Source organism: Tachypleus tridentatus, chromosome 10 (assembly GCF_004210375.1).
Source record: "Tachypleus tridentatus isolate NWPU-2018 chromosome 10, ASM421037v1, whole genome shotgun sequence".
Taxonomy (NCBI): Eukaryota; Metazoa; Arthropoda; class Merostomata; order Xiphosura; family Limulidae; genus Tachypleus; species Tachypleus tridentatus.
Genome location: NC_134834.1, coordinates 84,591,811 through 84,837,475, shown reverse-complemented (window position 1 = coordinate 84,837,475; position 245,665 = coordinate 84,591,811). Strand labels below are relative to the sequence as shown.

At 33.7% G+C, this 245,665-nt stretch overlaps 2 protein-coding genes and 2 long non-coding RNA genes across 17 annotated transcripts; 3 read left to right on the top strand and 1 right to left on the bottom strand.

Moving 5' to 3' along the window:
* Positions 1 to 4,032: 4,032 nt before the first annotated feature.
* LOC143229766 (uncharacterized) lies at positions 4,033 to 131,588 on the top strand. 6 transcript variants are annotated; one of them, XR_013016060.1, is made up of 3 exons: positions 6,152 to 7,142; positions 76,568 to 76,859; positions 78,139 to 82,587. It is a non-coding gene; the product is annotated as an uncharacterized LOC143229766 (long non-coding RNA). The 6 variants fall into 6 exon arrangements; XR_013016061.1 differs by lacking the exon at positions 6,152 to 7,142 and adding an exon at positions 69,286 to 69,392; XR_013016057.1 differs by lacking the exons at positions 6,152 to 7,142; positions 76,568 to 76,859; positions 78,139 to 82,587 and adding exons at positions 72,449 to 73,150; positions 91,811 to 91,878; positions 130,337 to 131,588.
* LOC143229765 (uncharacterized) lies at positions 33,102 to 149,483 on the bottom strand. Of its 9 annotated transcripts, XR_013016055.1 has the most exons (4): positions 149,175 to 149,483; positions 66,073 to 66,157; positions 52,610 to 52,747; positions 51,551 to 51,870 (listed from the first exon to the last, which is right to left on the bottom strand). It is a non-coding gene; the product is annotated as an uncharacterized LOC143229765 (long non-coding RNA). The 9 variants fall into 9 exon arrangements; XR_013016048.1 differs by lacking the exons at positions 51,551 to 51,870; positions 52,610 to 52,747; positions 66,073 to 66,157; positions 149,175 to 149,483 and adding exons at positions 33,102 to 33,963; positions 43,953 to 44,071; positions 47,464 to 47,664; XR_013016052.1 differs by lacking the exon at positions 52,610 to 52,747.
* Positions 149,484 to 223,772: 74,289 nt separating this feature from the next.
* On the top strand, positions 223,773 to 229,605 carry LOC143229763 (L-cystatin-like). The gene is made up of 3 exons (XM_076462518.1): positions 223,773 to 224,138; positions 227,713 to 227,823; positions 229,279 to 229,605. Exons 1-3 carry the CDS (start codon positions 223,929 to 223,931, stop codon positions 229,378 to 229,380), a joined length of 423 nt encoding a protein of 140 aa, XP_076318633.1. The 5' UTR covers positions 223,773 to 223,928; the 3' UTR covers positions 229,381 to 229,605.
* Positions 229,606 to 238,750: 9,145 nt separating this feature from the next.
* Positions 238,751 to 242,573, top strand: LOC143229762 (L-cystatin-like). Its single transcript, XM_076462517.1, has 3 exons — positions 238,751 to 238,978; positions 241,463 to 241,573; positions 242,263 to 242,573. The coding sequence occupies exons 1-3, from the start codon at positions 238,775 to 238,777 to the stop codon at positions 242,350 to 242,352; spliced, it is 405 nt and encodes a 134-aa protein (XP_076318632.1). The 5' UTR covers positions 238,751 to 238,774; the 3' UTR covers positions 242,353 to 242,573.
* The last annotated feature ends 3,092 nt before the right edge of the window (positions 242,574 to 245,665 follow it).

Sequence of the window (245,665 nt, the reverse complement as noted above, 5' to 3'; positions counted from 1 at the left end):
GAACGTTAATATCCTATCTTCTTGTTGAATGCTAATTTATTGAAACTGTCCTTAATTTTGAATAGTATTTTCCTTCTTCACTATTTTTTCACAATTTTATAACCTGTTGTTATTAACATGTACGTGATAGAAATAATATTCAAAACGAAAACGCTTATTAAATGTTTTAACATTTTTATTTTCTGTTTGTTTTGGGAAACTACTATCTCTTATAAGAAATTCAAAGGAAGTGCAAACCTAAAGGTTTCATTAAGGACACTTTTTTCATCATACAAAGTTGCTGGTTATTACCCTGTTAAAGCAAGTTTCTAAAAGAAGACACCATAAGCAGCGGTTTTTCCCGAAACCGGTTGAGTTGGATGAAATGAGACAACGTGATGTTTAATGGCATCATATCATTAAGTTATTCGGTAAGTGGATAAGAAAGCCAGAGTTGGGAAAACTTACACGCACTCAGAATGTCTATTAACTGTGTATATATACATATAAATTAATAGAATCGTATTACTTTTACCCTGCAGAAATGCCCGCTGTTATAAAAACAAAGACAGAAGCTTTACTTACCATTGTAATTTCTCGGAAAACATTATTTTTAAATACTTCTTACCACAGTTTTATCTCTCTTTGACACAAAACAAATAAAAGATATAACTGGCGAATGTGAAATTTAGAAGATAGTGAATATTTTATGATGGATATTGTAATTATTAGTTCTAAAACAACTGGAATAAGTTTAACTTTTTTATTTTACTTATTGCTGTAGGATTGACGTAATAAACAATTTAACCAATAATCTTTTTTGTTCTATATTTCTTATGCACGAATTTTTAATACTATCATGATGATCACGAAGAAATTAAGTTTAACGACATTGTACCTTCTTGCTCAACTTAATGACATTTAAGATTAACTGATCAGTCATGCATGAATTAAAGTTTTAAAACAAGTTTCATTGAGTCGAGGATCTCTCACCCCTGTTCTAAAAACTGTTCCTCACACACCTATGTAATCGTTACCATTTATTCCAATTAGTTTCATGCCCTGCTGTTTTCTCGACCACTTAAACGATGAGTAAAACTCTTAAAGTTAAACAAGGGGGTTACGTATTATAATTTAAAATATCCTAAAATTGAATAAATTTGTAACTTAAATTTAGAAGTTAATTAAATATCGATATATATCCAATTTATGATAATTGACGCTGATACTCACAGTTTGTTTGTTTTTTTGCAATGTTCGAAATTTATAAACGTTCTGGGTCAAATATATAAAGTTCCAACGTTAATCACAATTACAGCTTCTGAGGTTTATAGTAAAGTGACTAGAATGAACCAATAGTATATACTGTTCCTTGGCGCGTAGCGTTGGTTATATTTATAAGCGTGAGGAGAGTTTCTAGAAATTTCAGCTTGCACAACCAAACTGACGATACACGTATATTGTTGATTCTTACTCTCGAGAATATTCTACAACTTTAATGAATAGGTGGGAATTTCGCAATATAGATTTAACGGCATAAATTATGTTCATTTCTAAATATAAGTTTAACAAACATTGATATGAAAATTGATATATAATCGTATATAATCGTAAAATCCGTCATAGGGGCTGTAACTTTCATTAACTTGATGAATTCATATAAAGAACTCTGTATTAAGGAAAATATTCCAGTTCTTCAAATAACTAAGACATATATATTAATTTGTTATAACATGAAAACAATCCAAAACAAAAATAAATTTAAAAATAATAAACAAAAAAACGTTACACTAATTAAAAAGATCCCAGGGTGCAAGTTATAATGTGGGATATAAAGTGCAGAGTTTTTTGTTTATTATTTTTAACTTATTTTTGTTTAGGGATATTTTTAGGTTATAACAAACTGATATAATTAGACAAAGGTTTGGATTTGCTGTTTTAACATAGTCCTTCCTCTTGATTTTGCTTACTTAACTTTATCAGTATTAATTTTCTCTAAAAAAAATATATATACATATAACTCAAACAAATTGATGAATAGAAAACATTCCACGATATTATGTATTTACATATATGTATACATATATACAGGCAAAAGTACCCGTCCCCAGTGGCGGGAAAAGTTTAAGTTAATTTATCAATTTAAATTACATCATAACTTCTAAAACTAAACTTTGTTGCACTCTTGGTTTTACTCAGAGCCAAACTTTTGAGTTACTTATACCACTCACTGCGAAAAGTAATCGTTCACATTTTCAGTCGTGCTAAGAGCTGTTCCACAATAAACTACAGTACACTTACATTTGTATTCTTTACGTTACGACACACTTTAAAATGTGAATGATGGTGTAATTCATTCCTAAAAATTTAGTGTAGAATATCCTGCTTGTGAAATAAAATTTGACATCAATATTATTCATAGCCGTTCCTTCGTCATTTCAAAAGTAAATGTTGAGCCTTGCACATGTGCGCAGTTTTTCAAACGCAGAACGGGAAACAGGAGATACACGAACGCTTGATAGGTTTGTTGGTTTTTAATTTCGCACAAAGCTACGCGAGGGTTATTTGCGTTAGGCGTTCCTAATTTTGCAGCGTAAAACTAGAGGGAAGGCAGCTAGTCATCATCACCCACCGCCAACAATTGTGCTACTCTTTTACCAATGAATAGTGCGATTGACCGTAACATTATAACGCTCCCACGGCTGGGAGGGCGAGCATGTTTGGTGTTATGGGGATTCGAACCCGTGACCCTCAGATTACCAGTCAAGTACCTTAACCACCTGACCATGCTAGGCCCTCTTAAAAGGCTATCACGGTTTGCAATATAGAAATATATATATAAGTTGTACTGTATATCAATCTTGATTAATTACAAAGATAAACCGATTTTTTTTGGTCATTCATTTATTCCATTTATCTTTTTCTAAAAATCTGTAGGGTTTATTATCATGTGGATGATCTACATTTGTTTTGAAACTTCGGCTATTACGATATTTTATTTAGTTAAGTTTGTTAGTTGTCATTTGCAGGGTTCGGCCATACATACCAAACCCTCTTCGATGTTTCCAATGTCAGAGATTCGGCCACTCAAAGACATCTTGTCGTGGTTCCCTGACATGTGCTCGTTGTGGAGGCAAGGACCACGATGCCTATGACTGTGACATGAACCCACATTGCGTAAACTGCAATGGTTCTCACCCTCATACTTTCATTCTTGCCCAAAATGGTTGGAGGAAAAGAGGTGCAGCGTTTGAAAACAACACATAACATTAGTTATCCTGAGGCTCGGAAATTGCTGTCCACAACTCCATCTCGGACATATGCTGCTGCACTTCATTCCACAACTACAGTGGGAGTGCAGACAGATCTCTCTGTGCCTCCAAAAGAATCGTTTTCAAAACAAATGAAAAGCCTTTTGACCTCCGTGGTTAAAAGGTTGATGAATCAACTACCACACCTATCTCTGTCCCTCCCATACCTTCCAACACACCTCAAGATCCACGTCCTTCAGTTTCAAATTATTTTTTACCTGAGACGCTTACCTCGCCATGTTGGTATTCGCGGGAACGAGCTTGCAGACATGGCAGCTAAATATGTTCTGCTTCAGCACCATCACTCCTATGCCTATTCCGTACATGGACTATGGTGTTATCTTCAAGGGTCGGCTCCGTGCCAGCTGGCAGTCCACTTGGAGTGAGCAACGTGACAACAAACTTTTCCAAATCAAACCCAAAATTGGACTTTGGCCATCTAGCTTCCGTAAAGTTCGGAAGGAGGAAGTTGTTCTCACTAGGCTACGCATTGGTCACAGTTTTTAACTCATCATTTTCTTTTATCTGGAACTGATGCACCAATGTGTAATTTGTGTAACACTCAAATCACTATCAGCCACATTTTACTTTCTTGCCATCGTTACAATTCTCAACGACGGCAATATTTTAAACATATTTTTCCCAGGGTCAATCTGTAACATTGGACAGAGTTATTGGTGATGGTGACTCTGTCCACCTTGATAATGTTTTTAATTTTTAATGGCCATTAACCTTTGTATCTATTTAATGTACTATGAAAGAGTTAAAACTACTTACTCAATGTGTAAGTGGGATTATGTTATGTCATTGTTAAATGACGGATATCTAGGACACTCGAATCGTGATCTGTGGGTCGCAAGTTCGAATTCTCTTTACCGAACATGCTCGTCCATTCATTTCCGAGTGTTTTATAAAGTGACGGTCAATCCTTCTTTTTTTGCTGGAACCTCAAACGCTGATGCGGATGGTGTTGGCTTAAATGTCGCTGCTAAATTAGGGATGTATCATGCAGATAATAGTCCTTAGATAGCATTACCCGAAATTCAAAACGAACTAAACCGATCTGTCTTAACTGACAATAAAGAGGGGCACAAGCAACTAAAACAGCCTGAGTATTCTTTACCTAAATAATTACTTCACAGACAATAACCAAGTTTGTATCTAGATAATTAAGTGTCGTAAAAGATTATTATATTCAATGTTTTTATTTTATATTCTGCATATTTGTAATTTTATCTAAAACCAACTGTAAGCACAGAACGTTTTAAACCTTTGCTGTAGCTGTTTTTTAATTAAGCCGAAAGCTACGCAATGGGCTATCTGTGGTCTGCTCACCACGGGTATCGAAACCCGGATTCCAGCGGTGCAAATTTGCAGACATGCCGCTGTGCCACTGAGGGGGGCGTTAGAGCCTTTGTTTTTTCGATTTATGGCATAAGCAAATAATGGTCTTCCAGTGAACGAGTGGTAAGTTGACAGACTTATGACTCTAAAATTTGGAGTTTGATTCCCTGTGGTAGAAAGACAGAGTGCACATAATCTATTGCGTAGCTTTGCGCTGAAACAAATATTATTTCTAAACAAGAACTAATGTATTTATATCTGATTTATGGCGAAAATAATCAGAGATAAAAAGTAACGTATGTTACCATACTCTTGAATAAAGAACTTTTATTGAAGTAGGAATAATTAATACACTGCGGTACATTGCAAAGCACGTGTTTGCCACGAGCAGTTATTCATTTTAATATTTACTGACAAAACTACTGAAATATATAGTTAGTTCAAAATACAGTAGGAGCAAGCAACGTTTACAGCACATAAGTGCTAATTTTAATAACTACGACGTTTTAAAATAAGAACGCACATGCTGTAAACGTTGCTTTTAATGTGTTTTTTTATTAATCGTTAATTTCTTACTTAAGTGATGTTATAAAAAATGTATTTTTTCCACGCTTTAGTTTTTATGAATGAGAAACATATTATCAGGATGTAGAAAACGTTAATCTAACTAAATCAGGGTTAGAACTGTGAGTTAAACAAGTAACTCTTATTGTTTATGGCCATGTGGTTAGAGGTGCTCGACTCCTAAGCTGAGGTCACAGGTTCGAATGACCGTCACACTAAACATATTCGTCCTATCAGCCGGGTAGCATTTTGATGAGACGGAAAATCCCACTGTTCATTAATAAAAGAGTAGCCCAAGAGTTAGCAGTTTAATCCAGTAACTCTTGTTGTTTATGGCCACATGGTTAGGGCGCTTGACCACTAAACTGAAGGTCGCGGGTTAAAATTTTTGTCCCACCAAACATTCTCACCCTCTCAGACAACCGTAGGGACGTTGTAATGTTTCATTCAATTCCACTATTCGTTGGTTTGACTGTAGCTTTGAGTGGAATTCAAAAACAAACGAACACACATACTTAGAGTTATTTTAATTTTTATCTACACTTTATAGCTTTTACTGGCATGTAATATCTGTCACTTTGACACTTTCTATACTTATTTATAAACTGTTTTCACGTTTTCTGTAATGATCTATATTACTGTTTAAATATCTAGTCTAAGGTCATTCTTCGGGAAATTAAGTGGAACAGCAACGTTTATGTCATGACACTGGTTTTTGAGTGTTTGATTACTCTGGAAAAATGTATAAATCTCTGCTGTATATTTGCGTGTCTGGGTTCTATTTAACATATCTTAAAATGGTTTTGCTCAAAAAAGTTAAGTATCTGAATATTACTCAATCAAATAAAAAAGTAGCCCTTTGCCTTTTTGCAGTTGTTGAGTTATATGCAGATTCAGTTGCTGGTTTAACTCTTCAGTACAACTACGATCGCTCAGCTTACGCTTTCGTGTTTTCAAGCTTTCGCTTTAAGACCTTGAAGTTTGCGAGTTTCTGTCTTTTTAAATTTGTACTTCTCTATTTCTGCTAAAGTACTTTCAAACAGTTTTACAGTGTTATATTATTGTCAGAAGAATTTTCGTTAGAATTCTGAGCAAAACTGTCGGATTCAAAGTCGTGCATACAGAAGAGAATGATTTTCATGATTATTCTTTATTGCCACCCGGCCCAGCATACCCAAGCGTGTTAAGGCGTGCGACTCGTAATCTGAGGGTCGTGGGTTCGCATCCCGGTCGCGCCACACATGCTCGCCCTTTCAGCCGTGGGGGCGTTATAATGTCACGGTCAATCCCACTATTCGTTGATAAAAGAGTAGTCCAAGAGTTGGAGGTGGGTGGTGATGACTAGCTGCCTTCCCTCTAGTCTTACACTGCTAAATTGGGAACGGCTAGCACAGATAGCCCTCGAGTAGCTTTGTGCGAAATTCCAAAACAAACAAACAAATTATTGCCACCTAACGTCGAAATTTGACGTTATCAATACTGAAGTTTGCCGCTGAGCAAGTAGGGGAAATTTATGCAAATAATTTCAGAACGGAAAATTAGCTGTTTATTTCTATGTTAAAGGTGGCGTTAAGGATAAAGAAGCACATATATTGCATGGGGAAAATTTCCCAATGAACGAGTTATGTGGTGATTAATAATTGCTCGTCTCATAACTGAGGCAAAGTCACTAAATAAGGTTCATGGGAGGAGCAATGTGATATTGGTGGCATCGAATTAAAGTCAGTAGAAAAAGGAAACAGTTTATAATTCTGATTGTTACAAGCTCTAGTTATCTCTCTCCAATTTAGGTTTTATTTGCCACTGGTTTGTTTGTTCTAGAGCAAAGCCATATTAGGTTAACTGCTTTGCCCTCTATGGAGAATCAGAACCCCGATTTTAGATTGTAAGTCTTTAAACCTACAGCTGGCCAAACGGAGAACTATTTGCCACTTCTATTAAATGGTAAGTTACATTTCTGCTCTAAATACCCAAAACTTAGTTACAGATAATAAATAAGTGATTTATACAGAAACAAAAAATATCCCGAAGGGTTACTAATAACAAAGATAAAGAAAAAGAAAGAGAGAAGTTTCAGAGACATTTTTGTTATTAATGATTAAAAATAACTTTTTTTTTTGTAGGTTGAGTTGAAGTTGTTTGTTGTACTGTACTTTGTACTGCTGTGAAATAAGTTAAACATTCGTTTAATTGAAGTTGTTTAAAAATGTTTTCTTCTGTAAGAACCAGATTAGAATAGAGTAGCTAATTATTCTTTTTTTGTTGTTCTTCTAAAATGTATTTTATAAACTTATTGTATTTTCATTAAAGGTTAAAATAAGGACTGTAAACAAAATAAATTTTGAAGATAATTTTTTTTCTCGGAAAACAATATAATTGAAAGTAGCAAGCTGTTTCTTTTTATTGTTAAAAACAATATAATTGAAAGTAGCAGGCTCTTTCTTTTTATTGTTAAAAACAATATAATTGAAAGTAGCAGGCTGTTTCTTTTTATTGTTGAAAACAATAAAATTGAAAGTAGTAGTGTGTTTATTTCTTGTTGTTGGAAAACAAAATAATTGAGAACGGCATTCTGTTTCTGTTTTTACTGTTGGAAACAATATACTTGAAAGTAGCAGTCTTATTTCTTTTGTTGTTGTTCTAGTTTCGTTAGAATGAACATGGTGTTTTACTTTAAATAACTAACGTCAGGATTGCATAGACCATCTTACACACTGCGAATGGCAGTAGCTACGCAATTAGTAACGTCATGGTCAGAAACATGCTATCTAGAGCTTGTGACTACAATGTAACAAATGCTTCAGTCTAATAATTTTAGAAAAGGATCAATATACAACAATATGCATGTATTTAGTTAGTTAAACAGGCGATGTGAGTGTTCTTATGACAAAAGTTTGAATACATTAATGTACGTAAACGTGCATATTTGTTACGGTCTTTAGGATAAGACTGCATGTTATATCCTACAGTAGATGAAAACAGCTGTTATTTGTAGCAACAGAGTTTATGGACGTTATGAAGAAAGCCGAAAAACAATAAGCGAAACAAAAAATCACAGCTTCTGAAAACACTACCAACATACTACGTTTCGGACAAGTATCTGTTCTTGAAACGTGCAGGTCTCATAGTTATACATTATCGGAGAAAATGCCTTCCTGTTAGGAACACGACAATGATTGTATTTGTTTAGAACGCAGGATAACAGGATGTCAAAGTTTAATAATCACTATATAAAGAAATCGGGACCAGAACCTAGCCTCTAAAAGTTCCTACTATGGGCAATGGGATATATTTTAATTTTGGGAGGGGAGGTATATAACTGGGGCACTTTGTTTTCTATAATTCTCATGTATGTTGAGATTAATAACGAGACAACCAGTTTCTTTAACAATTATACATGATTCTCTATTCCCCGTATAAAAGGGGCACTTAAACACGAGGTTAAAATCGAAGTATTTTACCCCAATTTCTTCATATCTATATCTTATATTTCAACATACTTTTAATTGCGTTCGATATGCAATAATAGAGAAAAACCGACTCTTTGTTGTTTCTATTCTACACACAGGTCTTATTCAGTATCGTTCAATTTAGAACAACAGGATAACTTTTGTTTCTAGATCAATTCTGGATTAAATTCGGCGCAAAGTAATTTTCTTTCCATGGCAAGTTGTTTTTTTCACAAACTGGTTAACAAAATGAATACTAGTATTTTTCTTTTAATAAATGAAACACCAACCGGAGATTCTTTCTACTGTTAACTTTACCATTTAGAACATGATAAAAGATATTTGTCTAAGTGACTTTTCAAGTTAGATCAAACAGTTACTCGGATAAACCTGAAAACTCTAAAATGCCACACGCCATCGAAAGAATGGATTTCTATAGAAAGCATATTTCAGTTAAATCGGTTATATGTCATGTGAAACTATCAGGACATTGACTGGGTAAACAAATATGCTTCTATTACGTGGAAGCTCAGATACTGCAAACGTATGATAATTTTAATGTACAATAGCGTATAAACATTCTAAAACAAGAAGTGTGTTGCAGCGTGTAGTAATCTGCTGCTACAGTGATTTCTCGAGTAAGATAAGGCAGCTAATGATTTCCGGATTTCTTGGTAGTGTTCAAAGCAAAACAAGTTTGGACAACATTTACAAACCGAAACTAAATAAATAAAAAAAATTCACATTGAACACTGGTCGTCATGATTACTGTACATACAAGCTTTCGTGTGTGTGGTTTTTTCTTTTACTTATAACAAAGCTACATCGGGCTATTTGCTGAGTCCACCGAGGGGAATCGAACTCTTCATTTTAGCGTCGTAAATCCGTAGATTTACCGCTGTACCAGTGAAAGATCTTACGTGTACAGCATACTTTTTGTATTATCAAAAGTACAAGGAAATAAAACATCAGTGATAAAATTTGAATTTGTAAAGACAATGTTCCAGTTTTCATTATTCCTTTCATTCGCCCCAGGGGCACAGCGGTATATCTTCGAAGTTACAACTCTAGAAACCGAGTTTTGATACCCATAGTGGACAGATCACAGATTGCCCATTGTGTAGCTTTATCCTTGACTACAAACAAATTAGTTTTAGTTTCTCATTTGATCACTTTACATCTTCGCCATACAAAATCAAAACCACCATTTATGCCAATATGTTTTTTTTAAATTCATTATCCATATTTCTTAATGAGAAATATATATATATCAAGGCTACATTAATAAATGTATCATTTGAAATTACCTTCTATAAAATACGTGCCTATATTACGTATTTTCTAATTACCTTCATTTCACTCGTGTAAGAGAATACAACAATTTATTCCAAGAACTGGTTTATAGGATCAAGCCAGACTGTCGACCTTAAAGCGTAAAGTACCGAAAATAAGCATTGTCAAAGACACTGTGTTGGCAATAAAGGTAGAATGTTGTTGTACTTTTAAGGAAAAAAGATGTAAACATGTTTCAATGATACACTGTTAACAGTAAATGTAACATTTAATGAAATTGTTCTGTATTTTGTTGTCCTTACGGGAATAAAAGTGTAAACATGTTTCAGTGATACACTGTCAGCAGTAAATGTGACATCTAATGATATTGGTCTGTAGTTTGTTGTCTTTACGGGTATTAAAGTGTAAACATGTTTCAATGATATACTGTTAACAGTAAATGTGACATCTAATGAAATTGATTTGTATCTTGTTGTCCTTACTGGTATAAAAATGTAAACATGGTTTGATGATGCATTGTTAACAACACAAACGCAAACATAACATCTGACGAAATGTTCTTGATTTTAATAAACGTTTAGGTATCAAGTAATATTAAATTAAAATAAATATTCACAATTTTTGTTAAAGAAATATAATTCTTTTGAAGATTTGCTTTATATGTGAAGAGGCTTTAGTTACTTGTGGCTACTCAATATTTAGATTTTGTAATCACTAATATTTCAGTGTATACAAAAGAAACAAACATAGAGTATATATTTAGTGGTCCTCCAATGGAACTGTTTATATAGATATTATGTGATAAGTTATCTAATGAAAGCTGAAGTTTTATAACAGGTTATAATGTTTGATAGGCAGGAGGATACATACTCTCGCCTAAATACCGAATATAGTTCTGTATAATAATAAACTTATGTTAAAATTTAAGAGTTAACTTCCAGATTTCCGTTAAATACCGTTATTTTCTGGTCTAAAAAGTGTTCATTTTGTGAACAAACAATAGTGGTTTTAATATGAATTTTGTGCTTGCGAAAATTACTATTACTAAAATAACATGGAGATTATAAAACCTAGTGAGTGCTGATCTCGAGCTATTTATAATTACGTAAAATCATCTGAGAACAATATTATGTGACAAATATTTTGTTTCAAACATCAACAGTCACAATTCTGAAATAATATTGGTAACTTGACATCATGAAAAGCCAAGATTGCAGTTTAAAAAACAAAAACACTCTCAATCGCTTATGTATGCGTATGTATATATGTCTGTGTGCGTCTGAATAAGCCTTAAGTAATGTTGGCTCATGCTTTTACATTCATCAAAATCATTCAACATGAAAATAAAAAACAAAAACATCTCATGGAATTTACAAGTATATTATTAATACCGAATATAAAAAAGTATATTCAACCCTGCATAACATATCTAAACTTCAGAACTGAACTAAACAAATAAAAAAAAACAACAATTTTCTTCGATGGAGAACCTACTGAACAAAAGACTCAGTGAAAAGGTTTCAGTGAATGAGTCTTTGTTAAAGAGGTGCTTAACCTAAAAGTCTTAAAATATTTTCACATTTTCAGAAGTAGCAGGTTGTTAACTGTTTCAACATGTGTTAACTACTTGTAAAAATACATAAAAAATACGCAGTACAAACATGTACAATGTTAAAAAGTTTTCAAGAGAAAGTATGATAAAACGTTACTCCATGTGGTTGATCACAAGTGCTTGTTATCTCTATTAGTAGATAAAGGCAACTTATCAGTAGTAAACATTTAACTAAGTCTAAATTAAAGATAAGCTGCAACCATTTCAATGTTACTAGTAAAGCCATAATATCTTTGTTGTAAAGACGTCGAAGATAAGAGAACACTTGTTGGTTCCACTGAGTCAGCCAGTACTATTGTATTTGTCGGTATGAATTTCAAGATCTAAAGACATTGATAGTTTACAAGTGATCCAAAGGCGAATGTTGATTGAAAGAAACAACATAGATAAAATATCAACGAACTTTGGCACAGCTCGTGTCTCTAAGAGCAAACTTATTTGATTTCTGCAAAGCCCGCTCAACAAAACCAGATTCATTTGGCAAAATGTTAATAGGTGCGTTTGTACTTTCGAGCACAAAAGAAACAATCCACATTCACGCTTTTTCACTCTTTACCAGGACATTTTGTACTCTAGAAGTAATAATTAAGCCCATCCCCACCCCCTAATGGCTTAATAATGTGACTCAGGGTTTATGACGATGAAAACAATCGATACCCATTTCGAACGCAGCACAGATAGCTAGCTTATTGTGTACCTTTGTGCTTAACAACAAACAAACCATAGATTATTAAATATCTTGACTTTAGTTTAGACCTCTTTGCTTCCAAACCCTTAATAAGAAGTTTCAAAAAGCCTTTTGCCCATGTTTATTGGTTGGTTGGTTGGCGTTTATTGGCTTAAACTAATTAGGCTATCTGTGTTAAATAACCGGTAAAAAATAAAATTATTAAAATATGTAAAAAATGAATTATGTTAAAATAAAACAAAAGCAAATTTTTGAATTAAAAACTTAGATAGAATTGGAAAGGTCAATAAGCCTTAAAAATTTAAAAACACAACTGAGGTGGACAGTGCCACCATCGCCTATTTTCAAGCCTTTTTTGAAACATATGAGTTTCAAATAAATATGTTGACTTTTGACATCTAAAAGTCGAACGTCAGGGGTGAACCCATGGTAAAACTATGTAACACTCAAGACACACCCTGAGATATTTTATGTTCCTGTGGGAAAGAATGAGTAAGTGTTAAATCCATACTGACCTGGAATCACTGGCTCATTAAAAAATGTTGAATAAAAATGGGTAAATAGCCAAGCAACCCATATGAGTGGAGGTCTCGTAGAACGTCATACCTCCACATAGCATCATACTCTCAAGGTCAAAAATACGGAAACAAGATGTTGTCACATGAGAAAGGCTTCCATGAATGACGTTTCAATTCGAATCAGGTGATTTACTGTGGAACACTGTCGTTGGAACTCACTCTGGGTGGGTGAGAGGAAATTGTTTGATTTGCAAAACCAAACAAGAAGAGTATTAACCATTCTTGCTAAGATCTTACAAAGACAGCTCGTCAAAGTAATTGGACTATGGTTTGAAGGAATTTTGGGATTCGTACCAAGCTTAGAAAAATGGAGGACAATAGCCTGGTGCCACGTATCAGGAAAAACATTCTCCTGCCAGATCCGGTTAAAAACAACCAGAAGAATAGCAAGAGAGGGAGGAGAGAGATGACGAAACATCCCGTTAGGTTCATCAATGTACTGCTAGACCAATGAAGAGCAAGCTTGACTACTACCAGTGTAAAGGGGCGATTATAGTCATGGAGACGATCAGCCCAAAGGGAAAGAGGTCATCGCTCTGCCCGAGTCTTGATAGTTAAGACGGTAGGGGATAAAGCATAAGCGATAGATGCACGAGAAACGTTTTCACCGAGTGTATCAGTGATGATCATAGCACCAGTAACTTCTTGGCCTTTGGAGAGAAAATAAAAAAGGGACAGAAGTATACTGCCCACTCATCTTTTGAATCTTGTCTCATATGACTTTGGAACTGACGGTAGAAGACATGCTAGTTGTGAACTTAATCCAAGATTCCTTCTGACTTTGACATCTTAAATACCGAGCGTGTGCACGGCCTCGCTGAATAGTAATGCAGTTTGAAAGTATGGGATACCTGTGAAAGGTATCCTAGACCCGTTTTTAGCCTTTCGGGCCATGTGGCAGGCAAGATTCCACCATGGATGAGTGTCCTGTGGAAAAAAGTGTCGAGGTTTTCGGAGTACATTGAGCAGCTGCTTGGATAATACAGTTAGTCACTGCTACCACGCAGTCATCTACCAATGACTGAAATACAACGGCAGGATCAAGCTTCGAGAGAACAGTGAAAGAAGGCCTACTGGCCTGGTCCATCTACCACCAAAGCATTCGGGTCGGGTAGCATCGACAACGGCCCGTCTCTTTTAAAATGATAAGAAAACGATCACTGCCTTTGTTGTTCAATTTCAACGTCCCCAAGAGCAAAGAGAGAAAAGTGAAGGGGCAGATAGAAAGATCAATAGCAGTAAAACACAGACTAGGTGCATGGAAATAAGTATAAAAACCACTATTGAAGAGAGAAAGGTTGTGATCACACACTCTATGAAGTGACCCCTCTCAGCAATATCAACACCACCCCAGAGGGGATTGTGCCCATCAAAATCCTTCAGGATTAACACGTGAGACTGCAACTGTTCAATAAAAGTAGCAAGGCCTGATTGATGATAGGTCTCACTCGGAGACTGGTAGAGAGAACAAACAGTGATGGTATAATTCAAGGAAACATGGATGGCTACGGCCTCCAAAAGTGCATCGAGTGGGAAAGACAGGGCGGGTACATGCTGATCGATCAGCAGTGCCACACCTCCATGCATTCGTCCATCACACAATCTGTCATTTCTGTGCAAAGAAAACTGTCGAAGGGTGACTGTATTGTCAGGTTTCAGAAACGTTTCCTGTAAGGAGAGACAACAGGATAATAAGAATCAATCTACTTAGTGTTATCGATATTCGAAACGGTTCCACTGCATCAATGTTACTATTTGTATTTACATGGAGAACCTTTTGGCTTACGACCACGTCGTTTTTCCTTATTAGAAGGAGATATTTCGACCTCCGTGGATTCTCCTCTTGATCGAGTGCGCAGATCTCTGTCAGTAGATGTAGACTCCAACGACTGAGGACAAGAATGAATAATGATTTGACATATCGAGGCCGAAGAAGAAGTTAGACCCGAAGAAACGCTAAAAGCCAGAGCCAAACAAAGTGTATCCAGGGAGCGACTGGAGAGAGTGATGGGGACAGAGATACGTGTTCATTTAGACTCGTCAACTCTCTTAACCACTGAGGACAAAAGACTCTTCATGTGGTTTGAAAACGACTCTGTCTGAGGCACGGAGAGATTTGTCTGCACTCTCTGAAACAATGGAATGAAGTGCAGCAGCATACGTCTGAGATGTAGTGATAGAGAGTAACTTTCGAACCTCGGGCTAATAAACGTTGTGAACCGTTTTAAAATGCGATACCTTTTTTTCCTCCACCCACCTAGGGCAAGAACGAAGTGAAGTGGAGTGAGAGTCACTGCAATTAATACAATGAGAGTTCATTACGCACTCGTAGACATCATAGTCCTTGCCACTGCATCGAGCACACGTGAAAAACACGACATGAAGTCTTTGAGTGACTAAACCGCTGACATTGGAAACATCTGAGAGAGTTGGGAATATATGGCCGTACCGTACCTTACAATTCAGATAACCTGCCTTGATGGCGGTAGGTGGACGTGGTAATGTAAACGTCAAAATTAATACATTTGTATGTAGCATTATTCCGTCCTTCTGAGTGGAGATATGGTACACTGCAGAAACGCATTGGTTGAAGAAACCAACGATGATCTTTCACTTGGGAATGTTTTTGAAACCCCTTAGCACCGACCCCCTGCTACTTTGAATTCGTCATGAGGGGTAACGTATATTCCCAATGGCCTTTTAATGCAAGAAGAGTTCACTGTGTTTTGGAGTGGATGTTTCTACCAAGATGTCCCCAGAACGTATCTTTTTGACTGAATCGGGAGAGCTAGTAAGTCTCTTTAGTCCCTTCTAAATAAAAAATGGAAACATTTGCCCTAAACATCTGTCTAATAAAGAATGTGATATCAGAAAATGAGGTACAGGTGTTGAAGAAATTAAGAAATGCTGTTCAGAATCTTCAAGACGTTGTCGTTTACCTATGAACTGTTTTTTTATTATTTTATCTTTGTTTGGATTTGGGGGATCCACAATAAAGAAAGAACATTTCAGTGCCCATTGTTTCTACCTACCATAGAGCTTTACGAGGGGATGCACTACAATGCCAAACAAGGACGTTACAACAATGCCAGGGTTTCGTGAGCACTATACCCAAACACCAAAATCAGACACGATATTCATAACATCTGTTGAGAAAATCCAACACTGGTACTCGGTTGATCCTATCCCAAGAGGACCAGCCGATTGACCCTGAGGCCACCCCTAAACTGCCTGTCTACTGGAATTCAAGGCCAAAATAGTGTGTTAAGGTTGGACCCCTTCAATCACCAGGATCCTCTCTTCCCTTTTACGGGTCGACACGCACAGCAAACACATGATAAGATGTTCAGATCCCTGAAGAGGTAAACTGAAAGCACAGAATCTTCTCTGGGAAATCCTCTCATCAAGTACAGGAATCCATCTTGAGGGATTCGTGTTTATAACAGAATACAAATACAGTACACAGATCCAGCAATAAATATCCTCTTCGATCCCCGACCTTGAAGATAGAGATATTCTTCCATTTTAACCAAAATATTTCATTAGATAAACTGAATTATAATTGAAGATACAGTCTTATCATTTACCAGTTATGACAAATCCCTGATACGTGTGGAATCTAATGCATCTTTTGTTTGTTTGTAATTAAGCACAAAGCTACACAATGGGCTATCTGTGTTTTGTACACCTAGGGTATCGAAATCCGGATTCTAGCGCTGTAAGTTTGCAGACGTACCGCTGTGCCACTGTGGTGAAGGAAGGCTTTTGCATTTTATGAAGGTCAGAGCAAGTACACTGATAAATGTGCGTGAAAGAAACACTTTCAACCTTTAAACCCCTATGAATTAGAAATATGTCCATTCCAAAGTCAGTATAGAATTTCAATAGTTGACGTAATTTTAAGTTATGGGAAATCTAATGTCTGAAAATATCTACACCTTCTTGGGTAAAAAAATTAGATAATAGCACTTCAAAGCAGATACAGTTTTTAGTATGAGGACGTCACAAAAAAGTGAATCTCTCAGACAGTTTTTCTCTGTTTGAACTTTCAAAAAGATTAAACTGTATTAGTTTACATATACATTACGGTATTCAAAGGTATCACAGAGTTAAAAAATGTAATGCTACATCGCATTGCTATGATTGAATATGGATGTCAACAAAGAATGGTATAGATTAATAAAAAATGTAGCATACCGAGTTTATAGTTTTTATTTGTTGTCAATCATAAAGTTACACAATAGGTTATCTGTGTTGTGCTCATTACGATGAGGATAGAAATCCTGTTTCTAGCGCTATAAGCCTTCAGAATTAATACTGAGCTACTGGGGGGCAGCACTTACGTTTATAGAAGAAACAGCCTAAAAATTAAAATATTTTTTTTACCAAACTTAGAAAAATTCACTGAAAAACAACACTGTGTAAAAGACTGCATATTTCAGAGCGCAACGTTTAATTTCAATATTTTTAATTCACCTTCACAAAAGTCAGATGTATGGAAAGTATTAGGTTGTCCAAAAATAAATGTTGGAATTCTCACGATGACATTTAGAAGCTGAATACTGAGTAGCTTATCGTTGTTTAGTTAAATCCACTGTTTGTCGCTTACAAGGTTTCTTGATTGTCTGCTGTTTCGGTTCTTCTCAGAATAAGTTTTGCAGCCCCCAAGGCAGCATGGACAAGAAGGCCTTTCGTCTGATATTCATCTATGACTTCAAACGTGGACGTAAAGCTACTGAAACTGTACGTCAAGCGTTGGTTCCAAAGGTTTCTGCATGGAGATGAAAGTCTTGAAGTCCACGAAGGTCGTGGAAGGAAGCCATTTGTAGATGGAAACACATTAAGGGAAGCAGTTGAGACAAACCATTGCACGACAGTACGTGAGCTTACAGAAAAGCTAGGCACAAGCAAATCAAGCATTTCCAACCACCTGACTGCAATTGAAAAGGCGAAAAAGTTGTATAAGTGGGTTCCGCATCACGAAACCTGTCAAAAATTGAATGAATTTTGAATTGAAGTTCAGCCTCATCTACTTTATTCCCTAGATATTTTTCTTATAGATTTTCATTTTTTCAAGCATTTTGACAACTTTTTGAACAATAAACGCTTTCAAAACCAGCAAGCTGCAGAAGAAGCATTCAGAGAGTTAATTTACTATAGAAACACTGATTTCTACAGCAGGGGCATAAACAGCAACATTACACGTTGTCAAAAGTGTGTTGAAGCAAATGGTGCTTACAACACTGGTTTATACTTTTCGAAACTTTGCAGTTCAAAAACAACATTTATTTCTGGACAATCTAAAATTGTATTTCATCATAGAAAAGTATAGTTTTATTTTAAAAAAGGAGGAAAAGAGAGATCACTACAGTATGTTTTTATTCAGTCACAGTCTCCCCAGTTGGTATGAAATCCAGTTCTATCAATTGGAACTATACTGAAACTATGTAGACCAAGAAACAAATTTTATCAAGAACGTAATGGAATTTTTAGATGATATTCATGTTTAGAAAACCACTATAGTCTTATAAGTACAAGGTTGGGTGTATAATATTGTTTGTTTATTTGTTTTAAATTTCGCGCAAAGCTACACAAAGGCTATCTGCGCTAGCCGTCCCTAATTTACGAGTGTAAGCCTAGAGGAAAGGCAGCTAGTCATCACCACCCACCGCCCACTCTTGGGCTACTCTTTTACTAACGAATAGTGAAATTGACCGTCATATCATAACACTGTCACTGCTGAAAGGGCGAGCATGTTTGGTGCGACGGGGATTCGAACCATCACCCTCAGGTTACGAGAACAGTGTCTTAGCCACTTGGCCACGTCGGGGTCATGTATAATACTAAAAAGGTTTTTAAATATGAAATTCAAAAATTCATTTCATATTACAACAAATATAAAATTCCGGTGGAACAGAATATATCAAAACTACATTTTGACATTCGTTAGTGTTATATAGACAATGTGATGCCCCCCAAATAATTTCAGAGATGGATATGTAACAGACGTTTCTGACACAAACGTTTAATACACTTAGATCTCGGTTTAGAATTTCCAAAACATTAATCTCTATTATACTTAATAACACTGCAGAACCAACATGTGGATCATCCAGAAGAAGACTTGCAATTATTGATATCTACCAGTAGCAATCAAATTGCAATGCTTTCTAAGAAGTTAGAATTCACGAACACAAATATCAATAGAAAAACTCGTCCGCCTGCCCAAAGCAACAGAACGAAACATACTTAAGAGGTAACATTAGACGGATTATGGAAAGAAACAAGAAAGAAGAGCGTGCTTTGAGCATGAAAACCTTACCATACAACCTTTAAAAATGGAGATAACATTTTAGCAAAATGTACTCAACCGCTTTATTCGACTCCTTGCAAGGAAACAGGTTTTCATGTTTTAATAATATTACCAGAAATCTTAAATTGATTTGCATGAAAAAAGAAGCCCTCTAGTGGCGCAGCGACAGCCTGCGGACTTACAATACTAGAAACCGGGTTTTGACACCCGTGGTTAGCGGAATACATATATATTTTGTGTAGCTTTGTGCTTAACTACAAACAAAGGAAAAGCGACATAAAGAAAAAACACAAACTCAGTTCCGTTCTCCATCTTTAAAAGAAAACTTACACAGGAGAGGTTGATAATCGTCATGTTTTTCTTGCACACAAAAATATACTGTATATATCATGTTATTTTTATATTTTTATGCGAATAAGCCTATAACTGATGCCAAAATATCCGATTAAAGTCATATTAGATGCCAAAGTGTCCATTGTATTACTACCTAATTTTTCCTGATAGGTTAACTGAAGGAGACTCAGTCACACATCATGTGTCATTCTTCACCTCCCTGATCTATCGGTGATAAGTTTCAGAACTCGTAATACTAAAATTCATTGTTCGATCCTTGCAGGGGAAACAACATGGATAGCATATTGCACTTTTTTTTTTCTTAAAACAAGCAAACAGATCATTTTCATTCTTCAGTGTTCCCCGGTGTGACAGCGGTAATCCTAAGAACTTACAACGCTAAAATCCAGGATTTAATTCCCGCGGTTAACACTGCAGATAGCCCAATCTGGTTTTTCTATAAAACAAACAAACTATCGTTTAAATTCTAAGATTTAGAACAGTTACGAAAAGTTCAGTGCTTTATCTCTTTTTACCATTTAGATATCTATAGCAAAGAAAATTGTTATCTCGCTTATTTGTTTCAATGTACATTGTTGTGCTAATAGTAAATACTTATTTTGTATCTGATAGGTTTGGCTTTTCAAGGACTTTATCTGCCTTTGGGGATATTGTTTGTCAATGGTTTCTCAATCTGGTAGTTCTGGTTTGTTTGTTTCTTTCTTGAATTTCACACAAAGCTACTCGAGGGCTATCTGCGCTAACCGTCCCTACTTTAGCAGTGTAAGACTAGAGGAAAGACAGCCAGTCACCATCACCCACCGCCAACTCTTGGGCTACTCTTTTACCAACGAATAGTGGGATTGACCTTAACAATATAACGCCCCACGGCTGAAAGGGTAATCATGTTTGGTGCGACGGGGATTCGAACCCACGACCCTCAGATTACGAGTCGAACGCCTTAACCCACCTTTATTCACGAAACTTCAAACTGATAACATCCAGTGTCTGTTTGGAATATTTTAGTAAAGAATTCAAACCTACTTGTATTCTCAACTAGAAATTTCTTACCTGAAACTTGTGCTTTTCTCATTTCTATGACCAAAGACACCAATAGCAAAAACGTTGCATTTTCAAATTAATATAAAGTGTAATATGTGGGTTTAGTATTTTGAATGTTGCCACAACTCTTATATTTAAGCTTTGTTCAAGATAACAAATGACCCGAATATTCTTTTAAAAGGGTATATGTTTACATATGCCCATCGCTTGTTGGCACCCATATTCAGTGCAAGGAATGTTAAACTTTGAAAGGTGGGCCTCATTCACAGAAACAATATTTATTTCCACATAAAAGTCTCTCTTCTCCGTTTTTAATATTTTGAAATACCAAAGAGAGCAGTATAGGATAAATATATTTTTCATAAATAGATCTCTCCAGCTAAAACAGATCTTGTTTTTGACGTCAGGACTCTCAATTCTTGTATAGCGTTTGTAGTCGACAATAGTTTATTGTTGTGATGAGGAAAGCTAAAAATTTGAAAACTTCAAATATCATTGTAGCGTATTTATTTGAACGTTGTAAATCCGAAGACATACCGCTCTCCCAGCTGTGGACGTTACTTAAATACTAATGGTAACATTCTAGACATAATTTCACTGACTGAATCTTAAACAAGAGACTGATTAACGTAGCCCTTTTAGGTATTACTTTCATTATAAAAGCAGGATCTACTTTGCTACACAGAAAATGTTAAGCGTGAAAATCACCACGCAACAAGTACGATGAGAGTAAAAATACAATTAGTAAGAGGGTTATTAGTTTAATTTTGCTTAATAATACAGTTAGTGAGAGGGTTATCAGTTTGATTTTGTTTAATAATACAGTTAGTGAAAGAGTTATCAGTTTTTTTTGTTTAATAATACAGTTAGTCAGAGGTTATCAATTTTGTTTTGTTTAATAATACAGTTAGTGAGAGGGTTATCAGTTTTGTTTAATAATACACTTAGTGAAAGAGTTAGCAGTTTGATTTTGTTTAATAATACAGTTAGTCAGAGGTTATAGTTTTGTTTTGTTTAATAATACAGTTAGTGAGAGGGTTATCAGTTTGATTTTGTTTAACAATACAGGTAGCAAGAGGGTTATCAGTTTGGTTATGCTAAAATGACCTAAGAACACCAACAAACTCCCTCTAACAATTGACGTCATAGCACATCTACCTATTAGTGCCTAAAGCATTACAAAAACACTCCTTACATAAAACCTAGTAAAGGTGCACATTACATTGACTCTTAAGTTCTTAGAATGATAAGTATTTAATGGAATACTTGTCCAGCAATTTTTAAAAATCTGTAGGACAATATAACGATTTGAAACATTTTGGGAAGAACTAATCTATTTTTTGACAAACGAAAGGGGTAGAAATTAGATACAAAAGGTAGAAAAAGATTTATTTGAGTTTCTTATGTTTTCTCCCCCCTCCACTTTCTGGTGATCCAATTATAAGAGTGAGGGCCTTATAATGATTAAAAACATTTCATGTTATTACATAAAAGTAGTTTTGACGATCTTAGTTACTTACCTCCGGTTGGGATATGAAACACGCAATAAAGGCACTACATACAGTGTTAACTACATGAACAACAGCTTTCATGATGAGAGGTATATTAAGCTAGATATATATATAGATAATTAACTACATTAACATTAATGTTCATGGTGTTAACTATATACACTGCTGGCCAAGATTTTAAGGCCAAGGAACATAAAGAAAAAATGTGCATATTTACTTAAGTAGAGCTTCGAAAGATGAAAATAAGAAAAGAGAGAAAAAAAATAGCATTTAATAGGGTAAATGTGAACACTATGAAATTAGCTTAAATACCAGCTGGTTAAAATATTAAGACCATACCAAAAAGAAGTCCTAAACAGGGCAGGAAATGTCCAACAAGAGGTCTCAGTAGTGAGTTGCACGGCCGTCATTGCGAATAACTTCAAACATTCACTTTGGCATGGTCTATATAAGCGTTTGCAGAAGGCTGGCTGGAATGTTATTCCATGTGGTGAAGATGGCTTCACAAAGATCATGCACTATTTGGAATTGACGTCCATTTCTATAGACTTCCCTTGCCATCCACCCCAAACATTTTCAATGGGGTTCAGTTCGGGCGAATACGCTGGATGGTTCAAAACATCACGTTATTCGCCTTTGTCCTGCGGGCATTGTGAGTTGCAGCTTTGTTCTGCTGAAAGATCCAGTCATTTCTACAACAGCGAGGGCCTTCAGTCAATAAGGATGCTCCCTCCAACATGCCAATGTAGCCAGCTGCTGTTTGACGCCCCTGTATAACCTAAAGCTCCATTGTTCCATGGAAGGAGAAAGCACCCAAGATCATGATGGAACCTCCTCCACTGTGTCGTGTAGAAAATGTCTCCAGTGGGATGTCCTTATCGTGCCAGTGACGTTGGAAGCCATCTGGACCATACAGGTTAATGTTTTTCTCATCAGGGAGCAAAATCATCTTCCACTTTTCTACGTCCCATGTTTGGTGCTTCTCAGCAAAATTTAACCGAGCTGTTTCGTGATGTGGAAGGAGGCGTGTCCTTTGAAAACGTTCACGGTTTTTAAATCCTTTTTCTCGTAGATGCCGTGTTATTGTTCTTGAGCTGCATTCTGCGTCCATAAGGGCCTTAATCTGGTTCAACGATCGGCTAGTGTCTTGCCAGAAAACCTGTCGAATTCTCCTGCTCAATGCCGGTGAAATTTTCTTGGGCTGACCACTCGAAATTCTCGTTCCGTATCACTCAGGGTCTTTTAAAAAATTTACAACAGCAGTTTTACTACGCCAAATCTCATCAGCAATGGCACGTTGAGAGAGACCTTGCTTTTGCAGCTCGACAATTCTGCCACGTTCAAACTCTGTCAACGTTTCAGCCTTTGCCATGTTTTTACCTAATGTAACACAGGAGATGTCAGTGGGAGATGTTGACAACGCAAATGCTTGAACACAAATGACTAAATTTCGTTACGTGTTTACCAATTAACGTTTCAGTATGGTCTTAAACTTTTGATCAGCTAGTATTTAGGCTAATTTCATAGTGCTCACATTTTCCCTATTAAATGCTATTTTTTTTATTTTTACTTTCCCTTTTCTTATTTTCATCTTTCAAAGCTCTACTCAAATAAGTGGTTGAGTCTAACAACGCAAATTGCATATTTTTTCTTTATGTTCATTGGCCTTAAGATTTTGGCCAGCAGTGTATCATTAACTGTATGAGCAACAGCTTTCACGGTGTGAACTATATTAATCTGTAGATGTTATTAACTACATGAACAATAGCTTTCATGTTGCAAATTATATTAATCTGCAAATATTGTTAACTACAAGACAACAGCTTTCATGATGTGAACTGTATTAGTCTCTGAATGTTATTAAATACATGAACAACAGCTTTCATGATGTGAACTGTATTAATCTGTAAGTGTTATTAACTATATGAACAATAGCATTCATGGTACGAGTTATATTAAGCAAGAGAGTTGTAATTATTATCAGTTGTATCTAAGACATTTAAAAAGTTTAATTAAGATAAGTATTGATAACATAATATTCATTATATAAAACAGGTGTTTACCTTACTTTATACTTATTATGTTCCATTTTATCTTCTTCCTAATATCAAAATATCTTAAATTAAACGTAAGAGAAACGTCTACAAATAATACAATATAAATCTACTCGGTGTTATTGCTTTGTAGATAAGTTTAATTTTGGTATGATTGCAGTTCAGAATAAGAATGTTTGCAACATTCTGTTCACACCAAGTAATGTATTTAAATATTTCTTATAACAATATTGTTTTGGTGCCAAGGAACATAATTGTTGTAACACATACTGTCATTAAAATGTACTTGAGTAGTAAGTTTCTTATAGCGATATTGTATTTGTGTCAAGGAACACGGATGTTTAGAGCACCTACTTACTGTAACGTGTTTCGCAAATTGAATGTTAATAGTATTCGCTATATTAATTTTCTATTTGTTTCACAGTTAGAGCTTCTATTCATCAGCTGGTATCTGGTGTTTTGATGACCCTCGATCCCTATTGCCATATTGCATTGAAATAGATTTCCCTAAGTGGTAACCCAACGTTTTGTTCAACACTCAGTTGAAACCTATACGCGTCGAACGTCAAGCGAGTGCTCTACTAAATAAGCTAGTAAGGCACTCACTCGTATTTTACGACTTAAACTGTCATAATAATAAGTAAACTCATGTTTAGTCGTTCATTCTAATACATTCACAGGCCGGCATGACCAGGTGGTTAGGAGCTCGACTCATCATTCGAGAGTCGCTGGTTCAAATCCCCGTCACACCAAACGTGCTCGATCTTTCAGCCGTGGGTGCGTTATAATATCACAATCAATCACACTATTCGTTAGTAAAAGAGTAGCGCAAGAGTTGACAGTGATGACTTGCTGCATTCCCTCTAGTCTTACGCTGCTAAATTAAAGACGGCAGGTGCAAATAGCCCCCGTGTAATTTTGCGCCAAATTTAAACAAACAAAAATATCATCACTGTAGCAGAAACTAGTTTTAAAAACAATACTCCGACGTTTTTCTCTTCAAAGAGAACAATATATTCAAAATCATATGCACACTAAACCTTTTAATTACTCGAGACAAAATTAATGTAAAATTGTCTTTGTTTGTTTTTATTCTTATTTTTATGCGCAGAAAAGACAACTTTTATGTTGGAAGAAACAAAGAAAAGCAAACTGTAATATTTGATGGTGAACGTGCCAAAGTAAAACTAAACAAGTAACAAACTGTAATATCTGTTTGATGATCAATGTGTGCATATTTAGTAGAGAGCATAATATAAGGTATTACAGATCATATATCGTTTTGTTTAAGATGACTAAACAATGTAGTTGAGATTCGTTGAGAGAGAATTTTTATGTGTCATGTAATAAGATAGGTTACGTGACTTGAAACCATATGAAGTTTATAGCCAGTGCGGAAATGTTTACCGTGTACAAGCAGTATGGTATATTAGCATAACGACGTCGGTGTATTAAGTATCGTGTAACTTGAAATCTAGAAATATTAAGTCACTGACCCAAGATTTTTTCTTATTAAATAATTCTTCTTTTTCTTCATTCTGTTGCTTCGATTTTAGTTCTAAATTATCAAGGACCAAACATACTGAAGACTGCTTAACGCCCCCTAGTGGCACAGCGGTATGTCTGCAGACTTACAATGCTAGAAACCGGGTTTCGATACCCCTGATGGGCTGAGCACAGATAGTCCATCGTGTGGCTTTGTGCTTAATTCCACACAACAACGACTGCTTAATTATTATACTAGGGTTAGCTTTTAGATGGTTTTCTAATGTATGTCTTATGTAAATATTTGTAAAGCACGCTCTTCCGTTCTCAGCAGTGTAATAAACAAATGTGTGAACAAGTACATTTCTCTATGTTAAGACATAACGCGTTTAAATCAGTACATAAGTCATTTAGAAGAATGGTACACAGTACATAAAACCTTTGGAAAATAGGATTTCCTATAGCTAGACCCTAACGTGTCGAATAGTTTTATTTTGGCACAATAACACTTTTCGCACTGAACTTATCACAAAATATGGTTTACTGGTTGATCCTGACATGTCCAATAAAAGATATTATTTAGAATAATGATACATGTGTATGATACGTTAAACCTATAAGAAAGTAGAACTTGCTACAACTAGACCCTTATATGTTCATCATTTAGAACAATGATATATGATATATCAAACTCATCGAAAAGCATGGTTAAAAACTAAATCTTGATATGCCTAACACTTGATATAATTTGACACTATGACACAGACATTACGATTACTAGCTTCACCATCACGTCTCCATAAATAATAAATAATACAGAGAGCACTTTGAACCTATCAAAGAGTAGAGAGGTTCTCTAAGATTGTTTTTAAATTTCTTTAAAATGAAAACGTATATATAGTTATGTATAAAGCTAACTGTAAAACTATCTGATTTGCGTGCGAGTTTAGTTTCATTACAAATAAGTTCAATAGGACTGTGCTATTATAGGACTTTTAGAACTAAGAGTTTGTTTCCTTACGATTCTCACATCACAAAGAATGAATCGAATTTCTATGAATAATTTGCATAGGCTAATTGAGTAGCCTGCCGTCACAAATGTGATTTGTTTTTCCAAGACTAATCGAAATTTCAAAGGAAGATTGTAAATTATTATTTCTGAAGAAATATAAATGTATAACAATGTTGTTAAATGATGTAGAGATAAGACAAGCATTTCGAATAAGAAAGCATTCAATGGTTCTTCATGAAATCGGAAATATATCCCACACCAACAGCGTTTACAATAGTAATTAGTAAAGCTATGAGCTCCGAAATCATATCCCAATCCAATTTGAAGCACATCTCTCCTCAGCAATGTGATTGTTATAGTTACCAAAGAAAACTTGCTGAATCAAAAAGCCATTGATACTGCTAATAAGATAATTAACATTGATTTAAAGTTGACAAGGCCCAAAAGCTAGAACGTACATTGAGACTAGCAGTTGTTCTCATTGGAAGATCCCCGAAGGAACTGGAATAATAGCAACCCCATTTGATGACACACTTGTAAGGTCTTCTGATGCAGCTAAAATGACTATTCGTGCCTTAGGTCTTAGAATCCAAAGGAAGGTCTATGGAAAGCTTGCCAGGATTTCTTGTAAAAGTTTGAGATGTTTATCTATATTACGTAGAAGCTTGTTATAATGGAAATTGTGATGTTGAACAATTGTTTGTTTGTTTGTTTGTTTCGAATTTCGAGCAAAGCTACACGAGTACTGTCTGAGCTAGGCATCCCTAATTTAGCAATATGGAGAAAAGGCAACTAGTCATCATCACCCATCGCCAACTCTTGGGCTACTCTTTTACCAACGAATAGTGGGATTGACCGTGATATTATAACGCCCGCACGGCTGAAAGGTCGAGCATGTTTGGTGTGACGGGGATTCAAACCTGCGACCCCTCAGATTATGAGTCGATTGCTTAACCACCTAGCCATGCCAGGCCGGATGTTGAACAATATATTATAATTTTGGCTATTAAATGAACCACGAATGACATTAAAGAAAGTAGTTCCAAAGAAGCAATGGACCTGTAACATGTTCTTATAAAGTGTAATTAACCTCAAATTACTAGAAAAAAAATCCCTTTTACGTATTAGGCTTGGTTTGCTAAAACATCAGAAATCCTGAAATAAAGCATACATTCTTTTCGCTTTTGGCGTACAACAAAGCACACTAACAGCTAAGTACTGCACCACCGACTGAAGTAAATACAAGTTAATTATTTTTTCTTAATAAACTAGGATAATCCTTACAGATATGGTAATGTTGGAAAGTTTAATTTTGTAAGCGTTAAATTAGGTTTTATCTTGAAATACGTAACAAATATTGAGTATGTTCGTTCATCGATATTGTAGCTGAAATCTGTAAAACATATTTTTCTAGCGTATTAATAGTTTCCTAACAAAACAGAATCGATATATAAAATAAATAAATGGCACTTAATCATGGATTGATCACAACGAATAGAATGAATTAGAGAATATAATACCTCGTCAAGTCTCATCGTAATTAATAGTGCTAACCCATTTTCGTCATTTTTCTTTTTACAGTAACAATTACTGTATAATACATTTTCCAGCTGGAAAAACCCAAAGGCACGTGGGAAAATAATTTGTTTTTACAGTTGCACCCGTGACCATGAGTTATTTCGGTTATGTCGCTCAGATATCTCCACTATATGGGTGACGAAAAACAGAAACAGAAGCAGGCTTAACTAACCTTTTGGGGTAACTTACCAGTGACACACACGATACACCAGTTTATAGAACATAGATAATCATAAGCGTCTGAAGTGCTCCTGTTTCTAATACGTTGCTAATTCTCCGTATTTTGATCATACTAGTTAAGGAAAGCTTGCTGTGTGTGAAACACACGAGATGCTTTCATCAGAAGACGAAACGTTAATAGTAGCTTTCCTTCTCGCTCTTCACACGTACAAAAAACCAACACCTGGTTTTAATGTGTTGGTTCCAAAACTTAGCCTCGTCAACAAACGTTTTGTTGGGTTTTAACTGAACGAATCCTTTTTTTTTTTCATCACACGCTAATGAACCTAAAAATGACGATGGTATTTGGTCTACTGAAACATGTCTCATTAATACTTTGCCGGTGTTGCTTAATGGCGTTATCTTAAGTTATAACGTTTTTGTGAGGTGGTAGGATGTTAAAGCAACTTTCCGCTCCAGTTACAGTTCACTGTTGAACGTGCAACGTTGAGCTTCTCCGAGTTCAGAGGCTGCGCACAAACATGACCTGCAAACAAGTACAGTATTATAAAACAACGTTTCTTTGTTTTAGGAAAGTGAATGCACGAAAATAGCTCTTAAGACATAAAAATAAAGAAAATCTCAGTTCAAGATTCGTCAAGCAGTAATGCACGTGAAAGATCAGTTTTGTCGAAGTTAATTACTGATATTATAAACATAGCCACTAACCATGTCAAAGGGTGGTTTTTGTACACATCTATATTGACTTGAGTAAAGCGTGAAAGACAGACTGTGTGGGAACAGTGAAGCGAAAACAGTGGATCTATTGATTAGGCTCTATTAATTTCATTGTCCATTCTGAATTTGTCCATAATAGAAAAAAAAATGTATTGAACAAAGTTAGTCAGTAGAGCTGTATTCACAAAGAAAAAGAAAACAAACAAATTTCCTATATTGTAAGATAACACAATTTTTTAAATTGGGTAATTTTAAGATGAACTTAATCTTCGGTTACAAACCAATATTTGAAGAATCGCACAATAGTGTGCCCTGTTACAAAGATAGTTGTAGTACCATTGTAACGGTTTATTTCGGGTCTTGTTTGAAATTATAACATTCTTCAATAAGTTGTTCTATAGAAAGCTTGCTAAAGGCAAACGGTCAGAAAGTGGACAAGGTAAGAGGTGAAAAGATTGCTTGAAGTCGACAATGAAGCTCTGTGACATAACAACTTGAAACTGGTAGCTCGAGATTGACGTAAATTACTTCACAGTGAAGCGCCTGAATTTCATTCTTACCCCCATCAGGGATGCAAGACTTGTCAACAAGATCTGCAGCCATTTGCTCCAAACCCAGAATTCTCTTCTGCACGGTGCGGAAAAAGGTTTCGTGGAAGAATTATGTTTATTAGCAACTATCGGGATACATAAAAAACCCTGACATGTAAAACGGCTATCATCTTCATATGCGATGGACGAAACATATAGCATTATTCGTGTTACTTTTGTCTTGTTATTCAATGAGCTTCGAAGGTTACCAGTCTCTTCAGATGTGTTTGGAGACCATATTTCGGTGCATTAACAGAGCTCTTTGTGAGCTAGAAGGTTGTCAGTTTTGTACAGATTTAGACGAGAATTAAAGTTTCATTTGTCAAGTTTTATTACATGCAAAATTAGCTTAATAAATAATTTCTAAACGATAAATCGGATATTTATATGTATGTAGAATGTTATATAAAAACTATCGTTTTCTCTTATCGGTCCGGCATGGCCAGGTGATTAAGGCACTCGACTAGTAATCTAAGGGTTGCGAGTTCGAATCTCCGTCACACCAAACATGCCCACCCTTTCAGCTGTGGGGGCGTTATAATATGACGGTCAATCCCACTATTTGTTGGTAAAAAAGTAACTCAAGAGTTAGTGGTGGGTGGTGATAAATAACAGCCTTCCATTTAGTCTTACACCGCAAAATTAAGACCGAGTAACGCAGAGAACCGTCATGTAGCTTTGCGCGAAATTTAAAACAAACAAAACCAATCTTGTAGGAGCCAGGTAAATGGTGCTTGTTTGTTGCTCAATGAGCTATCTGTGCTCTGCCAATCACAGGTATCGAAATCTGTTTTTTATCCTTATTAGCCAACAGAGTTATCACTTTGCTACTGGAAGGGTATATTGTAAAGTAAGGTAAGTAAAATGAACGAGATAAAAATTACATAGAGTAAGAAATGTGACGTAAAGTTAAATGAGGTAAGACACGTGTATTTTTCAATGAAGAAATTCGTGCGTTGACCCGTATATCTCAGTTTGAAAGGTATTTATAGTACTTGTTTATCATTGAATAGTAGGCTATTTGTGTTATAGAAACAGACAATTTAATTATTGGACCGGTTGATACTAAGATCTGAGTTGCAAAGTATTGGGCAGACCATGCTTCTACACAGAAATAGAGTTTCTATCGGTAGTTACATTTTATATAGAGCTACATATAGTTTGTATATTATACGTATTCGTTCTCAAGACCTTTGTAAAACCTAGATGTGTGTGGTAATTTTTCCGGTGCTTTTAACCAGATACAGACAATTCTTTTGCAGGTGAGAAAAGATTAGTCCTACACAAACAGTTATAAAAATGGTGTTCAATAATTTGCACTGTTACCTGACCAATGTAAGAATACTGTTAATAATAACATTTTAGTGAAACTAATTTATAACGAAATTTCAATTACATCGATGGTGCTCTGTTCTGATAGACTTCAGGGATTTGTCCCTGAGTGCATTCAGTAAAAACGTCTGAAATTACAAAGAAAATACTATTGTCAATATTCAGAGAAAATACCTGTCTACTACTAATAACATATCGAGATCCGAATTTTAGTGTTGATTAAGAGTACTAGCATGTGTCGTTTGTACAGATTAGATATTTCAAAACGCAGAAAAATTCCTCTTAAATATGTTTCACCTTATTCAAACACCCTTTGTAAAATAACTGATATAAGTTTTAGTTAACCCATAAAATATATTGCAGAAATTAAATACAAACCTTTTACAAGGTAATTCACTCGTTTTGAATAAATTTTTCTCTTCTACTATTGTCGAGCTTACGATGTTTACAATTCTATCGTGTCTTACGATCTCCAATATGTATGTCCTTATAGCCAAAGAAACGTTTTTTCGTAAGCACACACTTTCAGGTAATAAAAACCAAATTTGATATATATGTGTATATTCGTGACAGAAATAAAAATATCATAATTTATATCTTACGGCAGAGGAAAATGAAAAGAACATTAATAACCTAGATGGGCTTGCTGTTCAAGTAGATATCTTTGTATACATATATATATATATAGATTTTGTTAAAACAACAGCAGTTGTCAAAAATAGATCTTTAAAGAAACAGGAAAAAGTAGAGGTCGCTGTAATAGATTAAGGTTAGTGACCGTAATTGAAGATATTAGAACAAGCCTTCGTTTCCATTCTAATGTCTTCTTTTCGTTTCGGAAAAAAACAAACAACAAAAACGTATGAAGTCAACTGGACGATCTACAATTGCATGCACACATCGTAGTACAAGTAAATTGTATCGAAGTATATTTTAAAAAATACACATAATGTTTCTACCCTCTCCTTTGATGTTTCCTCCTAGATTTTCAAAATGAATTTCTTAGAAATGTATGTTTATTAAAGTCTCTGAAAAAGTATTGAGTCTTTTTAATTTAAACCTAACAGTGAATAAAAAGCATTTTAGTGGTTCTACCACAAACGAAAAACACCACTTAGTAACAGATATATGTATAGTACGCGGCTAGCAATTAGTATCTTAATATCAACATGAAAATCTATTATTACGCGCCTCCACATTTATATCAGTCAGTACCAAATATATCACATAATTACTATTTACTATAGGTATATATACCTTCATGATTATATTGACCAATATTGGAGGTACCAGATATCCACATTTTATTACACTCACCCATATGTATATCAAGCACCACATTATTTACCAAATCTTTAACGTTTGCTATGTGTATAGACTTTTAGACAAAAATTATATTTTAAAACTATGACAGTAATTTATTTACTTGACATTTTGAGCAAACACTCTTTTTCAAGCCCCAAACAACCAATATCCCATCCTTTTACAGGTAAAAATATTAATTCTATACCTACTAAATAGTTATAAATACTGTGTTTAATGATTCGTATTGATACCTCAACTGTGCGTGGACCAATGTAAGAATACTGTTAATAATATTCACACATTTAAATATAGTTTTGTTTTTCTAATATTCACATATTATTTCTATTAGTGCTATTCTATTTGTGAAGTGAATTCACACCAAATTCACACCTTTAAATGCAGTTTATTTTTCTAATTTCCACATATATCTTACATGAATACCATTCTGTTTGTGAATTCACACCAAATTCACACATTTAAATGCAGTTTATTTTTCTAATTTCCACATATATCTTATATGAATACCATTCTGTTTGTGAATTCACACCAAATTCACACCTTTAAATGCAGTTTATTTTTCTAATTTCCACATATATCTTATATGAATACCATTCTGTTTGTGAATTCACACCAAATTCACACCTTTAAATGCAGTTTATTTTTCTAATTTCCACATATATCTTATATGAATACCATTCTGTTTGTGAATTCACACCAAATTCAGACATTTAAATAAAAAGAACAGGAGTGTGAAGTTTATACGTGTTCCTTTAACAGTGTGGATTTCTAACCTTTATCAACAAGGATTCTGTTTATTCGAACCACTTTTTTATTTTCTTGTCATTTATATTGTATATTCCAGCGAATAAGTTAACCCTTATGTTTGTTATTTTTATCAAACTTTACTTTGTATGGACTGTTACTGGGAAAAATATTCAACCAATCGTTTAATCAATAAGTTATACTGTTAGAATAATAATAATATATATAAAACAACGTGGCAAAGGGATTTCTTTTCTAAATAATTTAGAAAATCGTTATATTTATTTTTTCTTGCATCTCCCAGAACCTAAGGAATTTTAGAGTAATAATGTATTTCTATTACTTGGATCAATAACAAAACCTTTAAAAGGTTGTCCAAACCTAAAAAACAGCAGCAACAAAACCATTGTCGAAAGATCTATGTGTATACGCACAGGAATTTTTTTGCTCCAGGTTAACTTAGATTTCGAGTTTTTGAAACTGGACAGCATTGCATATTCAAAGGTCCTAAACATTAAGGCTAGAAGTCCCCAGAATTTTAGGGCACAGGATTCTATAATTTTGCATTACTGATGAAAGCCTGACAGCCAGCAGGAACATCTTCTGCCATAATGGTTTTTTCCAACTCCTTGAGTCGATTGAGAGGGTTGACTGACACCAGAACTATAACGCACAGCCTATTTAGGATCCTTGTTTTGAGCCTCACACCCTTCGATCAGCAGTCGGACACATTATTTATTAAATATAGTTAATTTTAGTCGTAGCAAAGCCTCCTGTAATACAGCGGTACTTATGCGGACTCACAATGCTAGAAACCAGGTTTCGATAACTGTGGTGGGCAGAGTACAGATAGCCCTCCGAGTAGTTTTGTACTTAACTTCAAACAAACAAACAAACAGTCATAGAAATATCTGTAATTAAATATATAAAAGAATTATTAGAATTTTTATTGACACTCAAATGAATGTAAATATTGTAAAACTACCATCATAGACAAAAAAAATCTGCTTTTAGTATGTTGACGCTCTTATATTATCAGCTAAACTTCTCTTACGAGTTTGTTGACAGTCGCGCCATGATAAATTTTTAAAACTTGTTTATTAAGTAAACTTTAATTATATTTAATTTTGTAAATTATATAAACTTGACGGAGACACGAGTATACCGTCAAACTGTTAATAGTTTGTCACATCAGTCAGTCACATACAATATAGTTTGACTAAACAAAAGAAAATTATAATGTAAATAATGACTAAAATAAATATTTTAGTGCTCAGCTGTGTCCTTAGTCCTAATTTTAACGTGAAATTAGTCAAAATTATATGCTTTTGAATATGTGATGGTAAGTCTCCGGATTTGCAACGCTAAAATCAGGGGTTCGATTCCCCTCGGTGGGCTCAGCAGATAGATAGCCCGATGTGGCTTTGTTATAAGAAAAAACACAAACACATGAATATATGATGGTTGAACTTCCAAATACCTAACCTGCTCAGTAAATTGTTAGAAGGTTAAAAAATTACTTCTAAATTAGCTGTTTACTGTTTGTGTTTATCCTCAGTTTCGATTTCAATCATTCGATTTTTTGTTTGTGACAAAAACAGATGTATACAGAAAAGAGTATACTTTTCGTAGCAATGAGACTGAATGTAAAATAAGAAATTTGCTCTCTTAAGTCCGTTAGCTCTAAGATATTTCAGCAGTAACACAGTTTACGACAAAAGCACAACTTCTCATAACTTCGAATTTAGTAAAATGTCTTTTAAAACAACTCCTCCAATGGTCCAGTCGTACGTCTATAGGCTTATTACGCTAAAAGTTTGTTTTTGATATTTGTTATGGTAGAACACAGCCTAATTATGTAGTTTTGCGCTTAATAACAACTAAACCAGACTAAACTTTTAAAATGGCTTGCTTATGAAAGGGCTTCATTGTGGGAGAGCGGTGAATTTGAGAACTTATAATGCTAAAACTCGGCATTTGATGATCGTGGTGGGCATAACACAGATAGCTTATGGTGTAGTTTTGCGTTTAACAATAAACAAAAAAAGATTACGAAGGCGCCAAAAAAATGAAAGCCCCCCTGCAGATCAGCAATAAATATGAGGCCTATAAAGTTAAATATACAATTTCAATATGCGTGGTGAGCAGAGGACAGATAACCTACTGTTTAGCTTTGTGCTTCACAAGAAACAAAAGAAATATTAAAAAAAATATATTTCAAATAAAAAATGTTTTAAGTGCGTTAGAAAAAATAAAATTACGTCGTGGTTTAAAGTTTCTACTTTTTTGTGATACTTGAAACATAAACAGCTGTTATTATTAATACAGAAAAACTGGTTGTCAGCTCTTTATACTGGATTATGTTCGTATAACTGAGTCCCATATGGACAATAGAAATAGGAGAGTGAACCTCTTTCTAGTGTGCAAAATATTTCATAGCGATATAAGTCGAATAACCTCGAAACGTAGAGGTTTGTATATTAATCAATTTGTAAACAGCTTTTTGTATTTTTTGAAACAAGTAACGTAATACACATAAATAAGATTATATTATAAAAGATTTAATAACAATTCTAGTATCATCAGGTTCTTCATTATTAATTTATTAATCAACGTTTTTGTCATGTTGGGTCCTTGAAATTACTTCTATTTAACACCTATTATACTAAATCTGATGTCTATGATTTTACATTATTATTCGATAATGCAATATTCATTGTACAGACTTCTGCGGAGGAGGGAAGGGCATGTTCTAACTATGTGTCCTTATAAACTTTCCATAAATCTTTCACTCAACTTTAAAGCCTTCTGGAGATTTTTTGTGGCACCAGGAGAAATGTGCATCTTCACCATAACGACTTTTTGTGTTGGAAATTTATTCTTTCGTAACCACAATTTTCACTTTGGAGAGAAGAACGTTGCTACAGGTTGGCGTGAGGTGTGGTTTCGGAACTCTTGCTGCCCTAAATCCTCTGATGTACGATCTTTGTCGTTTTTTTGCAGGTGGTCATTGCAATTTTCATCTTTTAAGTTTACACTCTTTTGATCTACGTAGCTTAACAAACCTTGGATTCTCAGGAAAGAATATAACATGTCTCTCCAATCGTAAGCCCACCCATGGTAGCAGTCCTCGGGAATTCGTCGTGAATTACATGTATAGATGGTATTATATCGCTTCTGTAATTCACCGGTTAGCTTTTCTGGTGGCTCGCCATTGTACCGAGATATGCAGGTCGTTCATATAGCGTGCGATTAACCATCTGTAGAATATTTTCTCTACGAATACTTATTTCGAGTAATTTTGAGCAAACAAAGACTACCTGGCATAATCTCGAGACATCTCAGTATATTATTTCAACTATAGCAGCTCTTATTATAAACAAATATAATACTACCTTTTAATTAAGCGTAAAAATGATTCTAGTTAGATAATAGAAACATAATTTATGTCTGTTGTATGACAAATAGCCAGCAAAGTTTCTTTCAATGCAAATGTCAAAGACATATACTCAAACAATAAAATAGCGTCACACATGAGTTGCATTTTTTTTTTACCTTTTAATATCTATCTTCAGATTTCCAAGGTCATTAGAGTGACTGTGTCTGAAAGGACTCAAGGTTAAGTTTTGGATAATATACAATCCTTGTAAACACTAGATGTGCAATAGCAGATAATATACAACCCTTGTAAACATTAGCTGTGCAACACCAGATAATATATATATATAATTCTTGTAAAAACTATATGTGCAACAGCAGATGATATACAACCCTTGTAAACATTAGCTGTGCAATAGCAGATAATATATAATCCTTGTAAACACTAGCTGTGCAACACCAGATAATATATATATATAATTCTTGCAAAAACTATATGTGTAACAGCGGATGATATACAACCCTTGTAAACATTAGCTGTGCAACACCAGATAATATATATATATATAATTCTTGTAAAAACTATATGTGCAACAGCAGATGATATACAACCCTTGTAAGCATTAGCTGTGCAATAGCAGATAATATATAATCCTTGTAAACACTAGTTGTGCAGCACCAGATAATATATATATATAATTCTTGTAAAAACTATATGTGCAACAGCAGATGATATATAACCATTGTAAACACTAACTGTTCAATAGCAGATAATAGATAAGTAAACTCTATCTGTGTAGTAGCGGATTTTTGTGGCAGATGTTCTGTTCGAATGAATCAATTACATGTTATTTGTTTGATCATAAAGGTTTCCTCTTTGCACAGATCCAGTCTTTTTCTCACTCACTCTAACTATGTAAAAAAAAATTAAAAAATAGTAATTCTACCGCAGTCACAATCGATTTACAAATTCTACATCAGTGCATAAGCGTCTAGCCTTTATAGATAATGTTAGGTTATTTTGGCCACGTAAGAAGCTGAAACGTCTCAACTACTTTACTTGCGTTTTGTATATTTATAAATGAGTCATCTGGTCTGGCATGACCAGGTGGTCAGGGCGCTCAACTCCTAAGCTGAGGGTCACAGGTTCGAGTCCCTATCACTCCGAGAAGGCTCCCCTTTCAGCCGTAGGGACGTTTTGAAGTGTCGGTCAATCGCGCAATTCTTTGGTAAAAAGTATTCCAAGAGTTGGCGGTCAGTGGTGATGACCAACTGTTTTCTCTCCAGCCTTACACTGCTAAATTAAAGACGACTAGCGCAGATAGCTCTCGTTTAAATTTGTCCAAAATTCAAAAAAAACAAACAAAAAACTTTCTCACATGTAATATATGTCTTTTGTCAGAGTGACGATCCCACAATAATACCAACGTTGTAAAACAATCTTTCTTACGGTTAACAACTTGTACAATAACAAAAGTGTAATTACTGAATTAGTAACATAGTTTGTGCTTCAGTTGAAAATAACACAAAAAATGATAATTTCCTAGCGTTAGCGTCGTATAAGTTGAAAAAAAAGCAACAACTAAATTTAATATATTTATTTATCTTGTTTAGTCTTTCACTGCTAAATTAGGGACGGCTATTGCGGATAGCCCTCGTCTCGCTTTACACGAAAGTCATCAGAGCAGTTAGATGTTTTCTGTTTCATAACTAAAGCCTTACATGTACGTATGTTAACGAATTCAAATATTATATTACATGAACTTCAATATAGCTAGTTCTACAGAATCCCATTCCTGTTATATTTAAAAATAACAACAACAAAACAAACATAAATACAATCTATCACTTGTACAACACCGTATAACATACAGTACATTTCCTCAAATAAAAAAAACAACACAAAACACCATTAACTATATATGGCTCTATTACCCTATGGTAGAGAAACTACGACTTTAGGTGTTATGAAACCTAAATCACCCTTCTTGGGTTCTAAGTTGTAAGTTTTTATCGCTGAGGAGTTGATTCCTTTTTTTTAAATAAGCAAACAACGCACTAACAACTGATCTATTTAATATGATATTCATACATTCTATAATACTTTAAATATAAAACAAGTTTTCTGACACCGTAAAGACCTTCTAAGAAAACAAGTCATTAAACTCTGCATACCATATGTGAAAACGAATCGTTCAAGAAAAGAACTGTAATTACTGCTATATGGACAATAGTAGCTTTACCCAGGGTTTCTTCCTGGAATATAATCCGAACTGGCGTGCTTATGTTCTTTGTCTGTGTATTTACAGTCTACCACCGATGTCATACGGACTAAGCTCAATTTTCCTTTCAGTATCGAAGATAACTGGTTTAAGTCGAACTCTGGGACAAATATCCATTGTATTTTATCATTGTATCATGGAATTAGAGAGACAATAAGAAACAAAGTAGTGTATACTGCAAACTGATGACATATTACAAACTATATATATATTTAGTCGACGTTTTAAAGTGTTGTTTTTATGATTCCAAGAAAGATAAGATTCCTTTGCAGCTTATGTTCTCATTATTCAAGAGTAATAGCGATCCGAAACAGGTTTATTTATTAAGAAAAACAACAATTTTTCATAGTAAATCACACGAGTTTAGTCGAGGTTGTTCAAATTTTCTGGTTGTCATATTTTTCTTCGCTCTACATATTCGAGCATAGCTTTGAGGGGATAACTTTCACCTTTTCAAAGTCTCGTGGAAGGACTTTTCTTGTATGAAGGAAACACTAGTAAAATTGTCTCTTTTTTATGAAATCAATGGACCAGAAGCTTTATGGGTAATTACCTTCTATGAAAAATAAAATACACTAAAATCTGTTTGTGCGCTGGAGCGAAACGGTAACAAAACTGACACACTCATCAGAGGGCACGTTCTGATACTCTTCTTCATTCATGCTTCAGACAGGAACGTCTGTAATTATTTTTCAGAATACGTGCTATTTTAAAATATCAAAGTACTAGTCAAAGCAAACGATCCACATGGCTAGATCTAGACCTGTCTGCTGCCTTGTCTCATGCGCAGATCCCATTCCAGCATCTTACAGTGATTTCTAGTCTGCCTACCGGTCTATGAAACGTAGAGTTAAGGTTAATATTTCTAGACGACGTAGGTGTTTTTGTTAAGCATTTTCTATTTAATACAGTCCACGTTTCGAGCATTTTATAAACATTTATCCACCATTCGTTCAATATTGCTTTCTTACTTTCAACTGTATTGGTTAAAATCAACAAATTTTACTGATTTACTGTCGGAGTTTCAATATCTTTGTTCGTACAGCTTTATTCTTATAATCTATAAATATAATCTGTTTATGAGAAAAAAATAGAATTGATTACTTAACATTAGACTCTTCTCAGTATACAGCAGATATTATCACATATAATCACATAGTCGACTTTACTTTCACTCAGAGTTGTTTTTGTGTTTGTTTACTTTAGTTCAAAACCGAGTAGTAGTCTATTTGTGTTTTGTCCATCACCAGGAAATTAATTTCGAGTATTAACCTCAGAAACTTATCGCTGACCCACTGGGGACCAGTTTTGGTTGTTTTCTCTTAAGCACAGTGTACTTTCTATAGGAAATATCAAAACTCGATATTTAGTGTTATAAGTCATCGTACTTACCGCTGAGCCACAGTGAAGCCTAAAGTTATTATTAATGATCTGCTGTCATGCTGCTTTCTGGTACTTTCTTTTCTAGTTGTTTTGTTTTAAAGGTCATTACATACAGCAAAATATAGGTTTGAAGCTAACCTCAAAATCATCTTCCACCAGGGGCTTTCTTTAGGCAAATAGAATACTGCCGAAAACACCCAGGTGGTTGTGAGAAGATGGACTAGTATTTAGCCTTTTTAGTTATTTAAAATTCTGTCATATATAAACGTTATAGTGCAAACGTCTTTTCTAAGTTGATGCTGCATGATCATGAATAATTATACTTGTCATAAGGTATTAATATTAGGGCTATTGCATTTTAACCACTGCGTTCTTTATCTAGCCCCTGAGGAAATTTTAATAATTAGAAGACTGTGTAATAATAATAATATCTCCAACATTATGTTCGCCATTTTTATTGTAACGGACAACCAACTGAGATAAATTGTTACTCCATTAATGTCTCCTAGTAAGAAAATGTTTAATAATTCAATCTGTCAAATATCGTCCCTTTTGTAAACAAACTTCGTCCGCGGGTCTTATGTTAGAGTCATGAGACGATCATTAGCAAGTGTTCTGCCAACTGAGCTGAAGAAGAGATTCATTATTAATCGGTTGTAAGGCCCTTTTTGTTAACTCAAACTAACACAAAATTGGCGCCCTAAATAGTTGTCTTATTTCGCCGGAAGGGCGCCAGTATGAAATCTCTGATTTTAATCATACGACTCCAGTAGAATTATTTCAATAATATCGAAGTGAGAAAAATAGCATTAAGTTCGTTCCTCAAAATAGTTCGTTATTTCTAAAACAATAACATGGTACTGAAAGAAACGGAAGAATATCTTACAGAAATAAAAATAAAGTGACAAAATCACCTACGTACTATATTAGCGAATAGACATACTGACACTGATAAAAATGAATATAAAAAAACCACACGACTGAGTATTATATTAGGGCGAAGAAACATGGTGACAGAAGTAAAGTGACAAGAAAAAATTACTGGGCAGTAAAGCTGACGTTAGCTTACTCATTAAAAGATTTCACTTTGAAATGGAGAAACAAAAGAGAAATGAGTAGGTAACTCGACGAAGAAAACACGTTTGGCAAATGTGTTGTAGCTTCAGACACATATCATATCTAATATCTTTACATTGCTCACTCACAACAGCTATCATTGAACAATGTTTATAACTAATAAGATATATTAAGGTTATTTTTATTTATATTGTATTATCAAAATTACAAATAACTTAAAAAATACAATAAAAAATCTACTTCACCATATTGCAGTAACGTCGTTAACTGAACATGTAATAGTGAAGATTAATCAGAGTTCTCCTATATTCTCTTTGTGTCACATACAACATATTCTCTTTGTGTCACTGAATTCAAACATTTTAAGTAGGGAAATATAGTAAGTGTTTCAATAGTTTCTCACAAATCACATTATATCTGATTACCTGAGTGGCTAAGTGAATCCACATGTTTATTTATTTATGTATATATATGTTTTCATGTGTTTCTAGAATGTAAATAAAATTATGGGCCTAGTATGTTTGAAATTTGTATGACATGTTTTATGACTCTGTGCTCGTGTGAACGTTTTTTCGCAGACATATATAACAATAACAACTTTACTGCTACCTATAATATCAAACAATGTTTCTTGTAGAACAACTCTATAAGCTAGATAACGTTTTTGTTATCAGCATCTGAGTCATGAACATTCAGTATCTACCATCGTTCTTGAAATGGTAAACTTTCTGTCACCACGTATTATATTTAAATTATTTTCATTATCTGCTAGGTCAATCACAGTCTTTTCAAACTAATCATTAAGTTAATATAGTTGCGCTAACTATATATATATATTTTATATATAATTTAATTAAATATATAATTTAAATATATTTAAATATATTTAATATATTTAATATATATATATATATATTAAAGTTAAAAACAAGTTACAACTTATATTTATTAAATATATATATATATATATATATATATTAAAGTTAAAAACAAGTTACAACTTATATTTATTAAATATATATATATATATATATATATATATTAAAGTTAAAAACAAGTTACAACTTATATTTATTAAACTCTCGTAAATATATATATATATATATGCACTTATAAAGCTTTTTCAAATATTTAGTCACTTACATTTATTAAACCACCCCTCTCCAATGACTCAGAGACAAGACTGTAGCTTTGTAACGCTACAAACTGGATTACGATACCCATTGTGGGCACAGTACATACACATAGCCCATGGCATAGCTTTGCGCTTAACAGCTAAAAAAAGGCATTAATCAGGGTTAGAATGTTAGCTACACATTTGTATATTACACTTTATGGAATTAGGTGTTTAAATATCTCTGTCATTAGAGCTCTAAACATATTTTGGTATAATTTTGAATATAATTATATGTTATTTAAATATGTTCATTTACGTTCTCTCTCTCTCTATATATATATGGAATGATCTTTTGATTTTAATATGTTCCTCTTAGAAACGTCTAATTACATTGAATAATCTACTTTTTCTGCACATTCATCCGATATTAACCACAGCCACAAGAACTTGTCTGTATCAAATGCCATATTGACGTCATTATGTCACGTGACCGACACTTTTCACTCATCTGCATGGTATATTAAATTACACCACTTGTTTATGAAGGAGATCTAACAGGCTTCTTACTTTCTCTAACATAGACCGTATATGTTCAACGAGTTGAGTTTTCGTCAAGTACTTCTGTGAACTATGACCTTGGACAGAAATTGTGTATGTTAATATACAATACGGCCTTATTAGAAATATAAGGCTACGTAATTATTATATGTATTTATAAATGAATAAACATATATACATATATATGAGACAAAGAGCATGGCATGAAAAAGAACCACATTCACAACAGTGTGTAAAGCTACACATTACTGTCTTAACTTGACAAAAGGATCGTGAATGAATGTTGTTTTTCTCTTTGTATAAAAAAAATACACACTTTGTGCGTCATTAGTTTCATTCCTATAATTCTCTAACGCGTGTTCACGGTAAAGATTACTTACCGACTGGAGTGCCCCTCCCCAGTGGCACAGCAGTATATTGTGAACTCAGACTGCTAGGAATAGTGGGCAGAGCACAAATAGCCCATTATGTCGCTTTGTGCTTTATTCGAAACAAACAAGCAAAATTTACTGGAGCACTGTGTGAGGGAATTGTTCATCAACTAAAAACGAACAAACGTTCGAATAAGCCAACTTCTGAAACTCTTAATATTTCTTTCTCTGGGACGCTGGTTGGGGCGAAATTATATTTTAAAAATCTGAACAAATGCAAACGCCAAATATTAAAATTTCACTGTCAAGGTACTGAATGTCCCCATTCTGTATAAACTTATAAGTCAATAATATCCAATATCACGCTCCTAACATTTAAGTCTTTTCCCCTTCTCGGCACAGATAGCCTAGCTGCTTTGTACCATAAAACACCAAATCAACCAACCAAATCAAATCCCCCTTTTCCTTCCCGTGATTTGAAAGTTATTCGGTTTGGGATTTTTTTTCACAATTAGTTGATATATCAGTATGAAAACTCACTCTGAACTTACACATTCTCTAAAGCAAAATAACAGTGTATCTCCAAAGGTAGTTATAATATATGTCACGTTAAGAATCAAACCATAACCTGCCCCCTGGATGGCTCGGCGGTAATTCAGTGGGCTTATAACGCTAAAAATTTGCTTTTGATACATGCAGTAGTAAAAGTACAGATACTTCATTGTGTAGTTTACCCATAGTAGCTCGGCAGTGTCTTCCACTGGGTCAGCGGTAAGTCTTCTGATTTTCCACGTTTTAAATCAGGGGATCGATTCCCCTCGGGGCACACAGCAGATAACCCGATGTGGCTTTGCTATAAGAAAAACACACACTTTAATGATAGAGTTTTGGTACTAGTAGTGCACATAGGACCGGTAGTTCATTGCGTATTTTTGCGCTTAACAACAAATAGGTAGATCACCATAATCATATGAACTATATAATTATGAGTAACACATAAACACACACAGTATGGCCTCTCTTTTTGTTTTTCAGGATAATTTGCACAAAATACGTTACGCTGAAGTGGAATTTTAGCTTAACGGGTCTTTATGCGACATATTGACAAGACCAGAGATATCTAAAGTTGAGGCGCAGACATCTCTAATTTTTGGAATCACGATCAAAGGTATTTATTATTCACTATCATTTAAAACAGTAGATCAGCGGTTAGTTTATGGACATACAATGATAAAGTTCGGGAATCGATTCTATGTGGTGGACAGAGCACGGATGCCCCATTATATAGCTTGACACTAAAACGGGAGAAAGGAAACCACTTCGAAAATGCACTCGCAACTAAAAATGCTGATGCGTGTGTTCAATGGAATCATACCTCAAATTTTGAACACTTTAATCCGCGGTAAGATAAGCTCACCGTATGCTACACTGCCTATTTACCCTTAAAACCAGAAATTTCACTTTGAAATGCTATCTATAGTTAAAACCCAGTTCTATAAAATTTAAATAATCCACTTTTTTTCGGTTTTGTGTTTTCATCTAGCTGTTATAGTTACAAGCTAATCACGTAGCGCATGAGCATAAGCAATCGTGCATCTGCCTTAATATGAAGGGAGATTGCTCTTTGACAACTCAGAGATCTTGCTCATAATCACAGAATATGGGTATTAGGATATTATTAGCTGATTAGGTTGTTTGTTTGTTTTTTAATTTCGCGCAAAGCTACACGAGGGCTATCTATGCTAGTCGTCCCTAATTTAGCAGTGTCAGACTAGAGGGAAGACAGCTAGTCATCACCAGCCACCGCTAACTCATGGGCTACTCTTTTACCAACGACTAATGGGATTGACCGTCATATTATAACGTCCCCACGCAACCCTCGGATTATGAGTCAAACGCCTTAACCCATGCCGGGCCGTTAGCTGATTGGTAGTGTTGTAAAATGTTTATTGTTATTACATGTTATTAACAAGGTTATAAAAGAAAACCATTGTCAGTCAGATTAACATATTTGTGGTTTGTAAATTTTTGGTTTTACTTTACTGGCTTTCTCAAGTGCTTTAATGGCTTTCTATTCTGCAGTTGGTTTGTTTCATTACTCAGCAGTACGTGTAAAGTGTTTAAAAAGTTTTGTTTACATACAGTTTGCGTTGTGTTTGAGATTTTAATTTGTATTACACGTCCGGCCCATTCCTACTATAAGTACTACTGTACTACTGTACTTATAGTAGTAATTATACTATAACAGTTTCAAATCGAATACAGAACGCTATATAAAAATAATGTTAAAGTTGAAAATCACTAGATTACATGATAATCATACAGCCAGTATGAAACAGCATTGGAATGACATGTATCAGAATTACAATTTGACATTCTTTAGTGTTAAGTAGGCAGTGGAAGGAAGCTACCAAAAAGTGATTGCTTTTAGAAAGGATATATAACAGCTATTTCTGATGCAAAATATTCATATGCTTAGGTCATAAATGTGCGTTAAATCGGGAATTTGAATATCCTAGATGTTTCTTTTACTTACTTACTACTGGCATTGGAAAACAGAGGAATGTGGATCAACGTGAGGCACCAGTGTAACCCAGAAACAGACATTCAATAAGTTGTACCTCAGACGTGACAAGCAAAATGTGATGTTTTGTAACAAATGAGAATCCAAGAACACTGAAGTTAGTAACAACACGTGCTTTAGGCGATAGTGACATAATTTAGAATGTCCTCGGTCTCAAAAAAACAAAGTAAATTACATGTACAAAAATTTCTTCCACAACATGTTTAGGAAAGGAAAACCAACACTAGAGAAACTGGACAAAACAGAAACACAAAGTATATTATATTTTGCAGTGAGAAACAAAACTTCAATGATGACTTCGATAAATGGAAACCATTGTTCTTGGAGCAAACGAAAACCAAGAAGTTTCCCATGCTGCTTTGATGACAAGTGATGAATCAGATCATTTAGGTCTTCAAGCGTTGTCAGTAGAGGCAGTTTATGTTAGGATAGTTGAAATACCACAGGAATAAAATTACTAGTTGAAGATAATTTATTGTTTTCTTCACGGGATAACTCGTTTGCTTCCAAATTTGCTGACAGATATGGCACTGGGAGACCATGTCCATGAGGTACTAATTTCATTGCAGATGCAATAAGACTTTGAGGCTTTACTTGAGCTGAAAGCATTCAGCATATCAAATAATTTCCTAAAAATATATTTTACATTGCTAGAGTTCAAAGAAGTTGAAAAACAAAGATTTAAAAAATTTACTTATATTTAGGATAAGATGTGAAGAGGAAAATAGAACTTTGGTTTAACTGTTGTGAAACGATCTGAGGTGTAACTCACATACAAAACGTAGTCCGAGAGCTGATGGTGGATGATGTTGAGAGATGCTTTCCCTCTATTTTAGCTCTATAAAATTAAGGACGTCTAGCGCAAACAGCTATTTTGTAGCTTTCAACAAAAAGTTTAAATAAGCAAAACGTTAAGGTTGTGTGAACTGGAGCAAAAAACAGTATCAATTTAAGGTGCCACTTTTTCCCATTTGCAATATTATTAAAGGACGCAATTTTTAGCAGAGTCGTTTTTCTCTTGGATTCGTTTTAGGTTGAGAATATTTCTATCTTTAAGAATTTTAATAATTTAGGTTGAGTTTCTCGCAAATCTACACGAGGAATATCTGTTCTAACCCTTCCTAATTTAGCAGTGAAAAACTAGAGAAAAGTCAGCTAGTCACTCCCTCACGAAACGCCAACTCTTAAACTAATTTTTTAACAACAAATATGGGAATTAACTATCACGTAATAACGCACCCAAGGCTGAAAGGGCGATCATGTTTGGCGGGATAGGGATTCGAACGCGTCACCCTCAGATTACAAGTCAATGTTTAAACAAAAAAGAGGTATATTTAACATTCATAATAGTTATACTTGCGTGGAAAGTCATATGAAAAATATCTATATGAGCGAATATTAATATTCAACTTTCACCGCTATCAACTTTAAACAATTAAAATATATTTTTTTTTTCAAATAACAAAACGTTTTTATGCTGAGTTGTCTACGAATGAATGAATTTAAACGCTTATCTTTGTCCAAATTAACAATAAATTCGTTGATAAAAGTGTGAATATGTATCCAGTAAGATTATCAGTGTGGGGATTACGTAATGTTTAATAATTTATCTGACAAGAGTTTAACGGTATCAAAAATACTCAGTTTCAAATTGAACTTACTTTTTTGGAGCACTGATCACACGAATGCACGAAACTCATTAAACGTTCAATAAATGTAAGTATAATAAAACGACTGTTTTACGCTCATTAAATGTGACTGTTTAAAGCCTAAATGCTTATATAATTAGACTTGCAGTGAAAAATGAAAACTTAAAGAACGCCTAATGTTCAGTTTTTATGACATTCGACCGAAAATTTCAAATAAAGTGTACTTGATAATTTACCATTAAAAGTTTATAATAAAGCAGGAACTAAAAGTAAAAAAAAAAAAAAAAAGGAAGTAGATAAGACACGTGTTCATGAAGATATTCAGATCGATTTAAACATTCTGCTATACAAACGGTGGGCTCCTTGAACCCAACCCCTGGCTGTCTGATGGTGGGTGTTTTCATCAACTACTCGCCACATGCAAGGTTAGAATCTATTGCGCATGTCTTTCGTTGTAGAGCTTGAATAGTCAAGGGTTAGGAGGAGTAAATGCTTGGGACCCGAAGATATGGGATTCTCACACTTCTCATGTTACATGGTCCTTCTTAGTATTATCAGCTAATAGCACACTCTACAGTTATAGTTCATCGCCTGTACATCTTGTTCTGTGCTCTGTTTTTCAACCGCTGACTCTGATTAGGTCTAATGCACTGGATTCTTTTTTTTTTTTTTTTGAGGGGGTTTAGACTGAAGCAACTTTGAATGTTCTGTACTCTCTTTATGTCCTGATAATAAAGCCTTCTGCTTCTACAAATAATTGTGTCACTCAGAGCTTAAATGTGTCAACGGAAATTTTCTTCCTTAGAATGAAATAAATGTTAATGTAGGTGATTCACATATGTCGAGTGTCCACAGACAAACAGCCTATATGGTTTAATAGTGTTTCTTAAGACTAATGGAAACACTAATTTCTCTACACTTATCTTGATTGGTAGTGTACGTACTGCACACTTATATACACAGTATCTTCCAAATTTTTAAACGAAGAAAGGTAAAAACCTAAAACAGTAAAATACACATTGATCTGAAAACCACGTTTTATTTGACCTCATCAGTTCTGATATAATTCACTGGTTGAGATTTACTTGACAGATACTGTCGATATGATGACTTTACAGCAGAGGAAAAAACGCAGATCTTTCGAATTTATTGTTTACGTAAAATATTAATTAAATAAGCTTATTTATGCACAGACGCCGTCAACAGTATCATTAAGGGACGGCATAAGCAATTCCAAAACATAGTATATATGTATATATATATATATGCCAAAAAGAAGTGAGGACTGCTAGACTACCTACTAAAAGTAAAGACAATATCGCCTCAATAACTGATTTATTTTTGCCTGGATATTTTTTCTTACTGTATTTTAAGTACAGAGCTATACAATTGGTTATATGCGCTGTGCCCATCACGGGTATTGAAATCCATATTTTAACGTTATAAATCTTCATGCTTTTCGTTGAGACACTGGGATCCTGCATGTGGAAATTCATTATTTTATCTACACGTAGTCTTTTTCTTTTAGTTTGTTTTTAAAAGCTAATGAATAATGTTCTATTGAGATACTATATTAGCATACAGAAACATTATCTTAAGGACTTTACTTCCCAGAATTTCGGCCCTGGGGACGCAACAAGCTTGCCGTTTGAAGACAACTTACCGATCTCAAATATCGCTGTAACAAAACATCTGATGCAAATGGACCAGCATGGCCAGGTGGGTTAAGGCGTTCGACTCGTAATCTGAGGGTCGCTTGTTCGAATCCCCGTCACACCAAAAATGCTCGCTTTTTCAGCAGCGGGGGCGTTATAATGTGACGGTCAGACCCACTATGCGTTGGTAAAAGAGTAGCCCAAAAGTTGGCGGTGGGAAGTGATGACTAGCTGCCTTTCCTCTAGTCTTACACTGCTAAATTAGGGACGGCTAGCGAAGATAGCCCTCGAGCAGCTTTGAGCAAAATTCCAAAAAAACAAAAGCAAGCAAATTTGAAACATTTGTTTGTGCTGTCACTGCGTTTGTAAAGGGCGAAGCTGGTTGCAGTGGTGCACTAAGTTGACAACGGTGGTATAAAACCTATGGAGCATTTCACTAGATACGTCTATCTTTCGTCGCTTATAAATTATTAAGAACGTGTACAACAACTTTAAACATCCTATATATAACATATAGAGAGAAATGGCGGACTCTGTCATATTGTGATTATTTTTCTTCTGTTTAATGTTTTGTCATGTCTGAAATATTTGTATTCCCACAATTCCATTGCTGATGGCAAATCCTTTGTGTGTTATATTGTGCTGGTGTACGTTTCTTATTTATTTGTGTTCTAGCGCGAAAGAAAAGTTATAATCTGAAATACCACGTTAAACTATAAGGTTTATTAGCCCTCAAGCTTTACATATTCAGTCTGGGACCGAGGAATGATACAATAGTTTAATATGTACTCGTGTAATATATACTAATATTGAGTATAAGTGATGACTATTCATTATTATCATACACGTAGGAGCAACTAAAATGTCGCCTGTGAAGCACTAACCATAATATAACTCACAGTACTAATGCGCATGTCACTGCAGTTAAAGTCGACACAAGTGAAAAATTGTACATTCAAGCTGTAAATTAGATATACTAATAATATCATACTCAGTACTCTCCTACTGAAAGGCCTGCTCTATAAACAATGAATGAGACATTATTACAACAGTTACTAAGTATATTTTATTTAACAAAAATCTAAGTGATACTTATTATAAAGCATTTATAAGTAAATAACCATTTACATTCATCTCTCAAAAACAAATTGGGTTAAGAATATAATGAATCTTACATCTTTGATGATTAATTTTCAAAGAAACAACTCAGCACTTTACGATACGTTCTTCTTGACATAATTAAAACAATGACAGAATTCCATGTGTGAATTATTTTATGAATTGGTTGGTTACAGATAGATGAAACAACCTAATAATTGTGATGAAATAAAAAAGTTTCATTCATCTGGCTAGAAAACAGCAACTTGATAATCGCATAACCAAATACAGGATATAAACAAAAAATGATGACCAAGCTTGGCTTGTAAATACGGGTATGAATTATTCACAACATTATGTTGAATGATTAATTGTTGTTAAAAGTGTCAAAGGGTGGTACGTGTTGTTTCACAGGTAATCCAGTAAGAGAAATATATATTAATATAGCGTGATTCGCATTGTAAACTTCCTAGTTTCTTCTTTCTGAACACAATGAACAACAGCTTGTTCACCAGTTTAGAAACGTTAAGGAATTCTGTACTGTTGTTATTGTTTCTTTTCCTGTTTCAATGTGAGATGAGCTTTGTTATGATTGTAGACAACTTGCACTTATCTTGCACATTTGCATAATGAAACAGTGTATATCTATATTTTCATTCAGAATACTCTATTGTATTATTTAGTATATTTGAGAGATACGTATAAAGACTCCCATTCTTGAAAACGACAATGCTGTTTAGTACAGTATAGATACTTAACCTGGTATTCATTTAATGTATATTAGGTACACTTCCGCATAGTCTCCGAAAGTCTTCTGTTTCGAGAGTAAATAAAATCAAAGTGAAGAGTAACAAATATTCTTATTTGTTGCATTTGAAGTTTATATGTCACACTGTGTTATAGCTTACAGAATGGATAATTTTTTTCGTGTTTGATGGCATGCGTACGTTTTAATAATTTCAATGTTAAGCGTCGCTTATGTGACGTCGTTTTAGTGTCTACTGACTGACTGACAAACAACATATTAGTGTATAATGGTGCAAGAAGTTAAAACAGATGAACCCTCAATGCGGATTTTGATCCCCTTTCAAGGAAATAAGGCTATAATTTATAATTAATATGTTATTCCAAGGTTACAGAGTTTATTATTAGAGACTAAAACAAGATTCTCTATCAATTAAATAATATAATTGTAGTAAAAACATGTGAGAAATATAAACGCCATCTGTATTCGTAATGCAGTTGAGCTTCATATAACAGTTCACACACGTTTATTAGTTTTGAAATGACCATTATTTCTGTAATAGACATAAAATATGTGATAAAAATCAAGTGAGTGCAGGCGATTATTTTTCAAATTCCTTTTAATTTGTCTACTAAGGATATAAAACAGGTTCCACAAACAGAACCCATCTATAATAAAAACATATCGTGTCCATACATGGCCGCTGGTCCTCAGTAGTACAGCGGTAGGTCGGTGGGCTTATATCGCTGAGAACCAGGTTTCGATACTGTTGGTGGGCAGAGTACAAATTGCCCATTGTGGACTATGGACTTGACTTCAAACAAACCAAACTGTGCTTACGACATGAGAAGAAGACACTTGGATCCATAGTATTTTACAACCGTCGTTGAAAGTTTCGTTTTTTTCAGTAATTTTATGTATCTGAAAATAGGGAAAATATTTGCCTTAAAAGATAAGTTACCTGAGCCAAAAAAAAAAATCAAAGCAACTATGTGTGAGTATTTGGTACTCGAGAGTCGAGGTAGATAAAAAAACATAATCTGAAACCTTTGTAAAACAGAAATAACTTCCAAGGTATTTGATGTTTTTCTGTCGTAAAATCCTATTGGAGAATCAAACATAACACGTGTGATCATTATTAATAAATATCAACAGAAAAAAAAAACTAGACAGTTGTATTACAGTAATAAAAATAATTTACGATAGGGTGTGGGTAGAGTTCTGATTTCGGAGCGAGCGAACCGAGTTTGAATGTTTGTAATAAAAAAAACCAGTGTACTTACAATGAAACACCAATGAATTTCACTTTTACCAAAACTTCAAATGAAAAACAAATGAGTAGATACAATTGACAGTTAAGCAAAATAGTCAGAAACAAAGATTAAAAATTAGAAGCAAAATTAAATAATTAAAAAACTCGCTAATTTTACAACGTCAATAATGATAACAAGTACAAATTTGTTTAATGAATTGATGAAAGTTTGTGTGACTAAAACATAGGATATTAGTGCCAAAAAAGAATAATTTATGATAACAAAGTGAAGTGAAGAGGTAAAAGGATACAGAAGGTAAGCAGAAGGAAGGTGTGATACGTAATTTTCTGTAGTTTAGGTTAGAAATTAACTTTTATTGTTCAAAAAAATAGCCATTGTATTCTTACCTCATAACTACATGAAACATTCTTTCCGCAAAAATCCTCGAACGCTTTCTTATATGTTGGTGTGATTCAATTGTGCTCTATTATTTGCTATTGCTATACGCGTTAGATATATTTAAAAACCAGAAAGTCTTGATCAAACTGAAATAGAAACCAGAGATTGATGGTGGAGTACACATTCAAACTAATGAATGACACAAACTAAATGTAGACACTAGGAAAGTTCATATTTTAAAATTGTTCCTCACAATTCTAGCTAAATTTGGTGTGAGCTGCAATCATAAGCACTTTTGTCTTGTCCAGCTGCATATGGCAAACTTGCTTCTTACATCGCACATTGGCTAATTTTGAAGGTTTTTTTAAATTGACGCGTTTTCTCAGTTTGTTCTGAGAGTCCATCTGTATTTTCAAGTAACCTACTCAGGTGATGATGAACTTTCGAACCTTTCTGTTGTACATTTGCGTACCTGCAGATCAGTACACGATCTGTCATCCCATGTGGTTGATTTAAACTGGTAGTTCACTTCAGAGAAGCATCTTCAGTTAATTCTGATAATACGTTACCACCTTTTAAAAATTTTGGAAAACTGGTTCGATTAATTAAGTAATAACAAATATTTATTTTTACATTGCGCAGTGTTGGTTCTTAGTTTGAGTTAGCATATATGACCACACATTCTCCATCTTTCTTTACATGAAATAAAATCGCTTGAATTTCGCTGGTTCACTGCACTGGTCACACGGCAAGGCATTGAATTAATATACTTTATATGTAGTGGTAAATACAGACTTACACTAATCATCAGTCTAAATTTCAATCTGCTAGTAAATAGTTTAAAACTAATTCCAAAGAACTAGACCAATGGCATTAGTAACGTGTTGAATATATATGTAAAAACGGCTCGAATGACCGAAGAAAGTCGAAACGTTGTTCGCTCCTCTACGTAAAATATTTTCTCAACCCAAACGAGCTGTTTTTATATATATATATGGGTTTTCTCGACATCACTGAGTAACGTGTTGACATTCATTACCATGTTCACCATCTGAAATTTTACATCAGTTTGTCTCATTTCTATTTTTTCTTCACTGTGCCTACTAACAAAAATGATGCAATGTACATTGACTATTGACATTTTTGTAATATTCTGTTGACCATTGTGCTGGTCAGGTGTCAGGTAGACCATGTGTGCTTTAAAAGTGCCTATTTGATAGAATACAATCCACCAGCATCATTATGTTGATATACTGACACAATCCACCATGTACCTGTTTATTAGATAAAATATAATTACGTTGATGTACTGACACTGTTTATTTGATAGAATGTAATCCACTAGTACCATTATGTTGATGTACTGACACTGTTTATTTGATAGAATGTAATCCACTAGTACCATTACGTTGATGTACTGACACTGTTTATTTGATAGAATGTAATCCACCAGTACCATTACGTTGATGTACTGACACTTTTATTTTAAACATTAATCTCATTCAACCTTAAGTTTTCAAAAATATTCAATATTCAAATAATTGTAATATGATTTATTAGATGTCTTAAACGTGTTAGAAATTTTTACAGTCATTCTTAATGTAATTTTTTGAAAGATATGCTGATAGTAATGATAACTTCTGTGGCTTCTCAATCATAATTTATGCTAATCATTATTCCTCAGAATGTACTCACAGATTTGTAGTGACAATTGAACAGCATACACATTTTCCGTGTAGTCAGTGTTATTAAAGACAGAGCCAGAACCATAATATATTTCACCGAGTAATAGAGCGTATTCCATAACATAAGGGTGTCAGAGGTAGTAATGTTTCATCTTCTGAGTGAAACCATGTTGTTTACTTTTCAGACCTATGTAATGGCTGTTTAGCGGTCTTACAACTATCCTGTAAGTCAAGATATAATTGAATCTCCAAAACATACCAATCCCTGAAAAGAGAAAATGAATAGCTCTTTTCATTTTCTTAGAAATGGTAACAATGGAAAGGCTTAGAATAAGCTCTTTCTGTACCTATTTTGTTTGGTACAATAAACATTTATTATATAGCTGTCAGTTGAAACATTACTAGCCATATCTAATACAAACAAGACTGATAAAAGTTCTGAGAACTATGTTATCAACCAGAAACTGTACCTCCTGTTCATTCACGTGTACTTTAAGAAATATGGAGCTTAGCTTTGTGTCATTAATTAGCTCTGTCTGCCCTGAGACCTACTACTTTGAAGCAGGCTGGGAGAAAGCAGTATTAGCTAACATTCAGATTTATCCTTCTTGGCAGAAGTTTGGATATCAGTAGCAGAGTGACGATTTATTCTGTAAGCTCGCTGGTCCTGACAAAGTATCACGTATTTTACTTGTTTTTATTCGTCTCATGAATGAAGGGTTCATAAGCTACAGTGGAGATCACAATTCAGCTCTCTTTCCGGAACATTGTGAAATGTATTATCCATCCATTCATGGTGGTCTTCATAAAATGGTTGCTGATAAACCTAGTGGTCCTGCTTTCTTTGGGATAGATTATCTTTTGATGTGTGCACTGCCGTACAGTTTTTATAGGCAGTTACAATGCTAAAATCAAGGGTTCGATTCCCCTCGGTGGGCTGAGCAAATAGCCCAATGTGGCTTTACTATAAGAAAAAAAATTTATAGGCACTGACAAACGTTCTGCTCTTTGAGAAAGAATTTTTTTTAACTTCGCGCAGAGCTACACGAAGGCTATCTGTGCTAGCCGTCCCTAATTTAGCAGTGTAAGACTAGATGGAAGGCAGCTAGTCATCAACAGCCACCGCAAACTCTTGAGCTACTCTTTTACCAACGAATAGTGGGATTGACCGTCACGTTATAACTCTCGCACAGCTGAAAAATCGAGCATGTTTGGTACAACGGGGATTCGAGCCCGTGACCTTCAGATTACGAGTTTAACGCCTTAATCCATCTAGCTATGCCGGGCTTTAAGAAAGAAAATACCAGTTTACCACCTTGTTATGTATATCTACGTTCACGGGTTTCAATTCTCTAACACGTGATAATTAACAGTTTCACAGAGCAAACTTCAACAAATTTGTCACTCAGAATGTTCCCTTAATCTGCTGTGGAGATATATATGTACCCATTTGGTTCCTTTGGCTGTGGTTTTGCTAGATAGTAGATAGACACAGTGGGAATCTCGTTAATCCATTCATGCACGTCACTAATTAGATGACGAGGCATTTGGCTACCATAAGAGAGTCATATGTAATGAGTGTAGCTATATCGAGGCTCTGAAACAGAGACAGCATAGTCTCGTTTATAATTCAAGTATCCCTGACTGTCAAGTACTTCAGGCCCCTCAAAATATACTCAAGATCATCTGAACTATTTTTTCAGAAAATAGTAAATATAACCTGAACCAATTCACTACAGGTATGATCTTCAGATACAGTGATATCGAACAGATAAGTACCCACAAAATGCATATTCCAGAATGTTAGGTAAAGGTTGAACAAACAGAAGTGAACAAATAATGAAAATCTTTATTCATATATATATATATTACTTCGGATTTACAGCGCTAAAATCAGTGATTCAGTTCTCTTCGGTGGACACAGAGCACAGCCTGGTGTGGCTTTGTTATAAGAAAAACACACCAGCCAGCAAAAAACTTTATATAAAAAAATGCGCTGGCTGATCAGTCTGTAGAGGGACCTTTTCAAGAATGTTCATAGAGAAAATGAAAGAAATAATTAAATTATACCACATTTTTCAATCGTATTAGAAATTCAATTGTGGTATACTACACTATAGAGCTACGAACATTACCGACAATTTAATATAACATGTCACCCCTTGTGAATGAGTTTACTCAACTTCCAGGAGTCGAAACAAACACATGAATAGAGTGAAAGAAGTTATTAAATTTACCATTTGTAAACTCTACTCAAGTAGAAAGGCTTAGCACATGTTTACAAGTTTCCAGCATCCGTTTAAGGAAAGTATTATATATAAATGCTGAACACCTGAAGGAAAATTTAGAAAAATTACCTGAATATATCCGATTATAGAAATATTCTCTACTAGCTATGGAAGGTTGAAGTTAGCTGCTACTTCTGCTACAATACATATAATGAGTTGAGCTACCCCACGTATCATTTATTTCGTATCATTAATACTGTATTATCAGAGGTACTGCACAGCTTCTTTCACATTTGTTTGCCTGAAATCCTACTTTGTTCAAATAAGAATAATGTTGTCAACATGTGATTCAAATGACACACAGTATAAAATTGAAAGTTAACACAGAAAATGTTCTGTTCCATTTAGAGATGTGCCCATGCTGAAAATATGTTATTTTCTTACCATTGAGAAACTTTCATCTTATAACGCGAAGAAATCGGGTTTCGATAATCGTGATGGGCAGAGCACAGATAGCCCATTGTGTAAATTTGTGCTTAGCTTCAAATAACAACGAAAACCATTGAGATAATTTAGAAAACACTTTGAAAGAAACAGCAACACATAATTTTAAAAATAAAATCCTTGTTGTAGCACAAAAATAGGATCTTTTTTAACATTAATTTGTGACGACTTTGTTTATAGAAATCCTAACAAATACATCAGTAATCCAAACAACATAAGTTTGAAAGATTCACTTGTCTGCAGTTTACTGACGAATAAGGAAAAATTGAGGTCGTCAGTGGCTGAAGGAAGTGTTAACGTTGATCCCATGTTAGAACACAAGAAGTAATCCATAGATCAGAGTAGAATGTTTATTAATAATATTCACTTCTTTGTTTATTGAATAGAAGGACTAACAACACACAATACTTCATTTTAAGGCAATATATTGTACTTTACTCAGTATAGACAATAAAATTGGAATGAAGAACACTAAATTTACAATGAAACATTTACACTTATGGTTTCTTCTTATAAACAAAGCTACAGGAGAGTATGCTCGATAATATGGTAGGTTTATATTGCAAACTACCTTCTTCTCTTTTTATATGTAGTCAGTACTTTTACTTTTCAAAATTTCAGAAAATTTGCTAGATTTAGTTTCTTTGCTTAGATTCAAATGCGATACTTAGTTGGTTGGTAGTTGCTTAAGGTAAACTGACAGAAACATTCATATTGATCCCTAGGAAGACAGGTAAGAAAGAGTTTGTGTCGTCATTTGCTTGTTTCTTCAGCTAAGAGAAATAGTAAACCAACGTGAAGAGGAAATATAGCTGAGTTTGGTAGTCCTTCATCTGTTCACTTACGTTCAGATGCCTAAAGTTCATTTCTGTTTTCATTCCATAGTTCTCATTTCTTTGTATGGGAAATAAAATATTCGTTCTTAAAGGTGAATTTTACAGAAAAAAAGAAAACTTTGCAGTCAAAAGAACTACTCATACTGATTGATTTTGTCGGTTCACATTTTTTTATAAAACATATGTGGTAATAAATGAAACATAGAACTTGGTGCAGAAAGAGCCCTTTCCGAGTGGCAATCCGAACGTTTTAGTTTTTACATTTGCCGCTAGAAAAAGTACTGTGACGTAATAGTTGCCAAATAAACCGCCAACGCTAGCGCGTTGAATGTAAATAAACATGGCCAGTGCATACGGAGAAACAGAGGCGGAGTCTGTTTTGACTTCGTGTACTGAACAGTGTCGAGTAGCGCCATATCAATTCAAACCTACTCTGAACGAACCTAGAACAGTTACTTTTGACATAGATCTGACAAGTTCTAGTGATGAGGACAGTTCCATGAGAGAGAGTAGCGGAACTGTGAGTGATACTGAAGAAATAAGATTATATATTAAAACAACATGCTTTATGAGGTTTATGAGATTTACATTTCATATGACAATGTTAAAGTACTGTGTTAAGATTAATTTTATTATGATGAGTTATGGAAATATGTAATGGAGTTTATATTTGATTGTTTACAAGTCTACAATGTTTTTTTTTTAAAAATACATAACATGTGCTTGATTACTTCAACATATTTAAGACATAGACCTATTTTAATTTATCTTGAAATGATAAATTTGAAAAATGGTATTCTTCAAACTTTTCCATGTGTAAAAATGATACAAAAATATCTACAGAATGATTTATTAGCTTTTAAAGTTGGAATCTACTCTATTTGGGATAGATTTGTCCACTGTCTAGACTAGGAAATCAAGGTTTTACTGACTTTCAGGTGCCACAAATGCAAAGCACGCTCATGAATGTGAAATGTGTATGCACGCTCATGAATGTGAAATGTGATCTCATTTGAACGTCATGTTACATTCCATGGGTTTCAAGCCAGGCAGGTTGAAACTGATAAAACCATCGACAGCAGACAGGATCGTCCCCACCATCTTGACATAGCTTTGCATGGTGTGAAGGAGTCCAGTTCTTCCTATTGACCATCTGCACCCACTGTCGCCATCTTGCCGGTTCCTTGTCCTTGCACGAAAACGAAAAGAAGCTTCTGCCCGATGCCGAACCGTTTTTACAAACATAAGCAACGCAGTAAAACATGTTATCATAAAACAAACATAAAGTAGTAATGTCAAGACAAAAAAAGTCTCACAAAGCATGTAATTACATAAAACCCAAGCACTGAAAGAAACACAATGGTCGGCGCGCAACGAAGAGTGTTTGGCAACTATTACGTCATAGTTATAAAACGTCACGCAAACACCCGAACGACCAAGAGGAACTTGAGTTCAAGTACCCGCATGTTTTGTTTCATTTTTTACTCATAAACTAAAGTGTTTAAAAATATGGCAACCATACAGGAATTATACCTAATCAAAGTACAGTTTCTAAGGCAATTATTAATTTTTTTAAAATTCACATTTGATAAATATTGCTGCTTAGTCTCATTTACTTCTACAAAAACAATCCTTCAGGTCCTCCTGTTATCTGTGTAGTCGGGTTACTGCAGTAGTCAAGACAATCACACTGTGAAAGACCTCTTTTTATAAGTTATGTAAAAATTTAGAACCATGCCATAGATAAGATTATGATAACAGTAACACATACACAAACAGTTTTTGAATACAGGAGCAATCAAAGTGAAGTTATTAAACATGAAAGATGGTTAAAACCAAGTGCCGTGTTTTTATATTTTAGCTATGAATTACCAAAGTAACATTAGGTCTCTTCAAATTTTACTGATAAATTTATGACAAAGAAATTTTTTTTTCGAATAAAATGTTACATAATTCAATTTCTGTCCGTATTTAAATAAAGTCACACCAGACATGCTCGCTCTTTCAGCCGTGGAGGCTTTATAATGTGTTGATCAATCCCACTATTCGTTGTTAAAAGAGTAGCTCAACAGTTGGCGGTGGCTGGTGATGACTAGCTGCCTTCCATCTGGTCTTACACTGCTAAATTAGGAACGGCTAGCGCAGATAGCCCGCGTGTAGCTTTACGCAAAAATCAAAACAAACCAATAATTTAAAGAAAGTACATTTTTCTAAAATCATAACGTCACAATGTAAGTGTTGACTTCCAGACAATGAAATAACTCACTTCACGTCTAGATTGATTCAGTAACATATAGCGTTTATATTTTTAGTTGACATGTTTTTGGAGATTTAAGAAAAACAATTGAACGTATATGTTACTTCTCGTCTTCAAAATTTAAGAGAATATGTTTGTAAAGTCACAGAACGTCACAGAATTAGCCAATAAAACATACAGAAAATCAAATCAGCCTTGCCCTCAGCAATATAGAAAACTGTTTCAGGGGGTTCAGCGTCTGTTTAACAGTGGAAAAAATGTAGCTTTCAGCTCTCAAAAGTTCTAGCAACACAGAAAAGAACACGATCAAAATTATTCCTTGTTCTCTTACAACTTTTTTTAACTGTTCTTCAATAGCATGTTTAAAATATTCATTTCCTGCAAAAGGAAGAAAAGTCTGAACGTTAGCATTTGCAACAACCCCCGCGTATTAAGCAGCGATATTTCTGAGTCATCACTTTACGCAATGCTGCTTCATTAAGTTTTACAAGAACCATGAGTGCTCAAGAGCCTTCTTAACCTACGAGTGCTTTCCCAGACATCTGTCCCCATTGAGACATTAACTTGTTGATACAGTAAATAAAAAGTGACCAATTATTGTCTGCTTTGTAGTTTCTTTTTCGTTGGTTACGTCGCAAACAAAATGATGCCAAAATCGCAAATTCTATCTTTTTCTTCGTCATTTGTTTTATTTGTTCATTTCAAAAGAAAATTCGTGTCAATGTTCCAATAAAAAAATCGTAGACATAATCACTCAGAAGATGAACTAGCAAAAAAAAAATGAACCAATGACAAGGACTTTCTTTCGGCTTAGTTTGTTGTGCATATTCGAAATAGTGCTATTCATGACGTATGTTTGCATAAGCTTAACCCTGAACTTGCACTTTGGTGACTTTATTTGGTATTTTAGTAGAATAAAACTAAATTGTTCAACATCGTTGTTACGCACGAAGCAACAAGAAGAAGGCATCTCACAGCGGATATCAAGACTTGATTTTTAGCGTTACAGAACCTCAGACTTACAGCTGAGTCTCCAGGAGAGGAATGCTCAATAAGAACGATCTCTTTTTATAAACAAAACGATATTCCAAGTGCATAAAAGAAATATTAGCAGGTGTAGGAGAGCAGAAATCACCGAATATTATTTTAACATTTGTAATGAAATGTTCCCGGTTTTTAAACTGTGTCCCTTTGGAGCTTTGCATTTGTACCTTAAATATGATGTTGAATTGTAGTTCACACACAAAAAAAGCCACAGATTACTCTGTATGAGACATTTTAGTATGTTCGCTTATGCGAGTTTGGGTGATTTGTTGTCAACTTTGAAACGTAAAAGCAGCACGTATATTTTGCATTTCGCTTAGAGCGGCATACGCTAAAGAGATATTGCTATGCTATTTATGTGAGATTGATAGTATTGCCTAAGGCCTTGAAAAGTGGTCAAACAGGACTTTCATAAAGTCTTTTTATCACATGCTTTTCGACATTATGATTGCAGAATCGACGGGGTAAAAAAAAACTAGTGTTAAGCAATCAGCATGTCTGTTTGTTTTGTTTTTTTCTCCATACAATATTAGCTTTTTTTTTCTCTAATATCCTGACTTTTTTCGTGATCCGGTTTTACCACTTTTGAAATATTTAAACTTATCTCTTTAAGGACTGTAACATTTTTTAATTTACTCTGACATATCTAACATTTTTAACGATTCGAAGGATAAAAGTTTCGCATGGATTAGGGAAGGGTCTAGCATCATTAACAGGTGAAGCCTAGATTCGTAGTTGCTGTCAGTGTTTTATGCATAAAAATGTTGTGTGAAAATTTAACATTTGCGATTATTCTAGGAGTTAACTCGGGTAATTTCCGAAGCTTATTACTTTCTATATATGTGAATTTTTCATTGTAATGTGTCAGCGGTAAGTTTACGGATTTACAATAATGAAAGCCAATGTTCAATTTTCCGTACTGGGCTGAACGAATATAGTGCAGCTCTATGCTGAAAGCAAACAAGCAATGGTTATAATTTTGTTTGTCTCTTTAGTTTTTATTATTAACTAGTTTTTAGTAATTTTAATAATTATGCTTCACTTATAGTATTCTAATTTTTGTTTTATTTAAGAAAGGAGAGAAACAATCCGTAAAGGCTCACTGAAGAAGACTCGCTATTATTTGGACACGTTACACTTTAGTAAATTATTTATATTAACACAATAATCAAACATAAGCACAAGATATTATAAAATTATTTCCCAGTGTTTTGTAAAACCAAAACCTAGTGAGTTTGTGCGATTCGAACTCACGCCCCGCTAATCGGACAGTAGACTAATGTATTTAAGAATATAAATTATAATTCCGCTGTAATACATATACATGCATAAAAATATACGTGTTAGAGCCGAATTATTCTTAAGATAAAAATAGCACGTTCGTTACGAAAGCAAAATTTTCCTCCTGCAATGTTTTCGTGAACGTTTACATTCATATCACCAGTAACCGTGTTTAATATTTCTAACACAAAGATAAATGGTTTTAATGTATGAGTGAACAGACCAGCAAGTATAGAAAGAGAGAGTCAAGCCTGAGTTATGATAGCTTAACGCTGCGTCCCTCGGATTAGGAACCAGAAAAACAGGTTTATAATACCTTAGGCACTGAAAGTGAGGAGCAGAGTCCAACACACTCATGCTTTTAGGCTCTAATTTCGCTTTGTTTTTCCTCTTCCATTAACGTTGTGTGAATGGTAAAGTTAGTTTCTGTAATTGCGGAAGTTCTTATAAGCGCTTTAGTTTTGAACTTTTATTTTTTAATCGATCTAACACGATAAAAGTGCATTTTCAGGTTTGTTTTGTGGCCAGAGAGTATCACGCACACAAACGAAAAAAAACAAACAAACGCGAGGCTAGTGTCGTCAGATTTTCCAAACAATTATTATTGTATATTACCTAAAAATATGTGTTAAATGAATATAAAGGTGAACAAGAATAGTCTAACTGGCACTAGTAGCCGAATACTAAGAGATAATTAGAAAGGTATGTTATATCTCCCCCTTCCTTTATCTCTAAAGTGTACAGTCCTTGAATTTTAAGGTCATTTTATATTTGCAACATATCCATTCTGTTTCCTTTGTTTCTGTACTGAATAGTTTTGTGTTTCTGGTAAGATGGGTTTCGAATTGTTGATATTGTAGTCATATTTTTTTCTTCTGTTGGACTGTAGGTTAGAGCGCTCGATTCGCAATCTGAGGGTTGCGGGTTGTATCTTCATCCCACCAAACATGCCCGTCCTTTCAGATGTGGCGGCATTATAATATTGCGGTTAATTCCAAGATTCGTTGGTTGAAGAGCAGTCCAAGAGCTAGCAGTGGGTGGTGATGACTAGCTGCCTTTCTTCTAGCGGCATCTAGCCTTTTATTGCAAAATTTAAAAAGGTTAGTGAAGCTAGTCCTCGTGTAGCTTGTTGCGAAATTCAAAACAAACCGAATCAACTTTTGGAATTCCTAACATACTAAAGAAACCCTCAAAACCACAATGACAGTATAACATTAGTCATTAAAATAATTATTGAACACTTTACATCCTTACTACCACAGATTACAGAATGACTCGTAATTTCACAAACATTACAGAACACAACTACACAGCTAACATAACTTTATAAAGAAATACATAACCTGAAAACATAAACGGAAATAGCCCTAAAAAGGAAAGTGGTAAAAGTAACTGATAGACATCGAATTCAACTTGCGAAACCCTAACTACAAAACACCAAATACAAACGGTTCAATAGAGACGAAAAAGTCAACTTGAACCTGAATCTCTCAGGTCTTCAAGACCTACATCTCGAGAGATAGATAAATGAACTGTACTTTGCATAGCACACTGATGTCCATTATTTACTTTATTAGGTACAAATATTGGTAATTTTATATTGGCGTGTGTATCATTGTGCTTATGAAAGCTCTCTCTCCATTCCTTACCTGTCACGTTTGTGTTTTTGTTCTTCTCAATGGTCTATAGTAAGATTATCACAGTTAAATCATACTAGCTAATTTAAACGTTCTATGTTGTTCTGTGGTACAAATGTGTCCTTATTTTGGTAAGTAAAAGATACTGACTTTGTTTTCGGAGTGACTGACCCAGGATGTATTTCCTCAAGATTAGAACAAAATATTGCTTCAGAAATATTAGAGAAAACATGTGATTTAATTATTTTATTGTTTGTAAAAAATAAAAGGATATCAAGAAAATTTTAGTAAACTAAGATCATTTGTGGAACTATTCTAGACTACACTTGGATTAATATTGTCATATCTTAGCAACAGTTTCATTAGATTATGTGCAGTTAAAGCTACTTAGCGGATTAACTATAAGGCTAAGTATGTGACTTGTTTTAATACAGTTAATTGCAATCGAGTGATTAGCAAATCAGCGGCTAGTGCTTTAGTGGTAAACTCGTAGAAAAAGTAACCTTGATGAGATAGCAAACATACACATCACAACTGGTAATAGCACGAGGAGCCACTTTCTTTTGACGTCCCACAAACATCCGGGTACTTGCGTCTGAAGCGTGACTGTAATGCCCTACAGACACGAAGTGTTTACTTCAGTTTGCGAGTTTTGTTTTTGAATAGAGCATTTACTACTTGCGACATTTTTGACTGCTCCTTCTTAGCGTTCGAGAACGTTCTCTAGTCAACGTTATCGTCTCTATATATGGTTACCGCAGACCTTAAAAGCTTTTCAATATTCATACTAAATATCTGTATTCCAAATAGTATGTAGACATTCCAGTTGTAGCCGGGAGCTGTAGAAACTGGTCACAATATCGGTGAATCCTCCCAGTGGCACAGCGGTATGTCTACGAACTTATACATCGGATTTCAATACCCATAAAGGGCAAAGCACAGATAGCCCATTCTGTAGCTTTTTGCTTAATTCACAAACAAACAAGCAATGTGAGTGAAATAAATAAGTGTTCTTCTGTTAACCAGATGTGGGATTTATTAAATGATTCGGAAAATCACAGTAAAAAATACGTGTAATTTGATATACTTTATAAGATAGTACGCCATAAATATCACTAAAGTAATGTTAACACTCCTACGAAAAGTGGGGCCTAATAGGCCCCAGAGCAACTTTAAAGGTTATTAATATTAGGCTAATAATTTTGTATTTAAATGAAATTGCCATTTAAATCCATTAATGAATGGATTAACGAGATTCCCACTGTCCCTACCTACTATCTAGCGAAACCACAGCCAGGGGAACGGGCTTGGAGAAATCAGGACTAGAAACGTCTTTTCGTAGGAGTGTTAAAGATCCTATTTGCTAAATTTAATATCATATTACACACACTAGAAACAAAGAACATTTGGAGTGAAAGCAAAGAAGCGAGAGTATAATAATATTAACCAGCTAATATGGACTATATTCACTAAATAAAACAGTTTACAACTCTAGACGTATTATGTGTTTTTTCGTCGCTAATGTGAATGACGATAAAATAATTTAAAATCAATATAATAATAAATGTAAATAAACAATCAGAGTTTAAATTAAGTTATAATAAATAAGGTTGTGTAATTAATTATTACATTGAAACTCTAGTCTGTAAATAAAAGTTATAATAATCACAACTCGTTTGTCTGATCTTCACACTATAACAATCGTTGTTTACGAAAACTGGTAATAATCACAACTCACTTTTTATCTCATTCACACTATAACAGTCCTAGTTCATGAAAATTGGTAATAATTACAACTCAATTGTTTGATCTTGTTCACACTACAGTAATCGTTGTTCGTGAAAATTGATAATGATCACAACTCACTTGTTTGATCTGTTTCATACTATAACAGTCGTTGTTCATGAAAATTGGTAATAATCATAACTAATTTTCTTGATCCAGTTTACAAAATAACAGTCGTTGTTTATAAAAAATTTATATTAAATATATATCTCACCTAGAATCCTGGTATTTCTCTCATACTTCAACTGGTCTGATATGTCTTGGTATTGAGCGAAAGGTCTCGTCGACACTCGATGTGGCTGAAATATTATATTCTAGATTATTTTCACTCATGGTTTCTTACAATTTATGTAAGTTTTGTAAAATACATTATAAACATATATATCTATTCTAAGCCACGTAATTCCCTTAAAAATATGTTGCGTTTGTCTTCTAGTTGTCATTTTTTGTAATGTAATATCAACGTGCTTGAAAATAATACTGCCTACTTTCCATTTTAGCAGAGAGCATAAGCAAGCTCACACATAAGTTTCTTTTTAATCATTCAATAATCACGTTCAAGAGTTTATAATAATATTAATCAGGTTTTAAAGTTGTTGCAAATACACAAGCCAGAAATATTAATGAATAAGATCATGAGACAGTCATAAAAAACTATAAACTTCCAACAGGTTTAGCAAAGGTTAAAGAGTTCTAAGGTCATTACGTCAAGATTTTTTGTCGGTGTATTTCATGGAAAACATTTCTGATCTATTCGACATTTTTCATAAATAAATACTTGTTTAATATAACTTTTTTCAGTATTACATTAGAGCCCTTTTTTTTAGAAAATCATTAAAGATAGGATAAATAAATGGTTCAATTTCATTCTTTTCTCGACAAATGTGTAACAAAAACTGTGGAAAACAAAACATCCATATATGGTAACAAAATATCTGTCTGTTTCTTAATCTCCCGACCAGTTAATAGGAAAAAATAAAATAGAAATCAAAGCGCTTCTTTTCAATGTATATTCGCCCGGCATGGCCAGGTGGGTTAAGGCGTTTGACTCGTAATCTGAGGATCATGGGTTTGAATCCACATCGCACCAAACACACTCGCCCTTTTAGCCGTGAGAACGTTATAACGTGACGGTCAATCCTACTATTCGTTAGTAAAAGAGCAGTTGAAGGGTTGACGATGGGTGGTGATGACTAGCTTCCTTCCCTCTAGTCTTAGACTGCTAAATTAGGGATGGCTAGCGCAGATAGCCCTCGTATAGCTTTACGTGGAATTCAAAAACAAAAAAAACAATGCATGTTACAGGAAAAGTATAATTTTTTGTGGAGTTCATAGAAATTCATATTGATATCGACATAGATCCGTCAAACTTCGTCAATTCTAAAGAGAAAATCTAATGAAAAACTATTAAGGACAAAATATTTTTCATTGTGAGAGAACTGCATGAATAAATAAGGGATTTCTACCGCGGAGTGATTGAAAGAAATATTTCAAAGGTAGGAATACTGTACAACGACAGGAACATGTTTTTGTTTGGTTTATATGCATATATATATATATACAGTATTTTTTTACAAGTCGACATTATATACATGGATGATTTTAATGTAACATGTCAAATAAGTTGCTTTGAATTAAGCTGAATATCTTCTACTTAACACTTTTTTACAAAAATGACAATTATCAAACAATACTCTCAGTTTGGTAGCGGTATTTTCTTGTGCTCACTGAAAAGGCAAGGAACGGTGGCATCCAGCGGAAACAATTCGTGTGGCTATTTAGTGAACCTGAGTGCTCTATCGTGATGAATGCACCAATTGCATAGAAACCCAAACACTTATGCCAAGTGTGCATTTTATTCAGTTTCCTTTGCTTAAAAACAAACGCAATACATTTTTTTATTATCGAAATAACACGTGGAATGACAAAAGACGGTTGTAAACGGCCTGTCTACACTTTCGTATGGAAGAAATTAGGTTGACTACGCATTTTGTATTTACTTATCACTATTTTTTACGAAACTTACCGTTGAATTGTTCCAACGGGCATCTGCTAGTACCACATATTTATATGTTTCTATCAATTGTCCTTGAAACATTATAATTACGTTTAACTGAATAACATAAAAATATTAGCTAAAACAATAAGAGGTTTGTTTTGATCCCCATAAGTCATTCATATCATTTTCAATTTGTTTACTGGTAACTAGCTATATAACTGTTTAAAGCAGTTTGCAATTGATTCAATTTCTTTATTTTAAACTTTCTACTAACAGATTCAGTCTCTTCACCGCAGCCTGGTTACAGTAGTTTGAATAGTTTTTGTTCGTTTACTATACACTTAACACTAATTAATACCTACAGCCTTGTTACAGCAGTTTTACATAGCTTAAGATTATTTAATATTAACCTCCCACTGACAAGTTCAATCTCTTTGCTGTTTTGTCTCTACTAGTTCATTTCATTTAGTGTACACCTAAAACTAATACACGCTTCCTCTTTACTGTAATGTCTAGAAGATTTAGTTTCCTGAATACCATTATAATAAATATGCAATGTATTTATCCTAAAAGTTCAAACTTTTACTCACATTTCCTTTAGTGTAAGTTTTAGTAATTGTTTCCATGGTTTCAAAATTCCTATTGACTTTACACAACCAATTACTTCTGCCCATTTATTGCCATCTACACAAAGTGGCGCCAAATATTTATAAAATATTATAAGAAATATAATAAAATAAGGTCGGTATATTTATAGTATACGTAACACTAACTTATGTAGCGTATTTACTGTAGTTTTGTTTGTTTTAGAATTTCACGCAAATCTACTCGAGGGCTATCTGCCCTAGCCGTCCCTAATTTTGCAGTGTAAGACTAAAGGGAAGGCAGCTGGTCATCTTTTACTACTCTTTTACCAATGAATAGTGGGATTGACCGTTACATTATAACGGTTCCACGCCTGAAAGGGCGAGCATGTTTAGTGCGACCGGAATTCGAACCCACGCCCCTCACAGTACAAGTCGAACGCCTTAACCCACCTGGCCATGCCGGGCTTACTGTTGTTTATAATAGTGGAAGTTACTGCAACCAGCTCTAACCTTAATACTAATAGCTTCAGAGTTACTTTATTTTTAATTATTTTAACTTCTTTCACTGTTCTCTTAAAACCCATGAATAAATTACGGAAGCTCGAAATCGCATATTGCTCATTGGAACTTAATAATGAGTTACATTAGCTTGTTTTTCTGGGGTATTTTGTTAAAAGCTAATCGAGAATTATCTTCATTAGCTGTCCTTAATTTAGAAGTAACAAATTAGAGGATAGCCAACTGGGCAACACCCCCTCCCACACACACACACTGTCAATTCTTAATATACTCCTTTGATAGCGTAAAGTAAAATTTACTATCACATTATAATGACCCATGGCTGAAAGGTCTATCTAGCACATTCGGTGACGGGAGTCGAAACAGCGACTCACAGATCCTAGACCGAATGCTCTAAACTCCAGACCATATTAGGACTGTTCCACAGTTGTAAGTTTGATATATTTAATTTGTACACTTAAGTAATTCAAACACTACCCGTCTACTTAAAGTAAACCTCAAGAACGATTTGTTTTTACTTTCTTTTAGTTATTACAAGTGAGTTCCAAATTCAAACGCGTTTATTATGGAAGGCAATAGTTTACAGTTTGTTTAATTCAATCGTTGAAAATGTTTAATATAGATTGATATTTATAACGTATTTACCCTAAACGTTAATTTGATTTGGTTATTATTAAACACAAGGCAGCATAATGCGTTAATCTGTGCTTTGCCAACCACTGATGTCGAAATATGTTTTTCTAGATTGTCAGCCTACAGACGTGCTGCTGAGCCACAAATGAGCTTATGGTTATGAATGAATAGCTTAAAGTTATTTTTATCGTTCGTGATTACTGTATCATTTCTCTATTCATTGAAACATTATTCACTGATATCCCTATATTTATTTATCCAGTTGTTTAACAGTTCAAAGTTTATCTCTAATATTTGTGTCTAAAGTAAAATAATTTTGTTTATTTGTTTTAGAAAGTAATACTGTTTTCCTGCTTTATTATCGATTAAGGACTTATTTTATTGCAATTGTGGTAGGTATTGAAGTTACTTGGCGTTTGTTCTATGTTAGGTTTAAAAAAAACTAATTTCAGTTGTTGATGCTACGTTTTACAGCCTGTTGTTGTTAACCACAGCAACTAAAACTTCCCTGCAAAAAAAAAAAAAAAAGTATTTCAGACGTTTTTGCTCAACTTTCCGTGATGAGTCTTCGGAATGTAAACAAAAAAAGTTTAAACAGGCCCCGTTAACGGCAGAATAAACAAAAACACCGCCGCCAACGCATGGGATGTTCAACAATGAATTGACAGCAGGAGACAAACACACTGATAGTTTTAAGATAAAAGCCACATGGCCTAAGCTGTTCTGCAAAAATCATAGCTTTTATATGTTTATGAGAAAATACCAATAAAGGAATACCCGCGTAAATAACCACTGTCAACATATAAACAGTTGAGTATATTGTTAATGATATAGTCTTAACTTATTAGATACGTAAACATCACAGCGACGGGTCCCAAATGATGATTACAATCTTTATGAGTTAAAAAAAAACACATAAACATATGATATTTAGTTTATCTATACTCATTACTAGGTTGATTTTGAAATTCGCTTTGAACCGAAACTAGCGTTAATTGTTAAACAGCTAATGTAATTCTCTAAATTTGTCGGCCAGTACATTTAATTTTAAAGAGCTGATAATATTAACATTATTCGCAAATAGGCGTTTGGTATATAAACATTACCATGGAAACATGAATATTGCGTGGATTTGTATCTTTTAAATCCTGTTTTTTCTCTCTTAATTAATTCCTTTTGTTTTACACAACAAATTACAACACCTCAAGAGACCTTAATTTCAAGCGAGTTTTCAGTGTTTATTACAAAATGTCTTATGATATTTATTCTAAACAAAAGAGCAATTGAGTTATTTAACACATGCTTCACAGTTTACGAAAATACAACTAGACTTCAACAGTCCATAAAGAACCAAGAAACCCTCCACTCCGTGTTTTCCGTCTTCAATTTCCCCAGCTACCAGCTAAAGCCAGTTCTGTTTACTGAGCTTTTGTTTGCTTTAGGCCAATTTGTATGCTTTTAAAATATCCGTTTACACATCTCGAGCTTTCCCGATCACTATATAAAGCTAAAAACAGCAAACTTGTTTAAAATTCATCAAATCAGCCCTTGAAACGTGATTATAAAAATCGAAAAAAAAAGAATCACGCTGTTTGAATGCATTATGTTAAAAAATACAAACAACTAATATAATAAGACATCTAAGTTCTGAAGGAGCCCTTCCACCAGAGGCACAGAGCTATGTCTACGGACGTATAACGCTAGAAACCGGGTTTCAATACCCGTGGTGGGCAGAGCACAGGTCGTCCATTGTATAGCTTTTGTGCTCAATTACAAACAAACAAACCTATAAAGACGAGAATTACTACACGTTTTTTATCGAAATGGCTAAATTACCGATCGTAATATTAAAGTTGGAACGACATATGTGTAAATATTAAATAACGTAGTTGAATAATGTTTATTAAAGGGCCAGAATGAATACGTAAGTTACTAAAAATAATGCATGTTGCCTAACGCCCACAGCGAGTTGATGTGGAAAGAAAATATGAATAAATTGGTATTTAAAAAAACTGTTCGACAGAAAGAACTGATTGGTAGCTAAAACCAGAATCGTAAATTCTCTACCGGGTTGCAGAGTACAATTGACTCGAGAATATCTTACTGCATTAGAAACAGCAACCTTTGGTTCGACGTACCCGACTTGTTATAGTATACATAAAATAATTAAGTGTTAAGCCTCTAGTAATGTAGAAGTTCCTGTAGACATGCTTGCAAAATTTTCCTTGTCTGCCTTTGTTTTTTTATTTGTTCAGCAGTATTCCGTGTCTGTCTCGTTCAAGGAAGAGTAGGCATTCAAAGCATTCTTTTTAAGGAGGTGGTTGTCGTTTTGCGGTTCTCTCTAACACATATGGTTTCAGAACCAACCAGTACCACTACCAAAATAGGAGGAAAAGTCTTCCCACAATAATCATATCATTGAATTACAAAATAAGAAAAAAAAAAAACTCGAAGCGAAATGCTGATTCTTTTTAATTGTAGACGTTCAGAAAATTTGCTCATATATATTATAACATGTTTTTAGTATTTTTACCATTAATGCTACTAAAAACTTATCACTAATGGAAACTTCACGGAAAGTAATATGTTAATTATAACATGAATAATTAACATTTTCACGGTAGCTATTTTCTTTTCACTGATTACTTTGGTAACTTTACAGGACGTTTCCAAACTTCTGGAAGTATGCGCAAACACGTATAGTTTTATTTTATCACATGTTACGCATATTATTACGCATATTATTTGAGACAATAGTTATTCTCATTTTCAGTTCCACTAGGCTTAATTGACAACTGAGTAACAATACATAGTTTATTTCTGAGCATTAGGAGCCAGTTCATATAAAAGATTGTTGTAATGATGTTGAGAGCGTATTTCGAAACATTACTTAAAGCCATTTCATATGTAAGATTGTTGTAATGATGTTGAGAGCGTATTTCGGAGCATTACTTAAAGCCATTTCACATGTAAGATTGTTGTAATGATGTTGAGAGCGTATTTCGGAGCATTACTTAAAGCCATTTCACATGTAAGATTGTTGTAATAATGTTGAGAGCGTATGAGCATTACTTGGAGCCATTTCATATTCTTCTGGTCAATTTAAAAGGAGTGTCATATGAGTAACTGTAGAAGAAGAAAAACCAGTATGCTTCTTCTACTGCACAACGAGCTATTCAAATGTGGTCTTTGTCATTCACGAAGCGTACAAAGTTTTATTGCCTCGGCTTGGTAGACACTTCTTGTCTTCAGTGACAAGGCCAGCAATAAGCAGCAGCAGAGACCTTGAACTTTTCCCATGCTAAGACATTCAGCTGACATATACCTTTATTGAAAGAAGCAAAGAGAAGGAACTCCTTTTGCTTGTGACATCGGCGTTGCGCATGCTTGAAGAAACCTATGTGGCAGCATGTCCCGAGTCATACGAAGGACGCAGACATTATGGCACTGATCAAACGTTTATTATTTTTTTTCGTTAATTTTACAGAATTGCCTGTAATCACGTGTCTAGAAGTTTCATCGTATAACAGACTTAAATAAACCGTAGCTAAAAGGTTTGAACTGTTCATTATTTCTTACTTTTAACCAGTAGCTTTCGCTTGAAACCGTGTAATAACAGATAATAAAATCTGTGCTTGCGTTTTCTGTAGTTACAAATACGATAATTAAATTAAGCTATTATTTAATAAAAATAATTATCTAGTTAAGAGTAAAAGATTAGTAAAGTTAATTCTTACTCGTTGAGAACTAAAATGAATATCGAGGATACTAACATCCTTAATCTAATTTAAGTTCAAAACATGATTAAACTTTAGGAACGTTTATAATCTATATCAAAAACATATTTCTGGTAATGGTGAACGAAACTAGATTATTTCACAGTATTGCAATAATCGACTTTAGATTCTAGCAATACTTTTTCACATTGTAAAGACAAATGTGATATTTACTGGTGAATTTTTCCTTTGGTGTGTTACGGGTAAGTTTACACACTTAAGATACTACAATACCAGACCACAACTATCCCATTGTACATATTTGTGCCAATAATTAAGAACGAGTTCTGAAGTTTGAGAATTTGTTTGACAGTGTACTATTACAATTTTGAGGGTTTGTTTGACAGTGTACTATTAGGAGTTTGGTGCTTTGTTTTACAGTGTACTATTACGAGTTTGAGATATTTTTGACAGTGTACTATTACAAGTTTGAGGTTTTGTTTCACAGTGTACTAATAATACACGTTTGATAGTTTGTTTGACAGTGTACTATTACAAGTTTGGTGGTTTGTTTGACAGTGTACTATTATAAGTTTGAGGGTTTGTTTCACAGTGTAATATTACAAGTTTGGTAATTTGTTTGACAGTGTACTATTACAAGTTTGAGGGTTTGTTTCACAGTGTAATATTACAAGTTTGCTGGTTTGTTTGACAGTGTACTATTACAAGTTTGGTAATTTGTTTGACAGTGTACTATTACAAGTTTGAGGGTTTGTTTCACAGTCTAATATTACAAGTTTGGTTGTTTGTTTTGTTTGCTTGTTTGTTTTTGAATTTCGCACAAAGCTACTCGAGGGCTATCTGTGCTAGCCGTCCCTAATTTAGCAGTGTAAGACTAGAGGTAAGGCAGCTAGTCATCACCACCCACCGCCACCTCTTTGGCTACTCTTTTACCAACGAATAGTGGGATTGACCGTCACATATAACGCCCCAACGGCTGAAAGGGCGAGCATGTTTGGCGCGACGGGGATGCGAACCCGCGACCCTCAGATTACGAGTCGCATGCCTTAACGCGCTTGGCCATGCCGGGCCAGTGGTTGTTTGTTTGACAGTGTACTATTACACGTTTGAGAGTTTGTTTAAGGGCGTACTATAACATAAAATTAAGGAATGTTATTCAGTATTACACTATTAATATATGCATATGATATAAAATATCAATAAAGTATTAGTGTTCTGTTCGACTGTCATACGTTTACTCGTCATAATCTAGTAAATTCACAAGTTACAAATATATATATAAATATTTATAGATAGACAGATATATGAATGGAATATCTTCATATTCGTGAAGTTGACAGTAGTATTGTCCATGCTCTGAACTGTTTATGATCAAAATTGGCGATTGCGTTTGAGATACCAAAATACATGTTGCTATAAGAACTTTAATAACTCCATTACAAGGAAAGCTTTTTTTTACTTTTAACATCATTCCACATTAATTTTTGTTTGTTTGTTTGATATTTTGAAGTTCGCGCAAAGCTACTTAAGGGCTATCAGCGCTAGCCGTCTCTAATTCAGCAGTGTAAGACTAGAGAGAAGGCAACTAGTCATCATAACCCACCGCCAACTCTTAGGCTACCCTTTTAACAACGAATAGTGGGATTGACCGTTACTTTATGACGCCCCCACGGCTGAAAGGAGACCATGATTGGTGCGACGAGGATTCGAGCCTATGACCCTCGGATTACTAGTCGAGCTCCTTAACCCATCTGGCCATGCTGGGCCCACCACATTAATATGGTGGTAAGTAAATCATTTTAGCACATGAAACATACGAAATTCTTAGACCATGGGGAACAAATCTGGATACTTCGAGTGCAGTAAACAGCTGAAAGAGCATTAGGGCTTTATTCATATACCGATTATTATTTTCAACATGTTCGTGCATAACTACACAACAGGTACCAACACATAGTCATCTCTAATTTTGTTTGTTTGTTTACTAAATTCGTACAAAGCTACGTCAAGGTTTTCTTCGCTAGTTGTCTCCAGTTTTGAAGAGATAGAGTTGAGGTGTTTGTTTATTTTTTGCGAATTTCTTGCAAAGCTACACGAGGGCTATCTGCGCTAGCCTTCTCTAATTTAGCAGTGTAAGACTAGAAGGAAGGCAGCTAGTCATCACCACCCTCAGCCATTTCTTGGCTATTTATTACCAAAGCTAAAAGAGCTAGCATGTTTGGTACGACAGAAATTCGAACCAGTGACACTCAGATTGCAAGTCGAAAGCTCTAACCACCTGGCCATGCCAGGTCTAACTAGAGGGAAGGAAGCTAGTGGATACTACTTACAGCCAGCATTTTGGCTGCTCTTCTGGTAATAAATGAGGATCCACGAAAATACAAAGGTCTGTGTAAAAAGCCGGCCACGAACCACGAGCAACAGTGCTCAGTATTATCAGTAAGAATTTATGTCTGATAAAGCGACAAAAATTCATATGAAGAAATATCTGGTGAATAGCTTATAGATTTATGTGCGATGGGACTGCTGAAATGGACGCTACTAAACCGTCGTCGTAGTCCAATAGATGGTGTTTGGAAACCGATTAGGAAGTACGGATGAGCATTGGACATGACAGTCTTACAACTGAGTCTTTTGCAATGGAAACAAAATACGCTATAAGTCTATTTTGATAGAGCATAGCTGGACATGGAGATATCGACTGTAATGACTTAGTGATATTCCAGTATCGATTTAATTCAGCGCAATCAAGCTATGTGTAATAGCACAATTTGTTGAGCACCATGGGAATCAAAGGTTACAACTTTTAATGCTTCCATCAATGGACGCTTCAAGACAACAAGTGTGAGATGCTAACACTGTTTGTTATACACAAATAAGACGATTCTTTCCCTTTTTTTTTCTCATTAACTTGGTGTAATACTTAGTATTTAATATTTAGTATTTATTATTTGGTATTAGTTGGTGTAATATTTAGTATTAGTTGGTGTAATATTTGGTATTTAATATTTAGTATTAATTGGTGTAATATGTAGTATTTGCGAGCTGTTCTGTTTTTCTGTGCATCTGTCAACGTTTACTGAGATAAATGGAACTTAGTATTTATTGTTCTTTACTTATTGCCCTTTGACCTTATCTAACGGTTTCGGAAAAGAAGTATTTTTTATTATGGGATGTCTTAGTTTCAGTCATTGAAACTCTGATATGTTACATTCGCATTTATTGGATTATTAGATTATTATGTGGATGTCTCAGCGTGTAACTATGACTACGAAGATTACCTTAAAATGATTATCGGAAAGCTGTAGTGAAAATAAATGTTATAGACCGCTGCTTTTAGATTGCATGGCTGACATCCCAGCTCCACAACGTAACAGGAAGTACCGTCACATGTAGCCATCGTTGAAAAGCGTCGTTGAATGAAGTCACTAATATTTGTACAGATAAACTCGAAGACATTCAGCCTTGAACTTCTAGATTTCGCATAAAGGATGGGATTAACAAACAAAAGAAGTGCCATTAAATAGTTAAGTTCACCAGTTTTGTCTTAAGTCAATGTTTGAAACGTATTTATGGGTAAATGGTCAAACCCAATAAAGTTCAGCTTGACCAAGTAAGTTATTAAGAATATCCATCACTGTTCTTTTTTTTTTTCTTTTCCATCAAGCTAGAAGTTTCTACGTCCTCTGGTGGGACAGCTGTAAGTTTATGGATTTACAACGCTAAAATCAGGGTTTCGGTTCTTCATGGTAGACATAGCAGAAAACCAAATGTGGCTTTCCTCTAAAACAAGCAACCCAACAAGAAATTGCTAAAGAAACGTGTTCATATTGAGCCAATGTTCTGGTAAAAATTTGTCTATGGCGTAACAATAATTTAATAATCAAAGTAAAAATATTATGATTGGTTTGTTTTGAAGTGTAAGGCTAGAGGGAAGGCAACTAGTCATCACCACCCACTGCCAACAATTGGGTTACTGTTTTACCAACGAATAGTGGGGTTAACTGTCACATTATATCTCCTCACGGCTTAAAGGGCGAGCATATTTGGTATGATGGGGATTCGAATCCGCAACCCTCAAATTACGAGTCGAGTGCCTTAACCACCTGACCATGCCGAGCCGTTACTTAAGGGTTATCTGCAATAAACGTCCTTAATTTTGAATTGATGAGAAGGCAAAAAATCAATAGCACTCACCGCCAACTCTTGGATTACTTACTCTAATCAATTGTTTTTTGTTTTTGAATATTGCACAAAGCTACTCGAGGGCTATCTGTGCTAGCCATCTCTAATTTAGCAGTGTAAGACTAGAGGGAAGGCAGCTAGTCATCACCACCCACCGCCAACTCTTGGGCTACTCTTTTACCAACGAATAGTGGGATTGACCGCACTATATAACGCCCCCACGGCTGAAAGGGCGGGCATGTTTGGTGCAACCGGGATTCGAACCCACGACCCTTGGATTACGAGTCGAACGCCTTAACACACTTGGCCATGCTGGGCCTACTCTAATCGAATAGTAGGATCTTATGGTTATTCTTATAAATTTGCCTACAAACCTCAAGCTTTATTTATCCACAACTGGGCTCGAAACATGAACTTTCGGATTTACTAGCCAGCAAGATAACTGTGAAATTAAAAACTACAAAATTTGAAATGTAAACATATGTAAAATATATGTGTGATTTATAAACTTCAGTTGCTTTATTTTGTTTCTTCTTTATTTTGTTCATCCAAAGAACTAACAATCTAACACAATAGTCACATTTTGTGTTTTGAAAAACGTTTAATTTGGCTCTTTTTAGATTGAACCAGTGAAAGAAGGAAAATTGTTAATGACATTCATAAAGATCAAGGGCGTAAATCATTCACTTTTTTTTATTTTTAACCAAGGCCACCTAATCGTATCCCCTCAGAGAGGTAACTTCCCATACGTAGCCTTGAAGACCCTTCGACACGGTAATTAAGCAGTATTCAAAACCCAGCTCCTTCTCAATTGTTATTTATCGATATAATACAAATTCCTTCCGTCTTTCACCTATTTGTGCCACAGAGAAGTAGTCATTTCGCCGATTTCTAGATATTTTTTATTTTCACTGACACCCTGACACAAATCTTCTCGGAAGTATGGAGGTCGATTTTCAGCTGGTTATTCCAGGATTACTGATGACTTTCTTCACGGAAGAAAAAACAAAAAAGAAAGAAGCAAGCTCTTTTTTTTTACGCTTCGTTGGTCTATAGTAATGAGGGTTCGTGGATTTATCGCGTCAGTTACTACTTTCAAATGGGCTTCGACGTTCTTCTGGTTACTGTTATCTTTACCAGAGTATTAACTAAAATAACCTCACTCAGTTCCGCCTCTCGTTGAGGTTCGTGATGAAAGCAGCAAAAAAGATTTTAATTTTACCAAGTTTATCGTTGTTCACTTAAGTGTGAATGCTAAAAACTACATCCATGTTGACAGTTCTGTTGAAAATTTTGAGTTTTAACTCAAATTAGTGTTTGCTTGCTGATGCTCAACAACAAGAAATTCCCTCTGCTGAATACAAAACTCTGACAAAATATTAACTGAATAACGTAGTTTATTATACAATATATTTCTCCAAAGTGTGTTTTTGTATTGTTTGTTAATCCTAGCCAGTTTGTCTATCTCATAATTAAATTTAAATGAACAAATGTTTTCCTTTCTCATTTTCTTCGTGCATTGTTTTAAATATCGACTGCACACTACAGTCGATAGTATTAAACGTATAAATCATTTAATAAGTGAAGTTCGAAACATTTTAATTCACTTAAGTGTTTTTACCGATAAACTTATCAGATCAAAACGTTTTATTCGTAGTTTTATATTGAAGCTAATTTTGTTCATTGTATTCTATTTTTTTATCACAGGGTTTGCGAAATATTATTCAGTAAAACAAGTTAAACTTAATACAATATTTAGATTTTATAAACATGATGTTATAAACTTATTTCTCGTCATCCTTTTCAGCTGTAACACGTTTTTTTATGTTTTTAAGGGTACCTTGTCAAGTTCTTGTTATTATCTTTACTTTTGGAACTCTGTTATAGCTAATTTACAGTTACAGAAGCCTAAAGGTAAGATCACTGTTACAGTCACAGAAGCCTAAAGGTAAGATCACTGTTACAGTTACAGAGGCCTGAAGGTACGATCATTGTTACAGTTACAGAGGCTTGAAGGTAAGATCACTGTTACAGTTACAGAAGCCTGTAGGTGAGATTTATATATTACTTTAAAGTATCCTATGCACACGTTCTGGTGTAAAGACACAAGAAGACAAAGATAGAAAAACGATAGACATCCAATAATCGGTAACACAGAAACAGAGAACAATACCGTGCTATAATAGAAAATAATGTTAAATAGTGGATATGGACCACGTGAGGGAAAAAAAAAAGATACATATGGTAATTCGTGTACATTCATCTTACTTTTAATATACTAAGTCAACCTTGCATAAAAGTCATCAAAACCTCGATACTCCCCTTAAATTCCCTCAAATCATTGATTCAACTCTTAATGTAAGCTGAATGACAGAGCAGTAATTCTAACAAAAGGAACCAGGGTTAAAGTTGTCCGGGGTTAAAGACTGGCTTTATCACCATCTATAATTCTCTTCAAGGTTTTCTTAAGACTGCAGCAGATAAGTAACAGGAAAGTAGGGGTACAAACCAACTAGTATCTAGTTATGGGAAAAAAAAATTATTTATATCTAATTAGATTTGGATGATCGAATTGGGTACTTATTAATCATGACAACTCTGCCACAACGGAGTAATTAACGTGTTTGATATTAGAACAGGAGAAATTAAAACATATTTGAAAATATACTATTTTTGATAACGTATTTACATATAAGACATACTGAGTGATAATATTATTCCGATAAAATATACAGAATAAATTATTCAACAAACACTTAAAGGTGCTAACAAAACATATGGTTACTATATGGTTTAGTGTAAAAAAAATCAATTGTCAGGTTATTTTTCATCAATAATTTATAATGTAACGTGTAAGTTTAAAATCTGTGTTTATTCTATAATGAGTAATGAGTAAGAATCCTTTTGTATCTCAACAATGATGCCTACTTTCAAAATATCTGAAGTGATTTAGTCTTAAGACACCATAGAATTTTAAGAGAAAATATTAAACTTTCTGAAAGTAGAAACAACCCAACTAAAATGTTGATGCTTTGACTCGAGAGACTAAATATATTTTAATTTAAATATTTGTCTTTATCGACTCAAAACTCATAAGATATTTTAAGTGAGATACTTTCTAATTTAACAGCAAAATCGTGTTTTACTTTGTAGATTCTTTTCAATTTACAATGTTGTATCATCATCTGTATTAATACTAACTAATTTACAGTTATAAGGAAAGTTCCATATGTTTGTGAGTCACTGGATTTGTGTAAAATCTTGTAATAAAAGTCAGTGGTTTATGTTTAATCCTATTTTAAGGTCATTTTTCTAACCTGTTCACCCCGGACTCTGAAATATACGATAACTCAACTTTATGGTAAGGTGACACGCAAGGAGTTGATCTTTGATCATGTTACTCACAAGTCCGCATGGTAACAGATATATTTCCATTTCAGAAATAAACAGCGAAAAGCACGTGGAAGGAAAAAGTTCAATACTGTGTCCACAAAAAAAAAAAAGGTTGTTGAATAGCATGCATAATATTTAATATACGTTAACACATTACAAAACGCGCAGAGATTTAACACAAGGTTAAAAGTTAGAATGAACATGTATAATTATTAATATGTAAAGAATGCTATTTCCTAAATGACTTTTGCTTCTTATGAAATAAGTTTTATTTTTTATTTTTTGACAGTATGTATTGAATTAAAGTATGTTAATTTCAAATAATGAGTCAGTTACAAACTACTGACATAATACGCCACAAATGTGATAAATTGTAAATATTTTGCATCACAAAGAGCTCTAAGATATTTTACCAAAAGGGATCAGTTTTTCTGGTATTACACTACTTATGTAACATTATGTAAAGAGTCCACTTCGGTTTTATACTAGCTGTTTATCACATGAAATACTGATGTGCATATTCTAGATACTTTTAATATAAACTGCTCATTCTTCTGTATTTAGGCACATCATAATCTTAACAAAAAATCACTGTCGCTTAGTCTATGAACCTGTAAATGTATTTCATTGAATGATATAGTTGAAATAATAACACGATACATTAAGAGCACACACGCAGATAACTAAAGGTGTAGCAAACAATTTCCCAAATTACAATTAAAGAGTCCTTTTGCAGATTACTAGTAGTCTATTTGTGTTTTGTCCTCCACCAGGAAATTAACTTCGAGTATTAACCTCAGAAACTTAACGCTGACCCAATGGGGGACCAGTTTTGGTTGTTTTCTCTTAAGCACAATGTACTTTCTATAAGGAAATATCGAAACTCGATATTTAGTGTTATAAGTCATCGTACTTACCGCTGAGCCACAGTGAAGCCTAAAGTTATTATTAATGATCTGCTGTCATGCTGCTTTCTGGTACTTTCTTTTCTAGTTGTTTTGTTTTAAAGGTCATTACATACAGCAAAATATAGGTTTGAAGCTATAAGTATAACAAACAATTTCCCGAATTACAATTAAAGAGTCCTTTTGCAGATTATATTTCTTCTCTTTTGGTTTCAAAGTTTTGTGTACGATTGTGAGTTAAATGTATTTAAATCTGTATTAGCTGGTGTTCTTCTTCAACAAACAAGGACAGAAATTATGTTTTTCAAACTTGTCAGTATTGTTCATTTTTGAATTTCGCGAAAAGCTACACGAGGGCTACCTGTCCCTAATTTTGCTGTGTAAGACTAGAGAAAAGGCAGCTAGTCATCACCACTCACCGCCAACTCTTGGGCTACTCTTTTACTAACGAATAGTGGGATTGACAGTTACATTATAACGCCCTCACGGCTGAAAGGGCGAGCATGTTTGGTGTGACAGGGATTCGAACCCGCGACCCTCAGATTACGTGCCAATTTGTCATTAGCAAATATTAAGAATAATGTGAGTTGTTGAAAGTGAAAATACAATAAACTACAGTCATAAAATAAAACAAATTAACACCTTTGTGTCCACTGTTTTATTTATGTCGTCGTGAGCACTGAATAGACTTTCAAAGTAGGATTTTTTAATATTCGTCATTATTACATTCAATATCAGTAAACAACCCAGTCATCTCACAACTAAAATGTAAACAGCTGCATGGCTCACCAGTAATTAAGTGGCATGGGACCTTACGCTTTCTCTAAAATAGGATAGATATTATATGCTCTGAATATTTGACTAGCAGAATCTTGGTTAAGGTGATAGAAAAGTATGGAATCTCTGGATTAGTTTTTCTTTGGATTAGTTTGGTTTGTTTCGAATTTCGCTCAAAGTTATACTTGGACTATCTGATCTAGCCATCCCTAATTTAGTAGTGTAAGGCTAGAGGGATGGCAGCTAGTCATCACCACCCTCTGCCAACTCTTGGCTACTCTTTTATCAACGAGTAGTTGGATTAACCGTTATATTATAACGCCTCCACGGCTGAACAAGCGAGCATGTTTGGTGTGATGGGATTCAAAGTCGCGACCATTTTAATTAAACAGAATCAGCTGGTATTCAGTAGACGTCATTAGTTCACTTTGACTAACAAGCATTAACAAAGTAACAATTAGAAATAAGGCTTTCAAACATCATATTGTTAAAATTATCACACAACACTTCTGTGTATGTTGATGTTATGTTAAGTCTAAAAGTATCGTTAAAAACGGGATCTGTCGTGGTTTGGTGTTCAGCGAGCAGGAACAGTGAAACCTATGACTCTAAACTCGCGTGCCGTCTCCGCTAAAACGTAATCAGCACTTTGAGGACGTGGATGCTCTACAAGACGATAGTCAAATGCCACTCTTCGATCAGATAAAAACAGTCCAGGATTTGGCAGTGGAGGTAGTCGGCTAGTTAGTTGCCTTCCCTCTAGTCTTTATGAATTTGTCCACCGCTGGTACAGCGGTAAGTCTACGGATTTACAATGCTAAAGTTAGTGGTTCGGTTCCCCTCGGTGGAGTTAGCCTGATGTGGCTTTGCTATAAGATAAACACACACACTCTATGAATTAGGAAATAGTGTTATTAACAAATAACAATGTAATATAATCCATCAAACATTTGACAAAGATAACAAATAAAATGTTAATTTATGGTTCTGTGGTTTTTGCGGGAAGACATTGAGATAACCAAATAAACAACTAAAGCTTGTTCCATTCCCAAAGATATAATTAACTAGCCTGTAAATATTAAAATTGTTTTATTAAGACGTTAGTGAAAGTTTCTGTTTCGAACAGTCATTGTGAGTTACGGATTTTTTGTTTGTTTGTTTAGAATTAAGCACAAAGTTACACAATGGGCTATCTGTGCTATGCCCACAAGGGGTATCGAAACCCAGATTTTAACGGCGTGAGTCCGCAGGCATGCCGCTGTGCCACTGGGGACACGTGTGTCTTGAAAAAAAAAAACACAATAAAAACACTTTAATGAAGTACAATCTAATAGAAACAATACTAACATCTGTAATAATGACTTGATAATACTATCATAATGTTTAACTTTCAGTCCTGTGGTCTGTAAGCTCATTCAAGCTGATGAGAGAAGGTCACCTGTACAGAGAATATATACAAATGTTGACTTTACTGATCTGATGAGAGAAGATCACCTGTACAAAGAATAGATATAAATGTTGGTTTTACTGATCTGATGAGAGAGGGTCACTTATACAGAGAATAGATATAAATGTTGACTTTACTGAGTTCATGAGAAAACGTGAAGGTTTGCATATGTTTGTATGTATATTTCTAACATACACTTACCTGTAATTTCATACAGTATGAACTAAAGAAATAAAAGATAATACGAACTTGCCTTACTGAAGATGTGTGTCAAATGGTAACTGGAAAGAGTTCGTTGAGTTAAACATATATATTTATATGTGATCAAGAAGCACGTGACTGTATAGTCGAGAATGACGTCACTATTTTTCTGAACGCGGGAAATTAAAGAAATTTAGACATATATATTTCGTAAACTGGTAGTTTATTGAATTAGTTAAAGCTATTGAAAAATTTTCTTCATCTGTAGATGTAATCTATAATTTTATGAGAAAGATACGTGTATATGTATATATATATATATATACATACACACCAACTCCAGTTACATACATTTAATGATAATGTATACCCACCTATCCATTGTACGATGCCACCTTTAGATATAACTTTTTAAACACAAAGTAAGGGAAAAATTATTTTTATTCGAAATTTCTGATACTTAGTGTGAGATATTAAACAAAGCCAGAAGCCTCAAAACTTTGATATTAAAAAGTTTACGCAACAGAAAACGTATTTGCTGCAGAACAGGGTAAATCCAGCATATGGAACACTAAAGTTTTTGATCGTTTTCTGACTGTTAAAAAAATATTTGAATAAAGTAGATGAAGTTATGCTGGTTTAATTCGTGTAAGTTGAGAAACATTTGCAAAAGTAAGACAGTGTGATTCTATAAAAGTGACTTATCTAAATAAAGCTACAAACTAATTATTTCTCTGATTAGTTTTAGAGTTCAGAAGCCCATTTTGTGATTATCGATACTATCCAATCACGAGGGGAGATTAGAGAGAGGCAAGAGGGTGCATTGCCCCTAAACCGTCAACTTATTACCAACACTGAAAGTTGATAAATCTGTAAGGGAAGACTCTTTATGGTACCGAATAATTCCTATGTTCCCCCACCCCTCAATATGAATGTCAGTCTACAACTGTGTACCTAATATGGAATTACTAACAGTAGATTGGTCGTATATCATTTTATGTCAGCCACCTGTCAGCTTTGTTTCTATCTTTTGTGCTAATGAAAAATATATCTTTAAAAAGATGAGCGTGTTTATTATTCGAATTAGATACATTTTCGAAGGTAAAAAGTATTGATTAATCTCCAGTAAGAAAAAATAAATTAAATACTACTATTTTTTTATCATAAAGTGGTAAATTTTTTGATATGCCTATCATATATTATCATAATTATTTTCAGCAGTTTTATTTTGTGTCCACTTTAATAGCAAGTTCTAAAGTGTCTTTAAAAATGTTGAAAATAATGTACATAACCGGAAGGAGGTTGACTGTGTTGTACATAAACATGTTTTCTTCTTCAGTGTAGGAGTCATATTGTTTTTCTCACTTTGTGTTAGTGTTTAGGATTACTTCAGTTGATGTATATACATGTTTTCTTCTTCATTGTAGGAGTCATATTGTTTTTCTTACTTGTGTTGGTGTTTAGGATTACTTCAGTTGATGTATATACATGTTTTCTTCTTCAGTGTAGGAGTCATATTGTTTTTCTTACTTGTGTTGGTGTTTAGGATTACTTCAGTTGATGTATATACATGTTTTCTTTTTCAGTGTAGGAGTCATATTGTTTTTCTTACTTGTGTTGGTGTTTAGGATTACTTCAGTTGATGTATATACATGTTTTCTTCTTCATTGTAGGAGTCATATTGTTTTTCTGACTTGTGTTGGTGTTTAGGATTACTTCAGTTGATGTATATACATGTTTTCTTCTTCAGTGCAGGAGTCATGTTGTTTTTCTCACTTTGTGTTAGTGTTTAGGATTACTTCAGTTGATGTATATACATGTTTTCTTCTTCATTGTAGGAGTCATATTGTTTTTCTTACTTGTGTTGGTGTTTAGGATTACTTCAGTTGATGTATATACATGTTTTCTTCTTCAGTGTAGGAGTCATGTTGTTTTTCTCACTTTGTGTTAGTGTTTAGGATTACTTCACTTGATGTATATACATGTTTTCTTCATTGTAGGAGTCATATTGTTTTTCTCACTTTGTGTTAGTGTTTAGGATTACTTCAGTTGATGTATATACATGTTTTTTTCTTCAGTGTAGGAGTCATATTGTTTTTCTCACTTTGTGTTAGTGTTTAGGATTACATCAGTTGAGGTATATACATGTTTTCTTCTTCATTGTAGGAGTCATATTGTTTTTCTTACTTGTGTTGGTGTTTAGGATTATTTCAGTTGATGTATATACATGTTTTCTTCTTCAGTGTAGGAGTCATATTGTTTTTTTCACTTTGTGTTAGTGTTTAGGATTACTTCAGTTGATGTATATACATGTTTTCTTCTTCAGTGTAGGAGTCATATTGTTTTTCTTACTTGTGTTGGTGTTTAGGATTACTTCAGTTGATGTATATACATGTTTTTTTCTTCAGTGTAGGAGTCATATTGTTTTTCTTACTTTGTGTTGGTGTTTTAGAATTACTTCAGTTGATATATGTAGATATGTTTACTTCTTCATTGTAGAAGTCATATTGTTTTTCTTATTTTGTGTTGGTGTTTAGGATTACTTCAGTTGATGTATATACATGTTTTCTTCTTCAGTGTAGGAGTCATATTGTTTTTCTTACTTTGTGTTGGTGTTTAGGATTACATCAGTTGATGTATATACATGTTTTCTTCTTCAGTGTAGGAGTCATATTGGTTTTCTTACTTGTGTTGGTGTTTAGGATTATTTCTGTAATATATGCCGTTTCTTCATTTCCTCTTGTTTTCTGTCTTTACATTACAAAATTCTTTTGTTTCCTGCAAATATTGATAAGAATATCCTACTTTAATATCTGTCATATCGTTTTGATTGCATTCATGAAGACTTGATGTCTTGATATATCTTTCACAAAATGTATCGTGACAGACTGCCAACCTTGAAATGGAATTTCAAGTTTCCATGACCATAAATGTACACAATGGTACAGTTCCAACAGTGGTTGTTTAAATGTAATTTGTCTTATTTGATGCCTTGTTATATTGCTGACAATATAACATAAATGGTTAACTGGTTTAATTTTCTAACCTAATTATTCTTTTTTTATATTTTCCTAATTTAGACGATCTCTAATGAAAAGAAAATCATCCAAACGAGTTTACAAAACTATTATCTTTAGTTTTGAATTATGTATAAACTTTATACAATAATGCAAGAAATCTCATATTTATTTTTGTGTGGCTATAATAAAAGCCGTAAACTTTACTTTTTAGACTTTTCTAAAACTAATAAAATTCATTTCTAATTTACTTGTACCAAAATCTTGAGTGGTTATAAAAAAATATTGAGCAATTTTAGGATCAAGTTTTTTAAAAAGTAACCTTCAAGGGTTATTCTAACACAAGTTAACCTTCATTTAAACTACTTTTAGCTACTTGAATGTAACAGCTTTTCCTTTAAACATGAGTCAAGATTTTAATAAAATACGCATCAAGGATTTCACTGACAGTGTAATCTTTACTTTTTCATGCATTAAGTTAACTTTAATTCTTATATGCCTTGAAAATTAATTAAAAAGCAATAAAAGAATGCTGTTGTCGAGAGTTTAAAGTAATTCTGTGAAAGATGTATTTTAGTATCGCATAAACAATTTCTCTTACATTTTCACGTGTTCATCAAGTGGAAAACTTCTGAGAATTATCAGGAAACGTAATTACAGTAATACAAAGTATTTTTCATCGTACAACTAAATTATTATATTTTATTGAAATTTCCAGGTTTTAATATTTTATCAGCTAGAAAACGTGAAACAAAACGTAAAAATAGTGAATGAAATAGTGTAAAAAATTTAAAAAATCACTATCTCTATAGCTTTTATTTTTCAATCATTCTGTTGTAACTGTTTGTTATTGCAGAAGTCAAGGGCCCTGGCATGGCCAGTGGTTAAGGTGCTCGACTCGTAATCCGACGGTCGCGGGTTCGAGTCTCTGTCACAACAAAAATGCTCGCCATTTCAAGCCGTGAAGTATCATAATGTGACGGTTAATTCCACTATTCGTTGGTAAAAGAGTAGCACAAGAGTTGGCGGTGAATGATGATGACTAGCTGCCTTCCCTCTAGTCTTTCACTTCTAAATTAGGGACTGCTAGCGCAGATAGCCCTCTTGGACCTTTGCGCGAAATTTAAGACAAACAAATTAAACCAAAAGTTAACGTAAGCGACGACTTTAAAATCGATTTTGAATCAGTAATTAGTTTACTGTACAACTAACAAAAAAAGATAAATAATGAAATTACTTAAAAACAAATAGTAACTGTATATCATAATGGAAAATAAAGTATTAATAACAAATATAAATAAGGAATTAATCGACATTAAAATTCAACATACAGTGTTAATAAAAGTTATAGATATTTATTGTTCGAATGTTTTGGGAAATACAAATAAAGTGAAGGACAACGTCTCTCAGAGTAAGACATTTGAGGTCTCTAGCCTATGAATTAAGTTCTGTAATCATACTCGACTGTACTAAAACAATCACAAGTGTTTATATTTACCTGTACCTAAAAATGAGACTTACTTTAATCGGTTTGAGTTTAAAGAAATCTATTAACTGGTTTTAAACAAGCCAGTTATAAATCTCCAACAGTCACCTTACATATTATAACAAAACGAAGTATACAAGTACTGCGAAAATAAAGAACAAACCTATAATCGTATTAAAACCAAGGTATGTACAATAAAACAGGTACTTGATTAACATAGTGAACGCAAATTCCACTTTGAAAAGTTCTCTAATCTGAGTGTTGACACTATATGACGTGGTAAGTGCTTTAACATAGTTTGTTGACATTATAGAATCCGGTAAGTGCTTCAACACCGGTTGTTGACATTACATAATCTTTTTGACTATTGAAATTCCATCATCGTTTTGAATATTCGTGTTTTATAAAGTTTACTTCAAACCTACAAACATAGCACATAGTTTTGTATCGTATTAGTATGTGATGTCTTTGCTTTTTTAGTTTAATATTTTTCAGTGAAATTATCGATATGATCACCTAAAGTAAATATACAGCTGATACTACACGCAGCTACAGTACACGTGTAATCTCATAATTGCAGAGCTGAGAACTTTGTACTTTTCCTCGCCACGATGTATAATTCTCACGTACAAAGAACGTCACTTCAGAGGCCGAACTCTCACAAACAGTCTTATCGTATACTCCCTTCTAGACCCCTGGATTAAGTTTATGCTTTTGAAGTTGTTTGAAGAGTCACATGTTATCTAAGCTTGTTAGTTGTGAACGTTATAGTTCAGGTATACAGGAGAAACAGTTATTATCGCTAAATAGCGCTTATCAGTTTATGTAAGCCCTTAAAACGTCTACTAACAGTTTCGTCCACTGCTATACAAAGAAACAGATTTATCTGTCCTCTAGTACTAGTCAGCCACTCATCTACATAAACACTCTCAGACATGAAGTGTCAAGGCAAACATGATATTTCCATTAATAAGTAATGGAATATTATATAGAACGTCATTGCTGTTCGTAATGATGCTAGATTCCTGGACTACTGAAGGGTGGAAACTTCTGCCAGGATGGAAAAGAAATTCACAATATTTGATATTTCAGGAATAAGAAATTGATTTAAAAAAAGTAATGTTATGCTTACTTGTTTTTGACGTGGTATTATTATGATTACATTTATTATATATAGAAAATTAATACAGAAAAAAAAACAGACTTAGATTTTAGCGAAAATAACGTTTTAAAGAGGCAGAAAATCCTTTCTGGAAGTTTCCTCTCGATATGAGACCCGTAAATGCGAATGCAAACATAATAACACAGCTACAACTAAAAAATAAGAAACTGATAAAATGTAATCGCCTGATAAACTGCGCTTGTCCTAATATAAGCTACTTTATACACTGCGAACTAATCTAACTTCCACGATATTCAGTAGTAATGTTGTAGTGGCATTTCTTACAAATTTTCATTAGTTATAAACATTTTACTGCTTGGTTTCAATGAGATGCAGCAAAATCAGTTTCCCTTGTAGGTTTTCTTGTTGTTGGTTTAGCTGCTTAAAGCCACACAATAGAGAATTAAACCTCTCATTTTAGCGTTGTAAGATTGTTTTAACTGCTTAAAGCTACACAATAGAGAATCAAACCTCTAATTTTAGCGTTGTAAATCACTAACACATCTGCAGCTTTAGAAGAACAGTTTTTTTTTCAAATTTGACATAATGGTTTTAGCTGAGCCATTAAAATTGTCAAAGCCACTTTTATAAGACTGCAAGTAATGTTTCTTAGTGTGAGCTTTTTATAATTTTATATCCGTTCTACTTTAAAATCACAGCTGCTGCTTTCTAATCTTAATTTGAAAAATAAACAGAACTCCTCACAAAAAGTAAAAAAAATTATTATTATTATTATTATTATAACTATTTTTTTTAATCTCATTATTATCTTGCATTTATATTACAAGTCAACAGAAAATGAAAACTAGATGTATAGAAATATTAGTAATGAGGCATTGAAAAGTGTAAGGATAAAAGGAAAAGGAATACGCGCTACTTTGGACACATAATCATCAGAAGGAAGATTGGAATGGTGAAATCAGTATATAAATAACGAAAGGCAGTCAGAGGCTCGGTTAGATGACATTAGAAAATGGATTGAAGATGAGAAGTTTAATTAGAAAAGTTGGTGGAGCAGCGAGGGATGGAGAATAATTGAGATCCACAGTTGTTGACCTTGAAATTTGGGCAATGTACCTGGACTGATTGATACTTAAACATAATTTATGAAGTAATTATGAAAGTGGTTCTCATTAGCCCTGGGATATTTAATAACAGAATACAGACACACCGTTGTATAGTTTTCTGCTTATCGATAAACAAACAAACGAACGATCGAACAGGGTTTCCCATTTCATTTTATAAAACACCATATTATACAATAAAATACATTCACATGTTTTGCTCGTAATTAACCCTTAAAGTACTGATCTGTTTCAAAATTGTCTGCTGCCAGAAAGAACGGACATATACTGCATCACATTCAGTATTTTTATGTTTTGTGTTTTGAGACTATTCGCTTCTTTTATTTATAAAATAAAAAGGGGACCTCAGTAACAATTACAGGGAGTTACTTGCAATATTAGTGGTATCTTAAAAACATTTATTGAGTAACTGCTGTTTTATTAGGGACCCTGTATTCAACAACGTTATAGAACTACAGGCATGGTTAAAATCAGATGGGGTGGTGGACTCTGTCATAAACATTAGACATAACCTGTTGTACTCCTAATGTCATCACATTCATCATATGGGCAATAGATCTCGTTTCGGAGTTTTACTTCCCTGTATTAAGTTGGACTTCAAACCTAAAAATAGACCTTTTAAAATAACCTAAAAAATCCTACAACATATTCAAAAATTATACAAACTTCTTGTTTTTTGTTTATGTAAATTTATAATTTACTTTTGAATTTTCAATATTAGGCCATATACCATGTTTCAGCGTTTTTTGTTACATGTATTTCTGTAAGATACTTCAACAGCCTTCTCGAAATATCTTATTTTGTTGATTTTTTCCTTAGGGGCCAGTTTATTTCAGATTTGAAACGGGGTGGTCAAGAATGAGGTCACACGTCTCGCAACATGAAAAGTAAGCAACTCTAGAAGTGATATTATTACACAGTCACATGATGAAAAACAAACTTAACAAAATTGGTTCGTGCGGAATGTTAGAGTAAAACATTGTCACATACTAACCAAAAGGAACGTGAGGAATGTAAGTGGCAGAAATTTATAACGTCTATCACTCTAAGAGGGTCATTGTAGGAAGAAATATATATATATGTGCATTTCTCCCAAGGAGCAGAACTAATTAAAGAAAGGAATTGTGCAATAGGAGAATTGTGAGTAACAGTTTAAAGGGAAGATGCAATAGCGCAATTGAAAAACCTGATTTGGAAATATGTTATATAAATAAATTAAGATAAATATAAATAGGTGGAAATCCAAGAGGCATATGAAAAGTGTAATTTTGTTACACTTGTAACTTATGAAGGAATTAACCTTGAGGTTTAGGATACAAACCATACACATGTACTCGAAAATGAGATGAAATTTGTAATTGTAGGTGATGGACAAAAGATTATAGCCCTGAAATCTGCAAAACTAGTAAATTAATTTACTAACATGAACCGAAATATATTTAAATCAAATTGATATTCTGTTGAAAAAAATTAGGTTTTAATTTTGCTCAAAGCTTTATGAAGGCTATCATCTCTAGTCTTCTTTAATTTAGTACTGGAAGGTCAAAAGGCAAGTAGCTAGTTATCATCACCCACAGTCAACTTTTGGGTTACTCTTTTGATAACGAATAGTTGGGGTCATCGGCCCGATATGGCTAAGTGGTTAAAGCACTCGACTCGTAATCTGAGAGTCGCGGTTTCGAATCCTTGTCACACTAAACATACACGCTCTTTTAGCCGTGGGGGCGTTATAATGTGACGGTCAATCCCATTATTCGTTGGTAAAAGAGTGGCCCAAGAGTTGGCGGTAGGTGGTGATGACTAGTTGCCTTTCTTCTATTCTTACAGTGCAAAATTAGGAACGGCTAGCGAGCGAATAGTGGGATTGACCGTCACATTATAACGTCCCCACGGCTGAAAGGGCGAGCATGTTTGGTGTGACCGGGATTCGAACTCGCTACCCTCGGATTACGAGTCGAACGCCTAAACATGCTTGGCCATGCCAGGCCTCCCTAGGAAGATTATAAAACAAGTAAAAAATGTTACTTTATTAAAGCTAAGTTGTATTTTTAGTTGCACAGAATCTACTTTATTTCACCTTTTAAAAATTAGGGTAAACTTTTACTAATTAAAAAGCGTGTATCTTGTTACAGCGTGGGACTTTAATTGTATTATTTTAGTGACATTGCATCAATCAGCATTAGTTTGTTGCTTTTATTCTAAAATAACTTTTATTTGTTGAAACAGTGTAGAATACAGTTGAGATATGAATCTTGTCTTACGTGTTAGTATTATGTGTTCCGTCTTATGTGTTAGATTTGACTGTCGTTGACTTGTTTTGTTTTGAATTTCGTGCAAAGCTACACGAGGGCTATCTTCGTTAGCCGTTCCTAATTTTTCAGTGTAAGACTAGAGGGAAGGCAGCTACTCATCAATACCCACCGCCATCCCTAGTACTACTCTTTTACCAACGAATAGTGGGATTTACTGTCACATCATAGCGCTTCCACTGCTGAAAGGGCGAGCATGTTTGGTGCGACGGGGATTCGATCTCGTGACTCTGGGATTACGAGTCGAACGCCTTAACCCACTTGGCCATGCCAGGCTTCGTTGACTTATACACGTTCATTTGCATTTGTTCTATTACAAGTTGTTTTTTTTCCAAAATTTATCTGACAATGTCCAGTTTTAATACAATAAACACTCTTTTCCATGAGAATGGCTAAAAATCCTTTACTGACAATTTTCTGTAATTTGTTTTGTTTGGAAGAAGTTTGAAAATACAAATTATATCAATTATGAAAAAATCTTTAGAGACAATCTTAGTTTGTTTTGTCTGGAAGAAGTTTGAAAATAAAGAAATAAATTACTTATTAATTTGTATACAGAATAATAAACCTGTTCATGAGTTTTACCTCCGTAGGTATTCTAACTCTAGCCCCTGCTAGTACAGCGGTAACTCTCCGGATTTACAACGCTAAAATCAGGGGTTCGATTCCCCTCGGTGGGCTCAGCAGATAGCCCGATGTAGCTTTGCTATAAGAAAAACACACACTATTCTAACTCTAAATAACACGATGAAACTGACACGTTCACTGATACAACGTGTTGAAAACGTCGACTTTCGTGTTCTTTGTTGGATGGACTTTGTCGTGCTTGATGACAAGTTACTTTCATTCATTGGTAATTACAGTAAAGAATATTGAATCGTTGTTGTCTTTTTGAAAGTTGTTTCTCTTAGAAATTGTTCCCAGATGCGACATTTTGCAATTCTAGTTATCTGTCTTATGATCAGAGCACCTGTTTCTGTACCTAAGTGATACAACATCTTATCTAATTTTGACTTTGATTAATATTTAAAACAGCTGATGGTGTAATCTTCTCTTTCCAAAATATCACTAAATATCACGAATAACTGGATAGTGTTTGATACGAAATTAAATACTTATCCGTAATTTATCTGATAAAATAGAATTTGTAAAAGATTTCCAAAGACAATGAGAATACTTTGTAAGGTGCTAAATAAAACGATCGGTAATTGAGAATATTTTGTAAGGAGCTAAATAAAACGATCGGTAATATAGAACAAAATAAACCAATATACGTTATTTTCAAACTTAGGTATCATAATACAACGTTGATTCCCATTCAAATAGATATCAAAAACATAATATGTATTCTTACATTTGATTTTCACATCATTCAGTGAATAATTACAGTTGAAGTTTACAAGTAGAGATTGATTGATAAAACTGGGTATATGTGCAATCATCAAAGTGGCTTTAGCATGTTAAAAGTATTCATTTTCGCTCACCCAGAATCCCGCACAAACAAACACTGATGGTACAAGTGCTTAATGAATGTGATATATTTATTATCAACTGATTTTAAACACGCGTTTTAATTCACTAAGCAAATAACTTATCTGTAATAATTTGATCAGAGTATTCTATTTCACAATTACAGGAAACTGTTGTACAATATAGCTTGTAAAGTAGTCAGTAAATTTGAAAGATATGTATGACAAAGAGATGACTACTTTTAAATGTTACTCTTACGAAAATAACATTGTGGTAAATTTTCGCTTTTTCAGACGATAGATTTCCTATTTCCTCAGTGACTTCTTTAGTTTTCTTTACTAAAACAAAGTATATGTATGAGCAGCAGTTATATACTATAGTACATATAAATTACATACTAATTTCTTAAAACAATATATTATTCTTAATGAAGTTGGTGGACTCTGCACATAGCCAAACACTTAATAAAGTTGAGGTGTCGTTTTACAATACATGTATTCGCGTAATGTCAAAGCTTCTGAGCGCAAGCGTATTCACAATTGTCCTAATGCAAACTGTTTCATCTGGAAGCGAAATACATTTACACAATTCATATCTGTAAACGCCATCATTTTTTGCCAGAAACATTCAGCTTTTAGAAACATAAAAGTTAAGAAACGTGTTAGTTACTGCTCACTGTTTTAACATGAAGTATCACAGTATTTAGCCTAAATACTTCGTAGGCGTTCTCTAAGTTTAATTCCAACTGGTGTCTGATGTAACATTCATCGTTGGTAATGACTCGATGTTAGACCAGTTGGTCAGGGAGCTCGACTCGTAAAATGAGGGTCGCGGGTTCGAATTACCGTTACACGAAATATGGTTGCCCTTTCAGCTGTGAGGGCGTTATTATATGACGGTCAGTCCCCACTATTCGTCGGTAAGAGAATCGTCAAAGAGTTGTCAAAAAAAAAAAAAAAAGAGACGGCTGGTGCTGATAGTCTTCGTGTAGCTTTGCGTGAAATTCAAAAAACAAACAAAACAAATGATTCAATGTTATATTCTTGTCATTCTTCTGGTTGTCTCAAAGATGTTCTTTAATGTGAGGACAACATTTTAACATTCTAGTAGTGTAACTTTGAAATCAGACATAGATTATAAATTACAAAGTTCTCTATACTATTGGAGCAATACATTAGCTTGTTGACAAAAAAAATATTCCGCTTTTGTCATTCGTTTGAACGTGTTAATATGGCATGTATTGTTATGTACAGCCATGTAAGTGGACAATCAATTATTTCAGTGATGTAGTTCTTATGTTCAGTTTCAGAATGCAACTAACAGCACAACACTCGCTCCGCCTAGTTGAATTGTTCACTTGCTTATCACTGGGCCCATGTTTGAGCATTCCTTCAAAAGTAGATAAAATGTCTCTATTTACTCTGACACAATTGGTAGCTAGGATTATAATATTAATAAAATTTACAGCTGACAAGACACTGCTAAATATTCTTTGGGTTGATATATATAGTATATATATTCTGGTTCTCCAACGGTACTCATTTCAACGGAAAATGCACCACACAGACCACACAGAGGGTGGTTGTGCACATGTGACAGCATGGAAGCAGTCACTCTAAACTTATTGCCGTCCCTAATTTAACAGTGTAAGACTAGAGGGAAGGCAACTAATCATCACCACCCACCGCCAACTCTTGGGCTACTCTTTTGCCAACAAATAGTTGGATTGACCGTGACTTTATAACTCCCCCACGGCTGAAAGGGCGAGCATGTTTGGTGTGACGGGGATACGAACCTTGTAGCTTTGACATTTGCATTCAGCTGTGCAACACGTCATTACGAAGCCATCCCAATGACAGATATTTCTCTGTCCAGTTATTGGTTGTTCCTTTAAAACCAAGAAGGCTTAAAATATTTTATAAATTAAATATTAACAGATTTGAAGAATATCAAGGATACTGTTGTTTTTTCTATTAGCCATATGTGCAGCGATAATCTTAATTTATTAAATTTGAGGTAATAAAAGTAACAAGTATCCACTCGAGTGTTTGTCGTCGTTAAGCTAGTTTAGTCATTTCTATACGCTGATCTTATGATATATAACTGACCAGTAGAGAGACAATACCTACTCTGTGTTTGTGTGCTTCGGAGGAGGAAGGACAGCAATGACAAATTACTCTTAAATTGTATCTTAACTGCTCAAATAATTGTTGGAGGTTATGGACCCCAATATTGTAAAGGTTGCACTGTTTCTACTGTTAGGCAGTGCCTAACTCTTCATAAGTTACTCTTAGTAACTCCTCATTGTAATGGTTCTTATTTATACATGACTACAGAAACTCATTTCTACAGAAGTTTTATGTTCTACGTTAGGAAATTTCACAAATAGACATGGTCTTACTTTTGGCGAGAAAATGTCCATAATTATTTCTATACTAATTGACCCAGACAGTGAAACTTTACTGTTAACTAGTTATCCAATATTCGATCATTCCTTCCTAACCATTAAAATTCATGAACTACTCTGGTGAGCTCTTGCCCATGTATGTTCTTCTTTATTGAATGCTATAAAGGTAAAAACTCTTCCATTAAGATGTGATGATGGTGTTTGGCAACATTTTGCATGCCTTATTGGTATTTATTACATGTTCTATGTCATTTTGCACTTCAAAAAACACTGCTCCAAACCCATTATTACTGGCGTATATAACCAGTATAAATGAGAAATATGGACTAGCAATGGTGCATAAATGTAAGCAAAACTGTATTAAAATCCAATGAGAGCTCATAATTTATCTAAAACGTGTTTTCGTGAGAGCAGATAATAATGATGCTATCATTGAAAATGTGAACACAAATTATTATTATTATTATAAATAAAGTTAAGTAAATGCAATCAGTAGTTTTTTTTTCGTATGTTTTGGCCAGTTTCTCACTGATATAATGTTAACATGATATTCACATGCCTTGTACAGTTTCTCGGTTTAAATTCTGGTTCTGCTTTTATTATGTATTTTGTCATTCAGTATTACTTTCAGGTTTTTAGTAGCAGCCTAAAATGTATGTTTTGTTATACATGAATTTGAGGTTTCCTCGGTGGAAAAGATGTATATATATACTGACTTCTCACGATGTCAAAACCCGAGATTCAATTCCTACAGTAGATGTCGCTTTGCTTTAGAAATGAGCAAATAAATTTAAAACCATCCTCCCGTCTTCTGAGCAAAATGTGAGAAAAAGGAATTATAGTAACAATGTCTTACCCAAACCTTTATTTATTTACAGACCATCTAAGTTATATGTTTCATTTAAATTCATTATGAGGAATTAAACTTAAGAGTGTCAGAACTGGCAATATGTAATGATGACTACAGTCAGCTGGAAATTTTTGCAAAATAAGAATTTAGAAAGATAATAAAATGAGATAATGAAAGTGGAACTAGTAGTGAAAAGACAGGCACGAGAAAATCATCTCAGCTTTTCAGAGCAGGTATTAAGTAAGTGCTTAATTCAATCAGATACAGGCGTTAATATGACAGATGCCTTTCTGCAGAGTTTCAAGAAATCACTGGTCTTAAAGTTAAACATTTCTAAATGTGATACAAATTCTGTCGAGGTAGGGTAAAAGTATGTAATGCATTAAAGAAATAGACATTACAGAAAGTCAAGAAACAGAAGAATTGAGTGCACAAATATCTCAGAAATTGGACAATCTGTATGTGAAGAAAAGTAATTTGGTTTGATGAGTAGAAGTTTGTGTTTTTTTGGAAGGTGATAAGTGCCACTATTATATTCATCACAAAATTAGTAAAACAAGGAAAGAATTGTCCATAGCCTTGAGTTACAATATGGAGCTGTTTAACCATAGAGAGAGATGATGGCCTCTGACTAGTGTAAGGAAACATTCATTCACCAAGCGATTCCATCTGATGGTAATGATTATAACCATAAAGCAAATACAGTAAAACAATATTTTAATAGAAAGGAAGCAGATAGAATTCTTGCATGCTCAGAGACCAGAAACCTCTGCTGGTTAGTGTATGTGTAGAGCTATCTTGATCAAGAAAAACAGCAAACGAAACTGGAGTTTAGAAGTAACAGCAATACTTTACGACACCTAGTATTCAATTCCCATTGAGTGTCTACAAAATATTGAATAAAGCATTCTTCATCAGTTTTAAACAGTAGCTTCTGTTAAAGGTTGTTACACAAACGTAAAGAAACGATTTTTAAATTTGCTGTGCATACGTTTATTTAGCCTTGGAACAACAAGAAGCTCTTAAAGACCTTCATTAAAAGAGATTTAACATGTCTTAACTTAAGAAATCACTTCGATAATTTAGTAGTCTCTAATTTATTTGTAGAGCTGTATATTAGACACACTTCCAAGGCTAAATCTCATCTGCTATAATTGTTTCTTTGTTATTAACCACAAGGTTGTACAATGGGCTATCTTTACTGTGCCTATCACGAGTATCTAAACATGACTGTTTGCGTTATAAGCCTTCACACATATCGTTGAGCCACTGAGGGGCAGGATAACAGACAGGCATAGTACAATATTCATAAAAGCCTTTCTTAATGCTAAAATTAGCCCTGGGTTTACTTTCACTGTTAGGTTGTACCCTGCAGTAGCTAACTCAAATCAAATTCTGTATTGCTGAATCTGTGAGAGCCTTTTAAATAATCAAGTTATTCATCTGTATATTGTTATCGCATCCATACATCTAAATTGCGATTTTCTTCTTTTTTTTACCTATGATTTCTTAACCATATGCTTTCTGATAACTTTATTTAATCCTAATACTGGTCATACCCATACTGTTCAAGGGAAAAACTCTGCATCGTGATTAATATATAAGGACACACATCACAGTGTGTGGTGATAAGTTATATTTGTTCAACTCACGCAATAGGGAAAACCTAGAAATCTATTAGAATACTCAGCTAGTAACACAATGAGTTTTTGCCGATGCACGTTTAGATTGTTGCTACAACTTTCTACCAATGACCTCAGATATTTTATAAGCCTTTATTTGGATTCTAAATATTTTTCTTCATGCAATAATTCTAATTTATTTCTATCTGTTAATAGTTGCACATTATGATTAGAACATACACTGATACGAGCAACACTGAAGTGCAAGCAATTTCAGTTTTATATTTGGATAGAAAACAAGTATTTCATACACAATACCCACCACTGTATTTGCATGTGTGACATCTAAGTTTTATGTTATAGTTTACTTTGTTCATTTGATATAATAGTCGTCTCATCTTCTAAACACATGATTATAGTCTTAAACTGGCCAAAATCTGACAACTTAAAGGTAGAACTACAATTCAATAGGTTCACAAACCATGTTTGAAAATAATTCATGAAATATATTTGTTATTAAGATACCAATGCCTCAACTAGGATCAGCTACTAATATATTAATTTTGAATCAAATGAAGTAGACTTTCTCTTGTAACTTCTATCAATTAGTTGTTAATGTTAGTAATTAAGCATAAAGTTAAACAATGGACTATCTGTGCTCTGTCAACCACGGGTATTGAAACCCTGATTTTGCCGTTGTAATTCCGTAGATATACCGCTGTGCTACTTGAGAGGGGCATATCCGTTAACCAGAAGGAAGTTCACTGATTTGACAGGTGGCTTTGCTAGAAACATTGCTAAAGTATAGGATTCGCTGCTTCAATAGTGACCAAAAAAATTGACTCACGCCTATTTATACGTATCAAACCTTCTAACAAAGACACTTTATTCTGTCCCCCCAAATTCTACCTGGAGCCAACTAGTTTAAAGTAGGTGACTCTTTGTTACTGAATCCCTTTACATTTTGAGAAACTGGGCAAAATGAGTTTTGTTCCATCATTTTCAAAGCTTAAACTTGATACAGTCAATCCACTCACTCTGTCCAGAGTCTTGAGTGACAACTGTTGAAGCAAATATCTCTATTTTAATGTGATTACTCAAGGGTAATTAAGATGTTTGAGAATTGGTTTTTTATGTCCCTGAGAGTGCAGCTGAGCCTAAATAATAATTGTTACGAGTGTCCTTCATTCATGGATTTTCACCTGAGTTAACCACTTGAAATCTCATCGTCGTTGGTATAGTTTCAATGAGTGTAAGAATTTTCACGATGCTACAAAACCTCAGAAACTCTCTTTGTATTTGTTTATGAGGCTTTGCTATGATCTATGCTACATACCTGGCTGAATATACTTGCTTTTAAATGAGACAAACTGTCAGTATAAGATGACAAACTTTATTTGTGTTCTTGGTATATGACCTTTAATTTAACCGTATGGGTAGTTTGATTCTTCACAAAATTGAATATTTGACAGGGCTTTCCATACTTCTAAGTATCGGTCACTCAGATAATCTCTGTTCAGCTACACAACAACATTCATGGCTGTGATATCCAGGAATAGCAGAATGTGTTGTTTATCTTGACTTGGCCTTTGATTAACCATTACAGCGACCAATATAAATTACCTGAAAAAATGGTCAAAATAATGATTTCCTTTTTTCTAAAGTGTTGGGGGAGAGACTTGCTTGTTTTATCTCATACTTCTCTGTTAAATTGAATGAGAGTAGACACACCTCGCTATTTTTCAGGCAAAGAGTTAATGACTGGGTTGAAACTGACAATGCATTCACCTGAATATAAGATGGAAGTGAAGAATAAGTTAGACATTGCACTATTTGAACAATAATATTTCTCCTAAACGTAAAAAGAATTGTAGCCACTTTCTAGACTCACCTCTGTCTGTCTTTAAATTTTCTATGTCTCACTCCATCTTGGATGTGAAGAGAAGCAGGTCGGTTGGCAGAATACATATAAGTAAGTGCTTCTGTTCCTCTAATGGAAACAGACATTTCAACCTAATGGTGGAGTATTAGACTTTCTGATGGCTATAAAAGTAACGTATACTAACTGAGTCTTAGTTTATCATTACGTGATCATGTCTGTGTCTGATCTTATGGCTTCTTACCTCGTGTCAGGATAACTACGTTACTATCAACATGGGATCTCCAGGTTATGAACTGACACGGTTGTAAGCACAAAAGTGTATCCTATTTTCACGATAGGACTTCTCGATACACTCTATCACCGGATCTTACCTTTTCCCGGTGTATCTCTTCATCTGCTGATCATTTTTGTCCAAGTAGCAGAGACATATTTTATTCTTACTTGTAATAAAATAAAAAAGGAGAACAACAGAAATGAGAGGGTTATTTTAAGCCACATGCCTTTCTGGCTGGTCATATTGATTAATATTACTTTGTTTACTTAGGCCATTAAATACAAGTAGAATCCCCATCTTCGAAATTCTAAATACCCAGTCTGAACCAATCCTTCTAGTCTGAGTTCACGTATATTTTATACTGTAACGTACTCTTCCCAAAAGCGATCAATTTTCGATGGTATCACACTTCTTTTAAATACCAAATGTAATTCTGAAACATATCGTTACATTGGAACTTTATTTCGTTTGTACTTGTCACGTGACTTGCTAATTCCCATATTCAGACTTGTTTCAGAATTGCTATTCAGGATATGGTAAAACAGAGAAATTACGTAATATGATAAGTATGGACAGAAGGTAACATCAGACGCGGCTTAAAGTGGTTTCAAACTAGAACTCTACACTAGTCCACTGAAACGACGAAAAACAAATGTTCTCGTATGAATTAGTGATTAAAAAGTGAAAACTTTAAAACTGACTCGGGTCTAACCGGCAACTCTGATGGTTTTTTCAGTACCAATCAGAATTTTTAAAAAGGGGAACTAAATGTGCTGTCTCAACATATTTGAGCTCTTTTAAAAATCGTTGATACATCCTGTTCAGATATGAAGTTTATAGCAAGATAATATAAATTCATTTGTTCAGTGATGAAATGTACAACCTTGTGTAAAATATTTGAAGATGTGTACCAGATATTCACGCTTCTATGACCCACGTACAAACCTAAATGCATGTAAGTGTGTACACATATATATTAGTAAAATAACTCAGATTTGCTTAAGTATTAACGTTACGCTATGACAGCACTTTCAGTAGTTTTATCGTACTTTAGTTGCTCTATTAATCAGTTCCCAATACGTTAAAGTTTCTTATGCACAATTCAGCGAAGCAACCCGGGCGATGGTTTCGTGCGTCGATGTTCCATATTAACAGCAGCTTTTAAGATTTCCTTTCTCAAATTCACATTATTTCTAGATTTCAGCATCTTCAACATTACTACTCTACCTCTGAAGTGTGCAACAGTAATTACGCTGTAATCTTTTGTAGAACATGTTGGATGTTGGAGGCTCAAGAAAGTTTTGTCTGACTTTTGGTTGGTAAATATATTTGTTGAATTCAAGAACAAAAGTACGTTATTTGAATTTTTTTTATTTTTTTAAAAACTATCATATTTCCTTTATTCATAAAAGCTTATGATACAGTGCACCCTATTCCTAATGGTTAAGCAGTAAGTTTAAGGGTTTATAACAAAAATCAAGTGTTTGATATCACTGTTGGACACAACTTAGATGTAACCAATTATGCAGATTTGCACTTAAAAACTAATAGAGAAGAGATAAACTGAGAGAATTAAAATAATCAAGTAAAAATCTACTATTTAATGTTGTGTAATTATTTTGTTTGTAATTTAGCACAACGCTACACAACAGGCTATCTGTGTCTGGCAACCAGGGATATCGAAACCCGGATTCTAGCGTTGTAAGTCATACCGCTGTGCCAATAGGACGCAGTGTGATTATAAAGAAAATCTCACATTTAAAAGGACGCTGGGGGGCGTTATTATACTCAACTCTGATGTTCTAAACACTCATCCACCTGAAAGAAACTCTCATGTCAATCGACCACATATTATAAAGGTAACACTGCTATAACTGAAGCTGTGTTTAAGCTTTCCATATCTTAAACGTGTATTTTATTATCTCACTACGTGTACCCTTTTTGTTGTTCTTGTTGAAATCAATACCTGAATTTATGGATTCCAAAATTTTTAACATTCTAAATGGCGTTGCAAAAACTTTTGCAGGCAGAAGAACTTGAGAGCCTAATATGCTGACTGAGAATGACATAAACCATATTGAATGCCTCGTGTCACAAGATGGAAAACCTGTATCAACGCACGTCTGGCGAGATTCAGTTTCTCTAGTCTACGACAACTTTGGTTTTGTTGTTTTTAAGCGCAAAGCTACACAATGGGTTACTTGTGCTCTGTCCACCACGGGAATCGAAACCCGATTTTTAGCGTCGTAAGCCTGCAAATTTACCGTTGAGACATTAACTTGATGGGCGCTCTACGATAAAAAGTCTATAAGGTCTAGTCGCTTTGTGTACTTAGCTGAAAATACAATCATCTTGATTCCTCTTAATAACATCTACCTTTGAATATGTTATTATATTATTCTTTTGCTTTCTATAGATAGTCACGGATTGTACATTTTATAAACATTCTTCTTCAAGTCCTCAGTTATTTGTTGTTAAGAACAAGGCTACACAAAGGGCTATGCACATCACTGGTATTGAGACCCGGTTTCTAGAAGTATAAATCTGCAGACCTACCATTGTGCTCTCGGTGGGATTCAAGTTATCAGAACAAATATTAAAATATGTCCAGTCTCAGATAAGTTCTTATATTCTTCGTGCCTGACTTTACAAAGCGTTAAGTAGATAATAATTAAACAATATTCGATACATAAATCAGCAAATATTGTGACAGTGACAACAATACTAAAACACGGTGGTAGTTTAATGGTACCAAAAATTGGTTGCTTTTGGGAAGGGTATGTAACGACCCTTTTCGACGAAAAATATTTACACACCTAGATCGTAAATATGTGTTCAGATCGAAGATTTATGTTGTCTAAGTCTTGGATACCACTTATAGTGAATGGCATTATCGGATCCAATTCCGAAAGTGACCTGCAGCGAGTTGTATCCCAGTCACAAGAAGCAAAGTGAAGCGTCTTGTAACAAGTAAACTCTTATTAACTCAAGCTCAAAATTCAGTGTAAAAAAGTGTCCATTTGCCCCCAATAGTACGTAATATAACCGAGAAGGATCTCCATCTGGAGGTCAGATTTATACAAGCTGCTTTTACGACATATTTGTTAAACTGTCGTATATTTCAAGCAGCTAGACAACGAAACAGTTATTCCTTTTATTCTATACAACGACATACTTATTGGTCAAGACACTAGACTCAGTGTCTATGGATTTCTATGGGATGGTACTATTGAAACAGGCGCTGAAAATTTTTCTTATGAAAAGCCTGCAGGGAACAGTAGTGTGCTTGTAATACGACAGTCTTACAACGACGTTGCAGGGCTATTGTAAATATGTGTGGTCATAAGAAAGAGCATGACTGAACATAGAGATATAGACCGTAACGACATGGTAATGCTCCGAAATCGTTTTCATATAACATGGTAATCTCTATACATAAAGTAATAATTTCAAAACATTACAAAATGTAACTTTTAAAACTGAACTTATATAAATCAAATCAGGTTAGTAAATAGAAATGGTCATGAAGACTTTAGATGACTTTGCCAAATATTCAGCAATGATTTATCCTGTGAAATAAAGGTACACTGGTGTTCATCTCTGATACCCAAGATTAGAGAGCAAATTACTAATATATTTAATAAGAAAAAACCTGTTAAAATTTACATAAGGTATGGTAGTAAGCTAAGTAAGGTAGTAATAGTATAAAAAACGGAACGTTTTTACTTAGAGTAATTATTCAAAAACTGGCTGTGCTTGCGTGTACAAATAACAAGACTTTAAATTCGTCAAAACACTGAACAATATCAAATCGTTATTGCAAATACTGTAGTTAATATAAAAGGGACGTTAACGGTGTTGCAAATGAATAGTTAACAGCGTATATATACTGTTGAATGCTTTAAGCCTACATTATAAAAAATGATCCAGGTTTTCGGAGTAAGGCCGTTATTATAGACGGATTTTAGTCGGCTGAAACATCTGTTTGATCCGCGAGTCACTTCCTCGAATCTCATGAGGTGTCGCTTTTCACTTTTCTCAGAAAATTTTAATTATTACAAGATGGTTTGCTGTTTTTAACTTTCTGTGTTCAAAAATGATAATTCACTATGTATTTCAAACCAAAGTATACGTATCTGGTCTTTACCAGTCAGTTGAACAGTACATATCAAAGAGTCCTGCTCTTAAAAATCAATGAAATAAAAACAATTTTGAGGTTCTCAAGTTACGATAGCTTAGCAAGCTCAAGAAACTGTCTTGCAAACAGTCACCTCACCACAAAATTTATCAAATCACAGGGCAAATTGCCACACGTAACAAAACATTTATGTTGTTATACAGCGATACCAAAACTAGGTTTTTATAATGTTAACGTTTTAGATCAACGTTGTCTAGGAATTCCCTAGTTTTAATCTAATACTAGAACATAAAGGTCGTGAAGGATCGAATATCTGGCAACTTCAGTTTCAACTGTTCGATTTACTTAAATTTCATTTTTCAAATTATATTCCCAATTCTCAATTAGTTGCGACACGTGTTCTTAGCTCCTTCGGTTTTGCTTCAGACTGTAATAAATGGAGATATATATATATGCGCATACATGAATGAGTATGTTGATTAGAAATAGATAATATTCGTATATGTATGCGTTTTTATTTGTATATTGGCACGTTTATATCTTAAGAACACAAACAAAGGTAATTAATCATACGTTTTTTCTACTCATGGCACACATAAGTAATAAGTAGGTACACGAACTTTCCAACTTGTGTTTTGCGTTTAAGCGAACCAATGAGAAAGAGCCGCGATTAATGAATGACTATGTGCTTGCGTGTGTGTTTCAAGCCCCCTATATTCGTACTAAGCGATTAACCGTAATGAAAAGCGTTTTTGATACAAATATAACCTATTCACGCTTCGGATATACAGCAAAATCATTTAGCATTTGGCTTGTTCAGCGCAAGTCCAGATTTTAACATTTTAATCCTACAAACTTACCAGTGACCCAACGGAGAACAAGTAAAAAATAAGGAAGGTTTATCTGATCAGCTATACTGATAAAGGGCTGATTTTTAGTTTTGATCTAAGTTGGGATCTTTGTCTGATTGAAAGTTAATATTAGTTTTACACATTACATAAGCTGGTGTGTGAGTCTACTACAAAAAAAACATAAAAAGAGTTTTCATAGTTCTAATGGCTTTCAGAAAACTCTTAAACCTAATATGGTTACGTATCAATAACATAAGGCTTTTTTTGTTTATTCTATTGGGTATTCCCCCTTGGCAAAGTAAAATCGTTTGATAAATAGCAAAGGAAAACTACTAAATATTCAATCAACTGCACGAGAGGCTGTTTCTTAACTGCAGGCCAAATCTTGAACGTAATCTGTTTATCAGTAGATTATGTTTCAAGTAGATTTAAAACTATCCAACTTTTTTTCATGTTTATTACAAGGTTATTTGATTATTTAAGCCTAATTTTGCCTATTTTGATATATATATATATATATAGATATTTATCTGAACTACAACTAACTCGTTTCATTCTTTCTTTATTAAATGAATTACTGTTTCAACTTCAGTTGTTGTTTATTTCGTGACTGCAACTAAGAGTATATATTTTAATAAGGCTTAGTGATTTATGCGTCATTTTCACCCAAAATACAGTGAATATTTATTCAACTTTAATTATCTCTTTGCATTCTTAGTTGATAATCCGATAAGTCTATAAAGACAAAATGTTGTCTAATCTACGAATGTTCGTCGAGAACAACACAACATGCTTGAATACAATGTCTGAACATAAGTAAAAAAAAAATATAAAGGATAAAAAGGGGACAGATTTAGAAGTTTGCAAATGTATGAATGTACAGATATATAGTGAATAAATATAATACTTTTAATATATACATGTATGATACATAACAGAAGTTTGTATGTGTTATACGTGTGTGAATACGCGCGTACAAATAAAAGTATTCCTAGGTATAGGTACAAATATTACTTATAATAAATCCAAATGTCCATAGATGTACAGGAATAAAGACACGACTATGCAATAAACGGGGTAGAAGAAATATCATTCTTAAGTTATTTTAGAAAAGATTGTTTTAATGGTATACAAAAAGTGAACTGAATAATTGATAAATACATTTATATATCTTATTTAAATGAAAACTATACCATGTTTGAAATCAGTTTGTTACAACCCTTCAACTGTATCGATCTTATTTCTAATTTAATATTAATTTCATTTAATTAATGTACAATAAATATAGATGCTGGTATTTAAAAAAATTGCATTTTCATGTATTATTCTTGATGTGTACTACTTATTAGATCCGTAGAACCTTATAAAATATCAGCAATGTTATTGGATAATTGTTTTGAAACAGACTTACAATAATGTAATAATTCATCATTTTACAATTTGCTTAGATTATTAAAACCATAGATGTTTCAGAAACCTGAATATAATGAAATAAATTAACTAATTTTGCAAAATATTTTTCGTTGGTGAAATATATGCTAATTTCATCCTTCTATAACCTTGTGTTAAATACTTTATTCGGGAATATACAGGTAACTGTTCAAAATGTTCATGTAGTCATGATTTCAAAGTGGATGTCTAGAGATTGTACATACGTGCAAATCATGTATTTAGATGAAGGTTACATACAGCAAATACAATCTGGTAAACGCTTGTATCCAGTTCACTCTGTGTCTATTCACTGGAGAGAAGATAACTTTTTTCGAGGAAAGATACAAGTACCTGGTCATCTATGGATTATAAGATACTGCACAAAAACTTGACATGAAGGTGTCTTGTAATGCAATTACATCTCTCCCTATTCTTTCTGGACTTTTGGAAAACCCGTTGAACCACAGAAATCAGAGTTTTAATTAATAATAAGATGACCAGTTGGTAAGGAATATATATTTTAGAAAATAAAGATTTTGCTCGTTTATTTCTTTGTATTATTTTCTATCTTACTATTCGTATTCAACTTATTCTGTACAAAATATTGGTGAAATCTGCTTTTTGCGGATATTTTAAACAGAACTGATGGACGTCTGTGTACCTGAATACCATAACTTTATACGAAATTAGTTTTTGTTTTAATAATATTTTTAACAATTACAAATAACGTTGTGTACTAAGTGGCTATCTGTGCTTTCATGAGTCATTATAATTTAAAAACATTATATGGAGATCATAGAAAAAATACTAATATAGTTGAAAGAGGTTATTAATGATTTAAATGTATAAGCTTAAAGTGGTTATATGAGGCTTAGGTAAACATGTGTTTATATATATACATATATTGCTAATAAAAACACAAAGTTTGATCATAAGTGTATAAAGATACAGCTTAGTGTACAAACTATATTAATTTAACTAAAAGGTATAGATATAAATGGAATAAGAACCTATTTACCATGATATAACTATTAGTAAAGCCCGGGCATGGCCAGGTGGGTTGAGGCGTTCGACTCGTAATCTGAGCGTCAAAGCTACAAGGTTTGAATTTCGGTCGCACCAAACATGCTCGTCCTTTCAGCCTTGGGGGCGTTATTATGTCGGTCAATCCCACTATTCGTTGGTAAAAGAGTACCCTAAGAGTTGGCGGTGGGTGGTGATGACTAGCTGCCTTTCGTCTAGTCTTACACTGCTAAATTAGGGACGGCTAGCGCAGATAGCCCTAGAGTAGCTTTGTGCGAAATTTCAAAACAAACAATAACTATTAGTATGTTAAACTCGCTCAAAATGTACGTGCATAATATATATTACTATGAGCAAGATGCATAAACACATATGAACATAAATGTTTGACACTCTAGTGGATTTTCTTTGTTCTATCTTGTACAATGCTGGCAGATATTGACAATAACAACTTTTCTCAACAAGTTGATAATAATCAGTAATTCTGAATATTTATTTAAACATTGCACGTGTACACTTGCATGCAAGAGGGTTTCTGCTTGTATTTTATGCTTTCCCTCTTCCTTAATCTTATTTCACATTTATTATTCACGTATATGTAATCGAATAAAAGTAGTTTTTAAAATGACACTTCATTTTAATTGGCTTGCTTTGTTTTTGAATTTCGCGCAAAGCTACTTGAGGGCTATCTCTAAGATTTTACTGTTGAGCCACCCAGTGACAGACAGTTTCATATGAGAGAATGATTTGTTTATTTGTTTTCTTTTAATTTCGCGCAAAGCTACTCGAGGGCTATCTGCGCTAGCCGTCCCTAATTTAGCAGTGTAAGACTAGAGGGAAGGCAGCTAGTCATCATCACCCACCGCCAATTCTTGGGCTACTCTTTTACCAACGAATAGTGAGATTGACCGTCACATTATAACGCCCCCACGGCTGAAAGGGCAAGCATGTTTGGTGCGACCGAAATTCGAACCTTGTAGCTTTGACGCTCAGATTACGAGTCGAACGCCCTAACCCACCTCGCCATACCGGGCCTCATTTTAATTTGACGTTTTATTGGTTTTTAAGGTCGATTTATGGAGTTTGCCAATTGCTACGTTCATTTCTTGCTTGGCATACGTGTTGAGTATTACATCACTCTAGTCTCCTTTATAATTGTAAGTCATGACAGATTTTATTGGTTAGGTATTTTATTGCTTAAAGAGACAAAAAGAGTCTATTAATATTTTTAATGCTGTGTACCTTGAATTACATTTCTTCGAGTCAATGTCATGCCCACTATTGTACATGAAAACTAAGTGGCAGTTAAAACACCGAATATGATGGGCAACAGTAGTTCTAGTGTTGAAGTTTTCATGTTGAGCCATTCAGTTGAAATAGAGCTGGTCAGTGTCGATCTCTAGTAAAGAAACATTTTCCACAAGTAATCTACTTAGTTCGCTGAACAAGTCCTGTTTCCACAAGTCTTTTCAACAACTTTGTGCCTCCTTGTTTGCCGTGAAAAAAGTCCAAATGTGGTTTTACATTGGTGTTTTCCTTCCGTAAATATTAAAGGCGTGGTATATATATATATATACATATGCACATAGGTACGTGTGTGTGTATTTCTAAAGTAAAAGTAAAATATATCTAAGAATACATATCTGAAAACTCTACTTCATTTATGAAAATATGAAACAGATAAAGTTCCTTATTTTCGTTCGTTACACATACGCGCATGCGTAAAAACCAGGATTTGTACTTTAATTCTTCAGAACTAAATATTTTCGAGCCAGTTTTCTAAAAATTTTCTCTACTTAGGGGTTTGATTTGTGTAGATAATTATAAATTGTAGCGCTCCCGCAGGCTAAGTGGTCAAGTCTCAAAGCTTAAAGTGCCAAGAATCGGGTTTTGATACTCGCTTAACACAGATATCCCGTTGTTTAGCATTAGTGAGCGATATTATTCTAGCATGCTTCTGGTTGAATGAATTTCATTCTGTTTCCATTTGATAGCGTGACACATAAACATGATGTCAACCTTTACATGAAAACAACAACCCGCTTAAGTTGTGATTCTTCCTTATTGGTGTATGTCTAATCACTTTCTCTCAGAGTGTAGTTGACTAGGTGAGACTGATTGAGCAGAAAATGAGGTAGTGATCAGTAAGTGTGAGTTCTGATGTCGTTCATCTAAACCCAAACTTAAAAAAACGTGAATTAACAATCCTCTACATTGACCGAGTTGGCTTCTCGAGTATAAGTGTTTACATTCTCTGGCTCGCCCTGACAGCAACCCCAAAGTTCGAACATGTTCAATAACAGGGATTCGAATCCGCGATCCTAAGATTTCTGGTCGAACATCCTACCACCAGGCGACGTCAGGCCAGTCTTCTCCTCAATTACAAGCTTTTCTCTAGTTGTAACTAGCGGGTCTAACAGTCGAGTGAAACGTAACTAGAGGTGTTGAAACTATTGTTAACAGGAATGTAACAGTCAGCTAAAACGTAACGAGGGGTATTGAAACTATTGTTAACAGGGGTGTAACAGTCAAGTGAAACGCAACTAGAAGTGTTGAAACTATTGTTAACAGGGGTGTAACAGTCAGCTAAAACGTAACGAGGGGTATTGAAACTATTGTTAACAGGGGTGTAACAGTCAAGTGAAACGTAACGAGAGGTGTTGAAACTATTGTTAACAGGGTGTAACAGTCAACTGAAACGTAACGAGAGGTATTAAAACTATTATTAACAGGGGTGTAACAGTCAAGTGAAACGTTACGAGAGGTGTTGAAACTATTGCTAACAGAGTATAAAAATAAAGTGAAACGTTACTAGAACTGTCGAACGTATCGTTAACAGCGAGGGCAGTCCACTGATGAAATTCAAATCTTTGAAAGATGAAACGCAATGAAAGTGTATTTAATTAGCTATACTGATAGCCAGGTTGATTTTCACTTCCATACCTTACTTTAATTGGAAATTATTATTATTTCGCTATTTACGCTATTCTTTCTATTTGTAGTCAACGTTGTGATAATCAAATGAAAAATTAAGTCTTTGATTTTTACGTGATTCTTACTCATAAACAGAATTATTTAAGAAGGTAGAAGAAAACTCTTTGGTAACAAAGTGGTGTAAGCATAATAAGAAGAAAGAAACCGGTCTTATATAACTACTCACAGACATGAATCCCACGTTACTCGTGATTAAATTGCACCACGTTCGATCAACTTCGATGACGTGTAATTATCCTATTAACTAGCCTATGAGTGCCATATGGTGATAATTTACATTGTAGTGAATGAAAGAAAAAACATTTAGTGAGTCCTAAAGGTGAAAAGTAAAACTGATTTGTGAGTAAAGCACGAGCTACTCACTATTCTTTACATGATGTGTTGTTTTCAGCCGGATTTCCTTTATTCCTAAAGTGATCGAATGGCATCAGAGTGTGTAATACACGTTTTTTAGACTTCAGTGCTAAAAGATGTATATTTAAGATTACTAATAATTTGTTTTGTCTCTTTTTGTCTCTTTCAATCATAAATAGTAATAATCATTAAGATAAGAACTTATGCCTAAATTGTTATTACGTCCCAGTTTCTCTTTTCGATTTTACCTCTGGTGAGAAATAAAGGAATTCTGTAACATATGGCCCGGCATGGCCAAGCGCGTAAGGCGCGCGACTCGTAATCCGAGGGTCGCGGGTTCGCGCCCGCGTCGCGCTAAACATGCTCGCCCTCCCAGCCGTGGGGGCGTTATAATGTTACGATCAATCCCACTTTTCGTTGGTAAAAGAGTAGCCCAAGAGTTGGCGGTGGGTGGTGATGACTAGCTGCCTTCCCTCTAGTCTTACACTGCTAAATTAGGGGCGGCTAGCACAGATAGCCCTCGAGTAGCTTTGTGCAAAATTTCAAAAAAACAAACAAACAAACTGTAACATATACATGTATTTATTCTAATTTCGGTGTTTTTTTCTGAGCTTTTTGTGCTCAAATATCAATAATACTTACAAACGACAGAACATAGTGAAGCAGGTTCTTTTTTAATAACACTATGTTAATAAGAACTTTTACTTTTTCTTGTTCATGGGTAGAAAGTGTTATTTTCCAATTGCTTATGCCTAAAGTAAATGGAAAAGACCGATTTTTTCTCTTTAAACTTTGCTTCTGTGACCTGGGAGCGTACAACGAAAACATGATGGGAGACTATGTTTGGGGGTTGATACGTGAAAGTGATTTACATTACAGCCGCAAATATCGAAAAACTACTGACTTCTAAATATTTTTGTTCATTTTTGTACAACTTTAGTATAAATACATGTAAATCTTGATTCATATGTTGTTTTATTCAGACCTTATATAAATGAAAATGTGCAAGTTTGCCCGTCTTTACATAGAAAATAGGTTAATTTTTAAACTTCATTATCCAGATCACAAAAGCAAAGTTTGAAGGGAATAATGGCCATTTTCTGTTCTTTTACAACATAAGTAATTAAGAAATAACACATATTATCCAAGAACAAAATGTGTGTTACATAGTGTTATCGTTGAGAAGCGAGTTGGTTAATTCAGTAGAAGTTAGAAAAAAATTCATTTGAATTTATTAGCTCCACAATAGCTCAGCGATAAGTCTGTAGGATTACGACGCTAAAATCCAGATTTCGATACCCGTGGCAGGTATAACGCAAATAGACTATTGTGTAAGTCTTCCCTTGACAATAACAAAACAAAATAATTTATTACTTAACTGGATGAAAAGTTAACAGATATTTCACTAAGTCACTAATAGAAAATTGTTAACATTTTACATAAGCTTTCCTTGACAATAAGATTTACAACGCTAACATTAGGGGTTCGATTCCCCTCGGTGGGCTCAGCAGATAGTCCGATGTGGTTTTGCTATAAGAAAACACACACTCCTTGATAATAAATAACTTTAATATCTTAAGTAAAAAGTAAAGGAATACAAGTATATTCACAGAACTAAATCTATACAGTCTACTGATTTATAGTTCTCTACTTGTACATTATAATAAGTTAAGAGATAAAGTAATGAAGAATATAATATTATAACAACTATTTGGAAACAAACGGGTGTCAGTGTATCTCTATCTTGAGAACAGTTGGATGTCAATGTGTCTGTATTTCGGGAATATTTGGGTGTATATGTATCTATATTTATGGAACTGTTGGGGTATGTGTTTCCCTTATAGCAAAATCACATCGGGCTATCTGCTGAGACCACAGAAAGAAAGATCAGAAACCCCTGATCTTAGCGTTATAAATCATAAGACCAGCGTCGGACACGAGCAGTTTGGTGTCAATGTATTTGTATTTAGGGAACAGGGTGTTCCTGTACTTGAGTAACAGTCCGGTGTTAATATATCTGTATTTGTGGAACAGTCAGGCATCAGTGTATGTGTAATTAGGAAACAGTCGGGTGTCAATGTATGTGTATTTAGGGAACACTTAGGTGTCTAAGTACCTGTATTTGGATAATATTCGGACGTTAATGTATCTGTATTTTTAGACGAGTCATGTGTCCTTGTATTTATAATTAGGAAACAGTTGAGTGTCAATTTATCTGTATTTGAGAAAGAGTTTGGTGTCAGTAATCTTAATTAGGACAGTATTTGGGAAGCAGTGGCGTGTCAATGAATATGTATTTGGGAAGCAGTGGCGTGTCAATGAATATGTATTTGGGAAGCAGTGGCGTGACAATGAATATGTATTTGGGAAGCAGTGGCGTGTCAATGAATATGTATTTGGGAAGCAGTGGCGTGTCAACGAATATGTATTTGGGAAGCAGTGGCGTGTCAATGAATACGTATTTGGAAAGCAGTGGCGTGTCAATGAATACGTATTTGGGAAGCAGTGGCGTGTCAATGAATACGTATTTGGGAAGCAGTGGCGTGTCAATGAATATGTATTTGGGAAGCAGTGGCGTGTCAATGAATATGTATTTGGGAAGCAGTGGCGTGACAATGAATATGTATTTGGGAAGCAGTGGCGTGTCAATGAATATGTATTTGGGAAGCAGTGGCGTGTCAATGAATACGTATTTGGGAAGCAGTGGCGTGTCATTTGGGAATACGTATTTGGGAAGCAGTGGCGTGACAATGAATATGTATTTGGGAAGCAGTGGCGTGACAATGAATACGTATTTGGGAAGCAGTGGCGTGGCGTCAATGAATATGTATTTGGGGAAGCAGTGGCGTGTCAATGAATATGTATTTGGGAAGCAGTGGCGTGTCAATGAATACGTATTTGGGAAGCAGTGGCGTGACAATGAATACGTATTTGGGAAGCAGTGGCGTGACAATGAATAAGTATTTGGGAAGCAGTGGCGTGTCAATGAATACGTATTTGGGAAGCAGTGGCGTGTCAATGAATATGTATTTGGGAAGCAGTGGCGTGTCAATGAATACGTATTTGGGAAGCAGTGGCGTGTCAATGAATATGTATTTGGGAAGCAGTGGCGTGACAATGAATATGTATTTGGGAAGCAGTGGCGTGTCAATGAATATGTATTTGGGAAGCAGTGGCGTGTCAATGAATACGTATTTGGGAAGCAGTGGCGTGTCAATGAATATGTATTTGGGAAGCAGTGGCGTGTCAATGAATATGTATTTGGGGAAGAGTTGAGTGCCAGTGATCTGCATTTACGGAACAGTTCTGTGTCAGGGTATCTGTATTTAGGGAACAGTCAGTGTCAATGTACCTCTATTTGGGAAATAGTTGAGTCTCATTGTATTTCTATTTGGTGGGGGGTTGGATGTAAATTATCTGTATCTAGGGGACAGTTAGGAGTCAGTGTATCTGTATCTAGGGAACTGTTGGATGTCTGTGTATCTATATTTAGGGAACAGTTGGGTGTGTGTTTTCCTTCTAGCAATACCACATCAAGCTATCATCTGGGGCCACCGAGAAGAATCGAACCTCTAATTTTTGCGTTATACATGTCTAGACTTTCCGCTGTACCTGCGGAGGATAGGAACAGGTTGATGTCAGTGTGTTTGTATTTAATGCTCATTTGGGTGTTAGTATATATGTGTTTGGATAACAGTCGGGTGGGTGTTAATGTATCTGTATTTGGGGAAAATTGGATGTCATTGTATATGTATATATAGAACAGTTGGGTGTCTATGTATCTGTATTTAGATAACTGTTGGGTGTAATCGTATCTGTATTTAAGGACAATGAGATGTCAATGTATCTGTATCTTAGGAATAGTTGAGTGTATTTTGGAAACAATCGGAAGTCAATGTTTCTGTATTTATGTAACAATCAGATGTCAATGTAACTGTATTTAGGGAAGAGTTGGGTGTCAATGTATCTATAATTTGGGAACAGTTGAATGTCAGCGTATCTGCATTTATGGAACAATTGGGTGTTAGTGTATCTGTAATTGGGATAGAGTATGGTGTCAATGTATCTATATTTAAGGAACAATTAGGCGATAATGTATTTGTATTTATGGAAGAGTTGAGTATCAATTTATCTGTATTTAAGCGATATTTAGGTGTCAATATATCTATGTGAACGGAACAGTCGGGTGTCAATGTATCTGTATTTCGGGAACAATCAGATGTCAATGTATCTGTCCGTCGTGACCAGTTGGATGTCAGCCTTTCTGTATTTGGGAAAGAATCGGGTGTCAATGTACTTGTATTTGGGTAACAGTAGGGTGACAATGTATCTTTCTTTATGGAACAATCAAGTGTAAATATGTCTGTATTTGAAAAACAGTTTGGAGTCAATGTATATGTATTTAGGGCACAATCAGGTGTCAATGAACCTGTATTTGGGTAACAGTCGGATATCAAAGTACTTGCATTTGAGGAACAATCAGAATTCAGTGTAGCTGTATTTGGGTAACAGACGGTTGTCGATATACCTCTATTTACAAAACAATCAGATGTCAATGTATCTGTGTTTGGGAAACAGTCGGATATCAAAGTACTTGCATTTGAGGAACAATCAGAATTCAGTGTAGCTGTATTTGGGTAACAGACGGTTGTCGACATACCTCTATTTACAAAACAATCAGATGTCAATGTATCTGTGTTTGGGAAACAGTCGGATATCAAAGTACTTGCATTTGAGGAACAATCAGAATTCAGTATAGCTGTATTTGGGTAACAGACGGTTGTCGACATACCTCTATTTACAAAACAATCAGATGTCAATGTATCTGTGTTTGGGAAACAGTTGGGTGTTAAGGTATATGTATTTAGGTAAATATTGGGAGTCAATATATCTGTATTTATCGACAATCTGGTGCCACTGTATCTGTATGATAGCAACAGTTGGGTGTCAGCCTTTGTGTATTTGGGTAACAGTCGGATGTCAACGTTCCTGTATTTGTGACAATTCCTTATCTACGTACATGAATTTGGGTAACAGTTGGGTTTTAATGTATCTCCATTTGGGGAACAGTCAGGCGTCAGTGTATCTGTATTTGGGTAACAGTCGGATGTTAATGAATCTGTAATTTGGGGAGAGTTCAGTACTAGTGTATCTCTATTTTGAGAACAATTGTCATGTATCTGTAACTGGAATAGAGTCTGGTGTCAATGTAGCGGTATTTAGAGAACAGTTGGGTGTTTATGTATCTGTATGTGTGGAAATGTCTGGTATTAATATATCTATATTTGGGTAAAATCAGATGTCATTTGTATTTGTCTCTATTTAGGGCACAGTCAGGTGTGAATGTATCCATATGTCGAGAACATTCGTTTTTATTGTATCTATATTTATAGAACAGTTCGGTGTCAATGTATCAGTGTTTGTGAAACAGTTTCCTGTTAATGTATCTGTATTTAGGTAAAAATTGGGCGTCAACGTATCTGTATTGAGCGACAATGAGTTGCCACTGTGTCTCTGTATCTTGAGAACAGTTGGGTGTCAGTCTTTCTGTATTTGAGGAACAACCGGGTGTCAATGTACCTGTATTTCGGAAACAGTTGGGTGTCAATGTATCAGTAGTTCGGGAAAAGTCAGATGTCAATGTATCTACATTTAGGGAACAGTTAGTTGTTAATATGTTTGTATTTAGTTAACAGTTGTGTGTCTACGTATACGTATTTAAGGAACTACCAGGTGTCAATGTATCTTTGTTTAGGAAATACTTTATAGTGTCAGTGTATCTGTATTTAGGGAACAGTTTGACGTCAGTCTTTCTTTATTTGGGGAACAAACATGCATCAATGTACTTGTATTTGGGTAACAGTCAGGTGTCGACGTATCTGTATTTGGGAGAAAATCGGGTGTTATGTATATATATTTAGAGAACAGCTTTTTCTCAGTCTATCTGTATTTGAGTTGCGATGAGTTGGGTGTCAGTCTTTCTGTATTTAGGGAACAATCAGGTGTCCATGCATTTGTCTTAGGGAACAATAAGGGGTCAATGTATCTGTATGTCGGGAACAGCTGGGCGTCAGTCTTTCGGTACTTTAGAAACAATAGGGTATCAATGTACCTGTATTTGGGTAACAGTTAGGTGTCTATGTATCTACAGTTGGGAAATAGTTGGGTGTCAATATATTTGTATTTGAATAACAGTCGAGTGTCAATGTATCTATCTGTATTTGTGAAACAGTCGGGTGTTAATAAGTCTGTATTTTGTGAACAGTTCAATGTTAGTGTGTCTGTAATTAGAGAACAATTGGGTACCAGTGTATCTATAATTAGAATAGAGTGGGTGTCAATGTATGTGGGGAACAGTCGGGTGTGAATGCATATGTATTTAGGAAACAATCAGGTTTCCATGTATTTGTCTGTATTTAGGACAAAGTCAGGTATCAAAGTATTTGTATTTAGGGAACAATCAGGTGTCAATGTATCCGTATATGGTGAACAGTCGTTTGTCAATGTATCTGCATTTAGGGAACAGTCGGGTGTCAATGTATTTGAATTTAGGGAACAATCAGGTGTCAATGTATATGTATATGGAGAACAGTTGTTTGTCAATGTATCTGTATTTAGGAAACAGTCGGGTGTCAACGTATCATTGTTTATGAAACAGTTGGTTGTCAATGTATCACAATTTGGGGAACAGTTAGGTGTCAATGTGTCTTTATTTATGGAACAGTTAAGTGTTAATGTATTGTATTTAGTTGACATTTTGGTGTCAATGTATCTGTATTTGAGGAACTATCAGGTGCAATGTATCCTTGTTTAGGAAGCAATCAGGTGTCATTGTATCAGTACATCTGGAACAGTTATTGTGTCAGTATGTCTTCATTTAGTGAACAGTTGTGTGTCAGTGTACCTGTATTTAGGGAACAGTTGAGTGTCAATGTATCTGTATTTAGTGAACCGTCGGGCTACAATGTATCTGTATTTAGTGAACAGTTGGGTTACAATGTATCTGTATTTTGTGAACAGTTGGGTTACAATGTATCTGTATTTAGTGAACCGTTGGGTTACAATGTATCTGTATTTAGTGAACAGTTGGGTTACAATGTATCTGTATTTAATTAAATCAGTTTACCTGCAGGTATTTCGTCAGTCTAAACTACCTTTTATACATATAAAGACATTTTCGAACATTACATGTAAAGTAGGATAATTTGCTCTTCCCTATAGTTTCGAAAAACAGATCAAGAAGTTTTATCTATTTAAATATACCCAATTAAGGGAACCGAACTATGCGTTCCGAGCTTAGCACTTTTGATTGAAACAACAAACTGCACCTTGGTTGTTAACAATAAGTCTGTTTATGTTTTAAGATACCCAAAAGAAACTATAGCATTTGACACAAAACATTTGTATGGTATTTCATACTGTACATTGTTTTTCACTGCAGTTATTATTTTAGTGTTGCAAGTTACCTTACATTAGATTATATTTTCGACAGTTTTTTTGTTGTTGTTAGAATGTAGCGACATTTTGTCCAATTATTTTCTAGCGTAACAGTAGAACTGGTTGCTACTTGAGGGAAACTTTAAAATATGCTTAAGCTAAGAGGACTTTGTTATGCAGTAAACACTGACAGAACTTGATAATGTAGTAAGCACTAATAGACCTGAATATCTAGTAAACACTAACATAACTTGGTCAATCAGTAAGCACTAATTGGTCTTATTACGTTGCAAAATACTGAGGAACTTATTTATTTAGTAAGAACTAATGGATTTCGATATGTAGTGTATCAATGAGATTTTGTATCGTGTTAAGCATATAGTAAGCTCTGACGGGACTCGAACATGTAGTTAACACCAAATGGCCTTTGATATTTAGTAACTACTGACTAATATATCATCAAATTTTGTAAAATATTTGATCAAGCGTTAATGAGATGCTGTTATAATAATGAATGTAGATGCTGTCGATTTCTTATTCATAGAAACTGAAATTCAAAACTATTTTATGTCACCTGAATGACTTATATCGTGTAGTCCGTGAATTTAGTGTACACTTCAATAGTATATGAATTTGTATCCTATAAAGAAGGCCATTTGCTTATAAAAGTGTGTCTGGTTATTCCGTACTGCAGTTTCTATAAAAACTTAGTAAAAAATGCACTCTTGACGTTGCATGAGAAAAATCCCTGATATAAGTAAAAGGGAATGAACACATGGTCACAGCAGGGGTGAAACTCTCAACCAGGGGACTAAATTGCGTGGTCATGCCTGTTTAAAACAGGGGCTCGGCAGTACAGAAGGTTCCTCGAATACGTTACGGACGTGTGTTGAATATAAATTAGTAACACAGGATACAAGCTGTGATACAGAGAAGCATTTTAGGTGGTGTCAGAGATTTCTAAGAAAACATGCCATATACATAAATATATACATACATAACACTCTTCATTACTATTCCTCTTATGCAGTACGTACATACATTTGTACTAATAACAAAACTCATTGTTTGTTTGTTTGTTTTTGAATTTCGCACAAAGCTACACGAGGGCTATCTGTGCTAACCGTCCCTAATTTAGAAGTGTAAAACTAGAGGGAAGGCAGCTAGTCCTCACCACTCACCGCCAACTCTTGGGCTACTCTTTTACCAACGAATAGTGGGATTGACCATCACATTATAACGCCCCCACGGGTGAAAGGGCGAGCATGTTTGGAGTGACCGGGATGCGAACCCGTGACCCTCAGATTACGAGTAGCACGCCTTAACACGCTTGGCCATGCCGGGCCTCAACAAAACTCAAAGCAGTACATTTATCTGGTGGAGCGTTAGCTGTGTATTATTGTAAATTCACGAAGTGTGCTTGATGTTATGTACTTATTATAAAGGTTTTGGTTCGTATTTTGTGAACAGATAAGTTCCATCCTTTAAAAAGAAGTCTGGCATAGCCACGTGGTTAGAACGTTCCACTCAAAATCTGAGGGTCACGGGTTCGAATTCTCGTTACACCAGACATGCTCGCCCTTTCAGGCGTGGGGTATTTATAATGTTACGGCTAATCTCACTATTTGTTCGTGAAAGAGTAGCCCAAGAATTGACTGTAGATGGTGATGACTAGATGCTTTCCCTCTAGTCTTACACTACTAAATTAGAGATGACTATCGCAGAAATCCCTCCTGTAGTTTGGCGCGAAATTCAAACAAAAACCTTTTACTACAAGAAAACAATGTGATCTTCTAGCAAACATTGTTAAAACAGTAAAACTAACAGCATAAGCTTTTAATTGTGGCACGTAAAGGACGTATATAGACTTATTATCTACTTCAAATATAAGATCGTAATGGAGGTTTCTTCAACAAACTTGCTAGTGTCAAAGTTAGCATTTAACTTAATATACTTATGACATTTAAAGATCCAAATAACATGATAGATGCTCGCTTGAAAACAAGAGTTAGTTGTAGCATGTTTATACTGGAAGTGAGGGCTTAACACATCGTTACTGGTAGTTTGTTCAGTAATCAAGCTGTGATCTTAGGTTAAAAAATGGTTGTATACCAGTAGAAGTGTAGCTGTTTTCCCACAGAGTGAATAAACTGACATATTTGTGCTACAATAAACTGATAACATGCTTGAAAGGTATTATTTATAGCTTTAGTGCATCACTAAATGTCTTATGTGTTTATTGGGTTATTGGTTATTAGCTGTCTCCTCGATATTCAGAAAATATCTTTGCTGATGGTACTCTGTTTTCGTAATGCAAAGCTATACAATCATCTATCTGTACTCTGTTTATCGCGAAGAATCAAACCTCGTATGTTAGCGTTTTAAGTCAAGAAACTTATCGATGATCCACTGGGAGACTTAAACGATGTTTGTCCAATATTCAGATAAATTATATCCTTAAAGCTCACATCAATGGCAGGACATAAAGTGTGGGGAAATTTAAAAGAGGGCAAAATTCTTAAAGCACTGCTAGTTATTTCGATTTATTTCGAGAAATTTATGTAATATTCATGTTTTACGCCTTTCTAAACCAGCAACCAGAAAACTACTTTTACTAATTCTAAAAATGGTTGGTCTGATGAAACTTTGTAGAATGTACGGCAACTGCCTGTCGTAGAGAAACAATTGTAGCGGACGACGTTTTGGAAGGCTAATTGCAAATGTACGATAACACATGAACGAGCAAACTAAATTATTGATATGATTATGTTTGAAAAATGATGAAGACATAAATTGGTTTACCTTACGTTTTTTCATGTGTTCATCTGACACTTTCTTATTCGAGAAGTCGCTAGCAGTCTCTTTCAGAATTATGAAGATCGAGAACTGATTTTCATTCATGTATTTATGAATATTAACAAGGGATTGGTATGTACATTTTTGTTATAGTTTTACCGTAAAGCTAAATAATTAATTGTGTGCGCTCTGTCCGTCTTGTGGAATCGAACCCAGGACTTTAGCGTTGTGGGTCTGTAAACTCGCCCACCGGAGGATTATATATTTTGTAGGTATATGTATGGATGCTTGGAATGTTGTAGAGCAAAAACTTAGTTTGTCGCATTTTGCAATTTCAGAATGCTTACCAGTGATTTGAATTGGCAAAGGCTTTGATGTTACTTTGTATTTAAATTTCAACGTTTAGAAGATTGATCAGTGGAGTGGATGCTTAGGCCTAATTTTCTGTTTTTAAAGGATAAAAGACTAACCGTAATAGAATACCCTCATTCATACCAAGCTACAGAAATTCTCTCACACCAACCACCCCACGTTTTAAGCCAAAGTTACGTTGTTGTATGGATAGGTGTAGATATAAAAATGTCAGACGTTAACGTTAGTGTGAACGTGCTTTGTAGTCATTACGAGAAAAACCTGTACACTGAATAGTTAAAGTGAAAACAAGATGTCGTTGGCAACTATTCAGTTCTTCACATTATAGAGCTGCAATTTTCACTGTGATATAAGTCCATTTTATCTCTCTTTGGTTAACTTTAGGGTTACTGACGAGGAATAGAATTCTCCAAAACTAGTGTAACCCAATAATCCACGTTGAATAAAGTGTAGAGTGAACTGGACTTCCCTTGAGCTTAGAGTTCGAGATTAGTTTCCCGCTAGTACAGCGATAAGTCTAGGGATTTACAACGCTAAAATCAGGGGTTCGTTTCCCTCGATTGACTCAGCAGACAGCCTAATGTGGCCGGCTTTGCTTTATGAAAACACATAATTCGAGATTTCAAAAAAAAATGAAGACTAAGTTTATTTATTATGAATCTCAGAACATTAATGAGATCAGTAACTTGTAACAACTTCGAGTTTCCAGATCTTACAGTTACTTAAAGTTATTTTTTATCTGTTGTAAATGAAAACTTGAGGACATTTTAAACAAGTGATAGGTTCCTAAATAATCTTTTCGTTTTAAATCATCTATTATCACGATGGTATTCCATAAGTAAGTCTATATAGTGATCTTAAATAAGACCATGCTTAGCCTCTCAAACAATGTACTAAACTGAACTGTAAATCTTTTTTCTTCGCTTCACTTATTAGTTGACTTTCATAGAATTGCAGTGATTGAGAAATATTAATATTTTTAATTGTGCCCTGAACGAGGTTGTTACTCAGAAACTCGTGCCTCTATTCTATTTGACAGGGCCCCGAATTCCTAGTTGGTGTCTTGGTATTACTGTAACATTTAACGCAGTCACAAACACTGCTGGGATTGTTGTATAGCTCACGATTGTTGCTAACTGGTAGAATTAGTGTATGACGTAACATAGTCACTGAACCTGGTATACCTATTGTATGTTTTACTGTGGTCACAAACACTACTGAAACCAAGTGTGGATAAATATAGTCAAAACAGTTCGAATAGAAAAACACGATCTCGAGAAATGGGGTTGGAAGACCGATCATCAAATCGTTTAAGCACCGATAAACGTCTCTGGTGGTGTGTACGGCAAGCTTGAATAGTGAGAGCTGTTGTACATTTTGCGTATAGGAATCAAAATGTATTTCGTTTTATATTAATTATATAAACACTCGAATTATATTATTTCAAAAGCTGTTTATTAAAACAGTTCAAGTAATATTGAAAAAGAGTTGGTTAAATATTTGTAAGACATATGTTACCACTTTTCTTTCTGTTTGATTATTTAAAAGCGAACAATAAAAAACAGAACTAAATTATATTTTTCTCAAATTTCCCCACAGATGGCACTTCTAAGAAATTTAAAATACATAAAATAATTGTATTTTCATAAGTATGTCCAAGACTAAAATACCGAAGTCTTGAAAGTAATTTATTTTATCTTTCAATACTCAGAAAGGTTTTCATCTAACAAACACAGTATCAGCAATCAGTTTATAATACTATCTGCTTTGAATAAATTCGAACCGTCTTTGACGCACCAGCTCCCAGCATGAACAGTAGTGGATGTTGTTTTCTTTCTTGTATTAAATAATGACGTTATATCAAGACTAGAAACTCTTCACGCAAGGACAGTAACAAAAACTGGAAGTAAACCAGCGCATTGTAAAAGAAGCCAGTGACCTTGAAACTTACAAACATCAATGTAAGTTAAACAAGCCTTGAGGCCAGGACGCCGTGGTAAAGCGCTCTAACCTGTTTGACTGCTCCTCAGCTGGCTGGTGATACAGCAGCCCCGGGCATAGTGAAAAACCAGAAATAAAGCGTGGGGAAGTGAAAGAAGGGGAGGGTCTTAAAGTAGTGGTTGTTCGCGAAAGATCTATCTACTCTATTTAAACTTGAAAAGAAAACTTAGATTTTGCAAAGTCTGTGAGTGTATTACAGCCAAAGGTGGAGTGAGTTTGCCCCATTTGTATCAAAATCACCAGTTAGAACTCACTGGGAATTTAACTTAAGCCACATAATATGTTAATACGTGGAATATATTAGGTGGTCAAGTAATATTAGTTTCTGTTAGAATTTGCTTGGTACAACATCAAGACAAAAGTAAAATAATTTTTAAACTAATAAGATAAAACGTACTGAATTACAAAAACATTTACTATGCAAAGGGCATTAATCCAACGAAAAAGGCACTGTGAAGCCCACGGAGTTAAGGACGCTGCAGTCTACCCGATTTTTGCTTATCGCTTCAAAAATATGGATTATGAAGTTAATTTTGAAGCGTGAAAAAGAACATTACATTGAAAGCCAATGATAGACCGACTATTAATATATATAAAATAGTTATTAATGATTGGTATTGTTAGAAGATGAATGGACTGTCATTGTATTAAAAATAAAATTGAGATCTACTGTTACTATGTAACAGGAGATTTGTATACGAGCTTACGTGTTATGTTGAGTTTATAACTCGGTGCATGCAAAGTTCGGTTCATGAACGCGAAGACCATAACATAAATAAAATATGTTCGTGTATCTGACCCCCCCCCCTCACTTTCAGACTCGCTCCGCGGTGCTTGCAAACCGAAACTCGGATGACTTAATCAGAATGAGTTAGAATATTAGATACATTATTAGTGCTGTTTTTACAAGCAGGCAAATCTACTGTAAAAGTCAAAATAAGTAGAATTTAGAATAACTTTTAGCGTTTGGGATTTTCTGTATGTAGCTCACTTTCATGAATCGTTTCAAAATTCCTGATTTTCAAGTATTTTATGTCGTTTCCTCAGCAGATTATGCTATTAACCAAAGTACAAGTCACTGCAGTTAGGACTTGCAGCAACTTGGTAGACATATTTACTTATTTCAGAATTTGGCGCAAAACTACACAAGGGCTCTTTGCGCATGTTACTCCTTAAGTTTTAGCTAATAGACTAGATTGGTTTGGTTTGTTTCGTTTTGAACGTCGTGCAAAGCCACTAGAGAGCTATCTGCGCTAGCCGTCCCTAGTCATCACCACCTACCGCCAACTCTTGGGCTACTCTTTTACCGATGACTAGTGGGATTGACTGTGGCATTATAACGCCCCTACTGCTGAAAGTGCGAGCATGTTTGGTGTGAATAGACTAGAGGGAAAGAAACTAGTCAAAAACGTCGTCCGCCAACTTTTTTCTTTTCTTGTCTGTCCACATAATGAGATTTCACCTTCACTTCAAAAAGCAAAAGAATATATATATTGTGATGAAACATTCTCTGAAACAAGCCTCTACACTTTGAGTTGCGTAATTTATCAAATAAAGCTCGCACCTGAAATATAGTCTTTAATACAAATACTAAAAGAAAAGTCTCGAAGTTGATTTATAATATCTAAACCAAAGAAATGTTTCGAAGACGGTTCTAAAATAACTATTAGAGGAATAAGGAAACATTGTTATAATTAAGGTGACAACAATTTATGGCTTGTGTTGAATTTCGCGCAAACTTACACGAAGACTATCTGCGCTAGCTTCCTTAATTTTGCAGTGTAAGACTAGAGAGAAGACAGGTAGTCTTCTATCACTACCTACCCCGCCAACTCTTGGGCTACTCTTTTGTCAACAGGGGCCTGGCATGGCCTAGCGCGTTAAGGCGTGCGCTTCGTAACCTGAGGGTCGCTGGTTTGCGCCCGAGTCGCGCCAAACATGCTCGCCCTCCAAGCCGTGGGGGCGTTATAATGTTCGGTCAATCCCACTATTCGTTGGTAAAAGAGTAGCCCAAGAGTTGGCGGTGGGTGGTGATGACTAGCTGCCTTCCCACTAGTCTTACACTGCTAAATTAGGGACGGCTAGCACCAGATAGCCCTCGAGTAGCTTTGTGCGAAATTTCAAAACAAACAAACAAACAAACTTTGTCAACGAATAGTAGGATTGACCGTCACATTATGAAGCCTTACGGCTGAAAGGGCGAGTATGTTTGGTGTGACATGGATTTGAACCCGCAACCCTCAGATTAGGAATCGAGTGTCTTATCCACCTGGCCATGCCAGGCCCGCAATTTATGAGAGACACTATACTTTTAATTTATTTCATATTTTCATGCAAAGCATCACAAGAATTATCTGTGCTTGGACATCTCTAATTTTGAATTGATAGATTAAAGGAAGAGCATCTAGTTGACGGCTCTCACTCCAACTGTTGAGTTCCTCTAATCGATTAAGGATATTTAATCATCACTTTTATACCGTATCCACATTTTTGCAGTAACGGGACTCAGGTCTGGAATCTTCAGGTTTCTCCCTTCAGGCATACTAGCCACTAAGTAACACCTAGCCCAAGGACAGTCCGAGCCCGAGCTTGATCGATATTTTGTGAGAGTTTTTAAGAAATTTTTCCGTTGCATGTTTATACGGAAGAACAGTAAATCTTTTACGTTTCCTCTCAAAAAATTGGGTTCGTTTCCCTATTTGACATTTTATACGTCGAAAACGTTTTAGTTGTTGCTTTTTGTCTATCTTCGGTGGCTGTGTTTCTGGTCGGGTTGCAATTTTACGCTACCGTATTACATTAACTATTTTCTTAAAGAATATTGTTCAAGTTTCTATTTTAGTATATTAACTAAACAGTCTATCTTATGAAGAGTTATTGACTTTTAATACATCATAAAGTGTTTGTTATTATGCATCTGCCAATAATCTGTGCAACAGTACAATTTGAAACAAAGAAAAGAATATGGAACCGCTTGAACTTGACGTATTTTCACCAGACAATTAACCATATAGACCTCACGTAACCAGTTTGATTAGAACTTGTTTGGAATGTAGTTTACGATTTTGGAAAGTTCATCACTTTGGAATTTATTTTTTAATTACATTTCTTTAATCATTTTTTGGTACTCGTAAGTTTATTGCATGAGATTTAAAAAAAACGATCATCCATCCCGTCAGAACAGAATAGTTTTCTTTGAATAGCTACTTTTAATATCACGATGAATTCAGTCATTTAAAAAAATACGTGTGTATTGTTAATAATAATAACTTAATGATCTATGGCAATTTCAACTACGTAATACATTTCGACTGTAAAAAATCGCCAGAAAAACAGATACAGAAACTGTAAAAGGAACATCGTTAGTGTTTACTTACTAGCGGTATAATTATTACAATAACGAATATATTCTGGTGGTAATTCGTATTTATTCTTCTATAGAAAATGATAGCTAATACTGAGTGAACAACGTTTTTCTGTTTGTTTCCTTTGTACTTAAGTTGTTTTTGATGTTTTAAACAGAGTTGGGACTTGTATGGTAGCTCCACAACAGCTCAGCGGAAAGTCTGAAGGCTTATAACGCTATAAAATGGATTTCGATACCCATGGTGGGCACACCACAGATAGCATGTTTTGTTGCTTTGCACTCAATAACAAACACAAAACTAAAATAAAATATGTAGGGTAAAATCATTTCGTGTTATAACGTACTATAAACGCAATAACTTAAATTACCCACCAGTTAACAGATAACAAAACAAAAGTTAGTCCTAAGTAAAACACAAAGTCCTTATCTTACTGGTGTTGATAATTTCTGCTGAGATCAAATTGCTTACTTAAACCAAAACTTTAAATCCAATCTGCTAATGACTATTAAATATATTCTTCTTACTTTCTTACTTATAAAGACTTGGAAAGCATTGCTTCATCAGTTGGATACACTTTCTGTTAACGATATTTTCGACCATAAACCTAACAACATCTTACTAATTTCGAATGGATAGTTTAGGAGAATAGGCTTAAATCAGTATCCTAACAATATAAAACAATCTCTATAATGAAAATATAAAAATAATAAATTTGAAACAATAAAACCAAATATATTAAACACTGTAACCAATAATGTTAAGGACAGTAGCATTAACAAAAGAATACAGTATACCTTTCTTATGAAACACATAAACACACGTTGTTAGCTTCTATCGTACTGTTTATCTTAACTACAAGCAATAGCAGTAAAAAAAAAGCAAAAAACTATTTAACAGAATCAACCATTACCCCAACAGAGACGTTACTGTTTGCTTTTAAATTTCTGGGGTAGCCATCCATAATTTAGCGGTGTAAGGCTAGAGGGAAGGAAGCTAGTGATCACTACCCATCGCCAACCCTTGGACTACTCTTTTACCAACGAATACTGTGATTGACAGTCACATTATAACGCCTTAACGGCTGAAAGAGCAAGCATGTTTGGTATGACGGGGATTCGAATCCAAGACCCTCAGATTACGAGTCGAGTGCCTTATCGCCTGGCTACGCCAGGCCAAGGCGTTACTATTGTTGATTTAAGTTAGCGTGAGCCTACAAGGCAGTCGGATTCTCGAACGTTTTCAAACCATTACCATGACCCCATAAAATCGAGAAATTCACGGTGCTTCTGGTGTAATACATATTTGACAAATTTACACATCCGCCCAATGTTATTACTTACAGTGTACTGATTATTTCACTGTCTGGATATTTGAAACATCTATGGATAGTGTAAAAATAACCATTTGAGAAAAAGCTGTACCATATAAACTTTCCATTATTTGAGAAAAATGTATAAACAGATACGTGGCTGCAAGTACTGCAAATCTATAAATACTGGCTGAAATCTAGTGAAAAACAAAGTCCAAAAACTTATATATTATTTATATTACAAAGATGTATATTTCAAATACAAAAACCAAGATATATTAAAACGTACAGTTCTACGTTTATCAAATATTGTAGAGGTCTTTTACTGTAAAATATGTTTTGTCGTTTTCAAAATACTGTGGCACTGAGATTTGAAATGCCTCTTAGCTCTTAGCTCTACATGTAAGTGTTATCTGTACTGTACATAAAAGTCATGTGATGGTTGATTATGTTACAGGGTCTGTAGTATCTACAGTCAGCAGGATGTACGAGTTAATAGCCACAGCTGGACAAATCACCATATATGTGATAGGTAGCCTGTCAGCTCTAAGAAATCGATTGTTAGGAGGGCCAAAGAACCATTCACTTTCACCTTTGCACGTTGAACGTTTTAGCCCTCTTAGCGCTTTGAACGACATCCCAGCGAAAAGCAGTTAGAAAGAGAGCTTTTCACCTTCCCCAGGTGACCGTTGGATCTCTTGAGGACGCCGGACTGTAACAGAAGGAACTTCCAAGAAAAAGTTAGGAGTCACCTGCAGGCGAAGTTAGCCAACAGACAGAAAATCCGCTAATCACGTGACACTATTCCACGAACACATTTGTGACGCATACAATTTGCATTAGAGTATTACAATAAAACCAAAACAGAAGTTGTTTGGCGATTGCTGATTCAGAACAAACAAAAACGACACTGATTACGTGAATGAAAATCAACATCTCGGAACATTTGTTGACCAAATGGTTTGTACACAGCAACGAAAGTGTTTGTTGTTGTTTTTTCCTGATGTTACTGCATGTGTATGATGCTTAGATAATATGATGTATGGTTAGTTTTAAGAACCAAAGAAACCGGATCCCTGTTGAGGGCTGATGATGAGGAAATTCTGAGTTATTCGGGCTATTATTTGGGATACTGGTAGGAAGTGATGTAAGTGATTACGTCAGTTGAATATCATTTCGTCATGAAACCGAAACAATCTTAAAATAAATTATAGCTTTTCGCCTTTAAATAAACAAAATATCGAAAAAATAAGTTCCGGATTCTCATCCGGCAGAAATTAAGTATATTTTGCAACTGGTTTCAACACAAAAGTCACAAAACTTTTAGCTAAATTTAGATCTGGTGTAATAAAATATTGAAGGATAAAATATAAACGAAACGTATGTTGTTCGATGCGAAACATATATATATACATTCAAGCAATTCATGAAACTCTAATAACATATATTTCACGTAGTTTCTTTCATCACATATGTGTATATATTTATATTTCATTTTACTGTTATGGCATATCTTAAATTGTAAAGCATTATAATAGTATAACATTAGTATTATAATAACAAAAGAGAAACAACGAACATCACGTAACGTTAACTTGGCGACCTCTTATGCACGTTTTGTACGTGTTTATTTATTTTCCCTGCGGATTTATTCTGCTAACTGGAAATTCCAAATTATAGGTGTAAACAGAACATAATAAAGTCTAAAACATTGAATTTGTTGTTGTGTGGAATATAACCTAAAACTGTATTTTCCAGTGAATCAGGTGACTCATGAGAATAATTTTTCCCTTGTTGTGCATTATGGGGAAATTATTACTAAGATTTAAATAGCAAATTGCTCTTTCTGGAGTCCCCTGGTTTGTTGGTGTAAATTACGTTAAAAATCCTGGGTTCGATTTTCCGAAAGTCCCAAAACGTAGATAAGTGTGTGTGTTTTTCTTATAACAAAGCCACATCACGCTATCTGCTGAGCCCACCGAGGGAAATCAAACCCCTGATTTTAGCGTTGTAAATCCGTAGACTTACCGCTGTACTAGCTGGGGGTAGAACGTAGATAGCCCACTGTGTATCTTTGCACTAAAACAACATTTTTATAAAATAGAATATTATATATTTATTCATATAAATTTATTTTGTTAATTTTCCTCACATTGTTCAAACGTTAAAACTAATATAATAACTCCAGGTAAACGAAACGTATTTTATAAATATTTTTACTACACATAACTATGCCCATATTTTAAGAATTAAATCAGCGTTATTTATTTTTAAACTAGCTGAAGTACCCGTTCAATAAAAGAGAAAGAGAGTATCTTCCGAGGATTAGGTTTGAATGCGACCTCGTGCGACTTCTTGGCGGACCTTAAGGGTACGTGTCAGGTTTGTTGGCAATCTGTTCAGCAGTTCGCTAGTAATAATTGGACATACACACGTAGATTTTGTCAAATAATAGGTTCCATAGTAGATGATTATTTGTTGATATAGCCAACAGTTTATGCACCCAATGGGTCTAATTGACCAGGTCAGAGATTCAGATAATTCTTGCACCTGTAGTCTTCTAAGATCTAAATAATTCTTGCAACTGTAGTCTTCTATAGTTTTGAAACGCAGACCAAAAAGATGGCAATAGCTGGATTAACTGTAACTCATGTAACGTATCCACAACTGAAACTGGAAAAACGTGTTAAATAGCGTTACAACTCTGATCATATATCATCAGATCTCAGTCACTAAGTCACTAGAAGGGTCATTATTTTGAAAATACCTTTATATAAGATTTAAGTTTCGATTTAAGAAAAAAAAACCGTACTTCACTATGGCACAATTGAAAACGTATATATTCTTCTATGGATACGTTTTTATTTGAGAAGTAGTGTAGTTATGGGTAACATGAAAGGTATGTAATTACTTGTAGTACCTAGAACTAACACTGTTGAAAACAATTGTTTTTTCTTTTTTCAACCGTCAGAGGAATTTCAAAATATGATGAAATATTTTAAAAAAATAAAAAGTTTACGTAAGTATCTATTTGGTCACTAGTTCTCAAAAATGTTATTTATTTTTAGAAATTATTTGTTTAGATTGAGCTACGTTGAGTGTCAGTTGTTTCTTTGAAATAGGATCAATATTGTACTATGGGAAGTGAACTTTTAAATGCTGTTTAGTATGCACCGACAATGATCACAAGCTGCACTTGAGTTAGAAAGTACAAAGCCTCAAATACAATGGCAAATGAATATATAATCATGACCTTCACTCGATGTGGGTCGAATATCAAAAGCGATAATAAATTTGTATATATGGCCAGTAGATGGCAGCAGCATGCAGATCAATATCTCGGCTACTTGCTGGTCGGTCAACAATATGCTGCGTAACAACACCCGTGATTAGTTTGAGTATTAGAGATTTGATGTGATGTTAAGACAGTGAAATGTAATATAATAATTTAGATATGAAAGAAAAGCTGTCTGTAATTGAAAAAAAATCCTACCATAAGATTTACTGTAAGATATAATACTGAAAGCAAGTAAAGTGTGAAAGCACGTGTTCGAATATAAGTGCTCGTGAAAATATTATCAGATAATCATACTAACTTATTACTTAATAAGATGTTTGAGTATTTTGTCACGAACTCTTTTTATAATGATATTAACGTATGCCCCTTTCCTCACTGTTCTTATCTTATTATGCTACAGTTTGGGATCCGATACTGAGAAAGAGCAGAGTGCACATAACTCAGAAAGTAGATTTGTGCTCAGCGTGAAATAAAACCTTATAACACATTAACTTACAGCACGCATTTCTATATAGTAAAGTAGAAATTGTATCAAACATATCAAAAATATGTCAAATGATTCGTGTCTTTCACATTTCGAAGTAGTCAATTAATTTCATTTAGAGCGCGCTTGTTTAATAACTTTTAACATACACTTTGGTCTTACAAGAGCATGCTAAGGAACGTTTATGTTAGATATTCGAAATATTTCTAACTCATAACACACTTGCTTCATAACACACTTGCTTCATGGCGTCTTACTTCATAACACACTTGCTTCATAACACACTAACTTTATAACACACTTGCTTCATGGCGTCTTACTTCATAACACACTTGCTTCATAACACACTTACTTCATAACACACTTGCTTCATGACGTCTTACTTCACACATAAGGCAACATTAAGATATTTTTAACTGTTTTGTACAAGTCTATGTACAGATCAGTTTTTTAACTGTTTTTCACTCTTTCTATGTTGTTTCTAGTGTCATTATTCCATGTTGAGGTTAATTTTTTAATGTTACCAATGTCATTATTCCATTTCGAATCAATTTTTTAATGTTACCAATGTCATTATTCCATTTCGAATTTCGTAATTCGGTTTTATTTATTATTACTAACGTCATTATTCCATTTCAAATTTGATTTTATTTATTGCTAGTAGCGTCATTTGGCACGTGGCCGGGTAGTTATGACATTCGAATCGTAGTCTGAGGGTCGCGGGTTCGAATCCCCGTCGCACTATACATGCTCGCCTTTTAGCCGTGTGGGCGTTACAATGTGACGGTCAATCCCACTATTCGTTGGTAAAAGAGTAGCCAAAGGTTGGCGGTGGGTGGACTAGCTGTCTTCTCTCTGGTCTTACACTGCTAACTTAGTAGGAAGGGCTAACGTAAATAGCCCTCATGCAGCTTTGCCCAAAATCAAAACAAATTAGGGTCATTATTCCATTTCAAGCCCTTTTTTTTTTGTTGTTACTGACGTCACTATTTCATTTCAATCTTGGTTTCATGTCTTGAAAGTTAAAACTTATCCAAAAAAAAAAAAACACGTAGATTTCTGAAAAGTAAGAAACGATATATTTTGCATCTCTAAACTGAGAAAATGCTGTGACATACCGAGCGTTTTTGTTGTGTTCAGACGAGTATCACCAGTAAAAAAGGAAAAAGAAAAAAGAACAAGGTAGAATAATTCCCGAAAGTGTTTGATAATAAAATGATTCTGTGATTATTGTAGTAAAATATTATCAGCCCTGAATATATCTGTTGTAAGAAGTCACTTCATGGATAACATGCAACAGTTTAGTTTGTGAAATGTGTTAGCCCTGAATATATATGTTGTAAGAAGCCACTTCATGGATAACATGCAACAGTTTAGTTTGGGAAATGTGTTAGCCCTGAATATATCTGTTGTAAGAAGTCACTTCATGGATAACCTGCAACAGTTTAGTTTGTGAAATGTGTTAGCTCTGAATATATCTGTTGTAAGAAGTCACTTCATGGATAACCTGCAACAGTTTAGTTTGTGAAATTTGTTAGCCCTGAATATATCTGTTGTAAGAAGCCACTTCATGGACAACCTGCAACAGTTTAGTTTGGGAAATGTGTTAGCTCTGAATATATCTGTTGTAAGAAGTCACTTCATGGATATCCTGCAACAGTTTAGTTTGTGAAATGTGTTAGCCCTGAATATATCTGTTGTAAGAAGTCACTTCATGGATATCCTGCAACAGTTTAGTTTGTGAAATGTGTTAGCCCTGAATATATCTGTTGTAAGAAGCCACTTCATGGATAACCTGCAACATTTTAGTTTGTGAAATATGTTAGCTCTGAATATATCTGTTGTAAGAAGTCACTTCATGGATAACCTGCAACATTTTAGTTTGTGAAATATGTTTTGGAGTAAGAACCCATTTGATAGATAGCCTGTAACTAACTAAACTCGTTGTTTATCGTAAGGAATACATTTAAACATAGCATGCTTCAATATAACGTGTTTTCATGAAGATGTGAGTGAAAAAAACACACACACAGAGAAACGTGATACACCTCTTTAAAAAAAAAAAAATTAGGAAAATCCATACTCAAATATCACGTTTGAGAACAACTGGGTCTTTGAGGAAAACGAGCATTATAATAGAAAGTTAAGTGGAAAAGAAAAAACAAGCTCTTGAAATAACGTATATAGTTCAACAAAAATAGATCGTAGGTGATTTAATGATCCCGTTAACAAATGGTGTAAAAATCTTTCTCTTTCTAAAATTTGTCATTTTATTGTAATAATAGTCATATTTTACGTTAATAACTTATACTTATAATAGTCTAAAAGTCCACATACGTATTTTGTACATGAACTAAATATTAATAAACGGAGAGCACAAGCACGTTAGCAAGCCGAACGTTAATAATTATGATAAAATTACTCTCTCTTCAATGTTTGTTTTTTAAATTTCGCGCAAAGCTACACTAGGGTTATCTGCGCTAGCCGTCCCTAATTTAGTAGTGTTGGGCTACTCTTTTACTAACGAAAAGTGGGACTGACCGCCACATCATAACGCACTCACGACTGAAAGGACAAGCATGTTTGGTTGGACGAGGATTCGAACCCGCGACCCTCAGATTACGAGTCGAACGCCTTAACCCACCTGGCCATGCCGGGCCCTCTTTATTTAAATGCAATCTGTAAAATTTTCTAGACACATAAGTACTCGTTGAGTTATGAAAAAAAGTGTTAGAGAAGTAGTTATCGTTCATTAAATGAAGCTGGAGTCCAAAGTTTTTACATAAGTTCAATTTCCTTAAATTTTACAGATAATTCCAATATGTATTTCCGGTGTTTCCCCGCGCATATAATTGTCCTATATGTTTTTACATATTCCATATAATGTTTGAACCCTATAACACCAATAAAACCTCGGTAAAAAATAAATTCAGGTTTACAGGGGTTTAAACGTACAATTGTATGGATTGCTTAAAGTAACATACTTTATTTAATGATTGAGGTTTACATCAACTTTTCGAACTGGGTTCGTGCGGTGGTTAGTTTATTGTAATTCACAACTTCATTGTCGACAGTCATCGAACAGTCACGTGTTAATATTAAAGTTCTACTGATCAAAGTTGTTTTAATTGAATCTCATCAGATCATTAATTAAATGAAGAGTTGGGAACAATTTCGGACAAAGGAATTAGATTACTTATAGTGTTGGGGAGAGATCTGCAGATTTCCTAGACGGAAGCACTAAATTATTTATAAAGTTAGAGGAAAGATCTGGAGATTTCTTAGCCGGAAGCCCTAAGCGATTCATAACTATTATTACAGAAAACATAAAAGGTTATGATTTTTAAATAAACAAAAGAAAACTTTTTTCTACAAGCATACTAAATATTTTTAAAATATTTTGATTTTTTTCCTCAATTTCATTAATGTCTTGAAATACATATTAAAAAACAAAATCGCTTAATTCAAGTAACAATCAATTATCAGTAGACTCTTAATCACGTAGTGTTTAAATAATGTTTACGTGGACATCAATTTCGTAACCCGATCTCCAGGTTTGGTTTGTTTGGAACTTTGCGCAAAGCTGCACGAGAGCTATCTGCGCTAACCATCCCTAATTTAGACTAGAGGGAAAGTAACTAGTCGCCACCATCCATCGCCTACTCTTGGGTTACTCTTTTATTAATGAATAGCAGGATTACTCGTAAATGTATAACGCCCCTAAGGTTGAAAGGGCGAGTACATTTGCTGGGACGAATATTCGAATCCGCGACCCTCAGACTGTGAGTCAAGCGCCTTAACCACCTGATCCTTACATCGGACGTTTAGTAAATGTTATTTTGTTTTGCTAATTTGTCAAGAGAACGGAGTGTTTGGTAAAGAAACTAACTTGTCAAGAGAACGGAGTGTTTGGTAAAGAAACTAATTTGTCAAGAGAACGGAGTGTTTGGTAAAGAAAACCGACGTGTAGATGCGATAAATCCACCGTTATATATCGTAAAACAAATCTTGATATTGAAGTACATAAACTGGAAAGTGATAATCATAACTACTCTTTTCAACTCTTACACTGCTAAACTAGGAACGGCTAGCGCAGATAGTCCTCGAGTAGCTTTGCGCGAAATTCAAACCAAATCTTTTAAACTGTTCATTTTTATAATATTGGAAGAAATGTCAACAGTAGTGTTACCTATGGCATGCTAAGTTAAACAGAAAGATATATACAAAAGAATGACTGATTTATTTAAGAAAGTTATTGAACTAGCTCTGCAGGGGCTTGAATTAAATATTAATATTCTCGGTTGGATAAAAAAGTTATTTATGAAGTTTCAGCAAAGTCATAAAGTATCATAAAATTTTAAAAAATAATTAATTAATTTGTTTATTGGCTTTCTGTCATTAATGTACAAAGATTGTCCAACTGAGTCCAAACACGTGTCAGCTTTTCTTCTTTCTCTTATCATATGGTCAATGTCCGATTAATGTGGTTGTCAGTTATAAAGAAAGCCGCTTAGAGAAAAACTTCCACAAGTATTAGACTTTCAGCTCAAATTAACAGAAACTGTTAATTAAAGGCAAAAATAAAACTCCACAAATACACGTGGGAGCGCCATGCTGGTCCTGCATGGTTACCCTTACAGTGGCCATCTGTTGCAGAAAATCTTCAGCGTGGTGAGAAAAGTGGAGTGGTTTCAAAGAGGTAGAATAAGGCGGAACTTTTAGCTTTAATATAGGCCAGAGCATATGCTGCGTTCTTCTCGGAACTGGTGCCTACCACCGGAAGAATGTCATGAAGGGTCCCTAAGTTGTGGGTGAGATATAGACCATGGCACTACCCCCCTCCTCTTTTTTCTTTACGTTCTCTTTTGCTCTAAAAGTTTGAAACAAGTAATAAACTGATTCGGTAATTTTTTTCTCAGTTCTATTGAAATCTCGTGAATTATTTTACAAATATATGTCACGTTAATGTATTAGTTACACTCACTTAATATTGTTTTGAGCACTAAATACATAAATACATTTCAAGTTTTTATATATATATATATATATACACACACATAAAATTGCCAATGGAAATTATTATGTTTAAAATTATATTTCACACTGAGAAAGCTACGACAAGGTTTATTTAAATTTTGTCCACATGTACATATTTTTAAGTGTTAAAGGAATGCATATGACACGTTATATTTATACGGAATGTTTTTGGCATTTTATTCAGTTATTTTTGTGATCTTTCACCTTACGTCTAGCCTCAGTTTGTTTCAACTTAGGCAATATAAATTGATACTGTGGTAAACTTAATTTAAATAATTGCTCCAAAGAAAATTAAAAATATAAATAGATACTTCAGTGAAAGTTTTCAATATATAAATATTAGGTACAAATGAGAGATCTAAATAAAGAAAGGATATTAATGAAAAAATTAAGGCTTAATGATTCTGATAGAAGATATAGATTTAAATAATAACAAGGGTAAAGCTATCAGATGCATAACAAGGAAAAATTTACAACTTAGAGAGTATGTTGTTGTTTTAGAAGAGAGTTACACATTAGGCTATCTTTACTCTATGAACCATTATAATATCTAAAAGGAAATCAAAAACAAAGTTAGTTTAGAGCTTTAATCGTGAAACACTGAAAGATACATTTTTAGAGTGTGATTACTCATTAAAATAATATATGTGAATATTAGCCTATAGAGAGATTAGACTTGAAATGTCTAATGTCACTTCTTGTTTTAAAATAATTTTCCCTAAATCCAGATTGTAATATGTAGCATTATTTATTGTCTTAAAAATATATAAGCAAGAATGAGAATCCATCAAACTTTTATATAAAACCTTCTCATAATTTTATCTTATCAATATTTATGTTTTAAATTATTTTCCAAATTAAATTACTGTTCAACCTAATATAAATATAAAGCAATGTTAAAGAGGCCAACATTCAGTGACGAATGCAACATATCTCTGCCACGCAACTTCAACTTATCCAGTTGTGCTTGTCTTTTTTTTTTTTTTTGAATTTCGCACAAAACTACTCGAGGGCTATCTGCGCTAGCTGTCTCTAATTTAGCAGTGTAAGACTAGAGGGAAGGCAGCTAGTCATCACCACCCACCGCCAACTCTTGGGCTACTCTTTTACCAACGAATAGTGGGATTGACCGTCAAATTATAACGCCCTAATGGCTGAAAGGGCGAGCATGTTTGATGCGAGTGGGATTCGAACCAGCAACCCTCGGATTACGAGTCGAACGCCTTAACATACTTGGCCATGCCGGGCTTATCCAATTGTGACACACACAAAAAAATTGCAAAAAATACAGAAAATTTCTACAACACTGCTTAGGATCTGCAAGGAGGTAACTTTGGAACAAATCTCTTGTAAATTGATTGATGTCCACATGAACAGTTCATGAAAACCCTCGATGAAAAATTAAGCAAACGATAAACATTTTATAAGTGCCTCTTTGGAACATGTAAAAAAGTATCTTTGTACCAAATTTCACGTAAATTAGTCTATAAAAGGCCAATTAATTGACCGAATCTTTTAAAAATATGGGTTTATTGAACTTTGTGACCTCCCTAAAATGAATAAAAATGAGTATATTCCACATTTTTCTATGTATGTGTACGAGACATGTTAAAAAGTATGTTTGTACTAAATCCCATGTAAACTGATTGATATACGGCGGAGTAAGTGTAAAACAACAACTTAAAATTATATTGTTTGTGACATCTTGACTCCTCATAATATCTGTGTTCTGTAGAAACGTATCTTTGTACGAGGTCCTACATAAATTAGTCAAAATATGGCTGAGTAATTTATCAAAACCTCCAAAATTATGCTTTCTGTAAGCTCTGACCTCCACCTAAAAAAACTAAAAATGGGTAAATCCAACTTGCTTTCCTTCAGTGTGCTGGGTGTATGAAAAGTTTTATTTGTGCGAATTTTTATCTTGGTTGATGTAAATATGACCGGAAAGAAAATATATATTTTCAGACTGTTTGACCTTTGGCATATAAAATATTTAAAAAAGCTTAAATAGAATAAGAAGTGTCCAGTCAATCCTCCGATAACTGAAGAAACGGAGGTCAATTGAAAAGCATTGAGAAGTTCATAAGGTTATTGACTGACCACTAAAATCCAGGAATCGATTCCTCGTGTTGGAAAGAGCACAGATACTTTATTGTGCGACTTTGCGCGAAAACAAATAAGTTTTAAGATAATATATATATATTATTATTTTTTCTACTCAAGCCATCTAATGAAACGTGCAACATTACAGACCTGTTTTTATCTGTTAAACTTGTTTTACTAATCTGTTTCGTATTTGAATATTATCAAAGACTAAGATCTCTATACAACACAGTTCAATCGAAATATTTTAAACTTAAACGATATTAATGAATCGAAATGTCTATATTTATGTCGAAAAACACTGCGAAGAAAATAGAAGTGAAAGTAGTACGAATAAAGTATGATTTACTAAAAGAATTACAGAGAAATATGGTACTAACAGCTTTTCAAGGTCACCTGACCAGCGGGAAAACTAGGCCAGAAAAAAATATAAACACCAAATTACCAAGTGTAGCAGCTGTAAATGGGAAAATGAAAGCAGGCACTGGGCGCAACTTGAAAAAAACAACACGCCAAATGTCCCAACTTCCGCACTGCACCACTTCCTACTACTATCCAGGTGACAGATGGTTTGTATGGCCTTGCAGTGGGGGGGAGGGGGGGAAAGGCTTAAACCTAAGTAGAGATTTAACTAGTTTCTATATTGCATAACTTCCCGCCAATATTTACGAAACCAAATAACCTCAAAAAGTATGACGTAAAAATACTTTGTTCCGTATCCTTTCTCTCCCTTGCAGAACGTAAAATAAATATTCTTAGAAAACTGTCCAATGGAGAGAGAGAAAAAAAAAGTTTAGGTACGACAAGTTCTGAAAATGAAAGAGATATATTTCATGATGTAATACCAAACTTCCGGTCGAATGTAATGCGGAAGATATTTTCGCTATCAAAAAGAACACCTGCTTATATTGACTAAGAACGAAAGTAAAAAACAGTGAAATTGCTCCAGAAAGGAACTAATTTATGTAACTTACAATTGACGATAAACTCGTTTTAATGATAAGAAATATTTGAAACAAATGATTAGTCAAAATCATGAATCTTGGAAGACAACTTTGCTAATTTTAATTGGAAGTATTAATCATAAGAAATACTTGAAACACATGATTAGTCAAAATCATGAATCTTGGAAGACAACTGTACTAATTTTAATTAGAAGTGTTAATTATAAGAAATATTTGAAAGAAATGATTAGTCAAAATCACCGAATCTTGGAAGACAACTTTGCTAATTTTAATTGGAAGTATTAATTTGTTTGTTTGTTTCGAATTTCGCGTAAAGCTACACGAGGGCTATCTGCGCTAGCCGTCTCTAATTTTGCAGTGTAAGACTAGAGGGAATGCAGCTGGTCATCATCACCCACCGCCAACTATTGGGCTATTCCTTTACCAACGAATAACGAGATTGACCGCCACATTATAATGCCCCCACAGCTGAAAGGACGAGCATGTTTGGTGTGACGGGGATTAGAACCCGCGACTCGAAATATTTGAAACAAATGAAAAGTTAAAATCACGAATCTTAGTAAACAACTGTACTAATTTTAATTGGAAGTGTTAATAATAAGAAATATTTGAAACACGATTAGCCAAAATCACCAAATTTTGGAAAATAACTGTACTAATTTTAATTAGAAATATTAATGATAAGAAATATTTGAAACAAATGATAAGTCAAAATCACGAATTTTTGAAGACAACTGTGCTAATTGTAATTGGAAGAATTAATAATATGAAATATTTGAAACAAAATAAATGACTAGTCAAAATCACCGAAACCTGGAAAACAGCTTTGCTAATTTTAATTGCAGGATCGAATATTTGCGTATTAAAAGTAGATCGTGATCATATAACGTCCTTGACACTTGTGTTTCAACAAAGACAAATATGTTTCCTTTCAAGAGCTTAACCACTTTTGTTTTACTTTATAAAAATAGGTCCAAATAGATTTTTATTATGCTTGGATTATTGTTGATACGCCATCGTTCCATGTCAATAAAATGATTTACTATCATTAAGTACTAAAAGTTTTATCTTAAAATAGTTGTGGATAGATTACATCGAACTAAACATTTCTACACGTGGCTTCTCTGCAGAAAGATTCGACTTGTGCAAGTAGTAACTGCGCTTGCCTTGAAGGACACCAAGAACAAGTTTGTTAAAAAGCACGTGCTTTAACTCGATTTCTCCTTTGCTTGGCTACAAGATTCTCCTAGAGTCCCTTCACGACATTAATCACGTGCTATTTTACCCTTCTATACAGGATGTTAATTTCCTGTTGAAACTCTAAAGTGAAGCTCTTATACAGGCTTCTTTTAAAAGTTTTGTCACGTCTCCTGTGAAGTTACTTATTTTTCAGCGAAATGGCGTAATAACGGATAAAATAAGTATTATATATTTTTTCTTTGAATGACTAAAAGCTAAGTGAAATTTTAGAAATACGATGATTATTTAAAAAAATTTCCCGAGATCTGTTTTTATTTTATCCAGAAATGACGTATTATTTATCTATATTAAGTAAAATTTTTAATTAAGTAAAAAGCTACAAAATGGGATATATATGCTCTGCCTATTAATGGTATCGAAACCCGGTTTCTAGGGTTTTAAGACTGCAGACGCTGGGGAGTGAGATGTAAAAATGGTTTTGTGTGAGAATTTGTTGTACTTTATATATGTAATTGGAGAGCAATTATCTACTAACACATAAATTTCGGAACTTATAAAAAATCAAACCAAAAGCTGCAGCACTAGTACATAAAAAAACAAAATTTCACTCACAGTAGTTATCGACAAATTAAACTTCAATATGTAACCAGTCTAAAAGTAGGTTATACATAGATATAAATATATAAAGCAACCAACATTGTTTATCTATTATCTTGACCTAATTTATAACTTGAACTTGGAAATTAGCAGTTGAGTTATAAAACGTTATATTATTTAACCTGCTCGTATTGTGTGGCCACACAGTTTACTTCAACATTTTCGGTACTGCAAAGTTTAAAGCAAGAAGCTTTCTTAGTTGTGGGTGTTTTATCTTAAACAAATGCTGATGTAAACATGTTCAATGTACACGTTAACGTGCTGGACTCTTCTCGTGCTCACGAATTACAAACATAAATCATATTTGCGTATTTGTTTTCAATACGGTCAGTGATTGTATGAAACTTAACCAAAAATTGTAATGACACTAACACTCAGTTTCACATGTCATCCAGTTACTGTAGAAAGTTTGGGATGTGTTTCAGTCCTAAAAATCATGAACTTTCGCAAATTCTCTTTATTCTGGCTAACCATTTAATAACACGGCTTTATAAAAGAATCCTTTATTATAGTGTTTTTCTTATAGCAAAGCCACATTAGGCTAGCTGCTGAGTCCACCGAGGAAATCAAACCCCTGATTTTAGTGTCGTAAAACCATAGACTTACCACTGTACCAGCGAGGGAGGACAAGAATCGTTTAAACTAGGCTATCATATTTTTACTACTATTCGTTTTCTTTCCAAAATTCTGATTTTATAGTAACTACTTGAATAACATGTTTCAGCAATAACACCCCGTTAGTACAGCGGTAAGTCTATGGATTTACAACGCTAAAATCAGGGGTTCGATTCCCCTCGGTGGGCTCAGCAGATAGCCCGATGTGGCTTCGCTACAAGGAAAAACACGTTTCAGCAAAGTCAGCAAAATATTTTGAAGTAAGATATTGTAATATGAAGCACTTTAACTCAAAATTTTCCAGGAAAAAAAAACTTCCAAGGCTTTAAACACTTTGGAAATATGGTCTCTTCTTCGGCAAGGCCACTCGAAGGTACTAGACCCTTCCTTTTATTTTGGTTTAATTCTTTTTGATGACTTAGACAGTTTCAGCTATCTCTGTAACATGACGGAGTTTGACAAACAGCCTTGGGTATCTTTAACACACGTAAGGAGGCTTTGGGATAAAGAAGTGTTATATTTGATGATCATATCAAAATAAGATACAAAATGTGCAGCATGACATTTCTCGTACGCAGCACGATGTCACTGAAAATTCATCGCTTTTGAGAAGCATATGTAAAAATGCTTTCCGATGCAAAATTATTCAATATCTATACAATCAGATTGAAAAATTGAGGATGTAGAGCTTCGAAGATAGAGATATCTGTGTACTTAATAGATACATGAATGTGGATCATCTTAGGATTTCATAAACACCCACAAAAATAAAAGTCAGTGATAAAAGCCATACCATACATATATGTGTCACAGACAACAGTATGAAACATATTTAACAAGGATCTTCATCTAAAACGAGGCCAACAAGGCTTAAACTCAGTTACTGTCATTCCTCAAGCAACTGGAGAATGAAACGTGTATTTACGCTATTCCATAAAGATAGACGTTTCAGTCTCTGCACACAGCGCCTTTGTGTTTCTGTATGATTGGACTATCGAAACAGGCGCTGGAGAAACGCCGTTCTTGTACACTAAACTGATTATGGGAAACCTTACAACACGATTCACGGTTGTCAGATGCAACATGAATGAACGTAACGATGTGCACTGTAACGACATGGTAAGGCTCCGAAATAATTCCAATATAACCTGACCAGTCCTTTGTATTATATACTGATTCGTTAAAAGTTGAAAAAAAATCCTCATCTTTTCAGTATTACGTATTATATGCGTCCCGTAAGATAAACCAGTTAGTGTTGTTTCACATGCATGTTTTGACCACTGACACTTAAGATACCTAAACTCTAATGTAAGTCAAATATATGTATATGACACGCTGTTTGTTTGTTTTTTGAATTTCGCACAAAGCTACTCGAGGGCTATCTGCGCTAGCCGTCCCTAATTTAGCAGTGTAAGACTCGAGAGAAGACAGCTAGTCATCACCACCCACCGCCAACGCTTGGGCTACTCTTTTACCAACTAACAGTAGGATTGACCGTCACATTATAACGCCCCCACGGCTGAAAGGCGATCGTGTTTAGCGCGACAGGGATGCGAACCCGCGACCCTCAGATTACGAGTCGCACGCCTTAACACGCTTAACCATGCCAGGCCTACCTTATTATGAAAGAAAGGCTTATTTTACAGATACAGACTTACTTTATGTATCTTTAGGTTACATACTGTTTTCTTGTATGCTGTTAAGGACAAAGCAACACAATGGGCTATTTGTTCTGTGCCCACGACGGTTATCGAAACTCGGTTTCTAACGGAATAAATCCGCAGGCATACCGTTGAGCTACTGGTGGGGGGATATTGGGTTGAAATGTGTGTTTGATTGTTAGTCACCAATACAACCACCCACCAGCTCTTAGGCAACTCATTAACAATGAATAGGGTGATTGATCATCACATTATAATGCTCCCATGACTAAAAGGGTGAGCAAGTTCACTGAAAGGATATGATCCTCAGATCTACAGGTTGCGAGTCGAGGACCTAATCATCAGGTTATGTCAGAAACCTGCACTAGGAAGCGAAAGTTAAAGAATTCAAGTTTTGCGTGAAAGAAGTTCAACGCATATTTACAGTTAAAATAAACGATTTTAATAATAATAATAAAAGTTTTCGTGCTGTGTTAAAAATATAAAAATAGCTATAACCTGTTATACACAGCATGAACATATTTTTTGGATGATTTTTGTGCGTATAACTGAGTACATTTGAAACAATACTTTTTGTGCATAAAGCAAGCCTGTACAAGAAAGCTGGGAGTGTTGTTCGATTCATTGGCTGTCGCATATCTCAACACGACCAAGTTGTTCTGCTAATACTTCAACTAAAGTCCATAGATCGGGTCTTAAAGGAAACCCTTCGGTATTACAACCTAAGGAACGTATTCAAGGTCAGATAAATTTTATTTGTCACACTGGTTAGTTTTTTGTTGAGAAAGCACGTACTAAAGATTACTGTGGAAGAGGACAGATGCATAACACCCGATGGAGGGAGCCACTTGTACCATTTAAAATTTGAGTAAAGTGGAACCTCACGCGTTTTCGTCATGACATCTTAGGAATTCCCCGTTTACATAAGAACAGTTATAAGGTGTGGTATAACCAATATGTCAAAGAGTTGTTATCATTTTTAAGAAGCATAATGAAACAGCAAAGTACTTCCATCTTTAATTGAAGAATAGAAAAATGGAACGATGAATATCGAGTTATGTCATACAATATATATACTCTCAGAAGCTATAAGGAAAATATCGTTTCTTTCAGTAGCCTCTATAATTAAAATACAAGCTTAACCTAATCTGTCATGTTTATGTGGGTCATGGTCTATTGGCCCACAGTTATTGTATTTAAAAAAGTTATATGATTCTTGGGAGCTTATAAGTTTTTAAAATATTCTTAAATTCTCCCATTAAAAAAAAAATATATTATCCATTAAATCGATGCGTCATTACAAGTAAACTGTTTGGTTTTAACCGTTGTTATATGAACAAGGCGTTATTTATTATTTTTTTATGTGCGAACTAATTTCCTGTTTTTGTTTTGTGGTTAAAGTTTGTGGGTGAGAGTAAAACTTAATTTTAACTCATGTATATATATATACATTTCTCTCTTTCTCAGACTATCGCTTTTAATTGATTTTATGAGCACGTGATTTCATTTTTCTTTCTTTTTGTACTAATGATTGAAGACTTTTTATTCATCTTTTTAAGCTTTTTTCGAGAATTATTTGGAACTATAATCAATAACTCGAAACGGGCTGAGCAAGTATTGAACGCAAAAGTGACATATCATCCTGTCTAATTGTTTGGATTAAGTGAAAAATACCTGAGACTTGACATAATTTGAGCTTAGATCCTGAAATTCTCTGTACAACAAACGTATTTTAAATTTTGAATAATTCGACGTTTATATTGTTATTAAAAACACACACAGATAAAGAGCTGGCACGTACGTGAACTCTAGTTACAGGAGAACCGTCATGCGTACAAGATCAATCATTCTTGTTACACATGCGGAGGGGAGGGAGGGGTGTCATATTTTGGTTTGGTTTGTTTTGAATTTCGCACAAAGTTACTCGAGGGCTATCTAAGTTAGCCATCCCTAAATTAGTAGCGTAAGACTAGAGGAAATGCAACTAGTCATCACCACCCACCACCAACTTTTGGACTATTCTTTTACCAACGAATAGTGGGATTGGCCGTCACATTATAACGTCTCCACGGCTGAAAGGGCGAGCATGTTTGGTGTGACGGAGATTCGAACCCACGACCCTCAGATACTAAGGTGTTTAAGCTGTATAATGATATTGCAGTCAATTCGTCTTTGCACTTTCAAAATTCTCGTTTTGTTTCATGCTTTCAAACCTCAGTTTTATCATGTTAAAAGTTTTGATAATTCTATAGATTAATTATATTTCAAGTGATATATCTATACCATGCTTCGATACTACGTCAACTATAGATTAATTATATTTCAAGTGATATATCTATACCATACTTCGATACTACGTCAACTATAGATTAATTATATTTCAAGTGATATATCTATACCATACTTCGATACTACGTCAACTATAGATTAATTATATTTCAAGTGATATATCTATACCATACTTCGATACTACGTCAACTATAGATTAATTATATTTCAAGTGATATATCTATACCATACTTCGATACTACGTCAACTATAGATTAATTATATTTCAAGTGATATATCTATACCATACTTCGATACTACGCCAACTATAGATTAATTATATTTCAAGTGATATATCTATACCATACTTCGATACTACGTCAACTATAGATTAATTATATTTCAAGTGATATATCTATACCATACTTCGATACTACGTCAACTATAGATTAATTATATTTCAAGTGATATATCTATACCATACTTCGATACTACGTCAACTATAGATTAATTATATTTCAAGTGATATATCTATACCATACTTCGATACTACGTCAACTATAGATTAATTATATTTCAAGTGATATATCTATACCATACTTCGATACTACGCCAACTATAGATTAATTATATTTCAAGTGATATATCTATACCATACTTCGATACTACGTCAACTATAGATTAATTATATTTCAAGTGATATATCTATACCATACTTCGATACTACGTCAACTATAGATTAATTATATTTCAAGTGATATATCTATACCATACTTCGATGCTACGTCAACTATAGATTAATTATATTTCAAGTGATATATCTATACCATACTTCGATACTACGTCAACTATAGATTAATTATATTTCAAGTGATATATCTATACCATACTTGGATACTACGTCAACTATAGATTAATTATATTTCAAGTGATAAATCTATACCATACTACGTCATAACATAAAGTTGTTTTTCCTTTAACACATAATCACATGACCAACTCACATCACTTCTTATTCCCTCTTCCAACTTCTCTGGAAATTGACACAAAGTGGCAAGTGTTCTGGCTGAAGAGACTAGCCTCGTTCCCGGTTATTGACTATAATTAAGTTCCAAATCCGGGACTGAGATGAATAGCATTTTTCGCATGTCATGTTTGAAACTGTAGTGTACACAAGTGTATTATCAACAGCAGTGTTGGTTTCAGAAGATACACCAAGGTTAGATGTAATAGTTTCGCAGAAGTTCAGAGAATAACCAACAGCCGCTGTCTTAGATAGAGACATAGATACAGTAAGGAGAATACGAAAGAAATAGTGCAGAAAAAAAAAAAAACTGTGCAAAGAAGCGATTAGATAAAGTGGTTCAGGTTTCTTGAGTCAATCCATCTGTGTTGGACTGATCATTTATGTGTGTGAGTGTACGTTAGCCAAAATGTTCTTGTTCGTGAGAATACTATACTCCATTGGGCATATCTGTTCGTCTATGTATAAAACACTCTTGCTGAGAAGGATTATATTTATCCATACATGTTTGTTCATCTATCATCATAAATACAGAGTTCATGTTAAGTTTTGTTACTCTTTCATTAAGATTAATAAATATTTATTTGTGCACAATGTTTTAGTTAAGCTTTATTAACCCTAAGATAAGTATGAAAGATATCTAGATACAATTTTCAGGCTAAGGCATACTACCCATAGATTCTCCCTAGAATAAGACTGAAACATAGCTGTCTAGAAACGATATTTTAGATAAATTTTATTACCTTAGATTTCTCTCTGTTAGAATAGCCGAAATATAGTTGTCTAGACACCAAGCTCTGGATAAGCTATATTATCCCTAGATCTCTCTATAATAAATCTGAAAGACAGTCGTTTAGCCACAATGTTCAAGCTAAGCTTTACTAGCAACTAGATTCCGACTTCAATAAATGTGAAACGTAACTACCCACACATTAAGTTGTGGATTAAGGTAGATTTATTACCTATAGAATATGGCTTTATGTTGTAACTGGTAAGACGTTATGATCACGTCAAGTTTATTAATCTTCAAATAAACAAGATACATATTTGTAGTAATTTATACTGATAAAAAGTGCTTTACAACAGAGCTAACATCTAGGCTAAAATGGTAAGCGTTCGAGAGGATTTCGGGTCCATTACTTTATGACCCCGCTAGTACAACGGTAAGTCTACGGATTTACAACACTAAAATCAGCGGTTCGATTCTCCTCGGTGGGCTCAGCAGATAGCTCGATGTGGCTTTGCTGTAAGAAAACACACACATTAATATTAAATAAGTCCGGCATGGCCAGGTGAGTTGAGACGTTCGACTCGTAATCTGAGAGTCGTGGGTTCGAATCCCCGTCACACCAAATATGCTCGCTCTTTCTGCCGTGGGGGCGTTATAATGTTACGGCCAATTCCACTATTCGTTGGTAAAAGAGTAACTCAAGAGCTTGCGGTGGGTGGTGATGACTAGCTGCCTTCCCTCTAGTCTTACACTGCAAAATTAGGGACGACTAGTGCAGATAGCTCTTGTGTAGCTTTGCTGGAAATTGAAACAAAACTATTACTTTATAGAAAGATGTAAAAGATGAGATTACCTCATTTCCATGCAATGTTTTAATCAAGCTTTATTATTAATAATACAAGAACTCGAAAAGATGATTATCATTTATTGTTCCTAGAATAAGACAATAAGATAGAAAAAGTACACAGGATTGCATTCGAAAATACGTCCGTTAACCAGGAATTAGAATATTGCTCTATACGTTTAAAGGTTCATGAAGTGACATTCGATTCAGATTAATTTACTGAATTTCGTGCAAAGCTACTCGATGACTATCTGCACTATTCGTCTCTAAATGAGAAGTAATAGACTAGTGATAAGACAGCTAACACACCCACCGCTGACTCTTCAACTATTATAATCAAATACTGGGATTGACCGTCACGTTACAAAACCCAGGTGACTGAAGATACCGAGTGTGTTCAATGATGGATTTCGAACCTGTAACTCACAGGTTGTATGCCCAGAGCTCTAACTACCAGGCCTAAGACATTCGAGTACTATCATTTTTTTTTCCTATTTATTAACGAGTTGAAATACCAGTTCTTGCCTGGATTATTGGTATTATAAACAAGCCCAACATCCTAACCTCCACACAGATTATTTATAACATAACGTAGTATTACATTACTCATTGTTACTCCTGAGAAGGTTTGATATAAACTTTCATAACTCGATATGTATATAATTAAAACACAATATAAATTTTACGATTCTGAAGAAACAGACATCGGCCAAAGTCATGGCAGAAGAAGTGCTTTCTGCTACCCGATTTCAACACCCAACTTTTAGTGTGCTTCCACAGTGTTTCACGTAATTAATTAATTGACGGTCATTAGACGCAAAAGTATCTTGCTGATCAAAGTTGAAAGGACACGGTCAGATTAAGAAAGGGGTATAATTCAGCACACATCTTTTCCTATTAGACCAGGCATGGTCAGGTGGTTAAGGCCCTCGATTCGTAATCTGAAGGTCACGGGTTCGAATCCCCGTCACATCAAACATGTTCGCCCTGTTCAGAGCCGTGGAGACGTTATAATCTGATGGTCAATCCCACTATTCGTTGGTAAAAGAGTAGCTCAAGAATTGGCGGTGGGTGGTGATGACTAGCTGTCTTCCCTCTAGTCTTACACTGCAAAATTAAGGACGGCTAGCCCAGACAGATAGCCCTCATGTAGCTTGCGGAAATTAAAAACAAACCGTAACACTTCATATTAGTGTTAAGGTTCCTGTTGTAAACTTCTCCTGAATTTATATATTATTGCAATAGTAGCGGCCATTTTTTTTCATCATAATTCTCCATAGAGAGTACTAGCGTATTTTCTGATATATATATATAGATAAGACGTTGGTGTGACCTCGACATACACTATATGTACGGTGTTTTATAGAAAATTCAAAAATTGTTTTTGTTCTGGAGTAAAGACATTGCACCATCTTTGAATGTAGTTATCTTATTTCAAAGATAAGAAATACTCAATAACAACAATAATGGGGGTAGGTGGGTTGTGAGCTCACAGTAATATGCCCCTTATTCCAAATTTTGACTGAGATTGGCCCAGCGAAAAAGAAGTAGTTAAATAATGGACAAATATAGAGACACACGTATTTTTCGTCTTTTAGAAAATTATAGAAATCCCTTGAAAATGTTTTTTATTATTATGGAACCCAAAACTCGGATCTCGGAAACTATAGTACCAATCATAACTGGGTAATATTTTTATAACTAAGGTAACGTATAGTAATATATGTCGGACGAGCCTCCAATTTATTAGATTACATATTACAAATTGAAATAGCCTAAAATTTTAATTTAATAGTTAATTAAATGTCGAGATGTATCAAATCTATGATCTTTTCCAACAATATTCATACACACAATTTTCTTTCTCAACACAAATATATTTTGATATACAAACAATAATTTTTTTTTTTAATTTCGCACAAAGCTACTCGAGGGCTATCTGTGCTAGCCGTCCCCAATTTTGCAGTGTAAGACTAGAGGGAAGGCAGCTGGTCATCACCACCCACCGCCAGCTTTTGGGCTATTCTTTTACCAACGAATAACGTGATTGACCGTCACATTATAACTCCCCTAAGGCTGAAAGGGCGAGCATGTTTAGCGCGACGGGGATGCGAACCCGCGACCCTCAGATTACGAGTCGCACGCCTTAACACGCTTGGGCATGCTAGGTCAATATGATTTATAATAACGGTTACGACAAATAATAATTTATATACAATAGTTTTAACAATATTGAGTCTTCTATCTGGTCTGTAACTGAATATGTTATCGACGGTTCACTATGAGCAAATCTGTTTCGAGTTGATGTCAGTACAGTTCTATAAATGAGTAATTAGCTAGCTTTATTCCTGGCTGACCTAAAGACATTTACAAGCTGATTTTTTATCGACGAAAACATCTCATGTCTTTTGGAAATCTAACGTTCGAAGTTAATACACGAGAGAAGTGTCGTAGTAGAATAAGTGTGAAACAAAATTACGGTAACTAAAAATTTTATCGTTTAAAAGGGGGCGCTGGAGTAAATCTGTTTCCTCGCTCTTAAAGATGAAGATTTACGATTACTGTATACAGTTACGAGTATCGTTTATAGCACCAAGTTCATGTACATAAATAACATCACTTTTATTTTCATTTAAAATATAAAACGTTACTACTGTTATACAGAACGTATTTTTAATGTTTTACTCCATTTCTATGAATTGCGTGTAAAATAAGAGAGTTCTCAATCCAATATAAACTAGTGATCACTGTTACGCCATCAGTAAATTATGACGAAGATTAGAGCCTTTGAAGCTTAATTCACCTTTCATTAGAGCCCTATAAAGAACTCGTTAAATAAACGCTGTATTTGGCAAGAGCAGTAAAAATACAAACTTGGTGTTACGTTTCCATGGTTACGAGTATTCTTGGTGGATTCTAAACTATATAATTATTGTTTTAGTTTTTTTACACCGGAAAAAAAAGACAGAGAGAGAAACATTATTTTATGACCACTGAGAACATTAAGGTCGAAAATGTTATGAATTTCTTTTATAAAGGGTACGAACCCAATACAATGTCTGATACAACGAGTTTATTTGAAATTAAACAATGTTTATGCCTATACGTAGGTTGGAATAAAATAGGTATGACGCTGTTTATTAAATGATCAATGCAAATATTTTGTGTGTTGAAAACGTATATTTTTCAAACACTTTATAGAGACATTTTGGACAGAACAGTTTATTTGTTTCTACCTAAAGTTCCACCCTCCGCTAATACTGCGGTAGGTCTACGGATTTACAACACTAAAATCAGGGGTTTTATTCCCCTCGGTAGGCTCAGCAGATAGCCCGATGTGGCTTTGCTATAAGAAAACACACAAACATTCCTAGAGTTCTGGTAGTTAACAAGAATTTGGTTTCAATAATTACTATTTCAAGTAGTTTTGAAGTGTTAAAAGGTAATAAGTTTAATATTCGTTTCAAATATCACGTAAGCTGCAAATGTTTTTGTGTCACATTTCTCCCAATTTGTCCATTTAGGTTTTCTGACAAAAATGTGCAAAACAACATTTCATATGTATTTTCTCTTCTATGAGCCTCGCCACGGCCATGTGGTTAGGGCATCTGACTCACAATCTGAGTGTTACGGGTTCGAATCACTGCCCCACCAAGCATGCTCGTCCTTTCAACCTTGAGAGCGCTATAATGTTAATCCTATTATTCAATAGTAAAAGAACAGTCCAAGAGTTGGCGATGGGTGATGATAACTAGCTGCCTTCCCTCTAGTCTTACACTGCTAAATTAGGGACGGCTAGCACGGATAGCCCTCGTGTAGCTTTCCACAAAATTCAAAGCAAACAAACAAATTCTCTCGCAAGTCACTGCTCACAATACCTTTCGTTCCACATCAGAAATTGTCAGTTGGGTTGGATGATGAGAGATTAGATATTTAGTTTCTATCTTTACCACAATTCAAAGGTTGCCAGGATACCATAGTGTTAGGCTTTCTCTTGAGCCACGAAATAAGAAAATAATAGACAGTTGCATATAACAACAGTTGGAAAATCAAACAATAAAGGAATTATCCAAGGTATTAGAAAGAAAAGAGAACGAAGGAAATCTCGGATTAGGTCATCGTTATGTTCAGGATCCCCCTGCCGGAAAAAACACAAAACATAAATTTGGTTGTGAAGATTATCACATATACAAAAGAAGTCTTGAAGGTGATACATTTAGTGCGCAAAGTACTTAATGTAAGAGAATATCTGAGAAACAAATAGAAGGATTAAACTACTATAAAATGCTAACTGAAGTGCATAGCACTCCAACACGTATAGCTTATTGTAATACAATAAGAAAAGAGAAATTCAAGCTCTATGCTCATATACCAGATGTTTTATAAGTTTAGAGAAATAACATATTCAAGCCCCAAGAAATCCCTGTGAAACGACGAAAGAGTTAAAGCCACTAAGTTATTTTTATTAATTTTTTTAGAGTTTTTACTAAGACTTACTGATAGAAATTACTTCAGTGAAGTCGATAAACAACTTTAGATAAAAACTGCTATTTTTTATTTTGTCCGACGCTTTGGCTTACTCTTTTTGTAAGGGTCTTTGAACGTGACGTTCTTTACCTTTTGAAAAAAGCGTGGTGGAACGTCTGGTGGAAAAAAACATGAACATTTATTTGAAGTCTTTTTTTCGTCTTTAGTGAATACTGAGCGACTTTCTGCCAAAGAATTGACCTTCTAGCTGAAATACTTATCAAAAATGACACCTAAATATTTGACCACATAAGATAGCTGGATAGGAACGTTGTCTGTAGTAATATTGAAAAGGAACGGTTATTGATGAGTATAATATCTATTGTATTTGGGATCAAAGAGGATGAGACGTGTTTTAGAAACATTAAAGAGTCAGACGCCAATAATGATGTCAGGCAAATCATTTGTTTACATCAACCTCAAGGACTCTTTCAAGAATAACCATAGCTGAACAAGTAGCCACCAAAGCAATATCATTAGCACGTGGGTGAAGGTGAACGGGTATTGAAGCTGAGGCATATCTGGTAAGTAGAGAATATAGGTAACAGGAAAGAAAAAGAACCATTGATAGAGATGGCTACGTGAGAACTATCGAGGAACGAGTGAATCAGTTAAACACATAATAATAGTAAAGACATCTTTAGTAGCTTATGGATAAACTCCTGATGCCAAGCTAAGTTCAAAGCTTCTTCTAAATCAAATAAAGTGAAACAGAGGGATTTGTTGGTGTTAAAAAGGGAGTGGTTGGTTCAGTATAAAGAGGTGTAAGTTAAAGGTATATTAACAACAACCTTCTTGGAACTTCAGTGTTTAATCCGCAGCTTTTAACTTTTATGTTACAGAAATATATTTAAAACGTTTCACACACCTCTTATTTGGAAAATATTGTAGAAATATAAAAATCTTCAAATCACATGATTTTATCACAAATATTAGGCCAATTGGCTCTTAGTGTTGAGTAGGTTTTATTTTAAAATTATTGTTTGGATAGCAGAGAGTGTTGCTGTTTTGAATTTAGCACAAACCTACACAATGGACTATCCGTGCTCTGCCTTCTACAGGTATCGAAACCAGGATTTTAGCGTTGTAAGTCTGCAGACATGCTGCTGTACCAACTAGGGGGCACCGAGAGGGATAATATGATCAGGTTTTACAAAATGTTCTTATATTTTTATAACACCTTTTTATTGTTGTTGTTTGTTGTAAAAATACACACTTCCCACGTTCCCTCGATATACCACCTAGTAACCATGTATATTAATTTCCCAACGTCACAGAGTGTTGTCTTTTTTGTAATAGACAGATTACACGCACGCTGTGACATTATATATATATAAACACATAATGCTGTGATATTATACATATATGTATAAAACTAGAGCGCGGTAGGGCTAAGAAGACCACCCTTACATTTCTAAAAATAGTATAGGAGCCTGAGAAAGTATGAGACAAGACACGTTGTAAACCAAAGACAACAGATTCTCTGTTATGTTCTCATGAGTCGTTAGAGAAGTTCATTCAAGTCTGATAAGAAAAAAAAATCGGACTTGACGACAAAGAAAATGAGACAGGAAGACGTGTGTGTCTATCTATCGTATACACTTTCAGGCTACAAAATAGACACAGTGAACAAAACTTAAACCACCACATGTGCTTTACAAGGTATCGTATGTCCACGAGAGTAGGTTTTAGTAACGCTAAATCTAGTATAATGTCTGGTATATGGGAAAAATTAACTAGTTTACTCGTGATGAATAAGAACAGCTGCGCCCAACATGTTGGTAAAAGTTGAGTCCGTGGGTGTGTCTCTAGCTCTTTCTTCAGCATCTTCTCCTCCCTTCTGTTTGTTTTGTTTCACACAGAGTGAACGGCAGTGGTAGAAAAGAACAATATGTAATTATTTTACTTTTACAGAGCTGTGGAATGTTCACTTTTTTTTCGTGTAAAATTGAAGAATTATTGAACTTGGCGCTCAATTTTATCACTATATTTGGCGTACACTTTTATTTAACTACTATAATATATTGTATAATTTATAATCTTTCAGATTAATAATTCCTTGACCATTAATTATAACAAAATGCACAGAACAATGTCTAAAACAAGAGGGAATTCGCAATAGCCGCAGCTATAATTAGATCTAATTTCGGTCGAGAGATGGAGCAGTAAGCTAAAAGTTTGTACTGGAAGAAAGCAACTCAGAACCATTCTATGAGCCGTTGGCAACTACTGTATGAAACGAATGGTCAGTTATAAGCCTTAAACTCACTTCTAACACGAGACTTATGTCGTTGTATTTTCTATTCAATTGGTTACCGCCCAGTATTCGGAAAGTTTAATAGTCACAGACATTTCGTTTTTGCGATATAAATTAAAACTGAGAACAAACGTTGAATCGACATTGTAGTAAACAGCTCATTGCACTGGCTTGACGTCAAGATAATTTTATTGGTTGAAATCTTTCAACATGTTTAATAAGTAAGGGATATAAAATATGATGTAACAGCTCTATGGAATCAGAACCTTGAATGTTCTTCTTTCAGAAAAGCTGGATTCCAAATCCAAACATGATGTTTAAATATGCGGAATCAGCAGCTAATACTATACATGCATACAAGATATCGGGGAAATGATGATAAACACTATGTAACCATTCATAAGAAATTATGACCCTGAAGGCCTTATCCTGGGAAATTATTGTTACAAGATGTCACAAATTTAACCAAGCAACCAAATTAACACACTAACTTGTAAAAACAAAGAAACAAACAAGTCTCTTTGTTTGTTTTGAATTTCGAGCAAAGCTACACGAGGGCTATCTGCGCGAGTCATCCCTAATTTAACAGTGTAAGACTAGAGGGAAGGCAGCTAATTATCACCACCCACCGTCAACTCTTGGGCTACTCTTTCACCGACGAATAGTGGAATTGACTGTAACATTATAACAACCCTACGGCTGAAAGGGTGAGCATGTTTGGTACGACCGGGATTTGAACCCGCGACCCTCGGATTACGAGTCAAGTGCCTTAACTACCTGGCCATGCCGGGCCAAATAAGTCTTTTATCTCGGAATTATGAGTCCTCGGTCTGACAGACCTTCAGCCCTTTAGTTAGCTATGTCAAAACATTAAGCCTATTTAATAGAATTATCATTGCTAATAGATTCATTGTTAAACAGTGCTTCTGGTTTTTTATTCAGGTAAAATGTTTTGTTTGAAGTAATTAACATCGATGTTTTGTATTATCTTGTAAATTTTATGGATAACAAAATCAGAATAACATAAAAATTTTGATAACACAACAAAAAATATGATAATGGTGGTTAGGTCTTTCGACTTACAATGTGACGGTAGATGATTCGAATCCTGTTAGTGAATATCTTTGCCCTTTCAACCATGAAGGCGTTATAATGTAAGGGTGAATTCCACTTTTTGTTGGTAAAAGAGTAGTTTAAGTGTTGGAGGTAGACGTTGTTGACTAGTTGCTTTTTGTCTGTTCTATCACTACTAAAGTAGAGTCTGTTATTGTAGATAGCCCACTAGTAGCTTCACGTGAAAGTCAACAAAACAAGGAAAGTTTACGACAAGAAATAACACTTTGTAAGAGAGTTTACCACAATAATTTCATGGTGTATTGGATTTACCAACTCAACTGATGTACCGAAACATATACAAAAATGTAATTTCACCGGATAACCTCTACTACTAGTTGTTTGCTGTTGTTGTTTGTTGAATTTCGCGTAAAACTTCTCGAGAGCTGCATGCGTTATTTGTCCATAGTTTTGAAGTGATGCTTGTAAACATCACTTACCGTTAACGCATGGATTACTCTTTATCAATAAATAGTCCGATTGACTGTAACATTATAAAACGCCCACTAGGAAAAGGTTAAACATGTTCAGCGGCGGGTTTTGGTCCCGTGACGCGCGGATTGTATGTCGAGCATCCTTAATACCAGCCATCTCAAGGCTATTTGAAAGGTAGGTTGACAATATCTGAACCTGAGACGATAAACGTCTACTACAAGTTAAAAACTTACTCTGGTTTACTTGTCTTTAATTCACTCTAAATCTAGAATTCTCTACCAGTAGTTTATAACTTGGGCTCAACATGGCCTAGCGCGTTAAGGCGTGCGTTTCGTAATCTGAGGGTCACGGGTTTGCGCCCGAGTCGCACCAAACATGCTCGCCCTCCCAGCCGTGGGGGCGTTATGATGTGACGGTCAATCCCACTATTCCTGGTACAAGAGTAGCCCAAGAGTTGGCGGTGGGTGGTGATGACTAGCTGCCTTCCCTCTAGTCTTACACTACTAAATTAGGGACGGCTCGGTGCAGTGGGCTAACAACCTACTCACTTAAATACCTGTTCATGAAACCGCAAGTGATTGCGGCCCTATGTTCCTTGATGGAATCGAGTGGTAGATGAATGAATGAATGAGTTTATAACTTACACTGATTATTAAATATATGCACTATTCTCGAAAGAGAATTCAAATTTAGTTTATTCTAAACCTAGAATCCTTTACGACTAGTTGATAACTTGCTCTGAACAATAAATCTATACACTATAATTGAAAAATAGCTTAGATTTAGCTTACTTTAAACCTAGAATCCTCTACCACTGGTTACTCTCACACTAAGCCTATTCACTTCAGTTGAAAGATGAAACACAGCTATACAACACTGCTGTCAAAACGTCACCTAATTTATAAATTTACTTCACCATATTGGACGTCAAGTGTTGGCATTCGCTTCAGAGAAAACGATAAATTTGTTCACTAATATTGTGTTATGTGTTAAGTAATGTCAGCGATGTGCACACAGGAAAGTGCATCATGAAGCTAAACAGTTTTAGACCCTCTTCTCTTTCAAACAGCTGGCCACAGGACAGGAAAGTGCATCATGAAGCTAAACAGTTTTAGACCCTCTTCTCTTTCTAACAGCTGGCCACAGGACAGGAAAGTTTCGAACATTGTTCTCATATACATTGCTAGAAGGGGAGTGTTTGACATCTAGTGCTGTAAAGATGTATAACAGAAAGTTTAGTGACGTCACGTGCAAGACGTCTGTAGTTTATTTCAAATTACTATAAGTTTCAGTACATTGATTTATTTTTTTCTGTAGAACAATGTTTAGTTTATACAGATGAAAAATGCCCTACCCCGATAGTACAGCGGTAAATCTCCGGATTTACAACGCTAAGATCAGAGGTTCGATTCCCCTCGGTAGGCTCAGCAGATAGCCCGCTGTGGCTTTGTTATAAGAAAACACACACAGATGACAAATAATGTGAAAATTTTCAAATTTTATAGGAACTTTTAGCTTTTCGGTTTTATTTTTAACCCTAACGTTTCACGTATATCGCACTACATGTAAGTATGTCTTAGTTTGTAAAGCATGATCTTCTAGCATTGTTAGTTTTCATTTCATACCTCAGAGACTTCTTTGCTGTTTAAAAATTATTCTTTTATCCTTCAAAGTTATCAGGCTACCTTAGTTGACTCTTTTATCTTTTTATGGCATATTTTACTTATTTTATTCCAATAATCCATTAGTAAAAGTAAAAGAAAATATGTTATAATACGTCAATCATACCACATCTGTCATAACCAGTGACAACGAAGCCTCTTGTCCTGTATCAAGACTCATCAGGCAATCTGGGATACGATAAACATTGTAACAGATTAGGCGTTAAAAGCTATATGCATGCAATACCGTAAGAATTCGTTAGAAAAATAGAATATTTTGCCATACTTTCCATTTTTTGTGGCTAATTTATCCATGTCATTACAGAATGTAAATTTCAACACTATGATAATGCTTCACTGATCACTGTTGACAACTGAACGATACAGGTTGAGAATGCTTATCATTCTTTAGGATTTTCATATACTTGTACCAAAACATGTCATAAAGGTTCTGCTTGAATCAACATACTGATCAAATTTAGGGTCTGAAATAACTATCATGGCACCCTATGCAGTGTCTTAATTATGTAGAAAGAAACTAGCAAGGAGCTAAAATATGGTACTACTATATGCTAGAAGAAACAAATTTAATAACACTCCAAATATAAACCTTGATAAAAAACAATATTTAACAGTATGTATTAGGTTTTCTTGTCATGTCATGTCCCAAAAAATCATAGAGAATTGTCAGTAGAGCAGAAAGTTCGAATAAAAGCTTTACGTGATGCAAGTTGGACTCTCAACAAATTACAGCAGACGAGAAATGCTCCTCAGACATTGTCAATTACACCCTAAAACGTGAGCCAAAACAGGTAAATTTGAAGATAGGAAAGACAGAGACAGAACATCTAACCCAATGATGCTGATGTTAAGTATCCTGTTTATGTTACCTTCGGGACAGAAGGAAGACTGCCACTGACCTATAGCATGAGATAAACCACCATGTTCCAAATGACAGATTATTGTCCTGATCTGCAGTATCAAAAAGACTCAACAAGAATGAAATATTTGGTCATGTATCAAATATTGTCAAGAGACTGCAATTAGCTCAAAGTACAAAAACTGGGCTGTTGATGATTGGAAATATCTGATTCAAAGAGTAGGTTGTACGTCCGGCGGAAGAAAGGTGAAAGACACTCACCTTAAAGCATAGCACCTACCATGAAGCATAAGGAGGCAGTGTGACGGTTTGCAGGTGTTTTTCTACTGAGGAGACAGGAAATATTTGCAAAATAGATGGAATAGTGGACCATTGCAAGTACCATCAGGTACTGATCCGTCATGGTATGCTCAGTGGTTTGCGTATTATTGGTAAAGGATTCTACTATCAAGAAGATAACGACCCCAAAAAACTCATACAACCTATGCAGAAATTACAGAAAAAGCTGTGGGAGCCATTCAAATGATGCAATGTTCCCCCCACAGAGCCCCGATATTAACACAATTAAGCAGATCTGGGATTTGATAGATCAAAAACTTGACAAATCAAAAGTTTATTTCCAAGAAACTTTATGAGACTATATAAGATTTGCAGTAAAATCTCAAAGAATACATTGATTAAATATACTGTAACACTGCTTGGGAAATCGTCTGCAGTTATTAAAGCTAAAGAGAAGACACGAGAAATATTAACTGTTTGCGTTTGCTGAACTCCAGAACTTCCACTGAGTTTATGTTGTACTAAGTATGAAGGTTAATAAAATGTTGAAGTTTCATCTGTGATTTTTACTATAAAAATGAACATTACAACGTTATTTATTTCATTTTCAATTTTATTATTGATTATTTATTTATTTATATTTATTATTATTGATTATTTATTTATATTTATTATTATTGATTATTTATTTATTTATATTTATTATTATTGATTATTTATTTATATTTATTATTATTGATTATTTATTTATATTTATTATTATTGATTATTTGTTTATTTATTTTTATTATTATTGATTATTGATTTATTTATATTTATTATTATTGATTATTGATTTATTTATATTTATTATTATTGATTATTTGTTTATTTATATTTATTATTATTGATTATTGATTTATTTATATTTATTATTATTGATTATTTGTTTATTTATATTTATTATTATTGATTATTGATTTATTTATATTTATTATTATTGATTATTTGTTCATTTATATTTATTATTATTGATTATTGATTTATTTATATTTATTATTATTGATTATTTGTTCATTTATATTTATTATTATTGATTATTGATTTATTTATATTTATTATTATTGATTATTTGTTCATTTATATTTATTATTATTGATTATTGATTTATTTATATTTATTATTATTGATTATTTGTTCATTTATATTTATTATTATTGATTATTGATTTATTTATATTTATTATTATTGATTATTTGTTCATTTATATTTATTATTATTGATTATTGATTTATTTATATTTATTATTATTGATTATTGATTTATTTATATTTATTATTATTGATTATTTGTTCATTTATATTTATTATTATTGATTATTGATTTATTTAGTTAACTTTACAAGAAAAGAAAAATCAACAAGCAAACCTTCTGGTTTTATGTTTCGAAGTCTTTCCTTGGCTAGTTTCTTCCATTACCTCAGGTTTTCATTCTTCCTTCTCTTCAATGATCCATTGACTGCTGATACTCTTTTAGATTTTTCTAATTAAAATCTTTTTTTTGTTACTTCCTACTATAATTATAACCATAGTCACCACTCTGGGTTATTTAACATTACTACTTCCTGGACTCTTTACTAACGACAGTTTACATTTTCCCTGAGGCCTAGATGAGTGCTAAGAATATTTAGGATGCTTTTTCTCTTATATTTTTTATCCTTTACTTTTATAAAGATGTGCATATTCTAATCTCAATACATTACAACGTTTAGTTATGGCTCTGCACTGTTAGGTTGATAGACACGATACACTACACTTGATTCTTTATCCACTGGGTTTCTGAGCGTAAGACAAACTAACTATTCTCATGCACAACGTCTATAATATCTCTTTTAGCAAATCTAATTTTTTTCTCTTCACCTTTCATCAAGGATACGAACGTATTTGGGAAGTATTCTCGTTTTATTTTTAAGGATGTTGTTCCAGCTGGCCTGGAAGTATCTCAAAGTACGTTAATGTCCATTACGTGTAAGATGTCAAATCACCAGTAGCTGATGGTGTTTTTATTGGGAATGTACACAACAAACGTATAGTCATTGTGTTCGTTTTTGGTTGTTCTATACTTTTCATTAGTCAGGAAATGTTTTTAGGGACGATTACATGAAGTTTTACAAATACTGATATAACACCTTCCGAATAATTCACCACAGTGTTTGAAGCAAACAATATCTTTTGTATGTTGTATGTGCGCCTCCTGCTAGTACAGCGGTAAGTCTACGCGTTTACAACGCTAAAATCAGGGGTTCGATTTCCTCGGTGGGCTCAGCAGATAGCCCGATGTGGCTTTGCTATAAGAAAACACAACGCATTTTGTATGTTATGTTCTATTCTCTCTTTAATGTTACTTCTTTTAAAAAACATTGATAAAATGTTTAATAATTATATTTAGTTTTGTTATTTTTTGTTTTTTATTATAAAGACGAAGAACTAACATAAATCTTTATAGTCAGTTAAACCTTGTAAGACATTTTTGAAATTTGCGCTCGCTAGCTGATGAAGCAATGTATTGTAATCGTGAAATGTAAAAACCAAATATATCAAGTATTAATTATTAGATTCAGGGACATGCTTCGCTGGTCATAATGATACCAGACGTACTGCATTATGAACATGTCGTGTACATTATTAAAGTTGGCATGAAACTTACTCAATATACACTTTCCCTTCATGTTGTAATTCATAAAAATTTTGTCCTTTTTTGTTTTCGATTGTAAAAGTAAGGAGCATCTGGATTCATTTTTTTTAAACCTTAAATCCATATTCCTAAAATATGGCATTAAATTGTATTCCAGCATTTTCGCCGAGATCTTATTAATACCAAACGGATAAGATAATAACATTATGTCATAATCTGTGAGTTTTCCCTTACTCTAATAACTTTGAGTTTCTTATTAATAAGACATTCAACTGTGAATTATTTACATGGAGGCTCAACATTAACAGTGGAATTTTGGGCATTCAGCATCAAGAGAGAGGGAGAGAAACATTCTGTTATAACAGAATTAATGGAGCATCATAAACAAAAAGTTGACCATATCACATCAGTAAGCTATTGTATAATGCCCTCCATATTCCTTTTTACAGCAACTGTGGCACGTGGACAGAGGAGTTTTATGTTACCAAATCTGAGCAAATATTAAGCCCTGGAATTAATGTTTAGTTCTCACATATGTAAGTAGCGTGCTTTATTTGATTGTAAGTTAAGAATAGTTTCTGCTATGCCGTTATTTGCTTTGTTCTGACAAGTGTAAGATTTGAGCTACTAATATGGTCAGACATTTATTCCTTTACATTACCTCTAATTGAACTGTGTTTGTGTGTTTTCGTTGGGTTTTTTGGGGATAATCCTAACTCACCCGTTAGTTTTTGTATTGATACAGTTTAGAACATATTACGTCTGTTGCACCTAGTCTCTGTTCCCAATAAATACCCTGAAGATACTTATGACTGATCATAGCTAGGTTCTTCTTATGGTCAGTGCTCCTCACTTCTCGAGAAATATAGTGTTTCAGGTTTTCCTTTCAGATCCTTCCTCTTTTTTTCTCAGTGGAGATTGTATCTTCCTACCCATACTTAAAGTTCTGCATTTTTAGCATTAAAGTGCCAAGCTATGGATGAACACATTTCGTTTTCTCGTTTTAACGTGTTTGTAAAAGAGGTGACCTCTAGTAACTCCAGGTGCTAGAGGAGATCATGTTCAGTATAACAATGGATATAAGAGATTTAGAGTGTTTGACATAACGGATGTAACAAATTTAGTGTGTTTGACATGACGGATGTAACAGATTTAGTGTGGTTGACATAACAGATGTAACAGATTTAGTGTGGTTGGCATAACGGATGTAACAGATTTAGTGTGGTTGACATAACGGATGTAACAGATTTAGTGTGGTTGACATGACGGATGTAAAAGATTTAGTATGGTTGACATAACGGATGTAACAGATTTAGTGTGTTTGACATAACAGATGTAACAGATTTAGTGTGGCTGACATAACAGATGTAACAGATTTAGTGTGGTTGACATAACGGATGTAACAGATTTAGTGTGGTTGACATGACGGATGTAACAGATTTAGTGTGTTTGACATAACAGATGTAACAGATTTAGTATGGCTGACATAACAGATGTAACAGATTTAGTGTGGTTGACATGACAGATGTAACAGATTTAGTGTGGCTGGCATAACAGATGTAACAGATTTAGTGTGTTTGACATAACAGATGTAACAGATTTAGTATGGCTGACATAACAGATGTAACAGATTTAGTGTGTTTGACATAACAGATGTAACAGATTTAGTATGGCTGACATAACAGATGTAACAGATTTAGTGTGGGTGACATGACGGATGTAACAGATTTAGATAACAGATAACAGATTTAGTATGGCTGACATGACAGATGTAACAGATTTAGTGTGTTTGACATAACAGATGTAACAGATTTAGTATGGCTGACACAACAGATGTAACAGATTTATTTAACAGATTTAGTGTGGTTGGCATAACAGATGTAACAGATTTAGTATAATTGACATGACGGATGTAACAGATTTAGTGTGTTTGACATAACGGATGTAACAGATTTAGTGTGTTTGACATAACAGATGTAACAGATTTAGTGTGTTTGACATAACAGTTGTAACAGATTTAGTGTGTTTGACATAACAGATGTAACAGATTTAGTATGGCTGACATAACAGATGTAACAGATTTAGTGTGTTTGACATAACAGATGTAACAGATTTAGTATGGTTGACATGACGAATGTAACAGATTTAGTGTGGTTGACATATTTCTATAAGCTTTATTTTCAGTGTTTTTATTTGTGTTTTATTTTTGCTAGACTGTACATGATGTTATTGTCTGGAACATTCGTTTAGTAAATAGAAAGTGAGCATGATATAAATATGAATAATCAGTACAATATTCAATAAGTAATAAACGAGAAGTTAATGAGGTACTGAATATTCAATGAGTGATGGACGGTCCGCCCAGCTTCCAATACATACGGTCATTGTGGCAAATTTTCAGTTTTCATTTGGGCAAAATTAGAAACAGAAAATGTGGTAATTCGAACTTTACCTCAAGGTTTGGTTTTGTTTTGAAATTTCGCACAAAGTTACTCGAGGGCTATCTGTGCTAGCCGTCCCTAATTTAGCAGTGTAAGACTAGTGGGAAGGTAGCTAGTCATCACCACCCACCGCCAACTCTTGGGCTACTCTTTTACCAACGAATAGTGGGATTGACTGTCACATTATAACGCTCCCACTGCTGAAAGTGCGAGAATGTTTGGCGCGACTCGGGCGCGAACTCGCGACCCTCAGATTACGAAGCGCACGCCTTAACGCGCTAGGCCATGCCAGGCCCTTTACCTCAAGTAGGGAAAAACTGGTAGCAGAAATTTCTTACTCATGGCCTCATTTGGACAAAAACTATACAGCTCTCACCCCCCAAACAAAAGGTCCCCGTACTCCTATGGAAACATTAATCTTGGAATATCAGTTGAAACGTTATAATTTAAGTTAGGCTTACAAGTAAACTTGGTTTTAGTAAACGTTAAGGAAGATGAAACTAACTCGTTATCGTGACGTGGACTGAACATGCAGTCATTTTTATCAAATAATCCAAATGAACCTACCTGTTGCATATCATATTCTTATTTACTTTCACTCATGAGTATAGAATTACCCTGAATCGAGGTTCTTCTTTATATAAATATTTATCTTAATTTAAAGTATTAGGTTGAGGAATAATTGATTTCATTCAAGCATTACATGCAAGACTATACAATACTTCAATGCATGAACACATTTCACCCAAAACATTTATTATGAATAGTATGCATTGTTTTATTGCAAGAAATTAAATGCGAAAAGCAGATGGTGTCGAATCGATGAGCTTGAAAGCACAAATTTATATCAAACACACCAATAGAGCAAAAAAATATTACCAAATCATGAAATATTTTGCGAAAGCGTTTCATTTATGAATATATTTTTTAACTTAAAGTAATAAATATTTACTTCCAGTTGCTCGGTGATTGTGAGAATTGTTTGTCCAAGACCGTGAGCCTCTGGCTGCACATAATAATTAATGCACCAATAATCAGTGGCAAAACAAGCAGTTCAGGGGCCTCGTGGCAAAAAAAAAAAAAAAAATGATCGGAACCCATTTTTACAAAAGATGAGACCACACCAAGCCCCCAGGCGTCGCGGGTCCTGGGGCATTACCCCTTCTGCCTCATGCTAATTTCATCTCTTCTGAGAACATTATTTACCCTAAAAACATCTTACTTTTACTTTATCTTCAAAATGCTTTGTTTAGGTGAAATAGTTTCAAAACGACATATTGGTAACAACTAAACTTATTTAGTAAAGATATAAATTATACCAGAAAGATGAAACTAGAAGAGAGATATCATAATATGTTCGTTTTTGAGAGTCTCTTCAGTAAATATAATTATATTTAAGTTAACGATAAATTTCCTCCAATGACACTTAGCATCAACAACTGCAAATTAACTTTGTAAACCGAACGCCAAGTAACTTCGATAGTTACTACAATTGCAAGAAACGCGCGATGCAAATCTTTAGTTGATAATAAAGCAGGAAAATCAGCATCATCTTCTCTTTCAAGCAAAAATATTTTTTTTTTTTACTTTAGAAACAAATGTTAGAGATAAACGTTGAACTGTTAAACAACTGGATAAATAAACATAGGGATATCAGTGAATAATGTTTCAATGAATAAAGAAATGATAGAGTAATACGAAAGAATAATAATAATATATATATATATATATGAGTATGTAGTCTCTTCGGTAGCTCAGCGGTATGTCTGCAGACTTACACCCTTAGAATCCAAATTTCGATACCTGTGGTAGGCAGAGCACCGATAACTCAACGTATAGCTGCCTGTTTAATAACAAATAAGTTTAATACTAAATATCACATCGGTGAAATATACCCATATAGATTATTTAACATTATTATAATGTTTATAGGGTTTTAACCATATTAAACATAGTTTATTCTATGGATTCAATCTATCTTTTCAAGAAGTTCTGTCATATAAAGATAATACTTTTGTAATTTCTTATATCAATTTACAGGTTACCAATGGACCGTAGGTTATTTAACAATGGTTCATGAGTATACGTTTTAAATAATTTTAGCATTCATTCTATGCTAATTATCGCACTCAAAGCTTAATTGTTTTAGTTACCTAGAGTGCAAAAATGGACAAGAAGTTTAACACATATGTTCAATGTCAACGAAAAGCTTAAATTTTATTTGTTGTTAATTAAACACAAATTCTTTAAAGGGTTATCTATGTTGTGGCCACCACGGGTATCAAGAACCAGTTCTTTACATTATAAGACTTCAGACTTATAATTCTGACCTAGAAGGAGGTTAAGTTTGAATAAATGAAACAGCAGTTGAAATGGCGTCGTGTACGATGTTTCTCTCAATACAGAAATGAATTACATGGCACCTCGCTAAACAAATGTCTATTTGCTCTTAACTTTTACTGTGCTTCCTCCCCATTTAATATACATTATAATCTCTCTTTTCAAATCGCATCTTTTGTAAGAAGCTAACTGGAAGATTGAATAAAAACATGATTGTTTAGAGCAATACTATACAATAGGCTATCTCCACTCTGTCTACGAAGATGAATCGAAACTCAGGTTTTAGATTTAGAATTATTAAAAGTACCTATGATTTACCTACTGTTGGAGATGAATAAAATATAACGTACAATACTAAAATTGTAAACCCTAAGAATAGGTAACGTAGCGCTCTCTATTGGTGTATTAAAATAACATTTGTTGCGATTAGAGGTGTTTTAATTCTGGGTGTATAAAAACTAACAAGAACAAATTTCTGTGAGTTATAACATGGTACAACCCTAAAATATAGACATACGCATATCTCTGAATTGTAATCATTGTTTAGTAGATAAACTAAAGTACATCCTTGATCTATTTCAAAAATAGTAAAATTCAAATTTCAGGTTCACTGAAGTTAAGTATTTGCATAAATCGTCATAGTTGGTTTATTTATGCCTAATTTTTTTGTCGTCTATTTTTTCTAAAGTTTTAAGTGAAATCGCATATTGTGTTCTGAAGACGGCGCGGCACATACGAACAGTTCTGAAGAGAGTTCATGCGCATGTTTTACTCTGATTGTTAAAACTGATTATTAGTCATTACAGTCTGTGCACAATAATAATGTAGCTTACATGGTGTAAGCTAGAGATGTAACCAGATTGTGACTTCAGAAGTCATGCTTTATAAATATTCAGAAAATCTTCAGAAAAAAGTTATTATTTTATTGTTGTTGTTGTTTTTCTTAGATGTTGTTTTACTCTAAAAATTATGGTTAAACTAAATTTGCAAACAATTATATTTCCAAGCCTTATTGCAGGCAACACTTTGATTGTTTTATAGCCTTTGTATGTGCTTATCCAAAATTTGCCCGAATTTGTGCTCAAACAAATGTATAAAGTTCTAACATTTCATTACATATAATTACATCGAAACAACTGTATTTTATAAACAACTAACCAGGTTAACTGGTTTAAGAACGGGGAGCACTTATTCTTAAAAACTAAATTATATACTTTACGTAGTAACGCGTGATTTTGTCTGTTTGATTCCCGTACTCACACTTAGCTTCGTACTCACAGCAACAAACTAGTTATTTGCTCTCGTACTACGTTCATAAACTCGCCAGACACGTGTCTGGCCAGATTTAATCATGACTTCGCCACCGGCTGTGATTACCAAAGTTCGAAAAACTCTCAAGAGAGCCAGTGAAAGAGTACCAATTTGTTTGTTTAATTATTTTTTTTAGTTTTGAGCAAAAAAACTCGGAGCCTATCTGTGATATCCGTCCCTGATTTTAAAGTGATAGAATATACTCAGAGCCTATCTGTGATATCCGTCCCTGATTTTAAAGTGATAGAATATACTCAGAGCCTATCTGTGATATCCGTCCCTGATTTTAAAGTTATAGACTAAGCTCAGAGCCTATCTGTGCTATCCGTCCCTGATTTTAAGGTGATAGACTAAGCTCAGAGCCTATCTGTGATATCCGTCCCTTATTTTAAGGTGATAGACTAAGCTCAGAGCCTATCTGTGATATCCGTCCCTGATTTTAAAGTGATAGAATAAGCTCAGAGCCTATCTGTGATATCCGTCACTGATTTTAAAGTTATAGACTAAGCTCAGAGCCTATCTGTGCTATCCATGCCTGATTTTAAGGTGATAGACTAAGCTCAGAGCTTATCTGTGATATCCGTCCCTGATTTTGAAGTGATAGACTAAGCTCAGAGCCTATCTGTGATATCCGTCCCTTATTTTAAGGTGATAGACTAAGCTCAGAGCCTATCTGTGATATCCGTCCCTGATTTTGAAGTGATAGACTAAGCTCAGAGCCTATCTGTGATATCCGTCCCTTATTTTAAGGTGATAGAATAAGCTCAGAGCCTATCCGTGATATCCGTCCCTGATTTTAAAGTGATAGAATAAGCTCAGAGCCTCTCTGTGATATCCGTCCCTGATTTTAAAGTGATAGAATAAGCTCAGAGCCTATCTGTGATATCCGTCCCTGATTTTAAAGTGATAGACTAAGCTCAGAGCCTATCTGTGATATCCGTCCCTGATTTTAAAGTGATAGACTAAGCTCAGAGCCTATCTGTGATATCCGTCCCTGATTTTAAAGTGATAGAATAAGCTCAGAGCCTATCTGTGATATCCGTCCCTGATTTTAAAGTGATAGACTAAGCTCAGAGCCTATCTGTGATATCCGTCCCTGATTTTAAAGTGATAGAATAAGCTCAGAGCCTATCTGTGATATCCGTCCCTGATTTTAAAGTGATAGAATAAGCTCAGAGCCTATCTGTGATATCCGTCCCTGATTTAAAGTGATAGAATAAGCTCAGAGCCTATCTGTGATATCCGTCCCTGATTTTAAAGTTATAGACTAAGCTTAGAGCCTATCTGTGATATCCGTCCCTGATTTTAAACTGATAGAATAAGCTCAGAGCCTATCTGTGATATCCGTCCCTTATTTTAAGGTGATAGACTAAGCTCAGGGACGGATATCACAGATAGACTCTGAGTTTAAAGTGATAAACTAAGCTCAGAGCCTATCTGTGATATCCGTCCCTGACTTAAAAGTTATAGACTAAGCTCAGAGCCTATCTGTGCTATCCGTCCCTGATTTTAAGGTGATAGACTAAGCTCAGAGCCTATTTGTGCTATCCGTCCCTGATTTTAAAGTTATAGACTAAGCTCAGAGCCTATCTGTGATATCCGTCCCTGATTTTAAAGTGATAGAATAAGCTCAGAGCCTATCTGTGCTATCCGTCCCTGATTTTAAGGTGATAGACTAAGCTCAGAGCCTATCTGTGCTATCCGTCCCTGATTTTAAAGTGATAAACTAAGCTCAGAGCCTATCACAGACAGGGTCACCACACCCACCTCCAACCCTTGCGCTACTCTCAACGAAAATGGGATTGATTGGCACCCACGACTAAAATAGCGAACATATTCGAAAGGAGGAGTAATAGTGACTTATAATAAGCTGAATTAAAAACTAAATGTTTAAATTTATCGGGACCTCATGTCAGTTTCGAAACATAAAGTAAAACAAATAGAATTAATACGAGAGTCAATGAATCAAATACTACTTATGTTGATTATTTAACAGTGTTTCATGGTTGTAAATACACACTATTTTAATTGTTCACGAATATGCATTTATTTAACCTATTCAGAAAGTAATCAAATCTTCCTGACCCGACATGGCCAGGTGGCTAGGGAGCTCGACTCTAAAGGTCGTGAGTTCGAATCCCCGCCACACCAAACATGCTCGTCCTCTTAGCCGTGAAAGCGTTATAATGTGACGGTCAATTCCACCATTTGTTGGTAAAAGAGTAGCCCAAGATTTGACGGTGAGTGGTGATGACTAGCTGCCTACTCTCTAATCTTACACTGCTAAATTATGGACGATTAGCGCAGATAGCACTCTTGTAGCTTTGCGCGAAATTAAAAGAAAACAAACAAACAAATCATTCTCTTATATGAAGCTGTCTGTCACTTAGTGGCTCATCAGTAAAATCTTAGAGGTTTTCTTTGTTAACCTGAAGATGACCTACGAAGTTCGAAACGTTGTTCTCTCCTTATCAGTAAAAGTGTTAATATCCATACTAGCCGTTCTGAGATACAGTCTTAAAGGTTATGATGCGATAAAGCGGGTTCCGATAACCGCGCTCAGTAGAACCTAGATAACTCAGAGTGCAGTTTTGGGTTTAACACGTTCGTTCCCACCAGTAGTATTAATAATTCCTACACTAGTACCATTGAAGAAGCGCCGAGAAACAGTCACAGTGTCCCAAATGCATATGTTACAAGAGATATTTGGCTTTGAAATATAAGTGTCCGTGCACCCCTACCCCAGGTGTGTCACACGGTCTATAACTAAAAGCCGATCGTTAGCGAACGGTGGGGCACGTGACAGTGAACCTTTTAATAAACCTACAATTAAACAGTCACACAACAATAGTGATTGTGCGATTATATTAATTTTAAACGTGTCGCTGATGTGTTGAGGTAGTTTTTAAAATAATTTTCCAAAAGGAAAATATATTGTTCATAAGAATTGTACTTTAAAGTTTTCAGTGTACTGACGCGTATTAAGCAGCCTCGTGCATATTTTTATGGGTACCTACTTCATTACTAGCTTATTTCTTCATTATCTAACCAAATGTTCATCTTGCATAATTTATTTACTTACATTTGTACGTATAGATGGGGCCCGGCATGGCCAGGTGGTTAAGGTTGTTGAGGGTTCGAATTTCCGTCACACCAAACATGCTCCATTTTGTCTGTGGGAGCGTTATAATGTGACGGTCAATTTCACTATTCGTTGGTAAAAGAGTACCCCAAGAGTTGGAGTTGGGTGGTGATGACTAACTGCCTTCCCTCTAGTCTTACACTGCTAAATTAGGGACGACTAGAACAGATAGCTCTCGTGTAACTTTGCGCGAAATTCAAAACAAACCATAGGTACAGATCGCAGTTATTAGGCGTAATATACAGTCCAGTGTTTAAAGTAGTGTGTGACAGACATTTTTCAACTTCTGACTACCGTTAAACTTTCAGGAAATTTTGTATAAGTTCCATAAGGATTTTATAAACCCCTTGCTTTAATCGTGTTCTTATTTTTACGAGTTTAATACCAATTCCAATTTCATCCTTTGCTTCTGCCTTAGCAATTCTCTAACTCTGATTGTAATAAAAGTTTCAGAAGTTTTTGGGTATGGCCCATATTTTCATGAGTCTTAGATGTACACATTAGCTGATGTATAGAGAATACTTACGTTTATATGAAGAGACTGATAAGAGAAGTAAATTTTCAAAAAGACTTTATGAAAGCGTTCAGTAGACATGCGCAACTGTCGCACGTGCACGCCATCTCGACATTCCCGTTCAGCCAACAAGACCTTTGGAATATTATACAAATTATATAAAGTAAAACCACAAGGAATTAAATGCAAGCTTAAAGGCAGACGTTCTAATGGAAATCTAAAATACTAATACACTCATACATAAATAGTTCATGAAAATCTAGTAACCTTGTTGAAATTTTTTTTGAAATCACAATGAAACTTCTAGTTTTCGAGATAGTAATTTTAGAAAATCATATGAATAAAACGAAACTAATTTAATAAGTTTGTCAGTTCACTGGTGAATCTGTGACAGTTGTAGGTGAGTATTCACAAACTTTTATAATACCTGAAATACATCTGTGTGCAAGAACTTGGAGAGAAGAAAAACCGAGCAAATAATTATTTGTTTCATCTCGTAAAAATATTTGAAAATAATTCGTAAAACTTTGACATATTTTGGCAAGTTCCTGTTTTCATTATTATTTGATATTCTGCAAAAAAATAGTGTAAAATTATTAACTAATATTTTACACTTTCTATGATAATTACGACAAACCCTTATTGAAGTACTAAAAATCCTTTGATGGAAAAGAGTACAGCTTACTAACAGCAAGTGCTACCATCTCTTGGCAGGTTTCTGAGCCATAATTCCACTTCAGTTGAGTGGACGCTATGCATCAGTGGCCAATTTACGACCAATATATATTATGGTTATAATGTTTTTTGTAATATATGTTTTATTTAATATTTACATTTGCGCACTTTTATTTTTATTATTATTTTTCTTCATAAAACGTGCCCCAAAAATGTCGATAAGACGTCTTATTTCTTCGAACTTATGGCTTGGATCGACCAGTGTATATTGGTCTAAATTTACAACATAGTTCATTAGTGTATTTTAGACAATTAAATTTCATCAACTAAAAATCCTCACACCTCTTTACAAACCTTTTAAGTAAGAAAGTGACAAATTTCCCTTATTATTATCATAAAAAAGTACTGTAATAAAAAATACACATTTGAATTTTGGGAACGTTGAATTAGCAGTTAAGTTGATAAAGTAAATGTAAGTATCAAGTTATAAATAAATAAAGTCTGCATTTTTCTCTTTTGTTCTGCATTAAATTTTTACTGCTAAAAACGAAAGCGAATGCCTCACATAAAACTAATTCAATATATTCAAAGTAAGACAAAATGAGAGGGTTTGTTTGTTTTTAAATTTCGCCTAAAGCTACACGAGGGCTATCTGCGCTAGTCATCCATAATTTAGCAGTGTAAGACTAGAGAAAAGGCAGCTAGTCATCACCACCCACCGCCAACTCTTGGGCTACTCTTTTACCAACGAATAGTGGGATTGACCATCACATTATAACGTCTCCATGGCTGAGTGGGCGAGCATGTTTGGTGTGGCGGGATTCGAACCTGCGACCCTAAGATTACGAGTGCCTTCCTCACCAGGCCGTGCCGGGCCTGAAATGAGAGGGAGAAATTGATACTTCATATGTTTTAATAAGGTTATCATAATAATATTCTCTAGTTAATTCGAATCCTAAAACTATTAAACTGATTTATTTAACTACCTTTATTTGTCAATAGGTGCCGCTAGAATGTTCATGTGAAAAAATGAGAGACCAAAGAGCGCTTTTTTTTTTCTTTTATAAATACACCACGTACATATTATGTATTGTTAGTTTTAGGCATAATTATTAATCAATTATAAACATAAATAATAGAGAACAGAATGCTTATGTACAATAGATATCTATATGTTGCTTTGTAAATGTTTCAATTATTAGATAAATTCACCGTTTGGTTTGTTCAGGAAACTATGTAAAATTTGCCTTTACATACCTAAGAAGGTTCTTAAGTTACTGTTGTCATTTGCTGACATTTGTTATACAATTTACAACAAATAGAAACATTAATCAACTCTTAAAGCTGACCTGTACAGCAATATCTGAACTTATAACAAATCATGTTTTCTTTAAATTATTATTTCTTTACTTGATAAATTCATTAAACCGGTGTGTTACAGTAATTAAAACGAAAACTTCCATAAACACTATAGTTAAAGTAAAAACATATTTATAGGTTAACGTTCAGTCTCCATCGGGCTCTGAACTCCAGTTCTTCCTTTAACCTGTTGACTGCCAAGTATTTCAGCTGCTACGGCAGCTCCTATGCCGGGTTTGTTTCAGCAAAATTGAGTAATTTTTAAAACAAAGGAAATAAGCAACAAATACTATTTTTTCTCGAAGCCAAACTTATATAGTACACAAAATGAAAAAAAAATGTACAAAACATGAAACAATAATGCACAAAATGTCATTTTTGGGTATTGAAATACATGACACATTTAATAATTCACTTTCGTGTGAAATGTTTTGAAGCAGGGGTCAACACAAAGAGCCACTTTGGAATCAGTACATTCATATCTGCTTTGAGCGCTGGATGTGGTAATCTTCAATCAGGGTACGGATGACACCGAGTCTAAACTCCAGGAGAGGCAGGTTGTTTCCCAGTGATTTGTAAACTACCAAAGCATCGTACACTGCTGTATCCATCATGTAAAAAAATACTTTTTTGTACCAATTGACAGCCTTGCACATGCTCGGATAAGCATGCAACACACTGTCACATAAGTCAACTACTCCCATATAACGATTGTAATCATTGACACATTTTGGTTTTACAATAGCTGCACCAGTAGCACGGTTGATCTTTCCAGTGTCTTGCATGGTATTGTCATGTATTGTACTCAACATGAAAATGTCCCTCTTATCCTTCCAGTGAAAAACACTAATGCTGTCTTTTTGTGCAACTTTCATTTCTCCCCTTTAGATATTTTTGAAACATTTCGGCATCCCAATTCGATTTTTCATTACTGTCTTACACAAATAGGTGTCACGATCAAGCAATGACTTCGCTAAAGTGTGACTTGTAAAAAAACGATCCAAATAGAGCTTATAATTTTGTCCAAACAATGGTTCCATCAATGTGCGTACAACACGTTCGCCCTGTCCGCCCTCTTTAGTGCTGTACTGTGTAGTAGTACCAGTGTAAATGCAAATGTCCCAAACATAGTCTGTTACACTTTCACATAGCTCATAACTTTTGACTCAAAACCTAGCCCTTTTAGATGGAATGTACTGTCGAAATCCCAGTCGACCCTTCCATAATATCAAAGATTCGTCAATACAAACATGTTCGTTTGGTAGATATGAGGTTCTAAATTTTTCCCGTAAATGATCAATAATGGGCTGTATCTTATGCTGTCGTTGGTCAACAATATTTTCCTGAATATTGTCAGCAAAGTGTAGCATCGATGGCAGCAAAAGAAACCGGTTATTTAACATGCACTGACCAAAAGTGGGTGTGGCAAGCAAAGGGTCAGTACTGAAGTACATGGAAATAGTTGGTTTTCTTTCTATGCTCATTAGCATTATCAGACCCATAAATTCATAAATTTCCTTCTCATTAGTTGGCTTCCATGATTTTACTCTAGAAAGTTCCTTCAAATCAGCGCGGGCCATCATGATTTCTGCATATTTATTGGTCCTTGTTACAATATGGTTGACAATTGTGGGAGGGAAGAACTTTTGAAAACAATGAAAGGGCTTTGAGTCTTGGCTCAAATCGTCGTACTGGACACTATAATTTACTGAGAAGGGGTTTATAACTGGAGCAGCAAAGGATTCAGCATTCCAATCATTGTCATTAGGGCACTTTTTCTTGGATGTGTTCCTACCACGACTTGTAATTTTACGTTCACCCCTGGTGTTGTCGCCCGTTTACCAGTGCTGGTTGATGGCCAGTTATCATCATCTTCTCTAATACATGAGCCTTGTATTTCCGTATTTTTCAAAGAATTTTCGAAATCCGAATCTTCTGAATCGCCACTGCGATCTTCAAACTCCGAACCAAGTTCAATATACAACTCTAATGCTTCTTCATTATGTAACTTTTTTCGTGACGCCATTTTGGATCGAAAGTGAAACAATTTATAAGTAGGTCAAATGGTGCTGATATCTAGCACTGAAGTTAGGTATTATTGAGAACGTGGCACTGTGTTACCGATCGGCATTGGACGAGTTATCTCGTCTACGGCACTGAGCAGGTTAAAATTCACAGTTTAAATATTTTCGGTTATTTTTAATAATTGCAATACTTTAAAAAAAATAGCTTCAATTGTATTTTTGACAGAGGAGCTCTTCTGCCTGATAGGCTACAAATACAAGTCGTTGTATAATTGTTCATCTGTTAATTACTCTGCTAATTAACATTATTTCCAAAACAAATTAGCTCACCGAGTTAATATATGCAATATTCTAACATGAGTGTTCAGCGATTATCTTTTTTTCTCTTTTGTTTTTACTTTCGAATATTTACGCCAGGAAAATAGTTTATTTATCGAAGCACAAAACAACACAATGGGATATTTGTGTTATAACCATTACGGGTATCTGAACTCCGTGTTTAGCGTCATGAGCCTTCAGATTTGTTGCTAAGCCACTGGCGTAGAACTCGGTGAAAACAGACTAAAATTTAATTAAATATTCTGGCGATTTTAATCCCTCATCTGTTTTATCAAGCTCCACCTATGTGAATTTTGATCATATGAATTGTCACGAACTAACCTTAAGGACGAAACATATATTCATATAATGCAATCCTTATGGGAATGACCATTGCAACTAAAAACAACAGCTGCATTAGGTTTATTTCAGAATTTTGGGGGATTCGCTCTATATGACCAACCATTTACCTTAACAATGACAAGCAAAAAGAAAACCTTTAACTACAATATATTTTCTTTGCGCTACTATATCAGCGTGTTTGAGAAATAATTCACTGTTAAATTAGTATTTTTTCTATAAAATAGCGTACAATACATATTAAAATTCCAGTGTTTCTTTAGACTCAATGCAAGTTATTGTTATAGTATTGTAATATTGCATTTATTTTGCTTCTCTTTTAGAAACTTACCACATTTTTCAAAAATCGTGAACAATGGTAAACATTACATTCACCGATAGATGGCGCTATGATTGTGCACATTATAATTTATTTTTCATGGAAATATGAAACGGATGTTGAGGTAGATTTTTCTTCTTTTTTTTTTTAGAAATAATCTATTCATTAAATCTGATGTTTGTTTTGTAATCTTTCGTTTGTTTTTAATAATCCGTATATTACGTTTTTGTTTTATTTTTCCTGCTGAACGGAATGCCCAAGTTAATTTCGATATCTCTTACATCACAACAAACATATATTATTGTTCATATGCTGTATCCTTAGGTACACTTGGCCATCAGATAACGAAATCACATATCATATAAATTATAAAACTTTAAAACAACGTATACATTGTTTGAATAATGCTTCTCGCTGGCTCAGCGGGAATTCTGCATGTTTAAAATGCAAAGAATCGGGTTTAGATACCAGTGATGGACACAACACGAATAATCCATTGTTTAACTTTCTGCTAAGCCACAAACAAACAAGTTTGAATAATTCAAAGCTTAATTCGCAGCTGAGCACACGCTATTAACATAGAACGTCTAACGAAGCATCGACAACCTGAAAAAGGTTTCAGAAAAATGTCGCAATCTACTATAATAAAAATATGTAACCAGATTTTAGGGTACGAAAGAGCTACAACTATAATAATTGCATTCTACATACTTAGATGCCGAGTAAAATTGTAAATACATTTTTTTAACGCAAAGCAACACAATGAGTTATTCGGAGAATCGATTTGGTTTGTTTTGAATTTCGCGCAAAGATACACGAGGGCTATCTGCGCTAGCAGTCCTAATTTAACAGTGTAAGACAAGAGGGAAGACTGCTAGTCATCACCACCCACCGCTAACTCTTGGGCTACTCTTTTACCAAAGAATAGGGGGATTGACCGTCATATTATAACACCCCACGATTGCAAGGGCGAGCATATTTGGTGTGACGGCGATTCGAACTCATGACTCTTATATTACGAGTCGAGTGCCTTAACCACGTGGCTATGCAGGGCCACCTCAAGCTTATAGTCACTCCTGGAAACCAGTAACTATTTTGCATGAGAATGTTTGCCGGATAATCTGGAATTACAACAATCCCAATTCATTATATGCCTGTAAAGTCTACCACTACAGTTCAAATATATTTTGTACAGTGGTTGTGCTTTGGGAGCCAAGATCGACGAACATTTTAGAGCTCGTGTTCTTACAAAATCTATGGTCTAAGTGGTCTAAGTAAGGATGACCTTGCTGTCTTTTACAAAAGTTATATTTCGTAATTATAGTGACAACTGAGTTCTTATCAGACATTTTAATTTCACCCTCGTTAACTACTGGCTGTTATGGTTTTCTATGAATTTCCAGATTTATTATCAAAATTTAGTATCCGGCTCTCACAAAAGATGTCATTCTAACTGCATTTTGGACACTTTCTAGAAGAATAGTACAGGCTGCGATATCCAAAATCTGTGTCAGGATCGAATTAGTAATAGAAATACATTATGACAATATTGAACGGTTACCAGAGTTTTTCCCAGGGCCCGGCATGGCCTAGCGCGTTAAGGCGTGCGCTTCGTAATCTGAGGGTCGCGGGTTTGCGCCCGAGTCGCGCCAAACATGCTCGCCCTCCCAGCCGTGGGGCGTTATAATGTGACGGTCAATCCCACTATTCGTTGGTAAAAGAGTAGCCCAAGAGCTGGCGGTGGGTGGTGATGACTATCTGCCTTCCCTCTAGCCTTACACTACTAAATTAGGGACGGCTAGCACAGATAGCCCTCAAGTAGCTTTGTGCGAAATTCCAAAACAAACAAACAAATGTTTTTCCCTCTATTGCTATTATTTGAAACTGCAGTCAGGCAATTTCCGTAATACCTTATGCACGTGTGCATAAAAGTTCTTGCGTATGTTATAATCCTACTACCATTACTGTTTTTATAACCACACTGTCTATCTATAGAGGAATATTGTAAGAAATTTCAATTAATTGTACTGTTATTTATTATTCGGAGGCAAATTTCCAAACAAAAGTTTTAAAAAAAGAACTTGTACTTTATTATAACTTATATATTTAGGAAAATTATAGTACTAGTTCCATGCCACAGTTATTCTATAAGTTGAGTTAAAATCAAAACTGCTCTAACTATTACTTCTAACGTCCTGATGTTAAGCAGTTTACCAAAGACCCATATTTTATTAAATATTAGTTTATTTTACGGAATATTCGGAGTACTGAAATTATAAAATATTAATGTTATATAAAAACATGTTCTATATCATAATATCACTCATTAATTTCTTTCTATTCACTCAGAAAACACATTTTATGTAAATTACTATCAACTAATCTGCAAGAAGCAGTACAGATAAAGCATTACTCAATGATTCATATATTACTGTCGAACAAACGGTTAGCCTAACATTGAATGAGAAATCATTGGTATTACAATGTTTTCATAACTACTTGATGATTTGTTTTATATTTTACTACATCCTCAGACATTCCTTTTCTTTTTTATTCCAAGTATTTTGGTAAATAAACATAACTGTAAATCACACAAATAGGGTGTGATTTGTGATGGCGAGAAACCATGCTTGAAGTAAAAACATGTCTCAGAACGGCTGGTATGGGCGTTAACACTTTCACTAATAAAGCAGAGAACAAAGAACGCGAAATTTTGAAAAAGAGGAATTTCAGCGTTCTCCATTCAAGAGTAGAAAATTACATGACAAAGCATTTATTAAGCAACAAGTTCGGAAATCACAGTGTAAATCCACTTATAATATAATTATCTGCTCTCACTGGTACAAGAAAACCTTTCAACCCAAAAACTATTGTGATGAAGCTAGAAATGTTTACAAGTGGCTGTTAAAATTCTGTGAACAATGATTCAAAGTTGATGTAAGCTCACAATCTAAACACCGCCAGCTTATAGCCACTCCTGGAAAACAGTGACTATTTTGAATGAGAACGTTTGCCAGACAATATGGAATTATAACAATCCCATTTCATTATATGCCTGTAAAGTCCACCACTACAGTTCCAGTAGATTTTGTACATTAGTTGTGCTTAAAATCGGATTTGGAAGGTTTAGTATGATTTGTTTTGAATTTCGAGCAAAGCTACGCGATGGCTATTTGTGCTAGCCGTGCCTAATTTAGCAGGCAGCTAATCATCATCATCCACCGCCAATTCGTGGGCTACTTTTTTACCAACGAATAGTGGGATTGACCGTCACCTCGAATTGAGAGTATAGTATCTTAACTACTGGGTCATAAATGAAACGACTGAGGATTAATATGCAATTATTAAAACTGTATGAAAACTGTAAAAAAGTGAAATTCTATAAGAAATGCGTTTAATATAATCACAAAGTTGTCAGAATATAGAGTTATTGTTTTTAGTCATTCTATTTCACGAATGTCTGTTGTAGCACGTATATATCACAGGAAATGAAATTTCCTTAATTATATACTTATTTTTCGTGAGATGTTTTCCATTAGGTGTACCTTTGTTCAACGTTATTCAGTGCATAAGCTATCGCACTTTTTACAAATTACGCAATAAATGATACATCCAATAGGACTGTCATTTCTTGAAAGTTGTGTTTTTTCGTGTGCATGTGCGGTGTTTGTTATATATTGTTAGACGACATATTTTTTTTGTTTATCAGTTTGACCTTAGTGTATCAATACTTTTGTCTGCTATTGTAATAGTTGAATATACACATATTTACAACACATTAGGATATGTATAATACACGTACCTTCACAACTGGAAGAGGTTTACCAGCTTTAAGTGTTACATGTAAATATTAAAGTCAATTAAAACTATTTCCTTCTCAAGTTAAAGATAATTTGTTTTGTAAAGGTCAAATTTGTTGCATAAATGTTTGATTCAGGAAAGCTCATGTACAATATGTTTCTTGTATGGTTATTGTTCAAAAAGTTTTCTAAGTGCTTGAACAAGTGGAAATCTATGTGGGAAGAGTCTGGGGAATGAGGTGTGTGAGGAAGAGTTTCGATTCCCAATTCATTCAATTTTTAAAGCATCATCCTTGACAGGTCTAATAACGCCGATTTTGTTGCTCTTCAGTCAACTCATGCGGAACCCACTTATCCAACTGTTTCGTATTTCCAATTGCACTCAGGTGGTTGGCAATGCTTGATTTGCTTGTGCCTAGCTTTTCTGCAAGCTCACGTACTGTTGAGCGAGGGTCTGTCTCAACTGCTTTCCTTAATGTGTTTTTATCTAGGAAGGTCTTCCTTTCACGACCTTTGTAGTTTTCAAGACTTTCATCTCTATGTCAAAACTTTTGGAACTAATGCCGAAATGTACATTCAGTAACAGATCCATGGCCGAATGCCTGATTGATGTTCCGTGTAGTTTCAATAGCTTTTCGTCCAAGTTTGAAATCGTAGAGAAAAACCAGAGAAAAGTCTTTCTTGTCCATGTTGCTTTCAGGGTGTGAAACTTGCTCTAAGTAGAGTTGAAACAGCAGATAATTATTTTACAATGATTGTTTAAAGATAGAAACTAAAACTATTAATATAAACAGTATTTTAAATCAAAATTAGTTGTGTATTTTTGTTCTGAAAGTGTATGATATTAAAATAAGTGCCCTTTTCAGGAGAATAGTTGTAAAAAGCATATTTAAAAATATAAAATAAACTATAACCAGTATTTTAAATCAAAATTGGTTGTGTACTTTCTTCTCCCTTATCATAAAAAACAACAATTTGAAATATTTTATCAATAACATATTTATATGGATATCACAAGGTCAAACTAGTGAAAATTAAAGTATTTGCAGTAAATTATTACATGATATTTAAATAAGTATCCTTTTCAGGACAATAATTGTAAAAATATACATAAATATAAAAACTGAAATAATCAGTATATTTTAAAAGGAGTCATCGCTTTTGTTAAACATTTATTAAATAATATTAAATATGATAAAATCCTTTCTGGAGTGCATTAAAAATGTTAGTAAAATCATCATTCTATAAAAACACAAATAAATTAAAAATAAGATGAAACATGTTGAAACCAGTATACCATCCTATGTGAATGTAGAAATACCTTTGTAAAAAGTATGTAGTTAAATGTAAGTTAAAATATGAATGTCACTCTTAGTAACACTGTTTGCATTTGTAAGACCATCCATGTATAGTAACACAATCCACCTAGCAACCCCATCCATCTCTACAAACTATCTTCAATAAAAATTAGTAAGAGGCCTTCTAGTATCAAACTATAATATCACCACTTCCTAAAATAGCCGTGCCCTCTGGTTCTACTCTGTGTAACTATGTCATAATTTTTTGACGTTCTGTTATCATGTCCGTCTGTCATGACTATCTTGTAATACGGGCTCTGGTGGCAATTAGTGCAAATAATGCGCGGTCGTTTCTAGTGACATCATAAAGTGTGCTTCAGACAGTTGTAGCGCTATCTGCTGGCGCATTGAGCTATTCCCAATTTAACTACATTTCAATTGATGCATATGTTCGGAATACACTACAATTTTTGGTGGCAGAAAGTGAAGGTCATAAAAATTTGCAGCACGATAAAATTTAAAAAGTTGAAATAAATTTAAAACTACTCTCAGTTGTTGCATAATTCCTGTGCAATCCCACACTATAGTAGATATCACGTGCAATAATTTTATAGGGAAGTCATATAAACGATTTGTAGTTCAAAAACTGTCAGCAGTAAATCTCCAACTTTGTTTGCTGACGTTTGTGTCATCCTTATTTGTAGATTTTTAATTTTTAATTGTTTTGTATATTCACGTATTAAATGCACAGCAGTGTACAAATATATAGCTAGAATGAGACCCAACTTCTACTAAGCATTTATAAAATTTTACTAGTAGAAATGTACTGTTTTCAAATAAAACAAATATGTCTCAAACATCACTATAAATAAAACGCCTTGTGTTTTAAAGTAATTATTTACTGATCCAAGTGCCTTTGTGCATGAAGTTTTGTGAAAACATGCGCCTAACACTCGACGAGTACAAAAGTAGCCACCCAGAACAACATCACATCTATTATGTATCTACATCTACAAGACCAACTTTCAAAGAAAAATAATCAACTTTTAAATAGATCATGGACATTCGGTGCAAAATGCCTTGCAGATTTTGTTGTTGGATTGCAAACATTAATATCAATAATAATAATAATATAAACAACTGGGCAAAATTTTATTTGGTCTGACGATAGAGAAATCATTTTGTTTGCTTATTATAAATGTTTGGGTGGTCTTAAATAATGAAAAGGAAGATTTTGCCTGTTGTTTCAAGAATAAGCCTATATGTTTCCTTACGGAAGAAATGTCTGTCAGTGTTTCATTCAGACTTCTATTTATTTAAGCACACTATTGTGCTATAAAGCAATATTTGTAATATGTGGTGGTGGATTAGAAATAATTAATTTCAAAGACTACGCATCAATCAACACATTTTGTCGAGTTTCAAACCTACGATGATTGCATCGCTCTAACTTGAGTTCTCACCGTTTAAACACTAGATGTTTGTGTTTACCTTTTATATTTAAAATTGTTCCACATCAATGCCGTCTACGATAATCATATGGTGTAAAAAGCTGTATGAGGTATTTACCTTTTTATACATGGTAAATTTACCAAGACTCTAAGCTGGTCAGTAACATATTACCACCCACAGTCCATGCTAAAGAACTGACTGTCACTCTTATAACGCACATACACCTTAAAGTGTGAGAAATATTTTGTTGTATTGCAAGAATTCGACCTTTCTCACCAGCTCTCAAATCCAGATTTATCTTTATGTAATGAAAACGTCTTTATAATTATTATTAATTTACTAACTTTATTTAAAAATATGAGTAATCAATGTCGTTCCCAAAATGCAAATTAATAATGTTTTCGAAATGACATGTTTTTGATTTTATATAAGTGTGTGTGTTTGCGCGTGTTTATACATATGCATATATCTATCTACTTAAAAATAAATTTTGTTTTTACATCAGAATCCAATATTTAAAGTTCGTGAGACATTGTCATAATCTTAAAAGAGATAACTATTCAACTTAAGGCTTAAAATGTTATCATTTTTATATTTAAAAATAACAACTGAATAACAAAAATATAACTAGATTCAGTAAGATCGGGGACTGAAATAGTAAGTGTAGTCTTTCAATTTAGATTTTAGAAGTGTAAATATACCTTCAGTTGCGGCTTAGTACATGTAATGGTTCTTTACACTTGTAGTGAGACAAATTAAATGCATTTTTTATTTAATAAATACAACTTAAAATTAGTTTACTATCAAACTGGGGCTTAACAATGTTAACAACAAGCTTCTGGTACTTAAACATAGTACTGAGTGTTTATTTTAATTCTACAAATAATTCAATGGTTAAGACTAGTTCATGGGTTAAGCGTTCCCAGTTTGTTAAATGTAATGAATGGGTTTATTTGGATACTCGAGACTGCTATGTACTATAATCTCATAGTGAGGATGTTCAATTTATATCTAGGATATGCAAGTTGAGAAATAGTTGGGAGTTATCTTAACTAACGTTGAGGAAATAGCTAAAGAGAAGTATAACCTATAGGAAATGACATCAAGAGGAGTATAACCTATAGGAAATGACATCAAGAGGAGTATAAACTTTTACATACGAATGCGGCATCAGCAAAGATTAACAATATCATTCCAGAAGCTAGAAACGGTCGTATTAGGATTAAAAATAGCGAACATAATTGTAGATACCCTATACTATTGAACAGCAGATTTCAAACATTGGTCTATGTAGAGGAGGAACTATTGGAGGGAGGGAAAAATAATAGAGAAGGATATGGATGATGAACTTAAAGATGTTATAGTTATAGGTGATTCCTTGACACGACATGTGGATAAAATAGTCTGTGGGCTAAATATGGAGAAAATACATAAAATATGCTAGCCTGTGACACAGCTGGAAGACATAAGTGATAGTGCAAAAGATATAATGAAGGGAACTGACAACAATGAAGTTCAGTGTGCATGTAGAGAATAAGGATATAGGGAATATTAAATCATAGGAGCTAATTAATAAGAACAAGGGGTTGATAAAAGTATTTAAAGAAAAAGGGCATAAATTAATTGTGTCAGGGATACTGCCAAGAATTCGTTATGGAGACGAAATGTTGAATCGGTCACTAGGGCTAAATACTAGGCTGAAATTAAAATGTAAGGATGACAAAATTAGCTGGTTGGACTCATGAGTTCAGTGCAGTGGGAGAAGGGAGCATTTGTTTAGGAAAGGGATGTTTTAAACTAGGAGGATTAGATAGTAGTGAGAGCAAAGATAAACTAAATGAAACAAAACTGAAATTTAGAGGAAAGTTTAGCATAGGTTTGGTTTGTTTTGTTTTGAACTTCACGCAAAGCTACTCGAGGGCTATCTGCGCTAGCCGTCTCTAATTTAGCAGTGTAAGACTAGACGGAAGGCAGCTAGTCATCACCACCCACCGCCAACTCTTGGGCTACTCTTTTACCAACGAATAGTTGAATTGACCGTCATATTATAAGGCCCTTACGGCTGAAAGGGCGAGCATGTTTGGTGTGACGGGGATTCGAACCCGCAACTCTCAGATTACGAGTCGAGTGCTTTAACCATCTGGTCATGCCGGGCCGTTTAGCAGAGGAAATCAGTACAAAAATAGTATACAAATAGGCTTAATTGGTTGCTATTATAACGTTGAAACTGTAAGAAATAAAATGAATGACCTCGGGGCAGTAGTAAAAATAAAAGAGTTTAATGTAATGGGAATGACTGAAACATGATTAAATGTAAATATGAGAGAAATATCTTTGAAATACGTGGTTACAGGTTATTTAATAGAGACGGAGCAGTAAAAAGAGCAAAAGGAGTGACTCTATATGTGAAGTGTGAGCTACATCCTCTTGGAGTTGAGAATATTAAAGGTAAAACAAGGAAATTGAATTAATTTGAGTTTTTATAAGCGAATATCAGGTTCATAGTGGATCTCTTAGTACGAATTTGTTATCAGATGTAAGTAATGAAATTATTGAGAAATTTCACAGTGAGATTAAGATTTGAGTTATTAATGAAGTCATAATTATGGATGGTTTTAATTACAGACATATTGTTTGGGAAATGCTATAACCAAACCACGAGGAAAAAAGGTTTATGAAAACTATTCAAAATGGATTTCTTCGCCAATAGGTCAAGGAACCTAGCCGAAATAACGTCAATTTAGACTGATTGTTAACTTCTAATATAGAAATAATTGAGAGTGAAAAATGGGGAGAACCTCGGTGCAAATGATCATTGCTGTATTAGGTTTGATGTTTTGTTGCATATGAAATCTGATTTCGTATTTTTTAAAAAAAGTAAATTTTGAATGGATGCAACAAGAGTTATTTATTATGAATAGGGCAGATGAATTATTTAAAGACACTGAGTAACGTTAGTTAGTTAGTTATAACCATTAGATTCCATCTAGGAACATAGGGCCGCAATCGCTTGCGGATTCATCAACAAGTATTTAAGTGAGTAGGTTGTTAGCCCACTGCACCGAGCCGTCCCTAATTTAGCAGTGTAAGACTAGAGGGAAGGCAGCTAGTTATCACCACCCACCGCCAACTCTTGGGCTACTTTTTTACCAACGAATAGTGAGAATGACCGTAACATTATAACGCCTCCACGGCTGGGAGGGCGAGCATGGTTGGCGCGACGCGGGCGCGAACTCGCGACCCTCGGATTACGAGTCGCACGCCTTACGCGCTAGGCCATGCCAGGCCCACTGAGTAACGTGGAGAATTATTTTTTTTAAATGTTTCAATATTTAAAACTATTATATTCCTTAGAGAAAAAAAAGGTAGATGCAAGTAAAAAATCGAGGGCGGGTCATAAAGTACAAAAGATAAAATTAAGGAAAATCTTTACAAATTTAAGTATGTTTGTTTTTGAATTTCGCTCAAAGCTACTCGAAGGCTATCTGCGCTAGCCGTCCCTAATTTAGCAGAGTAAAGTTAGAGGGAAGGCAGCTAGTCATCACCACCCACCGCCAACACTTGAGCTAATCTGTTACCAATGAATAGTGGGAATGACCGTTACATTATAACACACACACGTCTGGAAGGGCGAATATGTTTGGTGCGCTCGAGATTCAAAGCCTCGACCCTCGAATTAGAAGTCGAACGCTTTAACACGCTTGGCCATGCCGGGCCGACACAAGTTTAAGAATTTTACGTTTACTGGTGTCATAGAAGATTACAGAAAATCAGAAAAGTTGGTGAAACGAGAGATTAAATCATCCAAGACGATGTATAAAAATTAGCGAAAAACACAAAAAGTAACAGTAAGAATTTTTGAAGTACATTAGGTGTAAACAAAATGTTAGGATGGGGATAGAACCCTTAAGGGCTAATAAAGTAAGACTTGTATCTCATTATTACAAAATGGCTGGGTTATTAAATTACGATTTTGTTTCGGTTTTTACTAAGAAAAACTTAAGCAGTATTTCTCATCTTGAGCAATTGAATAAATGAAAACAAAGTTGAACAAGACGATTGCATAAATTCTGAGTTTAGTACAATAACATTGGGAAGTTTAAAGAATGATAACTCTCCTTGGTCAGATAATATTTCTCTGAGGGCGTAAAGGAAGACAGGGATGAGATATGTAAGCCACTTACCACATTTTTTTGTAATTCCTTGAACAGTGGACGAGTTTTAAAGAGTTGGAAATTAGCTAATGTCACTCCTATCTTCAAGGGGGACAATATAATTTCCCAGTCATTATAGGCCTATTAGTCTCACATTAGTTGCAGAAAAAGGTGGTGGCAAAGACTGTTCCCTCTGTTACAACAGTTTGTTACATCCAGTGAAGTTGATTTGACCCACGAACTAAAATCTGCTTTTGAGAAGAACCTAACACAGCTCAGTGACTGATTTGAAAATTACTTTCCAGAAGATTGTTCAGGCCCCACCTGAATTTATCTCTGCATAAGAATATCTTATTGAGTTGTCTTGTGACAAGAGTTTAAAATCAAATTTGGCAGCATGGAACTAACTGAGTTTTGGATATCAGTAAAAGATGAATATCCGCTGCTAAGTGCTAAAGCTCAGCGAATCTTAATTCCATTTGCGACTTTATATCTCTGCAAAGTTGGGTTTTCTGCGGTTGCTGAGATGAAAAGCAAGTATTGCACGAAAATCAATGTGGAACAGAAAATAAGAGTGGAAGTGCCCAATTTGATTCCAAGGTTCGAGAACCTGTGTAGTGTCCAACAGGCGCACACAACCCATTAGTAATTGTAGTTATTTAAAAAATGAAATAAAAATATTATATTTGTTTTTAATTTACGTGTATTATTCTTCCAAATGGCTACTAAGTTGTTAGAACATAAATACTTATTAAGTATTAGGCTGTTTAGACCTAACTACTTAATAAACGGAAATGTTAGGTTTTCTTTTTGTCTAGGGGCGCCGTAAGCCGAGAAAGTTTGAGATACGATGCACTAAGAGAAAAGTTTGCTTTATGAATTTTTTGACGTGCTTTGAAAATGTTACTGTATGAGAGTAAGGATGTAGATTTGGCTTATCTGGATTTTCAGTAAGCTTTTGACAAAGTACTATATGAAGATCACGTAAAAAACCTTATCTCTATAGGGGTGAGGAATAAGTTAACTAAGTGGATAATATAATAGTGTACAAAATGTATAACTAAGTGGATATAATAGTGTACAAAGTGTATAACTAAGTGGATATAATAATACAAACTAAGTGGATATAACAGTGTACAAAGTGTATAATAAGTGGATATAATAGTGTACAAAGTGTATAATAAGTGGATATAATAGTGTACAAAGTGTATAATAAGTGGATATAATAGTGTACAAAGTGTATAATAAGTGGATATAATAGTGTACAAAGTGTATAACTAAGTGGATATAATAGTGTACAAAGTGGATATAATAGTGTACAAAGTGTATAATAAGTGGATATAATAGTGTACAAAGTGTATAATAAAGTGGATATAATAGTGTACAAAGTGTAAGTGGATATAATAGTGTACAAAGTGTATAATATATAATAGTGTACAAAGTGTATAATAAGTGGATATAATAGTGTACAAAGTGTATATAATAAGTGGATATAATAGTGTACAAAGTGTATAATAAGTGGATATAATAGTGTACAAAGTGTATAATAAGTGGATATAATATGTACAAAGTGTATAATAAGTGGATATAATAGTGTACAAAGTGTATAACTAAGTGGATATAATAGTGTACAAAGTGTATAATAAGTGGATATAATAGTGTACAAAGTGTATAATAAAGTGTAATAGTGTACAAAGTGTATAATAAGTGGATATAATAGTGTACAAAGTGTATAAATAAGTGGATATAATAGTGTACAAAGTGTATAATAAGTGGATATAATAGTGTACAAAGTGTATAATAAGTGGATATAATAGTGTACAAAGTGTATAACTAAGTGGATATAATAGTGTACAAAGTGTATAACTAAGTGGATATAATAGTGTACAAAGTGTATAATAAGTGGATATAATAGTGTACAAAGTGTATAATAAGTGGATATAATAGTGTACAAAGTGTATAACTAAGTGGATATAATAGTGTACAAAGTGTATAATAAGTGGATATAATATACAAAGTGTACAAAGTGATATAATAGTGGATATAATAGTGTACAAAGTGTATAATAAGTGGATATAATAGTGTACAAAGTGTATAACTAAGTGGATATAATAGTGTACAAAGTGTATAACTAAGTGGATATAATAGTGTACAAAGTGTATAATAAGTGGATATAATAGTGTACAAAGTGTATAATAAGTGGATATAATAGTGTACAAAGTGTATAATAAGTGGATATAATAGTGTACAAAGTGTATAATAAGTGGATATAATAGTGTACAAAGTGTATAATAAGTGGATATAATAGTGTACAAAGTGTATAACTAAGTGGATATAATAGTGTACAAAGTGTATAATAAGTGGATATAATATAATAAGTGATATAACAGTGTACAAAGTGTATAATAAGTGGATATAATAGTGTACAAAGTGTATAACTAAGTGGATATAATAGTGTACAAAGTGTATAATAAAGTGGATATAATAAGTGTACAAAGTGTATAACTAAGTGGATATAATAGTGTACAAAGTACAAAGTATAACTAAGTGGATATAATAGTGTACAAAGTGTATAACTAAGTGGATATAATAGTGTACATAAGTGTATATAGTGTACAAAGTGTATAATAAGTGGATATAATAGTGTACAAAGTGTATAATAAGTGGATATAATAGTGTACAAAGTGTATAATAAGTGGATATAATAGTGTACAAAGTGTATAATAAGTGGATATAATAGTGTACAAAGTGTATAACTAAGTGGATATAATAGTGTACAAAGTGTATAATAAGTGGATATAATAGTGTACAAAGTGTATAACTAAGTGGATATAATAGTGTACAAAGTGTATAGTGGATATAATAGTGTGTATAATAAGTGGATATAAAGTGGATATAATAGTGTACAAAGTGTATAACTAAGTGGATATAATAGTGTACAAAGTGTATAATAAGTGGATATAATAGTGTAATAAGTGGATATAATAGTGTACAAAGTGTATAAGTGTATAATAAGTGGATATAATAGTGTACAAAGTGTATAACTAAGTGGATATAATACAAAGTGTACAAAGTGTATAATAAGTGGATATAATAGTGTACAAAGTGTATATAATAGTGTACAAAGTGTATAATAAGTGGATATATATAATAGTGTACAAAGTGTATAATAAGTGGATATAATAGTGTACAAAGTGTATAATAAGTGGATATAATAGTGTAGTGTATAAGTATAATAGTATAACTAAGTGGATATAATAGTGTACAAAGTGTATAATAAGTGGATATAATAGTGTACAAAGTGTATAATAAGTGGATATAATAGTGTACAAAGTGTATAATAAGTGGATATAATAGTGTACAAAGTGTATAATAAGTGGATATAATAGTGTACAAAGTGTATAATAAGTGGATATAATAGTGTACAAAGTGTATAATAAGTGGATATAATAGTGTACAAAGTGTATAATAAGTGGATATAATAGTGTACAAAGTGTATAATAAGTGGATATAATAGTGTACAAAGTGTATAACTAAGTGGATATAATAAGTGTATATAATAGTGTACAAAGTGTATATATAATAAGTGTATAATAATAGTAAAAGTGTATAACTAAGTGGATATAAAGTGTACAAAGTGTATAATAAGTGGATATAATAGTGTACAAAGTGTATAACTAAGTGGATATAATAGTGTACAAAGTGTATAATAAGTGGATATAATAGTGTACAAAGTGTATAATAAGTGGATATAATAGTGTACAAAGTGTATAATAAAGTGGATATAATAGTGTACAAAGTGTGGATATAATAGTGTAAGTGGATATAATAGTGTACAAAGTGTATAAGTGTAAGTGGATATAATAGTGTACAAAGTGTATAATAAGTGGATATAATAGTGTACAAAGTGTATAATAAGTGGATATAATAGTGTACAAAGTGTATAATAAGTGGATATAATAGTGTACAAAGTGTATAATAAGTGGATATAATAGTGTACAAAGTGTATAATAAGTGGATATAATAGTGTACAAAGTGTATAATAAGTGGATATAATAGTGTACAAAGTGTATAATAAGTGGATATAATAGTGTACAAAGTGTATAACTAAGTGGATATAATAGTGTACAAAGTGTATAACTAAGTGGATATAATAGTGTACAAAGTGTATAACAAAGTGTATAAGTGATATAATACAAAGTGTATAATAAGTGGATATAATAGTGTACAAAGTGTATAATAAGTGGATATAATAGTGTACATAACTAAGTGGATATAATAGTGTACAAAGTGGATATATAATAAGTGGATATAATAGTGTACAAAGTGTATAACTAAGTGGATATAATAGTGTACAAAGTGTATAATAAGTGGATATAATAGTGTACAAAGTGTATAATAAGTGGATATAATAGTGTACAAAGTGTATAACTAAGTGGATATAATAGTGTACAAAGTGTATAATAAGTGGATATAATAGTGTACAAAGTGTATAACTAAGTGGATATAATAGTGTACAAAGTGTATAACTAAGTGGATATAATAGTGTACAAAGTGTATAACTAAGTGGATATAATAGTGTACAAAGTGTATAATAAGTGGATATAATAGTGTACAAAGTGTATAATAAGTGGATATAATAGTGTACAAAGTGTATAATAAGTGGATATAATAGTGTACAAAGTGTATAACTAAGTGGATATAATAGTGTACAAAGTGTATAACTAAGTGGATATAATAGTGTACAAAGTGTATAATAAGTGGATATAATAGTGTACAAAGTGTATAATAAGTGGATATAATAGTGTGTACAAAGTGTACAAATATAACTAAGTGGATATAATAGTGTACAAAGTGTATAACTAAGTGGATATAATGGATATAATAGTGTACAAAGTGTATAATAAGTGGATATAATAGTGTACAAAGTGTATAATAAGTGGATATAATAGTGTACAAAGTGTATAATAAGTGGATATAATAGTGTACAAAGTGTATAATAAGTGGATATAATAGTGTACAAAGTGTATAATAAGTGGATATAATAGTGTACAAAGTGTATAACTAAGTGGATATAATAGTGTACAAAGTGTATAATAAGTGGATATAATAGTGTACAAAGTGTATAATAAGTGGATATAATAGTGTACAAAGTGTATAATAAGTGGATATAATAGTGTACAAAGTGTATAACTAAGTGGATATAATAGTGTACAAAGTGTATAATAAGTGGATATAATAGTGTACAAAGTGTATAATAAGTGGATATAATAGTGTACAAAGTGTATAATAAGTGGATATAATAGTGTACAAAGTGTATAATAAGTGGATATAATAGTGTACAAAGTGTATAATAAGTGGATATAATAGTGTACAAAGTGTATAATAAGTGGATATAATAGTGTACAAAGTGTATAATAAGTGGATATAATAGTGTACAAAGTGTATAACTAAGTGGATATAATAGTGTACAAAGTGTATAATAAGTGGATATAATAGTGTACAAAGTGTATAATAAGTGGATATAATAGTGTACAAAGTGTATAACTAAGTGGATATAATAGTGTACAAAGTGTATAATAAGTGGATATAATAGTGTACAAAGTGTATAATAAGTGGATATAATAGTGTACAAAGTGTATAATAAGTGGATATAATAGTGTACAAAGTGTATAACTAAGTGGATATAATAGTGTACAAAGTGTATAACTAAGTGGATATAATAGTGTACAAAGTGTATAACTAAGTGGATATAATAGTGTACAAAGTGTATAATAAGTGGATATAATAGTGTACAAAGTGTATAATAAGTGGATATAATAGTGTACAAAGTGTATAACTAAGTGGATATAATAGTGTACAAAGTGTATAACTAAGTGGATATAATAGTGTACAAAGTGTATAACTAAGTGGATATAATAGTGTACAAAGTGTATAATAAGTGGATATAATAGTGTACAAAGTGTATAATAAGTGGATATAATAGTGTACAAAGTGTATAATAAGTGGATATAATAGTGTACAAAGTGTATAATAAGTGGATATAATAGTGTACAAAGTGTATAATAAGTGGATATAATAGTGTACAAAGTGTATAATAAGTGGATATAATAGTGTACAAAGTGTATAATAAGTGGATATAATAGTGTACAAAGTGTATAATAAGTGGATATAATAGTGTACAAAGTGTATAACTAAGTGGATATAATAGTGTACAAAGTGTATAATAAGTGGATATAATAGTGTACAAAGTGTATAATAAGTGGATATAATAGTGTACAAAGTGTATAATAAGTGGATATAACAAAGTGTATACAAAGTGTATAGTGTATAACTAAGTGGATATAATAGTGTACAAAGTGTATAATAAGTGGATATAATAGTGTACAAAGTGTATAATAAGTGGATATAATAGTGTACAAAGTGTATAATAAGTGGATATAATAGTGTACAAAGTGTATAACTAAGTGGATATAATAGTGTACAAAGTGTATAATAAGTGGATATAATAGTGTACAAAGTGTATAATAAGTGGATATAATAGTGTACAAAGTGTATAATAAGTGGATATAATAGTGTACAAAGTGTATAATAAGTGGATATAATAGTGTACAAAGTGTATAACTAAGTGGATATAATAGTGTACAAAGTGTATAACTAAGTGGATATAAAGTGTACAAAGTGTATAATAATGGATATAATAGTGTACAAAGTGTATAATAAGTGGATATAATAGTGTACAAAGTGTATAATAAGTGGATATAATAGTGTACAAAGTGTATAACTAAGTGGATATAATAGTGTACAAAGTGTATAACTAAGTGGATATAATAGTGTACAAAGTGTATAACTAAGTGGATATAATAGTGTACAAAGTGTATAATAAGTGGATATAATAGTGTACAAAGTGTATAATAAGTGGATATAATAGTGTACAAAGTGTATAATAAGTGGATATAATAGTGTACAAAGTGTATAACTAAGTGGATATAATAGTGTACAAAGTGTATAATAAGTGGATATAATAGTGTACAAAGTGTATAATAAGTGGATATAATAGTGTACAAAGTGTATAACTAAGTGGATATAATAGTGTACAAAGTGTATAACTAAGTGGATATAATAGTGTACAAAGTGTATAATAAGTGGATATAATAGTGTACAAAGTGTATAACTAAGTGGATATAATAGTGTACAAAGTGTATAACTAAGTGGATATAATAGTGTACAAAGTGTATAATAAGTGGATATAATAGTGTACAAAGTGTATAATAAGTGGATATAATAGTGTACAAAGTGTATAATAAGTGGATATAATAGTGTACAAAGTGTAATAAGTGGATATAATAGTGTACAAAGTGTATAATAAGTGGATATAATAGTGTACAAAGTGTATAATAAGTGGATATAATAGTGTACAAAGTGTATAATAAGTGGATATAATAGTGTACAAAGTGTATAATAAGTGGATATAATAGTGTACAAAGTGGATAATGTAGTGTACAAAGTATATAGTGATATAATAGTGTACAAAGTGTATAATAAGTGGATATAATAGTGTACAAAGTGTATAATAAGTGGATATAATAGTGTACAAAGTGTATAATAAGTGGATATAATAGTGTACAAAGTGTATAATAAGTGGATATAATAGTGTACAAAGTGTATAACTAAGTGGATATAATAGTGTACAAAGTGTATAATAAGTAATATAAGTGGATATAATAGTGTACAAAGTGTATAACTAAGTGGATATAATAGTGTACAAAGTGTATAAATAAGTGGATATAATAGTGTACAAAGTGTATAATAAGTGGATATAATAGTGTACAAAGTGTATAACTAAGTGGATATAATAGTGTACAAAGTGGATATAATAGTGTACAAAGTGTATAATAAGTGGATATAATAGTGTACAAAGTGTATAACTAAGTGGATATAATAGTGTACAAAGTGTATAATAAGTGGATATAATAGTGTACAAAGTGTATAATAAGTGGATATAATAGTGTACAAAGTGTATAACTAAGTGGATATAATAGTGTACAAAGTGTATAACTAAGTGGATATAATAGTGTACAAAGTGTATAACTAAGTGGATATAATAGTGTACAAAGTGTATAATAAGTGGATATAATAGTGTACAAAGTGTATAATAAGTGGATATAATAGTGTACAAAGTGTATAACTAAGTGGATATAATAGTGTACAAAGTGTATAATAAGTGGATATAATAGTGTACAAAGTGTATAATAAGTGGATATAATAGTGTACAAAGTGTATAGTGGATATAAGTGGTATAATAAGTGGATATAATAGTGTACAAAGTGTATAATAAAGTGTGTACAAAGTGTATAATAGTGGATATAATAGTGTACAAAGTGTATAATAAGTGGATATAATAGTGTACAAAGTGTATAACTAAGTGGATATAATAGTGTACAAAGTGTATAATAAGTGGATATAATAGTGTACAAAGTGTATAAATAAGTGGATATAATAGTGTACAAAGTGTATAATAAGTGGATATAATAGTGTACAAAGTGTATAATAAGTGGATATAATAGTGTACAAAGTGTATAATAAGTGGATATAATAGTGTATAATAGTGTACAAAGTGTATAACAAAGTGTATAAAGTGGATATAATAGTGTACAAAGTGTATAATAAGTGGATATAATAGTGTACAAAGTGTATAATAAGTGGATATAATAGTGTACAAAGTGTATAATAAGTGGATATAATAGTGTACAAAGTGTATAATAAGTGGATATAATAGTGTACAAAGTGTATAATAAGTGGATATAATAGTGTACAAAGTGTATAATAAGTGGATATAATAGTGTACAAAGTGTATAACTAAGTGGATATAATAGTGTACAAAGTGTATAACTAAGTGGATATAATAGTGTACAAAGTGTATAACTAAGTGGATATAATAAGTGGATATAAAAGTGTACAAAGTGTATAATAAGTGGATATAATAGTGTACAAAGTGTATAATAAGTGGATATAATAGTGTACAAAGTGTATAATAAGTGGATATAATAGTGTACAAAGTGTACAAAGTGTATAATAAAGTGGATATAATAGTGTACAAAGTGTATAATAAGTGGATATAATAGTGTACAAAGTGTATAAAGTGTATAATAAGTGGATATAATAGTGTACAAAGTGTATAATAAGTGGATATAATAGTGTACAAAGTGTATAATAAGTGGATATAATAGTGTACAAAGTGTATAACTAAGTGGATATAATAGTGTACAAAGTGTATAATAAGTGGATATAATAGTGTACAAAGTGTATAACTAAGTGGATATAATAGTGTACAAAGTGTATAATAAGTGGATATAATAGTGTACAAAGTGTATAACTAAGTGGATATAATAGTGTACAAAGTGTATAATAAGTGGATATAATAGTGTACAAAGTGTATAATAAGTGGTAATAGTGTACAAAGTGTATAATAAGTGGATATAATAGTGTACAAAGTGTATAACTAAGTGGATATAATAGTGTACAAAGTGTATAATAAGTGGATATAATAGTGTACAAAGTGTATAATAAGTGGATATAGTGTGATATAATAGTGGTAGTGTACAAAGTGTATAATAAGTGGATATAATAAGTGTACAAAGTGTATAATAAGTGGATATAATAGTGTACAAAGTGTATAATAAGTGGATATAATAGTGTACAAAGTGTAAGTGGATATAAGTGGATGGATATAATAGTGTACAAAGTGTATAATAAGTGGATATAATAGTGTAGTGTACAAAGTGTATAATAAGTGGATATAATAGTGTACAAAGTGATATATAACTAAGTGGATATAATAGTGTACAAAGTGTATAATAAGTGGATATAATAGTGTACAAAGTGTATAATAAGTGGATATAATAGTGTACAAAGTGTATAACTAAGTGGATATAATAGTGTACAAAGTGTATAATAAGTGGATATAATAGTGTACAAAGTGTATAATAAGTGTATAACTAAGTGGATATAATAGTGTACAAAGTGTATAATAAGTGGATATAATAGTGTACAAAGTGTATAATAAGTGGATATAATAGTGTACAAAGTGTATAAAAGTGTATAGTGGATATAATAGTGTACAAAGTGTATAATAAGTGGATATAATAGTGTACAAAGTGTATAACTAAGTGGATATAATAGTGTACAAAGTGTATAATAAGTGGATATAATAGTGTACAAAGTGTATAATAAGTGGATATAATAGTGTACAAAGTGTATAATAAGTGGATATAATAGTGTACAAAGTGTATAACTAAGTGGATATAATAGTGTACAAAGTGTATAATAAGTGGATATAATAGTGTACAAAGTGTATAATAAGTGGATATAATAGTGTACAAAGTGTATAATAAGTGGATATAATAGTGTACAAAGTGTATAATAAGTGGATATAATAGTGTAAGTGATATAATAAGTGGATATACAAGTGTACAAAGTGTATAATAAGTGGATATAATAGTGTACAAAGTGTATAATAAGTGGATATAATAGTGTACAAAGTGTATAACTAAGTGGATATAATAGTGTACAAAGTGTATAATAAGTGGATATAATAGTGTACAAAGTGTATAACTAAGTGGATATAATAGTGTACAAAGTGTATAACTAAGTGGATATAAGTGGATATAATAGTGTACAAAGTGTATAACTAAGTGGATATAATAGTGTACAAAGTGTATAACTAAGTGGATATAATAGTGTACAAAGTGTATAACTAAGTGGATATAATAGTGTACAAAGTGTATAATAAGTGGATATAATAGTGTACAAAGTGGATATATAACAAAGTGTATAATAAGTGGATATAATAGTGTACAAAGTGTATAAATAAGTGGATATAATAGTGTACAAAGTGTATAACTAAGTGGATATAATAGTGTACAAAGTGTATAATAAGTGGATATAATAGTGTACAAAGTGTATAATAAGTGGATATAATAGTGTACAAAGTGTATAATAAGTGGATATAATAGTGTACAAAGTGTATAACTAAGTGGATATAATAGTGTACAAAGTGTATAATAAGTGGATATAATAGTGTACAAAGTGTAAGTGGATATAATAGTGTACAAATGTATAATAAGTGGATATAATAGTGTACAAAGTGTATAATAAGTGGATATAATAGTGTACAAAGTGTATAATAAGTGGATATAATAGTGTGTACAAAGTGTATAATAGTGTACAAAGTGTATATAATGGATATAGTGTACAAAGTGTATAATAAGTGGATATAATAGTGTACAAAGTGTATAATAAGTGGATATAATAGTGTACAAAGTGTATAATAAGTGGATATAATAGTGTACAAAGTGTATAATAAGTGGATATAATAGTGTACAAAGTGTACAAAATAAGTGGATATAATAGTGTACAAAGTGTATAATAAGTGGATATAATAGTGTACAAAGTGTATAATAAGTGGATATAATAGTGTACAAAGTGTATAATAAGTGGATATAATAGTGTACAAAGTGTATAATAAGTGGATATAATAGTGTACAAAGTGTATAATAAGTGGATATAATAGTGTACAAAGTGTATAATAAGTGGATATAATAGTGTACAAAGTGTATATAAGTGGATATAATAGTGTACAAAGTGTATAATAAGTGGATATAATAGTGTACAAAGTGTATAATAAGTGGATATAATAGTGTACAAAGTGTATAATAAGTGGATATAATAGTGTACAAAGTGTATAAAGTGGATATAATAGTGTACAAAGTGTATAATAAGTGGATATAATAGTGTACAAAGTGTATAATAAGTGGATATAATAGTGTACAAAGTGTATAACTAAGTGGATATAATAGTGTACAAAGTGTATAATAAGTGGATATAATAGTGTACAAAGTGTATAATAAGTGGATATAATAAGTGGATATAATAGTGTACAAAGTGTATAATAAGTGGATATAATAGTGTACAAAGTGTATAACTAAGTGGATATAATAGTGTACAAAGTGTATAAATAAGTGGATATAATAGTGTACAAAGTGTATAATAAGTGGATATAATAGTGTACAAAGTGTATAATAAGTGGATATAATAGTGTACAAAGTGTATAATAAGTGGATATAATAGTGTACAAAGTGTATAATAAGTGGATATAATAGTGTACAAAGTGTATAATAAGTGGATATAATAGTGTACAAAGTGTATAACTAAGTGGATATAATAGTGTACAAAGTGTATAATAAGTGGATATAATAGTGTACAAAGTGTATAATAAGTGGATATAATAGTGTACAAAGTGTATAACTAAGTGGATATAATAGTGTACAAAGTGTATAATAAGTGGATATAATAGTGTACAAAGTGTATAATAAGTGGATATAATACAAAGTGTATAATAAGTGGATATAATAGTGTACAAAGTGTATAACTAAGTGGTGTACAAAGTGTATAATAAGTGGATATAATAGTGTACAAAGTGTATAACTAAGTGGATATAATAGTGTACAAAGTGTATAACTAAGTGGATATAATAGTGTACAAAGTGTATAACTAAGTGGATATAATAGTGTACAAAGTGTATAACTAAGTGGATATAATAGTGTACAAAGTGTATAATAAGTGGATATAATAGTGTACAAAGTGTATAATAGTGTAAGTGTGGATATAATAGTGTACAAAGTATAATAAGTGGATATAATAGTGTACTAAGTGGATATAATAGTGTACAAAGTGTATAATAAGTGGATATAATAGTGTACAAAGTGTATAATAAGTGGATATAATAGTGTACAAAGTGTATAATAAGTGGATATAATAGTGTACAAAGTGTAAGTGGATATAATAACAAAGTGTATAATAAGTGGATATAATAGTGTACAAAGTGTATAATAAGTGGATATAATAGTGTACAAAGTGTATAATAAGTGGATATAATAGTGTACAAAGTGTATAATAAGTGGATATAATAGTGTACAAAGTGTATAATAAGTGGATATAATAGTGTACAAAGTGTATAATAAGTGGATATAATAGTGTACAAAGTGTATAATAAGTGGATATAATAGTGTACAAAGTGTATAAGTGGATAAGTGGATATAATAGTGTACAAAGTGTATAATAAGTGGATATAATAGTGTACAAAGTGTATAACTAAGTGGATATAATAGTGTATAAAGTGGATATAATAGTGTACAAAGTGTATAATAAGTGGATATAATAGTGTACAAAGTGTATAATAAAGTGGATATAATAGTGTACAAAGTGTATAACTAAGTGGATATAATAGTGTACACTAAGTGGATATAATAGTGTACAAAGTGTATAACTAAGTGGATATAATAGTGTACAAAGTGTATAATAAGTGGATATAATAGTGTACAAAGTGTATAATAAGTGGATATAATAGTGTACAAAGTGTATAATAAGTGGATATAATAGTGTACAAAGTGTATAATAAGTGGATATAATAGTGTACAAAGTGTATAACTAAGTGGATATAATAGTGTACAAAGTGTATAACTAAGTGGATATAATAGTGTACAAAGTGGATATAATAGTGTACAAAGTGTATAATAAGTGGATATAATAGTGTACAAAGTGTATAACTAAGTGGATATAATAGTGTACAAATAAGTGGATATAAAGTGTAATAGTGTATAAATAAGTGGATATAATAGTGTACAAAGTGTATAATAAGTGGATATAATAGTGTACAAAGTGTATAATAAGTGGATATAATAGTGTACAAAGTGTATAATAAGTGGATATAATAGTGTACAAAGTGTATAAGTGGATATAATAGTACAAAAAGTGTATAATAAGTGGATATAATAGTGTACAAAGTGTATAATAAGTGGATATAATAGTGTACAAAGTGTATAATAAGTGGATATAATAGTGTACAAAGTGTATAATAAGTGGATATAATAGTGTACAAAGTGTATAATAAGTGGATATAATAGTGTACAAAGTGTATAATAAGTGGATATAATAGTGTACAAAGTGTATAATAAGTGGATATAATAGTGTACAAAGTGTATAATAAGTGGATATAATAGTGTACAAAGTGTATAATAAGTGGATATAATAGTGTACAAAGTGTATAATAAGTGGATATAATAGTGTACAAAGTGTATAACTAAGTGGATATAATAGTGTACAAAGTGGTGTATAAGTGTATAAGTGGATACAAATGGATATAATAGTGTACAAAGTGTATAATAAGTGGATATAATAGTGTACAAAGTGTATAATAAGTGGATATAATAGTGTACAAAGTGTATAATAAGTGGATATAATAGTGTACAAAGTGTATAATAAGTGGATATAATAGTGTACAAAGTGTATAATAAGTGGATATAATAGTGTACAAAGTGTATAACTAAGTGGATATAATAGTGTACAAAGTGTATAATAAGTGGATATAATAGTGTACAAAGTGTATAACAAAGTGTAAGTGGATATAATAGTGTACAAAGTGTATAATAAGTGGATATAATAGTGTACAAAGTGTATAATAAGTGGATATAATAGTGTACAAAGTGTATAACTAAGTGGATATAATAGTGTACAAAGTGTATAACTAAGTGGATATAATAGTGTACAAAGTGTATAATAAGTGGATATAATAGTGTACAAAGTGTATAATAAGTGGATATAATAGTGTACAAAGTGTATATAAGTGGATATAATAGTGTACAAAGTGTATAATAAGTGGATATAATAGTGTACAAAGTGTATAATAAGTGGATATAATAGTGTACAAAGTGTATAACTAAGTGGATATAATAGTGTACATAAGTGGTATATAAGTGGATATAATAGTGTACAAAGTGTATAAATAAGTGGATATAATAGTGTACAAAGTGTATAATAAGTGGATATAATAGTGTACAAAGTGTATAATAAGTGGATATAATAGTGTACAAAGTGTATAACTAAGTGGATATAATAGTGTACAAAGTGTATAATAAGTGGATATAATAGTGTACAAAGTGTATAACTAAGTGGATATAATAGTGTACAAAGTGTATAACTAAGTGGATATAATAGTGTACAAAGTGTATAATAAGTGGATATAATAGTGTACAAAGTGTATAACTAAGTGGATATAATAGTGTACAAAGTGTATAAATATAAAGTGGATATAATAGTGTACAAAGTGTATAACTAAGTGGATATAATAGTGTACAAAGTGTATAGTGTACAAAGTGTATAATAAGTGGATATAATAGTGTACAAAGTGTATAATAAGTGGATATAATAGTGTACAAAGTGTATAATAAGTGGATATAATAGTGTACAAAGTGTATAATAAGTGGATATAATAGTGTACAAAGTGTATAATAAGTGGATATAATAGTGTACAAAGTGTATAACTAAGTGGATACAATAGTGTACAAAGTGTATAATTTCATTGTACACGTCGTCGATTAGGCTAAATTTGGAATATTGTGTTCAATCTTGGGCTCCTTACCGTAAGAAAACATTAAATTGTTAGAAAACGTTCAGAAAATGATTACTAAAATGACGCCTGAGTTATCACATGAGAAGAGACTGAAATCTGTCAAATTGTGTACTCTTGAGAAAAAAAGAAAAAGAAAGATAGGTGGGAAGAGATCTGTTCAAAGTGTTTATTATTGTAAATAGAATTGATAGTGTTGGTGTATCATATATTTTAATATTTTACAGTGAGAACAGTAAGAATACGAGACACAAATATAAATTTTGTGAAGATGGAAGTGTCGTCATATGAGGAGAGATTAAAATCCTTAAAATTGTTTTGTCTTGAAAATATAAGTTATAGAGGATCTGATTGAAGTGTTTAAGATTGTAACAGAAATTGTTAATGTTGATGGATGAACATTTTTCATGCGTAACAGTGATAATTATAGAACTAGGAGACACAAGTATAGATTTATACAAGGTGGAAACCGTTTCAGCTAAAAAAACTTTATTTTTTAAATATGGTGATTTACCTATGAAAGAAGTTGCCTCTGAATGTTATGGAGGCAGTAAATCTGAATGAGTTCACAAGAAAGCTTGATAGTCATATGAATTATTCGGGCTAACGTCCATTTATTTATTTATTTTATGTATTTAATAGTTTTAGTTCAGTTTAGAGGATGGGACAACCGAAATGGACCAAATGACCCCTTGTTGACTCGAAGCATTATGTTAGGTTATGTTAAATATTGAACTTGTAAAATGTCAAAAACATCATTAAGTTTCCAGCTTAAATATAAACGTATAAAGTGAGTAAACTTTCTATTAAAAAACTGTTTTAGTTGTATCTATAAAGCAACTATCGCCAAGAAGTGAATTTAAAAGATTTTATTTCTAAATACTGCCAAAAGAGGGCGAATATAAATAAGAACTAAAGAGATAATTGAAGGATGTTTTTTTTAAAAACCAACAAACAAACATATTTCAGTATGATGAATCAAACATTCTAGAATTATCCTAACTCTTGGTCCTGCTGATATAATTATAAAAATATTAACCGTGCAAGAAGGTAACTTTTTAAACTATTGACTAGTATCGATCAGTTTAAAAAGTTCTTAAGGTCCTAAAGATTAAATTATAAGACATATTATTTTTTCTTTCTAGTTTCAAAGACATCTACAACAGCGGAAACTTAATCTGAGATCTTGTACCAAAAGTACTCTAAACGAGTTCACCAGACATAACTAATAATATAATTGCCCTTAAATAATAGTTTTAAATATTTCTGAACCTAATTACAACCAGTGAGTCAATGATATTAAATATTTGTTATATACCAAGTTTTTATATAACAAGGAAATTGGACTGAAACAGATAAAAACCAATTTAAAAACAATAATCCATTTATCTGTTTGAAAATTATGTTATTTGGGTATCTGTTATACAGAATACAGTATGCAATATTAATGTAGTTGTCTTAATCGTACTTTTAATTGGTGAGAAAACAAAGTTATGGTTTAAGCGTGCTTCTCTTTTTTGTTAATTTAAGGTATATTATAAATTATAAAACATATATCTGTAGTAGTTAAATAGTAAGTCTACAACCTTGCGGTGCTAAATATTTGGTTTTGGTGCCCATGATGAGCAGACCACAGATAGATAACCCATTGTGTAGTTTTATGCCTGACAAAAAACAAATAAGAGAACACAGTCTTTTTAAGTAGTGAAATATATTATGCTTGAATCTATCTGTTTCGATGCTAATATAATAGCGATGGGCCTACCTTGTTAGGGATTTGGAAGGGGATAGGTATCATACCATTACGTTTTCAGAAATCCACGCATGGCTATTTTGAACCGAACAACGGAACAAGGTGTCACACCTATAACTTGGCCCATGACTGAAAATAAGAAACAAATTTAGCGGCATGTCGTCACGAATCCTTTGATTCACATCCTAACTCAATAACTACTAGGCCATACCCGGTCCTCATGGTTTATGGAATTCAGTCTATATGTAAGACAACATGTCTGCAAACTATTAAAGTTATTCGTATAGATTAGATTAAAAACTGAACATTATGAGACAGGGTCTACATACTACATAAACTGAACATTTGAAAGCATGATTTTACACAGTACATAAATAAAACATTTTAAAGTATGTCTCTGCAAACTACATTTCAAGGATTAGTCACCATTAGTTGCGGTCATTATTTTCACTGATGTAATGTTGACATTGCGCATATCACATTGCATGGCTTTAGAGCTTGAGAACTAATCATTTGATTTTATATTAAAGAGCAAATATTTAAGTTCATGTCAAAATTTCTATATATCTTACTAGTATAAACAGTAGATATACAAACACAATTTATAAGTTAAAGTAATATATCTATATACTTAATACATGTAAGAATCACTAAAGGTACATCCTATTCTTTAGTTAATTTTTATGTCATTCAATAAATTTAACTGTTTCTTCTAAATATAACTTGGTTTGTGATCATTTATATCATAATACGTCTCCAACATGATCAAAAATGATTTCAAGAATTACGTTTTGGGATTACGTTTTAACGTCACATTAACGTATTTTTGTTTTATAAGACAAAAATAAAAATATAAATTCCAATTTTATCATCCATAATACGTTTGCAGTTTACTAAATGTGAACCAAAAATGAAAACTGCTCTGTGTTGACCGGACAAAAAATTAACACATGTGATACGGTAATATTCAGTCATCATTAACCAACCAAGTTTCAGGTAAACGAAACAGAATTAGAGAACATATTTGCTGATAGTCTAGCAAATCAATTGCCCAACAAAACTAACAAAAATACAAATACCGTAGAAAAACAGGTAACAGTAACTGGAAATATACCCTTAACCAACGAGGGTATATTATCAAGCACTGAGAAATAACTGAAGCAACCCAGAATTTGATTAATAATTGAAAAATAATTTCGGGTATTCTAAACAACATTCTTGTTTCAGAGCATAGCATCATTGTAAACCTCTACTGATACGCCACGTTTCGTAGATAATAAGGGTAAAACCACATAGGAACGTATGTACTGTAACCCTAAATGTCTAAGAATAAGTGTTAGAAAAATACCCTCGTACCCAATTACAACTTCGTTGTTTTTCAATTATTTCTTTATTTGGCTATAAAATGCAATAATAAAACTACCTGCAATAAGGTAACCATGTATTTGGAACATGTTTTCAAAAGGTTACAACTAGATTTAACAGGTTAAAAAGTTACCAAGCAAGAGAGTGAGATAAGAATTTCATATCGTATTTCGAAAGAGACGTTTAAAACCATTCCTTAGCACAAAAAATACGTAAAATACATAACGTTTTAATGTTCGTGAAGAACGTGGTACATAAACACGTTAGTTATGGTTACATTTGGCAACAACAACAAAACTTTTCTCTGATACTGGATAACATGTTACTATTTCTGAGCAATTCGACGATACCGATTCTAAAAACAAATGACAGATCGGCTCTAGTTGTCACAAGTTATGGTAGATTTATTCAAAATATTGTTACATGTTGTAAAAATAATAACTTTTCTCTAGTCACTTATTTATTCAATGAAAATTGCATTTAATAATGTATAATATGCATATTTAAGTTTCTTTTACGTCCACAGCATGAGTAACAGGAATCAATAGCTTAATGTTCCTATTATACAAAAATACAGGTATCACACTAACTTTAGATGAGTTTGTAAAAAGACCCCATTCTTAAGGGTAATGTTCAGTACCTAATCTTTCCATTAGTATGTCAACATTTGTACACAAACATAGAATTTCTAGTGAGAGGCAAGACTTTAATGGCAACTTCGGTAAATTGAAGCTGTTGTTCCTGGAGTTAATAAATTCCATCGCTGTAAACGCGAGCCCACAAATTCCCAATAATGCTTTTATAAAGACAAGTCACGAATCAGATCATTTAGGTATTCTTGTGTGATCAGATGGGACAGTTTATGCTGAAGTGCCACAGAATTAGAATTAGTAGATGAAGAAGATGAAGAGAATTCACTGTCTTCTTATCAGGACAGCTCTTTTGTTTTCCAATTCACTAGTAGATGTGGCACTGGAAGTCCATCCTCCTGAGGTACTGGTTTCATTGCAGATGCAATATCTGAATATTTAATGTACTGTTTAGTTTTGTCTGAATATCCAATAACATTAGACATGTAAGAAAGGTAGTCAGGTATATGATATTTGGCTCACGCAACACTATGGGAACTATAAATGGCACACTTGCTCTCTGATTGCTCAGCCACTGTGTCAAGCAAAATGTGAAAACTGTGCAACACATATGTGGAACTCGGTGTTTTCCGTGGCTACCAATTTTATACCCAAAATAATAGTAGTAAGTTACCTTCATCTTGTGTGGAATGTTTTTCTTTCGAGAAACTGTAACATGTTTTCTTCAAATGTAGCAGAAGTTGTTTGGATAATATTTCTCTGTCTTGAGGCTTTACTTAAAGTGGAGGCAATCAGCATTTCAATGATTGTCTTTAAAAATACAAAATAATTTATGTTTAAAGAACTATAATTTAAAATATTTAAAAAACAATGTTTTGCAGAATTTTATAATATCACATGGTATAATGCGAGGAAAGAGATCGGACTTTGTTTCGATAACAGGCAACTGAGAGAGAGTTATCTGACTCCACCCTATTTATGTTCAGTTTACTTCAATACATTATGATCAATATTTGAAGTTATCAAAAACGTATGCTTTCTACCAATCAAGCTTGTCAAAGTAAACTTATTTCACACCATAAATATCATGTACTGAATTTATCATATGGTATTTGACATAGTCCTGGTCAAATATTAAAAAATAGTACAATAATGCAAAATCTAGATGTGATGAACAAATTCAAACTACGTTTTTGAAATCAATATCATTAAATTACCTAGAATCGTTTTAGGTGTCTCTAGTAGCAAATTTAGTTATCTGATGTGTCCATAACAGTGAATCGAACCCGATTTTAGCGTTGTAAGTCCTTAGACTTACCACTGTCCCACCAGGAAGTATTTAAGTTCTTACTACTGAAAAAGGATTATAAGAAAAAGAAAGCTGAAGACAAATCATAAACATGTTTATCTTCCTTTTTTGACAACTTGAGAACAAAAAACTATTGGTTGACGTTGTGTTGGATTCATATAAATCTGTGTACAGATAATGAAGAGTAGATTTCACAAACCAACAGTGTATTTAAATAAGTACAATTTTGAACTGAAAACAGTGCATCATTTGTAGCATTGGAAACAACAACAAACTCATGTGATTATGTCGCTAAAACAAGAAATTCTGTTATAGTTCGTATAATTCTGTCTTTAAGGGGCATACCTTATATTGTTGTGAAGTAGTAAAGCATTTGTATTACCGTATTTTCCGGTTAATAAGCCGAATCGCCGAATAAGCCGAAGCCGAAGCCATTTTTAAGAAGTGACAAGTTTCTTCAAAATGATTTCTTAGTCTCGTTTCAGCGTCAGCATGCATGTTGTATGTGATCATTGGCGTTCTGGAGTAAAGCAGAACGTGTCGTATTGAGACAGAGATGGAATCAATACGTCATTCGTTATTGGCTCCACTCACTGTAATTAGGTAACCAATGAAATTCCAGAAACAACGTTTCACTGTAGTCTTAACGTGCTTTGCTGATTGGACAAAATTTCCGCCTATGGTAATTTTCAAAAGAAAAACATTTCCTAAGAAGAAGAAATTTCCGAAAGAAGTGATCGGCCAATAAGCCGACCCTCAAAAATCAGGTCCAAAATTTAGGGCCACAAATTCGGCTTATTAGGCGGAAAATACGGTAACTTATTTTTTCACAGTTTGTTTGAATTTTGTGCTAGTCCCGAATTTAGTAGTGTAATAAGAGAGGGAAGGCAGTTAGTAATCACCATCCACCGCCAACTCTTGGGCTACTCTTTTACCAACGAATAGTGAGGTTGACCGTGAAGTTATAACACCCCCACGGCTGAAAGGGCGAACATGTTTTAGTGTAACGGAAAACGAACCCACAACCCTCAGATTACGAGTCGAGCGCCCTATCCACCTAACCATGTCGAGCTTTCTTCCTTTTATTTTTTACATGTGTTTACGAATGAGAAAAACTGTAATAAATTTGAAAATTTTTTGTGAATATTTTTCTTATAAACGCACAAATGCAACTTTATAATAACAATGAAAGTACTACAGATATTTACAGTATTACAAATATTTAACTTTGTAACATGGAACGATAGAACACGAGTTTTATTCACCTAGAGGTGGTACTATTTGATATGTGAGACGCATTTGTTCATGTTGGATAACAACAGTTCCCATATTGTGATCAGCCAAATGCTAGTTTCGAAAGATATCAACTATCAACATTTCCTCTAGGTCGATGTCAGAAAATGGCGCCTAAATAGGATTATTATATTTTTAGGAATATTAAACAGTTTGACATGAATCTGAATTACGCACACACATACATACATATATATTTAGTATTTTTACGAATTCATGATGACTATAAACCCACTTGAAGTGATACACAATTCAAAACAGAAATTCACAGAAAAATCACCTCTACTGAATTATACATTCCTTGGGACTCAGCACATGAAACAAAACAAAAACTCAACATATTAATAAACCAAATAAACACAGACACAAAACTATGTTAACCTGTTAAAATTAACGATTAATTAGACAAAATAAAACAACACTTTATCAACATCGACAAACGTCCTCCAAAAATCGTTGAAAAAAATTATACACACCTAGACCAACAACACAACAACAAAGAAACAATAATAAATTCAATGAAACAACTAACTGTAAAACCTTACAATACTGCATGCAATATGTTCCCAATATCAGCGAAATAATAACCAACATTTGGAGAAAAAACATAACAAAACACAACATTCCAGTAAACACCAAATTTATTCAAAAACCAGGTACAAAACAAAAGTCCATACTACGTAAAAACTGCACTGGCAAACATAATACGAACATTATTTATCAAATAAAATGCAATAACTGCTACGACTTCCATGACGGAGAAACAAGCAGAAAAATGGAAGCAACATTCACATGACACCCACAAAAAACACCTTCACACGATTCTGAACACTGCAAGTCAAATAAACATGACATAACAATAGAAAACACCCACTTACTAAGTAAAGAAACAAACATAAACAAACACAAAATCAAAGAAGCCCTACTTATTCAGCAACTAAAACCAAAATTAAACTAGTATAAAGGAACATCTTTATACCTATATTAATTGATAACCTAACATCCACCTGCAACGCCACCTATGATATCGTACCCGTTTACACTCTCATCTCTAAGACAGACGCCTAGCAACGGTCAGTAGCAAACTCTTTTTGTTAACCTGAATATGACCTCAGAAGGTCAAAACGTAGTTCTCTACTTTATTTTAATTAAAGTTTTCATTCCGATACTAACCTTCTTTAGAATTCATTTTCAAGAATGTTAAACAGATTGACATTGCTAAAAAAAATGAAAGTCATGTTGAAACTAGCTAACCTTGCAACTAAATTTATTGTTTGACGTCTGTTCAGTTCACGGGTTCGAATCACCGCCCCTCCAAATATGCTCGTCCTCTCAGCTGCAAGGACGTTATACTATGACGGCCAATCTCACTATTCGTTGTTAAAAAGTAATCCTAGAGTTGGCAGTGGTTAGTGATGACTAGCTATCTACCCTCTGGTCTTTCACTGCTAATTGACGGACTACTAGTGCGGATAGCTCTCTTGTACCCTTGCACGAAAGTAAAAACAAACGAGACCAAACCGTTCAGTTGGAAGTTTTAAAATTTAAAATATCAAGCGTCTAAGTACATTAACATCAGAAATTATATAAAAACGCAATAATTATAACTACAAGTTTAATGTAAGTAAAATAATGTTTTAAGTACAATCCTTCAAAATATGTAAATTCACTTTTATTTTTACTTCACAATTTCTGATTAATTTCCCATAGCAGCAAGTTGTAAAAAAATACATTTGACATAAATTGCTACACTGTTTTGAAATATTGTGGATAGTTTGAAACCAGTACTTCAGTTGATTGATTCTGGGATTTTTTAAGTTTATTTGCTGTTATAAATACATGGAAGCCGTCTTTCTAGTGAAACGACATTTCGTGAAATCCGATTATTTTTCATCCAATAAAACAACTAGGGATTATACTACCATACAGTGGTATTTGTATCAAGATAAGACACGTATCTGGCACCAAGGTGAACAACGTAGTTTATTTTCGACTGAAATAATGAGAAAAACGCGTGTAAGTCACGTGTTGACACGAAACGTGTAGATAATGGTGTTTGAAAATATACCGGTTCATCTAGTATTTGTTCACCATGTGTTGTCCGTAGATATTAGGTGCGATTTTAATTACACTAAAGATAAGCGAGTAAGTTTATTCGATCTCCTTGAAATTATAATTTGTATCTTATAAATTGTAAGTTGTTCCTAATAAATCACATCCTCATGTCTATTTTGGCCCCCAGTGGTACAGCAGTATGTCTGAAGGCTCATAACGCTAAATACCGGGTTTCGATCCTCGATGTAAACAGAATATAGGTAACCCATTGAGTATCTTTGTGCTTAACAACAAACAGGATTGGTATTTTTCCCCCTGGTGGCTTAGGCGTAAGTCTGAAGGTTGATATACAAAAACAAAAAAGGTTCTGGTATCCCTTGTGGGCACAACACGGATAACCTATTGAGTACTTTTATGCTTAACCAGAAACAACGTTGGTATGTTTGGTTCCAAGTGGTTCAGCGGTAAGTCTGTAGGCTCATAGTGTAAAAAATTGGGTTCCAGTACACATGATGGGCACAACACAAGTAGCCCCTTAAGTATTTCAGTGCTTAACAATAAACAATGAGTGTATGTTTTTGTGTATGGGTGTAAGGTTATTGATTGGATATTTGGAATGAAGTACAAAGTTAAACAATGGGCTGTCTGTGCTCTGCCCACCATGAGTATCGAAACCCGGTTTCTACCAATGTGACATCGATAAGGCTGAAGAGTTATAGTGTCACACATCGAATTTAGATTCTCGTTGTGAACGCAGAACAGATAGCCAATTGAGTAGTTTTGCGCTGAACAATAAAATAACGCGTATATTATTGGCACCCAGTGGATCAAGGGTAAGACTAAATGGTCATATTGCTGAAAACCGGGTTTAGATACCTGTGGTGGATATAGTACAAATAGTCCAATGAGCAGTTTTGCGTACATCAAAAAATAACAGATTTGTTTTCTTTATTTTCGTCAGATTTTCGTCATTGTGAAAATGGCTTAAAACCTTTTCTTGTTTCGCAAGTTTTCACGCCGAATTACACTAGGGTTATTTGCTCTTAGACTTCCCTAATTCTGGGTTTTATACATTAGAGAGGATGTAGATAGGCAACAGCTCCTATATCAGACCCTGATATTGAGAACTAACCGTTACTCTTATAACACACTCACGGCTGCCAAGTATAGAGCAAAAGTTACCGTGCGCCGAGCTCGAACTACAGAATTTACAGACTAGACACGCTTTAATCACCAGCCACTCCCGACCTGCAATTAATAAAAAGAAAACTGTATAAGTCTTATCACATCATGAGAAGAAGAAAAACTGCTCAGAAACAACCACAACACAGCCTATCCTTTAAACGTGTGTACATACAAACTTCAAGGAAACATGTAAGCCACTTGAACTGTAAAAGATGAGATATATTCCATTTGTTATAATACTAATATCATAATATTATGATAACTTATTATTGAAACCATTATCCATAGCATTTAAAACTGATGTTCACCTATTGGAATATATACAAAGCAAAGGCGTTGATTTGTTTGAGAAAGACACCAGCACGTCAGAAGCTTAAACGTTATTTTTCAGATTATGGTAACAAAGTAAAAACATCAGACTATTTTAATTAAATCGAAATTAATTTAATTTCAAAGTAGTTTAATCTGTGATTCATAGTAATTATACGACAGGAAAAATATTGAAAAAGAACGTTTTCTTTCCACGGAGAGTATATAGAGCACTCAGAACTTAGAGCTTTCAAACTTATTTAGATTATCTAATCCAGTGGTTCTTAACCTTTTTTCATTGTCTCACCCCCTGAGACTCTCCAGGGTATTACCGTGACCCCTATAATAATTTTTGTAATGGTGAACTTTGCGTAAAGGTAGAATAAAACAAAACTATATAAATATCCTAATTTATTGAAAATGTTACAAATAAATGAGCTTGAGAAATGCTACAAGTGCTAAACAAATGTAAAATCCATGGAATTACTGAACATCACACAAAACCAACTTATTCACTCAGTGTGAGGGTTCATATAATATTTATATATAATAAGAAAATATACTAAATACGATGGAAACTTTATTTAAATTTTAAGTTCGATGTATTAATATTATATAGTTAAAAAATTTAGGCAGGTGGTTGTGCAACAAGCATCTTGAAGTGGTTCAACTGCCGCACTTCAGCGTGTTTTTCATTGGTGGGCAGTTACAGGCACTTGCCACTAAAACTACAAATTGCTCCATAGTATTCCCAATAATGCCCAAACCTTCCGTGGCCTCCCGAGAAACCTCAAACGACCCCCAAGGGTCACGATCCCCAGGTTAAAAACCACTGATCTAATCGAATAATCTAAGTCTATGTCATTATATAAATAAAGTCCATACTTTTATAAAATACCCCTCTACACGATGACTCAACGATATGTGTGACAGCTTATTACGTTGAAAATCGGGTTTCAATACTTGTGGTGGGCACAGCACTGTTAGCCTATTGTGTAGCTATGTGCTTAACTGCAAGAACAAATGAAATTATTAGAAAAATGAAACGAAATTTCACCAATTGTTGCTGCTTACTATTTGATGTTATTTTAAGGAAAACTTTATTCTGGTTATAAGTTAAAATAAAAATATCAAAATATTTATCAGTTGAAGACTCAATAAAGTTCTAACAAGACAACGGACTTTGTAACCTATAGATGTGTATTAAGTAAAGTTCTAACAAGACAACTGACTTCACAACCTACTGGTAAAGTTGAAACGAGACAACTGACTTCATAACCTACAAATGTGTAACAAGTAAAGTTGTAACAAGACAACGAACTTCATAACCAGTTTAATACAAATATTTATCAAGCTGTAACATATTCTTTAATACGAATAAAAACTTTATTGAACTTTTTCAATCTTAACTAACCAAATTATGTTCGACTAGTCTCAAGAAACCTTGAATTACAAAAGAAAACTCGTTTCACTTTTTTTTATATTTGTTGACTTTAGTTTTGCCTTTTTTGATTGCAGTATCATGGCATTATGAAGAATTATGCTCTCATAATGCCTACCAAAAGTTTTATCGTGTTTATTTATTTAGACAAAACCAAACAATTCCTATGTGATTCCAGAAAGTATTCTGTTTCACAAGTAAAATAAAATCAAAGTTTTGACTTACAAATATTTTTATTTCTTGCATTTGAAGCTCATTTTTGATGCTGTATTGTAGCCTTCTTCTCGTGATTCATACGCACGTTTTACTGGCGTTAGAACAAAAAAAATTAAATGTTAAGTGTCGCTTGTATAGAGTCATTATGTCTATTGACTGACTGACAGACGACACACTACTATGTAGTAGTGACCCCTCCATGAGACCTTTGGCCCTCTTTCGAGGAAAAAAATATTTTTTCAGAAATTTTTGAAAATTCATAACAGAATAAAACATTAGTTGTATAAACCCGTCATTTATGGTGATTCGACAAGTACTAACAAAATTATTGTTAACTAAGTTGGCCTAACTGGTAGCGTGTCTAGACTATACATTCCAGGATTCAGTCAGCGTCTCATTGTACAAAATGAAACACGAACACCCAAAACATTCCATACTTTTGGACCACGGAGCACTTTCAGTTACGCTAAATTGTATTATCCGGTCAGACAAGAGTAAGCAGCCCAAGAGTCGTCGACACGTGGTGTTGATTTGCTGCATTCCTTCTAGTCTCTTAGTTCAAAGTTAGGAGGGGCAGTGAGAAGATAGCCTTCAGCTGTGAAATTCTGAGCCAAAACTTGTTCTCTAAGTACATTTAACAAAACTATACCTACATCCAGTGTTTGTGCATGTTGACTCAGAAGCATCTCACAAATAAGAAAAACCAAGAGGGAATCCTTAATAGTCACGATACTTGAAATTCTTTAAGGCAAGATTAGGTTAAATTGATGTGTTAGACTTCGGACGTAGTAAGACACATCAATCGAAAAAGTTCAGCTTTCAGAGTCCAGAATTGTAATTAGGTCTCAAATCGGTTAAGAGCCGACGGAGCTATGGGATTAAAGTTTAGAATTAATGGTTTTCTAAAAACTTCATTATAATCGGCAGTTTTTAAAATCAAAATATGGCTAATTTAACTACATTTGCAACAAAAAACTAAAACGAGGTGTTACAATGTCTTTGACTCTTTCAATTTATAAATTTTTATTGCACTTTGGGTGAATTTAAATCAATAAGTTAGATATAAAAAAATTCTGAATAACCCGAACAAAAGAACTATCCAACAACTGTCTCATATGAAGTGAACTAATTAGTTGGTAAGTTCAAAAGTAATTAGATTAAAAAACGATAACACTTGTGCAATGTTAATATCTTGTGTCGTTGTTGGAAAAGTTATTAATTTAACCAACAAAACTAGTTTAGAACTGTATTATTCAGGTATATTCCCCTAATATTGTATATAATTTGTAATGCAGTTTCTGCATGTTGTTAATCACGTAAGTATTGACAGTAATGTTTCAAGGTTATAAACGTGTTTGTCCTTTTACGCAGCAGAAGGTTATGTACTGCAGTCTTTTTCTTAAGTCTCATCGTACTTATTCCTTTTATAAGAAAGCAGCATGTCCAGACAGTCCTTCAAGACTGGTTTGGGATATCTTAGAACTTTATCTGAATTTTCCCTGAATATAAAAACGAATCATTTGCTTGGTCTGTATTTCTCTGAATGCTAACAATTTGGCAAATATTTCAGACTGATATCTGACAGACCTCGAAGGGGTTCGAGAAACAACAGCTGTTATTCTTATTCAGCCCTGCTGTTGAAATTAAGGTTAATCCCACTGGGGAATGAAAGATGTTAAAATCTACGTGGAACTTAAAGTATTTATTTATTAATTATATATAATTGAAGTGATTAAAATAATGTCTGAATAAATTGTCTAATTTTTGTGCAACATTCGAGTTGACATATAAAGTCATGTAATTTTTGAAAATGACACTTTGAGATCAGTATGTGGATATTTAATTTTTAGAAAAGGTTAAACCAGAATGGAACTATATTGAACTTGAACATCAGATTTAACCCATCATTATTTTTATATTGGTACCTGGTACCTTTATGCATTTCTTTTATTAGACTTCAAATATTTATTATGGTAAGAAAATCAAATCCAAGCATAATTTCCTGTTTTTTGTTACAAACGAGGTTCTGTTTCAACCGTTCAACGAACGAGTACTCCTATTAGTTCAAAATAAAACTGACAAATAATTAAGATATTAAGCTCTTAATGTATGTGTACGAATTATTACGTTCATAGAAAGTAATTCAGTTTCTTAGATATATCATATAAATTTTTCATTTCTGATATTTATAGCCCTGTTTTCTCTTCCACATAAATTCTACACTGTTTTGTTCTGCCAGTGTATGTACGTGTAAAGGGAAGTGGTTTGTTGGTTATTATACCTCGACTGTGACTCGAGATTTCATTGTTCACACTTCAAGGCTGTGGATACACTATAAGGATTTATCCCTAGCTGCTATAATGTTTAATGTGGTCAGGATTTGAGAATTTTCTAACTGATCATGAGTTAACCACAAGTGTTGCTATATTCCACAAAGTGTATACACAGTTTCTATCGTCAAGTTGCTGTTACAGTAACCTTATTGTTAACTTTATCGTTGTGTTTATGTTTCTATGATATGTAAAACACTGTTTGCCATGGTGCCTCAATAGCAGAAAACTTGATCCACCGCGAAAATAATATTCAGACCCTATATGGTGCCTCATAAATAGATGTGTCATATTTTATTTAATATAGATATAAGGGCTATATATTTGTTGCGACAAAGAAAATTTTAAATTTTAGGCTTTAAGTGTGAAATTCTTCCAATCACTTCACCTTGGCCACTGTGAGGAAACACCCAGGTGAACTGATTCTATATTTCACCACATTTCACTCGAAATGTGTCGAAATCTAAACTCTTGACTTGTTGCAGGAAAGATAAGTTAATGTTTTTGTATAGTACAAGGTCATGCAATAATTGGTTTGGTTTCTTTTGAATTTTGCGCAAAGCTACACGAGGGTTATCTGTACTAGCCGTCTCTAATTTTGCAGTGTAAGACTAGAGGAAAAGCAGCTAGTTATCACCACCCACTGCCAACTCTTGGGCTACTATTTTACCAACAAATAGTGGGATTTATCGTCACATTATTACGCCCCCACGGCTGAAAAGGCTAGCATATTTGGTGTGACAGGGATTCGAACCCGCGGCTCTCAGATTACGAGTTGAATGCCTTAATCGTCTGGCCATGCCGGGCCAACAAGGTCATGTACAGTGTAATAATTTTATTGTAGTGTTCTTTCTGACGCCCCTATAACCAAACATACTTTCCCTTTCAGGGATAGCGATAAATTTACAGACGTACAATTCTAAATTTCAAAATTTAGTTTTCCACGGTAGATACAGCAGGTATTCAAACCTGAATTTTAGTTTTTCAATCCTTCAAGATTTACTCCTGAATCATCGAAAGGTGTAAATTATTTTTCTGTTTCAATGCAAAACTATATAATATACTATGGTTTCTATCATAAGAAATCACAATCCATAATTAAGCATTGTAAGTCCGGAAATTTACGTTGCTCCACCAACATATGTTTTTTTCTATTACAGAATAAAAGCTTAGAGAAAGTTTCTTTCATCAGTCAAATAACTTTTCTTGTAAGTTACCGGAATACATTCAAGAAAAAAGCAACCATAAAAAAACAAACAGAAATAAAACAAATTATGTAGCACAGGAAACAGTTATTAATTTTTTTTCAGCTTAAAATATTATTATTTGTAGTTTCGCTGTGAAACAAACAAATTTTCTGATACCAACTTGCAACATACATTGACTGTGTTTTCCAGAAATTTGTCTTAATGTTAATTTGTTATTACTATGGATAAAAATGTGGACTTAAATGTTGATCTCACTGGGGAATTGGAAAACGTTATGTGTATGTTTGTATAAGTTTGTGGACGATAATGAATCTTCCACTCCATTTATCTTGCCATTTCTTTAAATGATTGTTTGTTTGTTTTGAATTTTCACACAAAGCTACATGAGAGTTAACTGTGCTAGCCGTCCCTAATTTAGCAGTGTAAGACTAGAGGGAAGGCAGCTAGTCATCACCACCTACAGCCAACTCTTGGGCTACTCTTTTACCAACAAATAGTGGGATTGACCATCACATTATAACGGCCACAAGGCTGAAAAGTGCTTACTCGGTTTTACGAACTGCGTGAGGAGATACGTTTCTTTTATCTGATTGCCATTTTGAACTCGCATACAAGTTTAGGGACAAATGCTGGATACAGAAAGTGGCTTGCCATTCGTACGTATTTGCCTATCTAAGTGAAGTGAATGCTATAATGCAGGGTACCAGGGTAACGTACTTCAAAGCTCAGAGTAAAATGGAAGCGCTTAAACGTAAGGTAAAACTTTGGGGTGAATTTATACTTATGAAAGAACTTGACTACTTCGAAAATCTCGGTGGTTTTTACTTATGAATGGAATTTCCTTAAGTGAAGATGCAAAAGTTTCAGTCTTGCAGCACATATCTATTTTGTGTACAACTACTGGGGAGAACTTCCTTCCTCATTTAGAAAAATTACTGTGGTTTCAAAATCCCTTTGTTCACGCTGCAAATACTAACGATTTGTCTTTGAAAGAGAAAGAACAGCTTATAGAAATTTCAACTTATTACACCCTAAAAACAAAATTTCAGTAGGAAGAAAGTATATAATTTTGGATTCAAATAGACATGGAATACCCTAAAATAAGTAACAGAACTTTGAAAATTTTGATACGCTTTCCAACAACATATCTTTGTGAGCAAACACTTTCACAGTATACAGCTACAAAGACCTAATTTAGAAACAGGCTAAATATTGAAGATGATTTGCACTTACAGGTAACAACCATAACTCCAAATATTGAAATACTTTGTGAACAAAAGCAAGCCCGTCCGAGCCACTAATAAATAAGTAAGTATACTGTACTTTCATTGATATAAATTTTGCAAGCAGAAATTTTTGAACAAGTGAGAAGAGGTAATTTTTTTCTTTTAATGTTGATATTTTTATAAATTTATATTATAAAACTTTGAAATGAACTTTATCTGGTGCTAGTAACCGATTGTTTCTATTTTAGTGTATTTTTTTATTAAGGCTCTGGAATGTTTTTCTCTTTCTGATGTGAAGCTCCGCAGGTCTGAAAAGTTTTGGAACCCTTGCTCTAGAACACAGCCAAAACGAGTTAATTTGTAAAGTTCAGTTTTGTACTTTTGGGTAGCCTAACTTGAGTGCTAGTGCGCAGCGTCACTGCAACTTCCGTCATGTTCGGTTTGTTTGGAATTTCGCGCAAAGCTACTCGTAGGCTATTTGCGCTAACCATCTTTAATTTTGCAGTGTAAGACTAGAGGGAAGGCAGCTAGTCATCACCACCTACCGCCTACTCTTGACATACTATTTTACCAACGAATAATGGGATTCCATGTCATTATATAACGCCCCAACGGCTGAAAGGGCGAACATGTTTGGTGTGTCAGGGATTCAAACGCGCAACCCTCAGATTACTAGTCGAGTGCCTTAACCACCTGGCCATTCCAGGCCTGCCGTAATGTTAGTCAGCCGCAATTGTATATGTATATACAATACTTTTAAAAGATTTAAGCTATTTAGAATAAATATTTCAGGTTTCGTGTTATAATTGTATTCATTTCAGAGCAAAAAACGGAGCACAATTTATATCTATTTCTAATTTTTTATGGTGGTTATGAGGTAGATGAAATCGACCAAACCCGTACAGAGATGCAATAGTGAAAATAACAAATAAATCACAGATTTGTTTCAAACAAAGAAACGTTTGATAATTATTTTACATTTATTCATCACTATTTTAGGAAAATTACCTTTGAATTGTTTCAACGCAGCTTGTTTGTACTAGTATGATACTAGAACGTTGACACAGATAATAGGCCTAAATATCACGATAATACCAAACACATATAGCTTTTCTGTTCTAAATTCAACGAAAATCGTCTTTTCGTCACGAAAATTCTGCTTTATTTGATTTTACTGCTGAAATGTAGTTTTAATTCTAATAAATGAGATGATTAATTTTTATTTAGTTAGTCATGTCTTTTTCTATCTTCACTGTAACAAAACACAATATTTTGATATAAACATTTTAAATTATTCATTTATAAATTGTTTATATTCTTCTTTATACTGTACTCTTGTCTCTTTTATTTAACAAGGGACAAATCATTACATGTGTTTTTTACATGGTAGATCTTCTAATTTCACTTAGTGTAGGCCCGGAGGTTAAGGCACTCGACTCGTAATCTGAGGGTCACGGGTTCGAATCCCCGTCATACCAAGCATACAGCCGTGGGAACATTATAATGTGACAGTCAATCCCACTATTCTTTATTAAAAAAAGTAGCCCAAGAGTTGTTGGTGGGTGGTGATAACGAGCTGACTACTCTCTGTTCTTACACTGCTAAATTAGGATCGGTTTACGCACACAGCCCTCATGTAGCTTTGCGCGAAATTCGAAAAATAAACAATTCTCTTAGTGCAATGGTTTGGCGACTATGTATTTTCGCGTATTTCATGTTTTTAAAATGTTAAAATAATCATTACAACTTAGAGTTAACAAAATGTAATGTTATCTTTGATATGTGTATCTTTTAATTTATGTACACGTGATATGATTGTCAATAAACTCATTATATCATAAGTGATACTACAATTAAAAACTAATGGTAAATTCAGTAGTTGTTTTAATTTACGTGAACTACAATGGACAAGCACTGTGGAAATTAAGACCAAGAAAAACGAAAACGACACTGCGTATATTTTGATTTGACGAAGTTTAATAATGTCAGTTTTATCAGTAGTGATTGTATGAAAACTTGTCATGTGACTATGAGACTGCTTTGTATTATAAATCCATTTCGTGAAGTAACAGAAATTTTAAAATGGCTGGCCATAGAATATTTGTTTGTGTAGGTTTTCTACTTTTGATTGGAGTTTCTTGTATAGGTAAGATACTTGGAGGTTGGGAAGATGTGGATGTTGAAGATGAAAATGTTAAGAATGCAGCAGTTTTTGCTGTTGAAAAGCTGAATACACAATCTAATGGGCTTTACCATCAAAAGTTAGCAGGAATTCACAAAGCTCAAAGACAGGTGAGGTTTTACTTGCAGGTCTATTACACTTACGTATGACGAATAGGTGAGTAGAAATCACTAAGCCTAAAGTGTAATACAGGTTTATGTGACTTATGATTTTACATTATTAGTATTACATTTACAGTGGGCTTGAGATAATGGTAATAATAGCTATTACTGTAGCCGGTTAATTTACTCCACAGTTAATTACAGTAACTCTGAAAGTTGAAGACAATACAGAAGTGTTAAAATTCGTTTAATGCGTAAGTTTTAACTTTTAAGAAATATGATACTGATAATATTACTAATTTTCATAATAGAGTAGTTAGGTATGAACTTGAGAAGGATATAACATATAATTGTAAGAAAATGTAAGCTGTCTAAGTTAAGTCTAAACCTATTCAGAATTTTCCTTATCGTAAATAAATAATAGCTCAAGTGGAACGTGAGTAGTGTAAAACGTTGGTTAGAGATTTGAGATTGAAGACTGAATTCAGTGTGTATTCATGACTTTCTGTAGATTTATTTGTTATTCATTACATCACAAGTCATTGGTGACTTAAATTTAAGGTATTTAAATATATGTGGTAGACTATTTGATTTTTTTTCCCTGTAGATGAAATGAACACAAGAATATTCTGCTTTATGTCACAAGACAGTCTTCTAGTACTAGGTTTGTACCTCTACTTCCAATGAGCCTTCTTTGTCAGTAATCCATTCTTTTGCCACAGAGAGAAGGAACTGTTTATATCTTATCTTTTCTGTGGATTCAGGACTTTGTAGATTATACATGAATTGAAGTGGCTGCAATGTATTAAATAAAGTACTACCTTTTTTGTCTGTTTCTCCATTTTACTCAGAATAGTGTAGTATGAGAAGTAGTGTTTTGTATGATCAACATCTTTCATGCAAACATTGTGTTGTAGGTTTGTTTAGATTAATTCTCCAGTTATTCCTTGTTTTTGTTGTAGAAACAGTTGAAGGCCTGGCATGGCCAAGCGTGTTAAGGCGTGACGTCTCGTTATCTGAGGGTCACGGGTTTGTATCCCCATTGCGCCAAACATGCTCGCCCTTTCAGCCGTAGGGTTGTTATAATATGATGGTCAGTCCCACTATTCATTGGTAAAAGAGTAGCCCAAGAATTGGCGGTGGGTGGTGATGCCTAGCTGCCTTTCCTCTAGTCTTACACTGCTAAATTAGGGACGGCTAGCACAGATAGCTCTCGAGTAGCTTTGTGCAAAATTCAAGAACAAACAAGAAACAGTTGAGTCATGGATGGTTGAAACCATTCTTACTTCTCTCTTGTCTTTCTATGTGAAAATAAGAACATTACCTTATCTACAGAAAACTGTTTCATATTTTTTCATATTTGAAACTTCAGCTTTCAGTTTTGTATGTAACCTGCTGTTTACTCTGATTGTTCCATAGATTCTTGTTTTATATTCTTGGAGTAAATAATAATGAAAGTACTGTTGTAATAATTAATTGTCCTGGTATTTTTACAGTGCCACAATCCAAATTGGGAATAAGTTTCTTCAGTTTTTTTCACCTCACCAGATAAATCTCCATGTTGCAAATATAACCTGTGTCAGTCTTGTACACCATTCTAACCAGCAAGCCATATTTTACAATTTTTACAGTGTTGTATGTTCAGAATTTTGGGCATCATATCCATGGAATCATGCCCTCATCCATTAACCAACTTTTCCTTTGGTTTCTATAGTGTCCTGAATTTATAGAAGAAAACAATCCTCTACTGGTTGAGTTTTGAATAGCCTGCCTAAAGACTAATTCATTTTCTGATTATCATTGGAATGCCAAGATGTCCAAATTTGTTCAAATCTGTTTTGTCTCATTGTTTGCAAAAATATTGCAAAAAAATGATTTGTTTAACAATATTCTTTTGAGGTATATTTCCTTGTATGTCCCATTAGTAGAATAAAGCCTAGGAATTTTCTCATGTCTGTAGGTGTAACTTCAGACATTTGAAGTCTTTCAGATGAGATTTTATGTTTCCTTGCAGGTTAATTATGGTAGGCACATATTTCCTGACAAAACATTTCAAACACATTTCCAAACATTATCGCATCAACTTTGAGGTTTGGATGGAGTTATAATGACCCCTAAATTTCCTTCAAACATTTCCAAGTTCAGTGGAATATCTATTTCTGACCAATTATCATTTATCACAATAGAAAAGCAAATTACTAACAGGAACATTTGTAGCATGATCATCACTTTGACTCCAAATCACTTGAAAGCACAACAACCTTCTATATCTTTCTAGATCTGACAATATCATTGAAGTTAGAGTTACTGTTGGAAGGATCCATAAATACATCCACATCAAAATCTTCACCTTCACTTGGAAGATATGACAAATTATCATAAAATATGGATAATGTAAGCAAACAAAATTAGGAAAATAATACCCATCAGGTACAATATAAAATGCATCCAACTTCTATCAAACATAAAGTTGTGACCCATCCTCAATATTGTTAAATCTCTAATAACCTATTAAGTTCTGATTGCATATCCTGCTTTGTAGAAGGTAATAACTGATTGATTTATCAGAGCCAACAGTGTGTGTATGTGTGTGTGTGTGTATATATGGCATATTTAAAGGTGTTTTTCTTTTTCTTGAGCAACAACTCTAGAAATAATTCACATACACCGTTAGAGAATTTTCTGTTACCAAACAAAAAGTAATGATAACTGATTTAGCCAACAACAGTATGTAAGACTTAAATTGGGCATATTTCCACATTTTAGGGCTTGTTTAATCACCCTGCTTGGGAAAAAAAATGTAGTATTGAACAGTTTTCAGTTGCTGCACAAAAGTGTATGATAATTGAACTATCTAGCTGTGGTTGGTGGATGCCATAACAGACACATGTAATGGATCCAGTTGTAGCACGAGTAATACCATCAGCTTTCCGTGTTTCGTGTCTTTTCTTCTTTATCAGTCATCAGTGACTTTCATTTTTAAATTTCAGTACTTTAGAGACATTTTACTACCATGCAGTTTTATTTAATTTTAGGTTTTGAAATTTTTGTACATATAGCTGCTACATTAACAGTGTTCTTGTTTAATGTTAATATTAAGTTCTGGTTGCATTTCATGTTTTTCGTAGATTATTACTGTATTTGAAAAAAATGTTATATATTAAAATATATTAAGTAATTTAACTTAAGTTACTTGGAAAATTGTGACACTAATAAATTAATAATTTAAGTGGAAAGTTTATTACATAAGGAACAAATATTTAACAAGTAAATTATGTAGGTTAATGAATTTGTTTTACAATATACTACTTAGTGTATAGATGTAACAGCAAATTGCTTAGCTTTTGTTAAAAATATGTTAAAAATTTATTTAAACTTCAAGAATATACAATGCTAAAAAATATCCATTTTTCTAACTCAATTTCATTTTCAGAACTTGAATAATTTATTTGAGATAAAAACATTGATTTCAAAAAGTAAATGGCTTGATCTATAATTTTTTATCTGATGTACATACCATGGACTGGTTACTGTTTAACATTTACTTGTATAATTCTTTACTTATTTGTTTTCTCTACTTTAGTTAGTGTCAGGTTGGAAATTCAAATTGGTGTTAGAAGTTGGTACTACGTCATGCAAAAAAAATGAGGTGACTTTTGACAATGTGAAACACTGTGAAATAAATGAGAATGAAGTAAGTATACATACAACAATACTGCTATGAAAGCATTATGTTCTACTGTAATATGAAATTCAATAATTTAATTGGCCGGATGTAACCAGGTGGTTAAGAAGCTTGACTCATAATCTGAGGGTCGCGAGTTCGAATCCTTGTTGTACCAAAGATGCTTGCCCTTTCAGCTGTGGGGGTATTATGAAGTGATGGTCAATTCCACTATTCATTGGGAAAAGAGTAGATTCCTTTAAAACGTAAAGTGTTGGCGGTGAGTGGTGATGACTAGCTGTCTTCTCTCTAGTCTTACACTGCTAATTAGGGACAGATAGTGCAAAATACAAAAACAATAATAAAATTAGTCTAAGTATTCTACCAACACCATTTTACAATGGAACATGCAGACAGTATGAGAGATTAACGTGAAAGGGACATACAGGCATCAGTATAATAACTGTGAACAGTGAGCAACAAAAAACTATTGGATTCTGCATGACTGCCCTTCGTGACACCAACCTTTATAAAACATACAAAATTAACCCTACATTTATTGTTTTTAGAATATAGATTCCTTTGAAACGTAAAGTGTTGGCATTCATAATTGTCGACCATAGCTCATTCCTAAGTCAGTCACCCTAGTAGAAAAATCTTAACTGCAACACATCCCATGTTTTCCAAACATTAAACTGTCATTCTCTTATCCTTTAAGAATATAGGCAAAGACATTATAGACCTTTGTCGTATTTTATCAGTTGGTAAACTTTAATAAAATTGGCACCTACCATTGTGTTTCATGAGAAAAATTATAATATCTTATAGTATCCCTGCAAGGTATCTTTCTTCCCGATAATTATCCTTATAGCACCGTCTGTACTGTTTTCATTAAGTCAGTATTCACAAATTCATCTCTTGTATGTAACTAAATTAATCAAATCTGTATACAGAATTTGTTTAAATATTTTCAGGTGTCTGTTGTGTTTGCATCAGTTTAAACTTAAACCACTGTCTGTTTTTGTCACTAATGTTTACCAGCAAATCCCTTTAGTTTTTGGTGAGGGGATCTGAAGTGTATCCAAATGAGTCTACATATAGATACATGAAATATTATACATCTATATTTATTATAAAATTTATTGTCAGTAATTAAGATGGTAGAATAATGAATTCCCACTTTAAGTATGATAAGTAATTATCAGTTAAACAATACCATTGATATTGGAATTTGATAAATAAATCTCCACATAATCTTTAAGTAGAATGTAATCAGAGTTTTCAGTTAGGTTTCTCTACCTAGGAAGATTATAAGCACCTTTTTTAATTTATTTACTCAGATGATGTATTGTTATATTTGTTACATTATAAACCAGTTACAGTTAAGATTTTGAAATAATTATGTATAAAGTCTTGTAATTGTGTTAAAAATTAGTTTTACTTGTTCTTTTTTCATAACAAAATGTTTGTTTATTTTTTCCACAGCTGAAACAATTTTGTAATGTTGTTGTGTGGGTTCAGTTATGGAATTCTCATTTTGAACTTAAGGAATTTGAATGCAATGAGAAGATATCCAAGCCTCTTTAAACTGACAGTAAACAAGCATTAAGTGTGCTTGTTGCAATCTTGAAGATTTGTATCAACTCTTGGCATTGTTTCTCCTGACACCTCTTGGATATTTTAGAATTAATGAATATATAATTTTTAATATATGTTTATTGTGTAAAATGCTTTTCAGATTTACTAATTTTATTTGACTGTTGATTTTATAAATTTTTGTCTTTTAGACTTAATAAAGAAATATCCAGAATAGGTGATGTGTGTCAAATTTCTTATTTCTTACTTTTGTATTAGTTGTGAATTTATTTATGTGATATAAACTTATACTGCAAATATGGGGCTGAAGCGTTTGCTTCAGTGGTTTAGTCACTGCTGCTAACATAAGAAAGTTGCAATAACCTTCAAGTTTATGAAAATAATTAGTAGGAAGGTGAAGCTGGAATACAATAACTTCTGTGCAAAATGTACAGAGACCTAAAAGACTTGATGCAGCCATTAAGGATATAAGTAACTGGGTAATGAAGGATTTTTCCTGTTAGAAGTTTTTACATGGACATTTGGCTTAACATCACTGAGAATTTCTTTTTCCAGTAATGTATTTGTTTTTAAAAGAAAGATCACTGGTCAGTAATTTTAAAAATTCTGAAGTCATGTGTGAAATACATTTTACATCAGCTGCCTTACCTCAAACAGCTGTACAACAAATGTAATTTTTAAAAAGCAAATTACCTTGAACCTTCAACAGAAAATAGATGTAGTTAACTTTGTTCTAAACATTTGAAACTTTTACCAAAGGTTATCTTTTAAAGTTCAAAGCTGATAATTTTACAGTTACTTGGTTAAAATACAAACATATCCTGATGGCTACACTTGTATATAGTTGCATTAAATAAACAAAATATTATGTATTGTAAACATGGAGTTGAAATTGAGATTTGTAGCTTAAGAAAATAATGTAGGCACCATTTCCAGCCTAGTTTGTTTACTTATTTGAGTAGAGCTTTGAAAGATGAAAATATGGGGGAAAAAAAAAATTATCATTTAATAGGAAAAATGTGAACACTATGAAATTAGCCTAAATACTAGCTGATCAAAAGTTTAGAACTATGCCAAAAAGATGTCCTAAACAGGGTAGGAAATGCCTAACAAGAGGTCTCAGTAATGAGTTGAATGGCTGTCATTGTGAATAACTTCAAACATTCTCCTTGGCATGGTCGATATAAGCGTTTGCAGAAGGCTGACTGGAATGTTATTCTAAGTGGTGAAGATGGCTTCACGAAGATCATGCACTGTTTGGAAATGACGTCCATTTCTATATACTTCCCTTGCCATCCACCCCCAAACATTTTCAATGGGGCACAATTCAGATGAACTTGTTGGATGGTCCAAAAGAATCACCTTGTTCGCCATGAAAAAGTCCTTTGTCCTGCAGACATTGTGGATTGCAGCATTGTCCTGCTGAAAGAACTAGTCATTTCCACACAAGCGAGGGTCTTCAGTCAGTAAGGATGCTCTCTCCAACACACCAGTGTAGCCAGCTGCTATTTGACACCTCTGTTTCACCTGAAGCTCCATTGTTCCATGGTGGAACATCATGTTCCATCATGATGGAACCTCCTCCACTCTGTTGTGAAGAAAATGTCTCCAGTGTGATATCCTTATTGTGCCAGTAATGTTGGTAGCCATCTGGACCATCCAGGTTAAATGTTTTCTCATCAGAGAACATAATCTTCCATTTTTCTACATCTCATGTTTGGTGCTTTTCAGCAAAGCATAACTGAGCTGTTTTGTGGTGTGGAAGATGGCGTGACCTTTGTAGATGTTTACAGTTTTTAAAGCCTTTCTCTCATAGATGCCATCTTATTGTTCTTGAGCTGCATTCTGCATCCATAAGGGCCTGAATCTGGTTCGACGATCAACTGGTGTCTTGCTGGACAACCCGTCGAATTCTCCTGCTCATTGCCGGCAAAGTTTACTTGAGCCGACCACTTGAAATTCTCGTTCCATATCCCTCAGGGTGTTTTAAGAAATTTGCAACTGCAGTTTTACTATGCCCAATTTCACCAGCGATGGCACCTTGAGAGAGACTTTGCTTTTGCAGCTCGACAATTCTGCCACATTCAAATTCTGTCAACTTTTTAGCCTTTGTCATGTTTTTACCTAATGTGACACAGATGTCAGTGGGAGATGTTGACAACACTAATGCTTGAACACAAATGACTAAATTTCATTATGTGTTTACCGATTAACACTTCGTTTCAGTATGGTCTTAAACTTTTGTCCAGCTAGTATTTAGGCTAATTTCATAATGTTCACATTTTCCCAATTAAATGCTAAAAAAGGTTTTTTATTTTTCCTCTTCTTATTTTCATCTTTCGAAGCTCTACTCAAATAAGTGGTTGAGTCTAACAATGCAAAATGCATATTTTTTTTTTATGTTCATTGGCCTTAAGATTTTGGCCAGCAGTGTATATGTATGTGCATGTAGTTGAATGTTACATGTTTTTCAACAGTTTACTGATGAATTGGCTTTTTTCTATCCAAACAGTATTTATTGGGTCAGATGGTTGTGTGCCAGAGGTTTCATGTAAATGTGTTGAACAGTAATTCAGTACAAAGGAAGCCACTGACAGCAATATCACATATGTATTTATAGCCATGTAAGTCAATTTTTCAAGTAGGTTGTAGACATTTTCAGTATTTCATATAGCAGATCTCTTGGTTTCAGAGCAAGACATCCACCTAATTTTTCTATAGGCTTGTGAAGCAAAAATATGAATAATAATAACATATACACTCACAGTTTCAGCAAAGTTGAAATATTGGTAGAATAAATTGCCACTGACAAAAGTGGAGAAGTGTATGTTGGTAGCAAAGAAGAACTTAGAAATATTTCAGAGTGTGGAAATCTCAACTTTCAAGAATCAACTTAAAAAAATAGCCCTACAACCTTCATAGGAGTTTGTTTAGTAGCTGTGTCTAGATTTTGGTGGAGTATATCTAGCCATTTTTGCTGTAGAATTTGGTGCTTGAATGGTTTCAAAGAGAAATTTGGTAAGTAGCAATGTTTGTTTGTTCTTTCAAGAATCAGCATGAAAATAGTTCTATGGTTTGTGCAGGTGTTTTCTTTACAGGGTTTGCCCATGTATTCTGAAACATCTATTTTTGTTGGTCTGTGAAATGATTTATTTTCAAAATGGAATAGTATGAAGATTATTATTTTATAAACAACTGGATAAATTCTGAATTTTGTCAAATAATTGAGAAATTAACTTTTTGGCATTATCAATATTTTAGCAGACTTAGCCATTGAGATAGAAGGTCTTGAGTGTCATTTCAAAAACATGTCTGTTTTCAAAGATGGGTTTTGCTTCTGTGTTCTATTACTTTAGAATAAGAATCTTTGTGAAATTCCTGGTGAACCCTGTTATGAAACCCTATCATGATTCATTATATATACATATATATAATTGAGTCAAACTGTAATAAGAAAAAAACTAACATTTGCATTAAAAGTAAGTTGTTATTGTATTCAGAGTATTATTAAAACAGTTAAAACATAGATTCAAGTTTATTGTTTTTTTTAACATTTAAAAAAGAAAATGGTCATAGTATATTGATATAAAATATGGATCCTCATCTTGAAACAAACAACTGTTACCTATTCTCAGTAATGTTGAATAGTGTTATTTTAGTGCCATCAATACAGAATAATTTTGATTACAAACATTCACTTAAGTATCCATAGTTGCTGGGAATCTAAGTATTATTTTCAATTATACAGGTAGACATGTAAGCCACACATTATCTGGAAGTTTCAAGTATCAATCTTAAAACATAATGTTTAGGGTGGCCAGATTTCTAAGTAAAAAACTGGACAGTTCAGCCTTTGCTTCAAATTTCAGAATGTTACTACAGATTTTAAATAATTGAACCTTTACTTAATTCACTTTAAATTTATTGAACTGTTATACACTATTTCCAGAATATTAACATTGCATTTATTATAATTGAAACTATTTTTTGTTTGGTAACAAACACCCACTCACTAACTGCTCTGGCTCTGCTACAGTAGTACTAACTAAAAACACCTGTGCATATCTTGGTTCTTCAACAAGCAGAACTTCTGAGAGTGTATGGCAGCAGCAGAGTATGTATCACAATGAACAAGTCGAGTTGACTTATTATTACATTTGTGAATCTAGATGGATGTTCTGGGCATTGTGAGAACTTTTGTTATACCAAGATACAAAATAGAATTGTTCCAGTTAAACAAGGACATCTTTTCATCCTTATAATATTAGATGATCATTATATTGGGTAATAAAACAGCTTGTTATTATATAAATAATGATATACTATTTTGAAGAAAATACCTTAATAATGATGAAAGTAATTATGTGTACTAATGGGATTGCTTTTGTTCTGTAGATAAAGATACAAGATGTAACAAATATTCAAAATAACCAATAGTTACAGAAGTAGAAATGAGGAAAAAGTACTCCATTGGTTTGTGTGATACAGTTGTTATACCTGTCACAGACAAAGCTGGATTTTAGCAGTTAATTTGATGTAGCTGTATTTTGTTTTAATGATCTATTGAAAACAACAACTTCATCTATGAAAGTGATAAAGAAAAAAAAGCAAAATTTTTAACTGTTTTCAAAATAAACAGGGTGATTCAAAAGGTTTTCAAGATGTCCATTGTTCTTCAAGGATCACTTGCACACTTTGTAGCAAAGTTCATGGTATCCCAAGAATTATTATAATTATGTTGTGGATAAGTACTAAATGTTTTCCACCCAATCTCTTAAAAAAAGTGAAATTTTCAAAATTATGTTATTTTCATAGTGGAGCTCAAGTAGGTTATTCAACTTTTTCTAAGTGGCAAATGTGTTTTGTGTGTAGCTTGTTTCTCATGCAAGATTGGTTAAAATTACATTTCATCAAATGAGCTGTACCACTCTTAACGTATCAAGCAACAGCTGCAGTCATTTTGTATACACCTCCAGCTATGTAACTGAGCTCGGTCATTTCGTTTTTGCACACCTTCAGCTATGTAGCTAAGCTAATGAGTAGAAGTCATTGACTTTTGTGTAATGAAATGTTCAGACCAGTTAACATACATAATATGTTTGAGGCTCAAAAGATGAGGTGTGGTGTAGAATTTGTATACCTCTTGTATATTGTGGCAGCAGAAGTGATATTATTTCGTTGTTTTTTGGTTTGATTCCTATAAATATTTAGCAGTGGCTTTTCGCTTCTGCTGTCTCTTAACTGCCGTTTTATTCATTTAAGGCAAGAATTGGCATGACATTTGAATGTACATCACCTTGAGAAAGCAAAGTTAGCATACATTCATATATTTTATAGTGTCAAGCACCCTAACCACCGGGTCAAGAAATTTAAAATTGGCAGATAAAACTTGTGTAACGATAAACTGTTTAACAACGGTAACAATGAACATATTAAATGTGTGTAGGTAGGGTAATAAACATTTAATTCTTAAACATTTCGAAATGTACACATACAATTTTCAGCAACCTATATTTAACAAGGTAAACTTGTAGGGTCAAAGTATTTAACGAGTGCAAAGATTATGTAAAGATTAATTTACATACATAATGAAAGGATGAAGTCAAAATAAAGCAACAACTAACAACAAATCGGAAAGTGGAGCAATTGTTTGAATTGCACAACGTTCATAGAAGTAACATCTCTTTAAGGCTTATTTTATTCAGCATCTTTTCGCATGCTTATAAACTGGTTAAATTTCTTGTTACTGTACTAAATTCGCTTCTAATGAAGTTAGGCTTAAAGATTCCTTTTTCTTTGCGCAACAAATTTCTAACATTACTAATGCTGATCAGTGTATACTATTTAGTTTTGATGTTGGATATTCATTCACAAGCATTCCACTTCAGGAGATAATACAATTAATCCTGAAGGAACTTTCTCTGAGGAAAATGAAATATATCCAAGCTTTAACCACCAACAGTTTGAAGAATTTCTTAATCTCGACTGTAAGGATAATCACTTTGATTTCAGCAAAAGAGGTCACCTTTAAGACCGACTTTCGCCAGCATATTCCTTTACTACTTTGAGCTAATGAACTCTCACTAAGTCTCCATAATGGTCCCAGCAACATAAACAAGCTGTCTTCACTGCCCACTCAATTGATCAGACATTTAACTGTATTCGGCTGCCTGCTGAATTGTATTTTGTCTTCATAACGATAGATAAACTGTGAATAGCTTAGTATTAATTGTACGAATACAGACCAATGTTCTTGATGACGAGAAACCCACTTGAAATAAAAATGTATCTTAGAACGGATGGTATGGGTATGAACACTTTTACTAATAAAGCAGAGAACAACGTTTTGACCTTTAACATCTTCGAGTTAATCTGAATATTTCATGTAAAATATTTTATCCTTAAAATCAACTGCAGATTTTCGGGAAAATATTTTATCGTACATTTCCCATATCTAACAAGAATATTCCTAAATTTTGAAAAGTTTGACAAGGTGTTGGTAAGAATTTTAAATTCTATCTTTTGAAACAGCTGATGGCTTACAGAAATACAATGCCAAATAATGCATAATATTGAACAATATGACAAGATAATGTTTCCAAATTTATTGGCTTTTTAGCTTAACCTTTCACAAAATAAACCAGGAAATCTGTGGATCGCCCAGCTATTGTGCGAATGATCTGAACACAATGTTATGTAACAACACAGACAAAATCGAAAAACACAACCATAGTGGTGTTTACCAATTAAAAAAGCAAGGCTGTAGTATTGTATATATAAAATAAACAATACTTTCCATAGAAAATAGAGTTAAAAACTTTAAAAAGCTGGGAATTAGGGAACATAAACTTAATTTTTGTATCCCATCTCATGGAAACTAAATAATAATTGCATCTGGAAAAAAAAACGCGTAACCTATCACATATCAAATGGAGAAGGTAAAAAATAATAATAAATAGTCTGTATAGCTTTGCGCAAAAATAAAAGTTTTTTTTTAGCCGACTGTGCCTTTTTTAAAAAACGTTTTTGTATACAGATTTCATTCAAATGTAGTTTTAAGTTTAATTTTTCTAATTAAATATAATCTCATTTTGTCTCAGACGAATAAGGTAAATGATTTCTGTTCGATTACAATCATTTTGTCTGGTCGTTTATTTGACTTTTTTTATTCTGCCTACACTGTTAAAGGTACCTTATTGTGAGCTGTTAAATTTCTTGCCTTTTTAGGCTTAAAAGATCTTATTACGATAGCGACGTTACTTTGTTTTCAATAACCAGGAGTTTCGGCAGACCACAAATACCGTAGGTTTTTTTGTTTGTAGCTAAGCGCAAAGTTGCAAAATGGCGTACCTACGCCGTGTCCAACACGAGTATCGAAAACAGGTTTCTAGCGCTATAAGTTCACAGACTTACCACCATGTCATAGGAAAGCCCGATATTACAGTAGAACTTTCAAATTTAAAATATAAAGATATATATATCTTACTAAACACTGTCACACTGCTTCCAAACCTAAAAACATAAAATAAGACATTTAACTTTCCAGAGAGACAGATGCCAAAATCTTTTAAGGATCAGTAGTAAACACCACCTGGAGTTAAAGTATGTTTGATGGGATTCTATGGTTAACAAATCGTAAAGAAAAATTACATTTTAAATGAAATATAATAATATATTTTTGTGACTAAAGTGATACCTTTTATGACAAACTAATCAGAGCTGAGAGTACGGTTATAATTATTATACATTTTTGCAGCCACACTATAACCAAATATTAAATAGTTCGCTCGAGTTATCAGGTTGATGTATTTTTGTTAATTGTTTCCGTTAGTGGAGCGTGTTGAGGCGTGCGGCTCGTAATCTGAGGGTCGCTGGTTCGTATTCCCATCGCGCCAAACATGCTCGCCCTTTCAGCCGTGGGGTCGTTATAATGTTACCGTCAATCCCACTATTCCTTGGTAAAAGAGTAGCCCAAGAGTTGGCGGTGGGTGGTGATGACTAGCTGCCTTCCCTCTAGTCTTACATTAGTAAATTAGGGACGGCTAGCACAGATTGCCCTCGAGTAGTTTTGTGCAAAATTAAAAACAAACAAATCGTTAGAGTATTCTGAACCAACTTTAGCATAAACGTATAATTTGTGTCCATTTGTTGCTAAGCAACACGACTAAAAACTATTGTTGACATGCATTATTACCAAAATGAACTGGTATTTGTATATATTAGAGGTGTTATGTAAATAACTACTTCTTTTCTATGTGGTTTTTCATTATTTTACCTCATTAAAAAGATCGCACGCGCACGCACTCACGTCTTTTGTCTGTCTGTGATTTCTATTTGTAATATCAGGAAACACTTTTCTTCTATGTGTTTTAGGACCGGCATGGCCAAGCGTGTGAAGGCGTTCGACTCGTAATCCGAAGGTCGCGGGTTTGAATCCCGGTCATACCAAACATGCCTGCTTTTTCAGCTGTGGGGACGTTAAAATATGTGACGGTCAATCCCATTATTCGTTGGTAAAAGAGTAGCCCAAGAGTTGGCGGTGAGTGGTGATGACTAGCTGCATTCCCTCTAGTCTTACACTGCTAAATTAGGGACGGCTAGCGCAGATAGCCCTCGAGTCGCTTGGCGCGAAATAAAAAAACACAAAAAACTGTGTTTTCTCGCTACTTTGTCTCATTATAAAGATACGAACGCGTGTAAGCGCACACATGTGGATAAGTTAAATAATACCAGGTGCACATCCTGAGAGTTAATTTAGTATGGGTGCAAAATTTCAGGTTACTTGGTTGATTAAGTAATAACACTCAGGTGCACAGCCTCAGTGTACAATTAGTATATGTACAAAATTTTAGGTTTTTCGGTACTTTGCTCTTGGAGTTATGATGGTCACACAAACAGAGATCCACAGGTACGGGCTTTTATTATTAAATATACCAAAAGTTTGTGTTTGTGTTTTTCGTATGGCAAAGCCACAAAGGGCTATCTGCTCAGCTCACCGAGGGGAATCGAACCCCTTATCTTAGCGTTGTAAATCCGGAGACATACCGCTGTACTAGCGGGGAGCTATATCAAAACTAATTTTGCAAGTTTAACTCTCAATTCAGGGCAGTTTCATTCATCCTATGCAACTCTGATCTCTAATTCGAACACGTGCTCTCTCTCTCTCTCAATTTTGTCCCCAGTGTTATGGCTCAACGTTTCAAGGATATTACCTTGCCTAACCAGTAGCTACGAAAAACAGAAAATGATGAAAGTATCCAATGAAATAGTTGAGAAAGAAATGATGTTGCTGTAACGTAATACAATTCGAGTGTCGTGTCACGTGATCATCGGTTTATTTAAAACAAGCCAGTTCTGAACATCATAGTTTTGGGAAATCAGCGTTATGGAGAGATACGGCTTATTCTTCTGTGTAGTCATTGCTGCTTTGATTGACGTTTCTGTTGGCCAACCTGGATCGTGGGTAAATGCAAGTGTCACAGATAAAGAAGTTATAAAAGCAGCAAAATTTGCAGCAGAAAAACTGAATTCGGAATTCGATACTATTTACCACCACAGATTAATGACGATTCATAGAGCTGAAACACAGGTAACGTTTATTTTTATGAATGTGTACTATAGCTATACTAGTTAGAGTGAAACTGCCTATTTGTCTTGGTTTAAGCGTATGTACATAATAGTGTCTCTAAATAATATTCAACAAAGAATGTACCGCTAAGGAAGAGAGCAAAATCATATAATACTTGTATGAAATGTATAGAAAAGAAAAGTTTCATTTAGCACAACTTTACACACCTTTTGTTTGTTTGTTTAATAAAATCAAATTTTATTTTCAAGTTATGTTATTAAACGATCTTTTCACTCATTGCTTACTAAAGTAAAAAAACACAATAAAAATCACCTTGATAGAATTATTAATTTTATCTTATACTGTTTATTTAACGTAGGATAGAATCAAATGTAAAAAGAGATTTGGATTGTTCAAAGTAATACTATGTTTTATCTATGTACTATTTCAAAATTTCCAGATCTGGTATGGGCTGCTGGTTGAGGTGCACGACTCGTAATTTGCAGATCGCGAGATTGAAACCTGTCACCGTATATTTCCGCCCTTTTAGCCGTAGGGATGATATTATGTGATGGTCAACTTACTATTCGTTGGTAAAAAGTAGCCAAAATGTTTGGCGGTTGGTGATGCTGAGTGACCTATCACTTCATAGTTAGTGTTTGGTTTTTGAATTTTGCGCAAAGCTACACGAGGGCTATTTGCGCTAGCCCATCCTAATTTAGCAGTGTAAGACTAGAGGAAAGGCCGCTAGTCATCATCAGCCACCACCAACTCTTGGGCTACTTTTTTAACAACAAATAATGTGATTGACCGACACATTATAAAGCCTCCACGGCTGAAAGGGCGAGCATGTTTGGTGCGATGGAGATTCGAACCCTCGACCCTCAGATGACGAGTCGAACGCCTTAACCCACCTGGCTATGTCGGGCCCATAATTAGTGACTGCTAGTGCATATAGCTTCTTGATAGCTTTGGTAAAAAATAAACAATCCATTGTCTGGGGACTTTTATTTATTCATTTGAGTGACAAAAGTAGAAAAGTAAAGTTCGAAAGACGAGGAGGAAAGAGCCCCAGAAAAGAGGACGATAGCTGGTGCACTAGAAGAAACACTGAAGTTGAAAAAAATCTCTGTTATAAGAGACGTCTCCTTCTTCAATGATCTTCCCATTTTATCTTTGGTGCATTATCTATGACATTACTTTGCATTTACTCAACATCCACATTTTCATTCTTTCTAAAGTGTTACAGGTAACAGCAAGGCATGCAATCTTCCAGAAACAGCACCCTAGAGTCTTTGTATCGATAAAACCGACTTAAAGCTAAAAGCTATTAATGATATGACCAAAACAATCTCGGTACGTTTGTATAGTTACTGACAATCATTTCACTAACGACCCTGGTTAGCAAACTTAAAAAAATCGATGCAGGGAGTTTCCAATTTCTCAACGAGAGAAAGAGTTATGTACTTCATATCAAAACGATGTCTGGTACGCCTATCGGCAACGAAAGCAGCACGCACATGTGGAACCAAATGTATCAAGTTATTTTTTATTATATTTGATATTACTCAGGCAGTGTGATGCTATCAAAAACTGATCGCTTTTGGGAAGTGTATCTAACATTCCTTTTCGATGCGAAACATTCATACACTAAATATAAAGATTTGTTCCAATTAGGGATTTACAACTTCAAGGATTTGTGTGTCATTTATAGTTAAAAACACTGGAAGAATAGATTTAGGGTTTCCAAGCCTATTCATAAAGAGACCTGCAACATGTTACACCCTGGCCGTGGTAATCAGTGTATAGGGTCTTGTAACACGTGAGAATACAAGAACACAAAGTCAGTGGCACGTAACAGCACAAAATCTCTATAAATAAACATAAGCGACAAAATTCCTTCTTAAAACTTAAAAAATATTTTTTACGAGTTTAAATTCATACACTATTACAAGGTTAAAAACCAAAACATCAATTATAAATTCTTCTAGATAAACATTCGCCCTTTTAAAACAAAATAATAACTAACTTTAGTTGACTGTTTCAAATAAGAAGTTAACAGTTAAAGCTTGTTTGAGAAATAGCGGTAAATCCTTTAATAAACGTATAAAATTATTATGATAATTTTTTTTTTCGTTCAAAGCTTTCTATGGTTTTAGATAATTAAACAAAGAAAATGGTGTTAAGACAACCGTTAAATATTTTATTTAAAACTTCAAACGTAATTACGTATACGATGGTATTGGTTAAGGTCTTTTAACCTCTTTCACCTTTTTATATACGGCTTTCACTCCGTATGTTGTTTCTATGTCCTTTGGAATTTTACAAAACTGTTCTAAAATGCGTGATAAGTTAGTTAGAGGAAAGAAACAAAACTATTTGCAGTTAAACACGAGCTTTTATCAAATGCAACAGGCGTAATTGTATTTAATTATGATAAACACTGTTAATACCAAAACTAAAATATGTTTTCGAATGTTTATATACTAAGTATACCTTATTCAGGTGGTGAGTGGTGTGAACTACCGTGTGCATATCGAATTTGTTCCTACAACTTGCAAGAAAAGCGAAGTGCCCTTTGAAGAAGTAGAAAAATGTCCAGCTGCTGTAAATGGGGTATGTACCATCAATATATTATTTAACACTGATAAATGCACTTCAAAATCGATAAATCTGCTCAAAATATCAGTAAATCTAATAAATGAAACCTTAATACTTTCTTTTTGTAATTGAATTTTTATAACACGAACGTTAATTACCAAAAGATATTACGATGTAAGGTTACATGATATAAAATATACTTGAACAAAAAAAAAAACTTCTATATTTTGGGTTGTAGAATTTATAGTCTGTCGTTTCAGAATTAAGGACTGCAACTAAAATTAGCTTTTAAAGGGGTACGTGCAAAATCCAAAACCCGACTCTAGTAAACTCTGGTTTGAGTGCGTTTGTCTCCAGTGAGAGATGAGAAACTACTGTAAAAGATAAAACAGTAATTTTAGTTAAGATATCGTAGTTTGGTAACAAACTTCTAAATGACCACTTTTGATTTTGTAGTGAACTTCACATTTCAAAGTTAATGTATGATATTGTAGTTTAAAATGAACGATCGTAAGTGTAAAAGGTTTGTTAGTATGTAATTGCTGAGACTATCGATTAACAATATTACGATGTTGATAATACGTAGTTTAAATATTAGCCTAGGAGTTAATGTATTTCAGTGCAACCAATTTTGTATATGTAGACAACCTTTACATTATTTTTGAAAGGTTTGAATATATAAAAACTTATTTTATCTTTCGCAGGTGAACAGATTTTGCAAAGCAGTTGTTTGGATTCAGACATGGATTCCAAGTACTCAATTAACAGAGTATGAGTGTTATCGCAAGTCATAGCCTTCCAGCATGTGGCACTCCTTTATCCATTCATGAATCTGTTATTTCTATGTTTTTAGTGAAGTAGAACGCTGCAAAACTTTGTGCATTGGTTTTACTTTTTAGACTTAATTAAATCGGATTTTAAACCAGATTGTAGTATGTATGTTTACAACTTCTTGGTACTGTATTGTTGACAAAAACAATGAGTAAATAAAAATTGAACTGTTTTTTTTTCCGCATTTGATTTTGTTCAATATTCATTTTTAACTATCAACGCATCCAGTTTTAAATATTATATAAATGAACTGTGTTTATTGTACAAAATACGGTCAAAAATGTACAAAGCCGCAACTAGAGAGGAGCAACAGCATCGGCCCGGCATGGCCAAGCGTGTTAAGGCCTGTGACTCGTAATCTGAGGGTCACGAGTTCGCATCCCCGTCGCGCCAAACATGCTCGCCCTTTCAGCCGTGGGGGCGTTATAATGTGACGGTCAATCCCACTATTCGTTGGTAAAAGAGTAGCCCAAGAGTTGGCGGTGGGTGGTGATGACTAGCTGCCTTCCCTCTAGTCTTACATTAGTATATTAGGGACGGCTAGCACAGATAGCTCTCGAGTAGCTTTGTGCGAAATTCAAAAACAAACAAGAAACAGTTGAGTCATGGATGGTTGAAACCATTCTGACTTCTCTTTTGTCTTTCCATGTGCAAATAAGAACATTACCTTATCTACAGAAAACTGTTTCATATTTTTTCATATTTGAAACTTCAGCTTTCAGTTTTGTATGTAACCTGCTGTTTACTCTGATTGTTCCATAGATTCTTGTTTTATATTCTTGGAGTAAATAATAATGAAAGTACTGTTGTAATAATTAATTGTTCTGGTATTTTTACAGTGCCACAATCCAAATTGGGAATAGGTTTCTTCAGTTTTTTTCACCTCACCAGATAAATCTCCATGTTGCAAATATAACCTGTGTCAGTCTTGTACACCAATCTAACCAGCAAGCCATATTTTCCAATTTTTGCAGGGTTGTATGTTCAGAATTTTGGACATCATATCCATGGAATCATGCCCTCATCCACTGACAACTTTTCCTTTGGTTTGTATAGTGTCCTGAATTTATAGAAAAAGACAATCCAGTACAGGTTGAGTTTTGAATAGCCTGCCTGAAGACTAATCCATTTTCTGATTATCATTGGAATGCCAAGATGTCCAAATTTGTTCAAATCTGTTTTGTCTCATTGTTTGCAAAAATATTGCAAAAAGATGATTTGTTTAACAATATTCCTTTGAGGTATATTTCTTTGTATGTCCCATTTGTAGAATAAGGCCTAGGAATTTTCTCATGTCTGTAAGTGTAACTTCAGACCATTGAAGTCCTTCAGAGAGATTTTATGTTTCCTTGCAGGTTAATTATGATAGGTACATATTTCCTAACAAAACATTTCAAACAAATTTCCAAACATTATGGCATCAACTTTGAGGTTTGGATGGAGTTATAATGACCCCTAAATTTCCTTCAAACATGTCCAAGTTCAGTGGAATATCTATTTCTGACCAATTATCATTTATCACAACAGAAAAGCAAATTACTAACAGGAACATTTGTAGCATCATCATCACTTTGATTCCAAATGACTTGAAAGCACAACAACCTTGTGTATCTTTGTAGATCTAACAAATCATTGAAGTTAGAGTCACTGTTGGAAGGATCCATAAATACATCCACATCAAATTCTTCACCTTTACTTGGAAGATATGACAAATTATCATCAAATAGTTTAGTAATTAACTGATATCCAGTCTCACATCACGTTTTCTGTGAGAAGCCATTTATAAAAATATGGATATTGTAAGCAAACAAAATTAGGAAAATAATAACCATCAGGTACAATATAAAATGCATCCAACTTCTATCAAACACATAGTTGTGACCCATCCTCAATATGTTAAATTTCTAATAACCTATAAATTATGATTGCATATCCTGCTTTGTAGAAGGTAATAACTGACTGATTTATCAGAGCCAACAGTGTGTGTATATATGGCATATTTAAAGGTGTTTTTCTTTTTCTTGAGCAACAACTCTAGAAATAATTCATGTACACCATTAGAGAATTTTCTGTTACCAAACAAAAAGTAATGATAACTGATTTAGCCAACAACAGTATGTAAGACTGAAATTGGGCATATTTCCACATTTTAGGGCTTGTTTAATCACTCTGCTTGGGAAAAAAAAAGTAGTATTGGACAGTTTTCAGTTGCTGCACAAAAGTGTATGATAATTGAACTATCCAGCTGTGGTTTGTGGATGCCATAACAGACACATGTAATGAATCCAGTTGTAACACGAGTAATACCATCAGCTTTCCGTGTTTCGTGTCTTTTCTTCTTTATCAGTCATAAGTGACTTTCATTTTTAAATTTCAGTACTTTAGAGACATTTTACTACCATGCAGTTTTGTTTAATTTTAGGTTTTGAAATTTTTGTACATATAGATGCTACATTAACAGTGTTCTTGTTTAATGTTAATATTAAGTTCTGTTTGCATTTCATGTTTCTCTTAGATTATTACTGTATTTGAAAAAAAATGTTATATATTAAAATATATAAAGTAATTTAACTTAAGTTACTTGGAAAATTGTGACACTAATAAATTAATAATTTAAGTGCAAAGTTTATTATATAAGGAACAAACATTTAACAAGTAAATTATGTAGATTAATGAATTTGTTTTACAGTATACTACTTAGTGTATAGATGTAACAGCACATTGCTTAGCTTCTGTTAAACACGGCCCGGCATGGCCTAGCGCGTAAGGCGTGCGCTTCGTAATCCGAGGGTCGCGGGTTCGCGCCCGCGTTGCGCTAAACATGCTCGCCCTCCCAGCCGTTGGGGCGTTATAATGTGACTGTCAATCCCACTATTCGTTGGTAAAAGAGTAGCCCAAGAGTTGGCGGTGGGTGGTGATGACTAGCTGCCTTCCCTCTAGTTTTACACTGCTAAATTAGGGACGGCTAGCACAGATAGCTCTCGAGTAGCTTTGTGCAAAATTCAAGAACAAACAGCTTCTGTTAAAATATATAAAAATTTGATTTAAACTTCAAGAATATACAATGCTAAAAAATATCCATTTTTCTAACTCAATTTTATTTTCAGAACTTGAATAATTTATTTGAAATAAAAACATTGATTTCAGAAAATTAATGGCTTGATCTATAATTTTTTATTTGATGTACATACCATGGACTGGTTACTGTTTAACATTTACTTGTATAATTCTTTACATTTGTTTTCTCTACTTTAGTTAGTGTCAGGTTGGAAATTC

Bases quoted from the DNA above. Each gene is read 5' to 3' on its own strand.
- LOC143229763 (XM_076462518.1), top strand. From the start codon at position 223,929: ATGGCTGGCCATAGAATATTTGTTTGTGTAGGTTTTCTACTTTTGATT. The intron at 224,139-227,712 runs GTGAGGTTTTAC...TCTCTACTTTAG, and splicing joins TTCACAAAGCTCAAAGACAG to TTAGTGTCAGGTTGGAAATT. The intron at 227,824-229,278 runs GTAAGTATACAT...TTTTTTCCACAG, and splicing joins GTGAAATAAATGAGAATGAA to CTGAAACAATTTTGTAATGT.
- LOC143229762 (XM_076462517.1), top strand. From the start codon at position 238,775: ATGGAGAGATACGGCTTATTCTTCTGTGTAGTCATTGCTGCTTTGATT. The intron at 238,979-241,462 runs GTAACGTTTATT...TACCTTATTCAG, and splicing joins TTCATAGAGCTGAAACACAG to GTGGTGAGTGGTGTGAACTA. The intron at 241,574-242,262 runs GTATGTACCATC...TATCTTTCGCAG, and splicing joins GTCCAGCTGCTGTAAATGGG to GTGAACAGATTTTGCAAAGC.